Source organism: Cucumis melo, chromosome 6 (assembly GCF_025177605.1).
Source record: "Cucumis melo cultivar AY chromosome 6, USDA_Cmelo_AY_1.0, whole genome shotgun sequence".
Taxonomy (NCBI): Eukaryota; Viridiplantae; Streptophyta; class Magnoliopsida; order Cucurbitales; family Cucurbitaceae; genus Cucumis; species Cucumis melo.
The window spans coordinates 7,773,194-8,059,874 of NC_066862.1; the positions used below are offsets into that span (position 1 = coordinate 7,773,194).

At 32.6% G+C, this 286,681-nt stretch overlaps 27 protein-coding genes, 5 long non-coding RNA genes and 2 other non-coding genes across 52 annotated transcripts; 19 read left to right on the forward strand and 15 right to left on the reverse strand.

The window, feature by feature from the left end:
- Window positions 1-3,576: 3,576 nt before the first annotated feature.
- On the reverse strand, window positions 3,577-4,966 carry LOC127150027 (uncharacterized). Its single transcript, XR_007821959.1, has 2 exons — window positions 4,826-4,966; window positions 3,577-4,219 (listed from the first exon to the last, which is right to left on the reverse strand). It is a non-coding gene; the product is annotated as an uncharacterized LOC127150027 (long non-coding RNA).
- Window positions 4,882-9,885, forward strand: LOC103484119 (uncharacterized). The gene is made up of 6 exons (XM_008441068.3): window positions 4,882-5,213; window positions 6,605-6,831; window positions 7,380-7,490; window positions 7,634-7,789; window positions 8,014-8,255; window positions 9,255-9,885. The coding sequence occupies exons 1-6, from the start codon at window positions 4,882-4,884 to the stop codon at window positions 9,576-9,578; spliced, it is 1,392 nt and encodes a 463-aa protein (XP_008439290.1). The 3' UTR covers window positions 9,579-9,885.
- A 2,917-nt stretch (window positions 9,886-12,802) lies between these two features.
- Window positions 12,803-13,604, forward strand: LOC127150028 (uncharacterized). The gene is made up of 2 exons (XR_007821960.1): window positions 12,803-12,958; window positions 13,299-13,604. It is a non-coding gene; the product is annotated as an uncharacterized LOC127150028 (long non-coding RNA).
- Window positions 13,605-18,380: 4,776 nt separating this feature from the next.
- Window positions 18,381-22,786, forward strand: LOC103484121 (ferric reduction oxidase 4-like). 2 transcript variants are annotated; one of them, XM_008441070.2, is made up of 8 exons: window positions 18,451-18,652; window positions 18,759-18,876; window positions 18,968-19,144; window positions 19,240-19,474; window positions 20,599-20,926; window positions 21,033-21,270; window positions 21,706-22,421; window positions 22,541-22,786. In XM_008441070.2, the coding sequence occupies exons 1-8, from the start codon at window positions 18,490-18,492 to the stop codon at window positions 22,678-22,680; spliced, it is 2,115 nt and encodes a 704-aa protein (XP_008439292.1). In that variant the 5' UTR covers window positions 18,451-18,489; the 3' UTR covers window positions 22,681-22,786. The 2 variants fall into 2 exon arrangements, with proteins under 2 accessions (XP_050942677.1, XP_008439292.1); XM_051086720.1 differs by lacking the exon at window positions 18,968-19,144 and having other exon boundaries at window positions 18,381-18,652.
- Window positions 22,787-26,861: 4,075 nt separating this feature from the next.
- On the reverse strand, window positions 26,862-30,334 carry LOC103484122 (rRNA 2'-O-methyltransferase fibrillarin 2-like). Its single transcript, XM_008441073.3, has 6 exons — window positions 30,174-30,334; window positions 29,542-29,846; window positions 29,111-29,206; window positions 28,926-29,003; window positions 28,661-28,837; window positions 26,862-27,259 (listed from the first exon to the last, which is right to left on the reverse strand). The coding sequence occupies exons 1-6, from the start codon at window positions 30,187-30,189 to the stop codon at window positions 27,011-27,013; spliced, it is 921 nt and encodes a 306-aa protein (XP_008439295.1). The 5' UTR covers window positions 30,190-30,334; the 3' UTR covers window positions 26,862-27,010.
- LOC127150110 (small nucleolar RNA snoR60) lies at window positions 27,383-27,454 on the reverse strand. Its single transcript, XR_007822127.1, has one exon. It is a non-coding gene; the product is annotated as a small nucleolar RNA snoR60 (small nucleolar RNA).
- LOC127150111 (small nucleolar RNA snoR60) lies at window positions 28,371-28,442 on the reverse strand. The gene has a single exon (XR_007822128.1). It is a non-coding gene; the product is annotated as a small nucleolar RNA snoR60 (small nucleolar RNA).
- Window positions 30,335-42,557: 12,223 nt separating the features above from the next.
- LOC103484123 (probable membrane-associated kinase regulator 2) lies at window positions 42,558-43,910 on the forward strand. The gene is made up of 2 exons (XM_008441074.3): window positions 42,558-43,430; window positions 43,542-43,910. The coding sequence occupies exons 1-2, from the start codon at window positions 42,578-42,580 to the stop codon at window positions 43,649-43,651; spliced, it is 963 nt and encodes a 320-aa protein (XP_008439296.1). The 5' UTR covers window positions 42,558-42,577; the 3' UTR covers window positions 43,652-43,910.
- Window positions 43,911-51,036: 7,126 nt separating this feature from the next.
- Window positions 51,037-54,508, forward strand: LOC103484124 (ABC transporter G family member 8). The gene is made up of 2 exons (XM_008441076.3): window positions 51,037-52,274; window positions 53,607-54,508. The coding sequence occupies exons 1-2, from the start codon at window positions 51,170-51,172 to the stop codon at window positions 54,335-54,337; spliced, it is 1,836 nt and encodes a 611-aa protein (XP_008439298.1). The 5' UTR covers window positions 51,037-51,169; the 3' UTR covers window positions 54,338-54,508.
- Window positions 54,509-60,116: 5,608 nt separating this feature from the next.
- On the reverse strand, window positions 60,117-63,789 carry LOC103484125 (protein SGT1 homolog). Its single transcript, XM_008441077.3, has 10 exons — window positions 63,340-63,789; window positions 62,846-62,915; window positions 62,497-62,621; window positions 62,187-62,316; window positions 61,911-62,007; window positions 61,752-61,817; window positions 61,335-61,470; window positions 60,787-60,869; window positions 60,603-60,707; window positions 60,117-60,498 (listed from the first exon to the last, which is right to left on the reverse strand). The coding sequence occupies exons 1-10, from the start codon at window positions 63,497-63,499 to the stop codon at window positions 60,397-60,399; spliced, it is 1,074 nt and encodes a 357-aa protein (XP_008439299.1). The 5' UTR covers window positions 63,500-63,789; the 3' UTR covers window positions 60,117-60,396.
- A 1,831-nt stretch (window positions 63,790-65,620) lies between these two features.
- On the reverse strand, window positions 65,621-67,315 carry LOC103484126 (probable NADH dehydrogenase [ubiquinone] 1 alpha subcomplex subunit 5, mitochondrial). Its single transcript, XM_008441078.3, has 2 exons — window positions 66,916-67,315; window positions 65,621-65,998 (listed from the first exon to the last, which is right to left on the reverse strand). The coding sequence occupies exons 1-2, from the start codon at window positions 67,226-67,228 to the stop codon at window positions 65,805-65,807; spliced, it is 507 nt and encodes a 168-aa protein (XP_008439300.1). The 5' UTR covers window positions 67,229-67,315; the 3' UTR covers window positions 65,621-65,804.
- Window positions 67,316-78,111: 10,796 nt separating this feature from the next.
- LOC103484127 (pentatricopeptide repeat-containing protein At4g21190) lies at window positions 78,112-80,623 on the forward strand. Its single transcript, XM_008441079.3, has 6 exons — window positions 78,112-78,252; window positions 78,495-78,579; window positions 78,758-78,856; window positions 79,466-79,609; window positions 79,713-79,925; window positions 80,115-80,623. Exons 1-6 carry the CDS (start codon window positions 78,179-78,181, stop codon window positions 80,514-80,516), a joined length of 1,017 nt encoding a protein of 338 aa, XP_008439301.1. The 5' UTR covers window positions 78,112-78,178; the 3' UTR covers window positions 80,517-80,623.
- A 470-nt stretch (window positions 80,624-81,093) lies between these two features.
- LOC103484128 (dnaJ protein ERDJ2A) lies at window positions 81,094-85,900 on the reverse strand. Of its 3 annotated transcripts, none has more exons than XM_008441081.3 (11): window positions 85,660-85,900; window positions 84,786-85,022; window positions 84,592-84,687; window positions 84,304-84,424; window positions 84,111-84,217; window positions 83,779-83,996; window positions 83,311-83,488; window positions 83,100-83,219; window positions 82,638-82,724; window positions 82,311-82,421; window positions 81,094-82,130 (listed from the first exon to the last, which is right to left on the reverse strand). In XM_008441081.3, exons 2-11 carry the CDS (start codon window positions 84,969-84,971, stop codon window positions 81,300-81,302), a joined length of 2,055 nt encoding a protein of 684 aa, XP_008439303.1. In that variant the 5' UTR covers window positions 84,972-85,022; window positions 85,660-85,900; the 3' UTR covers window positions 81,094-81,299. The 3 variants fall into 3 exon arrangements, with proteins under 3 accessions (XP_008439303.1, XP_008439302.1, XP_050942544.1); XM_008441080.3 differs by having other exon boundaries at window positions 84,786-85,014; window positions 85,660-85,844; XM_051086587.1 differs by having other exon boundaries at window positions 84,786-85,026; window positions 85,660-85,836.
- Window positions 85,901-88,504: 2,604 nt separating this feature from the next.
- On the forward strand, window positions 88,505-103,960 carry LOC103484131 (uncharacterized protein At3g49140-like). Of its 2 annotated transcripts, none has more exons than XM_051086322.1 (11): window positions 88,505-88,708; window positions 89,576-89,672; window positions 90,274-90,496; window positions 90,999-91,101; window positions 91,204-91,271; window positions 98,400-98,609; window positions 98,689-98,814; window positions 98,949-99,284; window positions 100,441-100,593; window positions 101,497-101,592; window positions 102,610-103,447. In XM_051086322.1, the coding sequence occupies exons 1-11, from the start codon at window positions 88,639-88,641 to the stop codon at window positions 102,619-102,621; spliced, it is 1,494 nt and encodes a 497-aa protein (XP_050942279.1). In that variant the 5' UTR covers window positions 88,505-88,638; the 3' UTR covers window positions 102,622-103,447. The 2 variants fall into 2 exon arrangements, with proteins under 2 accessions (XP_050942279.1, XP_008439307.1); XM_008441085.3 differs by lacking the exon at window positions 102,610-103,447 and adding an exon at window positions 103,660-103,960 and having other exon boundaries at window positions 88,506-88,708.
- Window positions 102,395-103,042, reverse strand: LOC103484162 (uncharacterized). Its single transcript, XM_008441126.3, has one exon. The coding sequence runs from the start codon at window positions 103,040-103,042 to the stop codon at window positions 102,650-102,652; it is 393 nt and encodes a 130-aa protein (XP_008439348.2). The 3' UTR covers window positions 102,395-102,649.
- A 1,588-nt stretch (window positions 103,961-105,548) lies between the features above and the next one.
- On the reverse strand, window positions 105,549-108,597 carry LOC103484130 (protein SAR DEFICIENT 4). The gene is made up of 4 exons (XM_008441082.3): window positions 108,455-108,597; window positions 108,110-108,186; window positions 106,612-107,508; window positions 105,549-106,292 (listed from the first exon to the last, which is right to left on the reverse strand). Exons 2-4 carry the CDS (start codon window positions 108,114-108,116, stop codon window positions 105,958-105,960), a joined length of 1,239 nt encoding a protein of 412 aa, XP_008439304.1. The 5' UTR covers window positions 108,117-108,186; window positions 108,455-108,597; the 3' UTR covers window positions 105,549-105,957.
- Window positions 108,284-122,019, reverse strand: LOC103484132 (uncharacterized). The gene is made up of 14 exons (XM_008441086.3): window positions 121,830-122,019; window positions 121,400-121,536; window positions 121,059-121,219; window positions 120,807-120,953; window positions 120,583-120,634; window positions 120,301-120,475; window positions 120,032-120,114; window positions 119,392-119,601; window positions 110,507-110,623; window positions 110,195-110,351; window positions 109,835-109,942; window positions 109,547-109,612; window positions 109,210-109,457; window positions 108,284-108,887 (listed from the first exon to the last, which is right to left on the reverse strand). The coding sequence occupies exons 1-14, from the start codon at window positions 121,897-121,899 to the stop codon at window positions 108,810-108,812; spliced, it is 1,809 nt and encodes a 602-aa protein (XP_008439308.1). The 5' UTR covers window positions 121,900-122,019; the 3' UTR covers window positions 108,284-108,809.
- Window positions 122,020-124,661: 2,642 nt separating this feature from the next.
- On the forward strand, window positions 124,662-131,106 carry LOC103484133 (DUF21 domain-containing protein At5g52790). 3 transcript variants are annotated; one of them, XM_008441087.3, is made up of 13 exons: window positions 124,664-125,027; window positions 125,466-125,542; window positions 125,679-125,762; window positions 125,852-125,965; window positions 126,463-126,549; window positions 127,011-127,150; window positions 127,241-127,328; window positions 128,114-128,187; window positions 128,475-128,581; window positions 128,656-128,843; window positions 129,385-129,431; window positions 129,660-129,939; window positions 130,816-131,106. In XM_008441087.3, exons 1-13 carry the CDS (start codon window positions 124,847-124,849, stop codon window positions 130,849-130,851), a joined length of 1,503 nt encoding a protein of 500 aa, XP_008439309.1. In that variant the 5' UTR covers window positions 124,664-124,846; the 3' UTR covers window positions 130,852-131,106. The 3 variants fall into 3 exon arrangements, with proteins under 3 accessions (XP_008439310.1, XP_008439309.1, XP_050941744.1); XM_008441088.3 differs by lacking the exons at window positions 129,385-129,431; window positions 130,816-131,106 and having other exon boundaries at window positions 124,662-125,027; window positions 129,660-129,933; XM_051085787.1 differs by lacking the exons at window positions 128,475-128,581; window positions 129,385-129,431; window positions 129,660-129,939; window positions 130,816-131,106 and having other exon boundaries at window positions 128,656-128,794.
- A 1,615-nt stretch (window positions 131,107-132,721) lies between these two features.
- LOC127149893 (uncharacterized) lies at window positions 132,722-134,021 on the reverse strand. The gene is made up of 3 exons (XR_007821752.1): window positions 133,955-134,021; window positions 133,779-133,869; window positions 132,722-133,484 (listed from the first exon to the last, which is right to left on the reverse strand). It is a non-coding gene; the product is annotated as an uncharacterized LOC127149893 (long non-coding RNA).
- Window positions 134,022-142,742: 8,721 nt separating this feature from the next.
- On the forward strand, window positions 142,743-143,572 carry LOC103484134 (uncharacterized protein PAM68-like). Its single transcript, XM_008441089.3, has one exon. It carries the CDS (start codon window positions 142,881-142,883, stop codon window positions 143,433-143,435), a length of 555 nt encoding a protein of 184 aa, XP_008439311.1. The 5' UTR covers window positions 142,743-142,880; the 3' UTR covers window positions 143,436-143,572.
- Window positions 143,573-152,836: 9,264 nt separating this feature from the next.
- On the forward strand, window positions 152,837-154,947 carry LOC103484137 (reticulon-like protein B1). Its single transcript, XM_051086613.1, is given in 6 exon segments — window positions 152,837-152,912; window positions 153,716-153,766; window positions 153,769-153,895; window positions 153,989-154,130; window positions 154,321-154,390; window positions 154,497-154,947. Coding segments are annotated over 6 exon segments (633 nt in total). The 3' UTR covers window positions 154,664-154,947.
- Window positions 154,948-157,074: 2,127 nt separating this feature from the next.
- On the forward strand, window positions 157,075-162,101 carry LOC127143796 (uncharacterized). Its single transcript, XR_007821360.1, has 3 exons — window positions 157,075-157,456; window positions 157,638-157,793; window positions 161,251-162,101. It is a non-coding gene; the product is annotated as an uncharacterized LOC127143796 (long non-coding RNA).
- On the reverse strand, window positions 160,708-161,911 carry LOC103484135 (probable membrane-associated kinase regulator 6). Its single transcript, XM_008441090.3, has 2 exons — window positions 161,245-161,911; window positions 160,708-161,132 (listed from the first exon to the last, which is right to left on the reverse strand). The coding sequence occupies exons 1-2, from the start codon at window positions 161,909-161,911 to the stop codon at window positions 161,125-161,127; spliced, it is 675 nt and encodes a 224-aa protein (XP_008439312.1). The 3' UTR covers window positions 160,708-161,124.
- Window positions 162,102-167,408: 5,307 nt separating the features above from the next.
- On the forward strand, window positions 167,409-173,254 carry LOC103484138 (G-type lectin S-receptor-like serine/threonine-protein kinase At5g24080). Of its 4 annotated transcripts, XM_008441093.3 has the most exons (6): window positions 167,409-167,709; window positions 169,134-170,310; window positions 170,467-170,503; window positions 170,885-171,065; window positions 171,461-171,914; window positions 172,617-173,254. In XM_008441093.3, exons 1-6 carry the CDS (start codon window positions 167,450-167,452, stop codon window positions 172,956-172,958), a joined length of 2,451 nt encoding a protein of 816 aa, XP_008439315.1. In that variant the 5' UTR covers window positions 167,409-167,449; the 3' UTR covers window positions 172,959-173,254. The 4 variants fall into 4 exon arrangements, with proteins under 4 accessions (XP_008439315.1, XP_008439314.1, XP_008439316.1 ...); XM_008441092.3 differs by having other exon boundaries at window positions 167,411-167,709; window positions 169,134-170,503; XM_008441094.3 differs by lacking the exon at window positions 167,409-167,709 and adding an exon at window positions 168,739-169,016 and having other exon boundaries at window positions 169,134-170,503.
- Window positions 173,255-174,032: 778 nt separating this feature from the next.
- Window positions 174,033-182,366, forward strand: LOC103484216 (uncharacterized). 6 transcript variants are annotated; one of them, XM_051086926.1, is made up of 16 exons: window positions 174,033-174,177; window positions 174,670-175,142; window positions 175,223-175,342; window positions 175,950-176,094; window positions 176,200-176,444; window positions 177,281-177,339; window positions 177,504-177,598; window positions 178,397-178,499; window positions 178,621-178,724; window positions 178,794-178,856; window positions 179,214-179,289; window positions 179,378-179,486; window positions 180,535-180,647; window positions 180,765-180,823; window positions 181,598-181,706; window positions 181,967-182,366. In XM_051086926.1, exons 2-16 carry the CDS (start codon window positions 174,752-174,754, stop codon window positions 182,099-182,101), a joined length of 1,926 nt encoding a protein of 641 aa, XP_050942883.1. In that variant the 5' UTR covers window positions 174,033-174,177; window positions 174,670-174,751; the 3' UTR covers window positions 182,102-182,366. The 6 variants fall into 6 exon arrangements, 5 of the variants coding, with proteins under 5 accessions (XP_050942883.1, XP_050942884.1, XP_050942886.1 ...); XM_051086927.1 differs by lacking the exon at window positions 174,033-174,177 and adding an exon at window positions 174,300-174,339; XM_051086925.1 differs by lacking the exon at window positions 174,033-174,177 and adding an exon at window positions 174,370-174,558.
- Window positions 182,367-183,719: 1,353 nt separating this feature from the next.
- Window positions 183,720-189,750, forward strand: LOC103484139 (plastidial pyruvate kinase 2). Its single transcript, XM_008441095.3, has 12 exons — window positions 183,720-184,233; window positions 184,640-184,927; window positions 185,750-185,915; window positions 186,391-186,525; window positions 186,652-186,762; window positions 186,863-186,951; window positions 187,081-187,143; window positions 187,271-187,446; window positions 187,921-188,023; window positions 188,152-188,300; window positions 188,708-188,816; window positions 189,211-189,750. Exons 1-12 carry the CDS (start codon window positions 184,009-184,011, stop codon window positions 189,316-189,318), a joined length of 1,722 nt encoding a protein of 573 aa, XP_008439317.1. The 5' UTR covers window positions 183,720-184,008; the 3' UTR covers window positions 189,319-189,750.
- Window positions 189,751-190,602: 852 nt separating this feature from the next.
- LOC103484142 (hevamine-A-like) lies at window positions 190,603-191,836 on the reverse strand. The gene has a single exon (XM_008441096.3). It carries the CDS (start codon window positions 191,705-191,707, stop codon window positions 190,805-190,807), a length of 903 nt encoding a protein of 300 aa, XP_008439318.1. The 5' UTR covers window positions 191,708-191,836; the 3' UTR covers window positions 190,603-190,804.
- Window positions 191,837-193,458: 1,622 nt separating this feature from the next.
- On the forward strand, window positions 193,459-202,582 carry LOC107990406 (uncharacterized). Its single transcript, XR_007822092.1, has 2 exons — window positions 193,459-193,662; window positions 201,023-202,582. It is a non-coding gene; the product is annotated as an uncharacterized LOC107990406 (long non-coding RNA).
- Window positions 202,583-203,217: 635 nt separating this feature from the next.
- Window positions 203,218-204,392, forward strand: LOC103484217 (uncharacterized). Its single transcript, XM_051086614.1, has 3 exons — window positions 203,218-203,622; window positions 203,850-203,926; window positions 204,053-204,392. Exons 1-3 carry the CDS (start codon window positions 203,218-203,220, stop codon window positions 204,390-204,392), a joined length of 822 nt encoding a protein of 273 aa, XP_050942571.1.
- Window positions 204,393-218,310: 13,918 nt separating this feature from the next.
- Window positions 218,311-220,098, reverse strand: LOC103484143 (hevamine-A-like). Its single transcript, XM_008441097.3, has 2 exons — window positions 219,440-220,098; window positions 218,311-218,769 (listed from the first exon to the last, which is right to left on the reverse strand). The coding sequence occupies exons 1-2, from the start codon at window positions 220,038-220,040 to the stop codon at window positions 218,462-218,464; spliced, it is 909 nt and encodes a 302-aa protein (XP_008439319.1). The 5' UTR covers window positions 220,041-220,098; the 3' UTR covers window positions 218,311-218,461.
- Window positions 220,099-222,732: 2,634 nt separating this feature from the next.
- LOC103484146 (uncharacterized) lies at window positions 222,733-224,735 on the forward strand. The gene is made up of 2 exons (XM_008441100.3): window positions 222,733-223,296; window positions 224,504-224,735. The coding sequence occupies exons 1-2, from the start codon at window positions 222,908-222,910 to the stop codon at window positions 224,607-224,609; spliced, it is 495 nt and encodes a 164-aa protein (XP_008439322.1). The 5' UTR covers window positions 222,733-222,907; the 3' UTR covers window positions 224,610-224,735.
- Window positions 224,736-224,795: 60 nt separating this feature from the next.
- LOC103484144 (ABC transporter C family member 10) lies at window positions 224,796-232,007 on the reverse strand. 2 transcript variants are annotated; one of them, XM_008441098.3, is made up of 13 exons: window positions 231,845-232,007; window positions 231,591-231,650; window positions 229,056-231,119; window positions 228,541-228,861; window positions 228,370-228,456; window positions 227,452-228,039; window positions 227,210-227,374; window positions 226,721-227,015; window positions 226,420-226,634; window positions 226,039-226,344; window positions 225,892-225,955; window positions 225,557-225,796; window positions 224,796-225,402 (listed from the first exon to the last, which is right to left on the reverse strand). In XM_008441098.3, the coding sequence occupies exons 3-13, from the start codon at window positions 231,099-231,101 to the stop codon at window positions 225,290-225,292; spliced, it is 4,440 nt and encodes a 1,479-aa protein (XP_008439320.1). In that variant the 5' UTR covers window positions 231,102-231,119; window positions 231,591-231,650; window positions 231,845-232,007; the 3' UTR covers window positions 224,796-225,289. The 2 variants fall into 2 exon arrangements, with proteins under 2 accessions (XP_008439320.1, XP_008439321.1); XM_008441099.3 differs by lacking the exon at window positions 231,591-231,650.
- A 32,266-nt stretch (window positions 232,008-264,273) lies between these two features.
- LOC103484147 (probable inactive receptor kinase At4g23740) lies at window positions 264,274-267,701 on the forward strand. Of its 3 annotated transcripts, XM_008441102.3 has the most exons (4): window positions 264,327-264,634; window positions 264,755-264,830; window positions 265,093-266,408; window positions 266,831-267,701. In XM_008441102.3, the coding sequence occupies exons 3-4, from the start codon at window positions 265,172-265,174 to the stop codon at window positions 267,487-267,489; spliced, it is 1,896 nt and encodes a 631-aa protein (XP_008439324.1). In that variant the 5' UTR covers window positions 264,327-264,634; window positions 264,755-264,830; window positions 265,093-265,171; the 3' UTR covers window positions 267,490-267,701. The 3 variants fall into 3 exon arrangements, with proteins under 3 accessions (XP_008439323.1, XP_008439324.1, XP_050942913.1); XM_008441101.3 differs by having other exon boundaries at window positions 264,274-264,830; XM_051086956.1 differs by having other exon boundaries at window positions 264,755-266,408.
- A 1,137-nt stretch (window positions 267,702-268,838) lies between these two features.
- On the forward strand, window positions 268,839-272,884 carry LOC103484148 (ubiquitin-conjugating enzyme E2 10). Of its 2 annotated transcripts, none has more exons than XM_008441104.3 (5): window positions 268,839-268,995; window positions 269,112-269,201; window positions 270,173-270,300; window positions 271,916-272,020; window positions 272,511-272,884. In XM_008441104.3, exons 2-5 carry the CDS (start codon window positions 269,132-269,134, stop codon window positions 272,652-272,654), a joined length of 447 nt encoding a protein of 148 aa, XP_008439326.1. In that variant the 5' UTR covers window positions 268,839-268,995; window positions 269,112-269,131; the 3' UTR covers window positions 272,655-272,884. The 2 variants fall into 2 exon arrangements, with proteins under 2 accessions (XP_008439326.1, XP_050942914.1); XM_051086957.1 differs by having other exon boundaries at window positions 268,869-268,995; window positions 269,123-269,201.
- The last annotated feature ends 13,797 nt before the right edge of the window (window positions 272,885-286,681 follow it).

The window sequence follows — 286,681 nt, forward strand, 5'->3', positions numbered from 1 at the left end:
ATTTGAAGGGCTGTTTTGCAATTATAGCGGTTTCAAGATTTATAGCAATATAATTTGATTTCAATTTTTTTTTTTTAAAAAAAAAATGTTTGGGATAGAAAACCTTTAAAGTGAAATGTATTTAAAATTTTATAATTGGACAATAATTGAAAAAAGATTTCAACATTTCTATGTGATTTTTTAAACTATGATGTGTTCTTTGAAAGTTAGAATGCGACGAAATTGAATAATAAGGAGATAATTAGATTTTAGTAATAGATATTTTATTTGATCAAGATAATAATTAGATTTAAATAATAGATATTTTATTTGATTAAGATAATAAATATATTATTTAGAGTGTAGTTTTGACCTTTTTTTTCTCCTTTAGATTGTAAATAAACAAATTATGTCATTTTCATCCATTAGTGTGTTTGTACAATGATATAATTAACGTATTGTTTGTATCCACTCAACATTGTAGTGTCAAACATAACACACTTTCTCAATTTAGCATTTTACTACTTACACATCCACTCACCCTCTTACGTAGAATAGTTTGTAAACTTAAACGATGGTACTCAAATGAATAATCGATAAAAATAAGTTCAGCTCATCAATAATTGATATAATCTTATTTAAAAGTGTTTAAATTTTCCGACAACCAAAACTACCCACTAGATTATACGAATTAGACTAGACTGGTTTTAATTTTGAGTTGAATTGGATTGAACTTTTTATGTTTTTTTATTACATTTCTAAAAATTTGAATTAACCTAACTCAACTAGAATTTCCAATATTATATATATATATATATATATATATATATATATATATATATATATATATTCATGACGATGTTTGTTTGAAGTTTTTAGTTGTCGAATTGTCTAGAAGTAGTGGCGTTGTGTAAGTTTTGAAGAGCTTTTTTTTTAAGAGACAAATCTTTACATTTCACGGTTATTTATATTTTTATATTATATGATATTATATTATAATTTTTCGAAATTCAAGTTTCGATAGTAATTTATGTTGCTCCTCAATTTTACAACATCATATAAATTATTTTTACAACTTATCGTCTCACTCTACCTATTTTGCAACAATTTCATATTTTGTCATCACTATTATAATTTGCTTTTCAATTGTATAATTTCTTATTACGAAGGCTAAAAGATAAATACTATAAATCAAAATTAAAATGTACCAATAATTGTGAAATTTATTGAGCTATATAAATAATATTCAATTGCATACCTAAATAATTTAATCTCTAAAAAAATGTAAGAATGTGAAAAGTTCAATCTGACGTAAAGTCCCAAAAAATTGCAAATTCTCCCTAAATATATATATACACAGACACATAATAGATTGAATTTTGAGAAAGTTGAAAAAAGCAGTATCTAGTTGTAAAGTTGTATAAATTTTTTCCCTTTCTCAAAGTGATTTCTTCGTATGAAAACTTTGTTTTTATTTATTTATTTATTTATTTCTTTTTCTCTTTTGGGATGTTAAATGTTTGTAATAAGATGGATCCGTGTGAATCAAACCTACATTTTGACTTAGAAATTGAGATGATGTAAGCGTCATAATAAGTTCTTCCAGAATGCAATCAACCATTGGTCCCTTTTAAAGGTGTTTGAGAAATGTTTGCAATCCAATAATACTTACCACTAATACATTTCAAATTTATGTTATACACACGGACTTCTTTAAATAATAAAGAATGTGTAATTACATTTTTTAAATTATAAAAGTAACAAATTTAAAAATAAATAATCGTAGTACGTAAAAAAGAGATGTTATAAACTGTTTTTTCTAAAAAAAATGTCATTAATGTAATTTTTCTTTTAAATATATCAAAATGAATAAAAATATTTACAAAATATTGTAAGATTTCATATTTTATCAATGATAGACTTTTTATTAATGTCTACTAATTACATTATAGGCATTTGTAGAAGTCTATCAACGTTTAACTACATCATAAGCACTGATAGAAGTTTATTAACGTCTACCATCAATAGAATTTAAAGAACGGTTATATTTTATAAATCTTTTTTTTAACAATTTTAGTGATAAATGGTCATGAATAACAATAAATAAAACTATTAATTACAAAATATAGTAAAAAAAATTCAAGTCAAACTATAGAAAATTAGGATGATTTTGCTATAGTTTATAAATAATTTAATTTGAAAATAATACTAAAAAGAATAGTTTTATAATTAAAATTTGGAGGGATGAGAAAAGGGTGTAATCCAACCCAACCTTCTGTGGAGAATGTGAGTTGTATCTCAAAAGTGTGTGTATATGTATATATGTATATATATATTAAAGGAGACAGACAGTGTCTAGTGGTGATAGGGAAATTTGAATGGGGAGTGTGGGGCCTAAAGGTAGTGGGTTGGTGGGTGGCTTATCTTTTTCATTACCAACAAATATTCATTTTTATTTTTATTTTTATTCTTTTCTATTCTTTTTATTTCTCTTTTCACATTACTTTCTTATTTCCTAATGGGAAGTAGTAATTAGATTTTCTATTTAAGGTTAGTATTATTGGAATTAGGAAAGAAAAAGAAAAAGAAGAAGAAGAGCTTAGACATTTTAAACATGGAAGCTCATTTAAGATACCTTCTTATTTCTTTCTCATTTATGGACTTAATAAATTTATTGATTGAGATTATTTAGTATAATTATCTTTGAAAAGTCATCCCTACGTTAATTCTTGTATGTATATAGATTTTTTCGAATGTCATTTTTACAAAAAAAAAAAAAAGATTTAAAGTTTAATTTAGATGGTTATAAATTTTACCTGAGATCTTTCAAAACAAAATGTAAATTGATACAACTACAAGAGTTCGAAATTTAAAGAAGTACAACTACTAAAGTTTAATGTGTATAAGTTGATACTAAATTTTATGAGTATAGTTTCAAAAAAATATTTTGATTCGTCTATATTCAAGCAAACCCTTAAGTTTTAGATAAATTACAATTTTGTTCAGTAACTTTTTATGTTTAAGTATAAGAGCCTCCTAAATTCTATGAAAAGTTTGACAGATCTATAAACCTAGTTTGTATTGATAAAAATTTGAACTTTAAGAAAATTTAATAGTTCTTTAACTTAAAAATTGTTTCTAATAGATTTTGGAAGTACAACACATAAACTACCTACTTTAACTAATTGGGATTGTGTAACAAAAAAAAATGTTGATCTTCTACTATTAGACACAATAAGAGTCGAAGAAAACTTTGTAAAATTTGGAATTCTTGTATATGTGCCCTAAAATAAAATGTGTCCAAATGAAAAATGGGCACTTCTTTTTAAAAGAAAAACCAATGAAAACTGACATTTTGCTTATGTCATCACGGTGTAAAATTATCACTTTGACCTTAAATGCTTTCTTCTTGTCTTTTCTCTCTTTTGTAACTTTTTTTTTTCTTTCCGAGCAATGAGCATCAAGTAGTCAGTATCCACTATTGAGTATCAAGGATTGAATGAGTGTCTAATATATAACATAAAACATATAATATAAAACATAAAACATAGAGCATAAAGTATAAAGCATAAAGTATAGAGCATCGAGCATGTAATGTCTCTCAATTGCAAGTTACGGATAGTTTTTAGGGACGAATTAGTAAATCTACAAAGTGTTGATGCAAGTAAGAGGTCACATTTCATTCACTCCTAAAACCTATTCCTCATTTTTCATCCACACAAATCACCCTTCTTTAACTTAAAAATTGTGTTCATCTCATAGTCTATTGTTATTTTTTCAAAAGTTTTTAAAATTACCTATTAGTCTTTTTATTAAGCTAAAATCACTGCAAGAAAATTGAACATATCATTACATCCCAAATTGAAACGAGGGAAGAAAAATATGTCACAAAATGTCAAAATTTGCATTTTTGTTGGTTTCAAATTTCACTTTTCTATGACAATAGTTTGCTGTCATAAAAGGTAAAAACATTAAATATTTTATTAAAATATCTTTTATTCAAATTTATTAAAATAAAACTTTTTCTAAATTAATTAAAATACATTTTAATAAAAATACAGAAACCCTTACCCAAACCTTTTCGTCTCTCTTTCCTTTCCTTCAAACGTTGTCAGCCATTTGCTTTCCTCAAACCCTTTCCTTCAAACGCCTCTGATCATCGGACGCAAGAACTCCACCCCCAACCTCGTCTACAAACATCGCCGACCATCTCCATTTGATATAGAAGATCAAACAAAAACTAAATTGAATAGTGTCAAATGTTATGAGGCGTAATATAGTAATTTGAACTTTTTTGTATTATCGATAAAATGGAGAAAAAAGACGAAACAAAAAAATCAATTTATAACTAAACTTTGAAAATCGTATTAGTTTAAACTATAATCGATAATTATACCAATTTATACATCTAAATTTTATATGTGATATTTATCACTCCATTATTTTTTGTTTGGAAAAATATCATATATGACATATAATTTTATCGGTTAAATGCTTTTTTACGTTATATTAATTTTAAACTTTTTACGATCTAATCAATTTTAATTCTAATTAATATTTTATTTAAAAATTATTTATACATATATGACAGGAGTATTTTCAAAAGTAGAAAAATATTAAAATTATTTATAAAATATAGTAAAATTTATGGAACATTTTTAATAAATTTATTCATAAAGAGTATATTTTAGGGTTTTTTTTTTACTAAAATTGAGCTTTTGATGGAAAAAAATACACAAAATTCCGAAAAGATAAGAAAAGTGGTTTTTGTAATATTTAGGGTACTAATGTAACGTAACATCAATATGAACTGATCTATTTCATAGTTTATATGCCTTAATTTTACCCAGTGATGATGTCAATCGTTGTCGTTCTATCTCCGTCCGATCCACCTCGCCGGAGATGGCTTCACAGTCACACCTCGCGATTCTTCACTCGAACTCGCCTGAATTACAGCCTCCATGTTTTTCTTCCAGCAAATTCTCTGTTGGGTTCTCCAGGAGCATCGCGATGGCACCTCACCCACCGCTGCAATCGTTATCTTCCTCTTCGTTGGCTGCTAAAATCACATGCCCGAGATTCTGGAGCTTTCGGAAATCCAGCAACGGAAATGTTCAATCTAGACGAGATGTTGCTGTTAAATCTCACCTGAAATTGAATCTCCCCCTCGTTTCTCCGCAGGATCAGTGGGGCAACTGGACTGTTTTATTCTCCATAGGAGCCTTCGGTATCTGGTGATCTTTTACAATGTTTCTTTAACTTTTATTGTTTAGGTTCCTGATTGATTGATTAATCGAATTCTATTTCGTACCACGAATATGGGAATATAAATTACTTCGCTATTCTCTGAGTGCGTTTTATTAGATAACATGAGGTTACAAACTTGCATTTCAAAAGCAATTGCGACAAAAAAAGTAGCAAATGTATCTGATTGTGAGGTCACTTTGAGTTTTCAATGGTGGGAAAATACTCCCTCATGATGGTCTCTATTGGTGTACGTTCTTGAATCAGATCCTTTTTTTTTTTTTTTGGACCGAACATCCTTTTAGATTTTTGTGGGCTCTAATACTGTATTAGACAGCATGAGGTTTCATCTCGAGTAGTTACTGTATCTTATAGAGATTGTGATGTTCTTTAATTTCACTCTGATTGTTGCCTTTTTAAGGACACGTGTATGGGCAAGGTAATGCTGAAAGACGGTTTGTGGTTGTACCAGCTCGGAATAGCACACTGGTAGTGCTTCAATTTATCTAAGAAGTCGGCTAATAAAACTCTTATTTGTTCTGTCACTGTTTCACCAAAGTCATCTTAAGTGTAAACAGTGTTGTGTCTAAGAATGTTTGGACACCACAGGTTTCAAATGAGTTGTTAGACAATGTTATTTGCTTGTGAAGTTCAATGAAACTTTTGATTTTTGTGAAGCTTGTAAATTTGCCAAATTATGTGCTCTTTCATTTCCAAATTCAAAATCTCATGCAACTGCCACCTTTTATCTAATTTATTCTGATACCAAATCAGTTTAATACTAAGACAACAGAAAAGGATGTTTCAGTTGTTTTCTTTTCCTTGAGGTGAGAGAATCAAAACTCTGACAATGAGGTCAATAGTATAAGCTTATCTCCTTGAGTTTTGTGAGCTTTGATGCCATATTAGATATCATGAGATTCCATCTCAAGACCAATTGAAAATGAGAAAAGTGATTCATATTTCTTAAAAAGATTGCAATGTCCCTTAATTTTTCCAACATGGATGACAACATGTTTGTGGGTATGATTTATTTCTTTAATTTCTCATTAATTAAAACAACGGAAATTACCATCAATTGATTAGAATTTGTTCAAGTTCAGAGTAGTATTACAAAGGTTTGGGGTTCCCAATTTGTTAGACCTCAGATTTGTGAGATTAGTGGAGATGCAAGTTAGTGTTTACACAGTACAGTACACTCACAAGAAGAACTTGGCAATGTTAGGATTTAGTTTTGATTCTTAGGAATATATTGAATACATGAAGTTCTGGTTTTTTCCTTTCCTCTTCTTGTTGCGGTAAATTATAAATTATAATAGTTTTGACTCTCTAAATTAACTATGATGTTGATATTTTTTTATTGCTTCCTTTAAAATTGAAGGTCCGAGAAAACGAAGATTGGTAGTGCATTAAGTGGTGCCTTAGTGAGCACATTGGTAGGACTTGCAGCCAGTAATTTTGGGATCATTGCATCTGATGCTCCAGCTTTTGCGACTGTTTTGGAGTTTTTGCTACCGTTAGCAGTTCCATTGCTGTTATTTAGAGCAGATTTGCGTCGTGTAATAAAGTCAACCGGGACTCTTCTCTTGGCATTTTTGTTAGGTTCAGGTAATGATCCCCATGGGGACCTCCGTGATTTCTTTTTGAGTTTCTGATTCTCAAATCTTTTCTTACATGCCACATTGATTAGTTCTTTACGAGCCATTATGACTTAGTGGGAATAGTACGATCAATTTTAAAATATCATTCGAACATCTTATAAGCTATGTAGCTTGGCTTTTCTTATTCTTGACTCTTCACGAGATGTGACATACTTTGGACTCCCTTCATATCCAAAATATTCAAATTAGTTGAGAAATGAGTTTAACAAAACATGGATGTTTTCCTATTGGGATTTTCAGTTAAACTGGAGTTTATAACAGTTCATGAATGCATATGCAAGAATCTCAAATATCTAAGATCATCTGACTTTTAAATTGCTATTGCACTTCAGTTACTCATGGTTATATTTTGTATATTTGAATTAGGTTGATGTCCAATAAATGACATTGGTTCATAATCATAGTTCTCTTCAAACATTAGATTCTTTTTGGTCTCACTCACACCACATAGGGTCATCTTGACAAGTTTTGCTGTCGTTCTCTTTCTTCTTATAGTTGGAACAACAGTTGGAACTGTGGTGGCCTATTTTCTTGTACCAATGCGATCACTGGGTCAAGACAGTTGGAAAATTGCCGCCGCACTGATGGGAAGACATATTGGTGGAGGTAGTATGCTCTCTTTATCTCATCTTCTAGTTCTATTTGAATACCTAGGCAGTTTCAATCACAGGTACTGACACATTGATTCCTCCAACTATTGTTCTTCACATTGGTATCAACTCATGGGTCTTTTGGTTGTACGGATACAGCTGTCAATTATGTTGCCATATCTGATGCTCTGGGTGTTTCTCCATCAGTGTTAGCTGCTGGACTTGCAGCAGATAATGTTATTTGTGCAGTGTATTTTGCAACATTGTTTGCATTAGCATCAAAAGTACCTCCTGAATCTACGACATTGGATAACGGTACGGATATAAAATTTCATTTATCTTGGCTTTTATAATCTCTAGCACTTCACTATTTTCCTGGAGAATGATTTTTGGTAGTCTGCAGCTTTCCATCTATTGTTGGAATTTTGGAATTATCATGTGTGATATTTGTGGTCAGTTTCATAGGATAAACTAGGCATTTCTTAACAACAGTATAAAATACTGCCAAATTAAGCCTCTATGGAATTTATGTTGAGTAGGCGTTGAGAAGGATGCAGAAGTTGAGCCTAGCAACAAGCTTCCGGTGTTACAATCTGCCTCAGCCATCGCTGTATCATTTGCCATTTGTAAAGTTGGTTCCTACTTGACCAAATATTTTGGAATTCAAGGTGGTAGCATGCCAGCAATTACAGCCGTCATTGTTGTTTTAGCAACCATTTTTCCTAAGCTGTTTGCTTACCTTGCTCCTTCTGGTGAAGCTATGGCTCTGATTCTAATGCAGGTACATGCTATGTCAACCCATCCACTCTTCATACCTTGATTTACACTAATCCTTCTAAATTTGGTGTTTCACAAATGTTGTACAACTCATGGAATGACTGTTGGCACATTGCTTGTGGTCTCTTTAAGATTTTCCTCCATCCATAGTATGCTCACGTGTGAAGAACATTTGAGTTTATCACAAATTCTGGAATTTACGAGGATTTAATTGACCACAAAGACGTTTATATTTCCAAACATCCCCCTAAATCATGTTTAGGAGTGATTTTAAAATAGTTAAAATCACGTTTTATCATATACGAAAGCACTTTAGAACATGTCTTTCATTGTTTGAAATCTTACTTAGTCTTTTATTTTATAGCTTTAACTGCAATTTTGAATGATCCAAAGTGAACGTTAAGGTGTGACTTTGAAGATGAGAAAAAGTGATCTTTAACTATCCCTTGTCAACTATTTGTTAGAATAAATGACATGTGATTTTTTGTTTAGCTTCGCGTCCTTTCAATTCCATGAGTTGCTTTTTCTCCTCAAGGGATATATTGTTTCAATTATTAACCAGCTGGAAGAAGAGACATGACTATTCTAATGACCACAACTGAGTTTATAAATATATCTCCTCTCCAAATTTGAACTTTACTTTTTCCATAAACACTTTTCTCTTTTAAAACCTTTTTTCTATTTCAAAAGTTTGTTGAAATTCAGTTTACTCCACTTTTTGGAGATTTTGTATCTTGTAGACAAAGTATTTTGCTTTCATAAGAAAGATGATAGATTAAATCCTGAGAAACAATTACTCTTGAAACTTTAGTACTAGATTGAGTAAAATTGTCTCTAATAAAATAACGTGAATTTGTTGGTTTCAAACTCTCGTCTATATACATAGTTTTGTATTTTCAGATCCCGTGTAATTCATGACACATTATTGTGGGTGATATTTGGATTTTACTTCCTCAATTTTAAACTCGTAACATCTCTAACCTACCTCATCGTTTGGCGACAGGTTTTCTTCGCTGTAGTGGGAGCAAGTGGAAATGTATGGAGTGTCATCAACACTGCACCAAGTATCTTCATATTTGCTTTTGTCCAGATTTCAGTCCATCTTGCCATAATCATTGGCCTTGGGAAGCTGCTTCGCTTCGACCTAAAGTCGTTGCTCATAGCATCGAACGCGAATGTTGGAGGTCCCACAACAGCTTGCGGGATGGCCACAGCTAAGGGTTGGAGTTCAATGGTTATTCCTGGAATTCTTGCTGGAATTTTTGGAATCGCTATCGCAACTTTCCTAGGGATTGGATTTGGAACGATGGTCTTGAAATACATGTAGATCATAGAATCCCTTGCTCTCTCCAAGAGTGTGTAAACTTATGTTAATTAAGGGAAGGACTTTACAAGGGTTCTCTTAAAAAAGAAAAAAAAAAAAAAAAAAACGACACATTGGACGAAAGCATGTAGTCTTAGCGTGTACTTGTAGGCAGTGAACATTTAGAGTACCTATTTGCATTTCTTGCAATAGTCTCTCAGCCTTTCTTTCCAAAACCAAATGAATAGAAGGCATAGTGGTTGTCTCTTGTACAAACACAATAAATATTATGCCACAACTTAATGATCAAGAGAGGTCTACTGTTTAAATCCTTTTACTTGAACTCTAAAAATAAAATTAAACGAAATGGTATGTTACAATTCACTTGATACCAAAATTTTGGTTAATGGTTGAATGCAATTGCTTCAACTTTTTTTAGTTGGCTTCAATCAAGAGTAGTGATGGCCAAACCATAATTGATGGAATAGTTTCTTTTTTTCTTTTTAGAATACTAGTAATAAAGTGTGAATGTATTGTTTAAATTTGGTTGAATATTCATTAAATTGAATAAAGTTATTAAATGTTTCGAAGCAATTAAAAAAGATAGTAAAAGATATATTTCTTATTTGAAGATAATTTACCATAAATAAATATATAAAAATAGTTAGATGAATCATATTATTGTACATATGTTAGATTAAAATATGTGAAATAAAATTCAGAAATTAGAAATTGAATGAAAAATTTTCTTTCTTTTTTTTTTTTTTTCCTCTCCAAATTTGATAGGTAAAATTGGATGTTATTTTCTTATTATTAGACCCAATCTCTAAATTCATTCTTTCAAGAAATTATGATCACTAAATCTTATCAATTAATGTTTTTAATATTTTGTTTCTTGGTATTTCAATTTATCGTTGGTTTTATAATTTTTTTTAATTAGTTTGTTGATACTATGATTTTGATAAATCTTGAATGCTACTAAAATTTGAATCTTTGAAAATGAAACAAAAACTAACAAATTCTTAATCTATAAGATGATAATGTTTTCTTTTCTTTTTTGAAAAAATTAGTTTCATGTAAGCTTAATATTACTTCGAAGAAAAAGAAAAGTTTTATTTAAAGAAAAATGACTAATCGAAAATTGAACAATTAAATCAAATAATATGACTACAGCTGAAATTTAAAAAATATGAACTCGTAAGCAACGATAACAAAATGAATGAGTAAATTTATTAAACAAAAATAACAACTTTATCTATGTAGTGAAGATTTAAACAAAGTATGATATTTTCATCTAAAACAATTTAGAATCTTATAGAAAATCTACATTCCCATAAAAACAAAAAAACCAATCATATTAAAGCTAACAATAGAGTTAGAGAGAAATATTGGTTAGGGGGTTGGATACCCACCAAATTCTTCAATTCTCACTGTCAAAATTCTGAAAGAAAAAAATTAAACCCAACGATACCTGTGATGAGGTGAGGGAGAAATCTTGGATAGGGGGTTGGAAATCAATTCTTCAATTCACTAAATTCTTGGTTAGCAAGGGTTTTTTAAAAAAACAATTCCAAAACTAACACCGACGACAAAAATTTGTGGACAAAACTAAAACAAGATACAAAATTTAGAGATTAAATTATCAAAATTTAAATCTAATCATAATGACGACTCTTAAACGTTTAACTATTAAATTATGCTCAAACTGATATTTGTACATTTACGACTTAGGGATTCAAATTGATATTTATCGATAAATGAAAATTCAATTTATAAGATTCAATCTTCAATTTATTTTTCTAAAATCTCTTTCGATCTTTGTTTGTTAGTTCTTTTTATCACCTTTGTTTTGGAAGCATAAACACTCCTTTTCTAATGATAATAAAAATAATTTATAGTATTGAATTTTTTTCTTAGTACAATTAATAGGATATGAGAATTTGATTTGGATTCAAAAAGTTAGAAAGAATGTCCATTGAATTGTAGTTAAATCAACTACTGTTGTATTGTACATACTTTTGACTTCTAATTATGAAATCTAGTAAGTACATTAGGTAGATTATTTGAATGTCAACACTCTTAGATAATTTTTTTTTAATTATTAGTTTGTAGATAAACTTTTTTATTGTTATTGTTCATGCTTATGTAGCATACGTTTCAACTCATTAGCTACCAATAAAAAGAAGTATTTAGGTGCAAAGGGTGGAGTTATTGATTTGAATATGAGCAGATGTTTTAAGAGGTTTGATGTCCAAGCTCATCCAACATAGATGTTGGTGCCTTATAGGACTTGAACTTGGACGGTTGATTCTTTGGATTGAGATGAGCTAACTTAGTAAGAGGTTGAATCCTCACCTAAAGTATAACTCCTTGAACTAAGCAGGAATCTGTCAAATAGATGAACCAAGAATTGGGAAAAATATATTAAATGATCTGATTCTTGAAAAACAATTTGAACGACCTTTGCTGATGTCAAATTCGGATGAAATTATAAAAATATACTTGCACCACGTCAAAAAAGTGGTCTTGCTCTTGCTCTCTTCATCTTTTTTCACTCACAAATCAGAGTCTCTCACTCTCTCTCTCATCTCAATAGTCTCACTCTTGTTCGTCTCACGCATCTCTCAATCTAGCTTTCTGTGTCACTCGCTCTCTCGAAATCACTCCTTAAAAAAGAGTGTCAGAATTAGAGAATAAGAAACCTGGAAGGAAGACAACCATGTAGGAAAAGATGATTTGGAATGAAGGACGATCGTGCCTAAGAAGATGGATGAGACTGAAGAAGATAGGCAATCGTGCCTGAGAAGATAGGTGAGACTGAAGAAGATAACAAGGAAAGATCGATAGGCGAGAGATCGAAGATAGGAAAGACAAGCGAGACTAAAAGAAATGATGTTGAAGGGAAAAGAAAATAAACCCTAAATCAATAAAAAGGGAGGACAATACAGTAATTTGACGTTGACATGAGATGACCAAAGAGCCCTTTGATATTTTCATGGGAAATTGCCAAAAATAGCTTTAAAAAGGAGGGTTAAATGACTTTTGGGATAGTTTTTGAAAATAAAGAGTTTTAGGACAATTTATGTGTGAATGGACAAAAATGTCCTTCATTAAATTTCTCCTTCTCCTTCCCTTTCCTTTTCCCTTCTCTTCCACGTAAAAGCTTTCAGCTTTCGCTTTCCCTTCTCTTTCGCGTAGAGTTGTTTCCTTTTCCCTTCTATTTTGTGTAGAACACCTGAAGTAAAAAAAAAAAAATCGCTCTGCTCCGATACTTTGCTCTGCTCTAGTGTCGTTCGAAGATACTCCGACCATTCGTCTCTTGTCGTTCGTCGATCCTCTAGTGCATTTCGTCGCTCCTTCTTTTCAAACCATTCAATCAACTTTGAGTGTTTTCTCTTATTTCGGTGAGTTTCATCTCTAACCCATTTTTAATTTATTTGCTGTAAATATTTGGTTTAGGTATTTGTTGCGAGTTTCATCCGTAAATGTCTGGTTTAGGCTATTTTGGAATGAAATTATTTGCTGTAAATTAGTTTAGTCAAAGTTTGGTTTAGGTTCTTAGAAAGTTCAATGGGTAGTGAAAAATGAATTGAAGTAAAAGATTTAGTTTGCAAGAGTGCACTTGCAAGGAGTTTCAAGCTGAGCAACTACCATGCTCACATGCCATTGCTGCAGCACGAGATCGCAATATAAATGTTTATAGATTATGTGCTAATTATTACACCAATGAATGTTTGTTGGCAGCATATGCGGAGGCCGCTACCTAATTGTAAATCAGTCAGCTTGGAAGACAAGCGAAGACTATCTACATATGATTGTTTTACCTCCGAAAGTAGTCAAAAGAGTTGGTCGACTGAAGAAAAAAAGGATTCCAAGTGTTGGTGAAGCTCCGAAATTGCATAAGTGTGGTCGATATAAAGAAATAGGTCACAACAGATTAACGTGTACCAATACAATTTCATATACCGAGAAGTCCAGCATACAAATTTAAAAATTTCTCTACCAATGTACTAATTATTACACTAATTAATGAATGTTACTTTTCTTTTAGTTTGTTATTTATCTATCTGGATGTGTTTTCTTAATGATGTCTCCAAACATTCTTACTTTATGTGCTTCTAGATAGATGAAGAAGACGAAAATAAAAACTGGCTTATTCATTTAGGAACACAAAAAACACAAACGTATTGACACATATTTTAATTTGTTTAATATACAAACTGGTTTCACGATCGTTTAAAGTAACTAAACGATCGTTTAGTTACGTTAAACGATCGTTTAAAGTAACTAAACGATCGTTTAATGTAACTAAAAGATCGTTTAACGTAACTAAACGATCGTTTAAAATAACTAAACGATCGTTTAATTGTATTAAACGATCATTTATATATTTCACACGACTATTCGTTTAGTTTGTAATTCTTTAATTTATATATTTTTTAATTCTTTGCTACTCAACTGCTTTAATTTATATATTAAGCGATCGTTTATATGTAATCACACTAATGTAAAAGATCGTGCATATATATTTAAGCGATCGTTTAGTAAAGTCTAAACGATTTTTCTTAATAAACATAAAAAATATTAAGCGATCGTTTACCTACAAGTAGTTTTGCAAACAAATATGATATTTGAATGTCATCAATTGACCATTCATAAACTACGTTTATTCTAATTTATATAGCATCTATACTTGTGCATTATAGAGAAGAATCAATACATATTTTGCAACATACATGATATACAACTCCTACAAATCTCGCAACAAAGTTCAATACATAGGAGTGTTGGTCCATAATTGAAATACCAATTGTTTTCTAAAGTAGAACATGTTTTCTTGACATAATGTATCTAAATCAAAACCAGCAGCTATGTACTCAAAATACTTAACGGTGAATACGCCACAATCACTATTATTTCGTTGTAGTGGAATGGAGTCGACAATGACAACTGGCCAAGGATGGGAAGGATTAATCTTGTACGCGGGTCCATCAGTCGATGTCGATGTCATAATTGAAGCCTGAACAAAAAACAACAAATGAAATAATAATTGCATAAGAGACTGACTAAACATGTCATAACAGCATGGTGAAAGTTAAAATAAATAGTGAAAGTTTGGAAGGTGCGAGATACATGCGAGATAAACCACGAGGGCCTAAGAGACTTAACAAACATCAATAGAATCACTCCAAATGGATTAACAGGGGTACCAATTTCATTTCGAAATAAATAGTGAAAGTTTGGAATGTGCGAGGTGTGTGCGAGATACGTGCGAGATACATGCGAGATAAACCATGAGGGCCTAAGAGACTTACTAAACATCAATAGAATCACTCCAAATGGATTAGCAGGGGTACCAGTTTCATTTCGAAATAAATAGTGAAAGTTTGGAATGTGCGAGATGTGTGCGAGATACGTGCGAGATACGTGCAAGATACATGCGAGATAAACCATGAGGGCCTAGGAGACTTACTAAACATTAATAGAATCACTCCAAATGGATTAGCAGGGGTACCAATTTCATTTCGAAATAAATAGTGAAAGTTTGGAATGTGTGAGACGTGTGCGAGATATGTGCGAGATGTGTGCAAGATGTGTGCGAGATACGTGCGAGATAAACCATGAAGGCCTAAGAGACTTACTAAACATGAATAGAATCACTCTAAATGGATTATGAGGTGTACTAATTTGATTTTAAAATAAATAGTGAAAGTTTGGAAGGTGCGAGATATGTGCGAGATAAACCATGAGGGGCTAATACAAACTAAACATGCATAGAACAATACAAACTAATGCATATAAACATGCATAGAATCACTCCAAATGGATTAAAGTGAAAGTGATCAAAGTGAAAGCCAGAGTGGTTTGAGAAGCATCCATAGCGGCATGAAATTGCTCACAATATAAGACAATAATACACAATAGATAGAAAGCAATGTAGATAAAAAAAACTCACTGCTAAATAAAAGAGCTTCAATTGCACTTCTAAGAGGTAGCCAATTCAGATTTAAAGAAGGGATCCCAAGAAAAAGAAGCAAAATGCCAACTATATTTAACTTCAATTCATTTCACTACCCATTTAACTTTCTAAGAACTTAAACCAAACTTTAACTAAACTAATTTCCAGCAAATAAGTCGATTCCAAAAAAGCCTAAACCAGATGGATGAAACTCACAACAAATACCTAAACCAAACATTTACAGCAAATAAATTAAAAATGGGTTAGAGATAAAACTCACTGAAATAAGAGAAAAGACTCAAAGTTGATTTAATGGTTCGAAAAGGAGAAGCAACGAAATGCAATGGAGGACCAATGAACGGCAAGTGATGAACGATCGAAGTATCTTCGAAGTGCAGAGTGTAGGAATAGAGCGGGAAATTTCAAAAGCCAACAAAAGGTGATTTTTTTTTTTTTTACTTGAGGTGTTCTACGCGAAAGAGAAGGGAAAGAGAAACAACTGTACGCGAAAGAGAAGGGAAAGCCAAAGCTGAAAGTTTTTACGTGGAAGAGAAGGGAAAGGGAAAGAGAAATTTAATGAAGGACATTTTTGTACATTCACACCTAAATTGTCCTAAAACTCTTTATTTTAAAAAATTATCCCAAAAGTCATTTAACCCTCATTTTTTAAGTTATTTTTGGCAATTTCCCTATTTTCATTAAAAGAGAGTCATTCGCCCTTTGACTCTTTAAAATGAATGTTTGGGACAATTAATTCACTCAACGACCCCTCAAAACTCATAATATTCTAAATTCTAACCATAGTTCCAACCATTATAATTGATTGGGATCTCTTGCTTCTTTTAAAATGAATTTCAAATAAATCTATAAAAGTTTCAATTATTCTTTGACATATATATATATATAAATGCTTCAATTAAAGCTAAGAAACATTGTTTTTTTATTTATTAATTAATTTACTCTTCCTTCCAAAATTTGTTATTGTTATTATGATTATTTTAGTTCAAAAAAAAGATCCTTAACTTATGACATGATAATCGATATCTTTATCTTATAAGCTATGATTCGAGTAACAAGCTAGTGCAGACATCCTAAGTATATTAACTCATCTTGACTATGAATATGTAATATAATTTTACTTATTAATTATTCCTATCACAAGTTAAAATTATAAAATTATACTAATTAATTTTGGCTTGACCTAATTTAATGATATTGGCACGATCTTTCTTACCTTGTTAAATTAATTATTCTCTTATACGCTCTAACTTGTTCTCTCTTTTTCAACATGCTATTAAAAAGTTTAAATGGTAGATTTAAGGATTGTACTTTATTATTGTACTATCAACTAACTCAAACTTTTGTGTCACATGTACTTCCACCACAATTAAATTAATTAGTAAATGTTAGTCAACCATTTTTTTAGTTATGTAGTTTATCTATAATAAATTGATACAATAGAATATATATTCTATTTATTCCTTTGGAATTTGATTATTTTTTTAAAATTCAACTTTTAAGTTCTATCTAAAAAATTCCAACTTTTAAGTTGGAATGAATAATATATAAGTTCTATCTAAAAAATTGTTATAGACAACATTGTTAAGATTAATAATGAAATATATAAGAATTAGTAACATAATATTTATTTTTCAAATTTCTTGTTTATTTCATTTTTTTTTTTTTTTTGTCATTCTTGATTAACATGGAAAATTTTTGTTCCAATTTTGTGATTTCTTTCTTTCATTTTCGTTATATGCCTAATTTTGTAAAATATTCTCTTTTATATCAAGCTTATCACTAATTTACTTTTAATTCACAACATATATTTAATTTTAATTCTTTTTTAATAAAATGATATCTTATTTTGATTGAACTTTTGATTTTTTCGTTGTTAAAAGCTTATTATTAACATACTTTTAATTCACAACTTATATCTATCTATCAGATGGATTTTAACCACAATGCACAACTAACCTTTAGATTTCAAACAAATGTTTTGCTTTTTCTTTCTCCATCTTCTCACTTTCTTCCTCTAATTTTTATTTCTTCTGTCACTTCCATAGATAACTCAATAAAAGAAAATTCAAAGTAATTTGATGCAATTTCTTTCTCAAACCAACCATAAGAAGAAGAAAAAAACTAACCTGTACTTGAATTATCTATCATTGAAGCTTAAAAATATATCATAAAAAATATATTAGTGAAATCTATCTTTGGCCATCGTTAATAAATTTCAAATAATATAACTCAATAAACCCTAAACGCATATTTATGATGAATGGAGTTCAATCTATTAATGATAAAATAAGTTTTACTATTGATAATAAAATCTATCAATAATAAACATTATCGTTGATAGATTTATACCACTAATAAAAAAATATAACTAATTAATAGACTTCAAAAGAAATTCGAAACTAAATCTTTTAGATATGTATAAAGAGAAGAGTGGATTCAATAATTGTTGGACTTTTCCATTACTCCTATTATTATATTAAAAAAAAACCCAGTATTTCAAGCATTACTCTTTTGAGAGTAGATAAGCATGTTTCATGTCATTTCTTTCTCCACATTCAAGGACGGGTTTTACCTACAAAATCAATTTCTAAACTTTCTTAAAAATAAATACTATAATTTATTGAACATGTTAAATGACGTTGCAATTTGAATATATCTTTAATGAATTGAAGTATCAACAATTTGAAATAAATAACAAACATCGAAGTACTACAAAAGTTAACAACAAACAAAAACTAAAATATTTACCATTTTCAAAAGTTTCATATTATTATAAAAATTTCTAATCAAAATCTTATTGGCCTTGATTAAAAGTTAGAACGTACAATTTTGCTTGGGGTCGCTATCAAATGACAACATTTGTGCAGCAAAGCTACTGAATTATTCTACTAGTATTTGTGCATATAAATAGCACAAAAAAGTTAGATAAAATCCACAAGAGAGTGGCCAATTATAATGGCAAAAGAAATAGCAATGGGTAGAGCTTTGAAGATGATTTTCTTTCTAACATTTGTGTTATGGTTATGGCTTTGGATTATGTTACCCACAAAGCTTTATAAGAATTATTGGTCTCCCAAACTCAATATGAATCTCAACTCCACTTATTTTAGAGAACAAGGTATGATTTTAATTATCATTGTTATTATATTTTAATTTCCCTTTTCTTTCTTTTTTTTTTTTTTGTTTATTTTGTTTTGTGATTATTATTATTTATTATTTTGTAGGCACAAATCTTCTTCTTTTCTCATTTCCCATCATGTTAATGGCAGTTTTGGGTTGTTTCTATCTTCATTTTCAGAAGGAATCTTCAGATTTAGATCCTAAACCCTTTTCTACTCAGAGGTTTTTAACCATTTAATTGTAATTTTATGTATTTATTTCTCTCTTCTTTCCCTAAATATTAATTGATTTTATTAATTTTTTTGGAGTTTAGGGTCAGAGGAGAATCATTTCTAAAACGACCAGTTGTAGTAATGAATCCATTGGGGATTGTTAATACATTGGAGATTGTGTTTGGAGTTTCATTTCTTTTACTTTTGATTTGGTCTCTTGGAAATTACTTATACGTCAGTTTTGGTCATCTTCATAGGGATAATGTTGGAGAGACAATGTATGTTTTCTTTCTTAACTATTATGCTTTTAAGTATATGTTTCTCTTTAACTTATTATAATTAATTATAATGAATTTACACTCTATTTGTTCAGAGGGGAATTAAAGTTTAGAAGTGTATCATTGAGAGTAGGATACATTGGAAACATATGTTGGGCATTTTTGTTCTTTCCAGTAACAAGAGGCTCTTCATTACTACCTCTAATTGGACTCACTTCAGAATCATCCATCAAATATCACATTTGGCTTGGCCATCTTTCTAATCTTCTCTTTGCATTACACACCATTGGCTTCATCATCTACTGGGCCCTCACTGATCAAATGGCTCTGGTAATTTCTTCTCTTTTTCATTCTTTTTTGGTCCATCCATTTTGACTTTTCAATTGATCATATTATTGAGAGAGAAAAAAAATGAGTGGTGTTCATCTTTTTGTCTGCTAAGTTTTTGTTTTTTTATTATCTAAGAATTATTCTGCTTTCATTTCTTTTTTGATTTATTGTGTTGTCCTTCTCTTGTCCTATATATATTGCATTTGAAAGTGATTGGTTCTTTGAGATTTTTGTAAAGGATTTTTAGATTCTAAAGATAAAGGTATAATATCAAACATATATGAACTTGTCTACACTTCATAGTATAGTGTTTTTTTTTTTTTTTTTAAGTTTCAAATATTTTTCATATATTGGTACCTTTTGTCATTGGTCTATTTTCTCTTTTCCTTTCCTTGTTCATTCCATTGGCATTTAGTAGTCAATATATATATATATATGGGGTTGTTTCTATTTTCAACTCGGGTTGGGAGATTATCGTAGATTTTCAAATTACGATAGTTAGTGTCTTATTTATCGAGCATGTTTGGATAACAATAGTAGTAGTTAACATTAATTTTGTTATTTTATAGATTGATCTTTAACATATTCTTAACCATTCAAACTCACAATTTAATGATTGTATTTGAAAGTATGAAATTAAATTAGTTTTATGATTAAAAGACGTATTTTGTTAATATGAGCTTAGCTCAACTGACACGTGTATGTACTTATGGACAAGAAGTCCCAGGTTCAGATCTATATTCCTGCATTTAATTAGATGGAACAACCTTGACCATTTTAAAATATCTCAAACATACCCTAAATTATGTCCTAATTTATGTTCTAATTGAGCTTTTCAAATACATGTAATCGACATTCATTCCATAAAATATAGTAACTTCAAAATTACTATATTTTGATTGACATATAATTTGTTTAAGAACTTCAATTGTAATTAAAATTACTCGTATTCTAATTAAGAAGAAAAAAAATGAGGTAAAATAATATATAGCTCTTGGCTACATCAAAACACAACTACAATGCAAGCGATAAGAACCATGCTATTTGTGTATTAGTATATTGCTTCATGTGTTGCATATGTTGCCTATGAAGCGTTACTAATTGAATGTTGCATCATTGAGCAGTTGAAACAATGGAGTGAGGACTATGTATCAAATGTTGCAGGAGTGATTGCTATGACATTTGCTACGATTATCTGGGTGACGAGCTTTCAGTCGATCCGTCGAAAAATGTTTGAGGTTTTTTATTACACTCACCATTTTTACATTCTCTACATCATCTTCTATCTAATCCATGTGGGAGTAGCTTATGTATGTTTGATTCTTCCTGGTATCTTTCTCTGGTTTATCGATCGATACTTACGGTTCTTACAATCGCAACGCCGTGTAAGCTTGGTTTCAGCTCGCCATCTTCCTTGTGGTGTTGTTGAACTAAACTTTTTGAAAAGTCCAGGTTTAGTTTTTTCTCCAAGAGCTGATCATTAAAATTCCTTTCTATTTTCTGTCTTTTGCCAAATATTTGATTGGGATTTACCTTTTTTTTCCTTTTTCCTGATCAGAACTAAGCTACAATCCTACAAGTGTGATGTTCATAAATGTGCCAAGCATTTCCAAATTGCAATGGCATCCCTTTACAGTCACTTCTAATTGTAAATTGGAGCCTGATATAGTGAGTGTTGTTATCAAATCGGGGGGAAGTTGGACTTCAAAACTTCACAAACATCTTTCTTCTTCTTTGGATCACCTTCAAGTTTCTGTTGAAGGTCCTTATGGGCCTGCTTCTACTCACTTTTTAAGGTGACTTCCTACAACCAAAAATATAGCCTTGAATTAGTAGAGTTACGTAAGACTTTAGTTATTGAAATAGTAAGATTAGTAAGAGTAGAATACTAGTGTGGTTATTAGAAGGGAAAATTAGTAAATAGTTAGTAAGTTGATTAGGGTTGTAGTTATAAAAGAGGGTTTGGGTTGAGAGTAAAGTGTGGAGAATTTTGGTGGTTTTCTAGTTGGGAAATTTGGGAGACGATTCTTAGCTCTCTAGAATGTGTTGAGGTATATTGCAATTTCTTCTTGAAACTATGATATAATATGTTACGGTATTCTTTATTTGTTCTTGTTTTGTTCTAGAGTGTTCTTGTTAGGAGGTATCCTAACACATTGAATCTTACTATTTCAAATAGTTAGAGTCTTACAAGTTACCTTCAATTTGATTCTTGTTTTTCTCTTTTGAAGGCATGAATATCTGCTGCTGATAAGCGGAGGAAGTGGAATTACTCCTTTCATTTCAATAATCAGAGAGATAATGATTGTTCGAAGCACAAAAGTGAACTTCCATGTTCCACAAATTCGGCTCATCTGCGCCTTCAAGAATTCTATTGATCTCACTATGTTGGATCTTTTGCTTCCAGTATCTAGTACACAAACAGAATTAATATCAAATGTACCGTTACAGATAGAAGCTTATATCACTAGAGAGAAAGAACAACCTCAAACAAATTCTGAAAATCTTATAAACACGATATGGTTTAAGCCAAATCCACTGGACTCGCCAATCTCGGAGGCTCTTGGACGAAACAGCTGGCTACTCCTTGGTGCAATTATCTCATCTTCTTTTGTGATGTTCTTGATTCTTTTAGGCATCACCACTCGCTACTACATTTACCCAATTGAACAAAATGGTGATGTTGTTTATAATTACACCTACAAAGTTCTTTGGGACATGTTCTTGGCATTTGCTTGTATTTGCATTTCTTCTAGCTTTGTCTTTCTGTGGCAAAGGAAAACAAATGCTTCAAATGACAAACAAATTCAAATTCACAATTTTCAATCACCAAAAGCATCACCTGGGTCATGGATCTTTGGAGGTGATAGTGAGCTAGAAAGCCTTCCCTACCAATCCCTTGTTCAAGCAACCAACATCCATTATGGAGGCAGACCTGATCTCAACAGTAAGTTTTCCTGCCTTTGTATCAACCAAAAGCAAGCTACATATACATATATGATCTATATATATACAATACATAGCAATCACAATCAATGATACATGGTAGCATGTTTTGTTATGCAGAAATTTTGTTCGACTGCAAAGGATCGGATATTGGAGTTTTAGTCAGTGGCCCAACAGGGATGCGACATGACGTAGCAAAAATTTGTTCTTCTGCTTATGGAGATAATCTAAAGTTTCACTCTATGAGTTTCACCTGGTAAAGACTTGAATTACAATGCATGTATTTAAATTTGAAGTTGTGTCATTACTGTAAACGGCCATGCTGGGATTATGAAGTTAAAATTTCATGTTCTTGTATTATCTGTATTTACTTGTGTTCATTCAAGTGAGACAAGGAAAACAATACATTTCAACCCGAAAATTTTAGGAGCTACATCACATTTGTACCAAATTCTTGTGAGAATACAAACAAAAAACTTATTGTATCCTGTTGCTAAAATTGTCTCCTTGGACAGACAAAATTTCAAAATTTCTGAGGGGTTAAATATTCAATATAATACTACGTTAGCTAGTTCACAAGATAACATCGTAAAAATGGAACAAGCAGCTCATGTTATGTTATGAAATAAAAGACAAAAATTGAGTGATGCTTTAACAAGATTGTCAATCCATTTAGTTCATAAATAAATGGAAACAATTTTCTTCAAGCCCAAATGTCCCCTGAATACATAAACATGATATGTGTGATAGAGAAGAGGTCTTCGAGATTACCAAGTACTTTAATACACCTTGTTGAAGTGAAAAGTTTGAAACATTATCCTCATCCACCTTCAACTTTTCAATTATCTCTTTTAGCTTGGTATCTTCATAAAGTTCAGTTATATCTAACAATGTGGGTACCACCAAAGAAGCTAACTCAACACCCTCTAGTTTTCGGGATAATGCATCTGTTACTTTATTATCCACTCCTTGTCTGTATTCTATTCCAAAATCATACCAGAGTAATTTAGATAACCATGGTGAGGTTGAAAGACTCTCTATTCCAACAAGTATTTAAGAGCTCTCTGATCCATTCGCACTACAAATCTTTGTCCCAATAAGTAAGGACGTCAACGTTGCACTACCAATACTACGACTATTAACCCTCTTTCATATACCGGTTTTCCTCATTCTGTAGTCAAAAGTGTATAACTATAGAAAGCAATGGGTCGTTTTTGTTGCATTAAGACTGCTCCTAACCCATAACCTGAAGCGTCAATTTCTATTTTGAAGGGTTTGCTGAAATCTGGCATTGCTAAAACCAACAAAGTCACCATGGCATTCTTCAACTATTCAAATGCTTCAGTAGCTTTATTTGACCACTGGTAAGCTCCCTTTCAGTGGTGCACCTATACTTCCAAACCATACTTACATAATTATGTACAAATCTTCTATAATGACCTGTTAGTCCAAGAAAACTTCATACTTCCTTGATACACGTAGGGGTTGGTCATTCTAATACTGCCCAGATCTTGTTGGGATCAGCTTCTACTCCTTTGGCAGAGATAATATGCCCCCAGACACTCTATTCTTCGTCTTAAAACTGACATATATTTCTATTAGCATATAGCTCGCTTTCTCGCAGCACATACAAAACCACTCTCAGATGCTCTAAATGCTCTTCTGAATTCTTGGCGTAGATCAGAATGTCTTCAAAGAATACTAGAACATTTCGAAATTTGGGGATGCAAGGGAAAATTCGAAAATCTCTGGGAGCTCTCGCTTAGTTCTCGAGGAAATGATAAAAGTGTTTAGGGTTTAGGGTTTTTTTAGGATATAAAATGGTTGGATTGTCATGGATATTTCGATCATTTGATATATCCTTTATTTTCAAATTTTTAATAATAAACGCAGATGACGCATTTCGAAAAAACAAAATTACGAATTTTCTAAAACTATTCTACTTTTGAAATAAAAAACTAAAATGATGCTAGTTTTGACAATTTCTAACTTTATTTCCTCAACAGTCTGTACAGATAAATATATATATAAACATAAAATGGCTGTGTACCAAACACTAAACCAAAGGAAGAAGATATATATACAAAGATATTGCCCAGAACAAACAAAAGATCTGTTCCATTACAATCTTCCAAAATCATCTTTCAAAAAGAAGCTTAGAGAGATGATGATAATAAATCTTCATCTCAATCAAAACACAAAAAAAAAAAAAAAAAAAAAAAAAATCGACATTCTTTCTTCATTTAAAACAACAGCCTTTAAAGCATCCAAAATTCTACGATTACTAAACAAGATATTTTTAATTTTAGCATCCACAGAGTCTACAATCTTCATATCAATCACAATACCATCATTACCAAATCTTTCCAGATGAAAGCAAAGCCCAAGGTGTGCGCTTCACGGGGTCTTTATCAATGTGAAATCGATACTATTGCTATTCGTTCAGAAAGAAAAGTGATCTAGTGAAGGTGAAGGTGATGATTCTGGGGATTTGCAAGGCGGTGATGACTCAAATCCTCTTCTTCCAAAGAGAAAAAAACTTCTTTGGAGATTCATCAAATCCTGCAAATTCCTCCATTTCCTTAAGCTTCGATGGATGATCAGGCTGAAAAAAACCCAAATGGTTGTTATGTTTTGCTCCATAAAAGACACTATAGAACTAAGGGAAATATCATCAAAACTGTCCTTTATTGTGGTGGATATCTTCAACTCTTTAGAGTGATCTAAATAACAAGAAGCAAAAGATATGAAACAAAAATTTCTTAGAAACATCAAAGAGAAGTGGGTTTTTTGTGATAAATGTTAAAACTTGACACAACCATGCCAAGTCCAATGAAGTGGATAGTTCAAAACTCCATTAGCAAATTTTAGCACCAGAAAAGCTCCATAAATATCACGAACATATATGAAGACGGAGACATCAATTTGGTAGACCTATTCAATCTGAGTTCTACAAATTGTAATGGCTGCTCATCGGTGGCGATGCAGAGAAAAAGAAGAGAAAACAGATTGAGTTTTGATTTATAAGCGAAGATGATGGGTTTTGTTTGGGATTCGGCCCTGGGTTACTGATTTTGAATTTTTTAGGAATGATTTGAAGTTTTAAATTATAAGTGAAGTTTGTAAATTGTAGATCTTAGGAATAATTAGTTTGAATTCTACAAACTAAATCCTCCAAATTTAGTTGATCAACATTGAAGAAAAAACTCCAATTCGAAACACTAACTTAACCAAATGGCTCAAAGAATATGAAAATCAGCTTGACTTGGGAGGAAAAAGACGCAGCTGGGCTAGGCAAAGGAAAACGGCTCGGCCGGAAGGGGCGTATGGCTCACGGCTCGAACGGAAGAGGCTTCGCTCACGGCTCGGCAGAAGAGTGTGAGCCGGCTCAAGGCTCGGACAAAAGGAGCGTGGCTCACAGCTCAGCAGAAGGGGTAAGCCGGCTTACGGTTCTCAGCTCGGACTGAAGGAGATCGACTCAACAAAGGATGCCAAGTCGTGAGATGTGAGCCGTAACCCACGCTCTGAGCTGTGAGCCGTAACCCACGCCGTGAGCTGTGAGCCGTAACCCACGCCGTGAGCTGTGAGCCGTAACCCACGCCGTGAGCTGTAAGCCGTAAGCCACGACTGAGCTGTGAGCCGTAAGCCACGCCTGAGCTGTGAGCCGTAAGCCACGCCTGAGCTGTGAGCCATAAGCCACGCCTGAGCTGTGAGCCATAAGCCACGCCTGAGCTGTGAGCCATAAGCCACGCCTGAGCTGTGAGCCGTAAGCCACGCCTTGAGCTGTGAGCCGTAAGCCACGCCTTGGGCTGTGAGCCGTAGCCACGCCTTGGGCTGTGAGCCGTAGCCACGCCTTGGGCTGTGAGCCGTAGCCACGCCTGAGCTGTGAGCCGTAAGCCACGCCTGAGCTGCGAGTCGTAAGCCACGCTGAGAGCTGTGATCGTGAGCCACGCGGCGAAACGCTGCCGAACTTTGAGAGACGCCCCTTTCGTCCGAGCCAGGTGCCGCACGCCCCTTCCGCCCGTGCCGTTTTCACTTTCCCAACCCAAGCCGATCTCCTTCCTCCCAAACCAAGCTGATTTTAATATTCTTTGAGCCACTTTGTTAAGTTTTAGCTGTGTTTTTTCTATAATTTTTGAACTCAAAATAATTTATTAAGTTTTAGATATGTTTTTCCTATAATTTTAGAATTCAAAATAATTAAAAAAAAAATTGTGTTCGGTTAACTAATTTTGGAGGATTTATAGCTTGCAGCATAGATTATTTAAATTTAAAAAACAAAAATTGAGCAAATAATCACTATAACGATAATTTTATGAGGTAATTGTAATCCTCTTATGTAAATATTCGGAATTTCATTCTGCAAAGAAATATTGAACAACCATCAATAAATTACTAAAATTGGTTTAATAAGAAATAAATGGAGTAAGAAGAAGAAGAATAAAAAAGAAGCAGAAGTTCTTTGCTCAATAATCACCAAAATTGAGAACGACAAAAATCTTACAATCGAGATTATCTTTCAACGTCAAGACCTCGCCTACAAGCTACTGATAAGAAACATTGATCAACTACAGATCACAGTTTAACTGTCTACGCTGCAGCAGCCTTCTGTTTCTTTGGGGCCCTATAGATACCAACAACACAAGCATGATCTCGCTCAAATGGTTCGAGGGTCACCTGCTCAGTCGGTTTGAACTGATCTGCTTTGAGCTTATTAACTTCACTTGCAAACACTGCCTCTGCAGGAACCGTCGAGTCAATGCAGTTGGCCTTGATAGATATAACAAAATGGCCACCGGCTTTGAGAAAGTATGACGCATTAAGTGCTAAGATTCTTGCCTGCATTGAAGGGATGATAAAGAATGTCAAATGTAAGAAATTGAAACATCGTTCAATGAAACATTAATGAGCGACGGATGAAAGCGTTCGGTTTGATCAATGTTATGAGATATTATTCCTGGACGCATCAGAAACTCGGGTTGTGCATCATTCAAGATGTCTTGAAGGGGAATCCGAGTAACTCATCACATGCTAAGCTAAAAGGCAAAAATAGTGATAAGAAAGATATCTACATAGCTTTATGTTCAAAAACTGCAGGACGATTAAAAAACAATAAAATTATTATCAAACAATAATATAATCTGAACGGATGTGGTGACAGACCTCCGACCTCCGGCTCACAAAGTTATACCATTAATCCCATTTCTAAACATGATTTAAACAATGTACATAATTGTTCTTCTCTTTCCTTAATTTTCTCACTTCTCTACTCTGGTTCAAGTAGACCCGAAGAAAGATTAAAACCTCCCAAATTGAACTGATTCAGGGTAGATCTCATCTTTTTATTTTTGCAGAACCAGAATCGATCATTACCATAAGCACACAAGTACACAAAAATTTGTTAATGTACTTTATTTTTTGTGGGGGGAGGATTGAGACTATTGTCTCCCTTTCTACCACTAGACTACTTGATGGAACATCCAGATCAAAATATAATTGACCTATTCTGTGATTGATCTCTAAAGTAATCGGTAAAGGTTACAGTTTTCTACTAAACACAGAAAGAAAAGCATGCGTAGTGAGCAAATGTCAAGATTTAACTTGGAATATTTTGCTATTTCTTGGAGAACAAATAGAAATTTAGATAAAATGTCAAATTATTGCTAAAAGTGCTAAAAAACAAGTTGATTAGTATCAAAGCATAGATAAAAAAAAAAAAAGGCAATGACGTGCAAAAATAATAACAAAAGAATTCATCAGGAATAGTAAAATGAAAATACCCAAATGGACAACTCAATCACAAGTAGAAGAGGTACAATAAAATAGGATGATGGACAATGGGAAAATGGAAAACACAACAATAAAAGAATTTGAAAAAGAAATCTGCTAGAATCAAACAAAAAGGGAATTTAGAAAGAATTTATCAAGACAATTCGAAAGCATTTCTTCCAGCATCAGAAACTCGGGTTGTGCATCATTCAAGAAGTCTTGAAGGGGAATCCGAGCAATTCGTCATATGCTAAATAATCCGGGGAGAAAAGGATTTAGTGTCTAAAAAGATGAAGTGAATATGAATACAAAATTGTAGAGAAGAAAACAGTAGACGGAAAGAAATACATCGAATACAACTTAAAAAGGGTTATTAAGGGGAAAAACAAAATACAAGACCTACGATTTTATTCGTGTTCGCATCCAAGAATAATAAGGATAAATGAGAAATTAAAAAGAAAAAGAGTGAACCTGATCTGGCTGAGCAACATCTGAAAATATCACATCCACCATACCAACCAACATTCGATACTTAGCTGGGTGTCTAGCATCTTCAATTATGGGTATAACATTTGTGCGCTTCTTGGCCATGTTGACTAAATCTCTACCACTTCTATGGGAGAATTCAACAGCATATACTATTCCGGTCTGAAAAAAAAAATCAACAACAATCGTTAAGTAAACATACAATCACGTCACAAGAACTCCAAAAGATACTCTTTAGGTAAATACTTACAGGGCCAACAACATCCGAGACATGAGATACCGTTGTTCCTGAAGCAGCACCAAGATACAACACTCGAGCACCAGGTTTCTACAATACACACGTAACCAAACTAATTAGGAAGGAAAAAGGGAACAAACTACAGAGTGAAACAGCTAAACGACTAAAACATCAAATTGGAGGTGAAAAGCACTTACAATCCATATGTCATCAACACCACCAAGAACAGCAGCAGCCAACTTAGACCTAAATGGGTTCCAAACTCTGTATTCAATTTTTGTTCCATCTTCATTCTGAATGGCATAATATATAAACAATTAGCTAGGCAGACAGCTTAAAAATACAACAAACAAAAAGATATGTATACTCCTAAAAATTGCAGGTGTTGATGCTCTACCTATGAACTTACATAAATCATTCAAGTGGCAAAAAATAACAATCACCGACTATTGTGTCGTAACCACCCCAAACTGTTTGGAGATATCAACACTAACAAGAATTTCTCTTGGGTAACAACAATACATCAAAAACACATGAAAATTTCGCAAGATAACAGTCCCCCATTGATAAATGTCATTTGAAACCTAAAAAACATTCTGTTGGAAAATAACTATTGAACGAGAATCACCTGTACGGATATCCTCTTCTCGTTGTAGACAGATTCTCCAGTGACCATATTCTTCGTGACAAGAGCATCTTCTTTACCCTTAGCTATGAAAATACCCTCATGTCTATGAGGTTCAACAACAACTTTGCTTCCACCTTTCATACCGCCTCCTCTACCTCCACCACGACCTCTTCCACCTCCACGACCACCACCGCGGCTCTGCATACCTCTACCACCACCACCGCCTCTACCTCCACCGCCACCTCTTCCTCTACCACCCCTTCCTCCATCACCTCTGCCCCTAAACCCACCGCCGCCGCCGCGGCCTGCACATATCCAACTTATCCAGATTACAAACACGCACAAAGAGAAAGAGACGATATGAAACAAACAATACAAGTAAAAGAAGAAAAAGATAACACTAAACAGCATGACTCAACTGTCAAACAACCGGTCCAACGATATTACATAGAAAGAGATTCAGTAGGAAGTAAGAACGGAAACGATCATACTCATTCACGAAATCGAAACAAGCGGATAAACAATACATTGCACTAGAACTATCATTCTCCATTATAGTCAACAGATAATTCTCAGAAACCTAAAAATAGAAAACGCAAAGAGTACATGAACTGGTAGTTTGTGGAATCTACCTCGAGGAGGTCTCATTTCAGTCACCGAGAGAGGGAACGCCGAAGGATAGTTCCGGCTAGGGTTTTAGAACAATAGAGAACTAGCACGAAGTAAGAACGACAGTTTAGGGTTTTAAATATATAGGTGGGCGAGGTTTTGGGGGACGGTAACCTAGGGTTTCAATTTGAGACAAAGTTTAAGCAATCTTGCAGTTTATTTTCAAGAATGCCACTATCTAAAGCTCATTATTCTTTTTTCTCTCTCTCTCTCTCTTCTCTAAATTATACAAAATGTTTCTTTTAAGAGCGTAAATTATACACAAATTTCTAAACTATGAAGTTTGTCCAAAAAAACAAAATTCAACCTTCAACTTTTATATATATATCCCTAAGTTAGTTTGCTATTTCTCCATTACATTCTACCACACACTTTAACAACCAACTTTAATGATCACCTTTGCAACGACAATCGAGAGAAACCCACATTTGATGTTCATTGATCAACTTCTGTGGTAATCATCTTTAACTACCTAACACAACTTTCACTTAATATGATCAATGTTGGTGATAAACCACTTTTAGTGGGCAACTCCAATGGTCATCATGAGTGACCAACTCCAACTACCAACTATGTTGCTTATCTTGTACAACCAACTTGGTTAATTATATACTAAAAGGAGAGAGAGAAAAACTCGATCAATGAAATTGTTTTATATACGATTTTGAAATTATTAGTTTATAATTTTTAGCCATAATCTTATATATTAAAAAAAGGCATATTTAGTTATTAGTACACTAACTCAACTAGGATGTATCATTGTTTAAACTACTAAGTTTTAAGGTTATTTTAGTGCTTTCATCGTTATTTTTATTTTTGTCACTATAATCTATTTACTTTAACACAATGAGTCGTTTTTTTTTTTTTTTCCTCTTATGAGAAAAACAAAGGTCAAACAAATAACAAAAGGGAAGTAACAGAACAAGGGAGAATGAAAATGTGAAGTGTTAGTTCATAAATTGAAATATTAAAGAGAGGAAATATGAGAGGGAGGCGATAGAGGTGTAGATAAATAAAAATAACATTTTAATTTTTAATTTTTTTTATGTAAAGAGACGCATGCAACATTTAAAAGTTTAGAGATATTTTTGAGAGAGGAGATGAGGCCCAAATTGCAATAACACGAGCCCATTTATGTATACGTTTAAAAGACTTGCAAAATCGAACAACATTAAGGTTAATTTCCAACAAAAAGAATATCTTGAAAGATTACCATAATTTCAACCAATTTAATGTCCTCCCTTTTGTCCTTGTCCACCTTCAATACATCATTGGATTCTGTTTCAATAAGGGTCCATTGTCAAACCATTTCCTCTCTTTTTCTCTCTCTTCTTTCAACTTCCTATAAAAAAAAAACACATACAATTCAATTTTGAAGTTTGAAATTAGGTCATATTTACCCAACTAAGATTAAAAAACGATGTAAACTAAATGGATTTTCGTTGATGAATTAGTTTAATTGATCTCAATTGTAAAGGTAATTAGATTATTTTTATACACGTTTATTTAACCATTTTATAAACGTAACCATCATGTTTTTTACTTAATTGTTATTGTTGCCGTAAACATAATGGATTTTTTTAATGATACCTTCATTCATCTATATGGTTGTCCAACAAACAACTTCCCATAGTTTTGAGTTTTTTTTTTTTTTTTTTATTTTGGATTATTTTTGTCGGTCGATAAACTAGGGTTTCCATTCTATAATTAAAAATAAATAAATAAGATTCCAAGATTTATGGTCTTACCAATATCAACCATATCCCAGCATTTTGAATTTGTTTTATATTTTATGTGGATAGATCAAATATATCATGGTATTACCGATAAAAAAAATTAGCTAGACCTACAACGACTAAAATTTGAAAATAATTCAAAAATATTTTTAAGTGTGTACCACGTAATTTTCAAATGATCAAATTACAGCATTTTATCACATATTTCATGGTAGGACCTACATTCTATTACAATTAAAAATACTAAGCAACAAACATAATAAAATGGGACCTATCTTTTAAGTTACCATTCATGAACCACGTTACCATTGTTGTAGACGTGGTCTTAGTGTTAGTTTGGTTCAAAAATTTTCAAAAACTAAACTTTAGTTTAATTTTGATGAGTACAAAATAAATCTAAATTATCATTGAGTTTAATTTTATTGTTTGGTTGACTAATTGAGAAAAAAAATGGCGTGATATGTTTAGTAATTGAAAAAGAAAAAAATGTGTTAAAAAGACATTTGTTGGAATTTTGCCTAAAAGATATTATGAGATTATCTTTTTAAAAGATAAGATAATTTGTTTCTAAAAGATAAAAAGATTCTCCTTTATTTTAGGAATCTTGCATTAATATCTTTATGAAAATAGAAATATATATATATATATATATATATATATATATATATATATATATATATGGTGTGATGGGCTGCGAATAAGACTTCACGGCGTAAGTCTGATTGGAAGATTAATTACAGAAGCTACAGGTACAGAAAAGTTAGTGCGATCTTTTACCTATGGTATCAGTATGTTGATCTAAGATGATTATGATGATGAATAAGGCGTACATAGTAGTGATTCGAGTAATCACAGAAAACTTCAGAAGAAGATGAAGATATTGTCGAAAAGATTCACTCATGCATTTAGAGAAGCCTAAAGTCAAACATCATTGAAAAAGGTTACTCATGTATTCAGGGGGAGCCAGAAGTCTAAAGCTAATATGCATGCTAGATAGTCATATAATTGAACAAATATCATATCTAAGTGTGAATTTTAATAATATTACTCATCAAAACTGTGCACAGCTCCCGAGATATAGGCAACATTGGCCGAACTGGGTTACCAAAATTTTTTGTGCTATTCTCTCTTGCTATCCCTCTAGCTATTACAACTATTATTTACTTTAGAATTAACTAAAGGTTTATTTGATTATCTCTCACTGTTTTTCAACATCGCACAACAAAAAACTAAAAGAACAAGAAAAAACTTAAAATTTCAAAACAATCAAGAATACAAATTGCAAGGAAGCTCAAAAGATAATAAATACAAATTAAAAATATCTCATAAAAAAGACATTGTACAACAAAAGACAAAAAAAAAAAACTCAAAATTTCATAACAATCAATAATGTAAGCAAGCTAAAAGATAATAAATCTAAACTAAAAATGTCTCCTACAAAACATATCACAACAAAGGACAAAGAAAAGAAAAAGAAACTCAAAATTAAAAAAAAAATCCATAACATAAAAAATGGGTTTTTTAAAAAACGTAACAAAACGATAAAATATTTAAAATGTATAGAACAATTTTAAAAATAAAAAAAGGTCCTAAGTCCACAATAAAAAAATACAAAAAATGCTCCAATCAATATGCGATTAATTGACCACCCGTGTAATATATTTGGTACATGATCTTGTAGAAATATAGATTTGGCTACACTATTGTTTAGATTTGGTTACCCAAATCTAGATTTTTTTTTAAGATTTCTTCGACAGCGATCGTTCAAATTTGACTATTCTTTGTTATATGATTGTGTGATTTTGGTAGCCAAATCTAAGCAATTTTTTCTTTTCAAGATTCTTTGATAGATTTTTTTTTTCAAATCCAAACGATTTCTTTAGTAGATTATTTGGTATCGTTAGCCAAATCTAAACGATTTTTATCCTAACGATTTTTGTCAAAGATCGTGTATCAAGATCTCTTATATTTGTTACATGATCTTGAACAACGAAATAGAATTTTTAAAAAAATTTTTAAAAAATAGCACAATCTTAAACTAAATAACCGTTTGAAAAAAAATAAAAGCAAAAATTGCAGAAGAATAAGAGAAAATGACGATGGAAAAGGAAAAAAATTATAGGAGAAAGAATATGGAAAGGAAGAGCAAACTTGGAATATTTTAAAATAATGGTCGGCTTCATGGACATTTTAGTTTTGTTACACAGACGGTAGATATTTTGTTGTTTTGTTATATATATATGAAAAACTTTCTATTTAAAAATATATAAAAAGATTTTTAAAAAAATATTGAAATTATTTATTTAGCTGATGATTAGCACCCAAAAGTCATGTTTGGCAGAAGGAAAAACTCCCAAAAATAATTTGTTACGAATAAAACATGAAAAACTCACCTTTTACATTATTATTTATGGAAAAAATATAATTTGTATATGATATATTGTTCTAGGTAATGAGAGAGTGAATATGGTAATTATATATAATTATAAATGGTAAATTAATTTATTTATCAACATTAAAGTCGTACACCTGGTCCACGATTTCATGCAACATATCAATGTCGATTGTCACACTGGCAAGTCAGTGCAGACGTGACATGCAGTCGATACACGACTTCGTCATCTATTTTTTACAATACTTTTACGAAAACTCTATTTTTTTTACAACTATTTAAATATCATTATTTTTAAAACATTTCTTTCAAACCTTAAAGTTTCAAAAACACTCTCAAACTTTCAAAAATAGTTCAAAAACATTCTTATTGTTAAGGATTTCAAAAACACCATTGAAAAGTTTTAAAAATATCTTTGAACTTAAAAAAATTACTCTCACAATTAATATATAAATCGAAAATGTTAATATTTCGTTGCAAAAACAACTTAAAATTAAAAAGATATCTATCATCAGTGGTATAGTGATAATTTTTTTTTAAAGGTTTTTTTAGAGTTCAAAAATAATCAATTAAAAAAAGTTATAATGGCCTCCTTTGGCAACATATGATTTTGTTTTTTGTTTTTATTATTGGACTTACAGACAGACGTTACTCTCATTTTCAAATTTCTTCATTTGTTGTGTACTTTTTAGTAAAGATTGTCTTGGACTCTCCCGAGGAAAGTGACTCCCCCACCGAAGAAATTGAGCTTCCTTTAAGTTTGCAAGACTCCTTAAGAATTTAGCTCTCCTCATTTGTTATCTATTTTTTAAATCCAAAGGTATTTTGAAACTTTTCATCAACTCAAAGGTATATTCGAAACTTTCAACAATTCAAGCGTATTTTTTAAACAAAAATTTAACAATTTTCATCCAAAACTAATTTGAATCATTTTTCAAACTTAGAGTATAATAATAATAATAAATGGCTATTTTAAAAAAAAAAATTTACAAAATATAGTAAATTATATAATAGTCTACCATGATGTACCGCAATAGATTATTATTAATGTCTATTTGTATGACATAAATATTAGCCTATCTTAATTTTCTTTGATCCATTATAAATAAATTGTGATATTTTATTATATTTAAAAATCCTTGTATAAGCCTTCTCGTTTAAAATAAACTTCCTAATAATTTAAGGGCACAACCCAAATCCAAAATATTGTTGGACAAATATGTCCTTGAATTTTTCAATAAGTTGTGCTCAACAATCAATTTTTATATATAGTAGGTTTTATGTGTAAGGGAAAAAAAGTTGTAATTGTCACTAAACTTAAATAAATGCCTAGTAACTTATCCAAGTTTGAATCTAATAAGTAATAAGTTAGTAATTTCTTCAATATATTTTTATTATATAGACTCACTAATCAAAACTAAAAGTCATACTAATTATTCGTTAGGACGAAATAAATACAATAATTTTAGTTTTTTAGTTATTTGATTTTCAAAAATTGAATGTATAAACATTACTTTCAAACATGTAATACAAAACAATTTTTAAAGAATAACCTTTTCTTTTTAATTTGACTTAAAATTCAAAAAAGTTTATATGTGTAAACTATGATAAACAAATTGAGAGTACACTTAAACATGAAATTGTGATAAAATTGGAGGCCTAATTAAAGACATACTAAAGCCATACAATATTTAATTTTATGTTAATTGTTTTGATAGGATAAAAATTGTTAAATATTTATTAGACACAAATTAAAAGCTTACAAAACTTCATTTAGGGGGAAAAAAAAACAAAAATATATAAAACCTCAACAGCTAAATTTGATACATTAGATAACGCTGAGGGTGCTGTGGGAGGGAAGTTTCTTAGCCATGTGTCCTCTAATGATGTATTTCTTGCGTTTTTTGCTAACCAAAAATCATCTATTTTGTTGCTTCTCTTTTGAGAGAACAAAATTTGATTCTATTGAAAAAATTTCTCGCATTTTGGGCTTCATCTGTTAGACTTTGCTAATCTGTTAGCAGGTTTGTTTTCTAGAGATCAAGTGTAAGGTTCGGTAGCAATATGACTCGATAAAAATTTTCTATACCTAAATTCTAAAGAGATTTTGCTAATTTCGAACCCTCTATAATAGTAAGAAGTTCAACAATTGGAGGATTGAAATCAACATCAACAAGATAAGCCCTTAAAAGGAATCCAAGTTGCATCCACGTTGATTGTTAAAAAAAAATTGAGGGAGAGGCAAACGACAATTCACGACATTTTTTATTTTTATCGGAACCAGAAGGTAAATGGATCGAAGCCGTATCATCAGATGAAAGAGACCGAGCAAAATGAGTTCCCAACAGCAACATGCAAAGTTCCAGCTTAACATTTAAAGAAGTACAATTGAAGAAGAAAAACCATAAAGGGAAAGGAAGGGAACAACCATGTTTATGAGAAAGAGGCCGTTAGCGGAAAGCTCCTTTTGAGTCCTCTTTTTATAAGGAATCAAAATCCTCCTCTTTTGATGGGCCTACTCCAAGAGGGAAGGAATCTCCTTCTTTTCAAGCCAGGAAGATGGAGTGAGATAATCAAGAAGAAAGCTCAAAGGCGTAATTATTGAGGGATCCAGATGCGTAAAAGGAGTCAGAAATCTATATAAACCTGAATCAATGAACAAAGGTTGGAGAAGTGACTTCATAGGTATGAAGCAGCTCAACTAAGAAGGAGAGGCTCCGTAGGAGAAGAAACATTTGATTTTGTTGAGAGCCTTCCTTTCTCTCTTTCTAACATAGGTCTTGCTATTACATCACCTCCAGTTTCGGAGAAGGAGGCATTAAAATGCAATTCTTCTTGAAGTTGATCCTCTTTCAACTTTAATTGGATAGTCAAACTTGTTAAAGGAAGTGATACAACTTTCTCTCTTATATTCGAATCCAATTGCACTTTATTTCTATAGAGCTTAAAGATTTTCGTTGAAGAGCAGAGTTTCTGTCATTCTGCTAACACCCTATCGCAATCAAGCTAAGATCATCAAGAAATCAAGTGAAGTTGTTTAGCTTATCTTTTAGCAAGATATTCGTTAAAACTTTTCATAGGTATAAGCGAGATAGAGAGTATAAGGAGTGATCACTATTCTCAAAGATCCTTGAAACATATAGAGCAACAAGGAATTTCATTCGATCCTCTTTTTTATTCTCTCATGTTGGAAGGATGTCTTTCAGAACTTATTTGATCATACTTTGAAATTTATACATTATATTTGTAATTATTTACCTTTTTTATTATTATTATTGTTTTGGGATGAAAAATATTAAAATAAGATGCAATTGAATAAGTATTTTACTCCAAGTTTATAATTAAATCCTTCAAATTTTGATGGTTAGTTATGATTTTCTTCCCCATAAAATTAAATAATTAAACGAATAAGTTTGAGCCCCATCTATTAGGTTGTACATTCTATATTATTCATTTGATCTTACTCTATAAAATTTTCAACAATTAAAAATAGCTCAAGTTTTCTATTTTTCTCGAAAAAAAAAAAACTAAAATTTTTTATTATCGACTTATATCCTTTTATTGTAAATGTAATATTGTCTGTCACTTTCAATTTTAAATCTAAAAAACCCAAAATATATCATAAGTTCAACCCAACTGACATCTATATATACCTGAATCCTAAGTTGTACTAAAAGTATATATAAACCGACAAACTAATTAAATTCCCACAATGAACTACTCACTTATAGACCAAAAGCCTAAGTTCATCATCCCACATATTGTACAACTGAAAAGACTAAATTCTAAAACCAGGTAAGAACATTGTTTAACTTTTCTCATTAATCCTTTCTCCTGTAGAAAATTATGTTTAATTTTTTTCTCACTAATCCTTTCTCACTTTAAAATTATTTATTTTCTCTTTTACTAAGGTCTCAAATCTTTCTTTGAAAGGGAACGTAAGCTAACTCAGTGAAAATTGGCAAGATCTTCTTTTCTACAAAGTTAGATTCCATCTTTTATTCACACATTTAAAAAATAATTTCAAAAGAGGTAGATTTTTTTTTTTTTTTTTTTTTTAACAATAATAAATAGCATTAGAAATAGGGCAAAATGGTCTCCTCATTTCGACAAGGGTTCTCTAAGGCCCAATAGAAGAAGGACATCGTCCTACAGAAGCGATTCACTACACACCAGGCCCAATAGGCCCATAATCTTTTCACTCTTTCCAAGCAACTTTTCTCTCCGTTCTTTTTCTTACTTGTAATTTGTAAATGTATTATCATTATCTTAATTTGTTATTTTTCATAAAATTTAATATCTTCTTCGTTTTTATTTCACACACACATGTACATATATATACTTTTAAAAATTCTACTTTAATTTTCAAATTTTAACAAAAATTCTCTCTTTTTTTTTCTTTTGCTCCAATCTTCTATTACTTGTTTGAAGATTGTATTTAATCGATGGAAAGATATCTATTATACAATTTAAATTTTCATTTTTGGTTCTTAACTTTGAAGACTACGTCTAATTTTTCACATTTTCTTACGATGGTTTACCTCATTTGAAATACCGTAATTAAATTATTAGTCAAATTAGAAAAATCTTAAAAACTAATTATTCAAATTTCAAATTTTGGTTTTGATTTTTCGATAATAATTACAATAGTGCTTGTAAATTTAATTTTTCAAAAAAAAAAAAAAAGGTATAATTATTGTCCAAGTCCAACCAATCTAACAAGAAAGAAACAAAGGTTAACAAGGGTAGAAGATATATATATGTTTGACAAAGATAGAAGAAAAATAAATGAATAGACAAAAGGAATAGAGATTGAAGGCCCCCAAATGTTCAAAGGTCAAAACTTTTGTTAGAAGAGAAAGAAAAACAAAAACAAAAACCTTGGGAGTCCACACACTAACAACAAAAGCTACGGAAAGCAAACAAAAGGAACAAAAGAGAGGCTATGGAGCTTGCCGCTCTTCCCTATTTATTTATCACCTTTTCAAATTTCCCTTTACCTCTTCAAACCAAAATTTCCTCTTTCTCCCATGCATATGTTGATATCAATTAAAGGAAAATAAATAAATAAAACCCATAGTACCCTAAAAGAATAAGCCAATCCTGACTCGTATACAAAAAAGAAAAGTCTTATCAATACTTCAAAATTTAGAAAAACTAAAACATAATCTACAATGATATTGAAATAGAAATGAACATAATAGAATGAAACAAAAAATAAGAATAAAACATTTTAACTTGTGTTATATTGTTAAAAGAGTTTTTTATACAAATGCAAATAACTTAATTTTAAAAATAAACGGAATCTAATCTTTTACTGACATAAAAAAGCACTCAACATCATTGAATTCTTCGCAACATAACTTCTCTTCCATCAAAGGGTTCTAACAGAATGTTCAATCAAATTGTTTTTTTATTCTAAGAAAATAACTTGAAGTCAATATCTTATTAGAGGTTCAACTACGTTCTCTAACACAACAATCATTTGTGATGTCAACAAAATGCTAATTTGCATTTGAATTTTTAAAATTGGAGCATTTTATATGCTTCGAATATCATCAGTTAGGAAAATTTGATAAGTAAAATTATTAAAATATTTTTTTAATAAAAAGAAAAAAAAAGCCATAGTTTTACATACTCTTCTTTCATTATTTATCCATAATTATCTCAAAGTCTACAATTTCTTCTTTACTAGGCTTTTTTTTCACACTCATTTCAATTTCTTTTTCCTTTTAACTCTTTTCTCTCTATCTCTCTCTCATCTTTTTGGAAGTTTCTCTTTAACAGCTCTTCAATGCTTTAGTTTTCAAAGACATCTCTTTAACCCTAATATATCAACAACCATATAAGTATAACTCCAACTTTTTCTTTTTCTTTCTCTTTTTTCTTCTTTTCCCCCCCTTCCTTTTCACTTTGCTCTCATTTCCTTTTCTTTAAATGCTCTTTTTCTTTTTCTTTTTCTTTTTCTCCCTCTTTTTCACCACCTTCAAATTCTATGCCCACATGTATACCTCTTTTTTTTTTTCCTCACTACCTTTGAATATTATACTTTCATGCATACTTTTTTTAAAAGAAAAAGAAAAAGACAAGGCTTTCTATATAAATAAATAAAACTTTGTTATACTTTTGCATTAATTGAGTTAAGATTTTGAGCGAAAAGCGCATTAGTAAATGTTTTTTTCCCTTTACTCTGTTTGAAAAATAGGATAATTTGGCAAAAAGCCTCCCTCTTAAAACAAAATTCAGAAATTTAGCATGATAAATACTAATAAATAACCATTTCGATTAGCTTCGTGCTAGAATATTACAATTGGATCGATCTCTACAACAACAAAACAAATATAAGATTGTGATTGTTTATTAAGTGAAAATTTTATATTTTTTAGTATGATAATTTACTCTTCAAATCAAAAATAAATTTGTTATTTTAAATTTGAAAATTTAATTTCGAGAGTAATATAATAATAATAACATATGTTCTTGTTTTGTGAAAACTACTTTAGAGACAAAAATAAAGATCCTTTTTAGATATATAGTTTTAGTCCAACAAAATAGAAAACTTGTTATGTCAAATGAATTATGATATTAGTCAAATAGAATACATTAAAAGTTGTAAAATTTACATTAAATATTAGATGGTAGTGGAAAGGTCTAAGTCTAACCTTTAATTATTCAGTAGGTTTTCATCTTTTCTTTCCTTATCTTTCCACTTATACGGTGCCACGTGGCAAGAAGTCAGTGGTGCATGAAGTAGGGTCACGTGAGTAGGGAGCGCGTGAAGGGTTATATTTACAAATGAAGAAATATGGAATATTGCAGAAAAGACCTATAGGCTAAGTCTATTTTTGCAGTCTGACCACCAAAGCTTTCCCAGCTTTTTCCATTTTTCCCTATGCTATGTCCATATGATAGTCAAGTCAAATTCATATCTTAACAAAAACAAAATTTATATCATTTTTCTATTACTTTCTTTTATCATACACCTACGCTGAAATTACCAATTTATATCATTTTTTATAAAAAAATTATAATTTATTAAATGGAAACAAAAAAGATACTATTTTGATTTTAAGAAAGTTGGATAATCATCGAACAATTGTTAAAACGATCAAAGCTCAACTATAAAGCTGGATAATATTGTACAAATGCAATTTAGTATAGATAATATTAATTAATAGTCTACTAAATTAATTTATTTTGACATCAAGAACTTAGTTTAATTGAGATCTCTATATATTTAAGAAGAAAATAGAGATTATAAATTGATATACTTGTAAGATTTTGAATTAATTCAATTAATTGTTAATATTTTACTTGATGTATTTGACAAATTACTAACAACACCCAACAAAATATATTTGAATAGTAATAATAACGTGATGTGGAGTGGTAGAGAGGAGCATCGGGAGGAATCCAAATTCAACGTAAACCGCTGAGAAGACAGAAGTAGAGGGCAGAAACGTACATGTATTAAAGCTCTCTCTCTCTCTCTCTCTCTCTATCAACCTAAATTGAAGCACACTTTCCTATAGCTTTTTCCTCTTCTCTTCTTTTTCATTTTTGTACTTTTGCTCTTATATTATAATATAAAAATTACTTAAACGTAAAAAACAACCAAATTCTTTATTATTCTACGTCAAAATATACCACTATGGATTAAAGTGCCCAACCAGTAATTAACCTACCCTCACTTATTTCCTCTTGACTAAGGAGTCATGTTAGAATGTTGCTAAGCGTGTGAGACATCAGCTATATAATAGTAGTAAGCTATATGATATCCATTTTATAAAACTTTTTTGGAAAATTGTTAAAAAAAAGTTAAAATCGATACTTTTCATTAGAAAATCAAATGTAATAATTGGTTTCTTTTGTATGAAGCGTAACAAATTTATCTTTTCTTTTTTTCTTTTCATTTTTCGATTAAATGTAGGTATGTTATAAAAAATGGAAAAGTAGCTAAAACACAAAAATTCATTAGATCCTACTTCTGACCATTTCCCTTAAATGTAATTTTTTTTTTTCATTTAAAAAGAAATACGATCCGAAAGAAATAAATTGTATTACAATATTAAATCAAATAAATGAAAATTGGGGGAAAAAGGAGGTTTGGTGTTATGTTATTTTCAGGGTGTGGCACGTGTTAAGCCGGCCCCTCTCCTCCACACGCCGCGCCGAGCGCTATAAAACCCTCTAAACCCCCAACTCCCCAATTTGTCTTTCTCCCCATCCTCTCTCCGCCATGGAAGCTCTCGATTTCGTAAAGCTCCATAATCTCTACTCCCATTTCTCCTCCATTGTTGAAACTGCATATCCTCTCATTCGTTCTCATTTCTATGGCGACGATCAAGATGAAGATTCATTCTTCGATTTGGATTTCATCTCTCTTCCTCCTCCTTCAGAAACCGGCAAATCTCCCGATGAGAAGATTCTCACAGTACACTCAAGCCAAAACGAACTCGGTTTCTCTCAACGGAATCTTCTTCTCTCCCAATCCGATCTCATCTCCAAACGTAAAATCCTTCCGATTGAACTCAGTTCCAAGCCAGAGTCTCCGGTTTCAGTTTCAATTCTTAAATCCGCACCTAGACTCTCGATTTCATTGTTCAAGAAGCCAAAGTTAATGGCAAAACAGAAGATAGATGAAACAGACTCACCGTCTCACAAATTACAAAGCACAGAAAGCAAACGATTCGCCTTCAAACTAAACAGAGTCAACAGTTCAAGAAATAACAATCGGATTGACGCAACAGAGCGTCAATCAAAGAGAGAAGGAATGCAGAAGTATCTAAAATTAATCAAACCACTGTACGTAAAAGTCTCGAGGAAACAAAACTACAGATCTTCGCCAGCATCTTCCCCATCCACAACAACGACAACGGCGACATCGATTGATGAGAAACAGAGGAATATTGCGATAGGGATTCGAGTGGTTTGTAAGCGTTTAGGAAAGAGTAAATCATCATCATCATCATCATCGGCAACTGGAATGGCTGTATCGCCGACGAATCGACGAGACGATTCACTTTTGCAACAAGACGACGGGATTGAGAGCGCCATTCTGCATTGCAAAAGATCATTCAGCGCTACAAGAGGCAAGATCCAAAACCAAAAAAAAAAAAAAAAAACTCTCAACAATATTTTATTCCTAATTTGAATTGAAAATGTATAGCACATCTAACAATCATTTCAATGGAAAATTTCAGATGATGTTGATGGAACTTGTGACGATAACGTATTCGTTACTGAGGATTTGCAGAAGCAGAAGACGGGAAAAGATTCTTTCTCAGAAGCCAAACAAGACGAACAACATTGAAGAAAGCGAGAGCGATAGAGAGAGAATTTTTTTTCTTTCTTGGGTTTTGATGTAAAAAGATGATTGTAAAAAAAAAAAAAAAAAAAAAAAAAAAAAGTAAAACTGAATTAGGCAGTGAACGACAGTTTTCGTTTTTTCCTTTTTCTTAGAAAAATGATAAACAGTGACTCGGTGAGTTTGTGGTAGCGTGGCTGACTCGCTCGGAGGTGTATTTGGTAAATAATAGTTAAATGATGATTGTTAATTTGTTTGTATGTCATACGATGAAAAAGCATTTCTATTATTTTCCTTTTATCTTCCCATATCATTTCCTTTATCATTAATTTCCAATACATTTACCTTTCTTTGGGAGTTTTTTTTTTCAAAGAGTAATCAAAGTAAAATAAAATATCTACACCTCAATGTAAAAACTAACAAAAAAAAAAAAAAAAAAATACTAGATAAGATTTAGGTAAATATGACTTTATCCAAGTCGAGGTATTATTGTTTCGAACGATACTATATTATACATGTACATACTAGACAACGGAATAACATAAACCATCCTAACAAATCATCATTCTATTGTTATTCTCTCTTTAAAATACGGATAAACTAGAAGGAAGAAATAAATATTTCTAAACTCAAGAAAGTGTTGAAAGAAAGGTGCCAAAGTTGCTACTTAACATCTTTATTTTCTTTTCTTTACGTAGACCCTACAAAATGTTGAAATATGGTAGAATTTTCAAAGGAAAAGTATATATTCTTTCAGAGATTTGATTTTAATTCTTTTTTTGGGAAATTATATTGAAAATAAACTTTGTAAATTCTCAAATAGTCTCAACATGAAATAATTAAGAGTTAATAATAATAGAATTTAAGCATAAATGGAACTTAATTGGTACAATCAATCAATATTAGAGGTTTGTTATTGAATTAAATAATAAAACTAATAGTTATATATTTTAAATAGATGTTTTCTCAAACATAATAACAAAAAAGGTACAAACTATTTATCTTTTATAAAAGAAGAAAAAGATAAAAACTATCTTTTATATAAAGTGTAAATATTTTATATATTTGTGTTATTTTTTAATATCATAATTACACAAATACATATGAACTACGAATCTTATGATACATTTACGTTTTTTATTTTTTTGATTGATATTACATTATCTAATTGATTTTAAATTTACGTAAATTTGTAACTTCTAAATTTATATATATATATATATATATATATATATATATATATATATATTTATTTATTTATTTTGTGACTAATAGATATATAAGATACATTTATTTTGTTTAGAAGAAAGATTAGTGATTGTTCCATTTGATTTGTATTTGAACTTATGTACAATAAAACTACTAACTTTTTAGTTTTACATATTAGTCTTTTAGTGAGTTAAAAAGGAGACATCGAAGAAAATTTAAAACTTTTCTATAAATTATTTAAAATTTAATATTCTATTAAATACTTTTGAAATTAGTTAAACATAAAATATACCTAATTAAAATGTTTAATTTAAGAATTTATTAAATAAATTGTATTAAAAACTTTTACCTAAATTTAATAGCACGTTTATTAAATTCTATTATATGGTTGACGATTGGCTAAACTCTATATTTTAGAATAAAATCTAGGATAAAAAAAGAAAGTTCAAAATCTAATTACTATATTTATAATTATCTATTTAAAATTTTAGAACTAAACTTAGGATAAAAAAGTTACTATTCCCAATAAATAAGAAAGGGAAATTAGTTGGTAAAAAAAATGAAATGATTTAGGGCATTAATTTGCTTTGTGGATAATCTTTTTGGACTTTTCCTCAAAACTGTAATAATTTAATGAGGTCAAAATAGGAGGAATCTTTAAATATTTATTTACTATTTGTTTTTATTTTAAAGAAAAGTAAAGTTTTGAAACTTTCACAGACCTTTGACCAACTTTGGCCAATGCCACAAGTTAATAAAAAGAATAATAAAAAAGAAATTAAATTATTGGCTCCATGCTATCTGCTACTTTTTTTTTTTTTTTTTATAATAAATAATTTAAATCGTAGACATATAGTATGTTTCAAATGTAAATTGTGGCTCATAATATCTCCATTCAAATCACATACTTCTCATATAATTTAAAATGTAAATTTTCCGAATCTATCATCGAGGTAAATTATGGATTAACCTTCTATATTTTTTAGAATTTGGTTAGGAGATAATTCATTTAAATCAAATAAACTAGTTAATTAATTAATTACGTTAGTGTATAATAGTTCTAATTTTTTTTTTATGAATTTGATAGTTTTAAATAATAAAACTAGACATCTATCGACAATAAATTACATATCAATAGAAGCTATCAATGTTTATTATAACGTCAACATCTATGGATATTTATAATGTTTAACAACAATTATTTTATTATATTTGAAGACAATTTTACTAATGAAATGATAAAAGGAAAAAACGGTAAAAAAGACAAAACAAGAGGTAATTAGTGTTTATAAAGAATGGTAAAAAAGAGAAACGAAGGAACTTTACCAAAACAGAGAGGGCATTGAACAAATTTCAACGAGAAAGAAGAAGCTTTTCTTTAACTTTGGAAACATGTATTGAGAATTTTACTTTTTGTTTGGGACATCAAAAGCAGCATTTTTATTTGCTTTCATGGAAAAAAAAAAAGAAAAGGAAAGAAAAGAAAAGAAAGGGGTTAGCTAATTAGTTCAAAGTGAAAAAGCATATATGTGCTTTTTGTCTCTTAATTGAGCACTTTGCATTCTTTCTTTGATTTAATCACTATGAATTTGAAAGAGATTGAATTGAATCCATTTTTTTTTTCAAACTTTTTTTCTTTCTAGGAGATTGTAACTCAAAAGTCGTCTTAGAACCCATAGAAATTGATTTTTCCTCTATGTTTTTCTTTTTCATATTAAAAGAGTAAGCTCATTTTTCTTAATATATATCTATGTGTTTTTCTTTTCCTTTGTAAAAAGTTTCTAAAATTTCATTTAAAAGGCTTAAATTTTAGAGTAGTTTTTAAAATAACAAAAAAATGTTTGACATATATTCAAATATAACAAAAAAAAATATATTATTTATTAGTGACCGATTAGGACATGTGCATGCAGAATAACGGGGATTTAGAATCTCTATCTGACAGAATTAATAGAGTCAAATGGATTGGAAATCAAGTCGTAAATATTAGAAATTAGCAAACTATTGTGAAAAGATTAGAGAGGATGTGAGTCGAGATCAGCTTTGATACCAAGATTAATTAAGGATGACTCAATATTTAACTCAATTTAAGATGCATGTAATAAATATTAAAAAAAAAATACTATAACAAGATACAACAAATAAATAAGAAGTATATCAAAATCAATATAAATTTGAAAATCTACAATAAAGCTAATAATAACTATGTATATTACTAACAAAATAATATTCTTACTATATTTGAAAATAAACTTTTAAATTTCAGCTCTATAATATTCTAAAGAAATAGAATTCATAACAAAATAAATAGCCAATAAATCAATTAAAATTTTATAAAAGTAAAATTATTTTCAAACAAGATCTTATTTTTCAAAATTATTTGTTTGTCCCAAAGCAAATAAATTTTTTACACATTTTAATTAAAAAAACTTAACATTGCAAAGGAAAAGAAAAGTAATTAGTATTGATTAATTTATTTATTTACTTACTCTTGGGAAATTTGAAAACAATGTATATAATAATACATACACTAACAATACAATGAATGTCCCTGGAGAAAAATTAAGCCCAACACCATATCTTTCTCCTAGGCTTTTAGATTTGCTTTGTCCCCCTTTCATCATATATATATGTTTCCTTCTTTGTCTTTGGCCAATATTTAATGTTCAATTATATGCTCTTTAAATTTTTATTTATTTTTTAATGGGCTTTGGGATATAGAAAGTTGGGTAGGTTATTCCTCTTCTTGTTCTTCTTCCCCATTATATTGTGATGGAATTAATTAGTATAGTTATTTTTTATCATTGGATCTCTAATTTCATTGGATTAATTAATTAATCACATGCATTTGTGTTTGTTGTATGGTGTATATAGTTCTTAAGATGTCTGTGGTTTCACATCCCGTTGTCAAGTTTTCTATTCTTTGGAAAAATATCTTTATGAATTTTTAAAATAATATATATATATATATATGTATTAATATACACTTTCAAATATAGTAAAATTTGAGATCTATTATTGAAAAGATTTTTAATTTGACCTTTCAATGTAGAATATAATAACAATTGAAATATAGTTAGGAGAAGTGTGTTGGTATTGGAAAAGAGGTGAGAGATGCTTTAGAACCTCGGCCTCCTATTATGGCTTGGTTCAACGTTTGAGTGTTATACTCAAAAGTCAAAGGGATAAAAGGGAGAGATAAAAAATTCTAATACTAATAAGACGATGTACATTCTTTTTACTTAATTATACTACAGGTACCCTTTACAAACTTACAAATTTCAAAATTACTTTTACTAATCTAATTTTAAAACCAAAATTTTAAGTTAAAGTCTTAGTATTAAACTTCCATCAATATTTTGACATTTCTATTAATATTTTCATATTTTCATTGGTTCGACATGTCAATATAAGGGATGAATCAATATTTCTATTTTATTTTAAAAAGATCAACTAATCACAAAAAAATAAGAAAAATATAATATAAGTACCAAACATGTCTACTTATTTAAAAATAATAAATTATTTATTTTAATTTAATTATTGATTTTTTTTTATAGTTTTGCTAGAAATATCATTAAAATAAAAAATTATGTAAAATTAAGATTTTGATATATTTATCAACATTGATAATTTAAACTATTGTTAAAACATAAAACTCTACGAAATCTCGTAAAGTTTCAAAATAGAAAATTTATCCTTAAAATACATAAAACAATATTTAGTCAAGCAAAAAATTAATGTCACACTATTGGATTTAGCAGACTATTACTATTTGCTAATAGTCAATTATATTTTTTATTTTACGATTATCTGAATACAATAACTATAGAAATCGGACTGTGTTCATGATTTACGTGTGTTAATAGTCAAATAAAATTAAAATTATGGTTTTACCCTAAAATTTAAGTTCTTGACGGTGAGGGTATTTTGAACCATTTTTAAAAGTTTAAAAGCGGGTTTTATTTATTTTTAAACACTTGGAAGTATTTTTTTTACACGAAAGACAAAGTTTATGTTCATCTTTCCAGTAATTTAACCTACTACGAGTCTAATATGACATCAGATAAGTTCATACTCTTCTTAAATTGCTTGCTTTGCATTTGTCTTAAGGTTTTACTTAAAGCATTGGAGTATTAGCAGTAAATGCTTTTAACTGTTTATGGAGGCGACCTCTTCCAGAACTATAAATTGATGATATTTATGTTTGCAAACATGATTATGATTCAATAGGTTAACGCATTATTAAGGTCGAAGGTTTAGATTAACCATGCCTTTTTGAACTCCAGAGAGGAAGACGACGACAACACCTGTATTTTTGTGGTAACTATAATTGTTATTTGCAACACTTTTCATCAAGTGAGGAGACAACGGTTAATTTAATTGGGCTTTTGGCGGCCCATGATTATCACAAGTTTGACTCATGTTCGCCCAAAACCTTGGTGTCCACGATTTTATGGCCCAATCGTGGTTTGTCATCCTTTTCTCTTTTTCTACGTTTTAAAAAAAATAATTAAATATTATTTTAAATATAGAAAAAGAAAGCAATTTCAATGGCCCAAGAAAACTCTTTACCATTTTGCAAAAAATCAAAAGAGATTTCCGTCTAATAAATCACCACATTATTTATCATTTTAAATTCTCTTTTCTTAGAAAATAATTTTTATCAAACACATTAATCTTCTCCTACATTTTCAAAAATAAAAATTCAAATAATTACCTAATTAATATCTCTCAAATATGAATATGCAGGGGTTAGATCTAAAATTTTCCTCTGTGCTAGGTTAAGTAAGATTAAAATTGGAATGGATTTGTTATGAATGACAAGTTGAATTGGTTAAGAATATCCGTATATCTATATATATATAGATAAATTATGATCCAACGATTTAATGGACTAAGCAAATATAAACACAGTCCAAGATGTGCTAAATGTTTTTTCATCCCAATTAATCCACGTAGGGTCGGGGAAGTAGAACCGATTTCTCAAAAATGGAAAGAAGTATTTCAAGTTGCACATATAAGACTACAAAAGTAAGCACAGAAGGAATTTTGTCTTTGTGTTTGCAAGAAGTGCTTTTAGATTATATTGCAGATTATAAAACGACGACGTCCCTCGGCTTATAATAAATCTGGAGGGAGGTGTCACGGGCTGCTGCCCTATTCTGAATATACCTTTTTTTTTTTTTTTAAAAAAAAAAAAAAAAATACTAATAATAATAAAAAAGACCCATTTCGGTTCTTCCAAAGTTGAGACGGAGAGAGGGAGAGATTACCTGCGGCGATTCTATAGTGAACTCTTTGAAAATTGGAAAAATATAATTGAATACACTTATTATAAAAAATTTAAGATCATTTAAATTGATATATAACTAATAGTTGAAAGTGTTAATTTGGTGTGAATTGATATATTTCTAAAAATCAACTTAAAAATTAAAAAGTAGCCAATAAATCTTAAAATATAAAGTGTTGACCTTTATTGTTGGTTTTATTTTTTGGAAGAGAGAAAAGGGTTTGACTCCATTATTACTACACAATCCATAGAATGTAAAATTCAAGAGACAATGGACTGTCCACTTGGAAATCATATTCTAAAACTTCACATCTGCATGCTTCTTCTATGTCTGACCAACTCTATATGAGCCCAGTAAAATATGCTTAATTAATTCACATATATATTATATAAAATATGCCTTTTCCTTTTAAAATATGTATTAAATTCATTATTACTTTATATATCTTAATTAAATTTTAATTTTATGAATAAATTTTGAGATCAGTCCTTTTAACCCCTATATTTACACATTATTTAATTTTGATTTATTATATTTCATGAAGATCATTTTGTCCTCACTACTCCACACTTTATGGCTTTGCCAAGTGCCGATTCTGACTTTTGACTTCATTATTAGGAAGAAGAAGAAGAAGAAGAAGTAAAAGAAAAAAGACATGCAAATATTTGATAGCCACAAGTTTTTTCCTTCACTTTCTCAGGTACGTAATGTCCATTCACTATCAACAAGTTCGAAAATGAAATTTAGCCTTTAGACAAAATGTAATCCATGGATAATTTTTCCCCTTCTTATAATATATGCTTACAAGAATACCCTCATTTTCTTAGACAATACTAATGATCACTAAGTATGAAAAATTATTTTGTAATTTTATTAATTATATAATTTCATAAAAGAATTTGAAATTTGTGAATATTTTATGAAAGGCACCTAGTATTGATCTTATATCACAGTCAATTAACTTCACCTTCCATATCCCTCTTTCTCATTCTCTCTCCATCACAAAAATCACTCTTTCCCAATGGAAAAAGACCAACCACAACCACAAGCAGAACCACCACCTCCGCCCCCGCCGCCACAACTACCGCCAAGAAGCTACACATTAACAGCATCCTCAATCTCCTACACAAAATCCACCACCATCTCATCCTACAAATGGCTCTTCAAATCCTGCACCACCACCACCCAACCCACCTACATTCTCCGCAACATTTCCTTCACAGCCCACCCTTCCCAAATCCTCGCCATCGTCGGCCCAAGCGGCGCCGGCAAATCAACTCTCCTCGACATCCTCTCCGCCCGTACCTCCCCAACCCACGGCTCCCTCCTCCTCAACTCCTCCCCTCTTAACCCTTCCACCTTCCGTAAACTCTCCGCCTACGTCCCTCAACACGACGCCTCTCTCCCTCTCTTAACCGTCTCCGAAACCTTCACCTTTGCCGCCCGCCTCCTCCTCCCTAACAAAACCCTAATCCCCTCCACTGTCAACTCCCTTCTCTCCGACCTCCGTCTCTCCCACCTCGCCAACACTCGCCTCATCTCCGGCCTCTCTGGTGGTGAACGTCGCCGTGTATCTATCGGCCTTGCTCTCCTCCACGACCCAGCCGTCTTACTTCTCGACGAACCAACATCCGGCCTCGACAGTGGGTCCGCGTATAATGTGATATCAACCCTTAAATCGATATGCGAGTCGAGGAATCGGACGGTGGTGGTCTCGATTCATCAGCCGAGTTATCGGATATTGTCGGAGATTGATGGGATACTTTTGCTATGTAAAGGGTGTGTGATTCATCATGGGAGTGTTGAGAGTTTGGAAAATTATTTGATATCGAAGGAGTTGTGTATTCCGCCGCAGCTTAATGCTTTGGAATTTGCTATGGAAATTATTAATGATCTTACGCCTTGTAATAAGGGTGTCGTGATTATCGGTAATGAAGGTGCTAATTACTGTTCGAATTATCATGAAGATAATGATAATAATATTGACAATAATGAGATTAAATATCGGAGCTGTAGATTGCATGAGATTTTGACGCTTCATTGGAGATTTTGGATAATTATATTTCGAACGAGGCAGCTGCTTTTGACCAATACTTTGGAGGCTCTTATTGTTGGAGTTGTCTTAGGTATGTAAATCAATACACTTCTCTCTTACATCTATCTCCCTTTAATTACTTCTCACTACTTACAATAATCTTAAGCCTTTTCATTTATTATGGTAATAGGAAATATTTATAGATTTTTTTTTGTACTTTTTTAATTGATTTTAAATTAATCAAACTAGCACACTTGTGAGTGTTTCTTTCAAATTGTAACATGTCATTTAATTACTTTTTCCTTTACCTGCAATAATCTTGATTCCTTTTTACAATTTAAAATATAGTATAAACCAAAATATTTAAAATATAGTAATATTTTAGATCTATCGTCTATCAATATCTATCGATATCGTTTATAGGATTTTAAATTTTTCTATATTTTATAAATATTTTAAATTATCTTTCATTTAAAATATTTTTTTCATATTCGTTTTTTATGGTAATAAGAAATAGAGTTATTTTTATACTTTTTTTTTATTATTATTTTAAATTAAACAAACTAGTATATTTGTGAGTGTTTTTTGAAATGGTAACATGCCATTAATTATTTAAAAATTTGTTTTGATTTATCAGGACAGGTTTGAATTATTTAAACCAAAATCACGTTTATATTTGTTTCCAAAAAATATTGAAATGTCGATTTCAATAATTAGTTGTTAGAAATTTATTTTTTAAAAAACTTCTTTTCATTTATTAGTTGTAAAGGAAAGGGTCAAAAATAATAAAATAGACAAAAATATATTTACCATTCATAAAAAGATTAGGTGTAATGAACTTGTGTGTGGTTTTTTCTGTAAAATGTATTAAATTCTTTTTTTTTTTGGCCCTAAGTCAAGAACGATAATGTTCTAATTATGATTTATTTAGATTGAATTGTGTACAAATCAGCTGTAAAATTTCAATTTTATATAAAATTACATTTAAGATAAATTTTACATTTGATTTTTCTTTTTTACAACAGAGGTACAAAAATTCGAACCACTCCATGCATTTTATATTCGATTAGACTCTCACGTGTTGACATGTTTTTTCTTCTTCTAAAAAGTAATTATTCAAACAAAATTATTTTTTCAATTTTAGTATTATATTTATCTTTCTTTGAACCGGTACAAATGATAAACATTATTATGAAGTAAATTTATTTTTATAACTTTTTTTTAATGAAAACTATGATTTACGCATAAAAGGGTCTTTTAGAAAAATAAAAAAGTAAACTATTTAGGTTTCATTAAAAAACTACAAAATTCATTATACTTTATTTTTTCTATAGTATTTCTTTTTACAATTTTCCTTTATAAAAAGTGAGAAATTATAATTAACAAAAAAAAAATATATATGTAATTTGTAAATCGTAAACAGGAACAATTTACATAAACATCGGAATGGACAAAGCCGGCATAGAGAAAAGATTTGGTTTATTCGCCTTCACACTAACATTCCTCCTCTCTTCCACAACCGAAACTCTTCCTATTTTCCTCAACGAACGTCCAATTCTCCTCCGTGAAACCTCCTCCGGCCTCTACCGTCTCTCCTCCTACATTATCGCCAACACCCTCGTCTTCCTCCCCTACCTCCTCGCCATCGCCCTCATCTACTCCGCCTCCGTCTACTTCCTCGTTGGCCTCTGCGCCACTTGGCAAGCTTTCGCCTACTTCGTCCTCGTCATTTGGGTCATCATTCTCATGGCCAACTCCTTTGTTCTCTTCCTAAGCTCCCTCGCCCCAAACTACATAGCCGGGACGTCGCTCGTGACGGTTCTCCTTGCTGCGTTTTTCCTATTCTCGGGCTACTTCATATCACAAGAAAGCTTGCCCAAGTTTTGGATGTTTATGAACTTCATGTCGATGTACAAGTACGCTCTTGATGCATTGCTAATCAACGAATATTCGTGTTTGGTTTCTAGATGCTTCATTTGGTTTCAAGAGAATGAAAAGGAGTGTTTGGTTACGGGGGGAGATGTGTTGGTTAAAAGAGGTCTTGATCAGAATCAACGGTGGAGAAATGTTTATGCTTTGGTTGCGTTCTTTGTGTTATATCGTCTTCTTTGTTTGCTTGTTTTGATTAGAAGGGTTTCTACATCTAAGAAATAATAAGATAATTACTGTTATTATTAATTATTATGTTCGATTTAAAGGGTATATTTGGAAAGGATAAAGAAAACCTATCTTTTATTATTATTTCCATTTGTGGAATTTTGTTTTTTTTTTCTTTTTGTAAAATAAAATGATAGAGATCAATATATATATACAATTTGATGCATATATACTTAATTTGAAGTATGTTTAAGTGGTAGTTTTTATATTTTTAATCCCTATTTTAGTTTATTTAATTTTGATAAACCTTAATTTAGTCTAGGCTAGTGTGGTTTATTATTGTTGGTTTTTTCAGAAAAGAAAATTCAACTTTTTGTTAATAAATCTTTTTTTATATTTCCTGCAATGTATTAGCAAGTCTGAATTTATTTGAATCGGTCTAGTCTTTGTTGTAATACTCGACTCTTTGAATTCTTTGGAATATGAAAAATCAACTATGTGCTTTTTTCTTTTTCAAAATGCATTTGGTAAATTGAATCAAATTTCTTTTTCAGTTTTGAATTGAATTTCTTTTATCCTATTTTGAATTGAAAATTCTTTCAAATTTTCTTCGGTCCTTTTGTAATCAATTTTCTCTTCTAGAAAACTGTTTTTGTTTTCTTTTCATTTGTTCATTTTTCAAAATATTAATTTCTAAAAGTTTATGGGGTAAAATTGGAGAGATATAAAAATTAATTCTTCTCCAAATTTCTTTGTTACTAATCCCTTTTCAGTTTAAAACATATTTATTTTGTTTAAAACACATTTACATGGGTCTTTAATATACCCACATGTTCTTGGTCCTTCATTTGAGAAAGATTGGCTCGAATTTCTGAATTGGTTTCATCTGCAATTTCTTGCAATTGAAAGTTAGACGTATAAGATGAATCTGAAGAATATTCTTCTTTGTGTATTTCTTGGATTCCTATTTGCAGACACTTATTGACATAATGTCCTTTTCTACACTTATAACAAAAAAAAAAAAAAAAAACCTTTTTATTTGGTTTCCCCCCTTTTTTTTGAACTTCCTTTTGTTGTTTTTTTTTTTTTTTCAGGTTTTTTGTAATTTGAATATTTGTGATACCTCTAAGGGATGTAAGGTTTTTTATACCTTCAAGATTTCCTACATGTGGATCTCATATTATAGTTTTTTTGGACAAATTTTTTTTAAGAAGATTCTGGTTCTTTGGCTTTCTTAAATCCATATTGAGATAAAAAAAAAGTTTTTATTTCTCTTCTGTGAAGATTTAAATGCTTTTTAAATTTGGTTTGAATTCTTTGGCTTTCTCGTGATATGCTTTGTTCACAGAGTTATAAACTCTTTCAGCCATGAAGCTTAGAAGTCCATCAATGAACATTTCTTTTCAATGTATGGCATTGCAATCCTTGAAGATATAAATCTTAAATAAGAACATATCTATGTACTATCTAAACTTCAAAAATATTTATGTATTCTATTTTTTGTATAAAAATAATTAATGTTATTTAACTAACTTTGATAAAGAAAAATTAAATTTCATATGTATTGGAAGTGCAAAATTAATAATGGATACTTGTAGAAAGTATAAAGACTTAGAAGGCAACAAAATTATTGCATTTTAACTTTTTTTTCCTTTTCATTTATATAACAAATTACAAATAGCTTATAAAACTACAAGTGAACTCATCTAATTTTTCGGCCTAACATTTATTATTTCGTAAAGAAATTATAAAAAACAAAAAAGTAACAACGAAGATTACTAAAGTATATATAATATAAATAATAGATATAATCAAACTCTTTTAAAAGAATAATAAAAAAAAATTAACTATTCTTTAATTTTTTAATCTTATTAAAAAATATTCCCAATATTTCAAACTCTCATGTTCGTAAACATAGATAGAAATATCAAATAATTCATTAATTATTATTGAAAGAGAGAGAGAAAAAAAAAAAAAAAAAAAAAAAGAAGAGTGAAAGTGTTAAAAGGAAATTAGTGAGAGCATCTTTCTTGTTTTTGAATTTTGTCAATTATTTTATGATTCTTGTTTGGCCTTTACAAAGAATAAAATAATGATAATAACATTAGATCTAGAGAGAGATGTTAGGAGTGGAGAGCCCCTTGATGTGAAGGTGAGGCTTCAATCATTTGAGCCATATGGACCAAAATGTCCAAAAGACCCCACATGCAAACTTTATATTATATAGGATTTATATTTTCTTTGAGCTACAATCTTTTTTTAATATATATATATATATATGGAAACGTCAAATTGATATATATAAAGAATAAAGGGATATGGGCTAATATTGTCTTCCATTATACCTTCGATAAAATAATGTTAAGAGGCTTGTCCAAAATATTGTAGTGGATAGGCATGTTTTTTTTTTTGTATTTTTTCTTCTTCAAATAACCGTGTATATATCAAATTTAGATGGACTCATTCCAGCAGAATAGTCAAACCTAAGAAATTATACTAACTAAGAAATAACAAGTCAAATTTGTTGGCACTCTATAGCTCTGCAGGATGCAATCAGATGTTGTTGACGTTACACAAAACCTCAAGCTAATATCGAAGAAATAACTTATAACAGTATCATTCAAACATACAAAAAAAAAAAAACCTAAGTAAATTCAAAAGTAAAACTCTAAGTTATCCTTTTTTAACCTAGTTTAATTAATTAAATACTAATCTCTACTATTTGATCTAATTTAAACATTAAAGTGCATTTGATTGATGATGCAATATCCAGAGACATGGTTAAGTTTCTCACACCGACCCATTATCATAGTTAATAACACTTTATGCATGAGATAAAAACTTCCAAATTTCAACCTCCACTCTTTGGTGAAAATGAAATTAAAAAAGGTGACGTTTTGTTCTCTTGAAAGAAAAAGATCCTTCAGGCTTCAAATAATAACAATGTCACGGGTGGTTTGGCAAATTGGATTTTTGAAGATATAAAAATAAGAGAGAGAGAGAGAGAGGAGAGAGAGAATAGTTTTTGTTTTGTTTTGTTTTGTTTGATGGAGTGAAGGTGTGTGATTGAATGGGTGTGCCAAAATATTCACTCACGGGTTACTATTCTGTTGCTATGGCACGTGAACTTTCCTCTTCTTTTTCCACTTCTTTGTTTTTGGTCGTTTGTCTTCTTTTATAACAACTATATTTCACTCTTTAAAATTCTCCTATAAATAATTGTGATGATCAATTCACAAAACTCTATCCATATATACTTTTTATATATACATACACACACACACACACATATATATAAAAAAAGATAAATGTTAGGATTTGTATAACACGGTATTTAATTTTAATAAAACATTAAAACTAAGTCTATAAATACTATTTCTATATTTAGTTTTTCTATTTTTGTTATCTATATCTTACCAATGAATTAAAAAAAAAATAAGATTTTGAAAGCTAACTATAAAAGATAGCTTTCAAAGAGTTGTTTTTACGTTTGGAATTCTGCTAAAAATTGAAATTCAACCGTATGTCATATTTCTATGCAAATTGTTGTAAAAAAAATGGAAACATCAAAGTAGAGTTAATATTCAACCATGCACATAGTTTTATGGATTTTCATTTAATATACAAATTCATTGTGTGACTTTGATTAGGATGGAATTGATGAAAATTTGTCGATATTACCACAAGAATTAATGGGTCGAAAAAAGCAATATGCTTAGTACGAGATCGTGTAAGGAAAAATAGTAAAGAAAAAGATTGCTCAATCGACACATGTGGCTTCTTTTCACCCACATTGTCATGTGTTTGGCTTTTCTTTTTTATTCTTTATTCATGTTTACTTTTTAGTAAAACAATAGACTCGTGAAAATTAACTTTTCGATTTTTTTAGTACCAAATTATATCATTTATTGTTGAGCTAAGTTTTGATTTCAATTAGTAACAAATATATATCACTTATCTTAAAAAACCTAAACAGAAAAAAAAATGTGAGTGTGATCAGCTCGACCACAAAAATTGAATTCATTTAGATTCTAAGACTTCAGAATTTTGATTTACACGTTAAGTTTTAAGTCACCTAATATTGAAATGTCATATATAGATGGTATGTGCCATCTTATTTTTTCGACACTGTAATTTGTTAATTCAAAGATAATATAGAATTATACTAGTTTTGGAACTCATATCTCTGAATGTGTATTGGGTTTAATAATTCTCAAATATTTAAAGAAGGTTAATAACAAATTAGAAAAATGGGAAAACTCAATTGATATAGTATTGGTATATAGCCTGCTGTGCTGAATGAGACTCAAAGCCAATCCCAGGGAAAAGTGAAGTTGAATAGGATCGTCCAGGTGCAGGTAGTTCCTATCTTCACAGACATGTCTATTTCACCGAGCTTACAGTGCCCAGATCCTGACGCCTTTCCTCAGAACTTACCTGACAAGGACCCTACTTTAGGACCGTGTGTAAACTCGTTCAATCTCTCTCTCATTCCTCTCTTGGTCTAGCTGGAGGCTAAGGATTGATTCCTCCCTTCCCCCTCGTCTTTCGGGATATAACCTGCACCGATCGGGAGAGATACAGATGAAAGGTACCCTAATCATTGACTTGTTCATTGATGTCTTTCGTAACCTCACTCTTTTTTTTTTTAGAACCTGAGCTAATACCTCAAAGTTAGAAGTTTAATTCTTTCATCCCATATATGGCAAGTAACACAATTGCAAACCTCACGAGCATAGAATAAATGTAATAAACAAGTAACACTTCTTAAGAATTCATCCACCTATTATCTCTCTCTTACCCGAATAAGAATCAATTTGCTGGGAGAAATAGCATAAACAATTATTGACGAATTTAGTATAAGTTCAGGAGCTCAAGCAAAGCCCCATTACTATTTATATGATTTACATATATAAAAAAATAAATCATAACAAAAATGATAGTTCAATAGTAAAATTGTTTTCCAACCATTTTCAAAATTGAGGATGAAGCTTTATTCACATTTTTCTGGATATTTATAATCGGTAAAAATTTTAGAAATAATAACGAAGCATATAGCAACATTTAAAAAATTACAAACATAGTAAAATCTATTAAACTTGGACAAATTTTACACTATATTTATAATTGTTTTAAAATCTATTTACGACAATTTTTTTTTTCTCTACATATCCTGATCGAAGCCTTTATCCAAAAGAATTCGGCTTCATGCAATTGATCCAAATGGGCTATTTAAGCCCAACGTGATTTCAACGTCTTAGCGAGGTTGGACCAATCAATCATCCCCTTTACGATCCATTAAAGTTGCCCAACGGCCCATGGAGCCCACCAGTCTAATTATCCAATTATTATTTTTATTTTTATAGTTAAATGAACCATTTCCCCCTTCTCTAAAGAAGAGAATTAGTATAGTTACCATAATTATCTCTTCTATAATGTTGGTCGTCGCCCTTCAAAATGTTGAATTTCACTACACTAGAACACAGGACAAGGAGAAGCTCCTCAATTAGTATGTGAAATTGCAGTTTACTACCAAAGAACGGGTTGTGAAATTTGAATATCAATTCTCAATCTAATAAAACAACCCATTTAAACATACCATAATTAGCTAAAAACACTTTAAGAAAATAAGCAAAGAATAAAGAAAAAAAAATCTGAAACATACAAAAGCTTTTAAAATATAAGTAAATATTAGAAAATACTAAGAATGTGAAGCTATTTCATACTACAGTTGGTTGCTATAAATGCTTGAACAATCCACATAACAACAAAAATTCTCTGACGATAAACCAAACCAAATAAACAAAACAAAACAAAAAAGAGATGAAAATATCAGTTTTGCAAAAGAAAACAAATCTACAATTGATTACATGGTCGACAGTTTTTTAAACTAAAGCCATTCAATTTCTAAATATAATAATCACAAAGTTCAGAACAGAAGAATAAGCAAACAACTGGTTTTACAGAAATAGTAGAAAAATCAAGCAGAAACAAAAGGAGAATGATGGTGACTCGGCTGCCTACAAACTGACGCCAAAATGGAAATATTTCCATCAAAACTTTTCAAACTTAAACCAAATCCAACCACAGGGAAAAAGCTCTAGATCAGATCAGATCTACCATTTCTTCAATTCCATACCATCTGGAGGGCTACCTTCAACCTTCTTTGATCCCACTTCCTTCCAGTTCGTTGACAGGACTGTGCCGTTTGATTCCACCTAAAGAACAAAGAATATTAACCAATTGGATGAGAACATTTTCCAAAAATTAAAATACCAAAGCAGGGTGATTAGACATGTAAAAGTACTTCAGGAAGCCTTACAAATGATTTTTGCATGGCCCTTCTTGTATCCTCATCAGCATCTTTGTATATGTCTCGGAAAAACTTGTTCAATGCCGCATCGCCATCTAGTTTTTCGTCTTTCTCCTAAAATGTAACAAATACGATTAAATTCATTTGCCCACAAGGAATATTGAGGAGGAAAAATACTAGAGAGCAATCAGACCTCCTTCTTCACTTCAGCTTCAATCTTATCCCAATCTCTTCTTGGCTTAGAGGAGGGGTAGGAAGGTTTCTGTGATCCACTAGCTGCAAAACAGCACAAGCTTTGATCAAACTCGGCAAAAATAAAACATGGGACACCAGACGTTACTAATATGTAAAAACCCCTCATCGGCATTGCATAAGAATGAAACCAATGAGATAAGGCAACCAAAACTGCACATTTTAAAGCATAAATGAAAGCTACACCTTGCAACACAGTCTGCAAATCCATTTACCGAACTGCAGGTTCAAGATTGATCTCTAATAATGAGTCAAATCACATTGCTTGTGATATGAACCAAAATTATTGGTTACTTTCACTTCGATATAGTCAATATGTGACAGCATATAGAACAGATCACAGATCACATATTTTTGTTCACAATGTTTAGATGCTAAATTTGAGGCTTCAAGCATATTAAGCATTGGACGAGTACAGATCAGTCCATGCTACAGTGTAAAACCTAGAATCAGTTAAATGAAGAGTGTACAGGGAATGAATTCACTTACAGGGGACATTAATACTCTGGATAATTCTGTTCTCCTTGGAGAATTCCAGAGACGTCCAGTGTATTTGCTCAGCTTTCACAAGACGAATTTCAATTTTAGTTGACAACACAAAAAATTTGCACTTCTCGCGTATTATCTGTTTGGGACAGCCAAACACCAAACATAAGATTTCTAATCGAAGTTAGAGGCATAGATAAGCATAATATCCATGTTGCTGAAGAAAACAAATGCTCAAATAAGAAAAAAATAAGTCTAACTGAACCAATCCATTGCAATGGGAAGAAAGAAAATACGAGTGAAGATTACTACATTAATCAAAGACACTTCTCAACATTTACAACATCCCATCTTGTTTCGGATATCAAATATAACCCATTGTCTGTCTCTTAACAATTAAATACTAAAAATCAGGAATACCTTCCCAAATAAACGAGGCTGAAAACGATATGCATCTTCACCAGGAAGATCAATAGTAACACTTAGCTGCAAACAAGCAATTAAAATGTCAACAAGTCTTTCCTAATATTCAAGATTTTGAAACATATTCAAAAAATGAACATTCAATTATAGTCATACAATTTGTTCACCAAACTGAACAGCAACATTTTCAGCTGGTATTCCCTTAGCAAATATGGTCACAACTACTTCTTCTGGTTTCTGATAATATTCGTGCCTGCATGAGTATTTGGCAGAAACTATGACTAGTTAGGTTACCATCAATCTTGTGATGCATCGTTGTAAAGGAATACCATATAAATAAAGTACCAAAGAGGAAGACAAAAAAGAAAAGAAGTGCAAAAAATAAAGAGAGAAAATATTTACTCCTACAAGAAACCGACAAAGAGCAGCAACCTGAATTTTGGTTTGACTTCTATTGTCGCATGATGAAGTTGATCACTCACGGGTACGATGTCAGCACTTGATTTAACAGTTTCCTGAACATTATTTTCCACAGATTCCTGTGTAAGATCGCCCATTTCCTCTGTTATGAAAATGGGGGCATCCATGAATTGGAAAAAATGTAAATGCTTTTTCCAAATAATAGTCAGTGATGTCAACTACCAGCAAAAGAACCGTGTTTAGACATAACAAAAACTTTGCAAAGATTATCTACCATCCTAATCCACAAATTTAAACTGGTATATTATCAGGCAGCCCATACCAGCAATGAGTTTTTCACATTCTTTTATTAAATTCGTGAATCTTGAATCTCCTGAGGCTAAAGCAGAGCCCGTCTCCAAAGCAACCTTTGCTGTTTGATACTCCTCAAGCTTCAGACACGCAGTGCTGAAACAAAGATAGATACAAGAAAAACAAAAACCATATAGATATGCATAATTCAACACTACTTAGAACGTGATTCAAGAATTAAATAAATAATCCACCACGTTTCAAATATCCATATGAATTTCACACAAAGTTGCATCAGCTCTTAGAAACATTATAGTCTTAAGATTCTTAAAAATTAAATAGAACATCAGAAGCTACGAAAGAAAAAAAAAGAGGCTTACCCTTTACGCAAGTATGCTTTTGAATTTGAAGGGTCAAGTTCAATTGCTTTGTTGGCATCAGCAACAGCCTCTACAAACATAAACCCGAATCACTATAATAAATAAATAAAACAAGAACTCTAATTAATTGTTTCTAAGTGCTCAAAATCGTTGTTTTTGCACTTAAAAACACTTTTTGAACACTTGAAAAGTCATCATCCTAAATTAGTCCCAAAACCAATACCCGAGAGATTGGACTGCAAAACTTCAAATAGAAACCATAAACGAATCGACTCATCCAAAAAACTTTCGAATCTACTTAGCTCTTAACATTAACTTAATCAAAAGAACAGAAAAATTGGAGAGAAAAGTAAAGCTTTTTAGTACCAATCATAACCAAAAGATGTAAAAATCCGATCAAAAAGTCTAATTCGCGCAATCCTATACTTTACAGAAACAATTAAAGGGAGCATTACATAGTAAGAAACATGAAATTGGAAAGAGAGAGGAAGTACCAGTGTAATGGCCGAGTTTGATGTTGGCCTGAGCGCGGTCAACATAAAGCTCGGATTTCTTGGGACTAAGAGCAATAGCCTGAGTGTAGAGGTCGACGGAAAGTTCGAAGTGGTCGTCGATAAAGGCTTCCTTGGCCTTGGCTTCGAGATCGGACGCCATGGAAGAGAGAGTTGAGGCGTCGGAAGGTTCTGGAGGGAGGGGAAGGAGAAAGATCGAGCAGGCTCCTTTTTTGAAAGAATTTGATTGACTTGAAGTCGTGATAAATGATAAAAGGCTATTAAGAGCAATGCCACAATCGGTAGACTAAAGTAAGGTATTTAATTACACAAACGTTAGATTATACTGGAAGTCAAGAACCTTCAACTTTAGGTTAAATAATGTTTAGGTTTTTTTCTCTTTAATCGAACAAATAAATAACCTTGGTGTAAAACAACAAGATAATAAAAGCCAAAGTAAGGAGAAGATAAGAATGTAGAGTGAATGTATTTCTATTCAAGTGTATTTTTACGATGACCACAATCCAAGGAAAAAGTTAAATGGGAAATATATATATATATATATATATATATATATGGTAAAGATACTTAGTGTGTGTATATATACATATGTATGTAATCTATCAACATCTATATTTAATTCAAATAATTGTAACAAAATCATTGATTTTAAACCTTTGATTTTAAGATAATTAATTTAAAATTCCAACACTTGAAGCCGAACCCTTATGTTAGTGGGTGACAGGACACATGGTTTTAAAAAATATATATAAATTTAATTTTCATCTAAATTTTTTTGTCTAAATATAAAATATTTAATTAAAATCGAATGATTTAACAGAAACTAAAAAAAAAAAAAATCAAACCAAGTATAACCAATTTAAAACTAAGTAAATAAAATAAGGTCACAACTATGAAATGAATAAACGTAAAATAAATTAAGGGGCAGTGAAAAAACAAAACTTCATTAGTATATTCCCAAAAGTGTTAAAATAATATTTCTTTTCATGTATGAAAAGATTGATGGATTAGATTTCCAAACCCTTAAAAAACTCAAATCGGGTTGGATAGACACAAATACTTAATATGAAAATTAATTTATTCCGACAAATTAACAACAATCAAGCCAAATAATAAACACGGTGAGGTTTCGAAAGCTATCTATTTTTCCATATTCATCAGTCTCACAATATCTTAGCTCATAACTTGGTAACCAAAGCTTGGAATGCTAATTTGTTATTTACTTATCAAGTGTTATTTGTTGGATTTCTTTAATATATGGTCTTGTGAACATAATTGTTAATAAATATTTTTTGAATTGATGAAATTTGGAAACAGTTCTATTGTTATTTTTTGAAGTATGGTTTAGACAACACCCACGTAGTAAAAAGTAGTCTGATAGACTTATATGGCAATGATAGATACTTGAAGTACGCCAATAAAGTTTTAAAGAAATAATCAAATCAGACATAGTTTCTTGGAATGGAACGATATCTATGTTAGCATTAAATGGATATATCACCTCTACTTTCTCTACCTTCTATAATAATGAGATTAACTGACTTAGCCCCCTTCTATCACATTCTTGTCTATAATTTCAGATTGCAGTCAAAGTGGGTTGGTTGATTTTGGAATGCATTACTTTCATTCTGTGAAAGCAACACATAATATAGAGCTGAAATTGGATCAATATGTTTGTATAGTTGATCTTTTAGGCAGTGTTGCACAACTAAAGTAGGCAATGGAAATCGTCGAATCCATGGGACATGAGGCAGATGCCAAAATCTACAATGTGTAAATTCTATGTAAACGTGCTACTTGGAGAAGAGAAGATGTGGCAAGAAGAAGACTTCAGCTTAACCCTATTATTCATCTTTGCTGCCAACAAACTTGTGCGATGAATCCATCTGACACGATTGTGAGATCGTAGAGTGAGACTCTTTGTGGAGTGAGGAAGAATTCTACATAAAATTGGTTAGAATTGCGTAGTGAGATTCATTGCTTCATCATAATAGACAAAACCCTTGAATAAATGAAATCCAAGATAAGTCAAGTAACAATTCCTCAGTCATATACTTAGAATTCCTAAACAATACATATCAAAACAATTATGATATGATTCTCAAACTCTTCTTCTGCAGATTTGATCATCATCTATTCTCCGAATCAGGGCAAAGTTATAGAGTTTATATTTAGATGGTAGGAAAATTAAATTTAAAATTGCTCATTCTAAAGTCCAACCATGACTGGGTTTGATGTCCACAGTAAAAAGTAAACAAGGCAATGAAAAAGTGAACTTATGTAATTCCAGCATTGGATAAAGATTATTGAAACACGACTTTGTGAATAATCATTCCTGCATACAGGCACTCTATCGGAGAACAAACATAATTAGATAACATCAAAGCCAAAAACAGAGAACGGCTTTCAATCCCGAAACTCGAATCCTTCAAATGATAAAAATGAGGTCATTCTGTCACCTGAGATGCTTTCTCGGTTGTCTCTACTTTTCTAGTACTATCACCACTAATGGCCTCCAGCGTCTTGTAAAACTCTTCAGGGAGAGGGCCTGGTCGGTGCAAGGGAACGTGTTTCGGTACTGGAGCATCATTCTCGATCACTTCACATTCGTAGTCATCAGGAACACCCCAGGGATCCCACTCTGCACAGTTGAAATAAACTAATCACTAAAACAACACCAATAAATTGTGTTGAACTGACAGAATTCTACAAAGGTGCATATCTGAAATAGTTCAAGTGTTCTCCAAATGCAGTAGACCAGACAAGTTAGGCAAACTAGCAATCACTCTCAATCAAACTAAAAAGCTGGGTCGAGAAAAATTAACAAACAAACCTCCTTAAGATTGAGAAAAGAAAGAAATATACTGCCAATGAATCTGTATCAATACAACTTCTGTCGTCAGTGAAGTTTAATAACTCCAGCTAGACTACGTTTTAATGTTTGCAAAATGGCACCTTCATCCACCTTAGTGAGAGAAAAAAAAAATGAACTTCAAAAGTTCAGAGATATTAATGGGTCAAATAGTGATCCAATTGCCTAAATGGTGGCTCAAGACCAGCGAAGGACCTGAGATTCATACATTGAAGAAACTTTTATACCACTCCAACAGTAAAATGAACAGATACCTAGACAATTTTGATAGCTAATATCTTACGTTAAGACGAAAGGAAAATCAAATATTGCTACTATGCCATAAGGTAAATGGTTCGACGAGCTGAGAAAAGGGTAGAATGCAAGAAGGATAAACCCGGTCTAATCTATGGGTATGGCCCGAGTTTTTCAGTGCAACACGATGCAAATTCCATTCCTTGATTCTCAATCCTTGAAAGCCGTTAATTTTTATCCTCTAAGGCATGGGGGAAAATTTTCTTTCGTCATTTCAATGGAATGCAAGAATGTAAATATGACTACAAATCCTGATGCCTCGTTTTCCAATTCTTACATTCCATCCCAACCAGACACAGACAGGACGAGAAAATGAAATGAAAATCTACAGACATCAAAATTTCACAAATTCATAAACTTAAAATTTTGGTAGCAATAAATTGAACACATACCGATCATTTTAGCAATGAGTTTGAGCTCGTCCTGGGCCTCCTCGATTAGCTCCTCGACCTGACCACAGCCAAGCCGCTTCTCGATATTCTCCCAGTCTTCTTCCTCCTGGCATACCTTCAAACGGTGCCGCGTGAAGCTCTCAACCGCCTTACGGTATCCTTCGTCCTCGGGAACGGCCTGGATCTCCTTTAGGGTTTTACTGTAAAGGCCGATCAAGACCTCTCGGGCGTTGGGAACAACATCCAGACCGACGATCCCCGTCGTTTGCTTCACTTTGGCCAATAATGGCCGTCCGATCGCTCGCAGGAACATAGTCGGAAAACTCTCGTCTCTTCCTCTTGATCACGCTTCTCAGTGGTAACGAGCCAGTCGCTTCGGGAGAATGGAGGGGCCATTCCCTCGCTGTTGAGATTGCCTAGAACGAGATCGATCTTATTGGGCCTCAAGCCCAGTTTCAAAACGATGACTCTTGACGGGCCTTCCTAAAGCGCATTTTCAAAAGGATGACCACTCGTTCGTGGTTTTTTTTTTTTTTTTTTAAATAAATTTAGATAAAAAGATCTAATTTGAGCGTAAAATTTTCCTAATGTTCTAAAATTAAATTTATTTTTTATTAGATTTCTGTGGACAATTATAACCCTATCATTGTATATAATTTTTGTAATTGAATATAAAATATTTCCTTATTTACATTTAATAATTATATATAAAATCACATTATCATTAATTGTAGATTTTCAAATATCATCAAATAAATTTTTTTCTAATATGAAAATTCTTTATTAATTAATAACCCTATAATTTCATCATCAATATTATTTTATCACCATGTAAAACATCATTAATTTTAATCTGATGCGGACAATGAATTTTTCACCGATTACGATAGTTTTTCAATCAATTCTAGAGCCTTCAAGCAAGCCTGATTTCGGCTGAAACATCCTTTACCGTTTCCGTTTCCGGTTTCGCTCTTCACTGTTTCTGATTTCGTCCATCAATTTCTCAGTTTATTTCGCCCTTACGTTCTCCTCAATCTTCTGACCAGTTGTCTTCCTCAATTCTGGTTAATTTTCTTATTCATATAAAAAATTAATTCCTCATATTTTGTTTTTGTCTTCCTTAGTTTATTTCGTCCTTCACCGTTTACAACATATTCTGGTGATGTTCGTCATATTTTGTTTAATTTTTTATTGTTCAGTTCATCTTCCTGTCATGTTTGACATAGATATTTTTATTAAATGTGTACTGTCATTCGTATATACTATGGTATACTACTGAATAATACATTTATATTATGTGATTTGTTACATATATATACTACTGTATATATTCAATAATACATACACAGATTTCTTTTCATGTTCTTAATATTTTATTTAATTATGGCATGTTCTGATCATCTTATTCATATTTTTGTTTAGTAAAGTTTCCGTGAACAATATATACATTTATATACCATTGTTTAATCTACTTCTATTATGTGATTTACCAAATATATACATCTTATTCATATTTATGTTATGTGATTTGTTACATATATACTACTGTATGTATTCAATAATACAAAAATTGTAGTTGAATGCAGATATATACATCTTATTCATATTTTTCCTTCATTTTTTGTATCGTTTTCTTTATTTTTTTCTCGACCCAATTAATATTTTCTTTGATTTCTTACATATATATTATTGCATAATACGTTTATCTTCTGTGATTTGTTACAAATATACTATTATGCATATATTCAATAATACATAAATTGAAGTTGTCATCCTCCCACCAAAGAAGATTAGAATTCCTTCTAAAATGAAGTTTAAGAGACGCGTTAAATGTGGCAGTTGTGAACATGTTGGACATAACCGAAAGAGATGCAAGTTTTTCTTTCTTATTATTAGATTTTTGGTATGTTGTTTCAGACTTTTATTTAAAGTATTCATATTCCAAGTTTTAGTTCGATTATTTTATTTTCATAATTTTTTCATAAATTTCCATCATCTGACCAAAGTTCCTCAATTTATTATATTTAATATATTAATCTTCATATATAATCACTATTGTTTCAAACATAACTTATTATTTATTACATATAATATGAATATTTGAAATAAAATACATAAACCAATTTAACAAATTGAAAATTCAACCTCTCAATCATAAAATATACAATATATTATTTCATATATACTGTTCATAAACCAATTTAATATATCATCCCCATTCAACCAATTTTTCATACAATTCTCTGAATCTTCAATTCTTTCATCAAAGTCCCTACATTGCGAACACGTTCAATTTTTCTCAAAACTACATATACAAAAGAACATTAAATATATACTATAATTACGTGGAATATATGAAAAACAATGCAAAACGAAAAAATATATTAGACGAAAGAGAGAGATTGGAAAGTGAGAGAGATTGGTAGGAAAGAATTTTTTTAACAAAATCACAAAAAAAATTAAAAAGTAATTTTGATTATAATATTACTAGAATATAATTAATCATTCACCATTTTACATAGAATATCTAATAAATCACTTACTATAATAGAATTAATCAGTTACCATATTTCACATCTATAACCATGCACATTATTTATTTATTTATTTTTGTTTATTTCGTATTTTCAACGAAAATGAGTAATAAGGTAAATTATGCTATACATTTGTGAAAATTTATAGCCCATTTAGGACTTTTATAAAATTTCTTAGTTAAAAATGCCTATTACATAAAATGGTATGCCAATTTAGGTTATTGTAGTTAAAACTCTTTCTTTTTTTCTAATCCAAACACAATCTTCCTAAAAAAACCCTTAAACTCGTGGGTAAGCTAATGGAAAAGAAAAACATCCATATTGATAGGTCACCATAACGTGTACAAATTTTAAGGAAAATGATGAAATGTATAGGAAGCAACTTTTTTAAAAAATTGCAATTATAACAAAATCTATCAACAATAGTTATATGTAATTAATCAATATTTACAATATTTTCTATTACAATTTTTATCATTACTAGATTCTAACACATTTTACTATATTTGTAAATTTTTTAAAATATTTTTATAAACTCTAATACTTTGAATTTAATTATCATACTTGCAACTGTCCTTTAATTTTAGGTAAATTTTGAAATACAACTTTATTTGTAAAGTCCATTTAATTGTCGAACGACACATTAACATGCGATAAGCATCCCTGGTAGGAGGGATCGGGCACCTTCGTCGTTTGGAGAGGTGATACTGGCGTCAGCGATCCAACTTCTATCGGGCGACGATTGGGCTTTTGCCGTTAGATCCACCGTTCTGGTAGGAGCGATCGGGCACCTTTGTCGTTTAGAGAGGTGATACTACCATCAGTGATCCAACTTCTATCGGGGGACGATTGGGCTTTTGCTGTCAGATCCACCGCCCTGGTAGGAGCGATCGGGCACCTTCGTCGTTTGAAGAGATAGAGGCAAAATTGTACCATCGACGTCTTCTTGGAGAATCAAAGGTGGAGCTGCACCGTCGTCATCCTTTCAAGGCTACAACATATTAGAAATGAGGTAGAGTTTTTTTTTTTTTTTTGCCGACATTTCTTTTAGAGGAGACAAAGCCGCCTCTACATCAATGAAGCCTAAGGTCTTCAAACTTACTTGAAAAGGCAACAATGAAGTTTATTTTATTTTATTTTATTTTATTGCTTGAAGAAGAGAATACTTTTAAATTTAAATATGAGAAAGCATCGATGAATCCTTTGAGCTTGAATATGAGGATACATCGATGAAACCTTCAATCTTGTACATGGAAAAATAACAGTGCAATCCTCAAAGTCGGTGGAGCATTGGTGAAGTCTTCAGCCTTGCATTTGAATGATTCTTTATGAAATTTTTGAACTCGAATTTGAAGAAACATCAACAAAGCCTCAAAATTTGATTTTAAGGAATTTCTAATCTTCTGTGAGCTTAAGCTTTAAGAAACATTAACACAGCCCTCGAATTTGATTTTGAGGAACTTCTAAACTTGGCGATGGAGTGTTGAACTTCAAAAAAATGATGTCACCTTATAAGTATCAACATCTTGCTCCTAGTGCCACACCTTTTTAATTTTGTTATATTGCCCCCAGTAAGGCATCTTCAACTTTAAGTTGTTATTCTTTGATGAGAACGAAAACCATCAATTGCTAATGCCATGCTTTATGTGATTATGATACTACTCTTGCTTTCCATTCTTCTCAACTGAGTTTTTTTTTTTTACTAGACTGAACTTAAAGTTTCCCTTAAGCTGCTTACGTACCCTTTATAATATAGGGATCAAGTCATAACGTAGTTTAAAAGTTTTTTTTTTTATTGGACTGAACTTAAAGTTTCCTTTAAGCTGCCTACGTATCCTTTATAATATAGGAATCAAGTCATAACGTAGCTCAATAGTTTTTTTTTACTAGACTGAACTTAAAGTTTCCCTTAAGCTGTCTACGTACCCTTTATAATATAGGGATTAAGTCATAACGTAGTTCAATTTTTTTTCTGCCATTCACCTTTTAAGCTCTTGTGGGCTAGGAGCACCATGCAGTTTAGGCTCTTGCGATAAGGAGTTTTGCATATTTAGCAACTTTTATTTTCATCAAGAATTTTCTCATCACCTTCGTTTATGGGATTGGTGAAGGTAATAAATCTTGGTTTCACGGTCAAGGAACCTTCTGTATTTATGTCAACAGACAATTTTCTCTTCATGCGTAATGGAACACGACTGTGAATCTTATCGTCACCATTTTTTTATGAAATAGTTTTGCCTTCAAAGATTTCATCTCTCTTTGTTGTTGATCGTTTGTCATCTTTAGACAATCAAAAGCAGATGTTGATGGTCGATCTTTCTTCGATGTGGAGATACTTAGCCTTTTGAAAGCTGAAGTTCGAGTGTAAATAGACGTTGGACATTGGTTTTCTTCTTCTTTCGTGGCCACACTCAATCTTTGAAAGACTGAAGATTGAGTAGTTAAAGGCTTGATACGATCAAAGACAAAAGTCATTTGCTTAATTTCATTTGAATTGTCTACTTCATAAGAATCATAATTGTTGTTAACTTCTACTATGCTGGTAGTATGACATGCTGTGACTTCTAGTATTTCTTTTGGATGATCCTCAAGGAAACTTCTTGGGAGGAATTTTGCCAAAGTTGTCGACCGTCAAGGTTGGAGGAAGTCCTCATCTTTTCCTTTGATGGGTTTAGGCTTCCACATCTTTTTGTTCCTTCTTCCCTTCTTTTTATGGGAGATGTTTCCTTTTGAATGTTTTTTATGGAAGTGTGACTTCGTTTGAACGGAACTTGTTTGTCTCTCTCTTTTATGAGCCACGACTATCCATTCTTCACCCTCATCCTCAATAAGCTCTTCTTTGTTTTGAGAGTTCGACGTCATGATTTTTTGTTGGAATTGAACAAGTATAGGTTCGAAAGTCCCGAATTGAATCAAACTTTCCCTTTGATCATAAAACAATATTGATGGCGGAACACTTGAAGTCATATTGACTGCAACATGATTTGTTTGAGCTACTTCATCAATGTCCAGCTCAATCTTATTTTCACGAGCCAACTTTAGAATTAACTCTTTCAACACGAAGCACTTTTCAACGGGGTGACTAATGACCCGATGATACTTGCAGTAGTTAGGATCATCTACTTTTCATGCTTGCTCCAGTCGTTTACATTCTGGCAACTGAATAAGTTGCTTCTCTATTAATTGCTCCAACATGTCTGCAACATTAGAGTCAAGAAAGGTATAAACTTTTTTCTGCCTTTCTCTAAGATTTGGGCATCGCTTTTCATCACCATCATGATTTCTTTCATGTTTTGTTTCTTTTCTTTTAGAGAAAGATTTCAGTGGAGTCTCTTGAACAACCATAGACTCGTTTAGGATATTATTTGCAATCTTTTTAGTGTCATTGATTTCATTCTTGTCACTCCTTGTTCTTTGAACCAAGAAATCTTTTGCTCCTCTATTGGCTATACTCAACTCCATATCATGGGCGCGAGTTACCAATTCTTCAAACGTGCGAGGTTTTATTCCCTGTAAAATATAAAGAAGTTTCCAGTGCATATCTTGGGTGCACATCTCTACTACAAACAGTTTTATGAGCTTGTCTTTGCAATCCAGGCTTAGAGCTCTCCATCGGTTTATGTAGTCGATGACTGGTTCTCCCTTCCACTGTTTGGTATTTGTTAACTCCATCATGCTGACGACACGCCTAGTGCTATAAAAGCGGTTAAGAAACTCTATTTCCAGCTGCTCCCAGCTATCAATTACTTCTAGCTCTAGATCGGTGTATCACTCGAAAGCATTTTCTTTCAAGCTTCGAATGAATTGCCTGACAAGCTGGTCTTCTCTTGATCCTGCATTCTCACATGTTTCGATGAAATAGACGATATGTTGCTTTGGGTTGCCCTTTCCATCGAATTACTGGAATTTTGGAGGTTGGTACCCAAGTGGCATTCTCAAGTTATCGATTCTCTTGGTGTACGGCTTATAGTACATGAAAGTAGTTTGCGGCGGTCCTCCATACTGAGCTCTAATGGAATTCGCGATCATATCCTGTAGCTGCTGAACTGAAAGAGAAGCAACAGAGACTGATTGTTGTTGTGGTTGGTTTTCTTGCACCACATTCTTTCCTTTATCAGTAGCTTTGACAACAGGAGTTTGACTTGACTCAACAATTTCACAAGCCTTCATTTGATCTTTCAAGGCGGCGATTTCACGATCTCGCTCCTCAACAACTTTCATTAGGAAATTTATTTTTCTCTTCATCTCCTCCATGGTTGCCTCAGCTGTCACATCTACCATCATGACAGACACTACTTCAAGGTGTGATTCTTTGTCTGATAGATTAGAAGCAGGCGTAGAGTTGTTGAACAAAGGATTATCTCTGATGATGATCCCGCCTTTAGGAGGTTCTATCAGTTGTTCCAAACTTTTCTTCTTGAGGACAGAACCTTTGTAACGCTCCGAAAAATTTAAGGTAAAATTTTCCTCGTTTTACGTAAAGTGCAAGTTGATATAATAATAATATAATATTAATTATATTATTATTATTAATATGTATTTTATTTGTTATAATATTAATATTATAATAATTATTATTAATTAATATTATAGAAATATTATTATTTCTAAAAAAATATATATAGAAATATTATTATAATTATTATTATTAATTTATATTATAGAATTATAATAAATTGTTATTTATTTAATGTTAATATTATTAATATATTATTATTATTACTTTATTATTATTATTATTTATATTTAATATATATATATTATTATATAATTTATATTATTAATATTATAAAATAATTAAGAATTGTATATATATATATATAATAAACTTAAAAAAAAAAAAACCCCCCAAACCCTAATCTCGCGCCGCTACCCCCCCCCCCCCGAAATTTCTTCTCCTCTCCCGTCTCCTCCTTCCTCACGCCGCGCGCCGCCCGCGTTTTCCTTCTCCATCTCCGACGGCTATCTCTTTCCCTCATTCTCTTCTCCTCCGTCTCTCCGCCACCATCGCCCATCTCTCCTTCTCCTCTCCTTCTTCTTCCTTACAGCCCCTCACCGACGACAACCAACGTTCGCCCGCCGCGGCTTCCATCCATTCCGTTTCGCCTCCAACCGCCGGCAGCCGACGCTTCTCCATCTCTCTCTCTTCGTTTCTACCACCGCCGGCACCCTCCCCTTCATCATTTCGTGTTCCGACGCCGACAGAGCACGGAGGGGAACGCCGCCGTCGCCGGAAGAGAGAAATAAAACCGTGGCTGCCGTTTTCGTCCAACCCGACCCGGTTCCAAGCTGACCCGACCCGAACCCGTTTCCAGTCCGAGCCGTACCCGAGCCGCCATTCTTGTCCGAGCCGAGCCCTAAGCCGAGCGAGCCGCGAGCCGAGCCGCGAGCCGAGCCGCGAGCCGAACCAAGCCGAGCCGCGAGCCGAACCAAGCCGAGCCACGAGCCGAGTGAGCCGAGCCGCCAGCCGAACCAAGCCGAGCCGTGAGCCGAGTGAGCCGAGCCGCGAGCCGAACCAAGCCGAGCCGTGAGCCGAGTCAGCCGAGCCGCCAGCCGAACCAAGCCGAGCCGCGAGCCGAGTGAGCCGAGCCGCGAGCCGAACCGAGCCAAGCCGAGCCGAGCCGAGCCGAGCTGAGCCGAGTGAGCCGAGCCACCTAAGCCTTCCTTCCTCCACTTCGGTTCACGGGGAGTCTTCGGTAAGGGTTGTTTTGATGAATTCCCTAAAGTTACCTCGTCCGATTCGAGTTTGAATGTTGGATTAAGATGTGGCCCTACTTTTCTCCCTTGAAGGTAGTACAGAGTTGACGCTTAAGTTCTCGGGTTCCGCGGCAGACCTGATTGGAGATAGCTTCCTTTCCTTGGGTGAGTCAACGGATAACTTTTTTTTGTTTTAAAAAAAAAAAAAAAAAACAACTGCTACTAAAGTCACCAACTAAAACTTTCGTGTTTCGTTAGGTAGATCTGTCGAGCGTGGATTTCGATCGAGGAGCATAACCGAGTTTCAGGTAAGGGTTTTCCTACTACTGGACCCCGAGTCCAGGCTGAAAACGTAGTAATTCACAGGGAATTACACGTTAGTGACTGTACTGAATAACTGTATGCGTGTTGGCTGTTAAATACTGATATTATATGCTGTCTGATGTGAATATACTGTGACTGATAATTGTGGATTGAGATTTTATGTTGATGGACCTTGAAGTTATGGTTCAGTATGTAGTAAACACCGGTCTGGATATGGTTCATGGGATTTGGACGGGGATGGACCGTGAGTCCGGTTTTGGTTGGTTAGTCGATTGGACCTAGGGTTTTCCCTATTGGTGTGTGAATCGGTAATGCATATAACAACTGAGGGTGTAGATGTTTAAACTTATACTATCTGACTGATAAAGCCTATGGCGGGACTGTGATATGAATGCCGTTGGGATGTGATTGATGTAGACAGTTAGTTTGGACTGAGGGGTAACGGTTAGCTTCATCTATGGGGTAGTGTGCCTTACGGATATGTGCATCCTTCGGGAGCACAAGACTGATATGTGCATCCTTCGGGAGCACTAGACTGATATGTGCGTCCTTCGGGAGCACTAGACTGATATGTGCGTCCTTCGGGAGCACTAGACTGATATGTGCATCCTTCGGGAGCACTAGACTGATATGTGCATCCTTCGGGAGCACTAGACTGATATGTGCATCCTTCGGGAGCACTAGACTGATATGTAGGGTACCCCCGAATAGAAAGTTAACTGTTGTCCCCTAACGGGCCCAGTAGTGGGTCCCTTACTGGGTATGTTTATACTCACCCTTTCTCTTCTTTAACTTTTCAGGTAGGGGTACAGCGAGGGGCAGACCGACGAGAGGCAGGAAGGATGCGTGAAGGCCATATGGACGCGTCCGGTTTTCTTTTCGCTTCCGCTATGTATTTTGTCAGAATATTTTGACTGTGATTTTGGACTGGTGACTTGACATTTTATTTTGTGGTTTTTCTTGAATTATTTAAAATAGGGCCCGAAACTGTCTTTTGTAAGGTTTATACTGTTTTAATGAATCGTATCTGGTCCGTTTTAAAATTTTATGTTGAATGGTCGAGTGTTGGTATTTGGTAGTGACCTCAGCTTAGTCCGGAAAAGTTGGGTCGTTACAACCTTGTTCTTGTTCTTGCATGCTTCTCTTTAAGTGACTTTGGGTGACAAGTCTAGTGTAAGAGTCACTTGCAGCAAAAGATTTGGATGCAACCTTATTTGTTGTCATTGATTTTCTTGTAAACTTGGATGATGAGAGGTAGAGATGTCCACTGGACGTGCCAATTTGTTCCCACGAAATTTCCAAAGAAATTTGTTTTGAGGAGTTGAACTTGTGTTGATGTTGTGTTTACGTTGATTTGATGCGATGTGGTTCAATCTCTAGAACTTGATCCTCTGATTCTCTCTCGGCTAGATGCTTACGCTTGATTTGAGGAAGCGAAGCACGTGATGTTCTTGAAGTTGGAGTCTTGGAGGAAAGCTTGTATCTTCGAAGAAGTTTCAATCTTCGAGTGTGTTCTTGAAGTTAAAGACTTGGAAGAAAGCTTGTACCTTCAAAGGAGCTTCAATCTTCGAGGGTGGTCGACTTTCGGAGTTGAGGAGACTTCTATCTCTTGAGAGAATTCTCTCTCGACCTTCTGAAGTCAAAAATTTCCAATCCCACAAATGAAGAGAACTCTATTTATAGAGTTCTCTGGTGCGCTTTTATGGACTTAAGCCTGGTCTGGTCCATGGACCATACCCATGGGCTCAATCACATGGATTTGAGTCATTTTATTTTGGGCTAAATTAAGCTGGCCTTAATTGAATTTTAGCCCAAGTATCCAATTGTCATAATAAAGACACATGACATCATTAGAATTGTTCAATTTGTCTTTAAATTTAATTTGGGACACATGTCAATTTTTAGTTAATCCCAAATATAATTATTTTAGTAAATGACGTGACAATTGTGATTGGTTCCAAAATTTCTTATTCATATGCAAGGCATATCGTCGATCAGGACAGTTTTGTTGAAGTAGTTATTAGGATGTAAACGATTGACGACGAAGACGATGAAAGAAAAAGTCTGAGCAAGTTCCTTTCTTTTTATAGCATTTTTATTTGGATGACATTTTTGTAATTACGGTTTATTGGAGTTTCTGTAAATTTTCATTTATAAATGATCGTTAAAATTTCTCTACACGATCGTGTATACTTAAACTTTTTCGTTTACTGTTTATTACCTTGTCGTTTATATATACTATTATCATTTATATAATGTACAGAATCGTTTATATTTAACAACGTGATCGGATGTACAATCGTTAAAGTATATTGTTATCGTTTAGCATTTATTGTTGATCGTTTATGTATTTGGTAATTTACGAGATCTTGCATCAATTATACATTATTCTACACGATGGCGTCTAATAATCGTTTATTAACATTAGTCGCGCGCACGGACGATTAATCGCTTGTTTGTTGGGGTATTTTTGGTATTTTGTATTGTGGGTTTATAGGCTTTTTTCGTTTCTGAAATTGTTCAATAGAAATTATTAAAAAACCCCTAGAAAAAAAATGAGAAAAATAACAAAATTATATATAAAAAGAGAAATTATAAAAGATAAAACATTTGAAAAGATATTTAAACTTCGTTTTTTAAAAAAATACCTAAAAGAGAGTTTTGGGTTTTGAGATATTTGGGGGCCATTTTCCTTAGAAAAACTGGAAATGCGAATCATTTTCACTTCAATGACACACTATCTAGCCCAAGCAACGCTCGCGTCCTTCTCGGCTTCCTACCGGTAAGCTTTCCCTTTCTCGTTATCTCTATCTCTCTCAACTTTTGTGTTTGGTAACTGAGAAAAATTCAAAAAGAAAACAAGAAATTTGTTCTTAGAGACGAAGTATGCTTTGTGTGGACGATGAAATTCATTCCTTTCCTTGAACAGCGATTTCGTGTTTTTGCCTGGTTCCTCCTAGAGCTGGAAATTTTGATTTCAATTCATCGAAATCTATTGATATTTGATCTCATTTGCTGGTTCAGGATGCTTACTTTAGTTTACACTTTTCCAGTCACGTCCAAAAGGATAGAATCTGTAAATTTTTCCTGGTGTCCAAGCAGTTCGGTTGTAAGTCTTCTCGTCAATTACTTTGCTGCTACCGATGATCAAACTTAATGAGAGTTATACTTTTGATTGTGAACAGCAATGTCTGATAAATGGAAATTGGGTTTTCTGTATTGTAATTTTTATGCAATTCCTGAAGTTTTCTTTCACTTCTTACTCGAGAATTTCGAATTATCTGTAGGTATGCGCTGCAAAGGGTCCACGGCCGAGATATCCTCGGGTTTGGAAAACCAGAAAGAGGATTGGGACTATATCCAAGGCAGCAAAGCTTGTTGATTGTGTAAGCTCTGTCTCACCAATCCTATATATCCTCCATCCATAAGAAGAAGGGTGCCATGATGCCTATTCAAATTGGATTTTCCTAATAGAAAATCTTTTCTTTCATCTCCATTGGGGGTATATTTCGGATGCATTTTGATATTTTTGGAAGAAGCATATTGAGCGCTTCTAGGATTCAGGATTTTAGTTACTTTTGACAGCATAATCAAACATCAAGCAATTCTTAAATAGTACTTTTGATTTTCTAACAGAACTTTTCGCCATATTTAAATTCAACACCAAAGTCACCCTTAGTGTAGTGCAATCTCTTTTTGTTTTTATATGATGTAACATTAAATTTATTTTCATTCATGAGCTTAAAGTTTTGATCCAATGGATGATTTAACATGGTCTTTAAGTGGATGGTCTAGGTGATCCTCTATTCAAACTTATGCAATGTTAGTTCCTTTTCAATTAATATTGATTTTCCCTTGTTATTATGTATATTTTAAGCCGACAAATGAGGGGAGTGTTAGATAAAAAATTCGAGGAGTTAACATTGCTTCTTGTTGCTACCTTTGAACTGTTCAATTTCCAGGTCGACTTTTAAAGTATTGACTTCTCATTTTAGGTAAAGGGACTGTCTAACGTCAAAGAGGAAGTCTATGGGGCTCTTGATTCCTTCATTGCCTGGGAACTAGAGTTTCCTCTTATTACAGTAAAGAAAGCCCTGAAGACCTTAGAGAACCAAAGAGAATGGAAGAGGATAATTCAGGTACATTCGTACATGTTTCTTTCAGTTCCATTCTTGCTCTGCCCTTTTGTCCCGAGGATGATGCCAACGAAATGAGTTAATCGAAATGAGTGCACTATTGTAGTTGACGAAATGGATGTTAAGTAAAGGCCAGGGAAGAACAATGGGAAGCTATTTTACGCTATTAAATGCATTAGTTGAAGATGGAAGACTTGATGAAGCTGAAGAGCTTTGGAACAAATTGTTTTCTCAGTATTTGGAGAGCATGCCTCGCATATTCTTTCATAAAATGATATCTCTCTACTACGATCGGGCAATGCACGACAAGTTATTTGAGGTATTTCGTTTTATTGCTACATAAATAGTTCCTGCATTTGTCACAAATCTCTACCCATTCCTGCCACTCCAAATTGATTAAAAAAGGGTTAAAAGTTATGAAGCTTATGATACATGGTGCCGATATATCATTTGTAGTTCAATCATATTGGATTCCATGGATAATGAAATTTAACTATGATTGACTTAGGTATTTGCTGATATGGAGGAACTTGGGGTTCAACCAAATATGGCAATTGTCACTAAGGTTGGAAACATTTTCCAAGAATTGGGTATGCTCGATAAATATGAAAAACTAATGAAGAAGTATCCCCCACCAAAATGGGAATATCGTTACATCAAAGGAAAACGTGTCAAAATACGAACCAAGTATCTGTCTGAAAATGGTAATTCCATGAATGGTTTAAGTGAGCAAAACAAAATGGAGCATAGTTCAACAAATTCATTAGATGAAGCTGAAATAACTTCCGAAGATTCCAGTCTCGAAGATGATGAGGAAATCGGCAAAGATCCAGATGAAATTCTGGAAGATGAACATATGTGGAGCAAATCCAATTTTGAGCATGATTTCATGGGGCTTGGGCAATTGTAAATATATACACACATTGTAGTTACTTGTCGAAGTTTTTCATAGTGTAGACTTTTATATTTCTGTTCTTATTATTTTGTAGTTTGAATGGATGGGATGATACTTGATCATAGAGCCAGTTCCCTTTATTTCAGCCTTGAATATTATAGTCCCCGATCCAACATATGCCTAGGCCTATGATGAACTAGGGAACAATTCTTGGATTAAATTTTTCATTAACAAAATATACGAACGTTGATCTATCCATAAAAAATCATGCAATACTTTATTTGAAAAATAGATTTTCAACCATCTGTCCACGTTGATCTCACAAGAAATCACACAATATTTTGTTTGAAAAATACATTCTCAATAATCTGTTCACGTAGAATTCACAAGAAATTGCATGATATTTTTGGAATTATATTCTAACCATTCGCAAAAACTTAGGAGTAGACCCATTACAAGTGATAGGAGTAAATTTAAACCAGTTCTACAGTGATTTTGAAAATGTATTATGTTTCATGGTGATTTTGAAAATGTGAGAAGTGATTATAAAAACTTCTAATCATTTGCTAAAATTACCGAACATGTGAACTAATTGCTTGAGAATAGGGGCAATAAATATTGGTTTGATACTCTAACATAATCTGTTTAAAAGTCACTCTCGTCGCCGTAAAACTTCTAAATTGATATAGAGACAAAAAAGGAAAAAGAAAAATGGTTCTAATGCTCTATCACTGTGTGGAAGGGGCCATTTACCCGCGGGAGGGGGTTGGTTGTCTCACTAAATAACAGAATAGCTTTTCATTCATCATCAGAGCCAGAGCCCTCCGAACTTGAACTCTGCTTATGTGCCTTTCCATTGGCAACAGGGCCCTTCTTTTTCACATCTTGTTCATCAGCTTCGTCTTCGCTGTACTCGCTCTCGTAATCATCGTATTCTTCCTCATCATTTTCCTCTTCCTCTTCAATTCCATCTTCCATGCTTGGTCCTTCTTCTGTCATAAGGCCACCACGGGTACCCGCACGTGTTCGTTTCAATATTTTCAATTTCAGGTTTGTTTTGTTATCACAACCTATCCAAGAATCACACAGGCAGTAACAAGTTAAATTGTAGTTCCCCTCAGCTGGGGCGTGGAACTTGCCTAGAACCAATCTAGATCCTGCTTTTACTTTCTCCACTGCTTCCCTAACTGCTGCACTGGTTTCCCTTACACTTGCTCCAGATCCCTCCATTTGTTCCTCAATAGCCTTGGAGGCAGCGGTTATGGCCGTAGCTTCATCCATGAAACTGACCTTCTGATAAAACCACACATTATTTGAATTCGGATCTGCAAGCAAGAACCAGAAGTTCTCTTCTTTGTGAAATGGGTAGTAGGGAGCATGCGGGAGAGCACCCACCAACCCGTTTCGTCGTTCAAGTGTCACCCAAGCCTGAATGGTGACAGTATCACCCTCTTGGATACCTTCTTCACCTTCTGTTTCACATGAGATAGTAACTGTAACTGATGGCATCATTTCCAGCACCGTTTCAACATCTTGTACTTCAGCAGGCGAGAATCCACCGACCTGAGCTAGCAGATCAGCACGCTCATCTTGACCCAGTTTTTGAAGATCCTCAAACGCTCTCACTTTCTACATTAGTACCAAAAAGAAGAAATATGCATTAGGGTGGCAGAAAACTACGGAAGGAATGAAAAGTGAACGTGAATACAATGCGTTTAAGAATAGGCAATAGTTTGCTGAACTCCTCCGCTAAAAATAATAATAACAAACTACAAGTGGCATACTTCAAAATTATGTAGTCCAACCTACCTTGCGGGATATCTTTTTGACAACGGCCTCACTAAAATGCGGCAACTGTAGAAATGGTGCAATACCTTCAGAAGATCCTCCAGTAGCCTTTCTTGAACTGAGAGGAACAGCCTACATTCAACATGTAATACGGATCAAGATAAACTAATGATGGCCAAAGCTTGTGTGATATACTCGACAGACAAGGTACATGGGTTCTGTACCACTACTGCAGTAATTCTAAAAAATAGAAGGATCCAGATATGCCTTGAAAAGATAATATTCATGTGGCTTCCAAAGCATTTGTGAGAAATTTACAATGACAATACCACCATCAAAATATATTACCTGAATGACACATTGTGTGAGCTCAATGACCCCAGTAGCAGGACGTAGCCATCCTTGTCCTTGGACATTACGTGGGATCAGTGCCATCTGAGCACCAGAAGATAGTTAAGCATATTAGATTATCACACATTCTTTTTGTCAAATTAGTAACTAGAAAAATAAAGAGCTACAAAACCTTTTTTTTTAAATAACAATAATAAGTAACTAAAAACTTAAGAGGTAAAAGTCTATCTAGGAACAAAAATGGCATATGACACGACAGCTTCGTAGGACTGAAACAAAACCACGTCAGAGATGAGAACGTCTGGCAAAAATAGGAAGAAGACGGAACCATTCTAAAAGGAGCTACACACTTAATTACATGAAATCATGATACAACACAAAACTCAACACTAAATGCAGTTGGAAAAATTCAAAGATATTAAAATACAGTTAACTTTGGACTAGTATTCTTCATCACACCTTCATTAATTCTTCAAGAAGGCGGGGAGCAAGTTCCAGCACATGTTTAAAGTCAGCGTTCAAAGGTGGAGGCAGGTTGGCAAATTCACGAGTTAATTGAGCTTGGATCAACAATTGTGTCTGAATGTAAAAGAGCAAAGGTGTAAATCAAAATGACAAAGGTAAGAACAAATCTAAGTCACCGAACAAAGTCACACTGAGAAGAAGTTACTTTAACAAGGGCTGGATGTTGCTTCCAAAACTTCGCCTGCTCTTGTTTAATGTTCTTAAGGTCAAGATTCAACTCACTCCTAACTAGTCCAAATATCTTTTGAAGAGGGTCATTATCAGTTCTACGAACTGGCATTTCCACATACTCAGCTGCCTTTATGAAGACATCCATTACTTTGCTGTGTATAGCCAAATTTATTGACAATGTTAAGAAAAAAAATAAAAAAGAAAAGTATATGACTTGTTTCAAGAAAATGAGCAGATGAAATTTCTTTAGTTTTTTCATATCATAGTAGACAAAGACGTCATATTTTATTCTAGAATAACAAGAATGTGTAATTGAACAAATTCAAAAGAAAATAAGAAGAATGGTCACGGACATCCTATCTCTAAAATTGATTTAAATTGGATTGTCTAGTCTTTGTTAACCCAAAAACTGAAGACAAGCAAAACTTTTGACCAAAGGTACCTTGGTGCCAAAGAAGGCTTCATGAAGTAATAATATGTGGAAAGTGTCTGACGCATGACATAGTTTCCAGTGTATTTTGACGACCTTGAAAGATATATAACGGCTATTACCAAGGGCAAGATAATACAAACTCCAACAATCCACAGTAAAAGTATCCCACCAGATGCCCCATCAATGTTTAGTAAGAATTGAGGGAGTGCAATTCCCATTTGAAACCCCTGCATCAAAATATTAGTAAATTTAAATTACAAGGGTCATTTGTCAAAATCTGAAAACCATACAAAACACCAGACAGTTATTCTCGTTTCCTGTCTAAGAAAAAGTTAAATAACCTGCTTGCCATCTGGATGGCCGTATTTTTCATAATTCTCACGGGATATTGGATCTGTCAAAGCTTGATAAGCCTTGGATATGAACTCCACGAAATATTTATGAGCCTCTGAGTATAGGATGCAAAGGACAACGTTAGCCTAGATCTGCAAGGGTGGCAAATAAGTGGAGCAGTGAACAATTAAAATACCTAACCTGGATCTGGATTTTTATCTGGATGGTATAGGATAGAAAGTCTCCTGTATGCCTTCTTTATGTCAGCCTCTGAAGCCCCGGTTTCCAATCCCAGAATACTAAATGGCTCGAAGACTTGAATCTGCGCAATTATCATAAAATTATCTTTCACACCAACATCCCGTATTAGCATATTTTACGCATGGAGAAAATACTTTAGTTTTAAAAGTATCAATAGGCAAAACCAAGACAAAATAACATTCAGGAGGAACATAAATTTTTTCCCGTTAATAATCAATCGTAATTTACCTCCCGGCTAATATTTTTAATGTAATAGACCAACACGAACATGAAGATCCAAAGAAGTACTAGTGTCAAGTTGCTATACGTAGAGAAATTTGCTATCTGTAAAATATAACGCAACAAACATTAGAAACACATTTGAAACCTACTATTTGAACTTTGATCAGATAGAAGATTCATTGTTGGCAAAAAACACTTACTCGCTTAAAAATTGACTTACGGTACTTCCCTGAACGGGAGCATTCAGAACACTGGCAATGTATAATCTTTGCCTTCTTCGAAGCAGCACGACAAAGCTTAAGAATTGTATAAGGCACCAAAGGCAGTGCCATTATTGTCAAAATAAAAATTGGGAACAATGCACTATTCTCTTCCGAAGTTGCCATTGAAACCTTTTATCAGCAGTGCCTTCCGTCAACTTTGTACTGCCTGCAAAACTAGCTTTGTAATAACATCATAACAATGAGAATAATATAGCATTTCTTTTTTTATAGAAACGAAAATAATATAGCATATCATAAAGGAGCTTATCCATTCACTTTGAAACCTAAATGAATTTCAGAAACAGAGAAAAGAAGGAATCTTCAAGTTACAGAGAACAACGTGGTTGACCACGCCATGGATTGTTTGATAATTGCATGCGACTTTGGGAAACCACAGCGTTGAATAAGAAACATAGATCAATAACACCTTCATAACTGTTGAAAAAGTTGAGCAACTAGCAATTAACAAAGCAACTAACTCCTACCCAAACTGTTCAATTCCGCCTATAAACCCAACATCCTTCGACCCCAATGGAGAGGGAGAAATAGGGCACGGAATCCATTGAAATTTAAGTATAAACCATTGAAGCTAAACCAATCGATACTCAAAGACAAACATAATTTCGATCCATATGAATCTACATCAATCTCATTGAAATCAGTACAGAAACTGCTGCGTCAAAACCCATAATTAACTAAATTAATTCAATCAAACGCATGAAACTATACGAAAATTGAGAATAGCTGGTGGATAAATGCATAGAATGTCTGATTAAAGGAAGAAATTGAAACGTAAAAAAGAGAGAGCGACCTGAACAGAGGGAAAATCGAGTCGGCGATCCGCTAAGCAAGAGCTAGTTCCGTCTGGTGGCTCCACTGCAGAGCGAGTGCTTCTTGGGAGAAGAAAAATTGGATGAATTTAAAAAAAACGAAAAATAAATATTAATATTTATTTATTTATTTCGAGTCTGAGATCCAAAACGAAGAAAAGAAAAAACAAGAAAAATAAAATAGAATAGAATCTGGTTTTTTCCCTTTTCCAACTTTAGACCTGAAAGATCGACGGCCGGTATTCAAGAATTGATATCTATTCATGATTCATATGGTTGTTTAATATTAGATGGAAAACGGATAATTATCTCTTAAGAAAAGCAAAGCAACTAATTTTAAAAAAATGACGCAAAATTGCAAATAATCCTCCAATGGAAAGAGCGTTCTTATTAAAGTGGCAACCTTTTATGGATCCACGTATCCCACAGAAAAAATATACAAGGTCGATTTCAACTTATGTTTTTTAAAATAAATTGAAAACCTTATTAGAGTTGTCGAAAATGACAAACTTCACAAAATATTTGCAATATATAACAAAATTTCATATTCTATTAACAACATCGATATGCTTCTATTAGTTATATGTTGCTAAATGTCGTAAATATTTTAGTTTATTTTAACTATATTTAACGATGTTTCTATTTTTTTTTTTAACCAATCAAGATATCTTTTGTTTATATTGTCATGCTTTATTTTGTTTGTATAATAAATATTATTATAGTACCATTGAAATATTTACCTCGGACGTAATAGGTTAACTATAACATAAATCTACATTATTAGTCTTGATGTCATAAGATTGAATTCCACCCCTGTTGCTCGAGAGGAAAAATGGAATCATCGTGTTGATGTTTAATTGTATATTTAGATTTTGTTATACCTTTTCATTCTCTTGCATCGTATGTTTGTTAATATTATGAATTTGATTATGTTTACAACTACCTATATTCTACGTATTTGAATGATTCATATCATATACTAACTTAAATATATATCGTAGCGTGATTGATTCAATATCAAGTTGGTGCGAGTAACCGTCGCATATAGATTGACTCGAAGTGTGAATCCATAACACAAAAAGTAAATTGATAAACAATCTAAAAAGGACTAAGACAAAGACAAGCTGATGTTTGTTTTCCTATCTAATTAACAATTGAAATTAAAATTTAAAAGTTAAATTTGACTTAATTATTTATACCAAGCTAATTCGATAATATAATTTATAACTAGAGAAAATTATTACTTACATTCTTTTCGATTTACATATGGAATTAGAGAACTCAGAAAAATAAGACGGTGTCTTTTGAAATGATAGTTAAGTTGCATATACCAAGTTCTAATATGCTACATGACAATTGATTGCTAAAAGTTGGATACAAGGGTTTGCCAATGTGCTTCCCTCTTTTTGGTCCCTAACTATACTCCGTTGACATCACCCCCATTGTCTTTGGTTAGTTTGAAACAAAGATGGGTAGTTTATAAACGTTTTTAGTTATAATTCTTTTAGGACGTTTGGATGAATACTTTTTCTTTTCTTTTTACTTGTTTTACAATTTTCAAGAACGTCTTAATATAATTAAATATTTATCTAATTATATTTTGTATTTTCATTTTTAAATATGTTTATCAATATAAATAATAAATCATGGTATATTTTCTAAAAACAATCAAATTTGTAGAATACAAAAATAAAACATAAAAAAACGTATAACATTTATACAAAACTCGAGCTAATATCAAACATAAGAATGAAAAAAAAAATATCATCATTGTGATTACTGTTATTTTTAAAAAATGAAAAAAATTTGTATTGACACGAATATGAAAAAATAAATAAAAATAATTTCCTTATTAAGTTAATTTCAATTTTGATTTTGGGTATTTGATTTAGCGCATATTGAGTATGTAGTTTCAGGTTGACTTTAACGAATAGTATAAAAAATATAATATGTTAATTAGAAACAAAACTTTAAACTTTAAACGTAAGAATAATATTGTCTTATTAATGTAATATATTAAGCTACAATGACTATAGAAAGTATACATGGTTGATTTAGAAAACACAATTTTTACTAAAAAAAGAACATTTACACATAACAAAATTAAATCGAAAAAACATAAAAAATAATGATATTAAAATAACATACCCATGTACACATCTAATATAAAATGAGCATAATATATAGAATGAAAAAATAGAAACTCAACGAAAATATGAAAGTGATGAATGACACAATAAAATGAGTTTAATTAATTTGACCAGTAAAAAAAGAACAAGAAAAATTGGACGGGTGAAACAGAATGGAACGTGAAGAGATTAGAGAGATATGTTTTGAAATTATGATTTAACAATGTAATCGAAAATCAATTAAAAGACCTCAGAACCAATAATAAAAATGGTTAAAAAAAAGACATACATGAAATGAAAAATGAACCAAATATAAAACATGAAAAAAAGATTAAACTCACCGAAAAAATGAAAGAAATGAACTACAAAATAAAATGGATTTGATCAAAAGTAGAAAGAACAAGAAACGAATAATTACAAGATGAAGCGGGTAGGGATTGAAATATATTTGTTAATTAAATTTAATTAACAATTACCCTAATTGTATATACTATAACTAATAGTTTAAATATGTAAAATATATTTATGGTAAATAAATAAAATGAATTTGAGAGAACTGTAAAATAACGTAGCTCATGAAATTCAGAAGCCAATGGGCTGCATATAATATGCGAGCCCAATAAATTGCTGCCGTTGGGCTTGACCACAAATACCGTAATGAAGATTTATTCGCTCGTACAGGAAATGGGATATTCACTGCCGCATAGGATATTTTGCACGTGAAGCCAAGAAGAAGAGAAGGTACCTCATCCTAATACACATTTTCTCTCGAAAATGCCTGTGGATCTCCTACTTCAATAACTCATTGCCAAGAACCAAAAAGGTGAAACAATGATCGAAACTGCTCTGGCCGTTCGGTTTCCCGCCGGCGCAAACTTCTGCTACTCCTCTGCCGTGCCCTGTAATTCTCTCTCTCTTTCTCCCCCCGCCATTACTTACCTCAGAAGACGAGTTATACTCTCCTTTCTCTATGTTTTTTGGTCGAATTATACGAAAGTGAAAGAGGAAACGATTCTTTTGATTGCTTTACTTGCTTTCTGTTGAAATCAATGGAGCTTAAGACTCCACAACTTTTCTTTTTGGCGTTCTTTTTCCTGCATTTTACATTGTTGTCAAGCTTACTAGCTGACTAATTTTCGTAGATGTCTTTCGAATTGTTATTATTTCTAGCTTCGAAGTTTAAGATTCCACGGCTTTTCTTTTTGGCGTTCTTTTTCATGCATTTTACATGGCTGTCAAGCTTACTAGCTGTCTATTTTTCTTCTATGTTTTTCGAATTAAATGAAAGAGGGTGAGGAAACGATTGCTATTATTGCTTAACCTGAATTCTATTATAAGCTTTGGAGCTTAAGATTCCACAGCTTTTCTTTTTGGCGTTTTCTCCAGCATTTTGCTTTGCTGCCGAGCTGAGAGTATTTTTCTTCTATGCTTTTGGAATTAAGCGAAAGGGAAAGAGGAAACATTCGTTTTGATTGCTCAACGTGATTTCCGTTTGAAGCAGTGGAGCTCGAGATTCCATTGCCTTTCGTTTCGGTGTTTTCCCCCGCATTTTCTTGGCTGCCAAGCTGAGACTTCTGTTCTATAATTTTTTTGAATTAAGTGTTAGTGGCAGATGAAACAATTTTTTTGGTTGCTTAAATTGATTTCTGATAAAAGTAATGAAGCAAACGATTACACAGCGTTTGTTTTTGGAAAATTTCCGGTGTTTTTTTTGGCTGTATAGCCGAGACTAATTTTCTTCCTTGTGTTTGGTTGTGCGCATATACAGATCACCGTCCAGCTTGGACTTCGGAGGATGCAAGTAGTATAGGCAATGCTAGCAGCTTCTGCCGGCTTTTGCATTCTTGCACTTCCGATGTGCATTGGTACTTAGCTTGAGCTTGCTCCTTTCTTTTCCTCTTTTTAATATTTATTTTTTATTAAATAATTTTGTCAATGAGTTTCTTGGTATCATACGCGTGTGGGGCAAAGCAATCACAGTTCAATGCGGCATGCGAGTGTTTAAGTAACCACGGGTCTCTAGTCATTATACTGCTCCCGCTGGCCAGAAATTGTAATAAATTGAATAAAATTCCGACTTGAATACAAATCTATGATTAGAAAATACTTAGCCTAATGCAACGAGAAAGAAGTCTTAATTCAGACAATGTTTTTTCTTATAAGCCACTATAAGATGTGGTCTTTACGGAATCGCAATTGGCAAGCATCAAAAGGGCTAATGTTATTGGCAACTGTGTTGTTTGAGATCTTTCAGAAAATATTGTGTATCTGATGGTTACTCTATCAGAGTGGAAGCAGATACGTTATTTCTGTGTGTGTATATATTATAATTATTGTGTACGGAGAATCTTGACCGAATGGTCCCTTTTCTATTTGTGAACATCAAATTCGATCCAGTCTATGCATGTAAAAGGCAATAGGAAGACTGCACGATTGGAGTACTAAAACCTGATAACTAAATTGCAGGAAAAGATGCCAGAGACTTAATAGTAGGTCTCTCTTGGGAAGAAGCAATCTCAGAAAGAATGGAATCCAAGCATCAGCAGAGCCTTTGGGCTCTGCATCAGATCCAATTAAACAAAATAGGGGATTGCAGTATCATCCATCTGAGGAGCTTGTGAAATCAATAACTGAGATTGCTGATGATGTTAGACCTACCTCTGCAGAAACTACTAGAACAATCATTGAGGTATCAATTTATACTAATGCTGTTCTTATGTTCATACTTAATCATGATGTTTAATATGTTTGATGCGTCACTATAAGGAACGTTGTTTGCATTAGTGCTTTATATGCACCAACCAATGTTACCGCTGGAAGCCACTCATTTTTTTGAATTGTATATTTTTTTTCCATCACGTTCTCAAGGACCGAAATGGAGGTCAAGGATTGGAATTGCTAATCTTGAAGTTTGGAAGATTATCTTAGAAACAAAAACAATGGACCCAATTTTTTCACTACCTTTTTACTTTTTATAGTAATGACAAACTCTGTTTTTTCCTCCCTCTCTTTTGTACTAAACTTTATTTTTGTCCCTAGTACAACAAAGATAGGAATGACAATTTGAACCTCCTACTTCAGAGGAGAAGTGGGTGGGAGCTTTATTAAAGGGAGCTGCTTTTGTAATTCTCTATCGTATATAGGTTGCATGATTTCGATAATTAATATTTTCAATAGCATTTCATGTTCAGGTAAATAGCAAAGCAACATTAATGTTTGCGGGTTTGATTAATGACGAAGTTCAGGAAAACATTATCTGGCCAGAACTACCTTATGTAACTGACGAACATGGAAGTATGTCCAACATTCTAGAGTTCACCGTTCTCATACTCAAGGCCATCCTGGGCCGACCTTCCCTATTATTTTATTGATTATGTTAATTTTAATCTATTGCAGATATCTACTTTCAAATGAAGAATACTGAAGAGGCCATGAAAAATCTAACATCAGAAAATAACTTTGTGGTATGAATTTTGACTTACATATTAAACATAATGTTTTCACATCTCTCACATCTTGTCTTAAACCAATAATAATTTCAGTTGTTTACTTTTCATTATTCCAAATTTTTACTTGCCATGTGAAGGTTCCCTGTGATGTTGGTCATAGTTAGGGTATTCCTTACTATTGAAATCGGTACCGAGAGAAAAACCACGATCCGACTTTCTTCTTCTTATTATTTCATATGAACAAAAGGTACAATGAGGGAAAATTAAATAGACAACAAGCTTAAGATAAAAAAGGAAAGAATATTAGGGTTAATCTCTCCTTGGGCTTAAGCCCACTAATTCTAAAACTTCCCCTCAAGTTGGGACGTAAATATCAATAAGACCCAACTTGCTAACACATGAATCAAAGTTCTGTCTAAGAAGCCCCTTGGTGAGACCATCAATAACCTGTTGACTTGAGGGGATGTAGGGAATGCATATGCTACCATTGTCCAATCTTTCTTTAATAAAGTGTCAATCAATCTCCACATGTTTAGTTCTATCATGTTGAATTGGATTGTTAGTGATGCTAATAGATGCCTTATTATCACCGAATAATTTCATCAGCACCTCATAGTCCTAATGAAGGTTAGATAAAACCTTTTGTAGCCAAATTTCCTCACATGTCCTCAAACTCATAGCTCTGTACTTAGCTTCAGCCTGCTTCTCACCACAACCCCTTGCTTCTTACTTCTTAAAGTTACGAGATTACCCCATACAAAAGTACAATAGCCAAAGGTGGATTTCCTGCAATGGACCCTGCATAGTCAGAATCAATATAGGCCTCAATAACTCTTCTGTCGGTCTTCATGAACATCAACCCTTTACTTGGAGTTGTTTTTAAGTACCTCAAAATTCTGTTAATTGCCTCCATGTGTTCCTCATAGGGCCTGCATGAACTGGCTAACGACATTCACATCATAGGAGATATCCAGTCTAGTGTGTGACAAGTAGATCAACTTTCTCACATGGCAACAAGATTTTTCTTTATTAATTGGAGCTTTATCACCTGAATTTCCCAGTTTACTGTTGAACTCAATCGGAGTATTAGCAGGACGACATCCCAACATACATGTTTTAGTCAGCAAATCAAAGATATACTTCCTTTGAGATACAGAGGCACCTTCTTTTGATCTAGCTACTTCCATCCCAAGGAAATACTTTAGATTTCCCAAGTCTTTACTTTCAAACTCATTATCCATCTTATTTTTCAGTTGGATGATCTCAGCGGTGTCATCCCCAGGTAAAACAATGTTATCAACATAAACAATCAACATTGCGATCTTCCCAGCCTTGGAGACTTTCGTAAACAAAGTGTGATCACAGTGCTCCTGACTGGATCCTTGGGACTTGAAAAAGGTAGTAAACCTATCAAACCATGCTCTCGGTGACTGTTTTAGCCCATACAAGGAGTTTAAGTTTGCAAGCCCAATGATCAAACTGGCTTCAACCTTGGAGGGGGCTCATATAAACTTCCTCTTTTCAAGTCTTCGTTTAAGACGCATTCTTGACATCTAGCTAATATAGGAGCCAATCTTTGTTCACAGTAACAGATAACAGGACTTTAACGGTATTTAATTTTGCAATCTGGGAAAAGGTTTCACAGTATCAACTCCATAAGTATGAGTAAACCCTTTCGCCACTAACTCGGCCTTGCATCTGCCAAGAGTTCCATTTGCCTTGTATTTGAGTGTAAACAACCATTTACATCCCACGGTTTTATGTCCCTTAGGAAGAGTACGGATCTCCCAAGCCTTGTTCTTTTCACAAGCTTTATCTCTCCCATAACAATAGTTTTTCACTCAGGGCAATCTAAAGCAGGGTGGATATTTTTAGGTATCATGGTAGAGTCAAGGCTAGTTGTAAAGGCTCTGAATTGTGGTGATAGGCTATCATAGGAAACATAGTTATATATTAGGTGTTTTATCCTGGACCTGGTTCCTTTCCTCAACGCAATAGGGATGTCAAGAGACAGATCATACTTATCTAGATTACTTGAATGATCCTGTTCAGCTTCATTACCAACTGTAACTTCAATCTCATCAACATTGCCCTTTTCTACCATATCTTTAGGAACAACTATATCGAACCTGTCATTCTCACTCCGTCAATAGGGGACCCAATTTCCTGGAGATTCAGAGTCTTGGACCGGAGCTGGCTGATCAGTAGGGGACCCAATTTTCTTTATGAGGTTCCTTTTATAGTATGTTTTCTAGGGAACTCGGCTTGTTGGTAGGACCATGGGAAGAGGATCGGGGTCGGGTAAGGTAACAAGGCTAGGACTGGTAGACTCTAAGGAACAGTTTGATTCTTCACTCATACTTTGCCGCTGAAGATGGGTAACGGGAAAGGCCGATGCTTATGAAAGGTGACATCCATAGTGACAAAGTATTTACGAGAAAAAGGATGAAAACATTTATAGGCCCATTGATGAAAGAGGATACCAAACAAACACACATGCTTGAGCCCGAAGGGTGAATTTGGTTTGGTTAGGGCCAAAACTATGAACATAAGCTGTACACCCAAACACTCGAAGGGAAACCTCAAGTGAGGCGGGTAGAGGGATATGACTTCTTGAGACACTCTAAGGGAGTCTGAATATGACTTCTTAAGACACTCTAAGGGACACTAGAGGGCATCCTATTGATGAGATATGTTGCAGTAAGAACATCTCCCCACAGATAAGAAGGAAAGGAAGTAGACAACATAATGGAACAAGCTATTTCCAAAAGATGACGGTTTTTCCGCTCGGCGATCCCATTTTGTTGAAGGGTGAGCACATGAGTTTTGGTGAACAATCCCTTTGGTGGATAGAAACTCACTAAGGGTATGGTTTTGAAACTCACGACTATTATAGCTTTGAAGAATCACAGTTTTGCATTAAACTATGTTTCTATAGTGTGATAGAAGTTCTGGAATACAGAGGAGACCTCAAACTTATCAGTGATATGAAAGACTTAGATAAGACGAGTATGATAATCAATAAGGGTCACAGACCACTATTTCCCAGAAGAGGTAGTGACCTTTGACGGACCCCAAATGTCACTATGGATAAGGGTGAACAGTTGGGTTGGTTTATATGGCTATGAGGGAAAGGAAACCCAATGTTGTTTAGCCTGAAGAGACGCATCACAAGATAAAGAGGAGACATCAACTTTAGAGAAAAGATGGGGAAATAAGTACTTCATATTATTGAAAATTTGGATGGTTCAATCGGAAATGCCATAACATACGACCTTGTTCAGAAATAGTAAAATATGAAGATAATAAACTAGTCCTAGAGAACTAGCAGAGGTATCATCGTCAATGAGATAGATTCCCTTGCTATGCCAAGCAGTGCTAATCATCCTCCCCAAGCTCAAGTCTTGTAAAGAAACAGAATCAGGTCAGAAAATAGCTTTGCAGTTCAGCGCATGGGTGATCTTGCTTATAAATAGCAATTATATGAAATTTTAGGGACATGTCATTTCAGAGGGTAGCCCCTCAAAGGGAAAAATTTTCCCCTTCCCCGCAATTGGAGGCAAAGAACCATCGACTATTATGATCTTTTCATTACCAGCACACGAAATATAAGAAACAACCTCAAAGGAACCTGTCAAGTGATATATAGCACCCGAGTCTAGGATCTAGAGATTCTTTCCATCGACACTGGTAAAACTAAGGGACTGAGACATACATGACTCAACAGTAGCCCTTAGGGTGGACTGGGACCGTTTTGGTTTATAGACTATAGTAGAGCCAAGTGGTTGAGAGGTTCTAATAGACTCACTCATATAAGCACACCTTGAATTCTGTTTATCATTTGAGGAGTGTTTCTTACCTCCTGAAGGACAACCATGTAGTTTCCGACACTAATCTTTAGTGTGCCACAATTTCTTGCAATATTCTTAGATAGGAATCGATTTCCCATTATTTTTCTAACTATCATGGATAGAGGATCTAGAACTGAATGCAGCAGAATCAGTAGCAGGAGTAGTTAGAACACTCATGTCACTCATACAATCTTCTTCGAGACAGACTGCATAGCACCCTTCCATTAAGGAGGAGAGAGGTTTTTAGCCCAGTATACGACCACGAACAATGTCAAACTTGGGGTTGAGACTTGCAAGGAAGTCATAAACCCGATCAGCTTCTTTAACTTTAGAATATTGTATGCCATCACTCGGAGTATCCCAAATTGTCTCTCTGCACAGGCCCATCTCTTGCAAGGTTAGGGAAAGTTTATTAAGATAGGAGGTTGCATCTGGAGTTTCTTGTTTGCAATCATGGACCTGTTTTCTTCGTGTATACAAACGAGAGGTGTTCTGATGCTTCAAATGGAGTTTCTGAGTAGTATCCCATAGGTCCTTTGCAGTTGCTACATATATCAAAGGTTTGCCAATCTGTAGCTCCATACTATTGATCAACATGGACCGGATAAGAGAATCCTCCCCCTCTAGAATCGTTCCTGGGAGTCACTTGGTCGGGTAGGAGAGTCTCCCTTGTCAAAAACCAAATTGGTGGAGTCCCTGAAGAATTATTTTGACCGATTGTGACCAAGGATTTTGCGGTCTTGGTTTTTAGTCCTTGTATTCTTTCATTTTCTTTTCAATGGAAGTAGTTATTTCTATAACAAAAAAAAAAAAAAAAAAAACCAAAAAAAGAAGAGAAAAACCATGTTTTAATGCATTCCTTTTCACTATAAGTTTGGGAATACAGAGTGTATTCAAGGACTGACTATAGTTTTAGAAAAACCCAAGACAGCTTTTGAAGCAAAAAGGTTCTCGTATACCTTTGTAATTCAGAAGAAACAAAAATTATAATGGTTATCCATTAGTTATCGAAACCTTTAGATTAAACTCAAAGACTTTTTTTCTATTTCATTCTTCTTGGAAAATAAAGAGAGAACAGAAATAATTCGTCGCAGCTATTGTGGGTTGTGAGGTGAGTGTGTTGCCTGGCTCTTTGGTGGTCAGAATTGGAGGGGCATCTCCTTTTGATTTACAGTAATTGAAAAGGTCCACTAGCAACTTGCTTTTTGATATTGAAAAAACTATCGATAGATAAAAAAAGGAGGGAGGGTTGTGATGTTTCGAAAGGTCCACAATCCCCTTGCTTCTTGGAAGAAAAACTTTCTTTTCCAAGTGAGGAAGATTTGCTCTCAAGTCTCATCCAAGCAGTGGTATCTGGGATCCTACTGTACTCTCTCTCCTTTTTAGAATTCCTGCTTTGATCAATAAAAGCCTAGAGAACTTTATAAGGAATTTTTTCTGAGATGGGTTTGACAAAGGGATGATTTGATCTTGTTAGTTGGGAGATAGTTTCAAGGTCATTGAAGTTACCCTCATCCCTTTGATTAGGTTTTGAGAAGGATTTTTTTAATGGAAACAAAAAATTTAATTGATATGATGAAAACAAGACTACTGCTTCAAAATACAAGATCTCAAAATATAAGGAAAAAATAGAAGACAAACACAACTAATGAAGGACACATGCTAAAAAAAAGAAAAACTTCAACCAAGAAGCACAAGAAACTAAGGAAGATAGTCCCATAAGAAACTAAGAGAAAATCCTAACCAAGACAAACCAGGCCAAACACAAAGAAATATCAATCCAAAAAACTGGCACAAAGTGTCAAAAACCTCTGAAAAATCCCATATGAGAGGGAAACGAGAGCCCAAGGAAAATGGGACTTTAAGAAATTCTAAACCTCAAACAATCCACAAAAATGCAAATAGCTCTAAATGAACAAGACGAGGACACTTAAACTACAGCTCCTGGAGAACTAGAGGGAATTACCTGCAACTGAAGACCACAAACCTTAACCAAAGAAGCGAATTTTTCAAGAAGCAAAGAAGGCGTAGGAGAAGCTGCAGCAAAAACCTAACGTAAGTGAACCAATATCTTAACTTGCAAAACTTTGATTATAGGCTTCTGCAAATATATCCTCTAGTAGGTTCTCCATAAAAACTTCATTGCTCACACTTAACAATGATTTCTCATCATCTTTGAAAGAACAAAAACTTCCTTAGGAGAAGGGGGGATGGTACCTCTTTAGTAGACTGAACATGTTACGATCCAAATGGAGGGAGAGAAGTAATAGATTTCTTAAAGAACTTGTTACGATCCAAAGACTGATGATGCTTGAAGGGACTGATGAAGAAAAAAAAAAAAAATGAGCGGAAGGCTCATCTATTATCTCTCTCCCTAGAGAAGTAAGTTTGAGTTTCTCTAAACCTCCTGTTCACTTTTCCCTCATTCTCCTAGTTCTTTAAATGTCAATTGAGAATGCTTGAATACCTATTTTTGTGATGATTACTGGGTGGGAAGAAATCTTTTGCACACCTCTACCCCGTCTGTACCACCTATTAGATATGAAATTACAGTCTAGGCCCCTTGCTTTTCCTTCTTCTTCTTCGTTTGTTCTTTTGGGGTTTCATTGCTTCCTTATTCCTTTTCTTTTGTTCTTTTGGGGTTTCATTGCTTCCTTATTCCTTTTCTTTTGTTCTTTTGGGAATAGGGAATTGTCAGTTTCTCCCTTACTGTTGTTTAGCCTACTATTAAATTTTTGACAAATGATGCATGGTTTTGTTTTTGTTTTTTTAAGTGCGGTATTTTTCCTCCGAGGGTGATTAATAATTCTTTAAATTTTTTTGGAGCATCTATTCCTTTATTTAACTTTATTTATGAGATTTCTTAACTCAAACGTGGAAGTCATATTATTATTTTTTATTTGTATGAGTGAAGATTCGATTCAATGTTTTAAATTTTAATAATATATCACAATCAAAATTTAAATTTGGTTGTAACTATTTAAGATTGTGCGGGAGTTAAATTTGACATTCATGATAATTTCTTACTCTTTAAAATTGCCATTGTCATCACAACGTATAGGGAGTAGTGCTTAGGTTAAGAATGTTCATCATGGTCAGACTTTTGGTAAATTTTTATAGACCTTTGTCTACATCATGTGTTTTATTTGCATTCTTCCCATCCAGCATTTCATGAGTAGTGAGATTTTTTAAGCAGACATACTTTCATTCCGTAATATTGGCTGTATAAATTTATTTTTGGTGGAAAAGAATGTTCAAATAGATAATGCATTTCATGGTTTTAATGATATAGCAAGTGCTTATTGGCCTTGATACCATGGAAATGATCAATGAGATGGAGTTGTTCGGTCCATCAGAAATTGATTTTGGATTTGAAGAGCTTGATGATGGGGCTACAAATGTTGGAGATGATGATGATGATGATGATGGTGATGGTGAAGATGAAGATGAAGACGACGATGAGGATAACGACGATGATGATGCAGATGATGAATATAATAGGGTCTCTCTATATAAAAGAAAAAGTATATTGTTGGATTCCACTATTTTAGTTTGATATTAAATGTTTCTCCATTCTGCAGGACTGGGTTTCTGTCATAGATGATGAAGATGATCAAAATAACTCTGATGAGACCTTGGGAGATTGGGCAAAACTGGAGACAATGCGTTCTTCACATCCGATGCATTTTGCCAACAAGCTTTCGGAGGTAATGATTTATGAGGGATTACAATTTTCCCCCCCAGCGAGAACCACTAACGAGTCTTGGTCTCTCCATATATGTCAAATGAAGCATCTGATTTCTAATTATATTTATATTCATATGCTTGTTATGTCTTATAGGTTGCATCAGATGATCCCATTGATTGGATGGAACAGCCCCCAGCAACATTAGTGATTCAAGGTGTTCTAAGACCTGCATTCAGTGAAGAGCAGACTGTTATCCAGAAGCATCTTTCCAGCCGCCATTTGAGTAATGGTGACATAAACGAGGCTCAGAAACTTGAAGAGAACCTTGAAAGTCATGGTAGGATCAATCATCATGGTCATGAATCAAGTTCATCCAAAGATGGTTTAAACTTGATGGATGCATTGGATGAAAGTATTCCAGCGAGTGAGGCTTCATTTTACCGGCTGGAGATGATAAAAGTTCAGCTATTTACAGGAAATTCACACCCAGTATGTTTAGTTTCTGTTTTATTTAGCACTTTGTCATTGATTTCCTTTTTACATTGTAGCATGTTTTCTTGAAACAGCATCATACACCACACACCTTTTTCACTTGCAAGATTGAGTTCTCTTAGTGTACAGTTGCAGTGGCCTAATCTGAGTTTTTCTCATTTGGAAACTACCATTGTGCGTTTCCTCTCTAATATAAACCTTTGACTCTTTTTTTTTTGGATAAAAAACAATTTCATTGATTCAATGAAATATCCAAGATATATGTATCTTGGACGTTATATTCGCATGCTATGCTTAATTTTTGAAAAATTTATTAATGGTAATCTGTGAGGATTCTCACTTCTTTCTTGTATTCTTTTACTAACTCAAGGGCAAAAACAGAGGCAGCACTCTGTGTTTATATATTTATATTGCCAAAAACAGTAGATACATGATATATGATAGAAATAACTATGAAATAAAACAAGGAGAATAGAAAAGAACTAACCGACCTATTCCCCTAGGCTAAGGTAGGGTTCCCCAGCCGCCAATCTCTCTTTTTACTCAAAACATTCTTCACAAATCACTCATACCTAGAATGCTACCCTCCCCTTGCTATTTATAAGACATTTGGCCGAATAGGACAAACAACATGATCTTGTTGGGCCCACTTGCTGCTCCACTAATCCACTATTTCATTTCCATCCTCTCTTTCCTCCTTGCTGTCCTGTAACTTTCCTTTCTTACCCCTCCTCTTATACACATTAATAATGGGAGGTCTTACATAATCATTACCGATTTTCAAAATGATAATGTCGCTCATCTTTCTCTGGCGGTGGGTGAAAAAGTTGCTGCCTCGGAACTAAAGTATTCGTGTCAGCTTCGGCCAGTGGAACTATAAAACACAACAGAAATTTAACTGATACAAACCACTTGCCTTCATTTCGTATATTTTTTGTATTCAATTTTTATTTGAACATGATATATTCTATCTAACAAAGAAAACCAGCACTTCCTGGAACTTGGCCGACTCGCCGGTCATATTTTAGATACTTTATGCGTTATAAATGTTTAATGCCTACAATTTGCAGTCCCCACAATTCTGAGAGGGCTTGTTGTTTTTCTTGAGCCTGCTTCTGGTTGTTACTGACAAAAATTCTTTGATCTTTCCCAGAGCGACGTTGAAATAGAAGATCTCATGAAAGCTCAACCTGATGCGATTGCGCACTCGGCCGAAAAGATTATTTCTCGTTTAAGAGCAGGTGGAGAAAAGACCACACAAGCGCTCAAGTCTCTCTGTTGGAGATGCAAGGGCATTCAGGTTGAGGTAATATATAAATCTTAAAACCAGAAATTATTTCAATTTTTCGTTGAAATATTTGTTTGTCTCTGAATTATTACCATTCATCTTCCCAAATGATACGTCTCCAAAAGGCTGTTTAGTTTGTTATTTTTATATAAATCTGATTATGTATTTTGATATTTTTTAGTACGGATTATGTATTTTGGCTTAAAAAAAAAAAGAAAAAAAGGATTATGTATTTTGAAATTTAATTAGTCATGTAATAGTATAACGACCTTTTCATATTGTAGAAGTGGTAAGAGAATTTAGGTCTATGAGGTCATAACAATTACCCTTGGTATACTTTGGTTGACTATTAATTAGTCATTACTTACTTCATAGTGGACTTCTTAATTTTATGGTTGGTTTCGAAAACTGCCAGCATCTAAACAGACGCCAAATTAGTATAGAACGAAAGTAGCCTTCTTTCATTTGCTGTAGCATAGAGATAAATCGACCAAGTAATGTACCTTTCTAGTTGTGTTGCCTGATTTGCGGTGTCGTGAACTGAAGTATTTTCTAAAAATCAGTACACAGGTCACAGTTGAATAGTTCAACATGGATTTGAACATAGGCTATGATGGAATTTGACAGGACTGTTCAATATTGAGGTTTTATATTTGTGTATATACACTTAATTTTTTTGAGAAAGAAACAGATAATCGATGAATGAGTACTTTTATCGCCAATGGTGGATTACAAAAATATCGGGTTGTTTTAGGACAGGAGAAATCTTCAATTCTAAAATTCTTAGCTTTAAATTTTCTCCAAAGACCTATCCTTTCTAATTTTAGTTTCTTCATTTGTCATTCTAGTTCAACAATAGATATGCATATTATAATGATGCTCACGGTGTTTCGGATCTTGGTCTTCACTGAATAATTGCAGGAGGCAGTAATCAATGGTATCGATTCACTTGGATTTGATGTGAGGGTTTGCTCCGGAACTCAGGTCCAAACGTTGCGGTTTGCTTTTGATACTCGAGTAAGTCAACTCTCACGTTAGTATCAAGTTACTGTTTTTTCCTCTTGATTAATTACTGCATATGATAACTAAAGAAGCAAATGCATATTCATAGTTTGTGATACAATTGGCAGTTGCAATAACCAGATACGATTACTATAAAAGCAAATGCATAGTCATACATAGTTTGTGACATAACTGGCAGCTGCAATATTTTTAACATAACCATATATGACGTGATTTGATGAACTTCCATCCATGGTGCTTTTCTCCTTTTTCTAAATTGTCAATTATTTGTCGTAATTGTCAGATTTGTGAAAACAATTTAAGAATGATTTGGAAAGACTCATCAGATTTCAAATATGCACTTATGAAGCTTGATTAAACCGAATTTTATTCAAGTGCGGTTTTGCCTTTTGGCACACAGCCTTCAGACGCAGTCTACCTGATTTGGTTTAATCACTATACCCTATTTGTTTTAACACAAAGAACGTTTCTGTTTCAATTTCCATTATGGCTTGGATCCATTTAGTTTTTTTGGTTCAGTTTCTTTCATCCTAATTGATGCTGCCCGTGCAGAGTAGAGCCATGAATTTGTACACCAGATTTGCCGATTTGGCTAATCTGTTTATATATATATATATATATACAGAGACATGTGGTCTCTTCTAAGATTCATGCAGTGATATTCTAGACCTTTAAGTAGCTCATCTAATCCTTCCCAATTCAAAACTAGAAAAGAGAAAAACCAAACCCTAGGATTATCTAATATTCATCTTCAAAATGCAAAGAATAACCCACCTAAATATCTTCAACAATTGAATGAAGCCAATGTTTTATGCTTTTTAGTGAATTACCTTTGGAATCTTTAGGTTATATTTACATATATCCTGAAGTTTTCTGGAAAAGAAAAAGAACGGATCAACTAACATATGCGTATCCTAGCTTTCCTAGCTGGATAGTATTGAATAATTATCCTCTCAAAAGAATGTTCAAGTATAAGATGAAGAATGTAAATGGAAAAACGGATTCATACAGCAAACCAGATGATGCTATGGGAGCCAAAGCAATGGAAGATTTAGAAGAGTCCAAACAAGACGGAAACTCCAAGTATGATCAACCACAAGATATGCACCAAGAGGAGAGCCTGGCCAGGAATAGACGCAGAACCACCGTTGCCGACCTCACAAAAGCCCATCTTGGCGACCTTGACACCTGAACACAAAGCATCGGCACAACCACACCAGTAGGTAACGCCATCAACCCCGCAGACCGGGTCCGTCCTAAAGCATTTCACGGGGCAAGAAGAGGGCACCGATACAGGACAGAGATCTACATCGCCGTCGTTATTGGTAGCTTCAGAAGGCAAGCGGATGGCGGAGGAAACATCCTCAGATCGGACTGGAAAGACGAAGATGAGGAGTAAAAATAAAAAAATGATGGAAATTGGGGGTGTAGAGAAGAGGGTCATGTTTCGCGAACTTTGAAAAAGCTCGCGTGATTGGAGATTATGAGCTTTTAGATTTAGGACAGGAAGGAAGAGACCTCTGTCATGGAATTTTCTTGACAGTTGGGCAACGAACAAGTGGAACAGCCTTAGCTAGGAATTTGTTGGCCCTACGTCCCCCTATTTTGTTTTTCAAAATGGCTTTCCTCTTTTCACATTTCTCACCTAACCATTTGAATTCTTACCTAAAAAAAGAAAGTTTTGAAATATATCTTAATTTTCAAAATTTACCATAAATTTGGGGATTTTAACTATCCATCTCTAAGTATCTCAACATTAGATAAAAATAGTCGGTTGAACTAGATTCTTTTTTGGTAAAATGTAGATAACAAAATATAAATACCAATATATGAAAATGATGTTTATGGACTTAGTTGTCAATAACAACAAACAAAAAAACCAAATGGTTAACAAACGAGACACTTTGGTATCTCAACAATGACTTTTTTTTATTCGTGGATAAATTACCCTCTCTTGGAGTTTTCCTATGTAGGTGTTAAGTTTATATTTCTAATGGCAGTGAGTTGTCTTTGCAGGAAAATGCTTACTAGTGAGCTTAACCAATTAGTATGTTTGTGCAGGCAACCTCAGAATTCAGTGCGGAAAAACAGCTGAACGACTTGCTTTTCCCGAGAATTCATTCCAAACATCAAAAAATGAAACAAACATACCAAAATGAATGCTAAACATTGTAAGCCTTCTCACTACATTACAATCTAATTATGGTTGTGTTTGGCTTTCTCAGGTTCAGGTTCCGATCTTTAATGTTTCAAAGCAGAATGGAAATAGGTAAATTTATTTTAAACTGTTGATTCATTAGATTATGGATCTGGTGATTGCAAACCCGCAATCATTCTTCAATTTATTATCAATTGGCCTCTACCAACAGCTCTCTTCTTCTGTTCTACTCTGCCATTAATCTGATTCCTAGCGTTTGCTTGTTTCAAGCGAATGTTTTTAGTACAAGAGGAGTGGAAACTAAAAAATTTGAATATTTAACCAAAGTCGATGACATGTTTTATTAGTTAAGTTAGTCAGTAGACACAAGTTGACTTTAATTAAAGTGATTAAGCATGAAGGATATTAATCAAATTAACTGCTGTGAGATGATTTTTCTCCTAGGTTAATTCACAAGTTTAAACTTTGAAGTTTTTATCAATTTGATAAGTGCCCGATATGTTCTCTCGTCTTATAGATCTTTGTCAAATTTGAACATTTTTTTAAAAATTAGTATTGTTTTCAAGAATTTGAATTCTTGTTTTAATAGTTTACCTTAAAATTTCTTTCTATCAATTTTTTTTTGTCTAGTGCATTTGTAAATGTAAATAAGTATAAGAATATAACTTCTTTACTTCCCTTTTTACTTCCCTCTTAATTGCAAAAACCAAACTGTCTTAAAATAGAATCAAACGAAAAACTCGATGAAACAGAAAAAATGCAGTCCAACTCTGTTTAAAGAAATTTGGAACCAAATTGAACTGTTTTTAACTACTACATATATTTATTCTTATATTTATATATTTTTTAAAAAAAGAGTAAAACTGAACTTTAAAAACACCAAAACCTTATTTGATATCAAACCAGATAGCATAAATACAGTTAAGTTCGATTTAGCCATCAAATTTAAACCGGATCAAACTGTATCCACCCCATGTTCAAAATTTTAATTTATTGTTTATTAATAAATAGTTTCATACTAATTAACTTATCTGATCCTATTTTCAAACTGATGTAATTGTATTGGTAAGGTAAGCATTCAAAACCAAAAGAATCGCCAAACTTTGATCAATGGATCTAAGGATAGTTTGGATAAAGTCAGATACAAAACTTAGGGTTCAAAACATACATTACCCTCTTATTTATTTATTTAAAGATAATTGCAAAGATAACAATAAAATATAAAGTAATAACATATATAACACAATCTAAAAGAATTTATAAATAAATCAAAATTTGAATTTGAAAATACAGCATTTGATCGACCATGTTATTAAAAAGTTTGAAAAGTTAGGAAGTTACCAAAACAATCACAAATAAAATTTAATATATTTATAATTCTTTGAAAAAGGTTATACAACTAATTACAGCTCTAAAATTGATACCCATTGCACTCCTTTTCTTTTATTTTTTATAAGAGCAATATCACATACCTATGAAGTTCTTGCTCAAAGTGTTCAATTTATTTGCATCAAGTTTTACAATGTTTTCAAGGTCTTGATTTTACAAAAATGTCGGTAAAATGGTGATAATTATAAAAACAAAAAATTCTACATCAAACTTTGTTAACTTATATTTAAATATAATTCACTTTGTTGATATACATCTCTTGCACCAAGCCTTACTTTGTTTTTAATTAAATTAACATGTTTATAATTTTATATTACATTTACATTAGTGACATTATTTTTTAAATATCAGTTCATCGCTCAAGATAATATCGAATCTATAGAAAAACGTAAAATATGAGGGATATTGAATACCATACCATGGTTTGCGTATTCTAACCCTTCCAAATCAACAAATGGAAAGAGAAACCATTTACCAAAAATCACTCAACTGTTAACTTATATTCTTGTTGAATAATCTCCCTAGAATTAGTCATTTTAAGTTCTAATTTAACGTCTCTTCAATGATCGTCAAATCCCTTTTCCCACTATTATTATATGCCTCTCTTTCTAAAGTATTTCCCCCAACTTTTCATTCCTTTTGACTTCCCTTTATTTCTATAACTCCCCTCCTTTCAACTCTCTAAAATTTTTCTTTCCGGATCAAACAAACAAATACAATTTTTATATTTAAGAGGGAACTGGAGGAAAAGAATTGTGATGGAGAAAATCAGAGTAAAGAGGAAGCACCTGTGGGTGTTTGGTGTGTTTATTTTAGAAGCTTGAAAAGTTCATTATGGTTGTTTCGTACGCGAACTGAGCTGCAACAAGGTCGAACATTGCAGATCCAACAGATTTGAATACACTAATTTCATCCTCATTTCTCCTTCCAACAATCTGCCCTTTGATCAAATCCACCAACCCCAGAATATCACTCTTCTCAATAACCCCTCTCTCCAAAGCTCCCAACAACTCCCCTGCCTCCTCCAAAGCTTCTTCACAATCCACAAAAACCCTCCCTCTCTTTATCGCCATATCATCACACTCCCTCATTGAAGGCTTGAACGACCCGACCAAATTTAAGTACGCCCCACACTTCAACTTATCACCTGTTATTTATATGTTCTAACCATCAGTATCAATTCAGATCTCACGATTTAATGGTGATATGGATGATATTAAAACATGGTCCAAACTCAAATTCATACACTTTATTCTCTTTTAAAGATGACACCGTCCATCAAATTAACTTTAAAATCACTTTTGTCGTGTTTTTCATACTCGTGTGATACAGTATTAACAATAATGCCAAATTTTATGACACTCAAGTCCACATGCAATGAAGGTGTTATACTTGGATGCTAAACAAAATATAACCTAATCCAAAGTCCCACCGCATATCGGAACTATATATATAATTGAAATTACCTTTGACCAGAGGAACCTCCGAGTTTGTTGCACAGCTCACAATATCCGCCACCGAGATCGCATCATCCAGATTTGCACTACTCTCGAAGCAGACACCATCCAAACCTGCGTTTTCCCGCATCTCATCAGCTAGTCTTTTAGCTCTTTCTTCAGTTCTGTTCCAAATAATCACTTTCTTAACGCTCGGTCTTACTGCCAAATGAGCTTTGATCAAATGGGGTCCCAAGGCACCCGCGCCCACCATAACCATGACCCTACTGTCTGGTCTGGCTAAATATTTTGCAGCTAAACCAGAGATACAAGAAGTTCTGTAAAGAGTCAAGGCAGTACCGTCCATGGAGCCCAGAGTTTGGCCAGTGGTGGAGCTAAAGAGCGAGTAACTTGCATGAATTGCAGGTAAGTTAATGGCGGAATTTTGGGGGAAATGGGTTACAAGCTTGACGCCTATGTAGGGAAGAGAAGGAGAAGAAGACCAAGAGGGCATGAGGAGGAGAGAGGAATGGGGTTGAACGACGTGGCTTTGACGCATTGGGCTGGAAATTGTGGGGAAGACGATCGGCAGAGATGATTGGAAGTGTTCGATTAGATTTTGGTGTTGAAGAATGGAGTCCAAAGCTTCTTTGGTGATAACCATGGGAGTTCTGACTGTAATCTTCTTTGTGAGATTTGATTTGGTGTCGTCTTTTAGGTTGTTGGATGTGGAAGCCATAGATTTGATGATCAGTTCTGGTTTTTTGATGAATTGGAGAAGACGAGAATCAGCTGTAGGTGGAAAAGGATGGGAAGTGGAGCGGGGGGAATAAAAGGAGTCTTCGGATGGGAAGTGGAGCGGGGGGAATAAAAGGAGTCTTCGGGGTAGGAGGTGGAGAAATTTAACATTCGTTTCCGTTTCTTTTCCTGAAAAAAAAAAAGGGGAAATTGCTGAGCTCAATTTTATTGATTCATCTTATGTAATAGTACTTCAATATACAGTTTTCTTATTTTCAGGAGTTTGGTTGGGGGCTTGCTGACTCCTACTCTTGGAAAATACGTTAATTTCATCTATTTTAGGGGTCGAATAAGACTATAATAACTACCTAGTTATAATAAATACTATTTTAAAATCTACAGTTTGTTGATACTTTAACTATTTGCTATTGTAAACTATTATTGACTATTTTTTTCTCAAACTAAAATAATCTACCTCACAAACACATATTATTATAATCCAAAGACTAAAATAATAGACTTCACAACTTTACTCTTTATTCTACATTTCTATGAAGTCTATTTGTTAACATTTTAGTTTGAAAATTATGCCAATAGATAGCATACTTCTATTTGTAAATGTTTATGGTTTGTTATTCATTCTCATGTTTCAAAAGACGTCGTTAAATTTAGAACATGGAAATTAGATTTGAAAATCAAAATGTTTGCGAAAACTATAATAGAAAAAAAAAGCACAGATTCAAAAAATGAAAACTAAAATGTTATTGTTATCAAAGGAACTTTTGATTACCTTGCATCCTGCCGACGAGTTGGAAACGCTTGCACAAAGATGGTACACAAACACGAAGACTGGCCTTTGGGGGGTCCCTGTGGTAAGAAAGATGGAGTTCAAGAAGTCGATCACTGTTTACTAATTTTTTTTTGCTTTTTTTTTTTCAAACATATTCGCAAAAGTAAAATTGAATGCTAAATAAATAAACCCTGGATCTTTTACTACTAAAGAAGTAGAAACGGCTCAAAAGGTTAATTTTATACAATGAAAGGAAAAAAAAAAGCCTGGAGAACTCTTGCAGTCCTGGTAAGCTTTGCATCTAGAGCATAAAAACTTCAACACTACATTTGCCTCTCATCATACCATACGTTTCATGAGTAAAATCACATCCTAAACTCCACAGCTAGTTACGTATAGGCCTTTACATTCTAAGGAACCACGCCTGTAATTGCTACATATCCAACAAGGTTTGTTATTGGATGAACAGAATGCAATTTTCCTAGTAGAATTTGCACAGAGCCAACATTCTAAGGAACCACGCCTAAAAGTGTTGCCAAGTATCCGACAAGGTTCAGTATTGGATGAGCAATTGGTTGCCTCTTCACTTGATCTACCTCGTGTGTCTGGGAAAGTTCAATACCAGTGCTTCCAAAGGATAATAATTTCTTTATGGTTGTTGGTTTCTAAGAGATTGCATTTGTCATCCTGTCCTGACTTTTCAAGTGGACAAATCTTTTACTGAGTTTTCCACAGCCATCCACCAGTCATCGTCTTCGAAGTCTAGTTTTCCAAGGACCTGGAAAAAATGGTCATCGAGTCAATAAAATGGATGATCCATGCCAGTCAATACTATAAGCTTTTTGATTCTGAGGTTCCTTCTAGTCTACGAAAGAATAGGCCTTCAAACAGTAAGATAAAGTAATTAGCTATGATCTAACATAAATGGCAGCTAATATTTGATTTAGATCAAGATGAGCAATAATAAAGAAGAAGTATCTTTCAAATGATAAGCTCTTATTTGTAATATTCGTCCGCATGGCAAAGAGATGGATCATGTAGAACCAATGCAAAGAAAAGTGCACAAGTAGGTGAAGTAAATAGTGTCTTCAGGGATCAACCATGTTCCGTTTGTTTTCAACATCGTCTGCCACTCTCATCACTTCAAGCCACCAGGAATCCTTGACGCTGCTATCTGTAATGTTCTTATCACTGAAAAGCAAAAGACAATTTTCATCGTTGCTTGGAAATTGATAGTCAATGCAATCATCGGTTGACACCATGTCATTTGATATCTGTCCTGAATCCGTGGAAACCCATGGACTAGGAATGGCATCAATTGGGATGGGACGCAGAGGAGATCGATAACCTGTAGGATGGTAAGTTCAATTAAACAATGACTGCAAATCAATATTTTTCACAGAGAGAGAGAGAGAGAATTGCGGCTTATTCAAGCACCTCTACAATCTGGATCGTGACACTTCTGATAATAGGCAGCGCTCCTAAGGTCGACAACATACATCACTGAACGATGAAAACAAGACAGTCATTGCTTTGCTTATAAACAAATTGAGACAATTGTCAGTTGGTTTAAAGAGAAAGTGTATCACATTATGGTTTGAAGAATTAGATGATAACTGAGAAAACTTCAAGCTACACGTGCTCAAATATAACGCACACAAGTACTTCGGTCTATTTTTAGAAACACAAATTTAGGAGAAAAAGCAGTTCTCAATTTGTAGGTACCATGATTGCTTTTGTGTTCTCGACCAATTCGTTCACAGTATCTATTTCGGGACATACTGTAGACTATTAGTCCATATTCTGAGAACCAGTACCAGCAGCGTATTTTTCCTGGGAAGGCAGCAGCTAAGTTAATGACTAGCAACTAAACTATAGAAGAGAAAGCCATAAATCTCTAAAGACGTGAAATCAGGAATTGACGAAAGTAAATATTCTAAATGCAAGAAGAAAAAAAACCATCATCTCCCTTAAAGTAAAAGTGGAGATACTATAGTACAAAGAATTAAAATTTATCAAATACATTTGATTTTTTAAACACGAAGGACAAAACTTGCCTGTCTCATGGTAAATACAGGCAATTACCTGCTACACTTCCAGTGGAGGCAACTGATTGAACAAACTTATCCACATCTGGAAATGGAGATTTTCCCATGCAAGAAGTTGCTGAAATATCTCTCATGGAACCAGTCAACACTGCTTCTTGGGTGAAACTGACATTGCGTCCAAAATTACATTTCTCCTGTAGCAGAAACTCAAAGGTAAACAGATCTTGAATAATTAAGATCAAATATATATTAAGGTAACACTTGGATTTATAGGAAAATTAAAATTGAAGTTTATATTACACATGCTATGAACTGTTCAGACTCAAACTGATACTCAGCTTGAACTTACCTCCGTCTCAAATTGCAATGTCTTTATGCAGTCTAAATCCATTTTGCAAACCAGAAGCTTCTCACATTCAGCATCAACGTTGCAGATCAAGGATGCCATGAACATGTCTTCCTCACACTACGGAATATGTGAATAATAGGATCCTTCTCAGAATAATGTATCTTCTACAAATACTGCCTTAAGAAATCAAGTAACGAAACAATTTCTTCAATATTGGAATTTTTTGTGCAAAAATTTGTAAATAATGATGACAACGAGGAGCCTTGAACTTCCTCTTTGCTAAAGGAAACGAGAATCATATTTTTTATCTGAATTTGTCTCGCAAAAGCAATTTCCAAATACAAGTAAAATTACCTAGCAACCCATGCATGACCTCCGAACAAATGAAAATGGCAATTGCAGCCAAACTCAATGAGTCAAAAGAACCTAAGTCAATTTCTCTGAGAAAGATCGCTCTCAAACTTCTCAAGAGCCTCTGTCTCCTACAAGAAACTGCTATAACAAAAAACCAACCCTTATATTCCCCTCACAGGTTTAGAACTTTAATACCTCGATGCTTCCCTGCCTCCTCTTCTCGCTCTACAAAACTGAACAACAAACGGTTGGGATGGCCACCTTTTATATAGATGATTGTTTTCTTTTTTCTGGTTAATGAAAATTTTGAAGGAACAAGGTGTTAAAAAGAAAACAGCACCTGTTTTTGCTTCAATGAGTCAAACTAACAACAAAGGTGCATTTAGATTGTCTTAAATCCAAATAAAAGTGACTGTGAAAAAGTCAACGAGATTTCACTTTGTAATTTCAGAATTCTAGGATTGCCAATCTTTATGCAACTCTAACTTTGCTCTTATTGTTTGTTCCTAAGTTATTTGGTTTGTCAACTATCTTGTTACACTAAGTTTGACTGTGCGTGTTCATGTTAGATTTACTTAAACTTTTACTAGGATTGCATGCAATTAGGTTTCATCAACCTTCTTGTGGAACACTCTGGAGCTTGTTGCATTAGCTCCACTTGGCCACCTGCCAAGCCTAGAAGTGTGGACTATCAGGGTCCATTTGTGCCCACGTCACTTCTCCATAGCTTTGTTCAGGGGTGTGGTTCACAGTGTAGCAGCGATTCCCGAACATTGTCCTCGATTGAGCATTCGATATCACTATCAACCTGGATTACCTCCACTCTAGTGGTACTCCTCCACCTTTTGCTCCTATACTACCAACTCCTCCGACAAATTGATGGACTAATCCAAATCCCTATCTTCCAAGGCCAGAGTTTGTTCTTCCACAATGACTTTTAACCGGTGCACCTCCCCTCGGAGCACGTGTATTTCGCTCCGTAATGGCTCAATGGCTAGCCTTATCAAGTCTTGTATGCCATGAGCCTCTTTGTGCTCAAACTTTTTCCTCTGTGGGCTCCATAGCCCTTCTCATAGATGGCAACTTTTAGCTAGGAGATCATTGCTTCTAAGATCTCGGCCGCATGACGTTCATAGGATCCACCGTCGGTGAGGTAGCCCTCCATTTGCATTGCTTCGACGGCAAAATGCCTGTGGACCATCACTGTATCGAAATTACGTGCGTCTTTTTCAATTCAAGCAATCCTCGACATAGTTCGCTCAAATTTGTCAACCATTGTTTTCTTGGGAGTAAAATGGGTACTCAATGAAGTGGAAAGAAAAAATGGGCTCTGACACCACTTGTCACAAGCGATGCAACGAAGTGGCGTGCATGTAGCATTGGTGTACGGCGGGTGCGCTGTGGTGCGAAAGCGTGTGCGTCGTTCAAGTGCACTTATCACTCAATGCCCATTTTGTGCAAGGATGCCTTGACCAGCCCTAAACAACACTACAAGTTGGCTACTCACGCCAAAAGTGATCCCTAAAATAAATATACCCACATAGATAAACCGGCCCAGGAAAAATATGAATAAAGAATATATTGAGGAAGGGGGCCCACTAGAGGAAATGTTTAAGGATTGATGAGGGCATGTTTTTTGGTAGAGAAAAGGCTGTTGTGGAGGCTGCAGGAAGACACCAGCATATCAAATTGCTGGAATCGTTTATTTGTTATTTTGTTTCTTCATTCCTTTTGTTGCCTATCTTCTTATGTTTGTTAAACTTTTATTGTGAACTTTCCCCCTATTACATAAATAAAGTTTCCACAGAGTGCTGCCTCTGTCTCTTGCATTGTGTTGGGTTTTTATGAGTGCAGGGAAGGGGCCTTAACAAAGTGGTATCAGAGCCACAAACATCCTGGAGAAGACACGAACTATGGCTCAGAAGGAGCGGGAGGATAGATTCACATGAATGAAAAGGAAATCAGAGAGTTGAAGGAAATGATGCTCAGTCTACTTAAAAGCATGGAGAATCTAGCGGAGGAAGTTAAGGAAGGCAGTCGTGCGAAACTTAGGGAGGAATCGTGTGCCTCCAATGGGTCCGGACTGAAAGGGAAAGAAAAAATAGGAGAGACAGAAATGACACCGGGCTTCACCGTAGGGTCTTCGGAAAGGAGTAAGTACAAGAAACTAGAGATACCTGTATTTAATGGAGAAAACCCAGAAACTTGGATCTACCGAGCCGAACATTATTTTGACATCAATGAGTTGGCTGATGAGGAGAAAGTGAAGGTAGTCGTAGTCAGTTTTGGGCCGGACGAGGTGAACTGGTTTCATTGGAGTAATAATCGGAAGAAGGTGAAGTCGTGGGAGGACCTCAAAAGAGGATGTTCGAACATTTCAAGACACCAGGAGAGGGAAGTTTAGGAGCACGTCTCATACGGATTAAACAGGACGACGGGTACGATGATTATTTGAAGAAGTTTTTGGAGTATTCGGCACCGTTACCGGAAATCGCAGAGAGTGTTCTTATCGACGCATTCATCACCGGGTTAGAAACCAACTTGCAGGCAGAAGTTAAAAGCCATCATCCGATGACGTTGGAAGAGTGTATGCGGGAAGCCCAAATGGTGAGTGATCGAGACCTGGCCATTAAGTTAGCCCTAAATGATTGGAGAGGTAGTGGGCAGGTGTGGTGGGGGCCCAAGCCCAGAAGGGAAAACAGGTGACAACAAATTTAGAAAATAAAGATGGGAAACGGCCCGATTTCGCGATGAAGCAAGTTGCGATACCCGATAAAGGGAAATTTCGTGAAAAGAGAACCACCGGTGAAACGACTATCAGATAGCGAGTTCCGAGCAAGGCTGGACAAGGGGTTGTGTTTCCGGTGTAACAACAAATACTCGTCGGGACACCAATGCAAGGGTAAAACAAATCGGGAGTTGATGCTTTTCATCACGAATGAAGAAGAACTGGGAAATGAGGAGGAGAAGGAAGATGATGGAGCCGAAGGTGTGGAGCTGGGATCTCTAGAAATCGAAGGCGGGTCCAAAATATCACTTCGAACCATTCTGGGGTTCACTTCGAAGGGAACGATGAAATTGTGAGGCACGGTTTGGGGCAGAGAGGTAATTATTCTCATCGACAGTGGGGCAACACACAATTTCATCCATAGAGGGGTAGTGGAGGAGTTAGCTTTGCCACTTGAAAGAAAGAATAAATTTAGAGTGACTATCGACAATGGAACAGCGTTGGAAGGAAATGGGATCTGCAAAAAGGTTGAGGTCAAGTTACCTAAATTAACAATAGTGGCAGATTTCTTAGTGATTGAATTGAGAAGCATTGACTTGGTCCTGGGAATGCAATGGCTGAGGATTTATGGGAATCCATTGGCCGTCTATGACCATGGTGTTCATGGCCGGAACGTCGCAAGTCATATTAAAAGGTGACCCGTCACTGACAAAGGCGGAATGCTCTCTGAAAACGATCTTTAAAACATGGGAAGAAGAGGATCAGGGATTTTTAATAGAATTTCAAAAAATCGAAATTGAAGTAGACTCTGGAGTGGAAAGTGAAAAAGAAGAGGAAGGGGAAGAATCCAAACTGCCCATGATCAAAAATTTGTTGAAAAGAAACAGAGCCATATTTGAGATGCCCAAGGGGTTACCTCCGAAGAGAGCAGTGGACCATCGAATAATGATTCTAGAAGGACAAAACCCAATCAACATACGGCCCTACAAATATGGGTATATACAAAAAGGGGAGATAGAAAGGTTGCTATCGAAAATGCTTCAAGCGGGTATTATTAGACCCAGTCAAAGCCCATATTCCAGTCCAGTGTTGTTGGTAAAAAAACGAGACGGAGGATGGCGCTTCTGTGTTGATTATCGCAAATTGAATCAAGTCACTATCGCCAATAGGTTCCCTATTCCCGTCATCGAAGAACTTCTGGATGAGTTGCACGGGGCTGAGGTTTTTTCAAAACTAGACTTACGTCCAGTTACCATCAAATTCGGATGAAGGAAGAAGACATTGAGAAAACGGCATTTCGCACCAACGAGGGACACTGAATTTTTGGTGATGCCATTCGGTTTGACCAACGCACCGGCAACCTTCCAATCCCTAATGAACCAGATTTTTCGGCCGTTCTTGCGGAGATTTGTACTAGTGTTTTTCGACGACATACTGATTTATAGTAAGGACATTACGGAACATGAGAAGCATCTGGGAGTAGTTTTTAACGTGATGAAGGACAATCGGTTATTTGCCAACGAAAAGAAGTGCGTGATCGGGCATTCAAGAGTTAATTATTTGGGCCATTGGATATCAAAAAAAGGGGTAGAAGCCGATGGTGAGAAGGTGAAAACAATGGTGAACTGGCCTCAACCAACTAACGTCTCAGAGCTGAGAGGGTTCCTTGGATTGACGGGATACTATCGGAGGTTCGTCAAGAATTACGGAAACATTGCGGCGCCACTAAGCAAATTACTACAGAAAATGGGTTCCAATGGAGTGACGATGCCATGGCAGCCTTCGAATCATTAAAACGGGCGATGATATCAGTACCGGTGTTGGCACTCTTGGACTTTTCCTTACCGTTCACCATTGAAACCGATGCTTTAGGGACAGGTTTGGGAGCTGTTCTATCTCAAAACAACAGGCCGATTGCCTACTTTAGTCAGAAATTATCTCCCCGAGCCCAAGCAAAATCCATTTATGAAAGGGAATTGATGGCAGTGGTGATGGCTATACAGAAGTGGCGCCATTACGTTTTGGGCAGAAAATTTACGATTCTTTCAGATCAGAAGGCCTTGAAATTCCTAGTGGAACAAAGGGAGGTTCAACCACAATTCCAGAGATGGTTAACGAAACTGCTGGGATATGATTTCGAAATCTTGTATCAACCCGGATTACAAAATAAAGCTGTTGACGCCTTATCCTGAGTGAAGCTGCCACCCGAACTAAACTCTTTAAGTTTCCACGGGCTGTTGGATATTGAAACAATGACAGCGGAAGTAGAAAAGGATGAGGAGCTGCAAGGCATAATTAACATCTTAAAGGAAAACCCAGAAGGAAAAGCAAACTACCAATGGGAATCGGGTAATTTACTCTACAAAGGAAGATTAGTTCTGTCAAAAAACTCCACTCTTATTCCATCACTGCTTCACACTTTCCATGACTCGGTGTTAGGGGGTCATTCGGGGTTTCTCAGAACTTATAAGAGGATGAACGGAGAGATACACTGGATGGGCATGAAAAATGACGTTAAGAAGTATGTAGAACAATGTGAAATCTGTCAAAGGAATAAAACGAAAGCACTAGCTCCGGCGGGACTACTGCAGCCATTACCATTACCCAATTTGATCCTTGAAGACTGGACTATGGACTTCATTGAGGGTTTACCTAAGGCTGGAGGATATGACAGTATCATGGTTGTAGTGGATCGATTGAAGATGGCCCATTTCATCACCTTGAAACACCCCTTTACGGCGAAACAAGTGGCAGAAAAATTCGTAGAGGAGATCATTAGTAAACATGGAATACCGAATTCAATCATAACTGATCGAGACAAGATTTTTTTAAGTCATTTTTGGAAAGAACTATTTACAGCCATGGGGACGTCGTTAAAAAGAAGTACGGCCTTCCACCCGCAAACCGACGGGCAAACGGAAAGGATAAATCGTTGCCTCGAAACCTACCTACGTTGTTTTTGTAACGAACAGCCCACAAAATGGCATAAGTGTATCCCTTGGGCAGAGTTGTGGTATAACACCACTTTCCATGCATCGGTGAAGACAATGCCATTTCAAGTAGTGTATGGCCGACCACCACCACCGCTGGTGCGCTACAAAGACAGGAAATCTAATAACAACAGTGTCGAACAGCTGCTGAAGGAAAGGGATTTAGTGATCAGCGCCTTGAAGGAGAATCTATTGATTGCGCAAAATAGAATGAAAAAACAGGCAGATTTACATCGTCGAGAACTGAAATTCCGGGTAGATGACGTTTATCTGAAGTTGCGCCCCTATAGACAGCGGTCATTAACACGGAAACGTTGTGAAAAATTAGCCCCAAAGTTCTACGGGCCGTACCGTATCATTGAGGAAATTGGAGAAGTAGCTTACCGTCTAAATCTTCCTCCGAGGCCATAATCCACAATGTATTCCACGTATCGCAACTTAAATTGAAGCTGGGGAATCGCACCAAGTGCAGCATTTACCACCAACGCTGACGGAAGAATTTGAACTACAAGTCGAACCGAAAGCAGTTTTGGGGGTTCGTTGAAATACAGAATTTGGAGCCAACGAATGGCTAATAAAGTGGAAGGGGCTACCTAACAGTGAAGCGACGTGGGAGTCTGTTTATGCGATGAACCAACAATACCCTTCTTTTCACCTTGAGGACAAGATGAATTTCGAGCCCACCAGTATTGTAAGGCCCCCTATCATACATACTTACAAGCATAGGGGAAGAAAACCAAATACCCACATAGATAACCCGGTCTAGGAAAAAAATGAATAAAGAATATATTAAGGAAGGAGGCCCCACTGGAGGAAATGGAGATATTTAAGGAATGTTTAGGGATTGATGAGGGCATGTTTTTTGGTAGAGAAAAGGTTGTTGTGGAGGCTGCAGGGAGACACCAGCATCTCGAATTGCTGGAATCGTTTATTTGTTATTTTGTTTCTTCATTCTTTTTGTTGCCTATCTTCTTGTGTTTGTTAAACTTTCATTGTGAACTTTCTCCCTATTACATAAATAAATTTTCCACAGAGTGCTCCCTCTGTTTCTTGCATTGTGTTGGGTTTTTCTGAGTGCAGGGAAGGGGCCTTAACACTTCTCTTGTTAGAGTGTTATGAAAAGCACAATACAAGGAGCACTATACAAGACCTTTCTCTCAAGAAAGATTATACAAGGAGAGTTCACTCACTACAACTCTAATTCGTGAACGAATGTGTTTCCATTGACAATCCTAAAGGTCCACTTTATATAGTGACGAAGGGAAGTAATTGTAGGCTAAGAAATAGGAAAGAGTCGCATAGTGGGTAGTTAGAGTTTCCCACAAAGAGCTCTCGGCCACTCCATCCCACTACCCATTCTTTTCTCCTGTTCTTTAGGCACTTCGAATCGAAAGTAGCCTTTTTCCACAATCTCCCCCACATTAAACCACCATTCAAAACTCCCTAGGTCTGTTGGATTAATGCCACGTGTCAGCTCTCTTAACTGTTTCAAATGGTGACACGTGTCTTTGTGGGACCTAGTTCATTCGGCTCTTGAGTGGTGTAACATCGAGCCTCCAATGCCCTTTGAGCTTGTGGCACAATCATCATCCACCAGCCCAATCAGAGTACTGCCCATGATACTGCTTGTGCGTGTGCGCTCCTCCCTCAGTGTGCATATGTGCGCGCACACCTTGGGCGCCCACATAATGTGGGCGTGCTCCATCTGTGGTGCATGTTCTTTGCACGAGCACCTGTCCAGCCAACTGCTCTGTAAAAATCCCAAAAACTAATGAGCACCATGAGAGGTCAATTGATGGCAAGGCGCCACAAGGAGAGAAGACTGACATTGACGGATGTTGACTGCTTGGAGATTGAGGCAATGGACTTGGAGTAGACCAAGTCAAGACATGCCACGACCCCACCTAATGGCGAATTGTAGGCAAGACAAGCAGCAAGTGCCTTGGCCTTGAGGGAGGTCAAACATGATACAGACCCACATCAGAGAGTACAAGGCGCAAAATGGGTAGGCAGCACCAACAGGGCTGCACTAACCTACATTCATGTCGCAGACATAGAGTAATCGGCTGGACAAGCGCAAGCCTGTTTGGGAGGCCCCACATAGAACACGCACCACGGATGGTGCGCACAAAGGGCACATGCCACATTCAGCGAACGCACGCACAAATAGCACACAATGCCATAGGTGGTATTGATTGAGCTGGCGGATCACGGTTGGGTCACAAGCCCAAAGGGCAATGGAGGTTCAATTCTACACCACTCAAGAGCCCAATGGAGCAGGTCCCACAAGGACATAGGTTACCATCTAAAATGGTCAAGAAAGGTGACATATGGCATCAATCCAATGGACATAGGGAGTTTTGAAAGGTGGTTTAACGTGGGGGAGATTCTTAGGGAAGAAGGGCCACGTCCCAATGAAGTGCCCAAAGAAAAGGAGAAAAGAATGGGTCGTGAGATGAAGAATTTATTCTAAAATCTAAATTGATTTAGGGGTTTAGGGGTTTGCCTAACTCCTTAGATGAGAATTATTATTCACAATTCCTTTGGGTTTCACAAATTGGTACACCAAAAGCTTCACAATATCTTTCTTTTTTGCTCAATTCCATGTTGAAACCAAAATTTGGTAACGAGGAGATCATGAAAATTCCAAAAGGGAAAGGATGGGTATCTGAAAAAGACAACTTCCTGTCAGAAGTAACATTTGGGACTGACTGCCTATGCATTCATCCTTTGTTATACAATTTAATATCACCCAGAAAATATTATAGATATGAAGAACTTAAAATTTGATGTTCTAGTAAAAAGAAGTGTACCATTTTTGTATAAGCATGTCTCCCCGAAGGTAGGAGGACAGAAGTCTTCCCTGCCTTTGATGACAAAGCTAAACGAAAGCAACGATTTCTTGAATAAACTGCATTGTCCACAAACAGATGGCTGGGAGATTCAGTGGAGCTTGAATCTTTTTTTATAAACAGTTCCTCGTATTTCCCTTCCACTTTTGCACAACAAATCCGTGAACATATCTGATAGTATACCCACCAATCAAAATAGAACATAATCTTGTATTAATAGACAGTATAGTTATAGGTATTCGATCAAAATTTTCTAAAATAATGAAGATTCAGAACTAAAATTATTGGACATTCACTCAGATGAATGGCCTACTTAGCTAATAGCCTAAAATCTAAGAAGTAAGAAGCAATTAGAAATTGTGATGTAAACATATGAGCATTGTGCATTCAGAAGTTCAAAAACAAATGCATCTTTAACAAAACCACTACGTACCAGCGGGGGGGGGGGGGGGGGGGGGGGGGGGGGGGGAGTTTGGGGGTAGAAACTGATGACAATAATCATGAACAAATACGATCTCCGTTTGATGGAACAAAGTAAGAGTTCAACTGTTAATCAATGAAGCTATAAATTTAATGGTCCTATGTTTGTTCAGTGGAGTACCTCACCAACAAATGCTCCAGCATGTGAATTATCCTTAAAAGCAACTTTTGGTATGCGGATTATCAGGTGGCGAGAGAACTTCTCTAGACATAAAAATGGAATAGGAAGAATTATCAACAAAATTACTGGCAACGTAGGCATCTAGGAACCTATAAAAGAAAGAAAAAATGCAAGATGCCAGAGCTAGACTATATGTGAAAGCCCTCATCATTCTCAATCTCTGAAAGGAAGTTGCATTAAAGCCTAAATCAAACTGATGGTGAATATACCTTCGTTTGAGGAATCAAGCTCTAGTACCCAGTCAAAGCTTCCTTGAATTGAATACTTCTCATTTAAGGCTTGCAGAACAACTGATATCAAGGAATCAACCATTTCGTCTCCATTTTTTCCCATATTGATTCTTTTACTGTACTCCAAATCAAAATAAAGGTGGCATGGAGCACCCTGAACATGTGAAATAGAAGAGTGAGAAATGCAGCAGAAGAAAAGGGGCACATGATTCTTATAGATGGAAGCCACATGATTACATTTACTCAACTTGTTCAGCTCACCTCTTGAATCACTTCATAATGGTGTCGACATTTCGCATCCATACTTTTATACCTGAAATTAATTAAGATGATGTAGTTAGAACAAGATTAAGATAATGTAGTTAGAACAAGATTAAGATAATGTAGTTAGAACAAGATTAAGATAATGTAGTTAGAACAAGATTATAAGCATTTCCTAAGTTGACGATTCTATTGAATTAAATTTTTCCTCAATTTGATGGTACCTATGCCAGAACTCACTGTAAGATGAAACTAGAAATCTCCTTTGTCCATTAAAGTGATCTTGATAACTAAAAATATGAACATCAATGTGCTCTCTCGCAAACTTAATTGCTTCTTCTTGTCTGGGAAATGTAGCCCACACTTGCTTGCTATTCAGAGAAAATACCAGAAATGTCAAATAGTTTCATAGAGAAGTGGAATAATGGTGAAACAAACAGGAAAAATGGGAGAGGTTGGGAGAATCCCATACATACCTTAACTTGAATCTACTTTGCTCAGAAAGATCGACGCGGATTTCACGCAATAATCTCCACAAACTAGATGGCCTCTTTGGAGGGACGCCTCTGGGCGAACCATAAAATATGATTGGAGAGAACTTAGAACGAGAACCTTTATCTTTACTTGTCAAACCAATCTGAATAAACATAGTTTTGTAAGCAACGCCAAAAAAAATATGTATATGTATATATCCACTTGTTTCAGCCTCACCATTCGCTCAATTAATACTGAACTTCATTAGATAATTGAAATACTTGGATAAGCATTATAAAGAATAAAAATCAGACAAACTCGCCTTCAGAAAACAATGACTTACTTTCTCCACAGTATCTTGAACGCTTGATGCATTTTCCTCCCTTTCTTCAACCGGTCCAGAAACTGGAGTCTCAGAGTTTACTGAACACTCGGGCTTCATCTTACTTTTTCTTTTCTTTTCTCGTCTCACAGCAGATTCTGAACAGAAAGATGATGGATAAACGCACATTATCAGAAGCAAAACATACAGAAACAAAGAACATCTATGCTGATCACCGTGCCATTACAGAAATTTGACCTAAAACATACATTGCTCTTCTATCGTAATTCCAGGTTTCGAAGTCTACTAGTTTTAGTGCAATGATTATCATTTCATAGCCGGTGAAATTCGATTGTATCTATATATGAGATTTGCAGTAGATTGTTTCACGGAATACGCTAGGCTGCCAGAAAGAAGAGATTCGAATCAGAATAAGAGAAATGGTACTTACGAGGAGGAGAAACGCCGCACTTGAAGCATTCAAACAATCGATCGACGTCGTCCTTCACGGTTGATGCCATCTTGGGCGGTCGGAACTTAGAAGAGACTGAGATCGTTTTCGTATTTCGCCGTTGTCCTTCTCTCTTGTTTTGAAAAATAAGAGTATTATATTTGTCTTCGGAGTGAGAGGCGGTAGCACTAAAACGAATCGAGCTTTTTGTATTTTTCTTCCCGCCGAAACCATTTTTCGCTCCTACCTTCCGCAAACGGTCAACCTTTGACGCAGTCCTCCTAATTACCCTCGTTAGCCGGAGTTTTTACTCTCGTAGGCTACAAAATTTAGAATTTTTTTAAAAGAATAAAATTATTTTAATAAATAATGACAAAATTAGTGAATAAGAAAAAAATTCAACTATGAAAGCGTGGATCTAGTTTATGATTTCCATCCACATGGTGTCAAAGAAAAAGAACAAACTAACAGCAGAAAATTGACCTAAGAAGTAAGAGAGAACATTCGTTGACATCTTTAAACCTTATTTGATACACGTTAAAGGAATGAGTTGTACACAATGTGCGTGGAAATCGGTAACTATAATATGTGTACTAATAACTATGTTTTTGTTCGTCATTTATTTGGGATTGTTTTCAACCATAAAAAGGAAGGAAAAGGGTGCAAACACACACAAGAAAAAAAAAAGAGAATTTAAGATTAAAGTGGTAATTTTATGCGGTGATAATATAATCAAAGAGCCATTTTTCATTTATTTTTTAAAAAGTACAAAAATTTTATTTGGGCCTTTTTGTTTTAGACCATTGATACACATTTTCCTTATTCTTTTAGTAATATGTTTATTTGGAAACGTAAACGTAAGAAATAGTCTAACTAACTTGACTAAGGAACCAGATATTTGAATTACATCCATGGCTTTTGAATAAAAAATAATATAAGTAATTATTGTTGTGAGTGAAAATTAGCTATAGGGTCAAATTAGCTGAATGGAGAATAGCCTAAGAGCGGTTAGGGTCGACTAGATTGAGAAAGATTGACCCAACAGAGTTTGGTTGGCAACACAAGTCCAACCTCTTGGGTCGGCTTAAGGGCTACAACTCCGTTACAACTATTGGCTTGGGATCCACATGTTCATCACTATAGTTACTTGTAATTTAACTGAATCTCAATAATTAGGTGAAATGTTGGCAAATGCAGTATTTGACTTACTTTCGTTTTTAAGATTTGACAAAGAGAAGGTAAAAAATTAAGTAAAGATAGATAGTCTATCTTTAAAAATCAAAAACAAAAAATGAAAATGGCAAGCAAACATGACTTTTAAGTGTTGGTAACTTTCCGTACCAACTTTTAAAGTCAGAGTTGGAGTGTATGGCTTGACACCGGTAAGTGGAGTATTCTTTTTGCCTTGGAGGATGAGTTAGGTTCTCACTTCCACCAATTTACAATTGATCACTTTTTCTTGGCATCAACTAACTATTGTGTCTTGTATAAAAAGGTTTTAAATTTTGGAAGATCACGTCATAGATAAGCATATTATTAGTTAACTTTTCTATGTTTATATCCAAATTAGTAAGTTGAACTGGATTAATATATTTACCCTTTTGTAGCTAAATACAGTAATTGATGGATTTTGTTTCTGTTTTCAAGACAATATAGCCGATGAAACAGATAACTTTATTGGTATTCATATACTTCACTTTTTCTGTTATGGTACAAAATACGGATTATTTTTATGAAGGGTTTGAAATAATTTAATTGGTCTTTGTTGAGAATTCCATGTCGCAAACATAACAAATCTCATAATATCTAGAAGGAACATGGATCTTTACTTTTTATCATTGTCATTTGGTTTTGAGATCAAATCTCATGTTATATAAACTAATAAGAGAATGATCTGGTTAATCAATAGATTTTTTTTTTAAGGTAGAAAATTTATATCAAATTTCTCGAAGCCAACTTCTAGTTAAACGGTTTTCAAGGGATCATATCCAAAAGTGTTCTCAGTGGTTCAAAATCTTTGAAGTATTCATACATGATTGTTTCATTCAGACTGTGCCTCTGCTGAAACATCAAATCTTGATTCCGAATCGTCAAACAAATGGAATATTCGAGCCAAAAACCAGCCTGCTTTTGTTTGTCAAAAGTTAACATTTTTAGAAGATTTTAGTTCCCTGTTCTTCATTATGAAGCTTACCATGCATAAACTTGTCAGTGTTAGCTTTATGCTTTTCTGTTTTAACATTATCTGTAGGATCTAGGAAATTTATGTTTGACTAAATGCATCTCTCACTCTCATTTTAAATCATTCTGTTGTTCATCAAACAAATAGAGGAAGGGATGAAGAATTTTTATTGGCTCAGACCCATTAAAATGTAATGAACATATATATGCTAGTTAAAATCATCTATATAATTTATTCAAAATTATTAAAAAAAAATTCTTCTTGTCCTTATTTTCTTTTTCATATAGATGAGACAAATTTTGGTAAAATATTTCAAATAAAAAATTCTATCCTAAACTCAACCACCAGTTTATATTATTTTATAGGAAAAAAACAGACAATAACTAATACACTAACTACTAAGAAACAAAACAAGTTCATAAAGTGAATCCCACAAAATTACTTTTGTTACATTTTCAATTGAATTATTGACAAGCACATCAGCAGAGTGTAACCACATCAATTTTCCATCATCAAACTTCCACTTTCTCCTTTTTTATTAGAAGGTCATTTTGTGCTATAGTATTGTTTATAATTTCAAAGGGCCAAGTCTCTTGGGGGCAGTTTTGTTTTATACATGTCATAGATTCTCTTCTTTTGTCATTTTGGTACGTGTCCGTTGGCCCTCTCGATTCCTGTTCTATTTAATCACTTCATTGTGTTCTTAGCCATTTCAATCTGTAGCCACGATTTTAATCTTGTTTGTTTACCTCAAATCTCCCTTTGTTTTAGGCCATTTGAAGCCAAAGTTTTGAACTCCAAAGAGCTTTAATTTGTATTAACAAATAAAGAGAACATGGCTGCAAATGATGTTCCGTGCTGTGAGCCAAGGTTCTGGATGTATCTTTTGATATGCGTAGGGTTGGTTGCTTTTGCTGGTCTTATGTCGGGGCTTACGCTCGGACTTATGTCGCTTAGCTTGGTTGATCTTGAGGTTCTTGCCACATCTGGCAGGCCTGACGACCAAAAAAATGCCGGTAAGTTTCAGGCACTTGCTGCTCTCCTCTTGTTGAGCAATTGATTCATGTTATGCTTTCATTCATGAACTCGTATTTTGATTGTATTTGTTGGAGAAACAAACCTCACAAAATTTAAATAGAAACTAAGTTAAAATTGAAGACTTTGACCTCGTTTGATAGCATTTGATAGTTTCTGGGCCTCCAGCTTCAAATGAGTGGAGTAGACATTACAACACGTTCCATGTTTGGGGTTCTGATTATAATTTATAATGTTGGTGTTCCCAACTATAATGCGCTACAATTAACCATAATAATTGTATTTCAAAACAATGGAACTCAAATGATAAAAGTTGTGTATTATAAACTTAATTATATTTTGAAAAACCAAATGATATTATCAAAAAAGTAAAAGCGCTTCTAACTTAGTTCTCTGTTCACATTTCACATTGCTTGTAGCTAAAATTCTGCCCATAGTAAAGAACCAGCATTTGCTTCTTTGCACACTGCTCATAAGCAATGCTATGGCAATGGAGGTACTTCTCTTCATTCTATAATCTTAATCAAACTCTTTAATTTTTTTAACAAAAAAAAAAAAAAAAAAAAACTTCATAGAACTTCTTTTGAAAATATTTTTAATTGTGTTTTTTCCTTTCCTTCCAATAATATAAGGCCCTGCCTATCTTCATTGATGCACTTCTCCCAGCTTGGGGTGCAATTGTGATATCAGTCACTCTCATACTAACTTTTGGAGAGGTAGATTTTCAAAAACAAATGAACTTCCTTCTTCATGTTATGTGGTACTTTTGATTGAATAATAATAATAATGCTTCTTTTCTCCGTAGATTATTCCTCAAGCTATATGTTCAAGGTATGGGCTGAGTGTTGGCGCTAAGCTGTCCGTCGTTGTTCGGGTGCTTCTCTTAGTCCTCTTTCCTTTGTCTTACCCCATCAGTAAGGTAATAATCATGTTATGAATTTAATTTGCTTAACAATCTGGCAATGAGAAATGTTTTGGAATATTAATTGTGTTTTATGTCATAATATTCCAACATGCTCCCACTTGAGATTTCACATACTTCTGTTTACAGCGCTTGTGTGGGTTTTATTTGGACGATATCATGCATTTCAGAAGGATGAACAAATTAGAAGTGTGTGTTGGTTTACTTTTTGTAGTGTTTAATTTTGAAAAAGAAAAAAAATTTAGATGCATCTTAGGGTAGGATACACCCATCTCGTATATCCTTTAATTTATCTCTCCACTGCATGAAATTAAAATTAACTAAACAAAAAAGCGTGATAAAAATATGTGGAGCATATGAGATAGCTATCAATGACAATCATTAAATAGTTTTGAAAAACTCTTGATGTTTATTTTAAACAAATCAAAGGAAAGAAAATATAAGGTGGCATTTGCCTAGAGAACAGACGATTATAATTGATACGTGAATGACAGTTATTAGATTGGCTTCTGGGCAAAGGGCATTTTGCACTTCTAAGAAGGGCAGAGCTCAAGACATTTGTGGATATGCATGGAAACAAGGTTGGTTCAAGATGCTTACATTCCAATAGTTTTTTTAAGAAAAGAAAACAAATAACTTAATTTAAATACCATTCTGTTTTGTGTTTCCTTCTGTTTTAAGTTGGTTTAATTTTAGTCAATATATTTTGCTTTTTAAAAACCTTTTTTTTGTCCATTAGTATTTTTATTATAAAATTTGAAAACATATTCACATTTTATATTTCATTACATTTAACCAATTTTCGTAAAAATAAATTAACTTTAATGGAGACCAAATTTAAAACTTATTAAAAGTACAAGGACTAAAATTAGGCAACCAAAAGTTTAATGATAAAATTGAAAAATTTTCAAAATATAGAATCAAAATGATATTTTAACTCCGAAAAAAGGTTTGAATACTAAAAGCTAAGTGATATTGTTTTGATGTAAATTTTAATGTGTCTGAGGAAACAAGACCATATGATTGATAATTTCTATCTCAGGCAGGGAAAGGTGGAGAATTGACTCAAGAAGAAACTGCCATAATCACTGGAGCTTTGGACATGACACTCAAAACTGCCAGAGATGCTATGACTCCATTAACCAAATTGTTCTCACTTGATATAAATTCCAAACTTAACGAGTATGCTTCAAATCTAACCTTAATTTTGGTTAGTTTAACTTTATGAATTTAATTTTTAACTTGTTTATTTGACTTCTTTGTTAATCTAAGGAAAACCATGGAGCTGATTTTAAGAAAAGGACATAGTCGAGTGCCAATATACTCGGGACATCCAACTAATATCATTGGTATTATTTTGGTATGTTTGAAGTGTTAAATTGTAAGGCCTAATTAAAGAAACAATACTTTATGTTGGTTATATTAAAAGTTGAGTCTCTAAAATTTTGATATTGGTATCTATTTGGTTTTTGATATAACATGTTTTGTACCCAAACTTTCAATTTATCTTTTAAAAGATAATCACAGTTTTACAAGAGATGAAATTGAAAGTTTAGACAAACATGTTATAGATAATAGATCAATTAATTTTAATAATTTTAGATCATGTTAAAGATCTACGACACAAATAGTTGAAAAGTTCAAAGACTATCTTTTAAAAATACACAAACTACAAAGAAGTAAATTTGTAATTTAAATGTTTATATTCTATATATGTATTTTGAGTCTCCTAAAAGCTTCCTTCGATGGTTTTTAAAAACTACTAATTCAAAGTGGGTACATCACCTTCCTACTTGGAGGATATAATGGCATATCTCTATGTCATTGTTGATATGTTATTTTAATATAATTTGTAGTAGAGTCGTATAGTAAGATATATTTATATCATAAAATTTAAATCGTTAAACAAAACGACTTCCATTATTTCCACGATAGTATGATATTATACAGTTTAGATATAAACTTTCGTGATTTTGCTTTTAAAACTACTCTAAAACCTCACACCAATCGAGATATCTAATTGTCCACGTTAATATACCCATGACCATCGCCTTCCCAAATCAACAAGAGCTTTTATTTGAACTTAACAATTCTTTACATATATATTGATATAGTTTCCTAAAGATACTGATCATTTTGCTGCAGGTTAAAAATCTGATCAAATTTAATCCAGAGGAGGAAACTCCCATCAGAAATCTCACCATCAGAAAAGTTCCAAGGTAAAATTGTTGGATGCATGCCTTAGCCTTTATGGCCTCTTAGATTCCTAGCTTGATCTTTCTAAAGATTTTATTTTATAATTTAGTAAGAAGAATACGCATGAAGGCATCTTGATCTGTATTCATCTTTTAGTACTCCACTCCAAACACATATTATAATAAATTCAAATTTAGAGTTTCCCTCGTAACAAAATTGCAAAAGAGAAAAGAAAAAACAAGTGCAAGGATGCATGCAAGTATTTCCATTTGTCTTTTCAATTCAACAAAAAATTTCAAATGTGATGCAGGGTACGTGAGAACTTACCTTTGTATGACATTTTGAATCAGTTTCAACAAGGACATAGTCATATGGCTGTTGTCATAAAGAGTCATAATGAAACCAAAGAGCCTGCAGGTTTAATGTTTACATATCTTCATGATTTGGTAGCCAGAATCATCAAAAGAAAAACTAACCTCCTGTCTCTGCAGATTCTAACAAACTAGAACTCGAAACCGCGACACCGGTAACCGAGATGGAGTTGGGGCATATTAAGCTGCAAATAAGGAATATTTGCTCTAATGGTTGTAGTGATACTGATGGAAAATCAACGCCAGATTTTGATGAAGATGTTATTGGTATCATAACATTAGAGGATGTCATGGAAGAACTTTTACAGGTTCGTTTTATTTTTCTGATAATCAAAAGATGTTTGATTTTCAATGCAAATGAAACTCAAATTCTTTGTCTAAAGGCAAATATTCAATTATATCATTTTGGAACATACAGAAACTATAAGATTTGTAATACTTTAACTAAACCACACAACTTAGGCAACCGTCAGATTACTATTTGATCATTGATTTTTAGTTTTTTAAAATTAAGCTTCTAAACACAGCTCTTCATAACATATCTTCATAACATATGAGTTTCTTTGATTTTTCTTCTAACTTTGTAGTAATGTTTTGGAAATCTATGACAAGTTATGAAAACTGATAAAAAAGCTAACAAAAACAAAGTTTTTGTTATTTGTTGTTCATCTTTCCAAAGGAAGAGAGATTCTGTAAATGTTTTTACCTAATTACATGTGGGTAAAAAAACAACACGATTTTCAAAAAACAAAGACCCAATGTTTTCTGATGAGGCCTAAGATTACCAAAACTAGGAACCATACTTATTCTTTTTTTTCTTTTTTTTTTTTGTTGTTCATGTTTCTGAAGGAAGAGATATTGGATGAAACTGATGAATATGTTGCTGTCCACAACAAGTAACTCCCGAGTTCTTTTCTTTCTCAGTTTTGTTTTTTAAACCGCGACAGAACTTGTTTCTGCCTATCCTCTTTCGAGAAGCAAGCTCGCTCCAGTTGTCTAGACAAATAGAACTTGTTTGAAATGACTTTTTAAGTGCTCAATTTTTTTAAGCTTTTAAAAAGTCATTTTGAATAGGTTTGTGGTTTGTGAACGAGGCTAACACGTTTATGTGTGTAAAAATACAGGCTGAAAGTGAACATGAAAGTAAGGAGATCAACATCGGAATCACCAGGAGGACCTCATCTGCAATGGATATCACCAGTGGCATCCCCATTATCTTCATACCATCATTCTCCACTTTCTTCTTCATACAATCATTCACCAATTCTTCATTCTCCAATTCCTCCACATATTCACTCCCCATTTAATCCACCATCCCTCTCTTCTTCCCCTAGAAATTACTTTCACTCTTCTCCAACTCCATGCTCTGTTCCTTCTCTTTCTGCTTCACCTTCTTCTCATAAGGTTTTTTTTTTCTCTTTCCATACATACATGCATACATATATATTGATACTCTGATATACATGCATACATATAAACGTATACTCAGATAAAAGAGTTTGATATGGCATTTGAAAGATGAAATATAAATTGCATAGGGGATTAAACAAAAATACTTGATTAAATTACATATTTAGTCGGTTCAGAGAAAGTTAGAATTTAGTCTATGTGATTTTAAAAGTTAGAATTTAGTTCCAACAGCAATTGTAAGAACTATTTTTATCACGCCACATATAATAAATTCTAATTATAAATTATAAAAACTAAATTCAAATATTTTTCAAATACCAAATTTGTAATTTAACCAAAATACTTCTTGTCTTACAATATTTAAGGAAAGGAACTTCTTAATCTATTTAATTCATTTTGTTATAATTTACTAATTTAGTCTCGACACTTTCGGAATTTTAACAAATTAGTTCCTATAATTTACTAATTTGTCTCGACATTTCATTCTTTGTTTTTGTTTCGAAAATTAAGTCTCTTTCATCCCCATGTTATAGGAAGTTGTGCATTTTTCTTAAATGCGATTGTTGAATCTTTAGTCAAATTTCTAGAACAAAAGCAAGTTTTTGATAACTACTTTTTGTAGTCTTCAAATTTTGGCTTGGTCTTTTTAAACCATTGGTAGAATATAGATAATAAAGAAAGAGAATCGAAAGTGGAAGTAGTGTGTACATACTCAATTTTCAAGAAAAAAAAAACAAAATAGTTACCAAACGAGACATTTTACTTAGTCATGTATTTTATTATTGCTTATTACCTTGAAATTTATTGTAGTAATACAAGTAGATTCTAATGTTGTAACTTAATTATGTATATTTTTTGCTTTCTTTCTAGATCTCAAGGAAATCCTATGAGAAGCTGAAAAATTAGCCAGATGGATCATAGAGTGATTTTATTATTTGGTGCAATGTATGCATATGATATGTAATTGAAAAGCATTATACATCAGTGTGCATATTTCTCATGATATATCAAAGATACTTGTGTTTAGGGATGACCTTATGAAACTCCCTTGTTTCTTAATTGGGTTTAAATGGCTAGGAAAGCAAGTGGCTAGAATTGAAATGAACTTCTATATATACAAAATGATAATAATATATTGATTGTTACACAAGTTAATACCAATTATAGTTCCAGTATTGAAATTAATAATTATAGAATGTATCTCTAAAGTAAAGTAATAGATGGAATCTAAATTTTGAAATAAGTAATAAATAATTAGAATTAAGACTAAATTGATATTTTAAATTTCTATAATAAAAATTGTGAGGAAAAGGGAACACAAACCATGTAAAGATCTGGCCGTGGTTGCAGAGTCGTGGTGGCGGTTAGTGGAGAACAGAGATCGGGTTAAAATCCTATTTTACTTTGTATTCCTATTTTACTTTCTATTTTAGAGTTTGTTCAATTTTAGTTTTAAATTTTTAATAATCAATCTCATTACTTACTATAAAAACTTGTAGAGATTGTTATTGACAATTTCCTCTTAAACAAAGAAATTACATATACATAAATACGAAACAAATTAAATTATATTTCATATTCTCATTTCAACAAGTTAGAACCAAATAAGCAATCATTTATAAAATTGTAAATAATGTAGCGTAGGAAAAAAGGAGAATGACATTGAAAAATTATATTGGTTCACCTCAAACTCGAAACTACATCCAATTTTTTGCAACAACATGTTCTATTATAATGGTGATTGAAAGAACCCCTCAAACACGCTTACAAACCTCCCTACCCCAAATAGCTTAACGAAAGCCATTTGAACAATCTAAATACCACAATTTGGTATCTTAGAACAAAATAAAAGGAACTTTCAACAAAATAAGAAAAAATACACTATGTATTTTTACTTTGAATATGCTCATTGTGACTCACTAAAATGTTGAAGAAAAGGGAGAAAAAAATTTCGGAGAGCTCTCGGCCCCTTTTTGAATAACAAACTTAAGGTCCACTTTTCATTTTTCAACAACAAGATATCAACCTCAAGACACAATACTCTATATGTTTCCTTCAAAATTGAGTTTCTTTATAGAGATTTCCAAAGCCCAAATTTCTTCTTTGGAAGTATTTGCTTCTTTGTTAACCAATCAAAAAACCATATTGCTTAACCTCCACAGCTACCAATTAAAAAGTTGGCTTATGGGTTAAGTAAAAAGTGAATTGGGTTGGACGAAAATTTCGGCTTTGAATTGGGTTTGGAGTTATCCAAACCATTTCACAAGGAAGGGTGGTTACTATAAACAGTAAAAATATTGAAAATATTTAGGACAAATTTTCAGATTATATACACAATTATATGTTATAATAAAGAAAAATCGTAGTTCGTCTTTCGAGAATATGATATAGCAAACATAACACATTGTTTTAGAATTTTACAAATTTGACAAAATTCTCATTTTTTAAAATATTCTTCGTCTTAAGTTTGTTATTACCCTCAAACTACGCTTCAATAACTTATTCCTTCTTTCCTTTTAATGTCAACTTGTTCCTTCTCCCACTTTTTAAGACCTTATTTCTTCTCTCAGATCAATGAGAACATCATCAAGTAAGGCTTTGAACAATTTAATGGTGCTATATATAATTCATACAATAAAAATGATAACGATGTGAAAGTTATAAGGATGTGTAGTAATTTTCTCATGTTTTCATTTACTTAGAGAATGCTAAACAATAAACATGTCAGACACATGTCTAGAAAATATCAATTGAGCCTATTCTCAGCATTTCAAAACCATTTAATAGATGCTATAAGTTTGGGATTCTTTTGAGTTGTCTGATTGGTTTTCTGGTGCCACCCAGGGAAGGCTTATGTTTCAAACTTCGTTGGATGTTCGACAGCGATTGGCTCTACTATGGTTTTTATTAGTTAATAACTCATAGACAAGTTGAGAGCTTAAATGAAACAACAAAATTGGTCTGAACTCAAACGTTCAAACTTGTTTCTAGCTATCTAACTATAACCATACAAGATTTTACAATACTAATCTCAATTTATCAAAAACGCTTATGGATGATTTTTCCATAACCAATGACAATGGCATATGTGCAACTTCAAAGAATATAACTCCTTGCTAAAATTCTCTACGGCTTAAAATAAACTACTTTTGGCTTTGCCGCCAGTGAGCAAAGAGAAAAATGGATTCTCTTTTTCCACACTATCAACTTTACTTTCATTGAATTGAATTCCAACTACACCAGATGTAATCGATTTGGGAAGTACTACTGAAACAAATGCTGGCCTCTTCAAGTTTGGTTTCTTTGCACCGGGCATGGGGGGCTTAAATTTACGAGAGAACTACCTTCTTGGGGCAAGAACGTCTTGCTCGAAATCTTTACCAGACTGATCAAACCGTCTTTTGCTTCTGTATTATCTTCCATAGATATATCATTAACTCTTCCTAATGGGCTTGTTAGTAAACCATTCTTAGTCGTTTCCATTAGATCAAGACCTTTCTCATTACTTTGATTTGCCTCTCCCTCCTCCGATTCATCATCTATACCCAAAACGAGTGAATACAAGATGGAAACTAGAGTTTATTTTTCTTTTCAAGATAAAAGATGAATGAAACTAAAGATGATGGCAGTACAAAGAACTAGAAGATACAAAAATGGAGGTTATTAGACTTTGCTATTTCGTTTGACTATTCGGTTAGTAAGCTCTACATAAAAGCATAATTTATTATTAAAGCAATGCAATTGACAAAGAGGAATATTTGATTCTTTATTAAAAGCACACACACATATACTTCTATTAAGAAAGGAAAAATGGACGAGTATTGCACAAATACCTGAATTCCTTCCTGGTTTATTGCAGTTACTTGCTTCTTTTTGGAGATAGATGAAACCATGTTGAAATACTGAAACAACGTCGAGCAATATCTGCACAACAGAAAAAAGATACAAAAGCATCATAAACACATAAGATTTTAAAATAGTAATCATTTTACCTTCTAAGGACTTCTACCTTTCCAAATCATTTCTTTTGTAGGTGTCCTCTCTATTCCTTACGTCCATGTACTTTCAAACATTCCCTTTTTTTAAAAAATGACCTTGTTAACCAATTTGATCCTCATAACTAGATATACACAGAGCAGCAGTTTAAAAAGTCATAATAATAATCGAGTGACATAAGATTTCTTATTAAAAGAAGAAAAAAATGCAATATATATATATAAATTTCCAAGTACCCAAATAGAATCGAAACAAAAAGCAGTGAAAATACGCAATGTATATCAAGTTCATATTCATAAATCAGTAAGTAGAGAAAAAAAAATTTGAGAAGGAAACAAAGAAAAACCTGTTTCTCAATATTCCGAAGCTCGCCTGGAGTTTTGGTCTCCTGAAAAAGAAGACCAACAAACATTGCGGAAGAAAGAATAATCAACAAATTCAAATTGAGAACAACAACCAAAACTATAATCAAAATAAATTTACAACCACATAAAGAAATCACCATATTTTAAAAAATGTAGATAACACTTGATGTTTTAAAAAATGCCTACAAATATAGGAACTTGAAATTTTTTAAAAAATTCGACCACCCCATCTTTCTGTAAAAAAAATTCGCCTTTTAAAAATGTCCAAAATTTAATGGATATTACTTGATTTTTCAAAAACGTCAAGTAAAAGTACATAGCTCAGGATGTTTTATAGTGAAAAACTTTCCGAAAATTCACTCACCTCCATTTTTTTCATAAAAATTCTTGACGTTTTGAAAACATCAAGAAAACAATAGATATTACTTGACGTTTTTAAAACGTCAAGAAAAAGTACATATCACTTTACGTTTAAAAAATGTCAAGAAAGCTAAAAATTAATCCATCTCCGCTTTTTCATAAAAAAAAATTGACGTTTTATCTTTGAAATCACAAGTTTTTTTTTCCAAAAATCGTTAAGTATTTAAAATTACAAACACCAAGAGAGTTCATTTTTTCTAGTGGTGCTTTCGACTTTACATCTCAAATGAGGGTTAAAAATTTGAGAAAAACATTAATTTCATTGGAAAACAATTCATAATTTTTAAGTTACAAAGTCGACGTAACTCAAATATAGAGCACTATTGAATAAGAAATTTTGGAACCAATCACAAATTATCACATCATTTACTAAAATAATTGTATTTGGTATTAACTGAAAATTGACACGTGTCCCAAATTAAAGCGACAATTCTAATGATGTCACGTGTCTTTATTATGACAATTGTATCAAATTAATTATTTTGGTTGAATTAAATATTATTTACTTGGCCTAAAATTCAAGCCAAAAAATAAGCTTAGTTTAGCCCAAAATAAAATATGACTCAAATTCATATGATTGAACTAATGGGTATGGTCCATGGACCAGACCAGACTCAAGTTCATAAAAGCTCACCAGTAAACTCTATAAATAGAGGAGTTCTCTTTTGAACTTCAGAAGTAAAATTTTTTTACTTCAGAAGGTCTAGAGATAGAAAACTCCTCAACTGTTCTCCCTCAAAGATTGAAGATGAAGCTCGTTTGAAGATAAAGTTTTCTTCCAAGACTCTAACTTCAAGAACACCCTCAAAGATTGAAGCTCCATTGAAGATACAAGCTTTCTTCCAAGACTCTAACTTCAACAACACTCTCGAAGATTGAAACTCCTTTGAAGATACAAGTTTTCTTCGAAAACTCCAATTTCAAGAACACCCTCAAAGATTGATTGAAGCTCCTTTGAAGATCCAAGCTTTCTTCCAAGACTCCAACTTCAAGAACATCACGTGTTTCACTTCCTCAAATCAAGCATAAGCATCTAGCCGAGAGAGAATCAGAGGATCAAATTCTAGAGATCAGACCACATCGCATCAAATCAACATAAATACAACATCAACACAAGTTTAACTCCACGAATCAAATTTCTTCAGAAATCTCATGTGAACAAGCAAACTTAACACACACTTCTTAAACCAACTCAACTTTTTTTTCTGTACCACGTATCGATAATTATTAATAACTCAACTCAACTTTACATGCTAAACACAAATATAACTATTAATAACATAAATGATTATTTCCAACTTAGTTTAATTCAACTCTATGCGCCAAACATATCTTTATCGTGTGTGATGCTTTCAAGTAATATTATGACTACATTAGTAGGAATCACCATATTGTTCAATATATAGATTTTCTCTTGCACAATTGTTGAAATTTAAGAAATGTAAGTATCGAAATTAAAAGGATTGCTTGTAAGAGTGTGTATTTAGACATTATCACGAGATGAAACTTCACACATATATGATGCTTGAAGTCACCTATACAGTTTGAAATTCTTTTGACAAATTAGAGGATGAAAACCCTGTTTATAAAAGTGATTTTCCATTTAAATTTTGAAACGTGGTATTTACACACGTAATATAAATGTCACACAACATGCTCTAGCAACCATAGATAGAGCAAATCAATAGACAAAGCAACAAAAATAATATGCTAGAGTTGGTAACCCAATTTCATGATGGACACCAACTTTAAGAGGTCAGTATGTCTATGAAAGATAATCCACCAATGTAATCAAGTTAGGTCATTCTAACGTTGTATTTATCAATAGACAATGATGATTAGAGTGACAATCGTAGAGCCTAAATGTGATACTCCCTCTCTTGAACTTGGGTTCCCCTAATTAAGTGTGTGGATATTAGTGATGTAGAGCTTAGGCACTCCCTAAGCTTATGAAACTCTTGTTCTCATTTGAAGTTATCTTTTTTTCATCCTGTAAACTCCTTTCACTTAAAAAACACACAAGACTCATCTTTAGTGTACAAGAACTCCCTTCTCAAATGATTGTACCTTAGGATCTCGACCCTAAGATTGAAAAAATCCTTCTCGAATGAAATCACCTTATGCTACCTCTTTGGAATTTGATATGGACTTTGTAACAACAATGCACAAGAATTGCCATCACATTCAAAAAGAACTCTCTGTCTTCGAACAATAACACAATGTCGAAGGTAGTCTATCAAAGCTTTGTAATCAAAATCATAAAACAATATATGTGACAACCCTAGCAAAGCTATGGAAAATATCCCCAGATATATTTGGCATAGCACCGAAAAAGATAAACATCTCAGAGAAAATAATCTACAAAATAAGATAAATATGAAAAGGAAATCTACATTGATCAACATCTTACTTTAAACGTCGTCCTCCTAAGCGAAGGGAAGGGCATTTATGAAAAAGAGAAAGAAAGGCTGAATTCATTGAGAAAGATTTTCCTGCCTCCGGACCGGCTCATATTAAGCTGCGACTGAGGCTCGACTGAAAGGAGAGAAGGACTCTCGTTTTAGTAAGCTCTTGTGCCGTCAGAAGGAGCAGTTGAGTAAGCCTCATTCAATCTTCTTTTCACCTTCTTCATTGAGGCGCTTGCTCCGGTGGATGAGGCAGTGGCTCTTTCAGCTGAGGCTGTGGAAACTGCAGTTTCAGTTCTTCGCTCGGTACTTCAATGAGCTCGTCGGCCGTCGGCCTAACTTCAAAGGAGAAAGAATGGTCTTTGAAAGCGGGAAGGTTAGAAGGATTGCTCCTTAAAAGCCACGACCCACTCCGCGGTCACGAATGAAAGAGCATCCAAAAGATCTAGAACTCTGTCGACGAGCCTTTCTTCCACTCCTCTCATCTGCACCCTTGTTTTTGTTCTCAATTACATCTCAAAAAAATCTCACAAAAACATATTATGATACAATCCAAACATTCCAAGAAGCAAACGTAATGAAACTTAAACAAGTATATTTAGCCAAAATCATAAAACTAACAACGACCACTTACTATGAAGGATCAGACAAATGTTAAGATGTTAATAAGGTTTTTTTAAGTCTTTTACAATGTCACATCAGAGATTTCAAGTTCTTTGTATACCAATTCGATTTTGATCTCCATAGAATTTCAATAATTTAAAATTGTAAACACTTAAGTGAATTCCCACAGTGCTAACTCAATGCTACTTAGAGTGATGATTAACATGAAGACTAAACTTGCTAAGTATTGGAGGAAAAATCGATAAAATCAAAAAATAAAATGGTTCACTTAAACGGACTGAAACCACTAATGGATTTCAATTAAAACGATAAAATTAACAGTATTGAGTTGAAGAAAATATAAAACAAAAAAATTTCGTTCGCATTTGGCTGAGAAAGAAAGAATTTTGAAAAACCAAACAAGTCAATAAAAGACAGGTTACACAAACCCTTTTTTGAGTTAAGTGTCACTTAAACACTTTTTAACTTGTTTTTTTTGAGTTAAAGTGTCACTTAGACGCTTTTTAACTTGTTTTGTAGGTCGGTTCGAAGAGTTAAAGACACATTTTAGTTCACTTTTAGTTGAACTTTAGTTTCAAAATCACACTTGGGGCATGTAAGCATTGTATTGAGAGTTAAAGTGTCACCTAGATACTTTTTAGAGACTTTTTAGGTTGGTTTTGGGTTTGAAAGCCACACTTTGGTCATTTGCATCTCGTTTGAACCTTCACTTTTAGCTTTTTGGATGTTTTTGTTGAATTATCGTTTAGATACCTTATATATATTGTAGTTGGTTTTGAGTTTGGTAGTTACGCTAAGTTGTTTGTAGGTCGACTAGTTTTGACACTTTTTAGGACAATTTTTTATGTTTTTAGGACACATTTTGGTAGTCACACTAAATCCTAGTTCGAGACTTTAGGATTTGAGTTAAATTTTAGGACTTAAACTTTTATTTGATATTTTTTAAAGGTAATTATAATGCATAGGAATTTTAGGAATAATAATTAAGTATATAAAAAAATTTAAAAATACAAATACAGTAAAATCTATCCGTGATAGAAGACAAACTTTTATGGTCTGTCAGTGATAGATCAATATTTAATAAATTTTGACAGATTTAGCTTTTCAAACTTTTTAGAAAAATGTTATGGCATGTTTGAGGGAAGGGTTATCATAACATTAGTTTTACCCCCTCAACCCTTCCTTAACCATTCACCAATCCTTCCTCAACTCTTCCTTAATTCATTTTTTTTTTCTCATTTATAATTTCTATACTTATGAGTTTTGTTAATTTAAATCTTTTTATTTTAAAAACACAATTTATTTTTTAAGTTGTGAATTTGGTACAATTACATTATTAAAATTTCAAATTTCTTTCTTTACTCTTGATTTAGGTAGTTTATTGTGATTATACGACAATTAAATTTTTAATTTAATTACTTTCAATCAACTCTATATTCGAATTCATATCAATATATTTGTGAAATTAAAATTTTGATATCAATCTTAACCTCATTGTATTTTGTTAATTAGCTTAAATATCTAAAGAATGTCAACCCAATAAAAAAAATGATAAAATTTTAATAAACTACAATAAATTGATTATAACAATTATCAAACTATAAGGATTATTTGATTAAATTAAAAATTATTAGGGTTGTAGTTTCAACAAACTTATTATTTAGAGATGGTTTATCTATATTTTTCCACTTTCATAATGTTATTTTGGTTATTAAATTAAGTTTGGTTAAATTAACATAGCAAATCTTTTGTTTATAGATATGGTAGGTTTATGAATTTTTCGCCCAATATTTATTGCAATGACTAAAATAAATATTTTGAAAGTATATAAATCATTGTTAAAAAAAATAATAATAATAATTAAAGTTAATATTTTAAAAATAAGCAAAAATAAATTGATGAGAAACCTAAAACTAGATTGATTGTAATTTTCTACTTAAAAACAAAATTAGAGTTGGTAAAAGCCTTTGTTTCTATTATCTGTTTCCAATACTTCTCGTATTTTCAATTGTTGTTTGCACTTATTTACATATTTACGAGTTGTGTTACATTTATAAAAACCAATTTATTGAAACGTAACAAATCATTAAAAAATGTTGAAAATGAATATCGTAATTAAATAAATCAAGGCAAATTGTTTTACAAAAACTAAGACAATTTGGTAAGTTAAATATATGAAATTCGTGTATTCGATTTAAAATATGAATTTAAAATAAAAAATTATTTGCACGCAACGATTACTTAAAAGATGTTGAAAATGAACCTCGTATTTAAAGAAATTGTATTTAAAGAAATTAAGGCAAATTGTTTTATGAAAACTTTGACGACTTGGTAAATTAAATATATATATATATATATATATATATATATATATATATATATTGGATTTATAAAATGAATTATATATATAAATTCATAACACTGCCTTAACTCTTCCCCAAACACATCTTATCATAACACTATCATAACTCTAACCTATAACCCTAACTCCCATAATCCAACCCTTCCACCAAACATCCCACTAGTCGTGCTAATATTTGGAATCTAATTACTACATTTACAACTTTACAATTTTTATTTTTTTTTTATGCATGAACTATTATGTATGCTTTCCATTTTTTAGGAAGGAGATTTGAAGTTATATATATTATGTGTGACAATGGAATACTTTTTATATTTTATGGTTCAACCTTGAATTTTTAGGTTATATTTTAATAATACTATTATTAATTAGATAATGATTATATTTATTATGAGTTATAGTGTTTTTATATCAGTATATTGCTAACTATTTAAAAAACTTAATTAAAATTTCACAAATGTCATAGAAAAATTAATGGTATACATATATATATATATATATAACAAAAAAATAATTTAAACAAAGAAATTTAAAACTTACAAAAAAAAATTATATATTAAATTTAACACAAAAATTGAGTTAATGAAAAGTATATATGATATATAAGAGAAGTTGACTGTACAAGTTCATGCCAATTTAGATGTAAATTACATATATGTTATTTGAAGTATTACAATTAAAAGACCAAGTTGTTGCAAATGCAATAAATTTAGAAGTCGAGTATTCACAATATTCATAACTAGAAAATATTTTCTTTAGCATCAGGTAATAATGTGCATTTGGTTCTTCATTACATTTTTATGGAGCATTTTCAAAAATAGCAAAATATTAAAACTATAACAAAGTCCATCAAACTCTTTATAGCTTTTTGAATTTTTTTGTTATATTTTTGTAAATAGTTTAAATATTTTAATATTTATAACAATTTTTCTTTACTAGTAAACAACATGTGTGATGCACGTGAAAATCATACCCGAAAAAATTATAGTTTTAACTTAACTTTATAAATTTGGAACAATCATTTCAATGTTTTCATATTTATATTCTTTTTATATTCACATCGTAATGAGTGGAAAATGAATTTATTCAGTAAATAAACAATTGTGTCATCTTTCAAATGTTTATTTGAATTTGATTTGATTGCACAATTCAAATTTCATTTCTTAACATTTTAGAAAGGTTGTTAGTTGTATAATAACATATAGCATTATGCAATATTAGTTATGGAAGATGGAAAAGTTACATTATAGTCCTAATAACATATAACATTAACTAATATCGATTATGGAATCAAAACCTAGAGATGAAAAGTTAATGAAGTGCGTAACTTCTATTTTGTTGAATGTGAAAATGACAACAAACAATATTAATCTATGTGAGTAATAAAGTTGTAACAAAAGCAAGACCAAAAAAAAGTTATAATAAGAGGGTAAAACATCCACCAAAATCATATTTATTTTGAAATTATGAAATTGTAAACGTGAAATCATAATTTTTTTAATGATTTTGTAGGTAAAAAATTTAAAGAAAAGAATTTAATATTTCTTGTTTTACACATTTTATTTACCTTTATCTATACTTAATAAATTTCAACAATATCTATATTGTTTTAACAAAATCATAATATAAGTCACTCAACAATTTCATTAATAAAATAACTTTAATAAAAAAATTAAATGAAGAAAAAAACATGAGCAAGATTCTCATGGTTACAATAAAAAAAACTCTCAATATTACATGATTTAAACATAAAGAGCATAAACATATGTACACATCAACCACGAAGTTGGGTTCAAGTTTTCTGAACTTACGTTGTGTACTAAAGAGAAACTTATAAATGAAGGAATATACGCAAACATGCATACTTTTATATAATAAAATAGACAACAAAATAAAAAAGATGGAAGAGAATAAAAAAGCATTATTTGATTTATTCTTCACCCGTAGTAATTTGGTTTGTGAACATGAATAAAATATTTATAACCAAAGATTTGAAAATGAAGAATTTGAAAGGTTGAAAGAGATATAAAAGAGTTAATTTGAAAATGGAATGTGAATAGTTTAGAGAAATGATACAATAACTACAATAATTAATTTCAAATTGAAAAATGAAGTTAAAAACAAGAAGGAAGAATTTGAAAGGTTGAAAAAGATTAAAAAAAATTAATATGAGAAGGGAATGTGAATAGTTGGGAGGAATGAACCAATATTAATTAATTTAAAATTAAAAAATAAAACTAAAAGTTAAATTACAATAAATTAAGGTAAAAAACAAGAAAATGGAGGACAAAACTGAAAAGAAAAAGTTTCTCTATTTCCATCCTTTTATATATATATATATATATATATATATATATATATATATATATATATATATATATATATATATATATATATCAGAGATTATAGATTTTTTTGAATAATTTCATAATTGAATTTAAGTGAGAGTTTTCAAGTCATATTTTTTAAATTAAAAAAAAGGACAAACAATTTACATTTTATTCATTTTATTGAGAAAGACCGGTGAAAAACAAAAAATCATTACTATTTACATTTTTTTTACGATTTCCCAATTTTCAAAGTATTAATTGAAATTATTTTCGTTGACAAAAAAAAAAAATTAAGAAGAATAAATTAATCCATATCTTTTCGTAGATGAAAAATGAAACACCATGGATCACCTCATAAAAGCTTTCGGATAAGATTTCCGGCGATACAAACAAACATACACAAATTAGAAACGGAATCAAAACCTAAGTCGCCATGAAATCCTTTGGGTGTTCCTTTCGCCAGGCTCTCCTCCTTCCAAAGCCTCCGCCACGGAATCAAAGAACCGTAATAATCAACGACTCAACAATCACAAAGAATCTCAGCAATTTCACAACAACATCCAGAGGCCAAGTCCAAGTAAACGCCAAAGGCTTCACTGGTTCTCCAGCGACGGCGAAAAACAGAGAAACCGCCGCGAAAAACCTTTCCGGCCAAAATAACAACGAAGACGACGACGACGAAATTCCGGAAGCCGTATACAGTAGGATTATAACGAGAATCTTGGCATTTGTCGGGATTCCGATGGCGTTCGGTGTGACATTGTTGAAGATTTTCCAAGCGATTAAGGAGCAAAACCTTTGGGATGTGCCTATTTGGGTACCATTTTTTACTACTTTCCTGACATTTGGAGCTTCGACAATGGGAATTGCTTACGGGACCTTATCGACGAGTTTGGATCCGGAGAAGAAAGGATCTGTGATGGGATGGGAAGAGGCCCAGAAGAATTGGGTTGAAATGTGGAAGGAGGAAGATGAAGTCAGTCGCTAAGGAAATTTAATCGGCTCTCTGTTTGGTTACGGAGATACCATGACACGGATAAGTAAGTCTCTGCGGATTGTATACCGGTAATTAATGTACCCAAAAATGCATATGTTAGTATATAATTTAATTTGTATGCTCGTAAATTTGGTGATTTTTGCTTTTACGAGTATTTGGGAGTGACATTTTGTAGCATTTGGTAGTTTTTTAAATTACTTTTGAAATTTGTCTTTTTTAACTATTCAAAACCAATTCGTAGGATTTCAAAATTGTATTTAAGTATTAAATTTTGAGTGATGAAAGAGATATTTTTAAGTGATCTTGAACTGATAAAAAGATTTTAACATTTCGAGAGGAACGAGAATTCATCATATTCATAACATGAGGAAATCCTCTCTTTAAATACATCAAGAAACCACATGATCCACGTGTTGTGATAACAAAATACAATTCACTCTCACTAGTTACAATTTAATTAACCTCTTATCCGCCATATGATATAATATAACAATTTTAAAATCACTTCGAGTATATCCTAAAATATTCCGCTCATGAAAATTTGAAATGTCAGGTAGGAAAATTAGTTAACAAGAAGTATTACATGTTCAACCATTATAACTACTCTAACAATTGAGATATATTTACATTAAATATAACAAACAAACTAATTTATATTTATTTGTTAAGATATTGATTTCATAAATCAAACTATCATATGTATATAAATGAGTCTTAAAAAACAAGAATATATACAAACATAATTACTTTCCATTAAAAATGTTTGTTTTTCTTTTTCTTTTTTTTTTCTTTTTGAGATTTACTGAAACATCTCAAAATTATAAGTATGATGCATACTTTCAATTCTCTAACTTTTTATTTCGATAATATCTTCAACTTGATACACCTACTTATAATCATATTAATTAATACATCATTAGAAATAAACATCCCAATAATATTTATAGACATTGGATATTTAAATTTTACCATAAAATAAAACAGGTAGAGGAGGATTATATGACATTTCAACACAATAATAAGGAACATTATTTGTATTGTTGAAAGTCTTAGGCGATTCCTCTTTTATTTTATTTATCTTATCTTCTTTTGAGATCCCACTGAGATTATTCCATTTTGACTAAATTTTCTTAGTTTTCGGATCATACATACTGAATCAACCTCCCCAATCACCGTCATTTTCTTTAATTTCATTTCCATCTAAATTGAATTCACTCCTTCAAAAATAAACCAATAAATATGGTTAATAACTTCAATTATAATTTAGGAACTATATTCACGTTTTATAATTTATTATAGAATTTCACATAAAATTATTATTATTATTGAACCAATTTTGATAAAGGTTAATATCAAACGATTAAATTTAGTATTTTTTACTAGTACATAAATTAAAATTGGATATTTGAAAATATGAATACTAAATTTTGAAAATTTTTTTAGTATATGAAACTAAAATGAAATTTTAACTAAATAATAAATATGATAAATTTGAGAAAAGAAATATACTCTATCGAAATATATTTTTAAAATTTATAGATAAATACTATTAGATAACAAAAAAAAATTATAAAAAAGAATTAACGATAAAAGAATGAATTAAAACAATGTATCTAGACCTAAAATGTTATTTTAGCTTAATTATTTAAACTAATTTTTGAATGACTAAATTTAAAATTTACTGAAAGTAGAATAACTAAAATTGAATAATGTTTAAATATATGAACAAATGACACTATAACAATCCTAAATAAACCACCGATTTCATTGTATCATATCATACGAATTGTTCAACTTTGTTACTACTCGTTAAACCTAGTATTATCTTTAACTCAAAGTAATGTTCATGCTTTGTTCTTTATTTATACCCCTGCATTTGTTGTACCGACAAAATCATAAATAACTGTGGTTACAATAACTTATGTGTGAGAAAAGAAAAGCTATAAATTTTTTTCTAATAATAAGGGCTTGCTCTTGGATTGCTAATGATAGTTGGTGTGAGATTCGTACTTTTCTATATCATCAAAATTGAAAAAAAAAAAAACAACTAAACATAAACAAGAACTCTCAAATTTCTATAACTTAAATTCTAAAGATGTTTTTAGATTATATTTTTAAAAGTTTAATTTAAAAAATAAGTTATTTTGAAAGAAATTACATCACGTTTAATAACCACTTAAAATTGTTTTAAACTAAATAGTTTTTTTTAGTGTTTCCACGCAAATTTTACTAAAACTTAAAGAAAAACGAATTTTTTAAAAAACATTTTTTATTTTCTAGTTAAAGATGTAAATGTTCTAGTTAAAGGTGATCAAATATAATAAAAATATTTGAAGTGAAAGGTCGAGAATAATATGATTTTAAATTTCAAGGAAACTTAATTAAACCCAGTGAAATTATTGCATAGATTAATTAACTAAGAATTGCCTTCCAGTTCGGAAACTAACTATCTTCATAGCTTTTCTCCTTTGTTTTTAATCATAGAGCAACATTTCCGGCACTATTTTCTGGCCACAAAAATGAACTTGTGCACATAAATTTAGTAATTTAGTTAGAGTTAAACTATTTTCTTTTATTTGTAGTTGAAACAACAATAATAAAAAGAAAGCCCATTTAATGATTGTTATTAATTAATTATTGAAAATATGAGTCAGGTATCGTTTTAATTAATTAAAGAAATTTGAAAATGATAGATAACAAGGATCATCCTCTTCTTTTATTGTTACAACAAAAACCGTCCCTTTACATCTTCTCTCCCGTTTCAAATTTCTTCCACAACCTTCCTCTCTAACGGCTAACTCCCTCTCCCCTTCTCTCTCGCTCTCTGCTCTTCTTCTTCTTCCTCAGAATCTTCACTCTTCCTCCTATCTCTCAATTTCTACTTCTCTAAAATGAAGCACGCAGCCAAGAAACCCTATCTTCCGGGTTGCCAGATACCCATCTCGCCGATCCACCACCATCTTCTTCTCCTAGCCCTAACGGCGCTTGATCTACATGCCTCTGTACTAATTGAACCAGACGGGAAGCGGGAAGACATATACCATCTGGGGTCCACCCAATGCTTTGTCCGATGGTTACTGTTTTGTTCTCGAGGTTGGACAACGGTTGCCTTCCACGGTATGATCTACATATTTTATCTCTGAGTTCATTTAAATTCACTAGAAAAAGTTCGTTGCAGATTTACAATGAGCAAATCACTGATTTATTGAATCCAAATGCGAGAAACTCTAGGTTCCCCCTTCTAAACAATAAAATGAAAGAGAAGAATAGAGAACAAAATGTTGTTCTTGTTCTATTTCCTGTAATATGAAAAACTAATTTGGTCTTCTGTCGAGTCATCTCCTCTCTCTCTAAAAAAATCTCTCTGTGGTTTTCTCTTTCTAAATACCATTGAAAAATTTGGGGGTCAAGAATGATTTGAGGGTACAGAATTCACTCTCTAAAAAAACACTCTGAGATTTATTTGAAATTCTTGTTGCTTAATAAATTCCCTTTTGCATCTCTTCATCCACCCTTCTCTTTATCCTGAATTTTATGATATTTATTTTGCATCCTAAATGCCTCTGTACTAATTGAGAACCAGACGGGAAGCGGTAAGACATATACCATCTGGGGTCCAGCCAATGCTTTGTCCGATGGTTACTGTTCTGTTCTCGAGGTTGGACAATGGTTGCCTTCCACTGTATGATCTACATATTTTATCTATGAGTTCATTTAAATTCGCTAGAAAAACTTCGTTGCAGATTTACAATGAGCAAATCACTGATTTATTGAATCCAAATGCAAGAAACCTCTAGGTTCCCGCTTCTAAACAATAAGATGGAAGAGAAGAATAGAGAACAAGATGTTGTTCTTGTTCTATTTCCTGTAATATGAAAAAAACTAATTTGGTCTTCTGTTGAATCATCTCCTCTCTCTAAAAAACTCTCTCCGTAGTTTTAACTTTTTGTGTGTCGGTGAAATATTACTATGGATATGGAGTTTATTATGATTTTTGTCTACACCGGCGGTTTTCTATATGGTTCAATGGTGCCTTTGAATTGACAGATCAATGGACGGTATGTGACTTAATTATTTATCAAGATTTATGCTTAATGCATTGTTTTTGTTTGTGCGAGGTGAACCATATCAAATTGTTGAGTTTGTTGTAGGTTTATTAATGAGAGAGAATGTCTGGTGGGGTCAGAATAGCTTTAGAAATGCATTGGGAGCTCTGAAGTATATACTACCACAGTTTCATTAGCTAAAGTTAACAATGATTATAAGGTTTTATAAGTCCTACTCTAATTGCATCTCGATAGCCTAGATTTACCTCATGTTCTTGACGTGGTGTTGAATTCAGGAGTTGGACATTTCTATAGTTAAGTCAACAATGAACGTCCTGCGAAGGAAAAACATATGAGAGGTGTGTTCTTTGATGCCCTTCTCAAGATAGTAATATATATTCTCGCATAATTAATTATACATCTTCATATTTTTTTCATTTGAACCTTACATTTTTGTTTGATAATGCAGCTCTAAAATTTGGTATTGTACATAGAATCATAATAATACAATAAGATGGTTTTGGACTTTTTTTGCAGCTATTTTAGCTACCAAGCCTAGAGCCGATGTTGCATATTGCATTCATGCTCTGGCAAGAAGATTATCGAAGAAACATAATCGGGTAGTAAGTCTTCATCTTTTGATATCATAAGCATTACATTATTGCAACACCACGACTTCTCAGGTTCTTCTATTCTATTCTTTTTCTTTTAATATTTCGGAATTTGGATTTCTATATATATTGTTGTTGTTTTCGTTTATCATTTATTTTTATTTTGGAGAGTGTCTATGGTAATCTTGAGGTGATTTAAGAAAAATTGATTGTCCGGGAATCAATTTTTCTATATTACATTAATTCTACCTTAATAGACAAATATGTGTGTTTTAATTTCACTTTAGTTAGGACTTTATTTTTTGTTCTCTTATTTTAAATCTTTATTTTTCTTTATTTTTTTGAATATTTTTGAATTTTGCTTGTTTAATTTCTTTATTGCCTTTTTTCCTTTATCATTTGATTGGAGTGTTCTTAGTAAATCTGGAGGGGTTTATTGATTGATCAGGAATCAATTTTTCTATATTTTAATTGTTGTTATTGTTGTTTATATATTGTTGTTGTTGTTGTTTATATGTTGTTGTTGTTGTTGTTGTTTATATATTGTTGTTGTTGTTGTTGTTGTTGTTTATATATTGTTGTTGTTGTTGTTTATATGTTGTTGTTGTTGTTTATATATTGTTGTTGTTGTTGTTTATATATTGTTGTTGTTGTTTATATGTTGTTGTTGTTGTTTATATGTTGTTGTTGTTGTTTATATATTGTTGTTGTTGTTGTTTATATATTGTTGTTGTTGTTGTTTATATATTGTTGTTGTTGTTTATATGTTGTTGTTGTTGTTTATATGTTGTTGTTGTTGTTTATATATTGTTGTTGTTGTTGTTGTTGTTGTTGTTTATATATTGTTGTTGTTGTTGCTTATATATTGTTGTTGTTGTTTATATGTTGTTGTTGTTGTTGTTTATATATTTTTGTTGTTGTTGTTGTTGTTTACACATTGTTGTTGTTGTTGTTGTTTACATATTGTTGTTGTTTATATATTGTTGTTGTTGTTGTTTATATATTGTTGTTGTTGTTTATAAGTTGTTGTTTATATATTGTTGTTGTTGTTGTTTATATATTGTTGTTGTTTACATACTGTTGTTGTTTTTTATATATTGTTGTTGTTGTTTATATATTGTTGTTGTTGTTTATATATCATAAGCATTACATTATTGCAGCACCACGACTTCTCAGGTTTTTCTATTCTATTCTTTTTCTTTTAATATTTCGGAATTTGGATTGTCTATATATATTGTTGTTGTTTTCGTTTATCCTTTATTTTTATTTTGGAGAGTGTCTATGGTAATTTTGAGGTGATTTAAGAAAAATTGATTGTCCGGGAATCAATTTTTCTATATTACCTTAATTCTACATTAATAGACAAATATGTGTGTTTTAATTTCACTTTAGTTGGGTCTTTATTTTTTGTTCTCTTATTTTAAATCTTTCTTTTTCTTTATTTTTTTTTGAATATTTTTGAATTTTGCTTGTTTAATTTCTTTATTGCCTTTTTTCCTTTATCATTTGATTGGAGTGTTCTTAGTAAATCTGGAGGGGTTTATTGATTGATCAGGAATCAACCTTTCTATATTTTAATTGTTGTTGTTGTTATTTATATATTGTTGTTGTTGTTTATATATTGTTGTTGTTGTTGTTGTTTATATATTGTTGTTGTTTATATATTGTTGTTGTTGTTGTTTATATGTTGTTGTTGTTGTTTATATATTGTTGTTGTTGTTGTTTATATATTGTTGTTGTTGTTGTTTATATATTGTTGTTGTTGTTTATATGTTGTTGTTGTTTATATATTGTTGTTGTTGTTGTTGTTGTTGTTGTTTATATATTGTTGTTGTTGTTTATATATTGTTGTTGTTGTTTATATATTGTTGTTGTTGTTGTTTATATATTGTTGTTGTTGTTGTTTATATATTGTTGTTGTTGTTGTTTATATATTGTTGTTGTTGTTTATATGTTGTTGTTGTTGTTGTTTACATATTGTTGTTGTTTATATATTGTTGTTGTTGTTGTTTATATATTGTTGTTGTTGTTTATATGTCGTTGTTGTTGTTTATATGTCGTCGTTGTTGTTGTTTATATGTCGTTGTTGTTGTTGTTTATATGTCGTCGTTGTTGTTGTTTATATGTCGTCGTTGTTGTTTATATGTCGTCGTCGTTGTTGTTTATATGTCGTCGTCGTTGTTGTTTATATGTCGTCCTTGTTGTTGTTTATATGTCGTTGTTGTTGTTTATATGTCGTCGTTGTTGTTTATATGTCGTCGTTGTTGTTTATATGTCGTCGTTGTTGTTGTTTATATGTCGTCGTTGTTGTTGTTTATATGTCGTCGTTGTTGTTGTTTATATGTCGTCGTTGTTGTTGTTGATATGTCGTCGTTGTTGTTGTTGATATGTCGTCGTTGTTGTTGTTGATATGTCGTCGTCGTTGTTGTTGATATGTTGTTGTTGTTGTTGTTTATATATTGTTGTTGTTGTTTATATGTCGTTGTTGTTGTTGTTGTTTATATATTGTTGTTGTTGTTTATATGTTGTTGTTGTTTATATATTCTTGTTGTTGTTTATATATTCTTGTTGTTGTTTATATATTCTTGTTCTTGTTTATATATTATTGTTATTGTTATTATTACTATTATTGTTATATTATTATTACTATTATTGTTATATTATTATTACTATTATTGTTATATTATTATTATTGTTATATTATTATTATTATTGATATTATTATTATTGATATATTATTTTTATTATTATTATTGTAATTATTATCATTTATTGTTATTATTACTATTATAGTTATTGTTATTTTTACTATTATTGTTATATTATTATTATTGTTGTTATTATTATTATTGTTATGTTATTATTATTGATATTATTATTGTTGATATATTATTATTATTATTCTTATTATTGTAATTATTACTATTATTATTATTGTTGTTGTTATTATTATTGATATATTATTATTATTATTGTAATTATTATTATTATATTATTATTGATATTATTATTATTGTTATAATATCAACAATAATATAACAACAATAACAATAATAATAATATATAAACAATAACAATAATCTATAAACAATAATAATAATAATAATAATAATAATAAATAATAATAATAATAATAAATAATAATAATAATAATAATAATATCTATAATATCAATAATAACAAAAACGATAATAATAATAAAATAATATTGATGATAATTATATATTATTATTTTTTTATTATTATTAATAATTAATATTATGATATTATATATTATTATTATTGATATTATTATTATTATTATTATTATTGATATATTATTTATTATTATTGTAATTATTATTATTTATTGTTATTATTATTATTACTATTATTGTTATATTATTATTATTATTATTATTGATATTATTGATATTATTATTATTGATATTATAACATCCATAACAATAATAATAACAACGATAACAATAATATATAAACAATGACAATAATATATAAACAATGACAATAATAATAACAACAACAATAATAATAAGAATAATAACAACAATAATAACATTAATAACAATAATATATAAACAATAATAATAATAACAACAACAATAATATATAAACAATAATAACATAATAATAATAATAATAATAATCTCTACATTGAATATTCCTAAACATTCATTTTGGTTTATCTTTATTTTTATACTTTTAAATAAATTATTTTATATTTTTATAACATTTTAAAAATATATTCTAAATAAACACGAAAATATTTTTAAAATGATCAACATATTTTCACCCCAAATTTTGAATATATATTACATATTATTTTAGGATGTTCAAAAAACAATTAAAAACCAAATTGAGTTGCAAACCGAACCATGATTGAATTAAAATCTAACAGAAAACGAATACGGGATTCAGTTCGGTTTCATTTAAATTGAAACCGCTTCTTATGCGGTTCGATTTGGTTTAAGAAATTAAACTGATTCTAAAACCGAACCGAACCACTTTATTTTAAAAAATATTATATATACAAATAATTAAATAATTATATTATTATTATTATGATCTACATATTTTATGTATGAGTTCATTTAAATTCACTAGAAAAACTTTGTTGCAGATTTACAATGAGCAAATCACTGATTTATTGGATCCAAATGCGAGAAACCCCCCTTCTAAATAATAAAATGAAAGAGAAGAATAGAGAACCAAATGTTGTTCTTGTTCTATTCCCTGTAATATGAAAAACTAATTTGGTCTTCTGTTAAATCATCTCCTCTCTCTCTAAGAAAATCTCTCCGTGGTTTTCTCTTTCTAAATACCCATGAATAATTGGGGGGGTCAAGAATGATTTGAGGGTACAGAATTCTCTCTCTAAAATACACTGGGAGATTTATTTGAAATTCTTGTTGATTAATAAGTTCCCTTTTGCATCTCTTCATCCACCCTTCTTTTTCCTGAATTTTATGATATTTATTTTGCATCCTAAATGCCTATGTACTAATTGAACCAGACGGGAAGCGGGAAGACATAATGTCACAAAAGGGAGACAAACCGGATTACAGAATATTTTAATTTCTCCGTTTGGATAAAATAAAAGAAAATTTGAGTTGTAAATGCTGAAAGATGAAACGGTTTTAAATGAGAGATCAGACGACTGTCCATATGTTACAACATGGAGTGTATTTTCTTTTAATTTCCTTTGAGTTATGCATGAAAACCTTAGGTTAGCGTTATGGCTTCATACATTGTGGTTTCAGTTATGTTAAATATGTATTCTAATAACCAATTTTCATTTGGCAACGAAAAGAGTAACTATATATTTTGAGGTCACTTCGTTCCTCAACATGTCCGATGGTGTTTACCATTTTTGGGTTGAATTTAGCCATAACCCCTTAAGCTTTCATAAGAGTAACTATTGTAACTTAGCGACAGAAAATTACTCAGTTACTGCATTTGGCAAAGTTGAGTTTTGCTGGTTTATCTATGAATAATAGGGTAACCGCTATTTTGTTTTACTTTCTGCTGCAGATTTTAGACATTTAAAATGATATTTCATTTCTTCTACATTTTAGTTCGTATTTTATTTGGTAGGAATATCGCAGTTGTTGAGATAAACGGCTGACAGGTATAGGTCCAGTTCTTTTCTAGTCTGTTTACCAAACGACAACTCTAATAATACTCCTCCATCATTATTAGAAAAATTATTTTAAATGACAAAACTGCTGAAAATAGTTACAAATATAGTAAAATATCATAGCCCATCTGCCACATATCACAATATACAGATATAGCAGTGTATCACAATGATGTAGTAGGATAGGATGTTATGCTAATCCCAATCCTAATCTTAATGAATTAAGGATTTGACCACAGTACCCTAATCCTACTACATCACATATTTAATCGTATTACCATTTTCGATGTATAATATAATAACCTCATTAAACATGAATTGAGAACTGATTAGATATACCTTTCTTTTCTCCATATACAAACTTCTGTAGTACGTGATACTGGAGTTATCCCCTTCTGTAGCTCTACCCCTCACCGCTTTCCTGTCTTTATCTTTGAGGGAACTTTTCTTATAAGTTATAATTACTTCCGGTTGCAGCTGCTGATGTTTTTCTTTGGAAGAACAAAAAGAACTCTGCAGGTGTCCTTGGGGTGCCACTGCCTTGTGGATTCTTTTTTAACTGCTTGAATACCAATTAATCGCTCTCGTGTGCCATATATTAATTCTTTTACTGGCTATAGCTTTCTTGTGGTCTTTTGCCAATACGTTTATCAACAAGTAAGGACATCGACTTAGAAAATCTGATGCAATAAATAGTCTGTTGGTTTTGTTTTATATATATGTTTTTTGTGTTGTTTCATGTTTGTATAGAACCCCACCTCAAATCGCAGATGTTAGACTTCCTGAAGATTGCCTGCTTCAGGTTGTCACTTCACTGAGAATTGAAATCAACAGTGTAATGTCTACTTTACGCGATGTCGCTTCTGGGAGAGATTTAAGGAAATTTCTCAGTGTACATTCCCTGCTATTATCTTCTTATGAGTAAATTTGTTTTAGAGGGAGAAGAAACAAAGGAAATATTTCTGGACTTGATCAACTATCAGAAATGACAATTTTAGTAGTTTCTGAACCATTACCTTTTCAACATTTTGTTTATTGATTACTTAGGTAATGCTACTGAGAATGTCTGATACCATCAACAGGCTTTTCTTGGCTTATGGGTTCTATCAATAGCTGGCAGCTGGTGCAATTTTCTGACCTTGTTACACATATGTAAGAACCGCTCTTTCTGTTTTTGATGAGAAATCACCGAGCCTCTTGCATTTATAACTGAAAATATGTGCTTACATATTGATATTTTGATGTGCTTGAAAATCAGGCTTTGTATTGCTACACACTGTGCCAGTCCTTTATGAGAAGTATGAAGACCAGGTTGACCCATTTGCTGAGAAGGCTGTGATAGAACTCAAGAAGCAGTATGCTGTATTTGATGCCAAGGTTCTGAGCAAAATCCCATTGGGGCCACTTCAAGAGAAGAAGGATTAGATTGTATGACATTTTTGTCTGGTTAGGCTTACCTTCATATCTCTCTTAGCAGTCTTGTTTTCTTTTTCTGACAAGGCAGCTCGGTTACTTTCCCCTTGTTTCTAAAGTACTTTCAATATAGAACTTAGAAGCCTTTCTGCTGCTGCATGAACCTCTCTTCACTCAGTAAATTTTGGATAGGTTGATAAATTCTGCACCAATTTATCTTGCTTTTCCTTGTCAACGCCCCCCAAGATTCTCTGTCTTCTTGAGTAATTAATTATAAAATTATACTGTTCTTCGTCTTTCTGCTGCTGCATTTTTTCCTTAAAAGAAATCTGCGTGTTTGAGTTTTTGAGTTTTTCTGTGATTGAGAAGTCTACGCTTCTACTTCCACTTTTATTTATGATCTATATGAATTGGCTTTCTAAATGCTTTAATTTTTAGGTGCCTTTAGACTAAATAAAGAACTGGAATGGAATGTAAGAATTCGTATTTGAGTAGTCTTGATTTTATTTGGTTTGTGCTGTAAAAATATTTAGTATATGAGTTAGGTTTAAGGAGTTTTGAGTTTATACACGAGATTTGATTAGCAATTTGTATCATGAAATAGTGAAGAAACTAACCCTTGAAATTTAGGTTCTAATAGGAGGAGCCCCCTACAAGGAAAAAGGGATTCTAAAATGTAAGTTTTGATGGGAGGAGGAGGACCCCTTCTTTTTTCCCTTCATGATTACATTACATGTGTAGCATTCATTCTTAGAAACGCTTGGCTCTTGTTAGTTAATTGAATATCATTACGATTTAAATGTATATTTAACTTATTAGGCAACATCACTATAACTTAGTGCTAACTAACATGCACTATTTTTATTTCCTGAAATTTTGCTTAGAACTCAACTTCCTTTTAAGAAAGATGAAGACGAGGGTGACAGTGAGAAATTGAGAAGAAATATACTTTATTTTGAAAAATGAAAAAAAAAAATGCCTATCCTTTATTGTACTTTTCTAAAAAGAAGAAGAAGAATAAGTAATTATCAAAGTTCAATTTATTTTGGTGAAAAAGTGTGTTTCCTAACACGTTGGAGAAAATTAATATACATGTTTGGAATTGATTTATGGATTGCTAAATTACTTGTGTCATTTTCAAAATCCCTCAAAAACACTCTTTTTATATGAAAATGACATTTAAAAGTAAAAGTAAATTAAATCTTAAATTAATTTATAAGTGATTAAAGGTGTATGTTGAAGTGAGTCTGAATTTGACAAAAGCGATTTCACCATTTTTCTTGAACATGCACAAAGTCTTAAGTTCAACAAGTGGTTTTATTTTGATTTTTTAAATGGCGTTTAACGGGATGAGATGGAGATTTGAAGAGATGTGTTGGTGGAAAATATGTTTTAGTGAGGTTGGTGGGTCCAGTGATGTGTGAAGATGTAGAATAGAAAATTCCTGAAGCTTGAAAGGAGACATGGGTTAATAACTATTGAATAATTGAAACACGTTACTATATCAATTAGCATTAAACCAATAAATCATAACTATTATTTGTTTTCAAGTAATACTTATCTTTTGACTTGTTAACAATAAAACCATCATCAAAACTTTATTGCAGGCAAACACTTTTCTAGAGAAAAAAATAGTAAATAGTTAGTCGAGCATAAAGTGGTAGGGTGAAGTAGTATTGTCACACCCGAGTACCCAAGTGGTTCATATGGGTACATGATTTAAAAGAATTAATAATTATTGTCTATACCAATAACTTACACCTTCCTTTTTCAATGAATCAATCATAGAAACCCTAAATTGAGCATACATCCTATGATAAGTGATTACTTAAAGTTTTTCTAGGAAGCGTGTCGAAAGGATTTGCCCAAACTACACCTTTTAAGAATGAGAATGTTTCTTGAATCTTAGTTAGTATTCTATATCATCTATATTTCTATTATTGTTTTTATGGCTCCAAGTAGATTTTAATGTTTCATGGGCAACAAACTTCTTTCTGACAGAAGGTTTCTGCTGAAATCTTAACTTCTGGTGTTTAGATGTGTCTTATTTGGAAGATATTTATTTTGTTGTCTATCTCATAAGGAAATGACAGTTATAAGGGAAATTACATTGCTTTGGACATTGTTTGTTTGTCGATAAGATTATACTATGGATGTCTTTTTATTTTTGTTAAATTCAAGCCGAGTTTAGAATGTTTTTTGTTTTAAGAAAGGAAAATTTAAATTTCATCCTTCATTAGTCTACGCAGCACAATGTCTCAAAAGGAAATTTTGTTTGAATTCAAAGATTTGAGCATGGCTCTATTCACAGAAGTGGCATTCTCCTATTCCTAGCTTCTTGACATCCTCACGGTGAATCTTTGTGATGTAAAAACAGTTCCAAGGTTGCTGTCACACGGTATTCAAGGTTCGATTAATTTATTGAAACCTGTAGAGTTCATCAACATCATTGGTGCAGTAATGCAATGAACATTCCTAGATATTAAGACAAAGAAAGGGCACGTGACATATGATCATTGTCCTAAAACTTTGAGGATTCATTCCCTACTAGCCTTTGGCTTTTGCACAGACCAGTTTGTTGCAACTTTCCTAAAATTCATTCCCTACAAACCTTCTTAAAAAGTTCATTTTGACAGCGATCTCTTTAGGGCATACGGTAATCGTACAGTAACACTCATCAGAGCTCAATTATTTGACATCACATGCCGGGATAACCCGAGCTTGCTTTGTGCCGAGTTCTGTGAACAGAAAGATCTTAAATTGGATTGAATCCTTGGGGCAAAGAATTTGCATCGATACATAAAGGTGTTCATTGCTACGCTAATAGGATAGACTTTAAGTTATCATTGTCTCATAAATCCTCCATAGCTTAAGGACATTATCAAGGGAACCCCACAACTTAACTGGCAAAAATATGCATATTTATGACTTTGCTAGTCTGTCTTGTTAGCAACTAAAGTGACTGAAGGATGACTCGTAACGACAGGTTGCATGTGGGAAGTCTCGGTCCCCACGGAAAATGTCGATACAGAAACGATAGAAGGACAGGGCTCGTAAAAGCCACCCATCACTGTGCTTCTATTGTGGAAAAGCAGAAAATCCAACAAAGCTGGCAAAAAAACTAGTAGAAAGAGACAGAGAGGTAATTTTATCATACTTTGTCATTTTTCCTAGCATATTTTGTCCATGTCTCCTCTTTCTTGCTATAGACATGTGACAAACTTCTCATTCTTAGCCAACACTTTTTAGTTCATTAGCTAAAAGCCTAACACTGTTTAAGAAAAAAAGCAAGATTGGATCTGTTTTAATACCAATTTGTTGGTCAGCTCTCCTGAATTCTTTGAAAGGTCTTTTGGGACACACTAGGAGGTGGGAACCATTTACGAACGCTTCAGACTCATTTTCTTTTTCCTTCTTTTATCTTTTCTCAGAGACTAGGATTTTATCATGGCTACTCACCTTTTGCTTTCTAAACACAATTATCCTCAAGTATTTAAGAGCTTTTCTGCATGAAGTAGGCACTATTAATGCAAAGATAATAATGGGGCATTAAGAAATTGAAAAGGACTAGGCAAATCTTGTTGGTATTCAGAAAAAAGATAAGGTTTTTTAATGACAGAGTGTTTGAGGATGTGGCCGAAATGGTTGCCCATCCTGAACTAGTTTAGAGTCTTTTTGGGTTTGGTAGCAATTGAAATGATGAGTTTAAAGTATTCAAATGACCTACTAAAAGCCTTAAATATTCAAGAGGGTTCATGACTAACTGTTTATAATATCAAGCACACCAAAAATGAAAGCTACAATTTTGCAGCAGACACATGAGCAATAATGGAGCCCATGTTCATCATTATGCCCAGAGATGAAACTGAAGGTTTGGTCTGAGGATGCTTCAGTGGCCTGTGATGTGACTATAATTCATGCACCTCTAATATTTCCATTGAATCTTAGCCTTTGTGCAAGAGAAAAGTTAAAGAGTTTAACCACTTTTTTGAACCCTTTGCCTGCCACCAAAAAGATATATTCAAGTGCTAAAGTATGCATATGTTTGGTTGAAGATACGCTTCGTTTCCTCGATCCAAGTGCCTTTCTATTTTTGAAGTTTTTATGGTTCAGACACAGAGGATCTGAGCCAGATATTGTTTAACTAAAAAAATGGGGTTTTGGATTTCTTAGCCTAAGTTAAGTTTGTTGGTATTGATCAAAATTTCTACCTCTAAACTCAATCCATTTTTTCAGTTGAATAGGGAAAAAAACACTTCTTTCAGAGTACAAATTTTTCATCAAAATTCTGTTTTTGTATCAACTAAGGAGAGTTAAAAGACCTTATTTTGAGTTTGGAGCCAAGGGATTCAAAATTTGGTCCAACTCTCATGATTGCTTCTGCTGTCACCCATCTGCTGGCTCAGTTTTGAACCAATCATGAAGAATCTATCAATAGTTTAGACTTTTTTTTTCTGTGATGAATTTCTGTTTTACGATTTAATCAAAGGAACTCTTTATTAGTTTCAACGAAATTGGGATTGTATCTAATAGAATGCGTTTAGTTCAATTTTTCAATCATGATTTGATTAAATTGGATTACATTGTAGGAGGGATATCATATGAAAGTTAATTTCATAATGTATAAGAAATAAAGTCGTTTGGAGGAAGGAGTGAAGTTGTGAATTCTAAAGAAGTTTGGAGAGTAGTGAACTCTTAGTACCCACAACATAAGGAGTAAATAAGACATAACCTTGAGGTGTTTTGGTTTGTTGGGACCTTGCACTCCGTGGGTTGGAGCTCGCAACTCCTACTCTCTCATGGACCCTTGCTCTCTTTTAAATGTTTCATTATTATTCATATCATATGCCAAAATTTTAAAGTGATTAGTTATTTCTACAAGCGCTAACTTACCATCAACCAAAAGGTTAGACGGTCAAATTTTCTTACCGTCGATGTGGTTGAACTAAAATGTTGTTAGTATAAATGATAGTTAATTTAAAAAGAAAAGAAAAAAAAAGTTCTTTAATGTAGGATTTAACATGTCATATTTGTTCTCACTCGTAGGATCTCTACTATAGCTATAATTAGAGCATTATTATACCAAAGGAGAATGCTTGTGGCATATCGGGTTTGTGCTTTGTTGTGGGAGAAGATAAACAATAGAATCTTTAGAAATATTGAGAGAGGTCCTAATGGCATTTACTCTCTCGTTAAGGTTCTATGTTTTTTTTATCAAAGACAATTTTTTTGCATAATCTTTTTTCAGGTTTTATTTTTCTTTTCTCTAATAGACTATCCTTTTATGCACTTCATTTTTTTGGATGTCCTTGCATTCTTTCTTTTTATTTTTTCAAAATGAAAGTTGACATTAATTTTTTAAAAGTATATATTCAATTACTCTAAGGAGAAAGACAATGGATAAGTTTTAATTATAAGATAGGAATGATTTACATAAATAATAATAATAAACAATAATTTTAAGCATGAAAATTAAATTGAAACTAGAGATAAAACATGAGAAGTAAATATGTAAAGAAATGATTAGATGCAATTTACACTATTTTTTGTTACATAGTAAAAAAACAATACTAGTTTAATTCTTTTAGATTTTTCACGTGGCAAATTTCATTTAGGTAACCGAGTGAGCTACATAAAGATACTTAGGTATAGCCCAACCTTCTTCTAAGATTATTGTTAATATCTTCAACATCATGGTGAATTGAAGAAACAAAACCCAAGAATTATTGTCAATGAAGAACATGTAATGAAAAAACAAGTTGGGAGTGCTTTCATGTGCAAATGAAAAGAGGACAACATGATATGGATTCCTTGCTTAACAAAAGCAAAATAAGGGACCCTACCATAATTTTGTTATAACCTCATTGAATTGCTACCAAGTCTTTTAGATATGGATTCCCATCTAAAAAACTCAGTTCACTGTCAAGAAAGGGCAAAATGCAAACTAGAAGACATTCTTATGTTAACATCATATCGATTTGAATCCCATTTTATTTGTTAGAAATATGAACAAAGAGTCATTTGATGGTTGTTTAACTTATCTACAGAACTCCAAGTAAAGAACAAAATTTATATTCATCTTCGTCAACTTCATATGGCATTTGAATATTTACCTCAAGGAACCTGCTCGGTCACGGGCATACCGAAACAAGTGTTCTCTTGCTATAGGGGTTTTTATTACATAACAGTCAATGACAAACAATATTTATGGGGACCCTTACTGTTCCTCTGTTAGGTCTGAAAATTTCAAGGCTATTAATTTATACAGCTTCTACTTTCCTCACAGACAAAATGGTATGGTACATTTGAATCTAAGAAAAAGTAGAAGAAAGGGACAAAAAACTTAGTGGATGTTATGATTTTATGTCTCAATTTTCTCCTCTGTTTGTTTGTCTTGAATTGCTCTTTTGTTTATTATCATCTTCTCTGTTTTCACTTCTTTCTCCTGATTTTTCATTGGAAATTACTCGATCTTATCTTCCTGTAGATAGCAAAGGTTTTAATAATCATCAGAATCTGAACAAAGCGTTTAATAAAATAACTAGTACCATATTGATAGTGATGATGATCAAACTATAACATGCTTCACGTACCTATAGATTTCTTGCAATGGAGGACTGCCTCATAGATTGAGCTCTCAGAATCACAGGATCTTCGCCAATCATCGGCAGAGTAAGCTACGCTTATCCGCGGCGATGCTTCATATGAATATTCCCAATTCTTCATAGATTTGGATCTTCTACCAACATTTTCTGGTTTAGAACTTGATGCTCTATGACCTCGTATTCTTTGGTACAATGGCTTGAAAAAACTCAAATACTTTTGCAACACTTTCTTCGATAGTTTCCGACACTTTCTCATTGACGAGCAGTCAGAAGTATTGGCTGGATGGACGTCGTTTTCTATATGGGAAGATTTTGGAAGATTTGGATTGAAATCTTCATCCTCGTATTTCTGAACTTTCACTGGATCAATGAAAAAAGGCACAAGACAACCATTGGAAATCAGCTGATCAGCATGTACAAATGTGAGAGAAGGCGGCGAGACAGGGAAATCAAATTTAAAATCTTGAGAGTTCCTAAAAAATCTCTTGGAGGGTGGCATTCTTGGGTCCATCTCGATGAAGGAGGAAGCAGCTTCATCGGAAGCATCAAGTGAAGTCCTAAAGGAATTGTTGCCTGAGCTCTCTAGAGATGGCTTTATATTCACTAACCAACTATATGAAAAGCTGTCAATTGAAAGAGGCTGGGATGTCTCCATTTCCAGCAGCTTTGCTTTATTTCAATATATTTGTGCAGAACACAACTTCAAAGAATATTATTAGCTACTGAAATCTCTCTTCTTTATAGAACATATCCACAGGGGCTTTGTGGTTCACATACACACATATATACACATCTGTGTGTGTGTGTATATATATGAAAAACCTCAATCTCCTCTCTCTCTCTAATTCTTATGTTTGTGATTGGGCAAGAAACAGTGAAATTAATAATTCAAAAAAAGAGAAAAAAAAAGGTGGAAAGGAACAGAAATTCGAGTCCCTACAGGCAAATATAATGTAGTGTTTGCATCAGTACATTCAACCCCACATCTCTTTTAATCATTTCCTCTTCCTCTATACTTCATGAAGAAGACAGATTCTCTTTCCAAAAAGATATTCACTTTATTCATCACAAGTTTGAACCGTAGATGCGAGACATCAACACGTCGATTCAAACTTGTTAAAAAACTCAACGACATTACGACAGACGTACAAAAAGACAGTCAGATTCAAAGCTCTCAAAAGCATTAACCAAAAAAAGAAAAAAAAAATCCATGATTCCCAATTCTGATACGTAGACAAGTTGTTGTCCTTGTAATTAAATTAAATAAAATTGGTGGTGAAGAAATTGGTTGAGCTAAAATATCAAACTGTTGGTGAATGGTAAAGAATGAACAGACTTTTTCATCCACCAACAGTAGTGAGTGGTATAGAAATTTGAAAACTTTATCTCGTTTAACTGTCAGAACAAATGTTGCGTCATTTTCATTTCAAAATTAGTAAGAAAAAAAAAAAGAGGAAAAAAGAATGGTAAAGAGACAGACAAATGGTCCAAAGGATTGTCGGGAAAAGACATAGACAGAGGCCGAGGTTTTTGGGACATCACCCAAAAAAGGAGAGTGACTTCAAACAAATTGGTCCCCCTTTAAAGACAATAATGATTGCAAGAGAATCCAAACATTCATTGCCCACATTTTGATTCCTAAAGAGAATGTTGTGTGTTTGGTTTTGTAAAGTTTGGTTGTGTAATATTATTCAAAATATAAATAAAATAATAAATAAAAGGAAAAAAAAAGGGGGGGAGGGAAAGTACAGCATAAGAAACCAAACCTAATTTAGGGTATAATCATGAAGAAGAAGTAGGATTTTTAGCTAAAATTGAATCCAAAAGAAAAACCCTTAGAATTTGTTGTCTGTAACAAACTGGACATGCTTAATTAACTAAAACAAATAATTAGAAGTTGTTGTTGGTTTAATCTTTGAGATTAAAAGAATTGTAGGTTTAATGAGTTTGTCTATTTTAGGAGCAAGTGAGGTCTACTAAAATACTTGCAAGTGTGTAATACACACCTCTCTCTCTCTCTCTCTCTCTCTATTTCTAGATGACAGACTTTTTAGTAATATTTTACCCATGATGGGAATATTTTATCTGTTGAATTTGATTTTGTTGTTTGTCATATTTTTTAAAAAGAAAATTTTAGTTAAATATGAATGTGAGTCCTTGAATGATTTTGTTTATATTTTTTTATGTAACAGTTTAGTCTATAAAATTTACTATACAAAGAATTTAGTTAGTTATACTCTGCTATACTGTGATGATTTAGTTATTATACGGTAAAAATTAGTGTTAAAGATTTATTGAGATTATTTATTGGAGCAGTAAACTAATTAGAGAATCATATTTTTCCCAAAATATAAAGTTCGTATGAGAAAATAATAAAAATTGACCTCTACTTTTTTTTTTTTAGGAATTTTTGTCTATTAGGCATTTAATTGTTACAAATTTTAAATATGAGGATTAAATTATTACACACGTTTATGGACTAAATTGTTGCAAAATTGAGAATACACTGACTAAATCATTACAAATTAAAATTTAGAAAATAAATGGTTACTTTCATGAAAGTTGGAGGATCAAATGTATTTTTGAATCTAAGATTTTTCTTATAAAATTGTTATGACTCATGTATGTACTCAACTTTTTTTCCCTCTATCACAAACTTAATTCAGTTAATTAAGTTCGATATTAATTGCATGACATTTTTGTAGTAATTCTAAGAAGTAAAATAAAAAAAAATTATAAAAATTTGTTTCTCTGTTCATCTTTGATGTAACCTTTCTTAATCGACTGCTTAAAGACATATATCTTCAACCAAAAATTTAGATATTTAATCCCTATTTTCTAAGATAGTTGAACTCATGCAAAAATAGATATATCTATTAAGTTCAGTATAAGATTTATAAATATTAGATAACTTTGTTAGAACTTTAATTTTGCATCAATAAAACTTTTAAACCTTTTTAGGTCTACAAATTTTTAAATTTGTTTCAAATAGGTTACTCAACTTGAAATTTAAATTTTCTATTTAAGAAATCTAAAGATTTATTAGATACAAAATTAAAAATTATAAAATTTTAGCATTTAAATTGGACACAAAATAAAAAATCATAATTCAATTTTGGCTGTCACACCATCTAAAAGTTTTACGGGCTAAACTAGTAATTTAACCCCAAAAAGTTAAAGAAAGTATAAGATTTAATTATTAGTTATAAATCAATTTGAGATCCATTAATTAATTAAAAAGATCAAACTAACATAATAGATTGAGTAAATTTTGGACTAAGAGAATATAACTTAGCTCTAAAAAGAAAGTAAGAAAAAGGTAGAATAAACTTTTGACTAAACCTTAAAAAAGATTGGGAATAGAAGAAAAAAAATTCTATACTACTCGTAATCAAATTTGAAAATTTTCTCATGGTGAATTTTATTTTATTTATTACTTTTTGGGTAAAAGATTACGACGTTATAGGTCAAAGGAATGAGTTTTATTCATAAAAGTCACCGATTTTGAATACAATAACCGAAAAATAATACTTCGGTATATTATGGGTAAAATGCATGAGTTTTATTTTATTTATTATTTGAAGGAAGAGATTACATCGTTAAAGGTGAAAGACACGAGTCTTATTGATAAAAGTCATTGACTTTAAAGAAGATAACGGAGAATAAAAATTTAGGTGCATTCTAAAGAATACTATGTTTGTGTATTCTACTAAATCGTTCAATTATAATTTGTTGTATGACAAATTTATTTTTCTTTTTGAAATATTTAATCTTTTTCCTATGTGAATGATGCGAGAGATACGTAGAAATCTCAAGTATTATCCTAAAACAACGAGATTGAACTCAAGACTAAAATAAAGTAAGTGTACAACGTTATCGAATGATATGTTTTTTAATTAGATATCATTTCTATTCTTAGAGTTTGGAGTTTATTATTTTGGTCTCTAACCAATTTAGATTTTTGTTTCTTAGGTTTATGAATTTTTAAATTTATTTAATCTTTTAATATATATATATATATATATATATATATATATATGTATGTATTTATTTTATCCGTTAAATATTAAAAAGATGTATTTTGGCAACGCGACGTCTAAAATTTATATGCAAAATGTATATCTCTAATCTTATATGGCTTGAAACCATACCCATATTATACTATCATACCGGAAGAAAGCTATTATATGCAATTAATTAATTAAAAACAAATTAAATTATGTAGATGAAAACTATATTGTTCATTATACAAGGACTTAAACACTACATACCCCATACATATTGGTTACTCATTTGGTTACTTTTCCAATTTTTGAAAATTATTTTTATTTTAGAAATTTGACTAAACATTCAATCTTTTATATTTAAAATATATATATATATATATATATATATATATTTGTAAGACATGGAGAGAAAATAAAATTAATTTTTAAAAACAAAAAACAAAAAAATAAAAGAGTTAGCAAACGAGGTCGTAGCTATGAAAAAATTGTTCTTATTTTTAAAATTAAACTAAAAATTATTCAAACATTGTATTTAAGAAAGGTAATAGTCATTACAAAAAATAGAATAGAAAGAAATAGATATATAATTTTTAAAAATAAAAAACGACTACAAAATTGATCAAAATTATCAAGAATCATTTCAAAATTATGTACGTTTTTTGAAGAAAAAAAATTGACACCTTCAAAATTTAATTTAAAGAAATTTTCCTCTTGTTTGGGCACTATCACACTTGCTTTCTTAAAAAACTTAATTTTAAAAAAAAAATCCCATCCTTTTGCTTTTTCATGTTGTTTAGTTTCTCAATCCTCTTCATCTAGTTGCTATTGTTTTGCTTTTTTTTAAGTTATTATATACTTTACTTATTTTGGTTTTGGTTAAATGTAAAATAATTAATTGTGCCAAGACAAAATATAGTACATATAATAAGGATTTCTTGATTTATAATACATTTTTTTTATAAATAAAAAAAAACACCTATTGCTACTGCCATGCATAATTCTTAGGAACAACAAAATCTTTATAATTTTTTTTGATCTTGGAAACTTTGTGTTTGTCATTGTTATGGGTCCTTCATGGGCTAGCTGATCATCTCGCTTCTTTGGTTCGATCTTATTCTTCGAGTCGACCTATTTAAAAAGTTACACAAAAATATGAAACTTTGATTCTTATTTAGTATGAAAGAATCATTAATTCAATTAAACATGAAAAGTGAGGTTAGGATGGTTATGACTCTTGAGGTTGTAAGGTGTCACGGTTGAGCTCAACTTGATTATCTTTCAATTAGCATATATTCTTTGACTCGACTAGTCAACTCGAAACCTGATGCTTTATCTTTTTCTTTTTGAGACACGTGTTTTCCAACATTTCAACTTCTCTTGGACCTGTCTATGAGCTTCGGGCCTTGCTTGAGGCAACCCTCAACCATATTTATTTTTATACAACTTCCCAATTGAAAATAATTAAACGTGTACGTTTCTTCTAGTGTATAATGTCCAACAACCTTATAAACACGTCACCAATGTGGTATATTGACATAAAATCAATTCTAACTAGTTGATACTATCAGAGCAATTAACACCAACCATAGGGAAGAATTAAACGAATGGATAATAGTCACACTAAATATAGTATATATAGTCCACACACATCTTGTATTGTCCAAAGTTTTACAATGTCAACGACAACAGAAAGCCGTCCTCCCAATAATTTTGAGTACAATAGCACACATCCGTTGACATTTAGCAAAGCCCCGTATTTCAATCATATTATTATTTCATTTCCTAAACCTTAAAATTTAATTGGAACATCACATAAGGTGTGAAAATGTGAATTTAAAACAAAGCAAAACAAACAAACAAGAACGTGTCACATAGTCACTAAGTTTCATAAAGATTAGGAAGGTTAAATCTCCACCCTTCAACCTTACAGCTTCCAACACGTGTCATCACAGCCGTCCATTTTGTTGTGGGAAGCTTTTTTCAAAGTGTAGTTCACCAACTTCTCTACACTTAATTACACACCATTATCATTATTCACTATCCCATTTCTTAAAAAAAAAAATTTCTTTGAGAGAGACGTGTGTTTTTGAAGTTGTTTAAAGCCCATTAATAATGGCTGAAGAACTATGCCCAATTGTTGATTTTTTTTTTTTCTTTTTCTTTTTCTTTTCTTCTTTGGCCTTCTAATGGCTTCAGCTGCTAATTCTTTGTTTTTGATTTTGGGTTTTGCATGGTTGATCCACGCTTGTATGGGCGGTCAAATTGGTATGAGATCAAGATTGTTTGCCAGTGATCAAAATCAAGTATGGCTTTCTGATAATCGTACATTTGCATTTGGATTTAGTCCAATTAACAACAGTGGTGACAATGTTAGCGATCGGTTTCTACTTGCTATTTGGTTTGCGGAGCTTCCAGGGGATCGTACCGTAATATGGTCAGCTAATAGGTTGGTTGTTACTAAAATAGTTGAAGTGTGTTTTTGTTCGTATTTTGAGCATTGTTTTCTTTGTTAACCTTTTTTATGTTAGTTTACTGTTTGATTTTATACGGGGAAGTGATTTCATAGAGAAAGTAGAGTGTTGCGTTTTTTTGGCTTAGTTTGCAACAAAAGCAATTTTTATTATTAGAAAAAGGCTGAGCTTTTAAAGGAAATTAAAGATTAATTTGGATTGTTTTCTTTTTTCCTTTGTACTACAATAAAACATGGAGCCAAATGTTTATAGTTGATATCTTAACAAAAATAGAAAAAAGAAGAAGCATTTCTTCTTATATGATTGTCAGAATTATCACATATTATTAATAATATTAGGTGGTATTTTAATACTCCTTGATTAATTTATGTGTCAACAAATGCTTGTAACTCAAGTAATATTAATATACTTTGATGGACAAAAGATTTATGGTTCAAATTATTCACCTCTCTTTTGTACTAAAACTAATTGATGCATTCATTATAACTTGTACTCTAAATAATTTAAATAATTTAGAGTTCTAAATATCCGCACAATCTCCTATTAACTTTTTTAATAAATGTAACTAAGTAAGATTTTAAAAATTTGAATAGTTATGCATGTAGGTGGAGTATTAAAAATAAAAGTTACCCAAACCTATATTCATTAAAACCATTAACAACATATCCTTTCAAGATTCATTAGAAAAATATAAAAAATATTCACTGTTTGTTAGAACTTTGGACTCATCTTCAAAACTTTATTCAACTCATATGTTACTTTTTCTAGAAAAATAAAATAAAAGAAAATTAAGCTCAATCATACCTTTTTTTTTTTTTGGTTTAACTTTTTTCTTATGGTAAAGAAAGACCAAATGGTTTTTAGAAATAGGAATTTTCTTTTTGATTGTAACAAACTAGAAAGGGAAGATAAAATACTTTATTTTTATTGTTGTTGTTGTTGTTTATTAAATGTAATGAATAGATTGAACTTAATTATTGTAGAATATTATTTTGGAAAGAGTAATGACAAAAATTCCACATTCTACACGTTCTCCCAACTTGCTTAGATTGTTGATTTTGTTACTTGAAATTCATGCGAAGAACAGGGTTTGAGCCAAAATTTTTAGCAATGGTTTTGAAAAGAGTGTTTTTCTAAAGCCACAATCTTAAAAAACAATGAAAAACATTCATGGGAAGATGAATTCAGATGTTTGAACTTCATCAATGGAAGAACACATTTCTCTCTCAATCATTTACTTATAGAGATGATTGAGAGAGAAGAGTTTGCCGTCAGCTTTTGGGTATGAAACCTTTTCAAATATATATCTATATATATAATAAAATCTGCTATGTTCCAGTTCCTCTGTTCTTCGTTTAAGCGATCGTGTTTCATTTCTCTCTCAATCATTTACTTATAGAAACTCTCCAGTCTCCAAGAATGCGATTGTGGAGCTCGACGTCACCGGAAACCTCGTCCTCACCGACGGTGCTGCCGCCTCCGTCGTCTGGTCTTCCAACACCTCTGGTGATGGAGCAGAGTATGCTGTCATGTCGGAATCCGGAAATTTTATCCTCTTCAACGCCGAACGAATCCCTGTTTGGCAGAGCTTTTCACACCCTTCTGATACCCTTCTCCCAAATCAACCTCTATCGGTCTCTTTAGAGCTAACAACATCAAAATCCCCTTCCCATGGCGGATATTATACCCTAAAAATGCTCCAACAGCGCACCACTCTCAAACTTGCCTTGACCTTCAATTTGCCTGAAAGTTACGAGGGTTTGCCTGAATCTTACGCAAATTACTCGTACTGGTCCGCCCCTGAAATTTCCAATGTAACAGGGGAAGTCATCGCTGTTTTAGATGAAGGTGGAAGCTTCGGTGTGGTGTATGGTGACTCCTCTAATGGCGCGGTTTATGTTTACAAGAACGATAACGATAATGGGGGATTGTCAGCATCGACAAATCAGTCGATTCGTAATGTACGCACACAGGTTGTTCGACGATTGACCTTAGAGAGTAATGGGAACTTGCGTTTGTATCGCTGGGATGATGATGTCAATGGGTCTCGCCAATGGGTGCCAGAATGGGCGGCAGTTTCAAATCCTTGTGATATTGCTGGAATTTGTGGAAATGGGATTTGCTACTTGGATAAAAGCAAGACGAATGCGTCTTGCTCTTGCTTACCGGGGACTTTCAAGGACAACGGCGGCAGCCAGTGCTTTGAAAATTCATCGTCGGTGGGGAAATGTGGCGGCCAAAATCATCAATCTCCCCCTACTCAGTTCAGGATTTCTCCTGTTCAGCAAACAAATTATTATTACTCTGAGTTCTCTGTGATTGCAAACTACAGCGATATCAACACAGTATCCAAATGTGGTGATGCTTGCTTAACTGATTGTGAGTGTGTTGCTTCTGTTTATGGGCTTGATGATGAGAAGCCTTACTGTTGGGTGTTGAGAAGCTTAGATTTTGGCGGATTTGAGGATGCTGGTTCGACTCTGTTTGTTAAGGTCAAGTCTAATGGCTCAATACCAGAAGCCAATGGGCCAGGAGGTGGAGGAGATTCTTCAGGAAGTGAGAAAGAAAAGGCTACGGTAATTCCTATTGTTCTGAGTATGGCTTTTCTGATTGGGCTGCTGTGTCTGTTGTTATATTATAATGTTCGTAGAAGGAGAGCTATGAAGAGAGCCATGGAAAGCTCTCTCATCTTGTCTGGTGCTCCCATAAGTTTTAGCCACCGTGATTTGCAGGTCCGGACGAACAATTTCTCTGAGGTTCTTGGCACAGGTAACCTTTTTGCCGCGTTTTAAAGCCTGATTCAGTATCTTCTCCATGATTATGATTGAAAGGTAGTTTTGGTTTTGGCTATGAAAAAATGTTTCTTTCGTACTCCAAATAGAGCAGTGTATGTTTGGGAATGACTTCAAAACACACCCTTAATCAGTCCAAATCAATTAAACATTTAATTTTACACTTCTAACTGCATTTTTTTAACTATTAAAATTTCTTTTTAAATGGTTAAAAGCACTTTTTCAGCTAGTTTGGAAGTGACAAAAGTGATTTTAACCATTTTTAAATCGGTCTCAACAAATCTGAAGTGTTAGATGCATTCTTTAGGTCCGTGTTCAGTGTTTTCATGGAAAGTTCGGGTGTTTTCTTTATTTTTAGGGGGATTTGGTAGTGTATATAAGGGAAGCCTTGGAGATGGGACTCTTGTAGCTGTGAAGAAACTTGACAGAGTTTTTCCTCATGGAGAGAAAGAGTTTATAACTGAAGTTAACACAATTGGATCTATGCATCACATGAACTTGGTTCGGCTCTGCGGATACTGCTCTGAAGGATCACATAGGTGAAATTTCCTATCCAATAGCCAATAATTTATAAAGAATTCAAGCTCTTGTTTTCAATGATCTCACTCTTTACGACTACCCAAAAGCTGGTTTTAATAAGAGTTTGAAGAACTAATGCACAAGAAATTAATTTTGATGGGTGTTGTTTATAAGCTCAGTTGCTTTCGCTTGTTTTTTTTAAGTTGTTTTCATGGATTATTGAAGTTGTTCATACTTTCAAGGATCCTGTTCTTAAAAGTTATATGGAAGTTGAGTTTGAAAATAGTGTCAAAGACACATGCAAAACTTCTTTTTACCAAAACAATGACTAAATAGCCTCAAGCATTTCATTTCACAAATTTTGGAGCATGTGATAGAATTTGATCTGGATATAAGTACTCATTGCATTTTTCAGGCTTCTAGTTTATGAGTTTATGAAAAATGGTTCATTGGACAAGTGGATATTTCCAACACATCATAATCAAGACAGAATTTTGGATTGGTCAACTCGGTTCCACATAGCAGTTTGCACGGCACAAGGGATTGCTTATTTCCATGAGCAATGCAGGAATAGGATCATACACTGTGATATCAAGCCAGAAAACATTCTGTTGGATGAAAACTTTTGTCCCAAAGTTTCAGATTTTGGTCTGGCTAAGCTGATGGGAAGAGAGCATTCACATGTTGTAACAATGGTGAGAGGAACAAGAGGGTATTTGGCTCCAGAGTGGGTTAGTAATCGCCCCATCACTGTTAAAGCTGATGTTTACAGCTATGGTATGCTTCTCTTGGAGATTGTTGGTGGCAGGAGAAACCTTGATATGTCTTTTGATGCTGAAGACTTCTTCTATCCTGGTTGGGCTTACAAGGTAAGCTTCTAAATCTTGCTATCACTTCTAACCATATAGTTTATGTTGTTTTCACTTCGAGTTCTCTTTATTGTTTTAAGAGTTCCATTATAGTTTATTATTAAATTGACAATCAAAGATAAACAAAAGAGCTTTGATACAAAGATTTATATGATTCATACAATTTGTTAGTTACATGCATGAGCAAAAGGAGAGAACTGTTTTATTATTAGAGGGGATATAAAATATCAGATTATAGAGGCAATCCTTGGGGTTAAAATAGTTTATATATAGTGGGATATGAGATGAAGGGTTAACGACATTCTCACATAGTTCTTCTGTGTTGGTTTCAAATTTTCAAACATTCACTTGCCAACTTTTGAGGAAAAAGGAGACGAGGTTCGCTATTAGAATTTTTCAAAAGTACTATGCTGCAGCCTCGAGTTAGCTATTTTAACTTTTGTATACGATAGAATGATTACAAAACTATCACGATTTGGTAATCATATGTAAGAAATCAACTAAAACTAAACTGAGAACAACAAATACTACTACAGTAATTTTCATAAGATGTGACATTTGAAGTTGTCGAGATGTCATCAAGCGACTAATTCTGATACTAGAGAGAAGTGACCAATTATGATACGAGAGAGATTCACTGTCAGCATAGAACCACCAATATTTTCAGACTTATATCACATATGATTATTTTTACCTGAGCAGGAGATGAGAAATGGGACACATTTCAAAGTCGCAGATAGGAGACTAGAGGGTGCAGTGGAGGAAGAAGAGCTTATGAGAGCATTAAAAGTTGCATTTTGGTGCATTCAAGATGAAGTTGTCACGAGACCGACGATGGGTGACATTGTGAGGATGTTGGAAGGATCGATGGACGTCGACATGCCGCCAATGCCACAAACGGTGATGGAGCTGGTTGAGGAAGGGTTGGATCAAGTTTATAGAGCCATGAAAAGAGATATCAATCAGTCAAGCTCCTTCACCATCAATAGCCAACCTTCATCTTCTTTGGCTACCTGCAGCCATTCCACAATCTCTCCAAGATAGTTGAAATGTAACACACAACATTGTTTTGCTCAGAACATTAGAATTAGGATTCCACTCAGTTTTTAGAGCCAAATGTCCATTTTTTTCTTGTTGTAAATTTACTTCGTTATGAGTTTATTTGAAATGACTTTACAAGTAATTGAAAAATATAACCACAAACAAAGTGTTTGTAAGGACTTATGAAGTCATTTCAAATAGGTCATTGATCATCATCTTGGACTCATTTGTAATGTAAAAAGTTAATAGCATTACGTTTCTAAATCCAAGAAAATATAATCTAATGATTATTTTTATTATATTTTGTCGACTTTTTTCTTATTTTACATTATGTAAAATTAAATTGATAAGTTCAATATAACTAAATTATAAAGAAAAAAACATAATTGATAAATTTTATATAACTAAATTATAACAGGCCAATAAGGTTGAAAGGTGAGGTTCAACCTTTTGTGGATGGATTGGATTAGCAGCAAGGAAGGTTACGTCGCTAGTGCAACCAACTCTTGAATGTTTTGCCCACTCTTGAATTTTTTTTTTTTTTTGTTACTTAAGGCATTACTTTAACTATCTATCAATGATATTGTTTGACATATGTCTATCATTTTGATTCTCTCTTAAGCACTTTGGAATATTAGATTCCTCTTGGGTAAAATTTCATCAATCTTTATAGGGATTTATCTTCTTTCAAATCAAGCCTTCCCATACTTCATTTTCAGTATTTTAATGAATAAATTATCAAGTGTTTATTTAGAATGAATGAAGGATAAAACGGTAATTGCATACACAATTTTTTTTAGAACAGTAGTTAGATATAGGGTTAGTATTGACATATACAACCACAAAAGCAATAGAAAAAAAAGATAGTTACAAATATATCAATTAGATACAAAATATATATAACAACAATTAAAAAAATTACAAATATAAAAAAATATATCAATAATAAAATGTTACCGTACATTTCATAATTATTTATAAAACTGCTACACACTATTTATAATTACCGTATAATTTTCCTAGTAAAAACTGAGTGGGCTACGCTTCAAGGCCCAGGCTGATAAAGCCCAGTTACTTGTCTAATTTCACATTTCTAATTAAAGAAAGAATCAGCCTTTCCCAAGCTCTCTTTCTCGTTCTTCCTGCGTTCGAACATCTTAAATCTATGGCATTCTGGTTCTCTTCGGTTCTATTATGTTCGATTCTTCAGTAATTTGTGGAGGTACGGTTCCTAAACTCGATTGTCTTATACATTATTACTCCCATTTATATATCTATCTGTTCTTGAATTTTATCCTGTCATGAACTTCAGATATTTTGCTAACATTACCTCGGGTACTTGTCATCAGCTATTTTCATCATGTTAGTTTCATGGAAGTAGAAGGTGATCCTTTCAGCTGGTTGTGAAGATAATTGATGAAGTTTGACTTTGTTTAGTTCTTCTGTCTTGCCTAATCATTTCTAGCTCATTCCTTTTTCTCCCAAGTATCCGTCAGTGTTTTGATCAGTCTGTGCTGTTTTACAGCATATGTTGTTGAAAAATTAGTAGAAAAGCTGCATGATTGAACCTATGACTGGGAAAAATGAAAATATGTGCTTAGAGGTTGCTTCTTGATCAGTAGGCCTATGTTGATTTCTGAATGAGCTTATTTTATTTGTCATGATGCTGATCTTATTCAATTGACTTATAATTGGTTAAACTATGTATGTGCAGTAAAATTTGTGAGGAAATCAGGCTCAAGTACATTAGTGAGTAGTGTAGCCTGAAGGTCCTGAATGTTGAATTTTGGTCGGTAATGGAAAATATGCAGTATGCCGAGGAGCTCGTGAGGGAGTTCCTTGTCTTTAGGGGGTTTACAAGTGCTCTTCAATCTTATGAAAGTGAGCTTAGCACAGATATTGGAAAAGGGTTCCAAGTGGACAGGATTTTAGATTTAATCTTTTCAGTTTATATACCCAAGTTTGAGGCAGAAAAGTTGGTGGGGCTACTTGGTTTTTTCAAGCAGTGCCTTGCTTCATCATCTGACAATACACTCCTTTCAACTGTGTCAAAATTGGAGGTTTCCATCCTTCGTTATTATATGGTACATGCCATACAATCAGGAAGGACAGATAAAGTTCTGGAGTTTCTTAAAATACATGGCAATGATCTACTGCAGAGGACTAAAGATTGGACTCCATGGTTTGGTGGGTTAAAAACTTCTATTAATCGAGCTTAAATAGACTAATTTCTTCTGTATTTATGTGAGTGTGTGGACATTCTGCAGCCCTACCATACCTAAAGAATTCAAAGTTTGATCCCAATTTTCGCGTTTATTTTACAAAGGAGTGGTATGAAGCGCTGCATGTTTCTGTAAGGAATTTCTTCAGTGAAGTCTTCAATGGCACTCATATCCTGCATATAATTGTTGTGATGTTCATAGTCTTCAATATCAAGAATTATGATCTTGATGTTTAAGCTTCCTTTACTGCTTGATATATTTCTCTTGCTGTCAAATTTGATTTACTTTCATGGAAACCTCATTTTTAGGGTATTTTGTATCTCTAGTTCATTACTTTTTCCTTCTGTAGCTAAGATTAGGACTACAGGAGCAATCCTTGGCATTCAAAATTTAAACATGGTTGTTCAACTCTGTTTTTTGTGGAGTAAAATTAGTTCGACACTATGATTTATGCAATGAATAAAAAGGCAAAGGAGAGTTCGTTTTGGCTTATGTTTACCATAGAAAATTTGTATTCCATTCCAACGGAAAAATGAAAAGAAAATCAAATAATAGGAGAGAGTTATTTAGTGAACTATTTCTCTCAAAATTTGTTTGTCCTTTTTTATTTTTTGTATTTTTTTTCTTGTTTTCCCCCTCCAAACGTAGATCCTTCATCCAAAGCAAACACAGATTGATAGTATGGGCATTAGGTTATTATTAGAGGCCTCTTAAAATTGGCAAAATAACGTTTATACTTGGTGGAAGTCAGAAAATGTTTTCTTAACAAAACCACGCATTCCTGCCCTGCTAAAGCTCAGTTCAGAGAAGAATACAGTTAATCATCTGAAAAGAGATATCAAGCAGTTAAACCTTAAATTAGCTCAACTTCAGGCTTTATTGGAGGAAAAGGAAGCTCATCTTTGCAACTTAAGAAGGTAAGTTCATTTTTCTTTTTTAAGAGGATACCATAAGTTCAAGGTCTGAAAGATAGAATTTTAACACCTCACTAGAACTAGTCTTAATGTCTCATTTGATGCCAGCCTGGCGAACAGTTCTTCAAGTTTGATGCACGAAGAGAATGCTACTTCATCAAATGATGCTCAGGAGACTTGTCCCCCTCCAACTACACAAGTTGGGGAAACACAACTGGCTCGAGATGGGATTTTAGCTGGCTCTGACAAGTATACAGCTTCAAATGAAGATTCAAGTTCTTTGTTAACTAGTTGCTCAGGAGACGGTGAAGTTGGTGATTCTAGTCATAGTTGTGAAGATGGTTGCCAAATGGGTCTGTAACCCTACTTTAGAGTACTTTATTTCTTCTATTGACCAAGGTTTTTTGACGATTAGATAAAGTATTATTACTAGAAAATAAATGCAAAGTGCGCATTATATTATGAAAATAAAGGTTCAATTGATCTCGTTTCAAAATAGTTAAACTCCTAACTAATGAAAGTGATAATTTCTTTTATCCACATATTTTCAATATTTGATTATGTTGATTCATAAAATAGTTAAAAGTGATAATAAAAATATGATAACCGGGGATATTCTAACCTTGCAGTAACTTCCTGAAATTATTGTAAAATCCACTGGTGGTTAGGGATGGGGTGAATCCTCGACTCTAATGCTATAATTTCATGAAGCAATTAGTTTTTCATTTTATTGCTAGTAATAACTTACATTTATCAAGGAAGAAACCATGCACTTCTGTATCAAATAGAAAAAAGTAACCGTTACGACTGATTCTAAAATAATTTTATGCAAGATATATTTTCCATGTTCACAATATTTTAATAGCCCCCTAGTGACTAAAGTATATTGTCGAAGAAGAATTGGGAGAGGAATACGTAAGTAGTATTTATGTAACAGGTGAGTGGGACCCAGACTTATTCGTTATTGACTTACTTGAGGGGATGGGGTTATAATGAGAGATTGATTTTGTTGGAGATACCTTTTCAGTCATTTTGTGGTTTGTTCTCCAAGTGAGACTTGGGAAAAGCAGTGAGCTCTTAGGCTATTCTCTTGACACAAATAAAATTGGTTTCTATCGATCTTTGAGCGTCTTTTTCCTCTTCTTTTCTTTTCATAAGAAGGATCACATTTGTATGCATAATGTGCCAGTGAATAGCGGAGAAGTCCATGTACAAGAAGACTTTCCTGAAGTGAAAGTAGAATTTCAGGTAATACACTACTAAAATTTCATATTGGCATTCAGATTAAGTTTAACCTATAACTTATATCTTTACTGTTCTGTTTATTACACTTGTTCTCATTAGCTATGTGCATGTGTTTCTCTATCTCACCCTGCAATAGAGTTTCTTACTCATATTACTGTGGTAAATAGGAGACATTTTTGGGCCACACAAGTCCAATCAGCCGTTGCCGTTTTTCTGCATCCGGAAACAATGTAGCAAGTGCTTCTTTGGATGGTACAGTCAGGTACAATACTCATGGTATTCGAGGTGAATAATTGAAGGGAAATACATTGAAAATGGTTTGACAATCAAGTCATCTTGTATCTTTCCTTCAGCTAAGGGCGTCCCTTAATGGTTCAAATATCATTTCGATCTTTGTATTTGGGTATTGTTCCATTTTAGTTTTGGTACTTTTTAAACACCCATATATAGTTTAGCTTAAATTTAACCCCTTGAAGTTAATTGTTTTCGTAACTGGTTAAATATTAATAATAATTTTCATATTATACAAGACACAACATTGATCTTTTTATAAAGTTTATAGAGGGATGACTATTTTTAAACTAACATAGAACTATTTTTAAGAATTATTAAAAGGGTCCGTAGGGAGATTTAGTTCCTTGCCTACTTCCATGTCTCTCTGTGGGCTACTGGACTTCAATTTCGGAGTTCTTTTTTAACCATTCTGTAGACACCATCTCTTTTTGTTGGAGGCCCTTCTTGTATAGGGAGTCTCTCCCTCTTGTGAGCTTGTTTTTTCTTTTTTTGTATGCTTGTGTATTCTTTCATTATTTCTTTATGAAAATTGTTTTTTTTTTCCATAAAAAAAGAAAAAAAGAATTATTAAAAGTATAGGAATAAATTTGGGCATTTGAAAGTTGGACTAAAATAAAACAAGTCCGAAAGTGCAAGGACCAAAAGAGTACTATAACAAAATTTAAATGAAGTCTAGATGGCTGTTGGTCGCACCTTTCTCACACCCTCTCTTCTCTGCTATTGGTTTTCTGATTCTCTATCTTTTGATTCAATACATGGAAATTAGGATATGGACATATGACTCATCCACTCCAGCATCCAGAAATGCAACAATTTACTGTGGGGCAGAGATTATGTCACTTGATTGGGAGTGTAAATCTGATCGCCTTGTAAGTTGATATGGAAGCTTGTGTTCTATAGTGAATGCTTATATGATTTCTGTATCAAAAAACTGCACTTACATTTTTCTTGAGTTTAACTGGAGGCTCTTGTACTTTTCTTCGGCAAAAGCTTCTAATAGGGACTGCTGATGCGGGGATTAAAGCATGGAACGTTGATGCAAAGAGAGTTGTGTGTGATCTCAACACGACCGATATGTTCCCTAGGTTCTATCGGTTGATACTCTAACTATCTATAATTTAATTCTTCCCTTTCCAAGTTTCTCATATTTTATCATGTTGCAGTGTGTTGGATATCAAATGCAGTCCTGTTGAATCTATTTTCGTCTCTGCAGCAGCATCTAGAGGGTATTATTTTTTTTTCTCATAATATCATAATCTTTCATGTGTTTTGTAAACTAAAATTGGTTTCCATCTTTTCCGTTGTTCCCCCTTTCTTTTAGTACAGTAGGGGTGGAAGATTCAAACTACAAAGGTCGCTAGCTAACACATACTAAATGAAAGTTGAACTATGCGTTCTTTAGCTAATTGTTTACATTTATGATTCTCTTGAATTGTATATCTACGCAAGATTTTTCAGGGCATTGTTTTCCCTGTCCTATCTCGTACTCAAAGAAAAATTCATTCTTGTATTTCTTTTGGTTCCTTTTCCCTTCTACGAGGCAAAAAGTGCAAGAGATTTCTGAGAACTTGTTGTCTTTGTAGGCATGGTACAAGTTATGTGGATGGTTTGGGGTTTGCTTCGCTCACAGTATGGAATATGAGAACTTGGAAGTCAATGGTATGGAAATGCTTGCTATTGGAACTTAAGTTTGCTTTAGCTTCCAGTTGCTATTTGGTGCCTTGACTATCATTTGGTTTCTATGAAGTCAGTCCTTCCTTTGGGTAAGGATCCTCCTGCAATCACTTCAATGTGCTTCAATCATAATGGGAAGATCTTAGCAGCTGCTGCTACTGATGGAATGATTCACATGTTTGGTATCCTTCCCGTACATTCTAAGTGCTAAGTTTTCTTGTAAGACTATATCGGTATTCAGTGGTGTATGCATGATACATTTCATTTTTTTATTATCAGTATCTTTCATATTAATTTTATTTTTATTTTAAATTTTAGTATTAGTATTTTTAGTTAATTTCCGGTAGGGATTGTTTTTCTGTAGTCGAATGGAATGCATTAAATTGAATCTTGTAGTTTATACATGTCTTAGATGCGTAGTTGTAAGATGGGGCCATTGCCGGGTTAAAAGATGGGTTTCCCCACTGGATGTGGAAAAGTGTGGAAATTTAAAAGCATTTGTTCTTTTTTTCTGGATTATACAAATAGGGAAGGCAGAGGAAGACCCTTGGATAGGCTTGTTAGGAGGAGAACCTTGATTGTCGGGCCTTTCTGCTGTATCCTTTGTTGGAAGGCGAAGGAAGACCTTGATCATCTTCTTTGGGAGTGTCAGTATGTGCAGGCTGTGTGGAGTTTCTTTTTGCAGGAGTTGGACGTCAGTTTGGCTGGCCAGAGGGCTCTTCGTGGGACAGAGTTCCTCCTCCATCTGCCTTTCAGAGAGAAAGGCCGTTTTTTATGGTTGGCGGGGTGTTCATGTGCTTTGGGATATTTGGGGGAAGAGGAATGATAGGGTTTTTAGAGGTAGGGTTAGGAACTCTAGTGAGGTCTGGTCACTAGCTAGATTTCTAGTGTCCTTTGGGCTTCGGTTACAAAGACCTTTTGTAATTATTTGCCTGTAAATATTTTACTTAGTTGGAACCCCTTCCTTTAGTCGGGGTGTTTTGGAGGGCTTAATTCTTTTGTTGCCCTTGTATTGTTATATTTTTTCTCAATGAAAGTTATTGCTTTTAACCCAAAAGAAAAAAAAAAGGAAGAAAAAAAGAAAGAAAATAAAAGGGAAGTCCTGCAATCCTGGATCTCAACCATAAATGAGATGGTAACATCTAAGTGGCTTGTGGAACTGAAGGGGTGAGCTGCATTAACTTATTTAGACGATACATTTCAAAATTCTGGACCTTAACTAGGAAAAAGACATGTCTGCCTGTCTACAAATTACAGGGTGGCCGGCTCATGATTCTGCCATTAACTCGATTCTTTTTGGGACAGATGAAACTAGCATCTTTACCTTAGGGTCAGATGGGAAGGCAAGTAGTTTTATCTACGCATTTTTCTGGATTGAAGTTCTATTGATGCATTGATAATTTTATTTCGATCTTTTAACTCTTATTGGGTTGTAAGATGATATATATTTCTGTGGTCAGATATTTGAATGGAGCTTGCATAATCAAGGTCAAGTTCTGTGGTCAAGAAATAATAGCAGGTACTTATTATTTAGAAATAAAATATCTATAGGGTATATAATTTAATACTCTTTACGAGGGTTTTAGTAATAGTAATTAGCACCTCGTGTTGGTACTTCTAATAAATTTTCTTTTAGATCATAGGAATCTTTATTATTGTTGACAAGGGCTTACAAAAACAAAGGGATGTAAAACATCTCTCAACCGAAAGCCCTTAGCCATTGGAGTTGCAAAAATGTCTTTCAATTGGCACTATTAGAGGAAAAAGGAGTATTATGAGAAATTGCTACTGTTGGAAAAACGAGTGGAAGTCACACAAAATGGAAAAAATACTGTTCTTTTCTTTACTTGCTCTTTCCAGGTCAAATCTATATATTTTTTTCTTTTTTAGAAAAAATCCATCATAACCTTTCTGTCGAGGGTCATTTGGATGTTTTTGCAGTCCTGATGTATGCTCATGAACGTGAAGAAGGGAGAATTACCTGATAGACGAATGGAACAATTTTGTGTGGCATAATGATGTGAAGATAGCTAGTGAATGTTAATCTATGTTTATACCAATCAATACCTTTTTATCTTCTTCATACAAAATTTTGCTGTTCATGTAAAACGTATTCTGAACTTCATAAAATACTATACGTTTCAATCTTCTTAGATCGCTGTGTACTTTGATGCTGTTTTCCTCGACAACATCCTGTGCTAAACTATTCTTGAACTTGGCTTAGTAGTTATACTTTATTCTGTACTTGGCTCGGGGCACCTTGATAATATATGTTTGAGCCTTCTTTTAACAGGTTTTGCGATTCTGAGAGCTCTCTATCTTTGAGACATGAAATGGCTTTGGATGCAAATGGAAAAAGACTCTTGGCTACATCAAATTCTGTGAGAGCTCCCATATACCAGGTTCGTCATTTCATCCATTCCTTTCATCTTGCAGTCGATAGCTCATAATATTTAAAATTTTATTGTATGAAAATCTTGTTTATAAATCAAAAATCAAATTAGTTTTGAATTATAAAGACATGTTGATATGAGAAAAGTAATATTTACTATTCTAAAATGGACCAATTGAGTAGTACAAGGTGGCTGGCTCCAGCCTAAGCTTATTTAAGGACCATGTCCTATAGACCTGCTTGTTCTTGAAATCGAATTCCTCAACTTAGGTGGGTGGTCGTGTGGGCGGATTGAAAACTCTTCCACATACAGCAGCGATAACGACGGTTGATTGGCACCCAACTTTGCCTGTGTTCTTGACTGGATCTGCCGACCACTCAATTCGAGTTACGTCTATTTCTTGAAGGCCTTTTGTTTTGTTTTTGTGGTCAGTGTTTCGATCGATTGGTTTGTGAGTGATTGATTCTCATGTGTTATTCTGTGCATGATTCGATCTTAAACCTCAATGCTGTCTCCTTGTATTTATTTTCATTAGTTTATTTTTTAGAGGGAAGTGGGCAGTGATGTATTCTTTTTGTCCAAGAGTGGAGGACTTGAATTGTATCATGTGATAATTTCATACAAGAACCACTATAAAGCAAATAATATTGACGTCTCGTTTGGTGCTTATCCTTTATATATATAGTTTTTATTTAATACAATAATTGCAAAGATAAAAGTTTGAACTTTTGTCCTAGAATTGACTAGTACAAGGTTTTTGTCATTTTTGTGTTTGCTCATGTTGATAGTATGGTCTTGTTTGACTTTGTTATTGGTTTAGGTTGGTGTTAATTATTAAACTGATATTATGACTCTTGCTCTTAACGTTTTGAAAGATGAGAAAACTGATAGATAATTTCGTAAATTTCAAGTGCGGAGACCTTGTTTAGCACATAGATGCTAAGCAACATTTGTTTTGAATGTTAAACCATGTAGTGGCCAAACTACATAAATTCACCATATTTGTTTATTTATCTATTTTTAAGTTACCTATTAAAGAAAATATAATTCAGCTCCAATTCATTCTACATTTTGGACTGTTTGTTATTATTATTACCGCTTGCTATATTCAGTAAATTATCGCTTTAGGATCATTTTTCTTCGTCTTCTTATTATTTTAACATATCTATGAGGTTGGTAGGAGGTTGGTGGTGGACTATTGACAAAAAGAAATCACGTGAGTTGTTTTTAACATTTGTGTCTTTCTTAGATGAATAACAACAGTAGCAGTATTAATTATATGTTTAATTCCCCCATTAAAAAGCAGTGGCAAATTAAATACTATACATATAGAATTATAGTATTATATTTGTTAGCCCAAAATTGTATATCTAAATTATGCAAACATTATTACAGTAGCCAAACGTTCTAATTGAGATCTTAAACACTCAATTAAAAACAGTTAATTAATGAAATTTTATTATCAGTCTCCTCATTATTTAGGTCAAATGATAATCATAGAGTGGGTATTAAGAAGCATATGAACAAAATTAAACATCTTAATTTACATTCAATTTTGAAGAATTATAGCAAAGGAAAAAAATTTAAAATATTTTACTAGGATAAAATATTTGTAAAAATAACCAAAGTTGATAAGTCCATTTATTAAATTTTATAAAAATGTCAAGTCTATCGTTCATTATTACCAACGATAGAAGATATTACCAATAGTCGCAGTTATCAACAACGATTGCTTCAATTTTAAAAAATCGAAAAGAAAAATGAAATTAGTTTTTCTTTTTTAAATATTTATTACCAATTTTAGGGCTAAATTTCCAAGTTAAATATTGGGCCTTGAGAAAAAGGACAAAAAGGGTGATGGTTAGGGTGAAATATAGGCCCATTTAGTTGAAGTATTTGAGGCATGTTGTTTTATATATATAAACTATAAGAGAAGGCGAGTTGAGTAGACGCGCTGACAAGTGACAAGTGACAAGTGCACCCAAATTAAAATTTAATTTTATTATTTGTAAATTGTTAGTTCTTTAAGAGCCAAACCGCCGCTTTGAACGAAGAAGCCCAACAGCGTTACCAGCTTCCCCCATTTCTTCGATACAACCGAAGCTTTCTCTCATTCTCACATCGCATTGCCATTGGTAATTCCGCCTTACGATTCTGGCGAAATTTTCTACGTTCGATTCATCATCATCAACCATTCCTCCCATTCATTTTCTTCTCTCTTAAATCCCTCCTCCCTACTCTTCTCCCTTAGTCTTTCTCTCTCTCTCTCTCTCTCTCTCTCTGTTTTCCTTTTTTTGCTTCTGTTCGTACAATGTCACAGGTGGTGGCTACCAGGTCGATTCACAGCACATTCCTGTGCCCTAGCTCGGGATCTGTGCAAGAACGACTCGACAGAGCTCGCTCTTTTGGTACTGGCTCTAAAGTGCTGGCGCATGAGAAAAAGAGTTGGAATCTTTCTTACAGGAGAAGTTTAATCACATCTAAGAGAGCTGCTCAAGCTGAAGTTGTTCCGGTTTCACCTGAGGATGTTCAGAAGGTTTATGATCTTCTTGTTCTTTAATTTGTTTGTTTTATTTCCTTGTTAGGAAATATGGGGAGCTGGAGTCGGGGGATTTGGATATTGAAAATACGTGGCTTAAAAAGCTTAAAAAGTTACGAAGTTGTTTGAAGGCGCGTAATATTCAGGATGTATAATGGTGTAGTTTATTTGTATAACAACGAGCTGTTTGGATCCGTAATTTGACATTGCTCCTGCATTTAGATGCGTTGAGTGTTTGTCTGGCTGGAATTTTAGTATGCTTGTTGCCTTCTCTGCAAAATTGAAGATGCAAGGATTTTTTTTTGTTTTTTTTAATCTTTGAATTTTCTGACGGTTGCTCAAGAAGCCCTTTCTAATGTTCTTTTTTTCATGTGTTGATACCATTATGAACTTTGCTTATCAGGCAGATGAGCAATTTGAACATTTACGAGCTGTTCAACAGCTTGGGGATACACCTGTTGGTATGTGGTCAAAGCCTACAGTTAGACGTAAGACAAAGATTGTGTGCACGATTGGACCTTCAACTAATACGAAGGAAATGATTTGGAAACTGGCTGAAGCTGGAATGAATGTTGCAAGATTGAATATGTCCCATGGAGACCATGCATCTCATCAGAAAGTTATAGATTTAGTTAGAGAATACAATGCCCAATCGCAAGACAATTGCATTGCAATCATGCTTGACACCAAGGCAAGTTCGTTCTCATATTTCTGCATGTTTCAATATATTAGCAACATATGTTTTCACTGATAAAATTTTAATTTTGTTGGAAAGCAAAAATAATAACCATTTTTTTTGTTTTTTTTTTAAATTAAGCCTATAAACACTACTCTCACCTCCAACTTTCTTCCTTTTTCTTCCTTTTGTTATCTACATTTTACCAAATTTTGAAAACTTTAAAGATAGTTTCAAAAAGTAGTTGTTTCTTTTGAGATTTGGCTAAAAATTCAACGAATCTATTTAAAAAAGATGCCAATTATTGTAAGACATGGGAGAAAATTGGCTTAATCCTCAAAAAAAAAAAAAAAAAAAAAAAAAAAAAAAAACCAAAACGAGCCTATATTTTGTACCTTTTTTTTTTCAGAAGGAAACAAGATAATATTATAATTTTATTTTCTCTCTTTACTCTGCTTTTGAATTAATTTCAACGTTGTACAACTGAAGTTATACAAGAATTTTCTAAAAACGAGTTACAGTTTCGACTCTATCATGGGTTGTTAATTATATTTCATAAGTTTTGTTCCATTCTGATATGCACTTTGTTCTTGTGCCTTGTGCTTTAACTTGCTCTTTTTCATTAGTATTATTTTATTAGGTCATTTCAAAGATACAAATTAAGTTTGAATGTTTTTGTTTTTGTTTTTATTTACATTTTTTTTTCTTTTAAGGTTTTTATTTCTTCTACTCCATTGTCTCTTTGAGACTTTTTTTAATTGATGCATCTATTAAGTGATTTCTGTGCTTCTTAATTTTTTTAAAATAAAATTTTAATTATCTACTTCATTTTGTCAGGGTCCTGAGGTTAGGAGTGGTGACCTACCACAACCAATATTGTTAGAAACTGGACAGGAATTTACCTTTACCATACGGAGAGGTGTTAGCACTGCAGATACTGTCAGTGTGAACTACGATGATTTTGTTAATGATGTTGAAGTTGGGGACATGCTTCTTGTTGATGGTATGCTGGTTTTCCTAAACACTTATTTTCCTTTTTTGGTGTACATATCTTTTGCCACTTCTTTGAAACTCTGTTTTATAGAATACTGGGTTACATTCCATGTGGTGATAACTGATAAGTCAGCTTTGAAAGGATAGGAATATTGTGTATATGAGAATGAGAGTCAAATGTGCATCAGTTTATATGTGTGTGTGTGTTTGTGTTTGTTGTTTCTGTTTTCTCACGGTGCATGCTATTGCTTTTTAATGACACTAAGTACATACCCTTCTATTATTATTTACTGCTTTTTTCCTTTATGGTCTCATGTGTTGTAAACTTACCTTCCTCTTTAAAAATAATGATTAATGTTAATTTTCATCTTACAGACTTGCATCATATGGCTGTTAGTAGTTGAAATTTTATAAAGAAAATAAAGAACCTTTTTTCTGATTATCTCGTGCCTTGCACAAACACTGACTATTTAAATCTATTATAGGTGGAATGATGTCGTTGATGGTGAAGTCTAAGACAGAAGATTCTGTCAAGTGTGAAGTTATTGATGGAGGAGAGCTTAAGTCCAGGAGACATTTAAATGTTCGAGGGAAAAGTGCTACACTGCCTTCAATTACTGGTTGGATTGAATAAGCATATCCTACAGATTTCACCTTTTATTAAAGTTTCTTCTTTCAGGGATTTTTCTAAAAGTAAATTTCTTTTTTGTCTGTGACTCAATGAATTTGTTGCCGGCTTCTTGCAGAGAAGGATTGGGATGATATTAAATTTGGAGTTGACAACAAAGTTGATTTTTATGCTGTCTCTTTCGTCAAAGATGCACAAGTAGTTCATGAGTTGAAGAAATATCTCAAGAGTAAATAGCTTCAGATCTTTATGTTGTGCTAATAAAGACAATTTGGATGCTGCATTCTTGCTAGTCTGCTACAGACTTATTAACATATCTGACTCTGCAGGCTGTGATGCTGATATTCATGTGATTGTAAAAATAGAAAGTGCAGACTCCATACCAAATTTGCATTCAATTATTACAGCTTCTGATGGGGTAATTGTTTAATTTTTTTCACAGCTTCGTTAATGTTGAATTCCGTTCAAAGGTTTTCAATTTTGTTGATAGTCTAGGACTCGGGGGCTTGGTTGCTAATTTAAGAACATTCATTTCTTTTCATTTTAGGCAATGGTTGCCAGAGGTGATCTTGGTGCAGAACTTCCTATCGAAGAGGTTCCTCTCCTGCAGGTAGTCAGCTTTTCCAATAATAATAATAATAATAAAAGCAGTGATCTTTTGGGTACCCCAGAGTAGAAGGGGATGTTTGATATTTTTTATGAGAAACTTTCTAAACATACTTGATCGGTATGTGAAGGAGGAGATAATCAACCTGTGTCGAGGCATGGGGAAAGCTGTCATTGTAGCTACTAATATGCTTGAGAGTATGATTGTTCATCCAACACCAACCAGAGCAGAAGTATCTGATATTGCTATTGCAGTTAGAGAGGGTGCTGATGCAATCATGCTGTCAGGAGAAACTGCTCATGGAAAGTGAGTTATCCTTTTAGCTCCTTAGTATTCTATTAGTTAACCTGTGATTGGCTCAAACATTTGAGACCCATTATATTGTTTTCGAAATCTTTAGTTGCTGAATATGGTATTAGTTAGCCTTATGCTGTCTGACCAAATGCAATTGTTACTATTCAAGAAATCTTAGGGAGTTTTGGTCCGGATTATGTTGTTTCTTTAGATCTGGTTTTCAAGACTAAGCATACTGCGGAATCTTATGACTTTGCTTGACAAAAGTTCATATTGATTAATTGAGTTGACCTGATCAGCTAGAATGCATGATGTGCAGATATTGATTGGTACTGCACACAATTCCCAAAATTAGAAAAAAAGGAACAAATGAATTTTAGTAAATAATCTTTAACAGGCTTCTTTTGTTGTTTTGGTGTCTATTTGGTGAATTAACAGTGACAAATATTTTCGTTCATTTGATCATCCGAATATGCCAATTTCCAGATTCCCATTAAAAGCTGTGAAAGTAATGCATACAGTTGCTTTACGAACTGAAGCAACTATAGAAGGTGGTCGAATGCCATTGAATCTTGGTCAAACATTCAAGGTTATTTAAAAATATTATATTTACGTTACATTGATATGAAACATGATTTTGCTTCCTCCCACTTCTGGTCTTTTGTTATTTTATTTGTCATCATGATATTGAGACTTGGTAACTTTTCTTTTATGTAGAACCATATGAGCGAGATGTTTGCTTATCATGCAACAATGATGTCCAACACTCTTGGAACCTCAATAGTTGTCTTCACTAGAACTGGTTTTATGGCTATCCTCCTTAGCCATTATCGACCATCTGGCACAACATTTGCCTTTACAAATGAGTGAGTTGCTCGTCTTCTTGACAGCCAATCATATTCTATTTGACTTGGATAGATATGTCTGCATTCAAGATTCTGATTTTTCCCTTTTGTTACTTTCGTTTTTATCCGACAGAATCTAAACTACCTATGTCTATCAAACTGCTTTATTATTCGTTTGTCTCCACCTTTTTGTTGACGTTTCGTGTCAGTACTAAATGATTTTGATTGTTCCTTTCACTGTACTCAAAATATGAGCATAAGGGGTTTGATCAAGTAAACACCACACACAATTATAGGAACACTCAAGTTCATTGTTGATGAAAATGCTTGTAGTTTCAGTATTCATGAAATAGAAATGTTCCATTTAGTGAGGTACTGGATTTCAGCTATGATAGTTTCCTTAAATTTCTCTTACTTGTGGGATGCAGTAAAAGGATTCAACAGAGGTTGGCTTTGTATCAAGGAGTGTGTCCCATATACATGCAATTCTCTGAGGATGCTGAGCAGACCTTTACTGATGCCTTAACTATGCTGCAGGTACGAAATCCCCCAATTTTCTTTTAATATATTTCTTTTTCTCCGGGAACCTTTTTAATGGCTTCTCAGTCAAAAACATTTGGGAGTGATTCTAGTATATTTAAAATCACTTTTATCATTTTCAAAATAACACGATTTTAATAATTCAAAACAAATTCTGATGAGATGAAAGTTACATTTTAAAGAGTATTAAATTACTTTTGAGTAATTAAAGACATGTTTTTGAGTTTAAAACAAAGAGTATTAAATTTTGATGAGATGAAGGTTACATTTTAAAGAGTATTAAAATCATTTTGAGACATGTTTTTTAGTAATCAATGACCTATCAAAATTTAAGATCACTGACAAACATACACGGAAATTCTCTTTGACTCATCGAGTTTGTCGTGTACAGAGACAAGGAATGGTGAAGGAAGGAGAAGAGGTAGCACTCCTTCAGAGTGGGAGACAACCTATATGGCGGTTCCCATCTACTCACAATATTCAAGTCCGTAAAGTGTAGAGTATGAAGGCCAAGAAATTTCGTGAGAAACACCACTTAATTATATTCTGTCTTGATTATTTTTGCTTCTCCCCTCAAGTATGTGAACCTCGATATTTCCTTATTCATTTTTATCGAGTATGAGATGTGCCCTAGCTTGTTTTATGGGTTATGTAGCCTTAGCTTAGCTCTGATAAAAGAAAATTTTTGGCTTACGTAGCTCCTAATCCTTTTTTCTTTTTTTTCTTTTTTTGATCAATAATTTTCATGTAGTGTGTAGTTGTTGTAGTTGAAGTACAGCCTCTGACTCTGAATTCAGCTTTCATTATTGTCTCTCAATTCAATTCAGTGCTTAGGCTTACCTTCTGATTTGTTTGTGAGACAAATGCTAGTTTTGTAATGGGTTTAATCTTTTTGGTTGAGCACTAGGGCAAGGATATTCTCCATTTTATACGTTTACTGTCTATCAAGAGGGCTATTCTCTCCCTAATTCTTCATCGGAAATTACTTCCCAAATTTTTTATACGTTTCGCCGACCCCACACCACTCCCTCTATTTATAAGTTTTACCAAATTTACTATCTATTTACTATTATATCCTTTAGTGAAGTAGATTGTGTTAAGCATTTTTAGATTTAACAAAATATTGAGTTAAGGACGTTCTCCATTTTAGTAGAGGACCCTTCGGAAAAGGTTAAAAAGCTATGACTTTTACTTGTCTCCTTTCTCCCCATTATTCCTTGCAAATCCATCTGATACACTTTTTGAACTCGTTAGCATCTTTAATTAACATCGGCATCTTTTCACGTCTACTTTTTCCTAACTGTATTCTTACATTGTACTTTTGAATGGTTATTCTTTAGTCGATTGCTTATTCTTTATGGATTGAGAACATTGGTAGAACATCCCATTTGAGCATAGCTCATTGGATAAGTTGTCAATTAAGGTTGGTGGTTCAACCTATCATTTTCGTTATAAATTTTTACCATGAGTTTTAAGGGTGGTGTTTAATATTTTCTGAATCATCATGAAGTTACTACTTCAACTATAGCACGGTTTATATGATAAAAAATTGACATCAAACTATGTTCTTCGACACTTTTAATTTATTTTGTTCAACAAGTATTTTCTTTGGGATGCCTTAAAAAGTTCGCCTAACAGACAATTACTCCAATTATTAAATAGAATAGTCAAGAGTATAGTTTACAAGAAACGGGGACAAAGACTACAATTTTAAACTGCAACTCAATTATCTCTGTGTGACGACCCTTTTAAAAATTGTGGCAGAAAAAAAGTAGACCAACAATAACAAAACAAACAACATTTATTATATTACGATCTCCATTTTGGAGGATTATTGCATCAACACATTACATAAACGAGGAAATACAAGCATCTCCTACCGAAAGATTCTTATATAGACATACAACTACACATTATTTATTAATTAGACTTTATATCATTCAAACTCACTAGTATAGTTTCGTGTTTCACACACACACAATATATTAGACACTTCTGATAATTGTAGAACTATATCCTGTTTGTTTGTCCCAATATCGTGACCACAACATTACTCCTCCATACCTTCGTGATCTTTTTATCTTTGGAAGGATTTGTGAAGTCAACACTCGAGGTGGAATGTATCCACTTCCTGCAGCTCCTCTAGCTGCTGGCAAGCCAAGGAAGATCTTCCCCGATCCCTTCACTAATGTTGTCCAACGGTTCCACGATGCTATGATCTTATTAATGTTGCCAGCTTCATACTGGCATGGACCATTGTTGTAGAACTGAACCCAAACGTAGTCAAAAAGGCCCGTGTCAAGGGCTTTGCCAAGAAACCTGTCTGGGAATGGACATTGAGGAGCAGCTGATAAGTACACTCGTTTGTTTGGCTTGTCGAACCCTTTTAGGTACCTTGCAAGAAATTGCCAATTTGCCGTGGATCCGAGCTCGATGTCAAAGTCTATTCCATCCAACACCGCATTGCCCAGCGGGCGAGTGGATGATCGGCCACCAAGGTAGTTGTTGTAGAGATAGGTCGCAAATTTTCTAGCATCAGCAGGGGAAGCCAGGGAGTAGCTTCCGATGCCACCTCCAATGGAGAGAAGAACTTTGATCCCTTTGCTTTGGCAGAACTTTATGTTTTGGCTGGCTATCTTGCAGCCACCATTTGCCGGGTTGCAATGTCCAGAGAGGTTGATCGACGGGGTGCGACCGCTGCCGAACTTGTTGAGAAAAGCAAGCATAACATACTTGTATCTTCCTGTGGAACATGCTTCTCTTAGAGTTCCTTCAGCACCACTTTGGCCCCAATAGATGGCAATGCCACCTCCATAGGAGGTTGAAACATGAGCCAAGAAAAGGAGAGATAGAATTGGAACAAAGCAGCTTTGGAAACTTGAACCCATTTTTGCTTTGATAAATTTTATCCTTTGCTTTCTTACTACTTATAATGTTTAGAAAGCTTGTGCTTGAAAAATTCACAATGAAATTGTGTTGAAGGCTATGTTTTTGATACAATTATTGTAATATTTCTTAACTTTGAAGCCATTGACAATGACAGAAGTTCATTTAGTTTAATTACTATTTAAGCTTAATCGAAGATGAGAACAAAAGGATAAATTAGAATATGCGAGAGGGTTGAATTTTAAGTTGTTGACCTTGTCAATTTAGGGCTAATGCAGGGATCAAGACCTTGAAGATATTGTTTACTTTGGTTTATCATTCTTTCATAATTAAAATAATATCAAACCGAGTTTTCCTCTTTTCTCTCTCATTTGATGAGTAATAATCAAAATTTGAATGGGTCAATATATATTATATTGGGTATATATCTTTTCCATGTTACTAGATTCTTTTAAGCTATAAGATACAATAAAAATTATCACCACATCCTAACTAAATAGAATGAAAGTGATGGCTATATGTGGTTCTGTCAAACAAAGAAAGAAGGAAAAGAAAAGGCAATAAGTGGCCTTTGCAATGTTTGATTGTGCCATATAAAATACAACTTTCGATTTTCGAGCTATTTGATTTAAGTTAGAGAAATTATAACGACTAATTATTAAAGTGAACTTAATTCATTCGGAATTGACATGATCTTCATCTCCTCTAAAAAACTGAAAATTCGATCTTCATTGGTATAATTATTATATTAAAAATCCCTTACTTCAGATAAACATATATTCTAATGTTCGATACAATACCATCTATTAAAAAGTCAATAAATATCTCTCAAATGATAATAGAGATTTCAAGTTTTTTTAATTTTAAAATTATAATTCTATACTAAATTCTTTAGTTTACAAGCTTACTATTTCCTATGTTATCCTTAATATACGTGCGACACACACATAAGTGGTTTATATTATCCCTTTGTCAAGCAAAACCCTTTAATTTGGGTTAGCCAACCAACGTTGGATGTTTTGAACACGTAAAAATATTAAATTTTAACATAACATTATTTTCGAGGATCATTTTCAAATATAGCAAAATGAATTAAAATACAACAAAAATTTAGATTTATTATTCAGTAATATTGATCGACACTGATAGAAATCTATCAACGTCTATTATTGATAGAATCCGAAATTTTTTCATATATATTTTGTAAACATTTTTATCGACTGTTTGCATTTGTTTATTTATTATTATTTTTATTTTGTATATGTATAATTCTAAAAGGTCTTGGTTTTAAAATAACCTTTTATTGGCAATACATACGTGTAATAAGGATGTTGAGAATGTGCGAATGTAATTGAAATTATTCGAAATCACCGGAACTTTTGTCCAACAATGGAAAGTAGAACATGAATTACATGCATAAAGATGAATGATTGAATTTTCAGTTATAATTAATAATTTTTGTTTTCAAAATTATTAAATATTATTATAGAAACGGAGGAATAATTGAAAGATATAATGAATATAATGGACAGAGTTGGTGTTGTGTTGGTAACAAAGTCTCTTCGCATATGAGAAAAAAGAAATGAGTGATGTACACAACACAACACTGTGATTCAAGAGAAGGAGAATTTGGTAGAGAATTGTGTTGGACAGAGTTGGTGTTGTGTTGGTAACAAAAGTCTCTTTACGCTCCATATTAGAGCCATTCAATAAAAGTTCAAATTTCATTCAATTGATTTCAAATTTCATTTCGGGAGAGAGAGTTTTATAATTAATTTTAGTTCTCTTCAATAAATTTTATTCTTCAAATTTTTTATTATTTCAAGAGATTGAATTTCGAAGATTCAAGCTCTACATTTGCCTGTACGTTCGTGTCTAAGTTTGTGATCCCAACAATAAGACGCAAGGAAGCGCATTAAGACCGTTGGTCAGCAGTAATCCGTCCTAGCACATATAGGTATAGATTCTTGATCCAATAAATTTTATTTCTAGAATTAATACAAAAAGAAATTGAGGAGCAACATCCTGCTTTCTCAAATATAAATAATGTTATAAATGAATTGATGCGAATAACAAAAATATAAAATAATTTTTTCAATTGGGGAATTTCCAATCTTGATTAAAAAATATTATTTTCAAAATACTTTTAATTTTAAAGAAAATCTTTACGTAAAAGTTGTTGAAAGAAGAATTCTAATCTATGGAAAAATTGATTCTATATAATTATTTCCAAAAAATGATATTGAAAACATAAAAAAAAGTTTTCATTTCTTCACATAAGTGCTGTCCAAGTAGTCTTAATCTCAATGTTTAGATCTAGACTGGATACATCGATTTTATCAATTTTATATGACAAACGCCACAAAGATTTTTCAAATTCATTATTAGGAATCATTGGATCAAATTTGACCAATGACCCTGTTTATTTCAATTGTTTTCCAAATTTTATGGTGTCTCTTGATGCTCTATACATTCTTAAAACCTTGAGTCTAGATACTATTGGACAATGTTTGAACTTTGAAAAAGGTGTTAAAAAATTAACATTTGTCTACAAAGTCACTTAAAAGGTTTTAACTACTACCAGCACCCGAAGGATTTAATGTTGTTAACTAAGGGAAAAACCATGTTGATAGAAACAAATATCAACAAATCTTCTCTTAGTGCTCCAAAACTCCTTTCGTGGGAAGAAAAGTTACAAAAAAATCCTCATTGGATTCTGGATAATGCCTTCATCCCTCAAAAGAAAGAAAAAGGTTTCCCATATTATTAAACATCCTGATGGGAAAGTAGAAATCAAGTTGGAAAATGGATCACCTAGGTTCCCTATGTTAAAGAAAACATGAGTTCAAGACCAAGTACATCTAGTATTAGGAGTGACAAATTCTCTAAAAATTAAATATTAGATTAGAACAAAGAATACCAAATATTGTTTATGAAGAAACCTCCCAAATTCTCCAACCAAACTGAGATGGATACAAGTTCTCAATCAAATGTAATTATTTTAGAATCTAAGTTTGAGCTTGACAAAGAATCTCTTCAAAAGGAGTTATGTCAAATGCAAATTGCGCTGAAAGAATTGCCTTTTTCAAAAACTACTTTGAAACAGAAAGTAAGCTGTTTAGAGAAGAGTGTTTCAAAACCTCTTGAAATACTAATACTTCAAGAGCATATTGCATTTTTTAGATGGTTCAACCAAAGGAAAGAGTTTGACCATCTTTTTACGATCAAAGAAAAGAAACTGTGGAAAACTAAAAGAGGAGAAATCAAAGTTGATTATCCTCCGATGGAAGATGTTGAATTCAAAAGCTTTTATAACGAAAATGGAATAGCAAAACCTTTTCAAATCATCAAGGAATCTGAAGAACACAAGGCTCCTACAAATTAGGAAATAAATAAGATTTAAGTTCAAAACAATTATTCTAACAGAATGCTTTCTTCAATTACAAGTCAAGTTTTCAAGCTAGAAGAAATTATCAATCCTCCTACTCAAGAAGAAACTCCTAATCTTTTCCAACCCTTAGAAAATGTTAAGATAAAAACTCAGAAACAAAAACTTCTCGATGAAATTAATAAATGCCTAAGTGACCTAAAGGGTGAAAGTTCGATCAATGTTCTTAATGAAGAAGATGCAACTCAATTCATGGAAGATTTTGAAAACTTCTCAGTCAATAAAGAGGAGAAACAAATCAATAAAATAAACTTCGGAAGATTTGTTAACAAAAGGGATCAAATTAATTTCCATCCTCAACCCTCATTTCCAAGAGAAAGGTCTAGAGCAAAAACAAAGATATGCCATAAATACATAGTTAAGTGGAAAATCCATATATGTATGGGATATTGATGGAACTCCAAAATATCAAATCTATGACATATATTACATAATATGTTAACTTGTGCCATAGCCTATGAATCTAACGGTCATTCAAATAGAGAAGTTGCTATGCTTCTAATTAATCAATGGATTTAGTGGAAGTCTCAAATTGTGGTGGGATCATGCCCTAACCAATGAACAAAAAGAAGCAATAAAAAACATAGGATATGAGTTAAAAGAACAATTAAAGTTGAAGAGGGAACTTCGGCAACTTAAGAAGTAGAGGATGTTGTAGAAACTCTTCTCTACGCAATAAACAGACATTTTGGTCTAGGAAGTGACACACTTATGTAGATAACCAAAGGAAAATAATAAAAAATATAAAATGTTCCTCTATGGAAAACTTTAGATGGTATAAAGACAATATGTTCTTATTAAGGATTTATATATTCAAGGATTGCAATGCCAGACAGTGGAAAGAAATGTTCATTGATGAACTTTCAAGCTTTTCATGGCAGAACAAGTCTACAACTGTTAAGATTATAGCGTGGTCTAGACATCTGCAACGAGATAAAAAATCAAACCCAAGTTCAAAAGCATTCAAATCTTCATAAGAGAGAAATGAAGACTTTTTGCTCTCAATATGGATTTGGGAAAGTCAAATAACCCGATTCTTCTTCAAGAAAAGTTCCTTAAAAAACTATAATATGAGACCTACATATTATAGAAAATCACAAAAGTACAACAAGTCTTACACCCCTAAGAGGTATCACAAATATTCAAATTACAAGAGACTTGCTGAAAAACAGTAGAAGGAAGTTAAAAAAAGAGGAAAATTAAATAAAAATATTTTTTTGCTACAAGTGCAGAAAAGAAGAACATTTTGCCAACAAGTGCCTACAAAGAGGTATCCATGAAATAAATGAAGAAGAATATTCTTCATATTCATCCTATATTCTCGACTTTAAATTGCATGAAATTGCAAATGAAATCGATTCAGAAGTTTCAAGCCAATCTTTCTCAGATGAAGGACCAAGAGCATGTTGGTTGTATCAAAGACCCATGCAAATGTATTTTAAATGAAATAAATGTTTTAACTTTCGAATATGATTTATTATTTCAAACAATCAATCATGTTTCAAGTAAATATTTTAGAAACACTTAGAGAGTCTTCTTCAAAACCGTTTTAAAAAAGGAAAACAATTCTTGAAAAAAAGCCTTTCCAAAATTTTACGAACTCCAAAGGAAGAAACACCAGTTTCTATTGATGATTTAAAATTTGAAATCGGCCTAAAAAGAGAAATTTCTCAACATAAATATGAAATTTTAGAAATTAAAAAAGAAATTTCTCAAATGAAACAAAATGATAATTTGGGAGATTTAGATTTAGGAAAATATTTTCTAAGTCATTTAAATTCTGAAATTAATTTAATTTCAAGAATAAGTTTGCAAAAATGGTATTATTTAATTACATTAAAAATATAAGATTTCAAAATTACTTTGAAAGCACTGATAGACTCAGAAGCGGATCAAAATTGTATTCAAGAGGGTTTAATTCCTACAAAATATTTTGAAAAAATGACAGAGGTTCTTACTGGAGCAAAAGAAAAAACTTTAAATATCAAAATTTAAACTTTCAAAGAGGTACATGTTTGTAATAAAGAACATTGTTTCAAAACTTCTTTTCTTTTAGTTAATGACCTTCACCATAAATAGTTATTGGAACACCTTTTATTACTCAATTTTATCTTTTTAACGATAACAGAAAAAAGATTAGTAACAAAGAAATTTAGAGAAGAATTGATTTTTTAATTTATCTCTCCAATTTTACCTCATAAACTTTCAGAAATTAATGTTTTAAAAATTGAACAAATAAAAAGAAAACAAAAATAAATTAATTTTCTAAAAGAAGAAATTGATTACAAAAGGATGAAAAAAATTTGAAATAATTTTTAATTCAAAATAGAATAAAAGGAACTCAATTAAAAATTGAAAAAGAAATTTGTTCCAATTTACCAAATGCATTTTAATTTAAAGAAATTTATTCCAATTTACCCTAAATTGAAAAAGGAACTCAATTAAAAATCGAAAGAAATTTTGGGACAGAAAAAAGCACATAGTTGATCTTCTATATTTCAAAGAATTCAAAGAATTGGACATCCCAAGAAAGGCTAGGCCGATTCAAATGAATTCAGATTTGCTAACACAACTATAGGAAAGAAATTTAAGACTTATTAGATAAACATCTAATAAGGCCATAAAAAAGTCCATGGTCGTGCACCGTCTTTTATGGAGTTCCAAGGTTAGTAATTCAATTATAAACCTTTAAACAAAGTTTTGGAATGGATTAGATATCTAATTCCCAATAAACAAGATTTACTCAAAAGAATTGCAAATACAAAAATATTTTTAAATTTTGATATGAAATCCAGATTTTGGCAAATTCAAATTTTCGAAAAAGATAAATATAAAACGACTTTTAATGTTCCGTTTGGACAATACGAATGGAATGTAATGTCTTTTAGGCTCAAAAACGTTCTATCAGAATTTTAAAAAATCATGAATGAAATTTTTAATGATTTTTAAAATTTTACAATTGTTTATATTGACCACGTTTTAATATTTTCTCCAAATTTAGAAAAACATTTTAAAAATATCAATATTTTCATAGATGTCAGTAAAAGAAATGGTTTGATAGTCTGTTTACCAAAAGTCAAATTATTTGAAACAAAAATAAGATTGGGGACTTTTAAAAAATATAATAAAGCGGCAAAATATTTACACTGTATAGAACAATTCTGAAAACGGAAAAAGCCCACAGGCTCACTGTGGAAAATACCAAAAATGCCCGTCAACCACGTGTAATATATTTGGTACATGATCATTTAGATTTGGCTATTGTTTGGTACATGATCGTTTAGATTTGGCTACAATTTATTTTTTTCAATTCTATCGTTTAACTTTGTTACACGATCGTTTAATTTAGTTACACGATTGTTTAAATTTGGACCCAAATCATTTTTTCTTCAAAATTTGGTACATGATCGTTTAGATTTGGCTCAAAATTTGATACACGATCGTTTAGATTTGGCTAAACGATTCTTTTGGTACATGATCGTTTAGATTTGTCTACACAATGATTTATTTTTTTTACTTTACTTTTTTTACACGATCGTTTACATTTGGCTACTCCAATCTAAATGATTTTTTTTCAAGATTCTTTATACAACATCTTTTTAGATTTTTCTATTTTTTATACTCGTTTAGATTTGATTACTCAAATGTAAACGAAGTAAAAAAGAAGCGAAAAAGAAGATTCTTTATACACGATCTTAGATTTTGCTATTTTTTCTAGTCTTTTATATTCAGTACACGATCTTCAACAAAAAAAATAAGAATGAAAGACGAAAAGAATGAAAGATGGTGGAATAGACGAACACGGGAAGAGAAAAAAAAAGAAGAAAGACGATGTAACAAACGAATGAGAAGAAAGTGGAAGGACAAACTTAGAATATTTAAAAAATGGCTAACTTTATGGGTTTTGTTACACGAGCCCGTAAATAGTTTGATGTTTTGTTACATGTATGAAAGTTTTCCAATAAGATTTTTGAGTTTTGAAATATATTTAAGAAAAATCAAGCTCATTTAAAAATCAATTGAGTTTGCATCAAATTTTTCTGATCAAATTTTAGATAAAACCAAACTTTAAAGGTTTTTGGGTTGTCTAAATTATATGTCTGATTTTATCCAAAACCTCAAGCCCATTTCCAAACTACTGTAATAAAGGTTAAAGAAAAATCCAAAATCGTGGTCTGACAAGCACACCCAAACTGTTAAAAAAAATTAAGGAGGCGTTTGAGGGAAGGGTTGTCACTGCGGATCTAACCCCCGTTTGGGGAAAAGATTATGGAAACCGTTTTAGGGTTTTCATAAACCTATTTTTACCCTTCAATCTCTTTCCATCAACCCGTGTTCACTTCTCCATTCAACACATCTTCACTCATCCCTGCAACCCGTGTTGGATCTTCAATTTTCCTTCCATCACAAATCCCTTGTTTCTTCTTCTTTTTTCTTCTTCTTCTCCCTGTTTGCCTTCAATTTCCCTTATGATATTTTTTTTTTGTTGTGACATATTTCCATCACAGATCCCTCGTTTTTTTCCTCTAAACGACCATGTACCAAATTGAAAGAAGAAAATTCGTCCAAAATTTAAACGATCGTATATAAAGAATCTTGAAAAAAAAACCCTTTAAACGATCGTGTATAAAGATTGGAGTAGGCAACTGTAGACGATCGTTCTAGAAAATAGACAATAAGGGAAATGTATAGTATGTGATGGAAAGATGTCAAAGATGTCAACGATTGTTTATTCTTCAACGATCATGTACTATAGATTCTTGAAAAATAAACAATCGTGTAAACCAATGTACACGATGGTGTAAAATTTGTTTTTACGATCACCTACCAAATGTAAAATTTGTTTTTACGATCGCCTACCAAATGTACACGATGGTGAAAAAACGATCGTAAAAACAAATGCACACGATCTTGTACCATTTTATTTAAAATGTAAACGATCGTGTACCATATTTTAAAAAAACAATCGTCTCAAGTCTTATTCGATCGTTTAACCAAATTTAATCTTAATCAAGGTGGACGATTATGTATCCAAATTAAACAATCGAATTGAAAAACTAAATTTCATCCAAATCTAAACGATCGTTTACCTTCGGATAGCCAAATCTAATCGATCGTGTACCAAATATATTTCGCGCGCTTTGTTGACGGCGTGGTTGACGAGACATTTTTTAAATTTTCCACTATGGGCCTATGTCATACACATCACAGATCCCTCGTTTCTTCTTCTTCCTTCTTTCTTTCTTCTTTTTCTTTCCTTGTTTCAATATTTCGATCTATCTTTCTTTCTTCCACTCTCTCCTTTGGTGCTCTGCTGATTTGTCTCCCTCGCATTTCTTCTTCAACCCCTTTTCACGAATCTCTTCAATTTATCTTCACGAATCTCTTCAATTCGTCTTTACGTATCTATTCAATCTGTCTTGCATGTCCATTCATCTTTTCCCTTCCCTCACCGATTTCTTGTTCCTTCTTCATGCATCACCTTGGTTCTTCTTATTATCCCTATTTCCTTCAAGTTCGACTTGAAGTAACTTCTGTAATAGCGGGATACATTAGTCCCTATGTTGGATAGTAAAATAAACCCCCTTCCATTCGGAAAACCTCCTTTCAACCACGCCGTGTCCATCTCTCGCTCTCTCCTCACCGTCTCCTTCACTGTCTAAAATGTTTTAATTTATGGGTTTCATTTACCGACGGGGAGCATTCGTTGCCTCAGAAATCCTCACTTGGATCAGACGTCTTGGATCCAACTTCTCCTTGGACATGCATGTTTGGGTTTAGCCGATTCGAAGTCCCCTTGCCGCTCCACTTGTTGATTTATCGCTTGTAGTTAGCCTTACTGATTCACGTTTTCCTTTACTGATTCTAGATCAATGCTACACGCCACACTGTTTTGTGGCAATCGGTGCGGGTGGAGCATGGTAGGGAGGTAACACTAGTGTTGTTGTATTTTCTTTATTTATTTTTTTGATAGTCGATGATGAGTACTGCTGTTGTGGACTGAATTTGTTTAACGGATTTGCATTATTTATTTCATTTCTTACAATTTTGGTTGTGATATTTCTTCCTTTCGGTTGAAAAAAAATTCCTGTATGTCTGTTCTCATGTATTTTTCTTGTAAAAACTTTTGCTTCAATTCTTGTAAAAAAAAAATAGTTTGCAATGGTTATTTGTAAAATTTTCTCCTTCAATTCTTCTTTGTTTCTCTCTGTGAGGATCATATCTTTTGGCCCATTCTGCATTTGACTGTTATTTCCATTGACTGCCATTATGTACTTTCTTCTTTGTTTTGTTAATGTCTTCATTGACTCTTGTTATATGGAGAAATATTGGCGGCCCAAACCTACCATTTGTAGATTGTTTTGTCCCTTTAATGTATATGACAATATACCCTTTCTGTGGAAAATAGGGTACTGCCAATGGTTAGGGTTTAACCAAAGTTGTCACTTTTGTATGCTTTTACACTGTCCTTTGTAGAGATTCCCAGACTTTTTTTGTGTATGGTCATTCAAGGCATATTAACTTCCCTTAGACGCCCCTTATATATTCACCTTTCCTCTTTTGTTTTACCATACATTTTTGTGATTTCTATTGTTGTCTTGTTCTATCTTTTGCTACTTTATGTTCGGTTTTGAATTTTTTTCCCATATTTGCATCATTGTCAATTCGTGTTACCCTTCTTCTGCCTTGTTTTGTCTTATGGAATTCCTTTTACAAATCTCTTGTCTGTATGTATGTTTCTGCCTTCTTTTCTCACGTATGTTTGTGTCTTGGTTTCTCACCTACATTCCATATTTCCTTATTTGGTACTCAATTATGTTTTGGTGTATTCTCATGTAAGTTCTTTCCATATTTACATATTTCCATACTCACGTAAATTATCGATATTCACTTTATTTCATGCCTTGCGTGCATTCTTTGTCATTTCATTTGTCTGCTCATATGTTTTGTTCTATGTTTTTCCTACCTCCTCATTGATGTTTCTACGACTATGGAATCTGGTTCAACTTATTGAACCGATTTATTAACTCTGAGAATGCTTAACATATATTTTGAAAAATGATTTTTATGCATAAAAACTATTCTTTTAATAATCATCATTGAATTTTCATTTCGGGTCCTTGCTTCTACGTACAAGGTATGTAATCCTTCCGTTTTAGATTTATTTCTCTTCACATATCCTGCATTTAAATTACTTGACTTGTTTTCGGTGTTTGTCGTATCGTAACTTATTTACTTTTCGTATGCAGAATGTTTGTGGTCATCCCACCCTTGTAAGAGGTATTAAGGATTTGCCTTTGTTGTAGACTCAAATTTCATATTGTAAAGTATGCAATTTCACACTATTTGTAGCGTATAAACTATTGGTTTTGTAATTAATTTTGGTATGGACATTTCATCTATTTAATAAAAAGCATATTATTTTGTATTTTTTCTACGCTTACCAAGTTAGAAATTTGTGTTCGTTTCTTACATGGACATGGAATATAGTTTCTTTCGAATCTTACAACCCCAATGTCAAATTGTTTAGTACGTTTTTTCCTTTCCTACTACCTTATCATACCAATCATATCTGTAAAAGGTGAATTTCGTTCATTGAAACGTTATAGAACGAGGATTATACATATTTTTTGCATAACAATTTTTGAAATATAGTACATTTAAGACATAGTTTACTACACATTTCCCTCACATTATAATACCCGCTTAACTAAGTTGTGAGGAAAATCAAACTTCGGTTCTTAAAAACATGGTTAAGTAGTAATTATACAGTTGCATTTTTAAACAATTTAATCGCTACACCCTTTTAAAAAAGGTTTCAAATAACTTATGTTGTTGAAATAAAAATGAATGGCCGACCCTAATCAAACATTTTTCATATGTTTGATTTTAAAATTTTCGTTTATGTGGAAATTGGAAATTTTTCTTCAATGTGGATCTTTTGACAATGTATATTTTTTAGGAAATTTTTGGTACTTTCATATGGATCAATAAATCCTTATTGGAGTTCTATATGTATTCACATTGGCCCAACGTTAAATGCTCCAAACGTTGGATGCACTAATGATCAACAATAAGTGTATCCCACATACCCCGTCTGATACTAGGCATAGAATTAGGCAGCTTGCGTACTTTCAGATGATACACGAGTCTGATCTTGTGTGTCGACAAAGCACGTATATGGACAGGCGAACATTTGCTATTCTATGCCATATGCCTAGGACTGTAGATGGTCTTTGTTCGACAGAGATTGTCGATGTTGAGGAAATGGTTTCAATGTTCTTGCACATTCTTGTCCATGACGTGAAGAACTGCGTAATTCAGCGAGAATTTGTACAATCAGGTGAGACAGTATCTCGACATTTCAACCTCGTCTTGTTGGTTGTGCGACGTCTCCACAACAAGTTGATAAAGAAACCTGTGTCAATAACAAACAACTGCACAGATCAACGTTGGAAGTGTTTCGAGGTGCGTGTAGTAGAAGTATATTGTATGTTACGCATCAATACAGAAACCTAATGTAGGTGCATTCTTTTAAACTTCTAGAATTGTCTTGGGGCGTTGGACGGGACGTACAACAAGGTCAACATCCCCGCAGCAGATCGCCCTACGTTCAGAACGCGTAAGGGGAAAATTACGACTAATGTACTCGGCGTTTGCAACATTAAAGGGGATTTTGTATATGTCCTCGCCAGTTGAGAAGGATCCGCAGTAGACTCGCGGATTCTACCGGATGCCCTTGCACGACCCAACGGATTGCAAGTGCCAAAGGGTATTTACGATTTTGGTTTTATGAATGAGCCGTTTTGAAAGTGCATATCTAACGTGCATAATCCACGTGTTATTATCTGTGCGATGTGGGTTATCCAAACACTGAGAGATTTCTTGCCCTGTACAGAGGCCAAAGGTACCGCTTGCAAGAGTGGCGTGGTGCTGGAAATGCCCCAACTACTGCAAAGGAATACTTCAACATGAAGCACTCTTCTGCGAGGAATCTGATTGAGCGCGCGTTTGGTCTTCTAAAGGGTCATTGGGAAATACTTCGTGCGAAGTTGTACTATCCCCTTCAAGTGCAGTGTCGCATCATTCTAGCATGTTGCCTGCTGCACAATTTGATAAACAAGGAAATGCCCAATTGCGATGACATTGAAGACTTTGATGAGGAGGAGTCTGCGTACGCCACGACCAACGCTAGAGAACACATTCAGTACATTGAGACCACAAACGAATGGTCTTAATGGCGCGAAAAATTGGCTGAAGCGATGTTCACCGAATGGCAGTTGCGTAACGCTTAAATTAGAACCCTTGCGATTGTATGCTAGTTTAAATGACATGTACTTTGTCCTTTTTCATATCTAATGTATACATGCATGATGTACAACAATAATTATAGGTCATAATATATGTTGTTATTTGTGCTTCTCAATATGGCAACCCCGTCCTGTGCCCCAAAACATGTTTGGACATCTGAGGAGGAGGGCACTCTTGTAGAGTGTTTAGTGGAGCTGGTGTCTAACGGGGGATGGAAGTCCAACAATGGTACATTCCGGCTAGGTTACCTGGCCCAACTGGTACGCACGATGGCCAATAAATTGCCTGGATGTCGTGTCCGTGCAACCACTGTAATCGATTGTAGAATAAAGATCCTTAAGCAGACCTTCCAAGTTATCACAAAAATGCGGGGGCCAGCGTGCAGTGGCTTCGGCTAAAACGATGAACAAAAATGCATCATTACAAAAAAGGAAGTGTTCGATTCCTCGGTTAAGGTAAGGAAAATGATGTAAATGTCACACTACTTGTGCATTGTACATTTAGTTCACAATTATCGTATCAGTAGTTTTAAGTGGTTATGTTTTCTTTTTTCCAGTCGCATCCTACAGAGAAGAGGTTCCTTAATAAATCCTTTCCCTATTACGACGAACTTGCATATGTGTTTGAGCGCGATAGGATGACGGGTCGCTTTACTGAGACATTTACCGACGTCGGGTCTAATGAGCCTGTCGGGTATGAAGGGTGTAACATGCCGTTTGGGAATGACAACTTTCCATCCATGTACAGCCAGGGGTTTGACATGTCCTAGGATGATGTACGCACATCATGACCTGCCCGTTTGTCAGATGGTAGGGTTGGATCCAGCGGATCATAGAGAAAGAGGGAAAGCAAGCCAGAGGGTGAGCTTGACATCATACATATGGCCCTCGAGGCTACGAATGACCAACTTAGAACGATTATCGAGTGGCCTGCACGCGCCCTTGCCAATGACATCCACGTTTGACAAGAATTCTTACGCATATTGCATGAGATGCCTGACCTAACTAGGATGAAAAGGGCGTTGTGCCAGAGGCATATGCTGTCTCGTATGGACAACATGCGGTTTCGTAGAGATGACTGACAATGAGAGGAAGACCTTTTGCAGTGTCCTCCTACAAGACATCTCCAGATAGTTTACGCCCCTTCGCTGGCTTGCTTCTTTTTCTCTTATGTGGTTGCCTGGTCTTCGTATTTCAAAGTATAAATCCCTTCTGTTTTCATATGTACATATATTATGCATATGTTTCGTACTTGTCCCTTCTACAACTCTTCATTTCAGTAAAGGATCGTGAAAAAATTAAACGATCTTTTAAAAAATTAACCCATCATTAAAAACAATAATCAATTATCTAAACAAATGTAGACGATCATGTATCAAAGGAATTAACAAAGTCGTGTAGCCTAGTGTAAGCAATCGTGTACTAAAAAGTCTTGATGTTAATGATCGCGTAAACAATTGTAAACGATTGCGTAAAAACTGTAAACAATCATGTACAAAATTAACCCATCGTTAGAAACAATAATCAATCGTCTAGACAAATGTAGACGTGTAACGATCTAACTCTTTATACTAAGCTGAGATCATTACTAAAATGAAACAATAACAAGAGACACTTTTTTTGAAAGGAGGGAAACTAAATTTTCAATAAAAACAGAATGCTGAAACACTGATACATATACGCAGAAGCAAAACTGAGTCCCCATATGACATGTCACAGATCCTTCTCTGTCACTTGCCAACTTTCCTCTACCTTTACCTTCGCCTGAAATATCAACCTTGATCTTGGGTAAGTCACTTCGACTGAAATTGTGGACTTTAATTATGTGAAGGATAAGTTATTAAATTGGTGTTTTCTAACTATTTAGGACGTCGCTGCTTAGAAAGTGTGATTTTATTGTTAGAATTCAACTGAGCAAATCTCCAGGTAAGAGATTCTACTACTAGACCCTCGAGTTTAATTTAAAGAGACCGCATGTATGAATGATGTACTATTGATAGCTAGCTACAGAACTTGAGATCACAAATAGAAACTCATATTGTAAATATGACTGCTGGATGACTTTGTGGTTAGAGCTGATAATGCATTGATGTCATCACCTACGTTTTAATGATACAGTATGGTGATTGAGGATGATATGGCATGATATGATATGATATGATATGATATGATAGGATATGTATGGTATGATATGTTATGATACGATTTGATGATGTGTTATGTGCATGCTATGGATAAAGTGTATGTTAGCTTTACCTATTAGAGTCGTACTTACATGAGTGTTCTTCGGGATCACCACTCTTTTTTATGACTGTGTAGTCCGACGGGATCACTAGTCTGACATTGACATTGACATAGACATGATTTGAGAGATTCGACGGGATTGCTCACACTTATGACTGCGTAGTCCGACGGGACCACCAATCTGACATTGACATTGACATAGACATGATTTGAGTGATTCGATGGGATTACTCATAGCTCGATCGTCTTAGGTGTTCCTTTGGGTTCACGAAAGACCAGCTTTTTTCTACGGGATCACAAATTGCACGTGTTCGGGAACATGCCAGTTCAGGGGTACCACTTTTTAGTACCTAATAGGATGTTAACAGGCACCTAGCGGGACTAGTAGTGGGTCCCTTACTGAGTATATTTTTATACTCACTCTTTCTATTTCTATTTTTCAGGCAGAGGCAGAGGTAAGAGCAAAGGCAAGAGCAAAGGCAAGCTGACAAATGACCAGAAGTGACTGTGGCGAGTCATAGGGATACGTTTGCTTCTGCTTACGTCGTTTGTCAGATTTCAATGTCGATATTCTTTTCATTTTATTTTATTTTATCCATTTCCTTGTTTCTCCCTTTAAAACTAGCAGGGCTCGAGATAGGATTCTGTTTGATTTATTTTCGTACATTCTATTTATGATTTTAACGACAATTCGCAGTTTTGTTTTATTTTCTATTTACTTAAAATAAATTTTAATTCTTTTCTTTTAAAGTAAAGTCCTCAACTTAGTATAAGAGGTTGAGTCTTTACAAGACGATTGTGTATTAAAGGAATTAACAAAGTCGTGTAGCCTAGTGTAAGCAATCGTGTACTAAAGAGTCTTGATGTTAACGATCGCGTAAACAACTGTAAATGATCGTGTAAAAAATTAACCCATCGTTAAAAAAAATTAACTAATCGTGTAGACAAATCTAAACGATCATGTATCAAACGAATTAACAAAATCGTGTAGCATTTTCTAAATAATTGTATAGCATATTCTAAATAATCGTGTACTAAAGGATCGCGTAAACAAATCGTGTACCAAATCGTCTAAGCCCAATCTAACCGATCATATACCGAACGATTCATGAACAAATAATTTCAGCGATATATAAACGATCGTTCAGTAATGTGGCATTTATGTCAACGAAGGCGATTCAACATTTTTAAACTTAAGCGAATTTACATTCCTGCCCCTTTGGCAAAAACCCCACCATATACATACTGCCCGTTGATTGATGTACTTCATTTCAAACACAGTGTTCTCTCTCCTCTCAAGCGTCCATTCTCATGATCGCCCGATACTCCATTTCTGATTCCCTTACTCCTTTCCTCTCAAACGTGTAGTTTCCTTCTTCAACGTCAACAGGTATGTTTCAGTAAGGCCTGTTTGTTGTTCCTAAACTATGCTATGAGTCATACACTTTATCATTTCAATCGTGTCCACTTCCAATTGTTCTATTCTTACACTCATGTTCGGTTATGATTTCGTTATGCGTTCTATTATTAATCGTTAAAAACATTTCCATTTATAATTACTTGTTGATTAAGTCATTTGTTTGAATTAAACGATTTGTTAAGTCGATTAAGCCATTGTGTATATTGTTTATTTTTTTTTTTTCAGAAATCGTGTAAATAAGGAAAATATACTTTGATCATTCTTGTAGGATGGTTGTACCTAGCGACAAATACTTCCCTGCCACTGTCTCATGCCAAGTCCACAAAAATGGCAATCTCATTGAAGAGAAACTAACTGCGGAACAGCTGAAGATGTTCCATAAAACAATGTTTGGTCCTTTACTCAATGTCAACATGGTCTTCAACGACCAGTTGGTACATCATTTCTTACTGATGTAGATTCCTGAAGAACCAATCGCGAATGGCATCTGCTTCTCTGTTTTGGAGAAAAATGTCAGTTTCACCAAAACGAATTCAACATAATAACAGACTTGTGGCCAACCAAAGTAACATTGGATAAAGCTTTAGATAACAAGTGCCTACAAAGCCTGCTATTCGGCTCCCAACCCAAGAAGATAATAACGTGCTTGGATGTTGAGGAGGATTTCAAGAATTTTTCGTTTACAAAAGATGATGATGCTGTGAAGGTTACTTAGCCTTCTTCATCGAAAGTGTGATGGTGGGGAAGGATAAAAAACGCAGTTCGATATGGACATTCTGGGAAGAGTAGATGATGAAGAAGTTTTTAAAAACTTTGATTGGTCTACTTTCTTCTACACTCGTTTGCTCAACAGTCTGAAAACGGTCTTACAAGGGAAAAAAGAAGCATACGAGTTAAAGAGGGCAAGAACAACCAAAGCAGTGGCATACTACAACATAAAAGGCTACGTGCTTGCTTTTCAGGTGAGTTTTATTTGTTTACATAATTTGGTTAAATACACCCTAAAACTCGAAGATGAACCTAATTGTTCGACTGTTTTAGGTGGGGGCTTATGAAACATTATCAACTACAAGTGAGCACCTGGCCACAAAAATAAGCAAGGGATCAATCCCTAGAGTTTTAAGATGGAGTTGTACACAAGCTCCATCATACAAAATGCTGCAAAAAAACATATTCTAGAACAACAATGTAAGTACAATTGGTCAGCGATCGTTTACATTTGAAAGGAGTTGTTTTGGTAGACGATGTGTAGCACAATGTAAGATCGTTTACATTGGGTACCATGTCGTGTATCATATCACTCTCAACGATTGTATATCAGTCATTTAACCTACCTTACATTGATGTTCAACGTATTAAAAATTATTTGATTACAACATTGCAGACTATTGTTCGACCTATGCTGAAGTTATCACCCAAAGAGAAAGCTTTCAAGGAGAGCTGAATTCGAGGGGATGATAACGTGGATATTGAGGACGAGGAATCCATGCCAGGTATTAACAGCAGTGATAGGGACACTCTTGCTGATGTTATGCACGATTGCAATGCTTCTAACGATGACTTCAATAACTTGCGATCAACCTCATCTCCACTGCTTCGGTCCACTAAAAACGTCGGTGGGGTTACTTCTATTGTGAAACCATCACAACAAAGAGAAGAAAGACAACCAGTGGTTGCCCAGCCAGAAATCAACCCAAAACCAACGAAGAAATGTCAGAGATCCAATGACGAATACGAACGAAGTCATTCAAAATCCTACAAAAGACTAAACAAAGAAATCAAGGAAGTTCGTAAGGACGTATCCACGCTAACTTCCATAGTGTGTAGGATGGATGACAAACTAAGAAAGCTGTCATTGAAGCTGTCTGAAATAAAGCCAATACTCCAAATATTGGTCCAGGTAAACTTTGATTTCATAAATGATTTCCTTTGATCGTTGTTTAAATAAACGATCGTGTCATTGAAGTAAGTGATCGCCTAACACATTTCAACATTCTCTTACAACATTTAAACGATTGTGTAATTGAAGTAAGCAATCGCCTAACACATTAGAATAATCGCTTACCACATTTAAACGATCATTTATAGAATTTACACGATCTTTTAAATAGTGTAAACGATGGTTTGCTCTTGTATACATGATCGTTAAGCAAGTGAATTTTTTGTTGTTTTTTTTTTTTGTTTAGCATAATCAAAACAGAATGATGACATTCATCACATGCAAGATGATCGTCATGCTGATTTTGATGAGGACAATCTGGACCAAAATAAAAACCATCGGAATACAGAAGAGATAGTCGCCACTGAAAAGCAACACACCAGTTCAGCTTACCAAGTGCATTGTCCAGTGAACGTTTCATTCATCATATACTGCTTTATATACGTTGAACAATAGACATACTTAGGTTGGAAGAGATCCACCAGGTGCATTGTATTGTTTCTTTTTATTATTCCTTGATTTGTCCTATATTTGTGTAGGAAACAAAAGACAACATCACATGAACAATAGGTTGAGGATGCAGGTAGTGACATTAGCATAGACAGCAGAGATGCAGACTTACTGTTAAATATAACGACTATCTCAAATAATATCAATGCTCAATGTTAGAAAGAAAAAGACCTGCCAAAAAGGATGTTGTCTCTTCCAAATTTCAATCAACCACAGACTTCATGCGATGTACTACCATCAAGTACTCATAAAGAGCTTGCGTTGGCTCCATTGGAAGAAATTTTGGCGATTCAGGAAGTGCCACCATCAATTTCAGTGTATTTCCAGAATGTCAACTGGTATGTATACACAACAACTGTGTAGTCCTTTGAATTAATAGTTTGTTTCTTATTTCATTATTATGCATTGTAGAAAATACATCAAATTGATGAAGCAATTACTTTGGTTGAGATAGAATAAGAAATTGAACAAGTAACTGAGGAACAAATCTTAGAATCTCTATCGGTATGTATAAAAACTTTGTAGTCCTTTCCATCAATTGTTTTTGTCTTCTTAATTAACATTGTGCACTGTAGGAAACAAAGGAAGACAATAAACCTATCATGAGAAGGAAGCTAAGTAAAAAAGAAGATGAACTGTCGCCTGTTCTACAAGTTAATCCACCCACACAAGGTACTGGAGTCATACCTGTCCCAAATGTGAACTTGCAAAAATGTAGATAGGTATGATCCCATGTGACCAATGGATTGAATAATGTGGAAGGCATGCTTAGCTGGGAAGAGATCTGAGAAAAAAAATAATGAAGAGAGGACAATAGTGTTCTCATTCCGAACAAAGGAATTTTTCACAACACTTGAACAAAACACATGGATCTTAAGAGACGTAAGTAATCTTTCCAAAATTCATTTTATATATACTACACAATCTACTGGAAAATTATTTTTTAAGTAAACGATCGTTTATATATAATACACGATCGCTTAATTCACCAAGCGATCAAAGAATGTTGTACACGATCGCTTACTTTTGAATAAATTGCTGTAAATGATCACTTATATAATGTACGCTATGGCTTGCTCTTTGATACAATATTGCTTGTATGTGCTATGTGCTATGGTGTCACCGATATTCTCTTTGATACAATAAAGGAATCATTTTTTTTCTTGCAGACCATGGATTTGTTATTGTACCACGTGCAGAAGAAGATGCTAGAAAGTAAAATGCATAATTATATTTATGTGTAAATGTTTTTTGTTCGTCAAGACTGGCATCAACAAGGAACCGGAAATTATTGAACGACTTTTTAACGATCGGGTGCTGATACCCGAGAAAGAAGAGGTTCAATAGACAAACACAGATGCCCTCATAGCTATATGGTCAGACCAAGATTTTGACTACTACTTTAATTCGGCTCTTGGTTGTATCCTAGATAAAGTAGGGTGGGCAGGTGTGGACTACGTCATTGGTTGCATCAACATAAAAGAACACTGGCTGACTATTGCAGCGGACACGAAGAAATGCAAGATCTATGTGTTCGACTCAATGCCCAACTATGTTAAAAAAAAACTTGTTCATGAAACTCTTGTCATACCTGCACGATGCATCCCCTCACTAGCAATTGCTATTGGATTACATTATAATTATCAAATAGAAAATTTCAAGTACGGCCCTTGGCCAATTGTAAGATCAAAACGCACATTGCAATATGGGAATTCATTAGATTGCGGGATCTTTTGTGCGAAGTTTGTTAAATGCCTTGTAACAAATATGAATAGGAATTGTTTGAATATGAAAAACATAAAATTTTTTAGACAATAGTATGTTTTAGAATTTTAGGCAAATAGATACTTTTGGTAAATAAAAATTGTGTTTGTTTGGGTTGAATCCCATGTACAGTTTTAACTTTTTGATTGAATGGTTGGATTTGTTTCTATAGAATTCAAAACATAATTATATAAATATATAAAAGCGATCGTATACAGAAATATAATGAGGTGGGCGATCGTAATTCCATTAAACTCCGTAAAAACAACAATAGGAATAGACATTAATGTGGCAAAAAGAAAATATAGATGATATGTACCCGAGAATAAGTGAAAATAATAATCATAATGGAAAAAAAAAAGAATCATAGACGATCGTGCAACAAGATAAAAGTAAACGATCGTTTGATAACTATAAACAATCGTGTAATAAAAAGTAAACGGTCGTATATACTAATTAAACGATCGTTTATTTTTTGGTAGACGATTGTTTAAACACACCTGCAAGACCAAAATATATTGTCACCGATACGAAAATGAATGAGACGATATTGACAAAATTAATAAACGATCTTGATTGTATAAGATTACAAGAAGAGAAACAATGTCATCGAAGATGATGAGTATGAGGAAAAAAATAGTGTTAATGGGTTTGTTGCATGGGCCGTAAAAAATTTGCAGTTTTGTTATAGGGGAAAGAGTGGAAATAGTAAAAATAAGGGCTTTGAACAAGAATTTTTCTTCTAACGTATTTCATAAATTCCTACCCAAATTTCACAAATCGGTTAATATTTTTCACAAAAGAATGGGTCAATTTACCTTACTACCCAAATTTCATTAACCTTGAACAATATTTCCCTTATCAACAAGCATATCTATTAAATCAATTGTAATATTTAGAATGATTTGAATATGGTATAAATTATTATCTTATATGGTAATAATATTTTAAATTATCGTGCAAAATATTTTCAATTTGATACCTAACCAAAAGTTAATTTCTCACGATCATCAAGTTCGGCAACGCCGTTTTTTTTTTTTCCGACTATTATGAAGAAAGTTCGTTCTTTCTATTTTCCTCTGATTTGCGTCTTCTGACATGGTTATTATTTTTTATTAAACTTTTCGTATATTATTTATTCTTCTGCTTTGTAGCATATCAATTATAATTTTTATTAAGTTTTGTTCTTTCTTCAATGTCAATGTACATTTTGGATCATCCCCTATACTCGTCAATTTGAATTCAAATTTTACTTCATATCCCTACAATTTAATATTGCACAATACTTTGAAGGAAATTTGAAGAACTCACACCTATTTGAGGAATTCTCTCCCCTTTGAAGGAAACAATGGAGGACGAAAAACGTTATCAGAATAGTTCTATATAGTTTTAATATACCAACTGTAACGACCCAACTTTCCGGACTAAGCTGAGGTCACTACTCAGTACTAAGACTCGACCACAAAACACACAAACCCATAAAGGACCGGTTACGATTCATTAAAAACGTTTAGAAATATTACAAAAGCAGTTTCGGGCCCTATTTTAAATCACAGTCACGAGAGTTTCAAATACAATACTCAAATCATCGAACACAAAATCATAAAACCAAATATTCTAAACATGACTTGATCCAACAAGGGAAAATAACAAATAACAAAATACATCAGCGGAAGCATAAAGAAAACCAAACGCGTCCATATGGCCTTCACGCATCCTTCTTGCCTCTCGTCGGTCTGCCCCTCGTTGTACCCTTACCTGAAAAGTTAAAGAAGAGAAAGGGTGAGTATAAAATATACCTAGTAAGGGACCCACTATTGGGCCCGTTAGGGAACAACAGTTAACTTCCTATGTAGGGGTACCCTACGTAAATAGTCTAGTGGCTCCGTAGAACGCACACATCAATCTCGTGATCCCGAAGGATGCACGTATCAATCTAGTGACCCCGAAGGATACACCTATCAGTCTAGTGATCCCGAAGGATGCACATATCAGTCTAGTGATCCCGAAGGATGCACATATCAGTCTAGTGATCCCGAAGGATGCACGTATCAGTCTAGTGATCCCGAAGGATACACCTAACCGTAAGGTCCACTACCTCATAGATGAAGCTAACCGTTACCCCTCAGTCCATACTAAACCGTCTACAACAGTCACACTCCGACAACATTCATATTACAAATTCGCCATAGGCTTCGCCAGTCAGATAGTATAGGTTTAAACAACTACATCCTTAGTTGCTATATGCATTTCCAATTCACACACCATTGTGATATTCCTTAGATCCAGTCAACTAGTCAAATCATAATCGGACTCATAGTCCTTCCACGACAAAACTCCATGATCAATATCCAGACAATAGACTACCACAAACCTAACCTTAAGATTTTAAAGTCCATCGACATACAATTCCAGTCCACAACGTAGCCCATTAACATAACTACAATATACAGAACATCCGGGCATCGGTGTCTATCCGTAAACAACTCCTTACACCCGATGGCACACAAGCTACAATTAGCGGTCACGTTACCTTTACATCAGATAAGAGCATAACAGCGATACTTAATAGCCAAACATGCATCAATTCATTCAGTACAGTTACTAACATGTAATCCCCTGTGGATTACTACGTTTCCAGCCTCGATCCGAGGTCCAGTAGTAGGAAATCCCTTACCTGATACTTGGTTATGCCCCTCGATCGAGTCCACGCTCAACGGATCCACCTAAACGAAATCATATGGGTTTTAAACGACGATACTAGTAAAAGTCACCCTTTTAAAACATTCGAAACAACAAACGTCGGCTTACCTGAGTAAAGGGAGTTATCCCCAAATGAACTTGCCGTGGGACCCGAGAACTTGAGCGTCAAATCCCTAATACCTTCAAGGAACGAAAGATAGGACTCAGTCTTACTCCAATGTTCAAACTCGAAACGGTTATAGCAACATTGGGTAAATTACCAAAATGATCCTTACAGAAGACTCACCGTAACCCGAAGTGGAGGGAGAAAAAAAATGGCTTATGTGGCTCGGCTCGACTTGGCTCACCCTCGCAGCTCGGCTCGGTCTTCCTTTTCTGTTCGGAGGTCGAACCTCTACCTACACCCTTGGACGAGTTAGCCCTCTCCTGTAAACTGAGATCCACTACCAGGCGCAGTGTATCGACATGAGTGGAAAAAACACTAAAATTAGTATTATTTGTGAACTGTATTTTGGACTTTTAATTCATCGTTAAGTATAATATGTAAATATGGACGTATAATTTGGAAACTGGTCTACTGTATTTCATAATTTTAATATGAGACATGGAAAAAATCAATCGCAATAAGAATTTTTCTACAATCACAATAAGAATTTTTCTACACATTCATAATAAAACAATATGAAATAAGAATTTTTTTGGTATACGTGCAAGGTGAAATTGAAAAAAAGAATTAAAAAGTAGTAGAAAATTTTTCATAACCCTACGTATATAAAATCTCCATAAACTTACCCACATAACCCTTCCCCTAAACACATCTTATCATAAAACCACTATAAACCCACCCACATAACCCTTCCCCCAAACACATCTTATCATAAAACCACCATAAACCCACCCACATAACCCTTCCCCCAAACACATCTTTATCATAAAACCCCCATAAACCTATCCACATAACCTTTCCCCCAAACACATCTTATTCATAACGCTATCATAACTCTTCCCACATAACCCTTCCCCCAATCAAGGGTTATAAGGGTTATGATAAAACTAGATTTATCATAACACTAACACTTCCATAACTCAACCCTCCCCTCAAACACCCCCTAAGTATTTAGTCAAACAATCCCCTGTCCCAATCTCATTAATCTAAAAGCAAACGGCCTTATCGTTGAAACGAATGTCTCAGGTATAGGATATGGAGGAATCATCAAACAGTGTCTAGATAAGATCGAGTCAATAATTCGATTCTACTCAGGAATTTGGAATGATGCACAACAAAATTACTCAACAGTGAAAAAAGAATTACTTGCAATAATTCTCTATCTTAAAAAATTTCAAGAAGAATTATTCAATAAAAAAAACATTATCGAGACAGATTCTAGAGCTTGAATATTTGTGTTAGAAAAAGATGTAAAAAATCTTGTCTCAAAACAAATTTTTGCCAGATGGCAAGCAATACTATCTTGCTTTGATTTCGAAGTTGTGGCTATAAAAGGAGAGCAAAACCCCTTAGTTGATTACCTCTCAAGGGAGTTTCTAACTCCAAAACTCCCTCTCCTTTCTAAAAACTCTCTCTTGAAAGAAAATGAGTTCGGAAAAAGGAAGTGCTAGAGGAAGAACAAACTTTATATCTTCAAAGGGAAACCGTCCATCTTCTTCTTCAAACTCTGTACCCTCATTGATAAGTGCATATCAATATGCTATAGATTTAGGGTTTACCATGGTAACCCGATCTAGATCAAGATTGTTTGGCATATGGATTGGATCTCTCACGGAGTCATCAACTCCACTTAGGCCTTCGGCCAATCTCATTCGTCCTTCTGGCGAAGTCATTCAAATGAGGTCTCTTGCCTCTCCTTCATCCAATATGGAGTCTTCTACTCCTCCTCCTACAACTTATTCACAGGCTGTCACTCCCGATAAACGATTCGTACCCAGACCCGAGTTCAAAACTTACTTTAAAAAATCAATTGAGGTCTACTATCCTACCATAGAACTCGAATACCAAAATCTTACTTTAGAAGAGAGTACAGTTTCAAAAATCTTTCCTAAGGGCTTCAATTTCCTTCCAGAGAAAACCTCAACAAAATAAGAAAATTCTATGAGTTTAGTTTTAATAGACACCAAGTCTGTAGAAATAACTCATGTTTCAAAAAAAATGATCCTTCAAAAACCGCTTATTAAAAATAAAATTTTTTCAAAGCAATCAATCCAACTCATTGGATTCAAGTAATTTTTAAGAAAAAACTCTTTCAAAACCTCTTGTTCCTCAATCCAATTTCTACCAAGATTACATCAAAGCTTGGTTTAGAGTATTTTTGTTCTCAAACAAGAACCATTCATGGTTCATTTCTTTTTGCCAAAACGCTTACAAAATTAATTTTCCTTATGGTTCATTCAATGGTGGAATAATTTTGGTCTCACAGACGATATTCTGCCTACACCCATTCAAGGATCCTATTTCTACTTTTCAAGAACAATTCAAAAGAATCATTTCATAATCTAATGAGATTTTGCCTTTATTTTCAAATTCCTACAACACAACATTATATCCTCAATACAAAATGTTGGTAAAAAATCTCAAGATCAAATAGTGGGAAAGATACAATTTTCAACATGTCACCATCAAACACATGAAAGAATGGTTCGCAAAGAACGAAGATCTACAGGGATGTTGATCAAAGAAAGAACATTAAGTCCTTAAATGATAAATCAAAACTTCTTACAGCTCTTGCTCAGGTTACAACTGATGCAGATTTTCAAAGATTATTATCCACCGCAGTAAATTTAATACCACATACTATAACTATTTTTTTATATAGAATTTTAAACTAAAAATTGATTACTATTTATGTATTTATGTATTTATGAATTAGGACAGTAAAGCTAAGGTGTATATACATGACTTAATTTTTTATCTTATAATTGAAAGATTCAAATCTCTCCAAAAGTACTTATTAACTCATGTATGGACTAGGATTGGATGTACTTTGTTATTTTCGATACAACAAATTGAACCTTAAATGTTGGATGGAAAATAGGTCAATCGGCGACATTGTAAGTTCGATATTAAATGATCGTGGTTATAATACAAATTACGCATTATTGGATACTGTTCACCTGTCCATTACACCTAGTTATAATGTCGATTTTTATTGTCAAATTGAAACACCGGATATAATGTTTATTTTTCTAATTCAAAAAAATATGTGCGTATATATCTATATATGCATATATTATTGAGCACCAAGATAAAGCTTATTAATTAACTTTATTATTATTTAAGATGATTACAATAAGGCCACTGTTATTAGACACATTAAACAACTGACGCTAAAAAACAAGTTATTACTTAGTTTTAGAATAATGTATTACATTGATTATTCAACAGAGCCAACCTCTAAAACAGCTTCAAACACTACCGGCAATGGCAGAACTGTATCCATTCACCTTGTCCCAGTATCGAGACCATAACATAACTCCTCCATATCTCGGCGACTTCTTTATCTTCGGCAGAATCGCTGAAGTCAGCACATTGGCTGGAATATACCCGCTTCCTGCCGCTCCGGGAGCTGCCGGTAGTCCGAGGAAGATCTTTCCACTGCCACCCGCGGACGAAGTCCACCGGTTCCATGAGGATATGAGGTTGTTTATGTTGCCTGCTGAATATTGGCATGGAGGATTGTTGTAGAATTGAACCCAGATGAAGTCAAAAGCACCTGCTAAAATAGAGTAGATCAATTATTATATACATATCATACCATTTAACAACTTTCTTTTATTAACAATTGTGGAGTATTGGAGAGGATCAAAATTACCTTATATAAAATTCAATTACTTTCAAGGTCTATAAACTTTTTAAGTGTGTCTTTGTTTAACACTTGAACCTAATATACGTACTTAATTATGTTTTAAATTTCATGTCCAATGGCCAAAAAAAAAATTGTTGGAGGTATTTAAAAAAAATATCAAAACTTCATCTTCAATTAAATTTAATTTATCTATTAGAATCTAAAATTTTAGTATATTTTATAAATATTTAGTTCGTTATAATATATTAATTTGAAAATGCACGTTATTATTTAAAATTTCTGTAAATAATTAAAAGTCTACTAGACTTTAATTAGAAAGTTAAAATATATATATATATATATATATATATATATGATAGGTGTAGATCTTTTTAGACAAAAGAAAAGAAATTAAAAAGACACCTATTTAAATTGAAGTTAGGAATTTTTCTCTTGCAGTTGAGTGTTTTTTCTACAAATTGTGAAACCCACAGCATGAAAAGAGAAATGAGAATCAAGAGATAAAAGTTTAATTAAAGTAATGAAGTAGTTGAACTTTTGAAGGGTTTGATTGATAACTTAAATTAAATAAGGTCACCTTTGTTAATGGCGGTGCCAAGGAACTTGTCAGGAAATGGACATTGAGGAGCCGCCGATAAATACACCCTTTTCCTCGACTTGCTCAAACCTTTAAGGTTTTTAGCCAGGACCTCCCAGTTTGCAGTGGAGCCGAGCTCGATATCAAAGTCGATACCATCTAAAACGGCGTCACCGAGCGGCCGTGCAGTTGATCGCCCACTCAAGAAATGGTTGTAGAGATAAGTAGCGAAATTTCTGGCGTCGGAGGGAGATGCAAGAGAGTAATTTCCGACTCCTCCGCCAATGGAGAGGAGGACTTTGACCCTCATTCTCTGACAGAACTTGATGTTTTGGCTGAGCACGGTGCAGCCTCCAGTGGCCGGGTTGCAGTGGCCGGAGAGGTTGATGGAAGGGGTACGGCCGTTGCCAAAGTTGTTGAGGAAAGCTAGGATGACGTATTTATATCGGCCGGTGGCGCATGTTTCTCGGAGAGTTCCTTCGGCGGTGCTTTGGCCCCAGTAGACGGTAATGCCGCCGGTGGCGGCTTCGGAGGTCGACAAGCGAGTAAGGGTCAGAAGACAAAGAAGAAGAGAAAGGGTTTGGAGATTTGAGGCTGCCATTTTCTTATAATCAAGCTATGTTTTCCTTGAATTTGCATGGGGGTTTTGGCTGTTATTTATAATGTTCATTGAGAAAACCCCTTTGCTTATTGCATATTCTAAGCAAGTAATTATTGTTTCTGTTTTGAAATATTTTAGTGTTTACCTTTTTCTTTTTCTTTTTCTTATTTTTTGTGAAGAATAAAATGCATATAAAACATATATAGATGCATGTCAAGTATTAATATAAGTGGTGGAAGAAAGTTTATGATGCGTGTTTGGCTACCACTTCATAAGTTTTTAGTTCAAAGTTTCATTATTATTCTGTTTAACTTTATATATATATTTATATGATATTTCTAAATGTTTATTATGTTTTTTATCTAATATTGTTAAGTGATGTTAGAATTATATTGACCTAGTTATAAGTTTAGTTCTTAAATTTATATCTAGTTAGTTCTAAATTTTGTATCTAATATATTTTTTAAAAATGTTTAATAAATTTATGATTAGGTAAACTTTCAATAATCTCAAATAATAATCATTTATAAAATTTGATTGTTTTAAAATATAAAAATGATAATCAAAATTTTACAAATATATAGCAAAATAGATTTTATAATAATCTATCACAAATATCATGTGACATTTTGTTATATTATATATTTATATATTTACGATAATTTTAGTATTTAAAATAAGATCCGATACAAAATTTTTCATAAACGTATAAAATTAAAAAAAATGAATATGTAATGTGAGATATAATTGTGGATTCACGAGAACTTTAGGCTATAAAAATGATGGAACTTTAAATTTAAAAAATAGGGAATAAAATATTTTTAGTATATATGAATAAATTAATTAAAAGACTTCACAAGCTAAGCAAAAACATGTGCAAAGTCCCATGACAAACTAGAGGATTTTCGTATTTTTATACACTATAAAATATGAGTTAACTTGAGTTCAAAAAGGATAAAGCTTTTATATATTTCCACGTATACACAACTGAAAAAAGAAAAAAGGATCGAGTCTTCAAACAACAAAGAGATGATAGGAAGAGGGACTACATACAATACATTCCCAAGTTTAGTCACGTATCCAGAAATTTTGTACAGGAGCACTATATGATAAACACACTAAAAAATGTAAAAAATATTAATAGTTTAAAAGATTAATTAATTTAATACGTATTACAATTGTCTTTTATACGAATTTTCATGTTTTGAAATCGATCGATCATAAGTTTATTATCTAACTTATCCAATAATTATATTCAGAAATTCTAGTCCTTAGACTAGGATCTGCAGGTAATTCTCCTAAATTGATTTTTTTATAAGATCTATAAAAATTAAGAATATATATCTTTTTTGAAGATGATGTCTCTATAGTTTCTATCGTTGTTTTTCTTTTAAAATATTTCTCCATATTGATATGTTAACTCTACAAAATTAATATTAAACAATATATGTATTATGATTTATCACATAGATTGAAAACGTATTAAAACTAAAAATATTAAGAAAAATTTGAACTTGCCAACGAATTGATATGGTACGTATATTCTAACGATGAACGGAAAAAAATTATCTTCTAGCCATTAATTCTGAAATTAAATTAAATAAATATATACATAAGTAACGTAAACAGGAGTTTAAAAATTACATAAAAAAAAAAAAAGATGAAAGTTTAGATCTAACTTTGTTATATTTCAGATTTGAACCCTAACTTACTTGTTACAAAATAAGAGCACAACCATTACACCAAAACCAAATTTTTGAAAAAATTAAGCATTTTTTTATATATATTGTAATTTGGCATTTCAAAATTAATACTAAAATACAAAATCGATAATGTGAATGGGGCACGTGCCCCCGCTGGACCTTTAATAAGTCCGCTCCTTCCTAAGTTAGAGGTATATACAATTCAATTCTCATTTTAAGTTTTATCATATAAATATAAATTCGGTATATTTTAACTCTTTTTTATTTAAAGTTTTTGGATAAATAAAAACATAGAAACCAAAAATATATTTTAAACTGAGATATGTAAGTACAAAGGTTTTATATATATATATATATATATATATATATATATATATATATATATATATATATATATATATATATATATATATATATATATATATATATATATATATATATATATAGATAGATAGATAAACCTCTCACGTACGTTTTTATGATTTCTTATTTAACCTTACGAAATATAGGAAATCTAACATTATGTTTATGTCAAGTGTACTATCAATATTTTAAGTGACATCATATTAGGTATAAAATTCCTAGCCCAACGTTGGCTAATCCCTAACTCGTTGAGGCGGGCTAGCCCGACGTCAATTTTTTCTCTATTCAACGTCGACTGGAGTGAGCTTTTATTTGGACATGATTGTGGAAAAACATGTAATTAAAATTGACATAGAGGTCATACTAAATGGAAAAAAGCATGAAGAAAGTGAGATTCTATTATCTCAAATCACCGAGTCAGAAAAACAATTGTCAGGTAAGAAAGTTTATCTCTAAAGCGTTTATGTTTAAACGTATAAGGTTAATTTCATATATTTATAAGTGTGGATCAAAATTATAAAATTGTCTCTAGAAAATATCATTCTAGATTAACGTAGACTACACCTAATTAATTAGGGCCGTATGCTCTATAACATGGGCCGTATGCTACGTAACCATGTTATAGGAGGATGATGAATAACCCTCCGAGATGAGCAACTAGCAAGTAGCAATAACGGGCATTGCTTCGAGTCCCGCCTCCAAAGGTTCCGTCTCTCTCTATCTGCTTTCATCAAATAGAAAGTTGCAAATAAATTAGAGAATTTGATAATTATACGTAGATATAGTAGATTGATAGGGATAATGTCCATCACTTTTGCTTTTCATTCTCTCTGTAACAATGTTTTCCCATCTCCCACTTCAAATCATCTCGAAATTTCATCGATTTGGCGTCCAATTTCCACTAAACTCCCACAATTAAGCAACCCCATCTCTCAACCCTTGAGGAAAACCTTCACCATTGTTTCTTCCAAGTCGTCCGAAGCAGAGGAGCTCTCTTCTCCTGAGGACGAGTGGCTTAACAAGCTACCAGAAAAGAAGAAGCCCTTGTATTCTCACAGTTTGCCTTGCGTTGAGGCTTGGTTGAAGAACTTAGGATTTTACCAAAGTAAAGAGGACCGAGCTATGTGGCTGATCGAGAAGCCTGAATGGCACGCTCAGCTCTCACTCGATGTCACTGACCTCTATATAAGGTTCGCTCCTTTTTTGTGATAGAATTTGTGTTTCTCAATCTGGCTTTTTGTTGTTTATCGTTTAATTGCGTTTTCTGATTAGGGTTATTTCGTAAGTTGCATTGGGAATGAATTGTTCACTGTTTGCTTTAGTTTTAGAATTTTGTTGGAATTTCCTTTTTCATGATTGCCTTTTGGGTTGTTTAACTTTAGTAAGATACCAATGGAGTTGAATTCAGGCATGGCAGTTGGACTCTGGGGTTGTGATCATTCAAGCAAGCATCTATATATAACTGCTTCCATTAGGTTGTTTAAATGATGCTTGTATTAAGTATTACATCTCCATGGAGAGAAGAATAATTATGCCTTGCTATTGACTTTATTGAAACTATGGTCAAGACTGAGCAGGGATGATGGACAATCCTCTAACTTTTATCCTCTGGACTGGTTATAGATTAATACTAAAGTGGTTTATCCAGTTCAATTCATCCTTGTGGAGTAGAGAGTAGTGAAGGTTCGTAGGTGAGAATGAAAAATAATGTCAAACGAGGAAGCAGAGAACGACCACAATCCATGATTTTGTTTTTTGTTACTGTAGATTGCAGATAGAGCAGGGAGAAGTTTAAGCTTGGCTGATACCGTTGTTTTTTTTTAAACATTTCATTGAGTTTTAAATTCTCTTGGGTGCTAGTAAACGTCTTGGAATGCATCAAAATATTTAAAACAAGGAATAAACTACCCTAACTTTTTGGTAGTGAGAGTAGGAGAGAGGCTAGCTGGTGTATTTCCTCCCAAGTTCCAATCATGGCGTTTGAGTGACTGACTCTGATACTTTGTTATGTATCATTGTGTAAGAATACTCTTACTTACGCTTTGATTGTCAAGCGCAAGTATTACAATATAAAACAGATAACCTCTTCGCAGTCTTGCTCTAGAATTCAGGTAATGTCTACCAAACAAAGAACCACTGTTCTGTCCAAAATACAAAGCATAACGATAACAAAGAGACTATGTACTAATAGTAGTAACCAATTGTCCCCTGGTCGGTTTGACGGTTCCCTTATTGTTCTTTCTAATGAATACACGATTAGGGGCTAACACATTACTCAAATACACACGAAAAGGAAAACAGGAAAGGAAAAAAAAACTTTCTATTATTGGTTTTGTGGTAAGTTCAGTCACTGGTTTTGAATTTGATACTCACACAACGCACATGTTTGTTTTGCAGATATCTCAAGAGTGGACCAGGAAATCTTGAGAAAGATGTAGAGAGGAGATTTAGCTATGCACTAAGTAGGGAAGATATTGAGAATGCTGTACTTGGAGGACCGTGAACACCATTTATCATTACTCACTGTATTTTAATCATTCCTTTCTGTCAATAAATATAACATTATTTCTTGATCTATTCTCTTCCAATTCCACAATTGCTAGGAATGAAATCCACTTTTTGCTCACTACATTCTGCCTTCTACAAATTATAAACCCAAAACTACAAACTTAAACTTCTACCAAAACACTAAGTCGAATATCTTTCTCAAAGTCTCATTACCGCTGCTTGAATTGTTATTCGTAGACAGAGACACTGCTGTACAGATTTGTTCAACAGGGGAATAAAATAGATGGAACATACATGTTTCTCACCAAAAATCTTACTGGTACAAATGATCATTAATGCAGTTTGAGAAGGGAGAATGAGAAGATATTTTACAAATTCTTGATTCCCTCGCGAAACTAATTGGTAAGAAAACGGGTTCCATTGGAACAAAATTTCCCCCTAACAGAATGTGGCTATTACTGTTTGCTCCAGCTACTCGGATGGGGAGATGGCCATTTCTGAATGAAGCAGGACTGCACCACAAAAAACGAAGGACCTCTATGAAAAGACTCTGATAAGTACGCCTGATCAGTTGCTCTTCAATATCTACTCCCCCTTTTGTCTTTCAAAATCCATTTTTTGAATTTCTTTTCAGACAGCAAAAGAATATGCCCCTGGGCAAACAAACTGTTGATTTCAAAATAATTGTGCAGATGCTGAGTGAGACCAGTATTCTTTCACTAACTGTCCAAATAGGGAGCCTTCTCTTTTGATCAACGTAGCCGGTTCATCGTATTCTGCTATTCTCCCTGAAAATTGTATTAAAACATTCCATAAGAAAACTAGGATTGATTCATTTCTAACTTTGCTTTTCCTACAGTGAAAGTTGAGGATGTATCAACGAAGAATCCTATGATACTAAGAAAAATGTGCTTGAATTGTGTTTGAATTATCAAAACTTACCATCACTTATAGCAAGCACCATTGTGCAATCCATAACAGTTGGTATTCTGTGAGCAACTGTAATCACAGTACAGTCGGCGAATTCAGATCGAATAGTTTTCTGTAGAATCATATCAGTCGCATTGTCAATTGATGCAGTAGCTTCGTCAAGCACTAATATTCGACTTCTCCTCAAAAGAGCACGACCTAAACAGAAAAGTTGTCGTTGTCCCATGCTCCAGTTTGAACCATCTTCCACAACTGGTATTTACAAAATGTTAGCCACCGACAACCTGAAACTAGGAGAAACTAAAAAAGGAAAACCTCGACATTATCTTGGTTATGAAAAAGATTACCCAAGGAATCCAATCCTGCCTCCCGCTCTTCGACAGCGTCTCTTAGTTGACACTTCCCGAGTACCTGTATAATCAAGACATAGTAACTTCAGAACTATGGTGAAGTAAATATTATGAAGAATAAACCTCTAAAGAACAAAGCATCACCTCCCATATTTCATCATCACTATGCTGAACTAAGGGATCCAAATTGTATCTAACAGTTCCCTTAAAAAGGGTTGGGTCTTGAGGAATAATTCCGAAACGTGAACGCAGGTCATGAAGTCCAATCGAACAAATGTCGATGCCGTCAACTACAATCTTTCCCCCTACTGGCTCAACCAAGCGGAATATGGCACTTAAAAGGGTAGATTTACCACTGCCAGTACGACCAACAATACCAATCTTGTGTCCGCCTTCAAATGTGCAGCTAATACCATGAAGAACAAGGGGCGTATTGGGTCTATACCGAATCTGTAAAATGAAACGATCATGGTTAGTTTGCTGATCTCTCCAAAGGCTTCAGCTTTTGATTAGCGTATTACTTACCTTCAAGTCGATTATCTCCACTTTGCCGATAGAGGGCCAATTGCTTGGAGGACGGTTAGCTTCGATGATTTCAGGAGCCTCACTTGATAAATGCATGTATTGGTTTAATCTTTCTACAGAAATGATGTGATTGGCTATATTACATTGATTCTGAATGGAGAAGACCAGGGACACATTTAATGAAAGGCCATAAGAGAGTGCCATTCCAATGAAACCTGCAATAAAAGCATACAACTTTTATAACATGACATTTAGAATAGGCAGATTTGATGACTATGCAATGAAAATGTTAAATCCCCACCAGGGCTGAAACTTCCAGTTGGTAGCAATACTATGCAAAATGCAGCGGAGGCTAAGACTACTGCACTGAGCATTTCTAACCGTTGTATCAGCCACTCGTTCGCTGAAAAATTGTGAAAGAAAGGACTGGCATTTCCATCAACAAATTCAAGATTTTTCTTAAAGAATCTATCTTCCTCTTCAAAAGCTCGAATTGTCATTGCTCCAGCTATGGATTCAGACAAATGGTTTGCTACCATTGACTTTGTCGTCCCATTAAGACGCATGAGTTCTTTAGCAGAAGCGAAATAGTATCTCTGCACGAAGAAGAGGCTATTTCTTGTCAGTTACTTCAAAGAAAAGGTGACCTTGATCATTGTTCATACACATCTAAGTCATCTCGTTGAATACTTCTAAACTAATTACTCGAGATCTTATGACTTAAAGTCACTTTTCAAGAGCCTCACGCAGTCAGAATTTCATATCTAATGGACCTGTTAGTCAGTATTACCTGCAAGCAAACTGCCAAAATGATTGTAGGTACGGAGATGAATAGAACTTGCCACGTGATTACGGCTAAAACTCCGAGACTGGCATAGGCATTGGAGGTTGCAGCCACAGCAAATATTAAACTAAACGGGACATCAAGATCCACAATACTAAGATCCATTGAGACCTATAAAAGGATAAACAAATATAAGAAGACTCTGTTCATTCCAATCTCAAAAAGCTTTTGGAGCTCGAGATGCTTACCCGACTAAGTATCCTTCCAAGAGGTGTGGAATCATAGAAGGACATCGGTGCGCGAAAAAGAGATGCTAGTAGCTGAGAAAACAATGATTTTGAAGATTGCAGACCTAAAAAAGCTGTTAAAAGAGCTCTTGAAGCCAGGAATATTGTTGAAGTAACTCCAATCAACAAGTAAACTATGATCAGGCGCGACTTGCTGACGTTGGGATTGTCAACATTCATAGCCATCCAAGAGTTTTGAGTTATTCCACATGCCACGAATGCTAATTGGAAGAGAACATCTAAGGAGAAGAAGAAGAACCCTTTGTTCTGATTCAGATACTGAATATAAGGCTTGAATCCTGAGTCTCCAACTTCCCGCTCCTCCTGCTTAATTATCTGGTTAGCATCGGAAACTACAGACAGTTTCTCAGTAAAAGATTTCTTAATCTCTTTACTAGATGTTCTCAAACTCTTGGTAGCAGATAAATCTGCAAGCCTTTCAGTACCCGCAGTCTCTTTGTGTGCATTGACAAGGTCCTGAAATTGTTTGCTATGTGCTAACAGCTGATCGTAAGCGGCTGCTTCAAGAATTTCCCCATCGGACATCAGCTGCAATTGGCAATTACAAATTAGAATTAGGATGTTACAAATGAGCAATCAAAGGCCTGAATCTTGATTCAAAACAGATAATGAGGGGCAAAGCGCCTAACTAACGAAGGAACAAATTCAACAAATAGGGGCTTGCTAAGGAACAAATTCAATAAACATGTAGGGTTAAGTTTTTAATTTTCACGTTTCACTTGGGTATATTCAAAAGCAGGAGAGTCACACAACTGAACTTGGAACATGTTATCAATATCATGAGTTCATTGATACAAAATGGAATGAGCAGGAAAACAAAGGCTATATTTCAAATGGTGCTTTGTAGTTTGTACTAACCAGGACAGATTCAAAAGCAGGTAAGAAATCAACTTGATGAGTCACAAGAAGAACAGTTTTTCCCAAGAGCGCCTCCATAACATATCCCTGCCATGGTGCCAGTTAGCTTTCACACAGTCTGAGCAAACAGAAAGAAAAAATAATGGACAATGTCAAAAACTTGAGAGTTACATTGAACAAACTTGTGGCAGTATGAGCATCAACAGCACTAAATGGATCGTCTAACAGATATATATCAGCATTTTGATAAAGCGCACGTGCAAGTTGAATCCTCTGCTTTTGTCCACCACTGAGATTTACTCCTCTTTCCCCAATCTCAGTGAGATCACCGTAAGGAAGTAACTCAAGGTCCTTCATCAATGAACACTTCTCAAGTGTTTCTCGATATCTCCAATTGTCCATTTCAGAGCCAAATAAAATGTTATCTCGTATGGACCCTGTTTGGATCCATGCTGTTTGAGACACATAAGCAATCCTTCCATTAACTTGGATCTGTGAAATCAATATAAAAGGAACATTTAAATCATATTGAGCTAATTTATGTAAGAGTAACCAAGTGAATCTACATGGGGAAAAGATAGGGATAGAAAGGATAAAGCATATAGTATAGGATCAATTTATATCATGATGAATTTAGCTCTATCATGTAGTAATGGTAGATGAGTAAGTATGGTGATATAACTAACATTTCCCTCAAGATTTGGAATTTCACCAAGAACAGCTGCTAGAAGCGTAGATTTTCCTGAGCCAACTTCTCCACATATTGCAACCTTTGAACCTGGCTTGACCTCTAAATTTATATTACGAAGAGTAGGCCTCGTCGAATTCTCTTCCCACGAGAAAGATGCTGAACTGATCCGAATGGAGTAGTTACCATTCATATTCACACACTTTCTAGGAACACTAGAACTTTGCAGCTCAGGTGACTCCAGAAAGTCAACAATACGTGTAAAAGAGACCCTTGCTTGGATGATCACCGCAATGACATCACCCATAGATCTCACAGGTTCTTGAACAAGACGCAATGCAGATACAAAAGTGAACACATTATTGGCATGCAGTGGAATTTTCAAAAAACTACATGCCCCAAAGGTTGCAACAGAGACAATAACAGGAGATGACCAAAAGAGAATGCCATTCCATCCTTTTCGATATTGCACGGCTGACAACCACCTGTGCTCCTCCTTTCTTAACTTCTCAATTACGTTCTTGAAATGGGTTTCCCAAGCGTATAGCTTCAAAATTTTCATGTTTACAAGAGCCTCCGTAAACGTTTTCAGTCTCTCATCTTGTGCCGCCATCAATTTACTCTGAAACTTATGTTGTAGCTTGGCGATTGGAGTATTCCCAACTACACATAGAATTATCACTAAAAGGGAGGCTATGGTTGCTATTCCTACTGCTTTATAGAGGATCAAAAGGGCAATACATAGCTGAACGCTCGTAGTCCAAGTTTGGTGGAACCAAAACGAGAATTCTCCAATTCTATACGCGTCTACAGTAACGTAGTTCATGATTTCACCACTCGAGTGCATCAACTTAGCTTCACTGGACAATCGCAATTGCTTCTTATAAATAGCTGCTGAGAGCAAAGATCTAACTTTAAGACCAACAAGCCTGGTTCTGAAGTACCATTGTCTTTGCGATATGGATTCAATACTTTTCGAAAAGAAAAGTGAAACGGCAAGCACAAGACCTTCATATTTGAAACTTTGCTGTCCCTGAGCAACCAAAATGAAGGCATTGAGAAGCAGAGGACCAGCAGAGAGAAAGAGTACTTTCAACAAAGCGAAAAATCCTGACAATAATATATCCCTTCGATGGCATAAAAGGATGACTTTGAAGACTGATGGTTGAGAACTTTGGCCTTTTCTTTTATGTTCATTCATTTGGTTTATGAACTGTAAGTAACAACTTTCTGCTCGATCTGCCTCCCGCATCATCGGTATATCTTCAATGTTGAGAGTCTTCTTCTTTCCCGTTTTCATTAAAGGATTCATCCACCAAAATGAAATTTTACTCAGCAATCCAGCTTTGGCTAATGGAGTAACAGGATCAAGCTTACCACTTCCGTTGGCCTCACCAGTTAATGGGGTGTAAAGTCCATTCCCATTGATACTCTCCTCATTCTCTTGGCAGCTAAAACAACCAAAAGAGCAAAGCAATAATAGAACTGATCCCAGAACAGATAGAACATCTAAAACCATCTTTGCTGATACTATTTTACTCGAAACAACATCAAAAAGTGAAAGAACACAAACAACCCCAGCAAACACGAATGCTGCAATGGACAGTAGGCGCAACAAGGCTCTTGGAAGCTGTTTACTCCATAAGCTAACAATAGAGCTCAACAATAACCACGTTAAGCCATGGAAGGAAGTTGATAACCACAGCTGCAAAGGCAAAGCAGTGTGATCTTTCCTCAACTTCTCCACCAAAGTCCAAATGCCTAAGCCAAGGTACACCAATCCAACACAACTATTGAAGATAGCAGACAAAATCAGCAAACCTGAACCGTTACGAATTTGATACGACATGTGAACTCTTTTCATTGACTTCCCCACAATATTGGATACAAGCAAGATGAACAGTAGAGAATCAAAACAGATGATCAGAGCTTGAGTTAAACATGAAGAAGAACGAGAAAGAAAGTTGTAGTCAAAACCACAAGGTTTCTCACTACCATCGAAACAGTCATAACCTCCACAGAACACATCCCATATCGCCTCCATTCCCCTCCTCTTTCTTGTCTATGAATGTCAAATGAAGTTAGTTAATAAGACGACATTGATGCATAATATTCGTCAAAGCTCTAAAAGTAAAACAACCTTTCAATTACTCATATAACAATATTTTGGTTCACTTGTTAAAAGTTAATAGTAGAATAAACAGAAAGAGAATGAATATGAAACTTTGATTCAGGCTTCTAAATGCGCTTGTTCTTCGCAGAAACCATTTCCACCATTCAACAAATGGAAGTTTTCTAGTATTACCACAATGATATATTATTGGTCAAAGCATATTTCAACTAGCATTATATCAATTTTGAAGCCAGAGCTTCGATTTCTCCACCCGACATATTGTCAAAGAAAATGATATATTATTTTATTTCAAAGGATCCTACATTCTTAAATGGTTCATTTTAATATATTATTTTATTTCATGGGATCAAACATTCTTACTTGCTCCTTTTATGGAAAATAGTGAAGGCAAGAACAAACCTCAATGTGATTGATATCACATATCAAACCCTTCGCATCAAGCTTCCATACAACTCTTATCTAACACAACACAACACAAAAGAACCTAAATGTGAAGACCCCTCTAGATAAAAAGAACGAAACTTTACAAAATCAAAGGCAGAAATTCCCGTGGATTTCGGAAGAAGATCACAAACTCCATTGACAACCCAAAAACAAATGAAGAAAAGAAGAAGAAACCAAGAGGCAGAGGCAGAAGGACATTAAATTCTCACCACAAGTAAAGAGTTGGACCTTCATGGTAGACCCAAATCAGGGAAATCGTGTAAAAGCTTAATGCTTTGTAAATAAGAAGAAGGCATGACGTTAAATATGAATAGAGTTTTGGGATTTTGAGGCGTCATGGCTCACGTTCATTGCTACTCATTTGTCGTGACCTTTCTTTTATCATCTTCTGTAATTGTTGTTTTCTTCTTCTTCCTCAAAGACCTTTTTTTTTTCCCCTGGTGAAGAGATATAGAGGTTAAATTATGAATTTAGCCAATTGATTTTTTAAAATTTGTATATTTTGTATCCATATTTTACGAATAGTTGATGTTGAAGTTCAGTTTTAAATTAAACTATAGATCAAACATAGTAGATATTGACAAATGATTTGTGTTTGTATATTTGGTAAATGTAAATTTGATTTTGTGTTCGATATACTTTTTAATTAAAGTTTATCTAATAGATTTTAAATTCTTTTCTTTTATCTTTCCTAATTGTCGTTTGATTTTTTTATTTAATTATTATTATCATTATAATCATCTCTAAAATGGGAGAAATGGTTATGAAAGAAAAAAAAAATGAAACTCTTTACCAAATATAATAATAAAAAAAATTAAATGGATTATAATGAGTTTGAACAATTTTATTATATTTTTTAATAGTTAAAAAAATAGCAAAAATTAAAAAAAAATCCTTAAACACAAGAAAAAGAATAAAACAACGATACAATATTTTGGGATGAGTAAAACAATGGATAATTATTTATAAAAAGGAATCCAAATTTACCAAACCATATGAATGAGATTGGAACTTTTAAAAGTATAAAGATTCAATTAATTAGCTCAAATCATGAAATTGAATTAAAAGTATTACATATTAATATAAAGTATCATTATCTTTTAATGGTGTATATAATTTAAATATGTTTTGTTTGTGGCATAAAGACAGGTTTCTAAGATTTGGAAAATTTGGCATAACATATTAAATTAATAATATAATGTGCAATAGGAATCAACCAAATAACTTATTTATGGCTCTATGTTTCTGAAAGGCCAAAACATACAATTTGAATAGTTAAAGATTAAAGTAGCATGTGATGGATGAATGCCTCTGGACATTTATGGAATATTTGAGAGGAATGAATGTCCAAAAATAAATGACAAATTTGGTTCACACCCACATTTAAAATAATGAACAAATTATACTATTGAACTCTCGATAGAGATTATTTCTTTGTGAAAAATGTATTAACAAAGAATTAGTTTATTTAAATGTATAGATATATAAGAATTAATTATGTATATTTATATATGTGTGTGTGTGGGGGGGGGGGGGGGGGGGGGGGGGGGGGGGGGGGGGGGGGAATATCATTGCTGGATGAAATTCTTGAGTTGAAAGGGCGGTTTCATGACATTGTGTAATACCTTTTTGCATATTATTCCTATTCATCTCTTTTACGTTAAAAGAAAATTAGCAAACTTGTACGTTTAAACATAATGTAATTACTTGAGACATTCAATAGGGCCCACGGTGATATGATCTCCACATAAGATTAGTCGATGCTTTTTTAAAGTTGCAATGATTCTTCGTGCCCGAAAAAAGAAAACTAATTTTAAGGATTTATGGTTATATACAAAATTTGTTAAAGTATATAAAAAATATATAGTATATTACGTAGTTCATACTTTAGAAATATTTTAGGATATATAAAAAATATATAGTATATTATGTAGGTTATAGTCAAACAAATCAGAGTATATGAAAAAATATATGGTATATTATAAAAAAATATAGTATATTATATATAGGTATATGAAAAATATAAAACGTGAGAACGGAAATATGAAAAAATTAGATAAATTTTTGAGATATTTGTTTAAAATTATGTCTAAAGTAGATAATTTGTTTAAATATTTCTTATTCTTATCATTATTCCATATTAATTTAATTTTAAAACATATAATAATTCTTATTATTATTCCAACACAACCTTCCTTCTCATCGTTTCATCTTCATTTCAGACCACGATCTCAAAGGTCTTATCTCCCAAGGCGACGATGGAATCTCACTCGTTGATTTTGCCTTACGTGATGGCTCCCACATTTACATCTTTTTATGTCTCCTCAATGCCGATAATGGTGATGAAAAGCTCGCCGATTCTTTTTTACTTCTTCTTCCGGCATCGGATGAAAATTGATGATGTTTTACGTGGTGATGAAAATAATATTGATGATTTATTATACGTTAAATTTAATAAATAAGGTATTTTCATATTAGAAGAGATTTTATTTAATAATAATTGCAAATCTACCCTAAATGATAACGTAATATTGAATATAATTAAAATTGTATTTTAATTATAGCATAAGTAAATGAGTAATAAATTACCTAATAAATTTAATATAATGTAAATAAGGAAATATTTTGTATTTAATTTCAAAAATCATTCCTAACTAATAATTATGATAAAATTATAATTGTCCTAAAAATATACCAAATCCTAATCAATCCTAATCAAGATAATAAATTTTATTTTAGGATATTAATGAAATTTTCTATCCAAACTAAAGGTCCTATTCATTATAATTACTTCAATTGATAAATAGTATGTGTTAGTCGTCCTTATTTTGGCCTCTATATTTTTTATTGTTTACGTTTAGTTATTGAGCCTTCCATCTTAATATTATTCTTCACATATAGTTTGTTGTGTTTTTCCCCCAAAAATATACTCAAATTACATATACTTTTTATACATTATGAAAATGTATTCACAGTATCTTTTTATTTTGGGAGAAGATTTTTACTACTAATTAAGATAAACTTAACTTTGTACTAAAACCATAAATAACTAAAAGTATGTGACCAAAATAGATTTGAAATAGTCGAGAGAAAAAAATACTCTTTTTAACTTTCGTTTATATATTCTTATTCATCATTCGTAAAAACACACCATTTGTGTTTTAATTCAGTTACCATTAAAGCTATAAAAGATTCTGCCCATAAACTTGCAGCTAGTTGAATCAAAATTTTATTGATATAATACATTATGTTATTGAAAATGATGCAGGGGAGAGAGATATGATAGCAATGGAATACATGAACTTATCATATTTGAAAGAGACCTTTACCTGTGATGAGTTGAGGTGCACATCGATCATCATTTATTTTGAACTTCAAAAACCAAAAACACCTACTTTAATAAATAATAAACAAATATGATGTTTTTATTGTAAATACAATGATATATTATAAATATAGATATCCATAATCTACATAGGTTACAATTTTCATATAACTCTTACATTCAATTTCATATTGTAACATACATCTCATTGAATTCCATAATGTAACTTATACATAAGATGTCCTATAAATAGAGGAGTGTGGTGCATTTGTAAGGCACACCACAATTGAATTCAATTGTCTTCTCTTCTCCCTCTCTTCTCTATTCTTCACTTTGTTTGTTTCATTATCCTTTATTTCATAACACGTTATCAGCACGACACTCTACAATTTTATTATTTGTAAAATGTAGGTTATAATATTAGTTTGTTTTTATGGTATTTGTGAATATTGCATGAAACAATCCATGTATACATCATGCATAGTTTAAATATTTGAGAATGTAATATTTTATACCTATTGCATGTTGTAATTTTACATATTACATTTACATGGTTATTATTTGTTAAAAAAATATTTTTAATTCATGATAAGATTATGATTTAGTTCATCTTTAATTTCTTTATGACTTATGTGATTGTTTATATTTGGTTTTTATATCGATTATTTTAAGATCTATGTATAGTTTATGGGTTCTTTATAATTTGTGTTTATAATTTAGTTGTTTACTTTCTATTAGTATAAGTTTTGTAATTGTTTTTATGATCTAAATGCTTTTATCAATTTACTTAAGTATGTTCTAAAATTAACATTTTTGGTGTGTAGTGTTGTTAATTTTTCATAATATGTATATGTAATTATATTTGTAATTTTAATTATTGTACATTAACATGCATGTTTTGAATTATTATATATGGGTTCCATTGATTTTTGTATCATGTGCATAATATGATATTTATCTAAGTTGTCTTAGAATGCATGTTTGACATGTTTATTAAATTTCTAATATAAGTTGGTTTCTTTGTTCTTTGTTATAGGTTTACTATGTTAAGTGATATCAATAGTGATAATTATTTATCATGGGTGCTTATTGGTGAAATTCATTTGGATGTCATGAATCTTGGAGAAACGATTAAAGAAGGAAACACGACTTCAAGTCAAGAAAAAGCGAAAGCCATGATTTTCCTTCGACATCATCTTCATGAGGGACTAAAGATTGAATATCTTACGATAAAAGATTCCCTATGAACTATGGCAAAGTTTAAAAGAAAGGTATGATCATAAAAAAAAATGTGATTCTTCCTAAAGTTCGATATGATTGAATGCACTTAAGGTTGCAAGATTTTAAATCAGTAAGTGATTATAATTCCGTATTATTTAAAATTTGTTTAAAATTATTGTTATGCGGAGAAAAAGTTACTGATGAAGATATGTTAGAGAAAACATTTTCAACATTTCATGTCTTAAATATGCTCCTACAGCAGCAATATCGAAAAAGAGGTTTTAAAAAGTATTCCTAACTCATATCATGTCTTCTTGTGACTGAACAAAATAATGAGTTATTAATGAAAAACCATGAATCTCGACCAATTGGAGCAACACCATTCCCTGAAACAAATGTTGTATTTTTAAATAATATTAATGGTCGAGGTCGAGGTCGAGGTCGTGGTCGTAATCGTGGCCGAGGTCGTGATCGTGGTAGAGGAAGAAATAATTATACTTTACATGGTAATAATCATTTAGATTTCAAGAAAACCACAAATGATGATCATAGAAGGAAGACTCCACAAAATAAGAAAATTAAAAGTGGTGAAAATCAATGCTTCCGTTGTGGTATGAATGGTCATTGGACTCGTACTTGTTGTACATCCAAGCACTTAGTCGACCTCTATCAAGTCTCATTGAAGGAAAAAGGGAAGAATGTGGAAGTAAACTTTGCCTATCAATATAATGTATTTAACTCTTCCAACATGACCCATTTGGATGTGGCGGACTTCTTTGAGTCCTTTGAAGAGAAAATGATGTTAATGAAACTTATTGAGTTTAAAAGATATATGTCAAAATAGTTATCAGGTTGAAACTAACAATAAAAATAATATAGAATATCTTTATATTACATTTATTGTTTCACATAAGAAGCGTATATTGGAAACATTGCTTGCTTTTTCTTCTGGATTATATTATACTCATATACGAGTAATTGAAACATATGCCACCGTGAACCCGAAGGTCATGAATTTAAATATGTTTATTGTTTGGCATGATCAATTAGGTCATCCCGGGTCAATAATGATGAAAAGAATTATTGAAAATTTTCATGGACATCTACTAAAGAACCAGAAGATTCTTCAATCCAATGAATTATCATGTATTGCTTGCTCTAAAAAAAATTAATTATTAGGCCATCACCAGCCAAAGTGGGAGTTGAGTCACCTACATTTTTAGAACGGATTCATTGTGACATATATGGACCAATCAATCCACCAAGTAGACCACTTAGATAGTTCACGATTTTAATTGACGCATCAAGTAGATGGTCACATGTGTGTTTATTATCAAGTCAAAATCTTGCATTTGCAAGATTACTTGCTCAAATAATCAAATGAAGAGCACAGTTTCCTGATTATACAATAAAAGACATTCGACTTGATAATGTTGGTGAATTTACATCCCAAGCATTTAATAATTATTGCATGTCAACTAGGATAAATATTGAACATCCTGTAGCTCATGTTCATACACAAAATGGTTTGGCAGAATCATTTATCAAGCATTTACAATTGATTGCCAGAACATTACTTATGAGAGCAAAACTTCTATTATCTATATGGGGTCATGTTATTTTGCATACAACGTCACTTATACGCATAAGACCGACATCTTATCATAAGTATTCCCCAACACAATTAGCTTATGGCTAGGAACCAAATATTTCTCATTTGCGAATTTTTGGTTGTGCAGTATATGTTCCAATTTCCCCACCACAACGTACTAAAATGGGACCTCAAAGAAGGTTAGGAATATGTCAGATTTGAATCCCCATCAATTATTAGATATCTTGAACCCTTAACGGGAGATGTATTTACTGCACGATTCGCTGATTGTCATTTTAATGAGACAAATTTTCCAACATTAGGGAGAGGAATTAAGAAGTTGAAAAATGAAATTGCTTGGAATGTATCGTTATTGTCTCATTTAGATCCTCGTACAAAGCAATGTGAACTAGAAGTTCAAAAGATAATTCATTTACAAAGTGTAGCAAATCAAATGACAGATGCATTTACAGATACTAAGAAAGTGACCAAGTCATATATTCCAGCTACAAATGCTCCATCTAAAATTGAAATCCCAACTCAGCAAGTTGATACAATTAATGAATCAACACTGCGCCAAAAGCGTGGTAGACTGATGGGTTCAAAGGATAAAAATCCTCGAAAAAGAAAAGTGACCAATAGTCGAAATGACTTAATTGACAATAGAAACATTCAAGAAAAATTCAAGAAAAAGTCATGGACACGACTAGTGGTAAAAATGTAGAAGAGACTCAAGTATATGAAGATAACAATGAGATCTCGATAAATTATACCATGACAGGAAAAAGGTGGAATAGAATTAATGTAGTTGTGGACAACATTTTTGCGTATAATGTTGCACATAATATCATTCATGAAAAGGAGGATTATGAACCTAAATCTGTTGACGAATGTCGTAATAGAAATGATTGGCCCAAGTGGAAAGAAGTCATCCAAACAGAAGTAAACTCACTCACGAAACGTGAAGTTTTTGGACCTGTAGTTTATACACCTAAAGGTGATTGTGGGATTTAAAGGGGTATTTGTGTGTAAACGAAATGAAAATAATGAGGTCACTAGATATAAAGCACGACTTGTTGCATAAGGATTTTCTCAAAGACTAGACATTGATTATGAGGAAACATATTCTCCTGTGGTAGATGCTACTATATTAAGATATTTAATTAGTCTGACTGTATGTGAAAATCTTGATATGCATCTTATGGATGTAGTTACAACATACTTATATGGATCTTTGGAAAATGAAATCTATATGAAAATCCCTGAAGGATTTAAGATACCTGAATCATATAATTCAAACTCTAGAGAATTATGTTCAATCAAATTACAAAGATCATTATATAGATTGAAACAATCAGGACGAATGTGGTACAATCGCTTAAGTGAATATTTATTGAAAGAAGGTTATCAAAATAATCCAATTCGTCCATGTGTTTATATTAAGAAATCACAGTCAGGATTTGCGATTATAGCTGTATATGTTGATGATTTAAATATAATTAAAACTCCTAAAGAGCTTTCAAAGGCAATAAAATATCTCAAAAAGGAATTTGAAATGAAAGATCTTGGTAAGAAAAAAAATTTCCTTGGCTTACAAATCGAGCATTTAGCCGATGGAATTTTTATTCATCAATCGACATATACATAAAAGATTTTAAAAAGATTCTACATGGACAAAGCACACTCATTGAACATTCCAATGGTGGTTCAATCACTAGATGTAAAAAATGATATCTTTCGACCTCGAGAAGATAATGAAGAATTACTTGGTCTTGAAGTACCGTACCTTAGTCCAATAGGTGCACTAATGTATCTTGCTAATAACACAAGACCAGATATAGCATTTTCAGTAAATTTGTTAGCAAGATATAGTTCTTCTCCAATAAAAAGACATTGGAATGGAGTTAAGCATGTACTTCGTTATCTTCGAGGGACAATTGATATGAGTTTGTTTTATTCAAATAAATCAAACTTTGATCTAGTTGGTTATGCGGATGCTAGATATTTATCTGATCCACACAAAGCAAGATCTCAAACAGGTTATCTGTTTACATGTGGAGGAACTGCTATATCTTGGCAGTCTGTAAAGCAAACCACGAAGGTCATTTCATCGAATCATGCAGAAATTCTTGCAATTCATGAAGCTAGTACATAATATGTATTGTTGAGGTCAATGACTTATCATATTCGAGAAACATGTGGTTTGTCTTTTAGTAAAAATTTACCAACAATATTATTTGAAGATAATATCGCATGTATAGCACAAATCAAAGAAGGGTTTATAAAAGGAGATAAAACAAAGCATATCTCACCAAAACTCTTCTATACGCATGACCTTGAAGAAAATGGTGACATTAGTGTTCAACAAATTTCTTCAAAAGACAACTTGGCGGACTTATTCACAAAAGCATTACCCATATCAACATTTGAAAAGCTAGTGCACAACATTGGAATGCGACGACTCAGAGAACTTAAGTGATGTATCCATAAGGGGAGTAGAAATATTGTCCTCAAAGAATAGGAGTACTGTACTTTTTTCCTTGACTATGATTTTTCTCATTGAATTTTCCTAGCAAGGTTTTTATGAAGTAGTTATTAATGTATAAAAATGATGTACTTTTTTTCCTTCACTATGATTTTTTCCCATCGGGTTTTTTCCTAGTAAGGTTTTAACAAGGCATTTATTTTTATAATATGGATATCTAAGGGGGAGTATTGTAAATATAATGATATATTATAAATGTAGATATCCATAACCTACATAGGTTACAATTTTCATATAACTCTCACATTCAATTCCATATCGTAACATCCATCCCATTGAATTTCATAATGTAACTTATACCATAAGATGTTCTATAAATAGAGGAGTGTGGTGCCTTTGTAAGACACACCACAATTGAGTTCAATTGTCTTCTCTTCTCCCTCTTTTCTCTATTCTTATTTTGTGTTCTTATCTAGTTTTTGGTTATTTATTTCATAACAGTTTTTATTTAGTCTTTTTTCCCTATCTCTTAATTTAAAAAAATGAAGTTATAAATACTAATTCTATCCGTAAGTTTCTATGTTTTTTTTTTGTTAACCATTTGAGTCTGATAGAGTTTAAAGGTTAAGTCAAAGTTAAAGTTTTAAATACTAAAAATAAATTTAGGGTTTGTTTAACAACCACTTTTTTCTTTAAATAAGCATATTTTCTTTTCTTTCTGAATATGCTTTTGATTTGTATTCTTCTCGAGTAGAAGAGTTACATTTTTAATAAAATTTCAAAAATGAAAATAAGTCTATCTAGATTTATCACATAAAGATAATATGTGACTTTTGGTTGCATCTGTAAATACTTTTGTCAATTTTACTATACTTGAAAACAATTTTTTTTAAGAAAAAAAAAACTAACTTTTTTAGTTTTCAAATTTAGATTTGGATTTAAAAAACGTGGATAGAAAGTATAGATACCAAAGCAAGATATTTAGAGATAAAAAAATGTGTTTGTAGACTTTAATTTTCAAAAATAAAAAATGAAATAGTTAACGCACAAAATCTCGATAACTTTTTTATTTTGATTTTTGATTTTTGTAAATTAAGCATTTAAATATCATTTCTACTGGGATGTTTGCAAAAATAAAAAAAATGATGATAATATAGCTCATGTTACTATATTTTATAGATGGTAAAAGTAGCAAATTTAAAAGTTAATAGCTTTTAATAGTCCTATGGTATATCTAATTAATCGTCATATTTGTTAGGCAGAAAAAGAGGTGGTATGAGTTTTTTTTTTCCTTCTAATTTTGATGATTTGATTTAGTTTTTGAAAAAGATATAAAAAGTGAAATTTAAATGTTATTTTTAGGAACATGAAAATAATAATTGAAAATTTCGGATAAAAGAAATATAAATTTCACGAACAAAAGATAATGAATCTAATCAAAACGTTACATAAAAATAAAAGAGAAGAAAAAAAGAAAAAAAGAAAAAAAAGAAAGGACAAGATTAAAGAAGCTTAATTGTAGTTGAATAAGTGAGCAAAGTGGAGAAATCAAATTTGGTTTCTTCTAAAATTAAACTTTTTGGATACATCTACTTTTTGTTTTTGCTTTCTTAACTTTTTGGATGATTAATAGAATCCAATCCACTAATTCCCTTTATAAAACTAAACTAATTAATTGACACAAACAACACAACAAATATTTAATAAAATTTTGCTGTCCTTCATTACTTTTAATTCCAAAAAAAAAAAAAAAAGCCTATTTTTGATGGGCTGTTCATGGTTACTCTGTTCACACGTCAATTCTCTCTATAACTTTTGTGGCTAAAGGACAAAAATAACAAAAAATAAGAAAAGAGTATTTTGTGTGGTTTGTATGATATTGAATCATTCATTACTTTTTCTCTAAAAGAAGAGGAAAAGGATGGAATCTTTTAAACAAAAAGACCAACACTAATTAATTTGTTGTTCTTAACAACTCACATAATATTTATATTTTGTACTATGTATTAAACAACACCTTCCACCTCCATACCAATAACCTCACACTAACACATCAACACCCAACTCCTACACATATGAATTACAAATTGAAAACGCACAATTAACTTCTTATCTTTAGCCCCCTACCCAAGAGGAAAATTCAATGTTGATCAATGCCCAATAACCTAACAGTTTCCCTATCATATATTTGGCATATCTTCTCAATTGATTGTGATATATATAATCAATAGATATATCTAGAATCCCATAATATATTGAACCATGTTGACTCCAGTAGCAACTCAATTGGGTATGCATCTCCACTAGAGATACAAGCTTTTCTAACTCCAAAATATGGGACAATTAGGTCAAGTTAGGGCCATTATATTTGTGATCATCTTTCATAGTATATTAATACCATTTAATGTACAACATATTAAGATCAAACTACCTTAGTGGTTATAATTAATTCACTTGATGATGTCTCTACGAACATCCTATCGAAATCTTTTATAAAAGATAATATTGTTGTCTATTTAATCAAAATTGGCTGATTCACTTAATTAATTTATTGATGTCACATAATCACAAGAGCATGCTTCTCCCTCTCCTTTATCCTTTACTCCGAATAAATATTTTTTTCATGTCACATAATTGATTATTTTGTCGTTTATTTTTGTTATATATACTTTATTCATAAAAAAAATAATAAAAGTAAAACAAAACTTAGAAGAAAGGTCAAAGTGAATAGCATGCATGAGTAATAAAAAAGTTTTCGTATCATATATTTATTTATAAAGAAAACTTTTACAAATATTGTAAGAATATAGAATAGATTAGCAGGATCAATAAATTTTCATCATTCATACAAAACTTTTACAAAGATCAGAAGATTAATAAATAATTATAATAAACTACCAAACCACTTTCAAATTTGATTATAAGAAAAAAGTGTATAATTCCCTTTTTTACTAAAAGTGAAAAGAGAAAAACCCCACACATTTGGTTCAACTATTCATTTCTCTAAAAAAGAATTGTTTTTATTTTGCACGTGATAATAAATATTGAAATGTAGAGAGCATCGACTTCCTCCACCACCCACCCCCTATTGTCCATTATCCTTCCTAAACTTATAAAGAAAAACATGTATTTGTTTCTTTCTTTTTTTTCCTTTTTTTCTCTTTCATTTAATATAATCTTATAATATACATGTAATTATAAAGATATATAAGTTATACAATTACACAAAAAAAAAAACTAAAAATCTATTTATCCTCTTTATCAATGAAAACTTTATAATAACATCTTTGTCATTATCTTAAACGATTAATTGATTTGAAAACTTCAAGATAAATAATTACATATCATCTAATAATCTCCCGCCTCAATGAACAAGGGGTGGTTATGTATTGCTATTGGAGAGAAAGGCCATTAGATAACTTTTTTTATATATTTCTACATTTTATACTCAATAGTTGCTTTTAATTAGACTATAATTTAAACTAATTTTTTCTTTTTGATAATATGAGTGTAATAGTTTAAAATTTAATGAAGTAAATAAAAATCATAATAACATTATTATTATTTTTTTTTATAAAGAAAGGGGTGGGTGAGAAATGATGGCGATGCATGAAGGGGTTGATGTGGTCTAAAAATTCCATCACCCATCTACCTTATCCAAAACCCTATGGCTTCATTTTTCAACGTTTACTTACTCTACTTTATTCCAAATTATAATATTTAATCACCAACCTTACCTTTTATTTTTTTAATTATTGATGGTTGGTTAATCTTATTTTCTTGAATTAAATTTAAGATAATATAATTAGAAAAAAATCAAATATTACTTAGTTGTGAAAAGATAATTTTAATCATCGAGTTAGAAAGTAAAATTTTGGTCTATGGTAGAAATCAAATATAATAATAAATATAGAATAGTTGGGCGACGACTAAAAAACACATGTATCTTACACAATTTTAATCCTTTAACTTCATCTCTACTCTGAATATCACGTCAATCTAATATATATATATGATTAGTGGATGCAAAAACGAGGATTTAAAAATATCTCGACTTTTTTTTTTTTTTTTTTTTTTGTTAATTTGCTTAATAATTTGTTTTGTTATTGAAGAAACGTAATGCATGATTACAAAATAATATATTCAATCTAAAAGTTCATAAAAATAAAAATATCATTACATTAAAACAATAACTCATGTGCTACATGGCGGTTCATCTTATACTCTTGTTGATGACCAGAACTTGATATGATGTCTGCTTGAATGTTTAATGAATATTCAAGAAAAGTTGAAACCAAATCATTAACTATTTGAGAATTTTTGCCAACATGTTACTTATGTATATCTTAACCCCTATTGTCATTAGCATCTATCAAGAGCTTGTCTTTTAATTACTATTTGTTACATTTATCATACATTCATCACACATACAACCTAATTATGGTAAGTTGTATTATATTGCACATCTTGAATAGAAGTTATTTGCACGAACAAAATATTCAGTACAATTTTTTTTTAAAAAAAAATTAGATAATAAAATTTATAGCCTGAAATAGTAATAAGTCTCAGATGTGATACACCATCGTATATTTATTGAAATCGTATTGATAGTTATATGGCACTGCTAGTTATTTACTATATCTTCTTATGCAAAACAATTATGACGTGCGCTAGTCAAAGTGATATGTATTTATTTACATAAAGTCGTCGTGCTTACCTTTAAGTCAATATCTAGCACATAGATGTGTGTTTATTGTATCACATATCAATGCTATTATTTATTGCAAAGTTGAATTGTCTTTAACTCCTAAATTGGTTGAACAAGTACACTTGTTATATGTCATTATATATATGCTCATGCATATCTATATATTCTAATCTCATCAACATCGGAAGATAACTTTGTAAAGTATGCAACGTCGATTATGAGATACCCAATTTGGACCCCTTCAGTTCAGGTGTTTGGAGGGCCAAAAAATTCTTCACTAACTCCTTCCCAGTCATATATTGCAAAAATTCAATTACATGTTCTCCACCAATGGGTTATTCAAATTCAACAACAATATCTTGGTTTGATTTTATCACAAATATATGATGATATATTGTGTTACATAATATTTTCTTACAACCAATTGTGTAGGTATTGTTTGGTGTCAAATAACATTCATTTTTTATTAGACTTTAGTTTCTTTACACATTTGGGCTCTTCCTCGTCCAATGTCCACTCTTATTCATAAATTGAATTAGTAATCTTTCAATATATTTGTTGGAATATCTCCAACGCATCATACCATAGTAACTCATTTTCGTTTTGTGTATTCGACTCATCATTAAGATATAATATAATCCATTTGTGTATTTGCAGTATTGTTGTTTCGATGGTTTCCAAATTTAAGTATTACTAAATCAATAGATATAACGACTTATCAATCAATTTTTGTGCTGATAATCCAAAATTAATAAAATCCAAAACACAATAGAAAAAAAACATGCAATAATCCAAACAATGACCTAGACAATCGTCCAAATTCATTTTTAGAGAAAAAGAAAAAAAAAAAAGAGTCCAGTGAACAACCCAAAATCAATACAAATTCATCCAAATAACAGTCCAAGAGTTAGTACAGCTTCTGTTCAAATCCATATATATATATATATATACACTATAAAACAGGTAAAGATGAGATCAAACCAAACTTACAAAAAATAATAAAAAAAAACAACATATAGATCCATCAAAATAAGTACAAAAGTATAAGTTTAAAAATCCACAAAGGATCTACATCATAATTATAAAAAAGAAAAAAAAAAAACATAAATCATAAATCATAAAACTAAAACGCAATCTAAGATTACATAATAATTATTTTCTTGACAAATTAAAGAATCACATCACATGATAAACGAACTATGAAAACTTTTATCTTTATTAAAGAATCTCTTTTTTTTTTTTTTTTTGTCTAAAAAGCTAAATGAAATGTAACGTTGGTTTCAAATTTAAAAAGGAAGAAGAAGAAGAAAAGGTAAGATTCGTTTGCTTCCTATATTCCTAAATCAGAAAATAGACAAGACACTTTCATTTTTAAAAGTTCTTAAATTTAAAGCCACAGGATAGATCGCATATAAAATATTAAATAATTATGATATTTGATTAATTAGTGTTATTTCTTAATATGTAAAATAAATTTGTGTTACTAATTATATAGTTACACACATGATATTAAAATAGCATTATAGTATAGGTTTTTTAAAGAAATTAATCAAATTAAGGAAAAAAATTTCACGTAATCATAAATTAAATTTAATATCATTGAATACACTTTTTAAAAATATATAGAATACACAGTTTGAAAAATAAAGAATAGAAAAAAATAAATTATTATTTTGAATATGATTGAGCTCTACTTCTAATTTAATGGGCTGGATGAACGATGGGCCGTCTCTCTTTCATGCCCAAATATCCAAATTTCGGAAATAGGTAGAAACGACGTAGTTTAAGTGGCCCTAAAGAAGAAGTAAAAAAAAAGGTGGGTATAGGAAGCCTTTACTCTATCAGAGCCAGGTTTCGATCCTGGGACCTGTGGGTTATGGGCCCACCACGCTTCCGCTGCGCCACTCTGATTTGTGATTTAGGAAAGAGAAACAATATTTATATAGAAAATACAAAAGCAGATAAATTATTTTCCCCTCCGTCCTCTTAACTGATTTCTTGTTACTTTTATTGAGAAAAAGATATAATAATAAATTATGTCTGCCTGTGATTACTTGGATTTTGGAAACAATTTTTCTCTAAACTTTTTAACATCAAAAATAGGAAAATTTTCAAAATAGTATTTTTTTTCTCATGCAATTTTGCAATTTTGCAATTTTTTATAAATATTTTAAAGCACTTTTGCGCTTTCAAATAATTTCTCTTTTTTCTTTTTTAAACCTTAATTACCACCAACTCTTCTTTTTTTAACCTTAAGTGCCACTAACCTAATGTTTCTTGAGCTACTTCAGGAAAAAGCTTCTTTGTTGAGCGTCAGCATAGCCCCAAAAAGCATCAACAAAATTTGTTGCCTGCACCTTTTTTAAGTGTCGAGATAGGGTTGTCCGGAGAGCCCATTCGACGCTTTTTTTTTTTTTTTTTTTTTTTTTTTTTTTTGTTAGTGTTGGCATACACCGTCTGTGCCAACACATGAAAAATGGCTAGTTTTGGCAACGCTTCAGAGGCGGAGATGGCAAAACCATTCTACTCTAACATATTGTTGTGATGTCAACACTGGGCTTTTCCGACCATTGCATGTGTATGTGTCGAAATATGTTATTTGATATACATTAAAATACTTCCTACATTTTTCATATGGCATCGAGATAGACCACCTCTGCAGACGCCTAGGTGTCGATATTGCTTTCATTTTTTTAAAAAAAAATATTTTATTTTTAAAGGCAATATATTTTTCTTAATTAGCTTCAATTGTAGGCTAAATTTCCTGATAAAATATTTAAAGACAATCTATATAAAAAGCAAAATATTTATTAAAAAGATAGAACAAACTTTCATTTAAATAGTCATAAGTTTCCTTACAAAAGTCTCGCAACAAAATAGCATATATTAACTTAAAGTAGCAAAACACCTTAGTCATGGAACTTCTTAACATAAAAAGACACTTAAGTTCAACAAAGCAACATAAATATTGAAGAAAAAAAAACATTTGATTTTTGATTGTTTGCGAAATCACGAGCATAATATTGATCCTTTAAAAAACAAACATTAAAAATAAAGTTTAACTCTTAAATTTCTCAACCTCTACAAGAAATCGGGATTTTTTCGACGCATCAAAAGACGTTGGCATGAAAAACGTTGGGAATAAGGGGTATCCCGACGCACAAATTAAGACGTCGAGAATAAGGGGCTATTCCCGACGCCGGCCTAACGCGTCGGGAAATATAGGGTTTACCGACGCATTAATTGCGCGTCAGTAAACTAATGTCGGGAAATACGGGTTTTTTCGACGTCATGCATAGTGCTTCGGGAAAGGCGTCGGGAATAAGGGGTATTCCCAATGCTTATTAAAAGCGTCGAAAAAAGTGGTGTTTTCCCGACGCCAAATGTGGGATCTCCATACGTTTTCTGGCGGTGTCGGGAGATCACCTACATATAAAACAGAACCGAGACAAAGAAGAAAGAAAAAGTTGGAGAGGTGCTGCCGTCCGTCTATCCTCGCCGCCGCTGCCCTTCCTTGTCGCCATATGCCACCATATAGGTAAGTTTAAAATAAGTTTACTTTAGGTTTAGGATTTAGTTGAGGGTTTTTTTTTAAAAAAAAATGTTTTAAAATTTTGTTTTGGATTAGATTTTTGAATTGAAATTGCTAGTTTGTAATATTGTTGGTGTTGAATATTGTGGTTGAATTCAAAATGAGAGGAGGAGGGTTATGGTTACATTCAAATTTGAAGGGGGGTTTATGGTATCTTGTTTGTGTTGAATAACTTGGTTATCCTGTAGTTATGGTAGTCTTTTTTGCGTTGAATGATAGCATTTTTTGTGTTGAATATGTTTCTATTTGGGATGACTATCCTACAGTTATGGTAGCCTTGTTTGTTTTAAATTTGTTTCACGTTTGGATGGCTTGTAAGGTAGCGTTGTTGGAAGGGGTGGGTAGGATGCGAAGATTTTTGAAGTATTTTATTGTTAATAATGTTTGGAAGGGGTGGGTCGATATATGTACTAAACTTATTTACTTTTGTATCATTGTAGGACCCAAGGTGTAGAATGGCGCGTACGAGCCTCGTTAGGAGACGTACGACTTTGTTTGTAGTTTTTTGTATTATGAGAACTACATTATTTGTATTATGAACACTAGTAATTGTGTTTTTTTAACTTATTAATTATCTTTTTTTTTTTTTGTGTTTGTATTTCTTAATTTATTAATTTATATTGAATTTGTTTTAATTTAATCCAAAACGTCGGAAAAATATTTGAGCAATCCGAATGTCGTTATTTCATAAAAATAAATAACTTGTTTGAGCAAAATATTTAAAAGGAAAAGAATTAAAAATTACATATTTTTATAAAAAAAATACATATAAAAAGAAATTCCCGACGCAACAACACGTCGGGAATAGGATGTACAAAAACGTCGGGAGAAATCATTCCCGATGCTATGATATGAGTCAGAAACAACGACGTCGGGAGAGGACTTCCCGACGCCGGTGGTTTTGTCGCCAAAAATGGTGTCAGGAGAGGTATTCTGATGCCGTCGACGACGTCGGGAAACACGACGTCGGGAGAGGCATTCCCGACGCCGTGTTGCTCACTCGTCGGGAATGTCTCTCCCAACTAACTTTTCCCGACGTACGGTCCGACGCTGCGTAAAACGTCGGCATATCCTTTTCCGACGATTTTTTCACTTTTTTCGACGTTTTTGTGCGTCGGGAGTACCCCGTCTCTTGCAGTGAACACATGTTCAAAACAACCCGAACAAAGATTGTGAATTTGAAACAAATAAAACCATTCTTCCTCTGTTAGATCATTATAAATTTAAAATCCAAGTTCATCATTAATTCACAACACACTATTTATAACAATTAAGTTTAATTTCCTCAATCTAACAACTAAAGTTTCAATCAATTCAACTTCAAACAAATCAACCCACGTACTAAAAGCAAATAAAATTATTTTTTGTATTTTCAACCTAATTTTACATATATGTTTCAACAAATTTCAAGCAAAAAAATTAATTAAAAAAAAAAGCTAAATTTATCATGAGAGAGGACGGATGAAACAAAAGAGGCGAGTGGGAGAGAACGATTGAAATGAAGAAGGAAGAAATATCTTTCCGACGTGCAAATGGTTGATCGACGACAAACTGGAGTCGAGCAGAGAGAGAAGGTGGACTGGCAGCAATCGAAAATGAAGGAGAGTGAATATGAGACTCATGATTGACGGTGACTGGAAGATATGACGGCTAGAATATTTGAAAATCAAGTGGATGGGTGAGGTGTTCACAGTGGCAAAAAGAAAAGGGAAGCATCAAATCTATAATGAAAATTAGGGATTTGGGGTCTGAATAATTGAGTCTTTTCCGACACCGTGGTTGGCGTCATGATGCCAACCACAGCATCGGGAAAGACCCTCTATCCCGATGCAATTTAAAAGAGTGTCAGAATAGCTCTTCATTTTCTGAACGACTAACTATTAAAGCATTATAATAGTTTCTATGCGCTAATCCATATAGTTTTTACGTTGAAATTAATACCCTATATTGACACTATTCTAAGCGTTAGTAATATTGATGTCTACAAAACATGTTTTCCTTATAATGAATGCATGAAACATATCAATTAATGAACTAGTTAGACAAACATTTCATTAAAGAGAAGGTCGTGAATAACGTTATAAAAGCTTCTTGTCGTTAGATCTAAGATCTCAACGGCAACTTGCCTATATGATTACCAAATCATTGCCTTCCAAAGATTTTATATTCCTTTGTTGTCTAATTAATTAAGATGGGTAATTGTGATTGATTATTCACATACTTATTTCCTATTCATTATTTAGAGTTTTCACGAGTCCTGGACCAATAACATTAATTATAAAATATTATATGCATGCATAGCAAGTATTTAATATCAATCTAAGAAAATATTTGTTTCTATTTTTTTTCTTTAAAAAAAGGAATGTAACATATATATTTTTGTTTTGCTCCAATTTTTTTTTAAATTTGTTTGTTCCTTTTTTAAAAAAAGGAATTTAACATATATTTCGAAAATAATTCTTTAAAAAAATATTCCATTCAGTAGATCTTTTGATTAATTTAGTTTTTTATATACAAATTTGTTAATTTTTATATTTTAAAGTTTCCAGAATCATTGAGGTTTATGTAGAACTAAATTTTAGATTTTTTGTGATTGAATTTAATTTTATGTATTGTAATACTAATACTCTTATAATGTAAGCATGTTTGATTTATATCTTGTTTATTTATTTGAGCTATAAATTCCAACTAAGGTATATTCATATCGGACAACTTTTAATTTTTATATTTTTTTATGATTTAAAGATATAGGTTATTTGTTTCAAATTCATGATTTATTTTAGAATTATTTAATGTATATGAATATAATTAATTAAAAAGATTTATTTTATTTGATGGTTTATCATAATTTTAAACTTTAGTCTAAAGCAAAACATTTTTTCTAATTCTTTTTAATATTTCATGATAACTGTTTTAGATTTAGAAGAAAAAAGAAATTATGAACCATTATTTTAATTTCATTGTACCTATCTCTTATATCGAAAAGAAAATTGGAAAATTTTCTCAAATAAAAGAATTGATAAAATATTTATCTTTCATAGGAAAGTAATGCAATGAATTTTATTGTTTAGTGGTTTTTTTTTGCTATAAATTGCAAATAATTTAGCCATTTTCTTATTTTTAAAAATATTAAAAAAAATACTTTTATTTTTTCATTTTGATTTGATTATCTTCTCAATTCAAATAAAAATATTGTTTCTTTTTTATGTTTTGCGATATTTATCAAGATTTCTTTTCTATATTTTTTTTTTCTTACTTTGATTCATATGATCTCCTTTTAATTGTTTATTTATCTACCTTGAAATTTATTTATTTACACTCAAAGTTGTTGTCTTCATGAAAAAAAAATCTTGAAATTTGATTCAAATATTGTTTTATTTAATAAATAAAAATAGACCAAATAAAACTTTGTTTAGATTAAAGAGGAGCGTAAAGATTTTAAATGATTTTAGTTCAATCGAATTTAATTGTTTAGACTGTCACGATTCAAATTATGCTTTATTATAAAATAATTAATAAATAAAATAGAGATACGATTCCTTCTTCTTAAAGTTGTAAAAATTTGAAAAAAAAAAGAAAAAAAGAAAAATGAAAAAGAAAACATTAGAAGAAGAAACAAAAAATTGAAAATAAGGAGAAAAACGAGAAAAGGGAGCCTGCAACCTTAAAAAAAGATCTAAGAAAAAAGTAGGAATAAAGAAAAAAGAAAGAAAGAAAATGGAAAATTGGGTCATGATAAAGCTATTAATTATTATAAATATTAGATAAGTATATATATATATACATTATCTAATCAACGTAAACTTTAGTTTCATGATTGTACAATAAAATTAGAATATTGTATATAACAATAATGACTAAGATATTTGAACTAGATAATTTTACAAATTGAATTTAGTTAAAAAACCAACATACATTGATTCATTAATAATCTTCTTGAGTAATTGTGTTTATCTTACTTACCTACTTTTAGAACTTAATTTAAGTTTTCTAATGAAAAGAATAAACTATTTAATGAGACAGTGAGTGGACTAATGCCTAAGGTTCTATTTATAGACACCACGTGTTTAATTAGAGTATTATCTTTTAACCTAATGGACATAATAAAATAACAGACAGAGATAAATAGCATTTCTTTCTAATATATTACATAAAAGTCCTAAATGAGCTAACATTTTTCAGAAAAGAAGGGGCAAATTTACCTTATTACCCAAATTTCATTAATCTTGAACAATATTTTTCTTAATTATCAATCACCATATTTATTATATTAATTGTAACTTTCTTAATTATTAATTTATATATATAGTTGTATTTATTATATTAAGTTAATTTCTTACGATCATCAATTTTGGCGCCGTCGGCATTCTTATTCAATTTCTATTACAAAAAATTTTTGTTCTTTCTTCTTCTCTTCGAATTTGTTTCTTGTGATACAGTTAGTTATTTTTTTCGTATATTATTTATTCTTTGTAGCATAAATTTTTTTCCTTCAAAAATTTGTTCTTTCTTCTTCCGTTCCGTAGCATATATTCCAATAATGTTCCTCCTATTTTGATTTTACACATATGCTACTAAAAAATACATTTATGTTTTGTGATTTGTTACGTATATACTACTGCATATATTCAATAATACATACATAGATTTTTTTCTAATGTTCTATAATTTTTATTTACTCAATTTAACAAATTGAAAACACAACCTTTCATTCATAAATTATACAATGTATTATTTCATATATACTATTCATAAATCAATTTAACATATCCTATTTTTCGGTAAATGTATGTCAATTTATATGTATTATTATATATATGAAGGGATATATATACACTAAATAACAGAACCGATATATCATATTTTTTGAAAACTGTATATCAACATATATTTATAAATTGCATATATCAAGAGATATATATCTAAATGCAATATTACGGAATTGAAGTTTAAAACGTTTTAGGAAATTTACGATGTAATGGAATAAGAAAAAATATGAGGAATTGAGGAAGCCAACTAACTGAAAGTATGAGGATAATAAAAAAACGAAATAAATCGAGAATCGGTTAAGAAAGAAATCAGAATTAGGGATGGAGGAAATAAGATTACGTGAATAAGGAAACTTGATGTACCAGAATTGAAAGGATGTTGCAATTTTTCGGTAACAGAATCGGGGACGAAGAAAACATATGATATTTTACGGTTACTGGTTGTCCATATATATGTATTATGATAAATAAGAAGGGGTATATATCTAAAAAAATATAACACATATCATATTCGTCAATTAATGTATGTCAATTTATGTATATTATTGAATATATAAAGGGGTATATATCTAAAAAATAACAGAACACACATATCATATTAATCGGTTACTGTATCTCAATTTATATGCATTATTGTATATATGAAGGGATATATAAAAACCAATTGACATAACAGACAATTATAATTCATTGGGGAATGTATATAATAAATATATGCATTGTTATGTATATGAAATGGTATATGTCTAAAATAAATATTTTGGAATATAACATTAAACGTTCTAGGAATACTACGATTTTAATCGATGCATGAGGAGAACGAAAGGACGAAATAAATTGAGATTTTGTGAATAATGGAATCGGAATTGGTGATGGATGAAATATAAGGAGATGAAGAATGAAATTGGATGGAATTGGTGAAGAAATTCGATAACTTTCCGACGGAGGATGTACCGAAATTGTGGAGAAATTGGATAAATTGCAAGCGGCAGATGTAACAGAGAAGAATGACTGTTGACGACGGAGATGAGGATGTAAGAATTATGCGGTTGATGAATAATTAAAAAAGAGAATTGCGGAAATTATTTCCATATTCAAAGATATATTATTTGATGATAATTTAAAATAAGTTATATAAGGTAACGTTTTTTCATTAATAATTAAGATTTTACATTAATTAAGATCATAATTAAGGAAGTTATAATCTATAAAATAATGATTAATATAATGTAAAAAATCTTATTTTAGGAGATTTGTGAAATTTCATAGTCAAATTAGGTCTTTTCTCTAAATCTTTCTAATAATAATATATTTAAAATAAATCTAACATTCTCCCACTTGGCCCATTGACATTATTTACCATATACATTCATAGACATAATGTGCAAAATTAAACTTCATAACATATCATATCAAGTCAAAGAAACTACTAAAGAATCATGGCGATCATACATTATTGCATTAACGTACTCCCTTCCATGTATCATTGAAATAGTTCTATTAACATGATCTATAATAAAGATAATCAATAATGGTCCAACAATAAGTGTCTTTATCAAAGACAATATCCTGTCTAGTTTACATAATTTATTTATGTATATACTAATCATAAGAACAGAACCATAAGATAAAATTAGAAACAATAAGTAAATGAGCTCAAAGTGTCAAATAACATAATTTCGATTTCAATAATAATATCTACTAATGCTCATACATTTAACATGATCATTGAATGTCTATGGTATCAATCCTTTACTTAGTAGATATACAATCATAAGTTTAGTGCTAATGTGTTTGATTGAAACTCTTTGTTTCTGAACTTTTATTCTTTAACAACAAAGTATTTTATTTTCATACTTTCAGCATCTTTAGAATACATGTCATTTTTCTTTTAGAAGAAAACTGCTGCATGGCTTGACAATATTGTCGACAATTCCAAGTCCTAAGAAAAAGTTCTGCAACCATAAAACATGAATTGTAACCTTAAAGCATGCTACAAATTCAACCTTCATAGTGGATGCAGCAACAATACTCTGCTTTGCACGTTTTCATGAAATTGCTCCTTCAGCTAATAGGAACATATAGCCAAAAGTAGATTTTCGTGTATCCACATATCCGGCAAAATCTGAATCTAAATATCCAATCACCTCAGGATGATCAGACCTCTTGTAAGTAAGCATATAGACCAAGGGTTATAATTAAACTTACTCCTACTGATTCTTAGGTATATACATCGATCAACGATGTTTTCTTTAAAATCAAAAGATGTGATTGTATCATTGCACTTAAGATACTATTGTTTGGAAGCTTGTTTAAATCCATATATTGACCTCTTTAATTTACACATCATATGTTCCTTTTCTTCAACCATAAAACCTTCTAGTTGATCAATGAACATTTATTTATTTATATTCCTATTTAGAAAGGTAGTTTTCACATCAATTTGATGAAACTCTAAATCATAATGAGCTACTAAAGTCATAATAATTCTTAAGGGATAGTTGTAAATATAGCAATTATATTCAAAATAATGAAGTATATAGTAACATTTTTAAAAAATTGCAAATATAGCAAAATCTGTCAAAATCTATCAATGATAGGAGTCTATCACTGATAGACCATGTAACAAATGTTGGTCTATCATTGATAAACCTTAAGAGTCTATCAATGATAGAACTCTATCACTGATAGACTTTACTATATTTGCAATTTTTTAAAAATATTGCTACACGTTATAATTACTCAATTCTTAATGATCCCTTTTTCGAGATAGGGGAAAGGTCTTTTTGTAGTCAATGTCATCTTTCTGAGTACCTTTGGCAACAAATCTAGCCTTGTGTAGTTCGATATTGCCATTTGAGTCAAGTTTGGTCTTAAAGACCCATTTACACCCAACTCTTTTACTTTCCTTTAGGTAATTCTACAAGGTTCTAGACTTCATTTATCATTAATTGATTTTAACTCTTCTTTCATGGCATCTAACCATTTCACAGAATTATCTTCTTTAATGGCTTGTGAAAAAAAAACTAGATCATTATTAATACTTGAGTCAAATTTTGACTCATGCAAATAAACCACATAGTCATCGGAAACAGTAGATCTTCTTTGTCTTATAGATCTTCTTAACTCTATTTCCCGTGGTCCCCTAGTTACATGTTCATTTGTTATAACATCATTATGTAGTGTTTGACCATTAATTTGTTCTTTTGTGGATTGTTAACAGAGTCAACAACTACAAGAACAACAACTTGAGAATAAGTTATAGATGAAGGAATTTCCACCCTACGTGGTTTCAAACTCCTACTAATTATGTCATTATCAATGAACCTTACATTTTTGGTTTCTATTATTCTTGTACCGTGGTTAGGACAATAAAATTTATACCCTTTTGATTTTTCTGGATAATCAATGAAGAAACCACTGGTTGTTCTTGAATCCAGTTTCCTTTCGTGTGGATTATAAATTCTTACTTTCGCTTGACAACCCCAAACATGTAGGTGCCTTAAACTAGGTTTCCTTACTGTCCATACATTCAAAAGATGTCTTTAGAATTGAATTACTACAATTGTGTTTAATAAATATTGGGCGGTTCTTAATGCATACATCCACAATGACACAAGAAAAGACAAATCAATTAATATGTTTCTAACCACATTCATTAATGTACGATATTACGTCATTTTGCAACACCATTTTGTTGTGGTGTTTCTGGTATTGTGTATTGAGCACATATACCATGACATTCTAGAAATTTAGCAAATTGGTCAAAACAATGTGCTTTCTCATCATATTTTCCATAAATTTTATAAAAACCTTGGCATTTTCAATATTGTAATCGAGGACTTTGTATTGTTTACTACAATCATTTGCATAAACATTAGACTCAATCTATTTGATCTTTCTCAAACTTTATACAAAGATTTATCCTCATCACTGCTAACAGTAGTAAGTGTAGCAGGTTTCTCACTTAAGAGTGCCAAATAATAAAGATTCAAAACTCTAGGATGGAATCAGATTTGTTTGCACAAATCAGAGAAATTGAGTCCATTAAACTTGATTATAGATGTAGCATGCAAACGAATAGAAACAGAAGCAGATGATGCAATTACAAAATAGATATACTTATACATTATTGCTTTGAGAAATAAAACATAAAGATACAATACAGATTCAGATAATATTAAATAATCATTAACTTATACATTGAAGTTCTTTTTTGGAAGGCACAACAATGTACGATATTTATATTTAACTGATGTTAGATTTAGTTTCATATAATTGGTATTTTAAATGCCCAAATTAGATACATTAGTTATTTTTGGATATACTAATAATATCTAACCAAACACCTCAATTAATCACAATAAAATTCAAAATTATAAAACTATTAATTATTTTTGGGCAAATTAGATGTTTTATAATAATGTAAATCAATACACTCATGACAAATCATTAATGTTTCATAATATTCATCTCATTTATTAGCATCAAATGAACATGAGTAATTGAATCAACTTTAATTTGATGTCTAAGGATTTACCAATTTGACCACTTTAATGACTAACAAACTGTTCATAACATGGACATCATGATAAAACAATTTCAATTAACCACAATAAGATTCAAAATTATAAAACTACTAGTTACCTTTAACAATTTAAATGTTTTATAATAATGAAAATCGATATACTCATAATAATATCTTTATGTTTCATAATATAATATGGTTCATCATCATCATATAAATATGAGTAATTGAGTTTAACCTTAATTTGATATCTATTGAACTTACTAATTTGGCCACTTTGGTGACTAACAAATTATTCATAATATAGATATCATATTAAAATAAACACAAATAATTATTTCCTAATTTAGTCACTTTGGTGACTAACAAATTATTTATACTATAGATATCAAATAATCACAAACAAATACATGATTTAAATTATAATTTGTAATTTAAACACAACGCAAGAGGACAATAAAATATAATTTATTGTAACAAACTTTATGGAATTTAAACATGCAAATTATATTTTAAATTTAAGCAACTCAATCATGAGAAAAATAGTAACATTAATGGAATAATTAAGAACATAATTAAATATGAGATAACTTTAAATCCAAGATTTTTTTTTAATATTGGAAAACCCTAATCTTGATAGTATGATTATTTTGACTAAATTATCTCCGGATGATATCTTTATCTTCTTTTTCTTTATTTTTTTTCATAATAAGAAGATAAAAAAATTTCCATGATAAGAAAAATAAAAGATTTTCTTTTTCATAATAAGAAAATAAAAGATTTTTCTCCTTTATCTTCTTTTTCTTTATTTTAATTTCCCCAATTAAGTTTAATTTGATATTTATATAACATACTAATTTGGTCACTTTGGTGACTTACAAATTATTCCTAACATATAGATATCGAATAACATAATTCTTAAGTGATTTTTATCAAAAAAATTTGCAAAAATATTAATATTGCAAATAATTTTATCAAAACTCTCATTCAATCTAAACAACATAATTTAAAATCACTAGGATAAATAGATATTTTAAAATATAATATATACATAACACATAAATTATAATTAATCCATAATCATCCATTAAAAAAAAAGAATATTTATCAATTTATCATATCTTTCCTTCCGGCTATCAAACTTGATTCAAATTGATAAGTGATAATTAAATAATCTTAAATCAAATTGATAATCGAAGAATCTTAATCTTAATTTAAGAAAACATGCCGTGGAAAGTGCGGTTGGGGTATCTTATTTTCTGGGATTGAAGTGTCTTATGCTTCGACTGATGGTAATTTATTTCTATATCAATCTAAGTACATTTCCAATCTACTTCACAAGACTATAACATGGCAACTGCCAAGTCGGTTACTACACCAATGTTGAGTGATTGATCATTACCTCTATGAAGAGGACTTTTCTATGCGCGATTGTATAGAAGTGTGGTTGGGGCACTACATCATGCTACCTTAACTCGTTCTAACATATCTTTTTTGCGTTAATAAAGCATGTCAGTTTATGCATGCTCCAAAAGTCACTCATTGGAAACTTGTGAAATGGATACTTTGATATTTGCATAGTGCTCTTCATCATGGCTTAATGTTTCACAAACCAGTTGACTTGTCTATATTCATGGTTTTGCTATTTTCGATTGGGCTTCCTTCCTTGATGACCGTAAGTCTACATCCGGTTATTGTGTTTATTTTGGTGGGCAATCTCCTCTCATGCAGGTAAAAATAGTAGTCAATTATCTCTAATTTAAGTACGGAGGCCAAATATCGTTGTTTGGCTAATGAGGCTACTGAATTAGTGCGGTTGAGTTCTTTGTTTTCTGATCTTAGAATTAAAGTTCTAAAATCTCCCATACTATGGAGTAATAATTTAGATGATGGGTACTCAGTGCAAATCCTATTCTTCAATCTAAAACTAAGTATGTGGGAGTTAAATATTTATTTTAATTTTTACGTGATTAAGTGATGTATAAGAAGATGTTTCTAAACTACCTCTTAGATTACAGATATTTTGAGGGAGCCATTATGTACCACTAGTTGTTTGAAGCTCATACTCAAGCTCAACGTTGGAGACTCCTCTATTGGCTTGAGGGGGGATTAAGATTGAGGCCCTTTGATGTTGGCCTAAAAGCTCATTGTCTATACTTATTTCTTTTTTATGTTTAGATTGTAGTGAGATAAGAACGTGATTGAGGGTTTTTAGGAGTTTTTTTGCCTTCTTCTCCTCTTCTACATATTGGCTGGCTTTTCATTTTATCATTACTTTTCTCATTTTGATGAATATAAAATAGTAGGATAGTTTTTTCTCTTTAATTTTTATGGGTTTTTTCCTTTGTTTTTTTTTTTTAATACAAGAAATATAGAATATAAAAAACAATAATAATTCCAAGTTTCATACTTGAAGTTTTTTCTTGATTTGCAAAATATTGAAATTGTGAATTCGTTGCAAATACCAAAAGAAGAAGAAGAGAAAAGATTAATTTATTTGTAGAAGGCTTTTAGTTGTATTGCATGAGTTTGACCAAATTGATGAGGTTGCCTAACATTGTGGTAGACTTTACTTCCATAAATCACATGCCTAGAAATGCCAAATTTTGGAAAATAAAGTTATATTATTTACTCAAGAGTGGTCCATACATGCATCCATATATTTAACTATACAAAAATAATTTGGAAACACATCTTTTTTTATATTTAGAAAAGTAATTAAGTAAGGTCAAAGCATAATTAATTGAAATTCCAAAATCCAACAGCAACAATTTTATTATAGAGAGTAATTAGATCATGCTATTACATGGATCTTTAGAAATTAATTTCAATGTTGCTCTACTTAATCGTGCATAACATGAAACTTCATTGGATGATTAAATTAATATATGATATATTATTAATCAAAATACATGCAACACATCCACTTTTAACTAATATTTTCATGAAATTTTTTTTTAAAAAAAGATAAAAATCGAACCGTTACTTCTAATCAATTTTTTCTTTTAGTAACTTTTTGTATGGAGAATAAATCATTAAAAAAAACCCCTATTTTCAATGTGTTTTTTTTTTTTTTTTTTGATTTTTTGATAACTGTTGCTTCGAATATTCCCTTAAATATAATTACATTTCCAAATAGATACATCTTTTTTTTAAAAAAAAAAAAAATCTTATTTTCACTAAAATATTTACAAAAATATATATAACAAAATTTCCAAATTTATTGATTAGACAAATAAACTCCTACGATAGATTCTGAAATTATGCTACACTGCTAAATATTTTTAATAAAATTTTCATTTAGAATAATTTTTCTATGTATAATCGAATGTGATATTATTTTTATTTAGAAAATGAATATTAATCAACTTTTTTCTAACTAGAGCCTTTCTTTTTAAAGGTTTTTTAGTACACAATTTAAAAGGACAATTTTAAAATTAAGGTTTAAATCCTATTTTGAATATTATTTTATTTTGGTATTTAAATTTTTAAAGATGTTCATTTTAATTCCTCGATTTTTAAAAAATGTTTATTTCAATTCCATGTTAAGATATTCTATTTTTTAAGGGGACGTACATCTATAGACTCTAGATAAGTCAAGTAAGATGAATTTAAAGGTAAAACATCAACAATCAACATGTCAAAAGTAGCTAGTGATTAGGGAACAACAAAAATATTGAACAAAAAAAAAGACTTTTGAGTTCTCCTATATCGAAAAAATTGTTTTACCACACCATTTTCATTTTTGAAATGGTAGTTTTTTAGCATAAGCAACCTATTTAGCAATTCAATCATCTAAAAGTACAAGCTTAACTGACCGTTTTGTTAAAGAGTTAACAAAATCTAAATATAGCAAGGACTGAAGCACTTTTTTTAAGGTTTAGGAACTAACGCATACATTTTGAAAATTTTAAAACATGTTTGGTTGGCAATCCAAAATCGGTTTTTTGTTTCCATATTCTCTAATTAAAGTCAAAGAATACATGTGTCGGCAAACAACCTGGATTTTGTTTTTTGGATTTTGTTATTCAAACAATTTAAATTTTGAAAACGATAAAATATTTAGATATATAAGTTGAATTCAATTATTTTAAAAGTAAAATAGATATATGAAAACATGAAATTGTTTTCATTTAATGTATGCATAAGATTTAAAAAACAATAAAACATGAAATTTAAGTTATTCATTATTTAGGGTTTGGTAGAATGCTTCATATAATAATTAGAATTTAAGTAAGTAAATGAACTAAAGTTGAAGGAAGATAAAGGTAAGAATGGTGCTATTATATATTTATAGAAAAGAGAGTTTAAATATAAAATTAGACATGATTTTAGAATTAGTAAAGATTTTAAAATTTTCCCCAAAAAGAAAAAAGTATTGGGATTCTCCATCTCATAATTGAGAGAACAATAATTGGCACATGAATGCATGCTTTAAAGTTTATGTACAACTATTAATATGAAATCTTTAAAAATGACATGTTTTATGATGAGCTGTTTTCCATGTCCCCTTGATTGTTTTTTCTTTTAAAACTCTTATTATTAAATTTAGTAGTGACATGTAAATGAGAATAAAGTATATGTATGTGTTACTATTTTTAAATATAGCTTATAACATTATTCATGAAAATTAAATGGATTTGGTCACCCATGCCCTTACATAATTAATTACTTTTACATTAATATTTCAATATGTTTCACAAATACTTTTACTCTCCTTTCCCCTCTTTCAATCTCTTTAATATCTTATAATCAACCCTACCAAAACCAATTAGAGAGGAGTAGTCCATCTATCTTATAAGGTGTATGAGTGTCCTTGTTTTTTCAATGTGGGACTTAACAACATCTCAACACACAATACCTGATCATGAAAAAAGAATAAGAAAAAAAAAACATTGTCTTTACAAAAAAAAAAGAAAAGATACTGAAAATGAGAGATGACAAATAAGGAATAAATTCTATAAGAGGAAACGAGAAGATTTTAAAGTGTAAATATAAAATTTATGAAAAATTAACTCGAAGTTATATAGATTTTAAAGATTTTTTTATTTTGTTAAACGAATAGTAAATATTCTCAATTTTATTATATATATATATATATAAAAATGATCTAAAAAATTGTTATAACATGTTTAAATAATAGGGATAATGTCAAAAGTTCATTATATTCATGAAAATACCCACAGAATTTATGTAATTTTTGTAGAAAAAAAGTTTGTAAATTTGTTGGTTAATTAACTATTAAATGCATTATGTATAAAAGGTCAATGAGGAAATAAAGAGAAAATGATGAGGGAAAGAAAAGTTTAGTGTGCATCTTAAAATTTAAATCCTTTGGTCAATTGTAATAATTAGTACTTTATTTAAAATGATAAGTTATGAAACGTGGAAGAATATATATTACAAATTTTAGTGGGTTGTTTTCAACTTATGACTTTCTAAAATTAATTTGTAAAACTTTAATTAATTTAAAACGAATTTAGCTTAATAACATATAGTTAAAAGTTAAATTTAGAGGTTGCTTAACATTTTCATAATTAAGTACTACTAAAAATATTAGTAAAAGTTTACAACCATACTTTTTTCAAAAAGAAATACCACACATCTTATTATTTAACCATACAAAATTCTGATTACAATATTTTGTTTCTTAATTATGATTGATTTTCTCAAAAAAAAAAATTAACATTTTAATTTACACTAAATTAAATAGATAGAAATTATTAGAATTATTTTTAAATACGACTGAACCAAAATATAATAAAATATTACTGTCTATTGTATTGCGATTAACACATGTCGTCTATTTCAATGTTTTGTAGTATATTATAAATAGATTGCGATGTTTTTCTATATTTATAAAAAAATTTAAAAAATTTATCTTTTAAAATAATTTTTTAAATTATTGTTTAGCCAATTTTAAAAAGAAAGTAGAGAGACTAATTTTTCTCCCTAACAAAGACCATACTAAAATTAATATTTATTAGAAGTACAGTGTTTTAAAATACATGATCAAAAGAGAGAAAGAAGCAATGCATGCAACTGCGGAGGAAGGTTTAAAACGGGGGAATGTTGAAAATATTTTAAAATATAGCATTAACATTTTATCCAATTTTTGTTATATTTAAAAATTATTTTTAAAATATTATAGGAATAAAATTATCCCAAATTTTTTAATGAAAATAGAGATATCATGGAATTTTTTTATTCAAAGAAAAAAAAGTAAAAACCAAACTATGAAAAGATGTATTGAAATGATTAATTGATATTATTTAAACAAGTTTTTTTTTTTTTTTTTTTGTATATACTAAGCTATACTTAAAACAAGTTAACATTATTTTAATGATCATGTAAAGAAGTTAACATGTACATTATTTATAAATAAGATATTTACGTGTTGTTGTTTATTTTCATTGTGAGTAGATTTGATGAAGATATGAATTCACCTCTCTTGTTTTTAAAAAGCATGAATTTTACATATATTATGAAACAACTGGTGTTTGGTTTCAATATTTATTCTTGATGGAGAAGAGAACTATCCATCAATGGCTGCAACCACCCTTCACATGGAAGTTCCTGTCAATGTGCCATAAACAAATGCTCTCCTAACAATTAAAATATACTTCTCTTCTTTATTCTTTTTGGACCTTCTCTCAAATCATTATCCAGCATAACCTTTTTTTTTTCTTTCTTCTTCACAATTGCATGTGAATCCAGGCCACTTCTCTCTAAGGAAACGATTCCTTCTGAACTTCCGTCGCCATCACTCCCAACGACCCAGTACGTACGAAGCTTTTTTCCCAACTGTTTCTCTCATTCTAACCCTTCTTTTTGTTCTTTCTGCAAATTCCCTTTCTGGGTTTCATAGCTTTCCTTAACTTCCAATTCAATTCTCCTCAGAAATTGGGTTGTTGAGAATTTTTGTAATAAATCAAACCTCTGTTTCGATTGGTCTCGTGGGGGTGTTTTTTCAAAGGTACGTTACCTGACGCTTGCTTACTTTTACTTTTATGCGTATTGGTGATGGTATAATGTAGTTTAGGTTTTGGAAAATGAAAACCAATTGGATGGCGAACTTGTTTGTTGCTGATTTGGGGTTTGTGAAAATTTGGGTTTCAAAAGTCAACCTAGTAGAATTAGTTTAGTTCTTGGCTGAAATGTTGATGGGGGTGGGAGTTAACTTTAACAACTCTTGGTTTCTGATTCTGTGTCTTCTTCTATATGCGCAAATATTGCAGGTATGGAACCAGATTTGTAAGATAAGTTTCTCTCATTCGTAGCTTATTTATCTTGAACTAGTCACTTGTTTCTTAGAAAATGATGAAGAATAGCTTCATGTTCCTTGAAATTTTATTGTTTTTAGCATTTATCTGCCCGCGAGTTCTCACCGAGCCAGTTGAAGACAAGCAAGCCTTGCTTGATTTCTTCCATAATATCCCTCACTCCCCCTCTCTCAACTGGAATGAGAGTAGTTCTGTGTGCAAAGCCTGGACAGGAGTGTTTTGCAATTCTGATGAGTCTAGAGTAGTAGCCTTACGATTACCCGGGACTGGTCTGCGCGGTCCGATCCCTGTGAATACTCTTAGCCGTCTATCTGCGCTCGAGATTCTTAGCCTTAGGTTAAATAGGTTATCAGGTCCTTTCCCTTTTGATTTTTCGAAGCTGGGAAACTTGAGTTCCTTGTATCTGCAATATAACAAGTTTTCTGGTCCTTTGCCTTCAGATTTTTCAGTTTGGAATAACCTTAGTGTCATTGATCTATCAAACAATCTCTTTAATGGGAGTATTCCTTCCTCTATCTCAAAGTTGAGTCATTTGACAGTTCTGAATCTTGCAAACAACTCGTTTTCAGGCGAAATTCCGAACCTTGATATTCCAAGTTTGCAACGGTTAGATTTGTCCAATAATAATCTTACAGGAAATGTGCCTCACTCTCTTCAAAGATTTCCAAGTTGGGTGTTCTCTGGTAACAATGTTACTGAAGAACATAGTGCAATTCCCCCATCTTTTCCCCTCCAGCCTCCCACTGCTCAACCAACGAGAAAAGGCAAAGGGCTGAGTGAATCTGCAATACTTGGTATTGCAATTGGTGGTTCTGTTATTGGGTTTATTTTGCTAGCTGTTCTATTGACTGTTTGGTGGTTGAAAAAAGGGAAAGGAAATACGAGTCCCTCTATGGACCCCAAAAAGAAGGAAGCGTCTGTAAAAAAAAGGGGCTTTGAGAGCCAAGAACAAAAGAACAACCTCAATTTCTTTCAGGATTCTAATCTTGCATTTGACTTGGAAGACCTGTTGAGAGCATCTGCCGAGGTTCTTGGGAAGGGAACCTTTGGAGTGAGCTACAAGGCAGCTTTGGAGGACTCAACAACTGTCGTAGTGAAGAGGCTGAATCAAGTGACAGTTGGAAAACGAGAATTTGAACAGCAGATGCAGTTGATTGGAAATATTAAGCACGAGAATGTCGTTTCCTTAAGAGCATACTATTATTCAAAGGATGAGAAACTCATGGTCTATGACTACTATGGACAAGGGAGCGTGTCTGCAATGTTACATGGTAAGTATCATATCACCTTCCTCCAACTCTTATTACGGTTTTTATTATTTTTTGATACATTTTTACAGAGTTTATAAAGAAGCCGAAGTTTTGTCCACGGTGACGGTGGTTCACTTTTTCTTATTCAAGAGTGGAGATAAATACGATTTCTAGCTATAGTTGCTTCTATCAAAGTCTAGACACTAACCATTGCTAGCTTTCAACTGTTGCTGCTTTCTACAAATTTCTTGACCACGAAAATAAACCATATGAGAGCTAAATGGATTGATTGTTTAGATTTACAAGCTAGAACTTGGTAGTACTGATTATCTAACTCGAGAAGAGAAAAAAACGAGCCATTCAAATTGCTATTCCAATACTTATAATGGATGATTCTATCTTATGAACAAATTGTGATGCACTAACTCAATCTACTATTGCAGGCAAGGAAGGGGATGGTTTACGTGTGTTAGATTGGGATACTCGGATGAAAATTGCCATTGGAGCGGCTCGAGGTCTTGCTCATATCCATACAGAAAATGGTGGAAAATGTACCCATGGAAATGTCAGAGCCTCAAACATCTTCCTCAACTCTAAAGGATACGGCTGTGTATCCGACGTTGGCTTGGCTGGGTTAATGAATTCAATTCCACTACCAGCCACAAGAACCCCTGGTTACCGAGCGCCTGAATTGACCGACACTCGGAGAGTATCAGAAGCAGCTGATGTCTACAGTTTCGGGGTGGTGCTACTGGAACTTCTGACTGGAAAATCTCCCATACACGTTGAAGGCTGTAATGAAGTTGTTAATTTAGTGAGGTGGGTGAACTCTGTGGTGAGGGAGGAATGGACAGCAGAAGTGTTTGATGTTGAGCTTCTCAGGTATCCAAACATAGAAGAAGAAATGGTGGAGATGCTGCAAATTGGGTTGTCTTGTGTTGCCAAAATGCCCGAACAGAGGCCAAAAATGATTGATTTAACGTCGAGAATCGAGCAAGTTCGGCAACACAGTACAGGAACGCAGCCGTCATCAGGGTCAAAATCAGCGTATTCGACTCCTGTTCATGTAATGGAAATCGGTTCTTCCTCACATCTACCTTGAAATCTTTGTTCTGTTACAGAGTACATAGATTCTTTTGACCTGCTTTCTGTCTATTCGTTTAAACTAGTTGAATTGGGGGCTTAGTTTTGCTTAAGCTTTTTGGACTTTTTTGAGGTCACTAGTTTAGACCCCGTCAAGTTCGATAACTCAAATGGTTATTTATCTTTACAAGTTCAATTTTTAGTACAAATGGAAATTTATGATATTTTACATATTGGTTATGACTTTGGTTTTTGAGCTAAATCGCTTTTTCATTCCCATTTGTCATTATTAGAAAAGTAAAAGCAATCTTATTTGACTAGAGAAATTTTAAAAGATTTGGGAAAAGAAAATTCTTATTCCCTTTTCAATTTTCCCTATTTATATCTAATCAAGTATTAAAAAATATTTTTTTTTTTTATAAAAAAAGTATATATATATATATAAAAACAAAGTACTTTCACAAATCTTCAAAATTAGTTTGCGTATTTTCAATAAAGTTGAAAATCATTACCCGTTGATAGTTTATGCTTAAACAAAATTTAGTCTTAGGTTACATTACAAGTTTACAAAATTTTGAGGTTTGTATCTAACCTATCTCTTAATATTTAATCTTTCTTCTCTGACAATATTTGGGATAGGATAATTGTGAACTATGTCTCATGAGTTCCCAACGTATTTGACATTTTAAAAAAGGCAACATATTTGTTAGATATAAAAGATTGAATTTCGGATCCAATCATAATTTTCAAATTTTATACAATAGTTTGATAAATAAATGTTTTAAAGGATATATGATTTGACCTATTAGACACAATATTTAATAGATGTGAATTTAAAATTCTAGAGATGCCTTTGAAAGTATGAGACCCGAAAATAGAACTAACTAAAAAAGAAGAAGTATATGTATTTAAATATTTTATAAAATAAATAGATAATTACAAATATATCAATATAGTCCAAAATATTATGAAATATCTAGCTAGATGTAACAAAATTTAGATCAATAGTAAATGGAGTATATAGGTAGTAACAGGGTATCCAACATTAATAAGTAGTGTACGAAAGAGAATGTATGGTTAGTTTTCAATAATTTAAAAATATTATTATAAACTTGTGTTTCCTTATGGGTTGAGGCCGTAGCCTAACAATAAAATGGGCCTTGAAGGGAGGCCCAATGAAGGCAAATCAGAGAAGGGGAATAATTTCCTTCGGCGGCAGCTTTCGGCGAAGGAAGATGGTGCCGTGGATGAAACGCTAAGAAGGGCCCACATAATTCTCTTAAAAAAAAAATATAATAATGTAAAAATGAACCAATAAAAAACGTCGGCTTTGGGGATGGGTCCCACAAGAAGAAACGGTTCTATAAAATTCATTCCGCACCGAATCACCATTAGTTTTTCTTTTTCCATTTCCTTCGTCGTTTCTCATCCTCATCCTTTCTTCGTCTTCTTCACAACAACAAACCCTCACACCACACCCTAAAGCTCCCTCACCTCAACCTCCTCTCTCTCCCTCTCTCTCTTCGTACGATTTTCTTATTTCCTTCTTCTTTTTCTCTTCTTCTTTTTCTTTTTTCTGATGTTTGTCAACCAGTTTCAGCTTTGATCTGATGTTTTGCGTTACGGTTCTGGATCTTATAGATTTTTTTTAGCTTTTGCGGATGGCGTCGAAGAGGATCTTGAAGGAACTCAAGGATTTGCAGAAGGATCCTCCTACATCATGTAGCGCTGGTATGAAATTAAATTTCTTTTTCTTTTTTTTTTTGCCTTACTGTGGGATTCCCCCCCCCCCCCCCCCTACTTGATTTAGATTGTTTTGATTGCCTTTAATTGATTGATATTATGATATTCATTGTTTTGTTTTGTTGCTTGCCTTCATCTGATCTTCTGTTGTGTCTGAAATTTCTTTATTTTTTTTCTACTTGTTGATTGTTGACCGTTTTTGTTCTTTGGGTTTTTCTTTTCCTCTGAATATATGGTGATTTAGGCAGAGTTTTCTTTTCTTTCTTTCTTTTTTTTTTTTGTCTGAAAATTGTAGGGGTTGCTTTACAAACTGCTAGAAGAATGATCGTTAGATCATGGTTTATGAAATGGAAATTCAGTCAACGAATCCCGTATTTAAAGTATATCAGAATTTGGTTCTATTCTGTGGTTGAATATCTTAGCTGTACAAATTCTTGAATCATTTCCTCTGAAAGTTGCCCTTCCAGCCTTCCACCTTATATGTTATGGTGTTATTATTATGCATGGTGAGAAGATATGATGTTTTCGTTGTGTTGTGAACGTTATAGAAGAAAATCTGTGCGCTTTAGCTTGGGATACTTACATCTGGAGCAGAAGTTTAGATATTTGAGATTGTACTGTGCTCATTTTGCCTTTACGTTAAATTATATCTTTGCTAATTATCAAGAACTTCTAACTCCTGGTAACCTTGATTAGTTCTCGCTTCTAAACACAAAGTTAGCTTGTATGTTGATTGACGGGACATGACCATCCAGGTGTTGACCATGATGATTTGTTTCACCCTTGTTGATGAATTTATGGTACATGCTTTTGCATGAGAAAGAATACTGGGTTTGAGGGGCTGCTCTTCTTTTTCCCAAGATTTATTTGTACCTATTGTTCTTTGTATATCCCAAGTAGTTTTAATATTTATAACAGTAGTTTTCTGTTGATGTGCTGACTCGTAAGTATTCCCTCAGGTCCAGTTGCCGAAGACATGTTTCATTGGCAAGCTACCATAATGGGTCCTCCAGATAGTCCTTATGCTGGGGGCGTCTTCCTTGTCACCATTCATTTTCCTCCGGATTATCCTTTTAAGCCTCCGAAGGTATGCCAGTTTCATTTAAACAGATACTTACCATTGAACTTGTGTGTCCTAAGATTTTATGACATATGCTAATGATTCTTGGTCTTGCTTTTGATCTTTCTTGTCTGATCATTAGGCTCAACTATTGTCAACTTAAGGGTCTGAGTTGGGTAATTTGTTTGTAATTTAGTAATGCAGTAACAGAGTGTGTGGCTTGATATGCAACCATGTATGACCTTTAGTTGATAATTATTCTAATATGCAAGCCATTAGTCTTTTTTATTCTGGCATAAGTTCTCCAAAAATGTTAATGCATTGTTTTGACTATTACTTATTAAATCTTGCTCTATAATCTGATTTGATCTTGTAGTCCAAATAGTCCCATACCATGACTTATCTACAATAGTCGTCATTAGTGAAACAAAAATACTTGTACAAACCAGAAAAGTAACTCCATTCCCAAAACCCTTCATGAACATCTCAGCAAATATGATTGAAACATTTATAGCTCCCACGTATACTCCAATCCCAAATAAAAGGGGAATTGGTCTATGGTCAATTCAGTAATAAATAGGAATTTTTAGTTCTACCTCATGAAAAATAAAAACTTCTTTTTTTTTTGTTTAATTAACCATTCCTTTTTCTTTCAGAAAAAAATGTAATTATGTTCAAATAAGTAAATATTTCATGGTTAAAAGAGTCTATCCATCGCATTCTTCCAAGAGTCGCAACAGAACTTATCCGTTTATTTTTCAAATGATTCATATCGTCAAGTGTACCCATTTTTTCCATCCCTCTGTGTAAATAACCCAATATTGGTTCACAGTCAATAACATCTTCACCATCCAAAGTAAGGATGAGGTGAAGAACACCGTGCATTGAGGGGTGGTGAGGTCCCATATTGACTATCTCGATTCATCTTTCCATGAATCGCTGAAAATTAAAATAAGTTCATAAAAATGCAAGATCTTTTGTTTACTCAATTAAAAAATGGAAAATGGTACTCTTTTGTTCAAAGAATAAAAAGGTTGACCTTTCTTTTTCATACTTTGTTTTATCATTTTCGAGATGGGGAAAATATGAATCCCCATCGCCCCACTAAACCAAAATGTTTTTGTTGATTTTTGATTTTATTACATATTTTCGATATTATATATAATGTAAAAAATGTCACGGGTTCAAATCTGTCATCTTCCAAACCTTTTTTTGTAATTTCTCTCCTGGTCTTATCATTTTATATAGAGCCCTTTTGCACAGCTTGGGGTGTGTGTGTGTTTCTTTTCATAACCTTTTATATTAGTTCATTATTCTCAATGAAATCTTGGTTTTCCATTAAAACAAACATATATGGTATGTGGCTGAACAAAAATCATAAATGGTATGTTAGGGGGGGGGGGGGGGGGAGGTCCATGGCATTAATGCTGTTTATGTTACATTCTTTTCTTCCCCTGACATCTGGTTGTATTGCGTATGGTTATAAGTGGGCATATGGGTGAGACAACTTTATCAAATAGATGGTGGTTCATGCATTATGGTTTCTTGCCTAAGAAAATTAGTGACACTTCTGCATTTTTCGTGTTTTGAAAATTCTGGGATGTAGCTTTCTTATTTCTTCCACTCACGATTGGATTTGCAGGTGGCATTTAGAACAAAGGTTTTCCACCCAAATATCAACAGCAATGGTAGCATTTGCCTTGACATCTTGAAAGAGCAGTGGAGCCCTGCCCTAACTATTTCCAAGGTCAGTCCTTTCACCTAAAAAGGAAAAGAAAAAAAGAGAGGTTTTGTTGTGTTCAGGACTGCAAACTGTGTTCTCTGCAAGTTCAAACTAGTTTCATGACCTATCTTGACAAACTTTTTGTCTTGCTCGTTCCTATGGGCTTTAACATTAGTTATATCTATGCTCTCATCCCACATGTCTTTTGAAAAACGGTGCAACTTAGATCGTCATCTCTTCTCCCAGTTTGAATAGGAGAAATAACTCAACCAAGAATGAGGTTTACCTTTTTGTCCCATGGGTGTTATAGAATGATATTCGTTTGACCTTGTCTGTCTCCAGCAAGAATGTGGCTCTGGTTGGGATGGGATGGGATCATCTCTCACTCCCTCAATGTTACTGATGAATTCATCTTGATATTTTGCGCCTTTGATATTTTACCTATAATGTAATAAATGATGTGTGTCGTGCCATGACTGCTGAGATGCTATTATTATTGTGTCCTTATAACTAGGTCCTACTTTCAATCTGTTCACTGTTGACGGATCCAAATCCGGATGACCCCCTCGTGCCTGAGATTGCTCACATGTACAAGACTGACCGGAACAAATATGAGACAACTGCTAGGAGCTGGACACAGAAGTACGCCATGGGCTAAGCGATGGTGACTTTAATGATAATGCATTTAGATTGTCCCAATTTTTATGCTCTCACTGTCTGTTCTATATATGAATGAATCCTTTATCTCTCGGTCTGTTGCAACCATCGTATGCTGATGCTTGAGCAAAGAAAGGTCGTTAACATTTCCCCTTTCATTCCAATTGGAAAATATTTTCTTATTTGGTTGTGTGGATTAATATAATACAATATATAGGACACTGAAATGTATCTTCGGTTCCCTTTTTCTTTTTCTTCTTTTTTGGTTATTTTATGCTCTGTTTTTTCTTCGCTGTTCATAGACCAGACTACTTCATTGTACATTTCGTTTCTGCTGATTGGTGACATCATTTCTAACTTTGAGTTTTTAATCATTTCTTCAAATAAAACAAGTTTGAAATGTTTGGTCAATTTGAACTACGTATAGATTTTCTGTCATTCTCTTAACTTTCATTTTTTTGACAAGAGAATAAGGTCTAATATTTTTTTTAAAATGGGTAAATTACAAGTTAATGTTTGTATCTAATAGGTTTTTGATCAAATTAAAATATTATTTATTAGAAAAAATTGCCCGTTTATTGGACATAACATATGATTGAAAATTTAATATCTTACTGGACACAATATTGGATTTTACAAGTTAAATGTAAATAGTTGGGTCATGAGGGCTTGACTTAAGATTATACAATTTATCTGAAACTGCAAGGTCTAGATTTGTGATTGGTTTAAATAATAAATATTATTTTGGAACATGTATTTTTTGGTTCTTTTTCTTTTCTTTTTCATTTATGAATAGTCTATTTTAGGGTTTTTTTTTTTTTTTTTTATCTTTTCTTTTTTGGTATGAAACTGTGGAGATTCATAATTAAACCTCTAATATTGAAAGAAATTACATGCCATATATTGAGTTACCTGCAAAGTGTTTATATTTAAGGTCTTGTTCTTTTAAAAGAATGTTATTGTTTTTACTACTACTTGGAAATTTTACCCACAATCGGAACCTTTTTAGCATAGTTTTGGGAGAAATTATTTTAAATGAAAACTCTCGAAAATATTTATAAATAGCAGAATATCATAGATACATAATCTTGGTCTATCCTATTGTGATTCTTTCTTTCTTTCTTTTTTTTTTTTTGGTCTTTAGTCTATGTTTTAAAAATTTATTGGGTAAGTGATGAGCAAAAAATTTGATGGACAGATGAAAGTGAAGGGGTTGATATGGCCTTTGTTCTTATGATCTCTTAGGTATGGAAACATGTTCGAACCAACTTTTCATAGTTATATTTACAACTTAGATTAAAGACTTTTTATGTAAATAAAAGAAACTTTATGTAATAGGGGAATGAGTAGCATAATGTTTGTATCTTTTGATTTTTAGTTTTTGGTTTTTAAAATTAAGTCTCTGAATACCCTTTCCAACCTTAGATTTTTTGATTTGTTATGTGTTTTTTTTAGTTAAAAATTAAATTTAATTTTGAAAACTTAAAGTTCTTAAATATTTTTCCTTAAAATTCGATTAAGAATTCAATTGTTGTACTTATAAAATAGATAAATTGAAAACATTTACAAAATGTAGAAAATTAAAATTTGAAAAAGTTAAAGCTAAAATCGAATCTATTGACAAAGTAAACAGCATAATGTAAATGCAAGAAAAGAGACAACACGAACAAATTTATAACCCAAGTTGTTATTATTACACCTACACCTAGTAGATCATATGCCTAAATGAGAAGATTATTTGGTAAGAGGTTCACAAGTAAAAAACTCATCACCTTTGCATCACATCTACATCTAGGAGATCATACATTCTAAGAAGTTCACAAGTTAAAAACTCATCAAAGATGAACTATCTTACACAACTCTCACAAGATAAAGGCTTAAGCTTCTTTTAAAAGGTTTGATGAGTGAAGTAGAGATTCTATTTAGGTTTCCCTAAACCATTTGCTCCACAATTCACCTTTGCATCTCAATATTCTAACTCTCCCTCGATGAGACTCTTCAAGATACCTTCAAATGTTAGGTTCCTCCTAACACGTGTAAATCTTACGATTTGTATCACAAAATTAGTAATTTGACTAACTTAAAAAATGATTTTTTCTACTAATAAATTCCTAAGAGACAAATCAAAATCTTCTGCAATGCTGAATGAACAAAGGACCAAAGATCAAGAAAAGTTTTACAACAAAATCAGTAAGGAAAAGATCAACCAAAAACAAACCCCACAAGGAAATTTCTAGAACTAGTAGGAGACTAGAAAGAAAAATATTCCAAAAATACAAAAAACAAAAATAAAAAGAAATTTGCTAGCCAAATATGCATAATATGTTTTATTAATGATAGATATTAATAAACATTTATCAGTTTCTATCAATGTGATTCATAGATAGATTTAGAGAATCTAAAAATGTTCATATGTATTATGCTATATTTAAAAATTCTAAAAAAGAATAAGTAGAATATAGTAATAAATTGGTAGGAAATAAGATTAATAGTTTGGTAATAGAATAATTTGATTTAACTTTTGGAATAAATGATGATAAGGATGTTGTTTGAGATGGGAAAATAAACAAATAAATAAAATGAGGAGGCTTTTTAGATGGTTTTATTTCAATGGTGAAATAGATTGTGGATTTTTAAAAGTAATAAGATTATGTTTTTGCACAACTCTTTTTTTCTTTTTTTCTTTTTTTCTTTTTCTTTTTTTGAAAATTGTGAATGGATAATATTCTTTTTCCAAAGAGGAATAGATAAGACTGCATTATGACTTTTAAAATGAAGGTTTGTGTGTATGCTTTTTTAAATGTTTTTAATTAATTAAAGATGTTATGTTTTTCTTTTCTTTTCTTTTCTTTTAATAAAAATGAAGAAGAAGAAGAAGAAGAAGAATTGATGTTTCAATTCAAATATTATCAAACATGTAATAGATTGTGCTTTTTGAAATACAAAATTCCATGAGGTTTTTGAAACAAAAAAGATAAAGGATACATAATAAAATAATAATACTTTTTAAATAAAATAATAGGTAAACATTTACTTTTGAAATTAAGGATACATCATATTATTCAATATTCTTTCTTTTTCAATACAACTGCAAATAAATTACATTTTTCTTTTTAATTAAAAATAAATTATATCTTTCTAATTCCAAATTGCACAACATTTTTTAAAATTTTCATAAATTTTTAGTTTCATTATTTTACCTATTAATATTGTAGTTCCTCGAACAACAAAAAATTAAGAACTAGTCTTGATATTAATGAAAATCTAGTAAATATTGATTAATTATAATTCTATACATTAGTTAATACACCTTAAGGGTAAAGACTAAAAAATGAATCTTAATTAAAAGCTTATATCTTAAAATCTATGGACCAAATTAAAATAAAATATAAGTTTGATGGTAAAGTTGCAAAATAAATAAACCAAAGAACTGAATTAAATAATCGAAACTCTAAACTTCAAGATTGACATTTTGAAACAACTAGATAAAATCTAAATCAAAAACTTAAGAATAAAAGATGCATTTTTCTCTTAAATAACATGACCTTTTTTAAAAGAAAAAAATAATTGCAAATACAGCAATAGGATTAAAAGTATTTGTTGTTATAGCATAACATAAAAGAATTTGCAAATATAACCAAATTTAATTTCAGTTCTCGAAGCCTATCGATGATAGATTTTCATATATATATGTATATATATATATAAACTATTTGTTTGAGAATAAAATGTAAAAAATTATTATTAGTAAGATAACTAAAACAAAAAACAAAAAAGTATAGATGGTAAAGTGATAATATTCTGATCTCTAACTTCTTGGGGGAAGATATAAAGGATACATCACACAAATTTATACTCATCTATGTATACTTAAATTTCTACTAAGTTTATCATTGGAAGAACAATATAAAAATTCTATACATATTTATATATTAATGTTAAGCTGTTTTAAAAAGGCCACCCTTCTGTAAAGTTTGCCCCCTCTAACAACACCTTTTATCAATGAATTTGAATTGAAAAGCATAATAATAATAATAATAATAATAAACATGAAGGATATCAATCTTTATTTGGAGTTGAAGTGCCCTATTAAAGCCAGACCTAAATTAGGTTTAGAGGTGATGGGCCTCACTCCTTTTATAATTGGGCCTGATCCATCATCACTAGCCCACCACAAAACAAATGTTGTGTTTTCAATTTTACGGAAATATCATGTAATGAATATTTAAATAAAAAACATTAATATGCCTTCTTATTGATTGTTTTTAAAATAATATTAAATTTCTTGTCTTTAATATCAACTTCACTCAATATGTCATATTGAATTAAGAGATTTTTTTTAATAAAAAAAATTAGTACTTCAAGGAATAAGATTTAAATTTTTTTTTTTTTAAAAAAAGGGGGGGTTGCATTTATGATGTTGATGGGAGACCCATCATTTTGACTTGTAAAATAGCTCTTGAAAATCCTGAAGAGGTCACATATCATTCAATTTATATCAATCTTATAGTCAACTTCTATGTATATATATTCTTTTTTGATTTGATTCTGCCACGTGCATTACCTTAAATTATTAACATCATGAAGTGACACTATGTTTTTCTTTTTCTCTTCTCTTTTTTCATATTATTAATAATTTTCAAATGCTAATATATGACTTCATCTTAGCTTTAATAATAAATTTTTTAAAAAAAAAAAAACCCTAAAGTCATATTAGTATGTAGTAGTAATATATATGAAACATATATATTGTTTATGTCGGAGAATTTAATTTCACATGAAACCAATTTGTATATGGTTGTGTAAGAATCCCTGTGTGTAATGAGTAACATGGTGCAATTGGATCCAAGTCAGTTTTATCACTTCTTCTTTCATATATTTTGATACTTACATTATTATTATTATTATTATTATTATTATTATTATTATTATTATTATTATTATTATTATTATTATTATATGTATAAAATAATATTTTGGAAATAAATTGAAGAACAACTTATTAAAAGCTGTATTATCTTTATGAATATTAACTCAAATATTTAATTACCTTCATGAACAATAAAATATTGGATTACATATTGTTAATCATCATTTTTAATTAAGTATGAGCTAGGTAGTATAAATGAACCTGCACTTGCTCCCTTAATGTATAATAATAAATATATATTATGGTGATGGGTTTGCTAATAAAAAAATGTGGAATAAATTAAATTTTATGTATGAAATCGTCTTGTGAGTATCTCAGATTTAATGCAAGTTCCATGCACGATCACATTGCCTACTGCACTTCGGTTTCTTCTAAAAATTTGAATCATTTACATATATTTATATAATGATGGATGGATTTAGCATAACTCTGACCTTTAATTCTCTTATATATAACATTTCAATTCTTTGTTTTTCAGTTTTTAAAACATATCTTTTTAATATCTAAAATTTAATAAATAAGTATAGTCCATTAAGTTTTAATAGGTACTATACTTTAGTTCTTAATTAAGTTATCAAGAAAAGGTTTATAACTGTCTTTTGAATAATTTTTTCTAAAATTTTATATAATTATACAACATTTTTTTTATTATAAAAAAAGTAAGAAATAATTTTAGAGAGAAGAGTTAATCTTTCAAAGTTAACTTTCTATTTTAAAATGTAAATAAACGTTTATTGTCGATACCTCGTAAAGTTTCTAACAATTTCGAGGACCAATAATGTCTCTAAAGAATAAAAATATTATACGAGTATATTTTGAAAACTTAGGACGACTAAAAATAAATTTTCTTTTAAAATTGATAGAAAGGGCAGTTCTCTGCATATATATTTAATTTATTTTCCTACTGAGCTATATATATTAGGGACCAGAATTATGTTTATATACTCTGGTAATACTTTGTGTTTAAGTAGCACAACCTTATGTTAATTAACATAGGTATTATGCTTCTTCTTCTTTTGGTTAGCAATAAGAGAATAAGGGTTTCTTAGAGGTAGTTTTTTGGTCAATGCTACACTTCTAGAAAGTCGTAGCCTAGATTCAAGTAGAAGGTGATTTTGACTGTTTTGAGAATCTTTTATTAAACTTACTTGAAGGAATTTTAATTGAGCAGGTCACTATATTCGTTTAAGAGATTTTTCATAGATTTGATTTGGATATATGAATAGCTTCAATCTACTCGAGATACTATCTAAAAGAACAATAATGAGTCGACTTCTATTGTATAAATTAATTTAGATAATTGGTCACTCATCAATTTCAAATCATTCGGAGATAATTGCATCAGTGATCAAGCCTCTTGTCAACGACAATAAAATCTCTATTCTTTTTTCTAGGTTCGTAAATTTTGATTTAAAATTGTCATCAATTTTCTTTCCAACATGAGTAACTGAGTTGAATGACAAACCGGATAAATTAAGTGTGGTGTCATAAACCTCTCTCCGCCAATCAAATAAAACTTATAATTCATCAGTCAAAAATTTCAACAGTATAAACAGAAAGAACGAAGTAGAATCACAACACCTAAAATAAAATCTCTCTTAAGCTAACTTAGTCTTTGGAAAGCAGAAAAACAGGGAGGGGGTTTGGGTTTACGTTGATAGAAAAACTAAAGGCATCGATTTTAATTAAAGAAAAGTAAAACGGCTTTGATATGAAGTTGTGGGTAACTGAAATTAAAAACCCTTCTAGGATGAGGATCTCTAATTCTTAATCACTAAAACCCTCCGATCAATTCAATTGCCTCGAGATCATATATTTTAAATAAAAAACAAACTCCTCGCCCAAAATTCGAACACTTCACCAAATATATAAAATGTTCAAATCTCACTTGAATGTTCTAACATAGAGAGATCGATACACAAGATTACTATACCTTCCCTCGTCGATTAAGAGACTATTAAACTACCTATAGACCAAATATTCATCAATTTATCATAAAAATGTTCATGGGCTATCTACTTTTCAGGCGTGGTATCATGTGGATGTCAGTTTCTAAATTAACTAAAGCCACACAAGCCTGTTTACTTAGCTAATTGCATTTAGCTCTTAGGCTAATTTGGACATTAAATTAAATTGGTCAAATCTAACCTAACGTATTTCCGTCCCTTAGGTTTTGTTATCATTCGGTACTAGGATGATCTTAGAATCCTAGCAATAGAACTATAGCTATAACTAAAGCTTATTGCTACTAAAATTATATTGGATGAAAAATTATAAGGAATTATGAAACGTCTATTACAAATTAATTTTTTGACCGTTAAACGTTACAAAATTAATTTTTTGACCATTAAACGTTACAAAATTAATTTTTTGACTGTTAAAAGTTTTATTATAATAAATTTGTAACATTTCACAATTAAATTCTTTTGACCGTTACTAATCCTCCACCATTATAAATAGATCCCTCACTCTCATTCTCACAACACACAACAAACAATCTTCTCTCAAATTCTCATTCTCTTAAAAGTTTTTCGAGCTGTTCTTTTTTTAGTGTTTCGGTTCCAATTAGTTTCTGCGCAAAACCAATTGACGAAAAAGAGTTGTTTTATCCTAGGAACGACGAGGCATAATTCTGTTTGCACGATTCAGAGCAGAGCCGCGAAACGTCTTAAAGAGAGCGTGTTCCACGACTCAGCCTTTCACTAATCCAGTTTCTGTTTTGCAGTCTTTGTTTTTTTTCACAATCCGTTCAGTTGCTGCCTCGTTTCTTTCATCATTATTTGCCGGACTTGGACAATTTTTTGCATTGAAGACCGAAGTGCAACAACAATTTTAAGACGTTCTTTTCTGCTATGATGGCAAATCCATTCCGACTTGATGTCTTCTGATCTCAACCGTCTATTCCGTTTTGAAGGAGCACACTTCAAAAGGTGGAAACAAAAAATGTTATTTTTCCTCACGCTGAAGAATGTGGCCACTGCTTGTACTATTGAAAAGCCGAAGGTTTCAGAAAAAAATCCTACAGAAGAACAACTAAAGAACCTCGCCACCTAGACAGAAACTGACTTCATCTGTAAGAACCTAATTCTTAATGGTCTTACGGATGAACTATATGATTATTATAGTACCATGACTACTGCAAAAGAAGTGTGGGATGCTGAAGAAGTACGATACTGAAGAAGCGGGGCCGAAGAAGTACGATGTCAGTCGATACCTGAGATATCAAATGACAGATGACAAATCCGTGGAGGCACAGTCACATGAAATCCAGAAAATAGCCTCCACGATGATCAATTTCAAGGTTGCTGTTATTATTGATAAATTACCTCCACTATGGAAGGATTTCAAGAACACCCTAAGGCACTAAACCAAGAAGTTCTCACTGGAAAGTCTAATCACGAGGCTAAGGATAGAGGAGGAAGCAAGGAAGTATAATAAAAAAGAAGAGGTGAACGCTATCCCCAAAAAGAAGCCCACTGCAGTTCTGAAACCGGACCTGAAGTCGAAAGGAAACAAGATGAAACGAGAATCCAACAAACAAAAAAACCCACCGTCCAAACGTACGGTACAAATTGTTTGTTATAATTGTAATAAGTCTGGTCATTTAGCTAGAAATTGTAGAAACAGGAGTCGTCCTGCTGCGCAGGCGAACCAGATAGAAGATGAATTAGTAGCTATGATATCTGAAGTTAATGTGATTGGGGGGTCCGAAGGTTGGTGGCTAGACACAGGTGCATCCCGCCATGTCTGCCACGACCTTAGTCTTTTTAGAAAATATAATGAAGTTAAGGATAAAAGTATCCTTCTAGGAGATCATCACACAACCAAGGTGGCCGATATTGGAGAAGTGGAACTGAAATTCACATCCAGCAAGGTGCTTGTGCTGAAGGAAGTTCTGCATACTCCAGAAATTCGAAAGAATTTGGTCTTCGGATATCTCCTCAACAAAGTTGGATTCACACAAACCATAGGATCAGACTTGTTTACTTTAACTAAAAACAATGTATTTGTGGGGAAGGGTTACGCTACTGATGACATGTTTAAATTGAATCTAGAAATTAATAAGATTGCATCTTCTGCTTACATGTTGACTTCTTTTAATGTTTGGCATGCTAGACTTTGTCATGTTAATAAAAGATTAATTAGTAACATGAGTAGGTTAAATCTTATACCTAAGTTATCTCTGCATGATTTTGAGAAATGTGCATGTTGTAGTCGAACTAAGATAACTAAAACCTCGCATAAGTTTGTAACTAGAGTAACAGAGCCTTTAGAATTAATTCATTTTGATTTATGTGAATTTGATGACACTTTAACTAGAAACAGTAAAAGGTATGTAGTTACCTTTATAGATGATTGTTCTGACTACACTTTTATTTATTTGCTTAAAAATAAAAGTGATGCTTATGAGATGTTCAAAGTCTTTGTAATTGAAGTAGAAAACCCGTTTAACAAAAGAATTAAGAGACTTCGTAGTGATAGAGGAACTGAATATGATTCAGTTGCTTTCAATGAATTTTATAACTCAAAAGGAATAATACATGAAACTATTGCGCCTTATTCTCCTAACATGAATGGAAAAGTAGAAAGAAAGAATAGAACTCTAACTGAGTTAGTAGTTGCTATCTTACTTGAGTCAGGAGCAGCACCATCTTGGTGGGGTGAAATAATTAAGACTGTTAATTATGTTCTTAATAGGATTCCTAAATCTAACTGTAAAACTTCACCATACGAAGTCCTTAAACATAAAACATCAAACTTGACTTATCTTAGAACTTGGGGCTGTCTAGCTTATGTTAGAATACCTAATCCAAAAAGAAGGAAATTAGCAAGTAGAACTTATGAATGTGTCTTCATAGGATACACTGAAAATAGTAAAGCCTATAAATTCTATGACTTAGAAAACAAATTAATTATAGAATCGAATGACGTAGATTTTTTCGAGGACAGATTTCCTTTTAAATCTAGAAATAGTGGGGACCTATATAGTTAAACTAGTGAGAGTTCAAGTTCTAGTAGTCTACCTTCAATTAGGATCCAAACCCAAGACAAGGAAGTAGATCTTGAACCTAGAAGAAGCAAGAGAGCTAGAATAGTAAAAGACTTTGGAGAATACTTCGAAATGTACAACATAGAAGATCCAAAAGATCTAACAGAAGCATTATCATCAGTAGATGTCAATTTATGACAAGAAGCTATCAATGATGAAATGGACTCTCTTGAGTCCAATAGAACTTGGCATCTAGTTGACTTACCCCCCGGATGTAAAGCTATAGGTTGCAAATGGGTTTTAAGGAAGAAACTCAAACCTGATGGATCATTAGATAAGTATAAGGCTAGATTAGTAGCAAAAGGATTTAGGCAGAAGGAAAATATAGACTTCTTTGATACTTTTTCTCCGGTCACTAGAATCACCTCTATTAGAGTGTTGATATCTATAGCTGCCCTAAACAATCTATTAATCCATCAGATGAATGTTAAAACAGCTTACCTAAATGGTGATTTAGAAGAAGAGATTTACATAGAACAACCTGAAGGTTTCATAGTTCACGACCAAGAATCCAAAGTTTGCAAACTAGATAAATCCCTCTATGGCCTAAAACAAGCTCCCAAGCAATGGCACGAAAAGTTTGACAACTTACTCATGTCAAAAGGATTCAAAGTAAATGAAAGTGACTAATGTATCTACTATAAGACTGAAGGTAGGCTATGTATTATCATATGCCTATACGTAGATGACATGTTAATCTTTGGATCAAACTTGCACATCATAAATGATGTAAAACCTATGTTGAATGCAAATTTCGACATGAAAGACCTATGTGAAGCTGATGTAATCTTAGGCATCAAAATTACAAGAACTGAAAGTGGAATTTTCTTAGATCAATCTCATTACATAGAAAAGATTCTAGAGAAGTACAACTACTTCGATAATAAACCGGCTTGTACACCTTATGACTTTAGTGTGAAATTATTCAAAAACACTGGTGACTGTGTTAACCAAACCGAGTACGCTAATATCATAGGTAGTTTGAGGTATGTTGCTGATTGCACTAGACCAGACATAGCTTTCACCGTAGGATTACTGTGTAGGTTTAACAACAGACCCAGTCTAGAACATTGGAATGCGATAGAGAGAGTAATGAGATACCTTAAGAAAACCCAAAACCTAGGATTACATTATATCAAGTTTTCTGTTGTACTTGAAGGTTACAACGATGCTTATTGGAACTCCCTCTCAGATGACTTAAAGGCTACAAGTGGCTATATTTTTAATATAGCAGAAGGAGCTGTGGCTTGGAAATCCAAGAAACAGACAATCTTAGCCCAGTCATCGATGGAGTCAGAGATGATAGCACTAGCTGCTGCTAGTGAAGAAGCAAGCTGGCTTTGAAGCTTGTTATCAGAGATTCCCACATGGGAAAGACCGAGACCAGCCATACTAATCCACTGTGATAGTACTGCAGCTATCGCAAAAGTTCAAAACCGTTACTATAATAGTAAGAGACAACAGATACGTCATAAGCATAGTACCATTAGAGAATTGCTCACTACTGGTGCAGTGATAGTGGATTATGTATGGTCTGACAATAACTTGGCTGATCCTTTGACGAAAGGACTTGCTAGAGACACTACAAGAAATCGGGATTTTCCCGACGTCGAAAAACGTCGGAGAAAGTGATAAATACGTCGGGAAAGGATCTTCCGACGCAATCCTCGACGTCGGGACAAACGTCGAGGAAAGTGAGTCAGGATAGGCTTTCCCGACGCTATGTTGGTCACGCGTCGGGAAAGCCTCTTCCGACGCCGTCTTTTTCGACGCAATCCATGGCGTCGGGAAAGCCTCGTCTGCTTTTCCGACGTCATGTACTGTGTCGGAAAAGCCTCCCTCGACAGGCTTTACCATGCAGCTTTGTTAAGGAACCGTTTTACCGACACTATACTGAAAGCTCGAGAAAAGGCACTTGAAAAGATTCGTGAAACTTGAGATTTTTCTTATTTGTCCAATGTTAGGCCAACCCTATGATGCACAGACGCACACATATTCATTCAATGCAAGTTGTTTCAATAAAAAAAAATCATTTAATATATATTTGTTTTGAAAGTCATTGACTGGCCTAGCTACAGGGTGACAAACGGAATCCTGAAAAAGTGAGAATGGAGAGAGAAGAACTTGAAAGACAGCAAAGAGAAGGTTGTCGGCGAGCTACGGACGGAGGAAGGCTGAAGCTGAAGTTACGGTCGTGGTGACGGACGACAACGACGATGAAACGGACGGCGGCGAGCTACGGACGGCAACAAATGTTTCTCTCTTCTCCGAACCCTTTCCCTTTCATTTTTCAGTTATGTGTAAAACAAAAACGAAATAAATATTTAGGGGACTTTCCGACGCACTACTTACAGCGTCGGGAAAACCTAGACCTTTCCCGACGCACTACTTACGGCGTCGGGAAAACCTAGGCCTTTCTCGATGCACTACTTACGGTGTCGGAAAAACCTAGGCCTTTCCCGATGCACTACTTGTCTTTCCTGATGCACTACTTGTCTTTCCCGATGCACTATTACGGCATCGGAAAAACCTAGGTGGGAATCTCCCTTATTTCCCACGTGAGGCTTTTTCCGACGCACTACTTACGGCATCGGGAATACCCCTTATTTTCCGACGTCTTGTGCCCAACGCCTGAATTGTGCGTCGGAAAAACCTCTTATTCCCGACGTCTTACTTTATGCGTCGAGAATAGCTTTTTCTCCCAACGTCTTACTTTATGTGTTGGGAGAACCTCTTATTCCCGATGTTTTTTATGCCGACGTCTTTTTTGACGTCGGGAAAAGTCCGATTTCTTGTAGTGAGAAAAGGTTTTTAAAACCTAAAAAAGAATGGGACTTAAGCCTATTAAAACTTGAATTGCTGTGAGGTAAACCCAACTTGAAAGACTGAAGATCTCAAGAAACAAGTTTAATGGGTAATAACTGATCACAAGTAATATGATAAGAATCATGCTAAATATTTAAAAGTCCCATTCTTATGGTTTAGTGATTAGCATGACATCCTAAAGCGTATGATGAGGCTGAACTTTGTTCTTAATGCAATCTATACTTGATATCAAGTAGGATACCTAACTACAGGAGTACTCTTGATAGATTCACCTTTGTGAATGTGGAAGTGAGGGCCGCTTCCTATGGAATTTTGGGCAGATTCCTAGAGCATTCACTAAACTGGGATATACGTGTAAGGCCATAAAGCACGGGCTATTTTAGAACTTCACTCAAATAATGTTGTGTGTGCAATAGCATTAGAAGTAAAGTTCAAAACTACGAGTTACTTTACAATACTCTAAACTATTGTCACTACGTAAAGGTTCAAGTCAACCAGACATCTTTACTTAAGCACAACATTATAGAGACAGACATTGCTCGATGAGAATGTTTTTAAAAAAATTTCAAGTGGGGGACTGATAGTAAAAAAATTTCAAGTGGGGGATTATTGGATGGAAAATTATAAGGAATTATGAAACGTTTATTACAAATTAATCTTTTGACCGTTAAACATTACAAAATTAATTTTTTGACTGTTAAAAGTTTTATTATAATAAAATTGTAACGTTTCACAATTAAATTCTTTTTGACCGTTACTAATCCTCCACCACTATAAATAGATCCCTCACTCTCATTCTCCCAACACACAACAAACAATCTTCTCTCAAATTCTCGTTCTCTTAAAAGTTTTTCGAGCTATTCTTTTTTTAGTGTTTCGGTTCCAATTAGTTTCTGTGCAAAACTAATTGACGAAAAAATATTTGTTTTATCCTGGGGATGACGAGGCATAATTCTGTTTGCACGATTCAGAGTAGAGCCGCGAAACGTCTTAAAGAGAGCGTGTTCTGCGACTCAAGTCTTTCACTAATCCAGTTTCTGTTTTGCGATCTTTGTTTTTTTTAACAATCCGTTCAGTTGTTGCCTCTTTTCTTTCATCATTATTTTCCGGACTTGGATAATTTTTTGCATTGAAGACCGAGGTGCAACAACAAATTAAATTAAGCATGTCATAAATACAATTACATATACCTCTACAATATAATATATATAGCATACACAAA

Excerpts from the sequence above, each read along its gene's own strand:
- LOC103484119 (XM_008441068.3), top strand. The coding sequence starts at position 4,882 with ATGGCTTCACAGTCACACCTCGCGATTCTTCACTCGAACTCGCCTGAA. Across the intron at positions 5,214-6,604 it reads ATAGGAGCCTTCGGTATCTG|GTCCGAGAAAACGAAGATTG; the intron begins GTGATCTTTTAC and ends TTAAAATTGAAG. Across the intron at positions 6,832-7,379 it reads GGCATTTTTGTTAGGTTCAG|TTGGAACAACAGTTGGAACT; the intron begins GTAATGATCCCC and ends TTCTTCTTATAG.
- LOC103484123 (XM_008441074.3), top strand. The coding sequence starts at position 42,578 with ATGGAAGCTCTCGATTTCGTAAAGCTCCATAATCTCTACTCCCATTTC. Across the intron at positions 43,431-43,541 it reads ATCATTCAGCGCTACAAGAG|ATGATGTTGATGGAACTTGT; the intron begins GCAAGATCCAAA and ends GGAAAATTTCAG.
- LOC103484143 (XM_008441097.3), bottom strand. The coding sequence starts at position 220,040 with ATGGCAGCCTCAAATCTCCAAACCCTTTCTCTTCTTCTTTGTCTTCTG. Across the intron at positions 218,770-219,439 it reads TGGCACCGCCATTAACAAAG|GTGCTTTTGACTTCATCTGG; the intron begins GTGACCTTATTT and ends CTATTTTAGCAG.
- LOC103484139 (XM_008441095.3), top strand. The coding sequence starts at position 184,009 with ATGTCACAGGTGGTGGCTACCAGGTCGATTCACAGCACATTCCTGTGC. Across the intron at positions 184,928-185,749 it reads CAATCATGCTTGACACCAAG|GGTCCTGAGGTTAGGAGTGG; the intron begins GCAAGTTCGTTC and ends TCATTTTGTCAG. Across the intron at positions 186,763-186,862 it reads GTTGAAGAAATATCTCAAGA|GCTGTGATGCTGATATTCAT; the intron begins GTAAATAGCTTC and ends CTGACTCTGCAG.
- LOC103484146 (XM_008441100.3), top strand. The coding sequence starts at position 222,908 with ATGTCCATCACTTTTGCTTTTCATTCTCTCTGTAACAATGTTTTCCCA. Across the intron at positions 223,297-224,503 it reads GTCACTGACCTCTATATAAG|ATATCTCAAGAGTGGACCAG; the intron begins GTTCGCTCCTTT and ends TTTGTTTTGCAG.
- LOC103484125 (XM_008441077.3), bottom strand. The coding sequence starts at position 63,499 with ATGGCGTCCGATCTCGAAGCCAAGGCCAAGGAAGCCTTTATCGACGAC. Across the intron at positions 62,622-62,845 it reads AAAGCATACTTGCGTAAAGG|CACTGCGTGTCTGAAGCTTG; the intron begins GTAAGCCTCTTT and ends TCTTTGTTTCAG. Across the intron at positions 60,499-60,602 it reads GGGCCATGCAAAAATCATTT|GTGGAATCAAACGGCACAGT; the intron begins GTAAGGCTTCCT and ends TTTGTTCTTTAG.
- LOC103484133 (XM_008441087.3), top strand. The coding sequence starts at position 124,847 with ATGGCTGCAAATGATGTTCCGTGCTGTGAGCCAAGGTTCTGGATGTAT. Across the intron at positions 125,028-125,465 it reads TGACGACCAAAAAAATGCCG|CTAAAATTCTGCCCATAGTA; the intron begins GTAAGTTTCAGG and ends CATTGCTTGTAG. Across the intron at positions 129,432-129,659 it reads TATGTTGCTGTCCACAACAA|GCTGAAAGTGAACATGAAAG; the intron begins GTAACTCCCGAG and ends GTAAAAATACAG.
- LOC103484148 (XM_008441104.3), top strand. The coding sequence starts at position 269,132 with ATGGCGTCGAAGAGGATCTTGAAGGAACTCAAGGATTTGCAGAAGGAT. Across the intron at positions 269,202-270,172 it reads TCCTACATCATGTAGCGCTG|GTCCAGTTGCCGAAGACATG; the intron begins GTATGAAATTAA and ends GTATTCCCTCAG. Across the intron at positions 272,021-272,510 it reads CTGCCCTAACTATTTCCAAG|GTCCTACTTTCAATCTGTTC; the intron begins GTCAGTCCTTTC and ends CCTTATAACTAG.
- LOC103484132 (XM_008441086.3), bottom strand. The coding sequence starts at position 121,899 with ATGGCATCAACCGTGAAGGACGACGTCGATCGATTGTTTGAATGCTTC. Across the intron at positions 119,602-120,031 it reads CTGGAGCATTTGTTGGTGAG|ATATGTTCACGGATTTGTTG; the intron begins GTACTCCACTGA and ends GTATACTATCAG. Across the intron at positions 109,613-109,834 it reads AGAACACAAAAGCAATCATG|TGATGTATGTTGTCGACCTT; the intron begins GTACCTACAAAT and ends TTCATCGTTCAG.
- LOC103484134 (XM_008441089.3), top strand. The coding sequence starts at position 142,881 with ATGAAATCCTTTGGGTGTTCCTTTCGCCAGGCTCTCCTCCTTCCAAAG.
- LOC103484122 (XM_008441073.3), bottom strand. Across the intron at positions 29,207-29,541 it reads AGAAGAGGATATCCGTACAG|AATGAAGATGGAACAAAAAT; the intron begins GTGATTCTCGTT and ends TATGCCATTCAG. Across the intron at positions 27,260-28,660 it reads ATGTTGCTCAGCCAGATCAG|GCAAGAATCTTAGCACTTAA; the intron begins GTTCACTCTTTT and ends CCTTCAATGCAG.
- LOC103484216 (XM_051086926.1), top strand. The coding sequence starts at position 174,752 with ATGGAAAATATGCAGTATGCCGAGGAGCTCGTGAGGGAGTTCCTTGTC. Across the intron at positions 177,340-177,503 it reads AAGTGAAAGTAGAATTTCAG|GAGACATTTTTGGGCCACAC; the intron begins GTAATACACTAC and ends TGTGGTAAATAG. Across the intron at positions 178,500-178,620 it reads AGTGTAAATCTGATCGCCTT|CTTCTAATAGGGACTGCTGA; the intron begins GTAAGTTGATAT and ends CTTCGGCAAAAG.
- LOC103484131 (XM_008441085.3), top strand. The coding sequence starts at position 88,639 with ATGATCGAAACTGCTCTGGCCGTTCGGTTTCCCGCCGGCGCAAACTTC. Across the intron at positions 98,610-98,688 it reads CAGATGATGAATATAATAGG|GACTGGGTTTCTGTCATAGA; the intron begins GTCTCTCTATAT and ends TCCATTCTGCAG. Across the intron at positions 99,285-100,440 it reads TTACAGGAAATTCACACCCA|AGCGACGTTGAAATAGAAGA; the intron begins GTATGTTTAGTT and ends GATCTTTCCCAG.
- LOC103484147 (XM_008441101.3), top strand. The coding sequence starts at position 265,172 with ATGATGAAGAATAGCTTCATGTTCCTTGAAATTTTATTGTTTTTAGCA. Across the intron at positions 266,409-266,830 it reads CGTGTCTGCAATGTTACATG|GCAAGGAAGGGGATGGTTTA; the intron begins GTAAGTATCATA and ends CTACTATTGCAG.
- LOC103484124 (XM_008441076.3), top strand. The coding sequence starts at position 51,170 with ATGGAAAAAGACCAACCACAACCACAAGCAGAACCACCACCTCCGCCC. Across the intron at positions 52,275-53,606 it reads TATTGTTGGAGTTGTCTTAG|GAACAATTTACATAAACATC; the intron begins GTATGTAAATCA and ends AATCGTAAACAG.
- LOC103484217 (XM_051086614.1), top strand. The coding sequence starts at position 203,218 with ATGATCAACAATAAGTGTATCCCACATACCCCGTCTGATACTAGGCAT. Across the intron at positions 203,623-203,849 it reads AACGTTGGAAGTGTTTCGAG|TTGAGAAGGATCCGCAGTAG; the intron begins GTGCGTGTAGTA and ends TGTCCTCGCCAG. Across the intron at positions 203,927-204,052 it reads CGGATTGCAAGTGCCAAAGG|AGGCCAAAGGTACCGCTTGC; the intron begins GTATTTACGATT and ends TGCCCTGTACAG.
- LOC103484130 (XM_008441082.3), bottom strand. Across the intron at positions 106,293-106,611 it reads GGAGGTTCCTCTGGTCAAAG|GTGATAAGTTGAAGTGTGGG; the intron begins GTAATTTCAATT and ends TATAAATAACAG.
- LOC103484138 (XM_008441092.3), top strand. The coding sequence starts at position 167,450 with ATGGCTTCAGCTGCTAATTCTTTGTTTTTGATTTTGGGTTTTGCATGG. Across the intron at positions 167,710-169,133 it reads GTAATATGGTCAGCTAATAG|AAACTCTCCAGTCTCCAAGA; the intron begins GTTGGTTGTTAC and ends ATTTACTTATAG. Across the intron at positions 171,066-171,460 it reads TGCTCTGAAGGATCACATAG|GCTTCTAGTTTATGAGTTTA; the intron begins GTGAAATTTCCT and ends TGCATTTTTCAG.
- LOC103484121 (XM_008441070.2), top strand. The coding sequence starts at position 18,490 with ATGGCAAAAGAAATAGCAATGGGTAGAGCTTTGAAGATGATTTTCTTT. Across the intron at positions 18,877-18,967 it reads AAACCCTTTTCTACTCAGAG|GGTCAGAGGAGAATCATTTC; the intron begins GTTTTTAACCAT and ends TTTGGAGTTTAG. Across the intron at positions 19,145-19,239 it reads GATAATGTTGGAGAGACAAT|AGGGGAATTAAAGTTTAGAA; the intron begins GTATGTTTTCTT and ends CTATTTGTTCAG.
- LOC103484126 (XM_008441078.3), bottom strand. The coding sequence starts at position 67,228 with ATGTTCCTGCGAGCGATCGGACGGCCATTATTGGCCAAAGTGAAGCAA. Across the intron at positions 65,999-66,915 it reads ACTCATTGCTAAAATGATCG|AGTGGGATCCCTGGGGTGTT; the intron begins GTATGTGTTCAA and ends TCAACTGTGCAG.
- LOC103484162 (XM_008441126.3), bottom strand. The coding sequence starts at position 103,042 with ATGACCCTCTTCTCTACACCCCCAATTTCCATCATTTTTTTATTTTTA.
- LOC103484128 (XM_008441081.3), bottom strand. The coding sequence starts at position 84,971 with ATGGCAACTTCGGAAGAGAATAGTGCATTGTTCCCAATTTTTATTTTG. Across the intron at positions 84,425-84,591 it reads TTAAAAATATTAGCCGGGAG|ATTCAAGTCTTCGAGCCATT; the intron begins GTAAATTACGAT and ends ATAATTGCGCAG. Across the intron at positions 82,725-83,099 it reads TTCTTGAAGAATTAATGAAG|ATGGCACTGATCCCACGTAA; the intron begins GTGTGATGAAGA and ends TCTGGTGCTCAG.
- LOC103484135 (XM_008441090.3), bottom strand. The coding sequence starts at position 161,911 with ATGGAGACATCCCAGCCTCTTTCAATTGACAGCTTTTCATATAGTTGG.
- LOC103484142 (XM_008441096.3), bottom strand. The coding sequence starts at position 191,707 with ATGGGTTCAAGTTTCCAAAGCTGCTTTGTTCCAATTCTATCTCTCCTT.
- LOC103484127 (XM_008441079.3), top strand. The coding sequence starts at position 78,179 with ATGCGAATCATTTTCACTTCAATGACACACTATCTAGCCCAAGCAACG. Across the intron at positions 78,857-79,465 it reads CAGCAAAGCTTGTTGATTGT|GTAAAGGGACTGTCTAACGT; the intron begins GTAAGCTCTGTC and ends TTCTCATTTTAG. Across the intron at positions 79,610-79,712 it reads AATGGAAGAGGATAATTCAG|TTGACGAAATGGATGTTAAG; the intron begins GTACATTCGTAC and ends GCACTATTGTAG.
- LOC103484144 (XM_008441099.3), bottom strand. The coding sequence starts at position 231,101 with ATGGAGGCGATATGGGATGTGTTCTGTGGAGGTTATGACTGTTTCGAT. Across the intron at positions 226,635-226,720 it reads AACTGGAAGTTTCAGCCCTG|GTTTCATTGGAATGGCACTC; the intron begins GTGGGGATTTAA and ends CTTTTATTGCAG. Across the intron at positions 226,345-226,419 it reads TGGAGATAATCGACTTGAAG|ATTCGGTATAGACCCAATAC; the intron begins GTAAGTAATACG and ends TTCATTTTACAG.